The sequence below is a fragment of the Danio aesculapii genome, chromosome 16, assembly GCF_903798145.1.
Source record: "Danio aesculapii chromosome 16, fDanAes4.1, whole genome shotgun sequence".
Classification (NCBI taxonomy): domain Eukaryota; kingdom Metazoa; phylum Chordata; class Actinopteri; order Cypriniformes; family Danionidae; genus Danio; species Danio aesculapii.
The window spans coordinates 19,998,791-20,285,660 of NC_079450.1; the positions used below are offsets into that span (position 1 = coordinate 19,998,791).

At 35.3% G+C, this 286,870-nt stretch overlaps 7 protein-coding genes across 10 annotated transcripts; 5 read left to right on the top strand and 2 right to left on the bottom strand.

The window, feature by feature from the left end:
- Window positions 1-1,946: 1,946 nt before the first annotated feature.
- LOC130243282 (tyrosyl-DNA phosphodiesterase 2) lies at window positions 1,947-7,356 on the top strand. 2 transcript variants are annotated; one of them, XM_056475403.1, is made up of 7 exons: window positions 1,947-2,002; window positions 2,867-2,971; window positions 3,135-3,758; window positions 5,401-5,492; window positions 5,614-5,732; window positions 5,800-5,970; window positions 6,085-7,356. In XM_056475403.1, the coding sequence occupies exons 2-7, from the start codon at window positions 2,946-2,948 to the stop codon at window positions 6,388-6,390; spliced, it is 1,338 nt and encodes a 445-aa protein (XP_056331378.1). In that variant the 5' UTR covers window positions 1,947-2,002; window positions 2,867-2,945; the 3' UTR covers window positions 6,391-7,356. The 2 variants fall into 2 exon arrangements, with proteins under 2 accessions (XP_056331378.1, XP_056331379.1); XM_056475404.1 differs by lacking the exon at window positions 1,947-2,002 and having other exon boundaries at window positions 2,756-2,971.
- Window positions 7,357-58,503: 51,147 nt separating this feature from the next.
- Window positions 58,504-88,531, top strand: pnp4b (purine nucleoside phosphorylase 4b). The gene is made up of 6 exons (XM_056475738.1): window positions 58,504-58,613; window positions 60,249-60,421; window positions 67,227-67,330; window positions 76,800-76,975; window positions 77,076-77,266; window positions 88,046-88,531. Exons 1-6 carry the CDS (start codon window positions 58,591-58,593, stop codon window positions 88,291-88,293), a joined length of 915 nt encoding a protein of 304 aa, XP_056331713.1. The 5' UTR covers window positions 58,504-58,590; the 3' UTR covers window positions 88,294-88,531.
- Window positions 88,532-102,500: 13,969 nt separating this feature from the next.
- Window positions 102,501-128,564, top strand: calb1 (calbindin 1). The gene is made up of 11 exons (XM_056476238.1): window positions 102,501-102,616; window positions 102,856-102,932; window positions 111,705-111,779; window positions 113,359-113,439; window positions 114,769-114,825; window positions 118,919-118,996; window positions 119,074-119,129; window positions 119,226-119,265; window positions 119,342-119,395; window positions 125,247-125,318; window positions 127,884-128,564. The coding sequence occupies exons 1-11, from the start codon at window positions 102,538-102,540 to the stop codon at window positions 127,995-127,997; spliced, it is 783 nt and encodes a 260-aa protein (XP_056332213.1). The 5' UTR covers window positions 102,501-102,537; the 3' UTR covers window positions 127,998-128,564.
- Window positions 128,565-134,136: 5,572 nt separating this feature from the next.
- Window positions 134,137-148,371, bottom strand: decr1 (2,4-dienoyl CoA reductase 1, mitochondrial). Its single transcript, XM_056475601.1, has 10 exons — window positions 148,192-148,371; window positions 147,554-147,753; window positions 145,713-145,770; window positions 145,538-145,624; window positions 144,605-144,752; window positions 139,417-139,516; window positions 137,818-137,890; window positions 135,028-135,174; window positions 134,623-134,685; window positions 134,137-134,536 (listed from the first exon to the last, which is right to left on the bottom strand). The coding sequence occupies exons 1-10, from the start codon at window positions 148,255-148,257 to the stop codon at window positions 134,477-134,479; spliced, it is 1,002 nt and encodes a 333-aa protein (XP_056331576.1). The 5' UTR covers window positions 148,258-148,371; the 3' UTR covers window positions 134,137-134,476.
- Window positions 148,372-148,521: 150 nt separating this feature from the next.
- pik3r4 (phosphoinositide-3-kinase, regulatory subunit 4) lies at window positions 148,522-174,789 on the top strand. Of its 3 annotated transcripts, XM_056475168.1 has the most exons (21): window positions 148,522-148,722; window positions 150,105-150,864; window positions 150,956-151,089; window positions 152,602-153,211; window positions 154,677-154,811; window positions 154,959-155,180; window positions 156,366-156,539; window positions 158,888-159,033; window positions 159,189-159,392; window positions 160,896-161,097; window positions 161,192-161,212; window positions 162,684-162,781; window positions 164,551-164,773; window positions 165,966-166,131; window positions 166,237-166,401; window positions 168,283-168,494; window positions 168,577-168,708; window positions 171,831-171,931; window positions 172,007-172,095; window positions 174,022-174,142; window positions 174,229-174,789. In XM_056475168.1, exons 2-21 carry the CDS (start codon window positions 150,147-150,149, stop codon window positions 174,397-174,399), a joined length of 4,044 nt encoding a protein of 1,347 aa, XP_056331143.1. In that variant the 5' UTR covers window positions 148,522-148,722; window positions 150,105-150,146; the 3' UTR covers window positions 174,400-174,789. The 3 variants fall into 3 exon arrangements, with proteins under 3 accessions (XP_056331143.1, XP_056331142.1, XP_056331144.1); XM_056475167.1 differs by lacking the exon at window positions 161,192-161,212 and having other exon boundaries at window positions 162,684-162,904; XM_056475169.1 differs by lacking the exon at window positions 161,192-161,212.
- Window positions 174,790-175,243: 454 nt separating this feature from the next.
- col6a4a (collagen, type VI, alpha 4a) lies at window positions 175,244-229,163 on the bottom strand. Its single transcript, XM_056475170.1, has 41 exons — window positions 229,121-229,163; window positions 217,493-217,580; window positions 215,581-216,171; window positions 212,583-213,137; window positions 209,931-210,548; window positions 208,201-208,758; window positions 206,068-206,628; window positions 203,709-204,281; window positions 202,386-202,961; window positions 200,390-200,739; window positions 198,935-199,013; window positions 198,658-198,803; window positions 196,698-196,790; window positions 196,561-196,614; window positions 194,911-194,982; window positions 194,804-194,830; window positions 193,564-193,608; window positions 192,643-192,696; window positions 192,458-192,520; window positions 191,439-191,504; window positions 190,722-190,775; window positions 190,599-190,634; window positions 190,456-190,518; window positions 188,757-188,819; window positions 188,580-188,642; window positions 188,439-188,501; window positions 188,188-188,238; window positions 187,824-187,859; window positions 187,684-187,746; window positions 187,547-187,609; window positions 187,439-187,474; window positions 187,227-187,263; window positions 187,117-187,128; window positions 186,310-186,803; window positions 185,022-185,118; window positions 183,472-184,137; window positions 180,237-180,345; window positions 178,191-178,333; window positions 177,676-177,846; window positions 177,435-177,482; window positions 175,244-177,278 (listed from the first exon to the last, which is right to left on the bottom strand). Exons 2-41 carry the CDS (start codon window positions 217,566-217,568, stop codon window positions 177,097-177,099), a joined length of 7,707 nt encoding a protein of 2,568 aa, XP_056331145.1. The 5' UTR covers window positions 217,569-217,580; window positions 229,121-229,163; the 3' UTR covers window positions 175,244-177,096.
- Window positions 229,164-254,400: 25,237 nt separating this feature from the next.
- On the top strand, window positions 254,401-281,969 carry capn7 (calpain 7). The gene is made up of 21 exons (XM_056475581.1): window positions 254,401-254,788; window positions 255,001-255,109; window positions 258,201-258,358; window positions 261,087-261,154; window positions 262,531-262,737; window positions 263,462-263,548; window positions 264,136-264,262; window positions 264,737-264,822; window positions 265,316-265,409; window positions 267,612-267,758; window positions 269,058-269,164; window positions 270,578-270,698; window positions 270,777-270,921; window positions 271,003-271,102; window positions 274,376-274,511; window positions 274,600-274,675; window positions 275,674-275,819; window positions 275,900-275,962; window positions 276,069-276,199; window positions 278,802-278,894; window positions 281,101-281,969. The coding sequence occupies exons 1-21, from the start codon at window positions 254,687-254,689 to the stop codon at window positions 281,243-281,245; spliced, it is 2,448 nt and encodes an 815-aa protein (XP_056331556.1). The 5' UTR covers window positions 254,401-254,686; the 3' UTR covers window positions 281,246-281,969.
- The last annotated feature ends 4,901 nt before the right edge of the window (window positions 281,970-286,870 follow it).

A 286,870-nucleotide genomic window follows, 5' to 3' on the forward strand; every position in this document is an offset into this window, starting at 1 on the left:
TGAATTATTTAGATTACATTTAATATTTTGTGATTATAAATATACTACTTTTATATTAATTTGGTTCTTTCTTTTATATTCATATTTATTGATCCGTTTTAATAATAGATTTATTTATTTGAACTTATTATACCTTTAACACATTTATCTTTAGTTTATTTTATTCATTAAATTATTCATTAATTTATTGTAATATATACAGTTAAAGCCTTTTTTGATTCTTTGATTCTTTTGATTCTTTTTTTTCTTTTTTAAATATTTCCCAAATGATGTTTAACAGAACAAAGAAATTTTCACAGTATGCCTGATAATATTTTTTTCTTCTGAAGAAAGTCTGTTGTTTCATTTTGGTTAGAATAAAAGCAGTTTTAAATTTTTTAAAAAACACTTTAAGGTCAAAATTATTAGCGCCTTTAAGCTTTATTATTTTTTTTTTGATAGTCTACAGAACAAACCATAGTTATACAATAACTTGCCTAATTACGCTATCCAGCCTAGTTAACCTAATTAACCTAGTTAAGCCTTTAAATGTCACTTTAAGCTGTCTAGAAGTGTCTTGAAAAAATATCTAGTAAAATATTATTTACTGTCATCATGGCAAAGATAAAATAAATCAGTTATTAGAAATGAGTAACTAAAACTATTATGTTTAGAAATGTAAAAAATCTTCTCTCTGTTAAACAGAAATTGAGGGAAAAAATTAACAGGGGGTTAATAATTCAGGGGGGTTAATAATTCTGACCTAAATTGTAATTTAATATTAATTATTTTTGTATCCCAGGCACATCCTTGCAGCATCAGCCTAATCAGATGAATAATGCAGAAAGATATACTCGCCTCTGATATAGAAGAGCATCAAAAGTGAAAGAACTGGTGAGAAGTTCATGATGCCACTGCCACCTTTTCACAGCGATGGATTCTGACAGACATTACCTCTTCAAAACCTTTGGGAAGACATCACAAATTTAAAATAGAATAGAACACTGAACAATTAACAATAATTTAAAGCAACTGTAAATTCAATTGATGGCAGAGCCTTTTTTCAGCCACAGTTGTAGTATACATACATATCTCTGGGGTAATGTTGTATGTTCTTGTTAAATACATTATACTGTCTCCATTATCATTCGTAATCACAGCTGTCTTTATTTATTTTGTTTTTTAAAACGAGCAAATCCTTTAACACAATGAAGCTAAACAGAAAAAAAACGGCAAGCCCGAGACTATTGTTGTTATTGTATAGTTTTAGCTGTAGCCTACAGTACCAGAGGGATGTGACGCTCTTATTCAAGCATCTGTTTCCATGACATCGAGGACCAGCTTCCGTGCTGCTGCTCCATGGCGAACTCGCGCTGGACACAAGCTGATGGAGTAAACTAAAGCTGGGGTGAAGACCTGATATTGCGGCAATTATCTTAAAATAAAAGCTCTGGTATTGCTCGAGAGACGCTGAGGTGTGTGTGTTTGTCTGCGAGAGGGAGTGTCAGCAGATAAAGACAGAGACGAGCAGCAGGGCGGAGGGAAACACGTGACGTGATCTCTGTGATGTTGCAGAAACACACACACATCACATGGCTGATTTGGTGTATAGATTGCGTTTATATTTAAAATATTATATATGTATTTTTTTAATTATATAATAATAATAATAATAATAATATAATTAACATTGTTGATATTTCATTTCAATTATATGTCTCGTCTTCGCCCCAAAACGTAGTCATAGTAGCAATTACAACAACTTATTTAAATCGTTTCATTACATAATTAACGTTACGGATATACTAACCCTTGTGTCGACCAAGCGGCAACCTCCCGCGTTCAATAGGAAATTGCTCAGAAGCAGTCGCGTCGCACATACCCATAGTTGCTCAGTCAGATGGTATGACCGAGGACCAACCTCTGACATCACACACTAGAAGAAATCGAAACTTATCTTACCTGCCGATCTATGGAAAGCAGTCAGTTTACTCTTGGGGCTTGGAGACAAGATCAGCTGTCTGTAAGTATGAAATATATTCTACTGTATATTTCGCAAGTCTTCACTTAAATTAATGTTATTGAAATTCTCGTACTCAGTTTTCATTAGGAAGTTTGAGCTATTTATCAGTTAAATTATAACTTTACAAACCTTGTGCCAAAACAGCTGTAACAGAAACCAACTGTTCACCATTTGTATAACCACAATAGTACTATAAATGTCACGGTTTAAGCTTTGAATAGCAAAAAGCGTCTGTAATTACCATTTTTTTAACCACAAAACCATAGTGTTCTGGTTATATTTCTTGTAAAGCCATGGTTGGGCAGGCGTGGGCTTGTATAATATTAATAATAAAAATATCACGTTTTCACTGTATTGTGATTACTGCTTTAAAATATATATATATTTAAATGTCTGGGTAAAAACAAACACTTTTCCCCCACTTTTAACACAATATACTTTAGTTTGAGAAACATTTAAAAGATTGTTACAGTAAACATGTCAGGCTAAATAATTCAAATGAATCATCGACTTCTGCTGTGTTCATTAGTGTCAAAAAAACATATTTCAGCATCTTTGGATATCTTTTCTGCTGGAGATACTGTTGTCCTAAAAAAAAAAAAATAATAATAATAATAATAATAAAAAACGTACATATACCTTAGGAAGATAAAGCAGAATTTTTTTGGCCTTGACCTTTCCAAACCATGGTATACCTTGAAAAAGGTAATCATCCCATCCCTAGGTTGGGGGCTGCTTACTTTTAAATCTAACCGCCTACTTGTTTTTCATATTGTTAACAGGCATGTTTTGTGTAATGTCTACTGTGACAAATAAGCCAACTTTGTTTTTCATAAACATGGTGAATGAACTTGTTCACGTCAGGTTTAACTTGACTGCGTAGTGAGAACCAAACCCTAGAAGAGCATCTGAACACAAAGAACAGTACATCGTCGTCATTCAAATGGATGAATCATCCTGTGTACAAAGGTAAAATATTCAGTATTTTCAAGATGAATTTTTATTATCTGTTGTTTATAAAACTTTGGAAATATTTGAATAAAAGAATAAAAATGAGGTCTAATAATTTTGTCTTTTGTTCTGTATATGCAAAACATATTACACCATGACATGCTATTATATTCTGATCTAGTCATACCTGCTCGGGAGCTCCTCCTGTGGGTTGTATTGGACCCAATCCATGTCTTGTGAATACCAAAGTTGAGAAGAAAACTGTGAAAAAAAAAAAAAAGAATAAAAAGAAAAAAAGTGCTGCATGCCAAATGAAAACAGGCAGTGAATTTACTCAGGTCGCTGTTGAAGAGCAGTCATCAGCCTCAGAGAACCTTACTGGAAACCACAAAAATAAGCCTGCAGAATCAAACAGCCAAAAAAGAATAAGTCGATCTATTTCACCTGTAAGAACTACTGCAATCCCAAGTCCACAGAAACCATCAACTAAGCCTACCTGCGACCAGTCAACCCAGACAGAGTCACTCCAATGTCAATCCATCCAAACGCAGTCAACACAAACCCCTCTCATCCAAGGTATACATACAACATCAACAGAAACCAAGTGCACCCAGACAATACGGTCCAGTTTTTATTTACACCAGGCATACTGGGGAAAATCATTCACTGATCAGTCCGCTGATGAGCAGAAAACCCAGTCCAGCACAAGAAGCAATCATCTGACAGTGATATCATGGAATATAGATGGTCTGGATGATGAGAATGTACATGACCGGGTCAAAGGTCTGCTGTCACACCTAGGAAAGTAAGTGTTACAGTACTCTCTATTTGTAATTTGATTTTAGGATGCAGAACTATTCAGGCCAATGTGGATAGATTAGATAGATAATATGGATATGTTTCTTGTTTAGATATCTAAAAGATGACTTTATACTGAGTTTAGGCAGTTGGAAAATAATTGGATAATTCTCAGGTTGCATAAAAATAATAGTATTTACTAGGGCTGGGCGATATGGCAAAAATACAATCTCGATACAGTATTTATATTCCATATTGAATGATAACGATATATATTTTAATACAAGTTGTTAATGCTTTCAGATTGAAAAGGGTATCCCAACAATGACTGAAGCCACAAAAATATACATAATATAACATTTTCGGCCAATAAATTTTCGGTGGCCGAAATTTCAGTACATCTCAAAAAGTCCTGAACTTATCGTTGTTACTGACATAAATTTTATTGTGATTCGATTTAATATAGTTTATTGGCCCAGCCCTAGTATTTACTCATTAGTTCATGTGTTCCAGTTGTATGTGTTTCTTCTGTTAAAAACAAAAATAGTTTCACTTTATCTTTCATAGTAGAGAAAAACACTGTGGATGTCAAGGGGAGGACATCAAATGTTTGGTTACTAACATTCTTTAAAAAATGGCTTATTTTGTGTTTAGGAAAAACACATTAAGGGCGAGTAAAACTAAATATTTAGGCAAAACTATTCCTTTAATTTACTTTTAAAGGTAAAGCGTGCCATAAAGTGACACTAAAGAGAATAATATATATGAGCAATTCCAGCGTTATGGATGTGACATTTGCAGTAAAAAGTCAAAACATAAATTCACAGAGAAAGTAACTGTTAACATTATATTGAAACATCTGTTTATATGTTCCAAAACAACTAACCACAGAGTTATGGGATCAGAAAAACATAAATCTATAAGCATGTTTTTATATTTTCAATGTGGAAAATAAACATGTGTTATAGATGTAATGAAAAAAGTCTGCGAGTTTGCAGTATACAACATACTTTGTAGAAATTCTGTAAATTAAACTGCAAAACCAAAAAGAAACAATGATAATTACAAGGATAAAAGTCGGCTCTATATTGAACAAAAATGATTGATTTTATTTTATTTAATATATTTGCATTCTTGAAGAAAAAGTATTGTTACGGATGTGACACCTCTCTGTTATGGATGTGACCGATGTGAAATTGCCACTTGTGTGACTTTGGTAAATCAAATATAATAGTTTGAAAACACTGACAGATACATTTTTAAGTATTTCTAAAGTATTGTAAAATACTTGCTTACACAAACTTAAAAAAGGTTTCCATATTTTTGGTGAAAACTTATTTTTCACTTATTTTAATTTTTTTTTCATGGCAAGGTTGACATTTGCATGGAATTGCTCATATATATAGTTTTTAAGCAATCAATTTTCATAAACTTACTCCTTTCTGTCATTATAATGGATTATTTGTTTTTTTTTATGCACTAGAGATGCTCAAATAAATAAATCAATGCTTTGAACTACGAAACATATTACTTTGCATAGAAAAGGCTGAAATATTTTAACAGTAACAACATTGATTTGATTGACTCAATGTATATAAAATAATCCAAGGCTCAAATAAATTAATTACTAAATTGTTATTTTAATGCAGGAACCGTGCAGATGTTGTGCTACTGCAAGAGCTGGTACCTCCTTGTGTGAAGATTTTAAAGAATGTTATGAAAGATTATCAATTTCTAGAAGGTATGTGAAAGGTACCATATAAACCAAATAAACAATTTATATTTCTAGTTTGAGAACTATTTCTGAAAGGGACTAAGCTGAAAAGAAAATGAATGAATGAATGAACAATTTCTGGTTTCAGGCAGTGAAGATGGCTACTTCTCTGGGATTTTGCTCAGAAAGGACAGAGTGCAGTTTCTTCAGAGCAACATTGTGAAGTATCCCACCACTGAGCAGGGAAGGAACCTGCTAATAGCAAATGTAAGAGCCTAAGTCCTAGTTATAGATCATTCAAAACATTCTGATATAAATTTGCACATTTGTTTAGGTGAGCGTTTCAGGCCATCCTCTGTGCATTATGACATCTCATCTGGAGAGCTGTAAGACAGGCTCTCAAGAACGCTTAAATCAGCTGCGGAGGGTTTGGAAATGGATGAGGGAGACCCCAGAGGACCACACGGTTATATTTGGAGGAGATACCAACCTTAGAGATTGGGAGGTTGTGTATGATGATAACATGTTCACAATGATAACCCATGTGTCTTCTTATATAAATGTTCTTAATAATAATAATATCTGGCATGTGGTTTTGTCTTTGTGTATTTGGTGACAGGTAAAGAAGCTTGGGGGGTTGCCGGATAATATCTCTGATGTGTGGGAGATGCTGGGACAACCAGAGGAAAGCAGATATACCTGGGACACGTCCATTAATGATAACAATGACATTCCGAATCCAATTCGCCTGCGATTTGATCGACTTTTCCTTAAAAGAGCTGCAAAGGGTGCACAGCTACAGCCAGAAAGCATGACTCTGATTGGCCTGGAGAGGCTGAAGTGTGACTATTTCATCAGTGATCATTGGGGCATCCTTTGTACTTTCATATTTGGGGAATCGAAAGAACAGTGTGTGACTGACTGATGTCTTGTTTATGATCTACATGATTACATGGATCAAAACTATCATATGCTTTTTAAACAAATCACTAGACAGATGAACTCTGAACTAGTGCCAACATGTTTATTTAGTTATAAATTGCTGGGAGATTAACTACTGTATATACCTTCACTGATGAGTCAAAACATTACAACCTGTCAAGGGTAAAGTAAATATTGTGGATTATATCCAAATGAGGCCAGATATTAAAGTGATTCATAATCAGTATGAGAGATAATAAGAGATATGGACTGGACGAAAGTCTTGTGGTAGTGGTAATAAATTTGCAACAATGGTCAGAGGAGGGACAAACTACAATCTGGTGGCAAGATTTTGGGCACACACAAGCACTGGATTTGGGTTGCCTACATTATTAAAATTGCTGGATTGTTTTAATCCAAATTATGGGTCAAATATGGAAATAACCTACAGTGTTAATGTTTATAAATGATTTTTAAATTACATTTCTTTAATCCCCCAATTGGGATTGTCTATTGACCCAGTGTTGGGTTAAAACAACCCAGCATTTTTGAAGTGTGGTCCAATCCCAGCAGGCACAGTACGTCAACATGACGTCAGATTGACGCACCCAATCATTGTGGTTGTTGCATTTTGTTTGGAAATGAAAATCGGGTTGACGTCATAACCCAACGTCCAACTTAAAATCAACCAAATATCAACTTCTAATAATGTTACAGTTTGACGTTGTCTGGACGTTATCACTATGATGTCTATCAGATGTTGGATTTTGGTTGCCATACCTGACAAATAAATGTCCGTATTGACGTCAATATGACGTTGGGTTTTGGTCACTTTCTAATACAACCTTAAAATCAACCAAATATCAACATCATTTGATGTCATTATTGGACGTCAAAGTAACATTGACGCTGGCTAGACATTAAATTTTGGTTACCCTACGTCACTACCTAAATCTAACCTAAAATTAACATCTTAGAATCACATTTTCTTTTACACAACATGGACTGTAAAAAATCAAGGAAGAACCAAATGGGAGTTCCACATTGATGCCATAGAAAACAGTTTTTGGGCTTTCCCAAGGAACCATTTGTCCATTTTAACAATTAAAAAAAAAAAAAAAAAAAACTTTTTTCTTGTCACTTTACTCCAGTAACTCAGTGAATTTCAAGTCATTATGTCTTGGCTACAAATTTCTAGTACTTTTAAGCAATGTAATATATTTAATTTATTAAACACCCTGACCATTATGACCATTAAATAGCTTATTCTGAACAAAATTTAATCACCAAAGAAAAGAAACCAAATTAATCTTTTCACATGAGTGATGCTTTTTAAAATAATTGCCATCACGATAAAGGATTTAAAAAATTTTCACTTATTTTTAGAGTGCCTTGAACTTCCTTTTTTGTGTTATACCTTTAAAGATCCCTTATCCAAAGAGCAGAGACACATTAATTACCCATTAAGCACCTTTTATTTATTTATTTTTTTTAAATCAATCAAGTTTTCGTTTTATATACAAATATTGCAAATAAAATGCATAACATCAAAAACATATTACATTTCACTTACCACAACTTTGATGAAAAAGCCTTAGTTAAAAGAGCTTTCTTCATTATATCGGTCAACGAAAATGGTTTGGTAAAATCTAGATTTTTTTAAAAACATATAAATGGCATATAAAAATTGCTGCTAAAAAGTTTAATTGTTATAAATGACCTATCATGTGACAGCCTGTCCTAGACTCCTCTGTCTGCAGTTGTTAATAACTAAAAAAGGGTAATATCTAGTCTTGCTAAAAACTATTACCATCACGTTTTCTCTTTTCCACTAGAGGGAGCTCAAAGCACAGCATATGATTCTTACAGTAGTTATGCTGTGACTTTGAAATATCAACCACAAACAACTAAACATATCTATTTATTTTGTTTATTAATTTAAACTCACAATATTCTGCGTTTTGAAAAAGAGCAGGCAATTTTAGGACTTGAGGACTTGATTTTAGGATATGAATGGATATATGTTTGCATGAATAAATCAAAAATTTTAGGATGCTTATTTTTATACCACTATAATTCAGCCACATTGCCACGCATATTTAATAATATGTTTGGGTAAGATTATTTGTTTTGTTTTGATTTATTGCAACAGTCTGAATTAAATCTGGTTAATATAGTTAGGATTATATAATAAACTGTTCAAGTTATTGTAAAACTTTGAGGAACTGTAAAACATTGCTTTTATTTTGGAGAAATGATTTACAGTATAGTCTCTCTCCTACTTAAGCTTAACAAGACTGAAATTTAGAAAGGTAGCAGGAAGATTTTTTTTCCTTTGACAGTGGCTGGAATATTGGATTAACGTTTATAAGGACACTCATCATGACCATCTGGCTTTACTGTAGGAATTTACTGTACGCAGAAGGTGCCATGAATCTACAGCACGGCATCTGTTTCTTCATTTTCTACCCATCATGTTTGTCTGAAAACTCATTATCTACTGTTTCTCCCAACATTATCTTGCATAATTGAATGCTTGCATCAGTAAACAGAATTTTGTCAGAATTTTATGCTTACGGCAAAATCCTTGAAAAAAGCCTTGGAAAAAAAAACTCTGTCCTTTAAAATGCTCGACGATGTCATTAATCAAACCTTTGTGCAGTAAATGGATTAGTGTTCTGTCATGCTAATCTATTCCCTTCATTCCAATATATCACAGATTAAGATGAATTAATTGCCATATCATCCGAGTATAAAGCATTTAATCTAATTTTAAATGTTGAAGTATTCTTCTGTCAACCTAAATAGAAGCCATGAATTTAATAAAGACCATCATGAAGGTTGTGAAAGATCATTCGTTGCCACTGTTATATATTTTTACTACAATGAACTAAAAATAGCTGTTCATTAATCTAGAATTATCCTTTTTTCCAAATGTTATGCTATTTTTTAATTGAGTCATAACATATGTTTGTTTGAAGGTAGGCTGTATGCAGCGAATCATGTCACGAATCATGGATTTCAACTGCATTTGCATCACTGTTAAAAAAATTAGGTCACACTTTATTTGTGATGGTCCGTTTGTTGAATTTAAATTACATTGCATCTACAATGCATCCAGAAAGTATTCATATCACTTCATTTATGTTACACCATTATTCCAAAATGGTTTCAATTAATTTGATAAAAATTCTACACACAATACCCCATAATGACAATGTGAAAAAAAGATTTTTTGAAATTGTTGCAATTTTATTAAAAATAAAAAAACTGAAAAAAAAAAAAAAATAAATAAAAAATAAAAAAATAAAAAAATCACATGAACATAAGTATTTACAGCCTTTGCTGTGAAGCTCCAAATTGAGCTCAGGTACATTGTGTTTCCACTGATCATTCTTGAGATGTTTCAGCAGCTGAATTGAAGTTCATCTGTGGTAAATTCAGTTGATTACATAAGATTTGAAAAGGCATACACATGTCTATATAAGGTCCCAGGGTTGACAGTGCATGTCAAAGCACAAATCAAGCATGAAGACAAAGGAATTGTCTGTAGATCTCCAAATCAGGATTGTCTCGAGGTACAAGGCTGGGGAAAGTTACAGAAAAAATTCTGCTGCTCTAAAAGTTTAAATGAGCACAGTGGTCTGTTAGAACATGATGTTTGGAATCACCAGGATTCTTCCTAGAGCTGGCCGGCCATCTAAGCTGAGTGATCAGTGGAGAAGGGCCTTAGTCAGGGAGGTTATCAAAAACCCGATGGTCAGTCTGTCTGAGCTGTTCTCCTGTGGAAAGAGGAGAACCTTACAGAAGGACAACCATCTGTGCAGCAATCCACTAATCAGGGCTGTATGGTAGAGCGGCCAGACAGAAGCCACTCCCCTCCTTGAGTTTGCCAAAAGGCATCTGAAAGACTCTCAGACCATAAGAAACAAAATTCTCTGATCTGTTGAGACTAAAACTGAACTCTTTGGAGTGAATGCCAGGCGTTTTGTTTGGAGAAAACCAGGCACCGCTCATCACCAGGCTAATACCATCGCTACAGTGAAGCATGGTGGTGGCAGCATCATGCTGTGGGGAAATTTTTCAGCAGCAGGAACTGGAAGACTAGTCAGGATAGAGGGAAAGATGAATGCAGCAATGTACAGAGACATCCTGAATTAAAACCTGCTTCAGAGTGCTCTTGGCCTCATACTGGGGCGACGCTTCATCTTCCAGCAGGACAATGACCCAAAGCACACCGCCAAAATATCAATGGCTTCACAACAACTCGGTGAATGTCCTTGAATGGCCTAGCCAGAGCCCAGAGCTAAATCCTATTAAACACCTCTGGAGAGATCTGAAAATGGCTGTACACAGTTGCTTCCCATCCAACCTTATAAAGCTTGAGAGGTTCTGCAACGAGGAATGGGCAAAAATTTCCAAAGACAGGTGTGCCAAACTTGTGGCATCATATTCAAAATGTCGCAGGGCTGTAATTGCTGTCAAAGGTGCATCAAAAGTAATTAGCAAGGGCTGTGAATATTTATGTACATGTGATTTTTCAGCTTTTTTTATTTTTAATAAAATTGTAACAATTTCAAAAAATCTTTTTTTACATTGTCATTATGGGGTATTGTGTGTAGAATTGAGGAAATAAACAAATGTGGAAAAAGTGAAGCGCTATGAATACTTTCCAGATGCACTGTACATGGCAACTAATTTTCATTAGATTATAAGTAGACTGTTAGGTTGGGGTTAGAGTTAGTGTAAGTTGACATGTACTTGCAAAATTTCTTTTAGTCAGTTAAATGTCTGTTGAAGGAGCAGTATCAGCAGATATTATGCAGTTTAGTGATTGATGCGAGTTGAGATCACTAAAAAAGTTAATTTGATTCAACTAAAAAAATTATGTCAGCAAGAAAGTTTTTACAGCGTAGATGTGGTCAAGACGATCTGCTGAAGCCTCAAAAATTTGGGAAGAAAAATTATTTAAATGACTTTAAACATGGCACAGCTTTTGATGCCAAAAAGGCTGGTTAAAGTACTGATAAAAAGGAAACTGATAAAATATTGAAGTTTTCTAGCTATACCATAGAGAATAATCTGAAATAGAGAAAATATCCAGTAAGCAGCAGTTTTGAGGGTGAATATGTCTTGTTAATATAAGAGAACATTAGCTCTGTTTCCATCCACCTATTTTTTGTGCAATTTTGACATGCGCATAAAAAAAAAGATGTGGAGAAATTTTGAAAATGCGCATAAAAACGCATGTGCATATCTGAGTAGGATAAACTTTTTATTCGATAAGAAAAATACACATAAACGACGATGGAAGTACTTTTACCGAACAAATTCCAGTATGCACAAAGTCATGTGATTTTGTTAACATTTTGATAAAAATGTGTGTGAATGGACTAATCAGTAGGCTGAGCACATTGTAAAAGATCTGAAATGTTGTTTTGGTCATTCAGTATTAGTGTTACTATATTATTCATTACCTCCAGAATCAAGAGCATCTGTACTCTGAGTCTTACGCATTCAAACGCCACCGCACATTTATTGCATGTCGGCGTCTTCTGAGGTGCAAGTCATTTAATAAATAAAGGAAAGATTCACACAGCTTCTTCTACTACAGTAAATTCTGTTTTTACTGTTGATATTTGGTGCCAGTTAATGAGAACGTTATGATTTTTTTCTCTTTGACTCGTTAATGGGAAACAATGCTTTATTCACATGTCTTTTATGCAAGATTTTGGGTTTTGGGCATAAATTTAAATAGTATTTCTGGATGGAAACATAGCAAATGACCAGACATGTTCAAGCTAAAAGAAAGGCCTCAGTCTTCATTTATTCTAAAGGTCAAAAAATACAACAAACCTTGCTCTGGGTATGTTTTGTTGCATGTTTCAGATGACAAATCCACTAGAGGTGCTGTCGACATCTGAAATACTTTACTTAGGGTGTTTAGTTAAACAATTCAGAACCACTGACCTAAAACCAACCAATAGTGTTTTCAGAAGCAAACAAACGTGCATTGTGACCAGATAGTTTTAACTTTAATCTCTTTTGTGGAACCCCAGCACTCTGCATAAAAAGTATAACAGCAAACTGACCACACCAGAAGTGATGTCTCTATGGAAATATATATGCAAGGCAAACATATTTGGTTAGAAATCATAAACAATGTTAATTTGTTTTATGGTGTTTAGGTGTTAATAATAATAAAAATGTGTAATAATGCTTTATCTATATTATGTCACTGTTAATATCACTAGTGTGAAAAGGAACAAAAGTTGTTGACGTCATACTGCTCAAAAGGTTCATTTCATCTATAGAAACTGGCCCTTGTTTCAGAAAGGAGGTTAAGTGAAAACTCAGAGTATGTTAATCCTGAAATGAGACACTCTAGGTTTTCCATTTTAAAATGGCAGGTTTGTCAAACTGTTAATGGCACATATAGGACCCATGTTTCCTTTACAAATATTACTGAGAACATTACATATTCCAAAACATAAAATCACTTACAAAATCGAACAAGTATTCTAATATCATTAATAAATCATATAGATAAATAATGAGGCTATTTATTAAGAAATGAAATTTAATATTTATTATTTATTAGGAAATGAAGAAAATTATATTTTAATAATAATATTAATAATGATGATTACTATTAAGTAGGATGTTGTTTATTTGCTTTTTATTTTTTGAAAAGTCTACTTTTACAATTTGACACATGCAAACCACTGCAGAAATGTTCTAACCAACAGGCCCATGTCATATACAGTACAGACACTTAATAAATAACCTACTATAAAATTAAAAGCATTAATGTATGCTATGTTTTTTGCTTTTGAGATGTAAGATGTAAAAAATTTCGATTTTAAATAATAGGTCACCTATAGCTTTTGCCTTGAGCCACGGCTGTGTTCAAAATGACATCAATGTTTTCAAAGTGCACTGCAAAGGGAGCGCAATTGTAAACGCGAAGATCTCTAAAACTAAACTGTAAAAATACTTTGAAAGCAAATTACTCCCAAAAGAGATGACTTTAATGCTTTTTTTTAAAAAAAATTATAATTTCAAGTTTGTGTTAGAATGTTCTAAATGAATAGGGAATAGGGGGGATAACTGAGAACAGAACACAACCAGGAGCCATGTTTCTAACTATAGCTCCAGAGGTGTAGTGCAAGTATACAAAGGTGCAAGTATACAAATTTGCGACACAGTTTGCGAATGTTCATTGGAACGATGTATTTGGGAAATGCCAAATCAACAAACTATGTTTGTAACGACACAACTTGCGACCTCAGTTGGCTAAATATTTCAGAAATGCACTCCTGGTCAGGAACAGGTTTTATTGTCTAAACTCTGAGTTTCTGTCGGTCTCCTCCACTTTTTTAATGTTTCTCGCCTTTGCCTTAGTCATTGCTTACATTTCAGTCACACAAACAACAAAGTTACGAGAATTGTCCTTTATTTGTAAGATCCTGTATTAATTTGAAGATAAATGCATTTAATAATAAATAAAAAATGTCAGTTGTATAACAAACAAACAAAAAAATCTACACCCATGACATGCTCAAACCTTACCTGATTGAATGTTTTTATATTTCATTTTCAGCTGCTGCCATGTTGTTTTAATACCTGCAGGATTGCACCTACATAAAATTACAATTAGAGTCAATACCATAGTTAAGTTTTACCTTTGATATAACTGCAAAAATAATAATAATAATAATAATAATAATTAGCTTAAATTCACTGACCTTCAACAGGGACATGATCTGTAAGGTTGCCTGCCTGATTAGTCTCCATTTCTGCTGCAACGTTTGGATGGTTGTGTCAGAATTTGAGTGTAAACAACATGAAAGCATGGATCACCAAACACACCAAATATAACATCTGAAGTGAGCTGACGTGTGTGGTATTTGCCCTTTTTGTAACATTGTTCCACGTCTTGCTTCCTTTAGCAGGTTTTCCTCTTCTCACTTGCAGAGTCTAAACATCATGTTCTGCAGAGATCATTTAAATAAAAGCCTTTTCAGCAGTTTTTTCTTAGTTCAATGACAAAACAGCAGGGGTTATGGACAATAATAGTCAGCCTGACATAAATGGACATATTAGCATACATTTATTTTAAAAAAGGCCATACTTACAATGACAAATATTTTTTTAAAGTCATCACAGTTTGTGTTATTGCGACACATTAAATGTCATTATTGCAAAACACAGCAAGCAGTCACGAATATTAAGCCGTTAAAAGAGCCATAAAAGAAAATATTTTGAGAAATATCTGCTTTTTTTGTTCCCAATGTTCTTTAAAATATCTTCTTTTGTGTGCCACAAAAATATTCTTTATATGAGAAGCTACCACATAAACCAACAATTTTAATGATATAGCTGTGGGTTCAGTCATTCACTCCCCCACTCACTTACAATTCTTCAGCTTAGTCCCTGATTTATCAGGAGTCACAGCGGCAGAATGAACAGCAGACGTTTTCTATAATTCATGCATTAAAGTTAAAGAATATCAAAAAATAATTCATAAAAATGTGTTTAATGGCCTTGACCCCTGTTTCTTTTTTCCTCCCTGGACTGTGCTTTCAACTACAACTGTTCTACATGCAGCTCAATCCCTGGGCTCAGTAGGCCTCCTGGTGCAGCTCTACCTCTGAGCTCAGTGGGCCCCCTGGTGCAGCTCCACCATTGGGCTCATGGGGTCTCCTGGTGCAGCTCCACCAGTGAACCCAAGACAATATCTGAAAAATATTTCAATAAATCTGACAATAAACAAGGCAGACTTAATTTTTCTGTGGCACACACGGATACTTTTGCTGGCTATGCTAGTAATTTTTGCAATTATATAATTTATAATTTATATGTTTAATGTAGTATATGTTGTTTACTATTGTGAACTTATTTTGCATTCCATAAATTTGTTCCACGATGACATCATTAATAGAAGATGGCTAACAGTGACAGATTTATGTGCTAAATGCCCCACACATTCTGTGAAAACATTTAAACAAGGAGATCAATTGACATTAAACCAAAAAATAGTATAAGCAATAAAGTATGATGAATATGTTAGTATTTTATAAACTAGATTTTAGAGTAAAATATGTTTTTATTAGCCAAAATCCAATTGTCAATATATGTGGATATCATGCAACAGTGCAGTCAAATTGCACTGATTCTGTCCAATTCTGTAACCTGCTAGTATATCTATTCTATTTTATTTTCTAAATGTTATAAACTATATTGTAATGAAACAGATATTTAGCAAATACATCAACGTAAAGAACTATTCAGGGCTTTCACACAAAATAAGAATAATTTCTTGTATGCTGTAAAGAAATCAGTTTTAATTGAAACTATGTCAGAATTCAGATGTTGATGTAACAGATGGATTAACATGAACAGATGACATTATAATAAGTTTTTACAATCAGTAGTGACAGTTTTCCATGATTTTCATGAATTGCTCCTACATGTGAAATGTTTCTACAGGTGTTATTACTATTAATGTTCCTATACATTGTGTTATTATATTATAACATCATATTGCTAAAATGCTATAAATCTTTTTTTAGTTATTATATTGTAATATTACTGTTCCCAATAATTGAACTAAATAGCACAACATGTGATTGAAAAAAAACTCCCATAAAATTCCATATTTGTCAGCTATGGCATTATGTCCCATTTTACTCATTTGATGCATGATGCCTACTTATGTGAACAGGTAAATAATTTTTTATTAAAACTGAATTTTGAAAAAAATAAAATGATTTAAAATTTTACTATGACTTTAAAGTACTAGCATGTCTTTTAATCTAATTGTTTTTCCTAATTCATGCATGAAGGAAAATCAAAATGAAAATCATAAACGAGTGTTGCTGTGCTTGTAACTGCTCAATATGCAGCTCCACCTCTGAGCTCAGTGGGTCTCCTGGTGCAGCTCAACCAGTGAGCTCAAGTCAAGAATTGAAAATATATATTTTTAAATCTGACAATGAATGTGGCACAGACAGTTTCTGAGGCACAAATAAACTTTTTTTCTGGTTATGCTAGTGATTTGTGCAATTATAATCTAAAAAATGTTTGGTGTAGTATGTGATAAATTAAAAATAAGGAAAACAAAACCTTGAATTAAAAGTGGTGCCTTTGATCTTCAGTGACTTTTTAAACTCCTAAAAGATGTGCTATCGATGTAACATATTTCTAAAAATCCTTTTATTGGTAGTTCTCCCTTTCAGAAACAGAAAGCTCCAGATATATCCAGAGCAATTACTTTTAATAAGAGTTAATACAATTCAGACAGAATTCTAAGCCAAGAATTGAAAATACTTTCCTATATTAATATACATTTATAATTTACTTGTAGTATTCTTAAGTTTTGGATAAACAATATAAAATAACTAAAATAATGTTGTTTTGAGATGTTAGTATAGTACATGTAGTAGTGATTACAATCTAGCATTTCAAAAATGTGTTCCATGATGACATCATTAATAGAAGATGGCTGCAGTGACAGCCATGTGCTAAATATCCAGCCATTCTGTGAAAACATTTTATACAAGGAGATCAAATGATGTTAAACAAAACATGTGCATTGAGGTATGATGAATATGTTAGCATTTTATAAACAACATTTAGAGCTAAATGTACTGTTTATTCAACAATAACTTTCAATATGACATCATGCAACAATGCAAACAAATTGTATTACAAGTCTGATTTTGTAACTTGCTAGTATACTTGTTCTTTCTTTAAATGTTATAAATTGTTTTATATTGTAAAAAAAAAAAAAAAAAAAAAACAGACATTTAGCAAAAATATCAACATAAACATCTATTTAGGGTTTTCGTGCAAAATAAGAATATGTTCTTGCAGGCCGTAAAGAAATCTGTGATAATTTCAGTGGTAACATGAGAAATCATGTTGATATATCATAACTGAGATGAATGAACACGAGGATAAGGATGAAGTTATAATAAGCTTATACAATCAGCAGTGAAAGTTTTCTGTGTCATTCCTATATTGCTAATAGGTTTTCACATATGTGTGATTACAGTTATTGTTCATACAATGTGTTTATTTTTATAATTACATTGTAGTATCATTGTTCTTAATAACTGAACTGATATAAATAGTGTAATGTCGTTAAAACACAAACATTCATATTGTCAGCTGTGACATAATGTCACATTTTATTTTTAGTTAGATAAACAGTATGTGGACGGATAAATAATATTAATATTAATAATAATAATAATTTTTTTTTATTAAAATAGATTTATATTGTTGGATTTATCACATTAAAGTACAAATAAATAAAAAAAACCTAAATAATGTTTTCCATAATTATTTTATAAAAAAAACATCAGAAAATAATTCATAAATGAGTGTTAAATTACCTTCTGCTCCTTTTTTCCTTTCTTGACTGTGCTTGCAACTACAACTGTTCTACATGCAGCTAATGCACTGGGTTCAGTAGGTCTCCCGGTGCAGCTCCACCACTGGGCTCGGTAGGTCTCCTGGTGCAGCTCCACCACTGGACTCAGTAGGCCTCCTGGTGCAGCTCCACCTCTAGGCTCAGTTGGTCTCCTGGTGCAGCTCCACCTCTGGGCTCAATATAGTACATATAGTAGCAGGAGTCACAATCTTGCATTCAAAATATTTGTTGCATGATGACATCATTAATAGAAGATAGCTTACAGTGGAAGCCATGTGCTAAATTCCCCAGACGTTCTGTGAAAACATTTAATACAAGGAGATCAATAGAGGTTAAAATAGTGAGTATGTACAGTGAACTATGATTAATTATTTAATATTTTATAAATGAAAATTTACAATAAAATGTGTTTTTTTTAACCTGCTAGTATATCTATTCTATTTGTAACAATGTAATGAATTGTCTTATATCATAATAAAATTGTAATAAAACAGATATTTAACAAATATAACAACATAAATAGTTATTTAGGGCTTTCACACAAAATAAGAATAATTTCCTGCATCCTGTAAAGAAATCAGTTCTAACATAACGTCACCTGTGGGCCCAGTGGGTGTCCTCGTGCAGCTCTATCAGTAAGAAGAATTTAAAATGAATAATTTACAAACAATGAAATAAATAAATAAACATATAAATAATGAAATAAATAAATAAATAATGTTGAATAAATAAATGCATTTAAATATATTTAAATAAATAAATATAAATATATATAATTTGTATATCTCCAAGTGGCCTGCATACCCCCTATTCAAGCAGCAGACAGTTAAACCACTTGACAGCATGGAGATCAGCTGATGTTATGGTGGTCCACAGCCCACCTGCGCTGGCTCAGATTATCAGGGAAAATAATTACATCACACGGCTTCCTTCACTTTACACTACATATTTCTGACATAAGCCTGAGCTGTCAATAAGGATAAACCCAATGGACAGATAATACAGTGACAATCAAGAACAGGCTTACGAATAGACAGATTTGTATTTTATATTCCTATAATTCCTATATTCCTATATTGCTAATAGGTTTCCACATAATAATATAGATACAATATGTTTTTTTATTTTTAGAATTACATTTTAATATCATTGTTTTAATAACAATAATAACTGAGCTGATATAAATAGTGTAACATCAATCACAAAAATCCATATTGTCAGCTGTGGCATTATGTCCCATTTTACTTTTTGTTAGATTGAAAGAGAAAACGGACAGATAAATAATAATAATAATTAATTTTTGTACAAATGAAAATGGATTTACATCTTTGGATTTGTCACATTAAAGTTCAAATAAATGAAATAAAATAGATGTTTTCCATAATTTTTTCAAGAAATAAAAACATCAGAAATTCATAACTGAGTGTTTACTTAACTTCTGCTCTTTTTTCCCTCTCTTTACTGTGCTTGTAACTACAGCTGTTCTACATGCAGCTCAAGCACTGGGCTCAGTAGGTCTCCCGGTGCAGCTCCACCACTGGGCTCGGTAGGTCTCCTGGTGCAGCTCCACCACTGGGCTCGGTTGGTCTCCTGGTGCTGCTCCACCTCTGGGCTCAGTGGATCTCGTGGTGCAGCTTCACCTCTGGGCTTAGTGGGTCTCCTGGTGCAGCTCCAGCAGTGAACTCAAGTCAAGACTTGAAAATACATATTTTTAAATCTGACAATGAATGTGGCACAGACAGTTTCTGAGGCACAAATAAACTTTTTTTCTGGTTATGCTAGTGATTTTTGCAATTATAATCTAAAAAATGTTTGGTGTAGTATGTGATAAATTATAATTAAGGAAAACAAAACCTTGAATTAAAAGTGGTCCCTTTGATCTTCAGTGACTTTTTAAACTCCTAAAAGATGTGCTATCGATGTAACATATTTCTAAAAATCCATTTTCTTGGTAGTTCTCCTTTTCAAAAACAGAAAGCTCCAGATATATCCAAAACAATTACTTTCAATAAGAGTTAATACAATTCAGACAGATATCTAAGCCAAGAATTGAAAATACTTTCCTATATTAATATACATTTATAATTTACTTGTAGTATTCTTAAGTTTTGGATAAACAATATAAAATAACTAAAATAATGTTGTTTTGAGATGTTAGTATAGTACATGTAGTAGTGATTACAATCTAGCATTTCAAAAATGTGTTCCATGATGACATCATTAATAGAAGATGGCTGCAGTGACAGCCATGTGCTAAATATCCAGCCATTCTGTGAAAACATTTTATACAAGGAGATCAAATGATGTTAAACAAAACATGTGCATTGAGGTATGATGAATATGTTAGCATTTTATAAACAACATTTAGAGCTAAATGTACTGTTTATTCAACAATAACTTTCAATCTGACATCATGCAACAATGCTAACAAACTGCATTACAAGTCTGATTTTGTAACTTGCTAGTATACTTGTTCTTTCTTTAAATGTTATAAATTGTTTTATATTGTAAAAAAAAAAAAAAAAAAAACAGACATTTAGCAAACATATCAACATAAACATCTATTTAGGGTTTTCGTGCAAAATAAGAATATGTTCTTGCAGGCCGTAAAGAAATCTGTGATAATTTCAGTGGTAACATGAGAAATGATGTTGATATATCATAACTGAGATGAATGAACACGAGGATAAGGATGAAGTTATAATAAGCTAATACAATCAGCAGTGAAAGTTTTCTGTGTCATTCCTATATTGCTAATAGGTTTTCACATATGTGTGATCACAGTTATTGTTCATACAATGTGTTTATTTTTATAATTACATTGTAGTATCATTGTTCTTAATAACTGAACTGATATAAATAGTGTAATGTCGTTAAAACACAAACATTCATATTGTCAGCTGTGGCATAATGTCACATTTTACTTTTAGTTAGATAAACAGTATGTGGACGGATAAATAATATTAATAATAATAATAATTTTTTTTATTAAAATAGATTTATATTGTTGGATTTATCACATTAAAGTACAAATAAATAAAAAAAACCTAAATAATGTTTTCCATAATTATTTTATTTAAAAAAAACATCAGAAAGTAATTCATGAATGAGTGTTAAATTACCTTCTGCTCCTTTTTTCCTTTCTTGACTGTGCTTGCAACTACAACTGTTCTACATGCAGCTAATGCACTGGGTTCAGTAGGTCTCCCGGTGCAGCTCCACCACTGGGCTCGGTAGGTCTCCTGGTGCAGCTCCACCACTGGACTCAGTAGGCCTCCTGGTGCAGCTCCACCTCTAGGCTCAGTTGGTCTCCTGGTGCAGCTCCACCTCTGGGCTCAATATAGTACATATAGTAGCAGGAGTCACAATCTTGCATTCAAAATATTTGTTGCATGATGACATCATTAATAGAAGATAGCTTACAGTGGAAGCCATGTGCTAAATTCCCCAGACGTTCTGTGAAAACATTTAATACAAGGAGATCAATAGAGGTTAAAATAATGAGTATGTACAGTGAACTATGATGAATTATTTAATATTTTATAAATGAAAATTCACAATAAAATGTGTTTTTTTTTAACCTGCTAGTATATCTATTCTATTTGTAACAATGTAATGAATTGTCTTATATCATAATAAAATTGTAATAAAACAGATATTTAACAAATATAACAACATAAATAGTTATTTAGGGCTTTCACACAAAATAAGAATAATTTCCTGCATCCTGTAAAGAAATCAGTTCTAACATAACGTCACCTGTGGGCCCAGTGGGTGTCCTCGTGCAGCTCTATCAGTAAGAAGAATTTAAAATGAATAATTTACAAACAATGAAATAAATAAATAAACATATAAATAATGAAATAAATGAATAAATAAATGATTGAATAAATAAATGCATTTAAATATATTTAAATAAATAAATATAAATATATATAATTTGTATATCTCCAAGTGGCCTGCATACCCCCTATTCAAGCAGCAGACAGTTAAACCACTTGACAGCATGGAGATCAGCTGATGTTATGGTGGTCCACAGCCCACCTGCGCTGGCTCAGATTATCAGGGAAAATAATTACATCACACGGCTTCCTTCACTTTACACTACATATTTCTGACATAAGCCTGAGCTGTCAATAAGGATAAACCCAATGGACAGATAATACAGTGACAATCAAGAACAGGCTTACGAATAGACAGATTTGTATTTTATATTCCTATAATTCCTATATTCCTATATTGCTAATAGGTTTCCACATAATAATATAGATACAATATGTTTTTTTATTTTTAGAATTACATTTTAATATCATTGTTTTAATAACAATAATAACTGAGCTGATATAAATAGTGTAACATCAATCACAAAAATCCATATTGTCATCTGTGGCATTATGTCCCATTTTACTTTTTGTTAGATTGACAGAGAAAATGGACAGATAAATAATAATAATAATAATTAATTTTTGTACAAATGAAAATGGATTTACATCTTTGGATGTGTCACATTAAAGTTCAAATAAATGAAATAAAATAGATGTTCTCCATAATTTTTTCAAGAAATAAAAACATCAGAAAGTAATTCATAACTGAGTGTTTACTTAACTTCTGCTCTTTTTTCCCTCTCTTTACTGTGCTTGTAACTACAGCTGTTCTACATGCAGCTCAAGCACTGGGCTCAGTAGGTCTCCCAGTGCAGCTCCACCACTGGGCTCGGTAGGTCTCCTGGTGCAGCTCCACCACTGGGCTCAGTAGGTCTCCTGGTGCTGCTCCACCTCTGGGCTCAGTGGATCTCGTGGTGCAGCTTCACCTCTGGGCTTAGTGGGTCTCCTGGTGCAGCTCCAGCAGTGAACTCAAGTCAAGACTTGAAAATACATATTTTTAAATCTGACAATGAATGTGGCACAGACAGTTTCTGAGGCACAAATAAACTTTTTTTTCTGGTTATGCTAGTGAGTTTTGCAATTATAATCTAAAAAATGTTTGGTGTAGTATGTGATAAATTATAAATAAGGAAAACAAAACCTTGAATTAAAAGTGGTCCCTGTGATCTTCAGTGACTTTTTAAACTCCTAAAAGATGTTCTATCGATGTAACATATTTCTAAAAATCCTTTTTTTTTATTGGAAGTTCTTCCTTTCAAAAACAGAAAGCTCTAGATATATCCAGAACAATTACTTTCAATAAGAGTTAATACAATTCAGACAGAATTCTAAGCCAAGAATTGAAAATACTTTCCTATATTAATATAAATTTATAATTTACTTGTAGTATTCTTAAGTTTTGGATAAACAATATAAAATAACTAAAATAATGTTGTTTTGAGATGTTAGTATAGTACATGTAGTAGTGATTACAATCTAGCATTTCAAAAATGTGTTCCATGATGACATCATTAATAGAAGATGGCTGCAGTGACAGCCATGTGCTAAATATCCAGCCATTCTGTGAAAAAGTTTTATACAAGGAGATCAAATTATGTTAAACAAAACATGTGCATTGAGGTATGATGAATATTTTAGCATTTTACAAACAACATTTAGAGCTAAATGTACTTTTTATTCAACAATAACTTTCAATCTGACATCATGCAACAATGCTAACAAACTGCATTACAAGTCTGATTTTGTAACTTGCTAGTATACTTGTTCTTTCTTTAAATGTTATAAATTGTTTTATATTGTAAAAAAAAAAAAAAAACAGACATTTAGCAAAAATATCAACATAAACATCTATTTAGGGTTTTTGTGCAAAATAAGAATATGTTCTTGCAGGCCGTAAAGAAATCTGTGATAATTTCAGTGGTAACATGAGAAATGATGTTGATATATCATAACTGAGATGAATGAACACGAGGATAAGGATGAAGTTATAATAAGCTAATACAATCAGCAGTGAAAGTTTTCTGTGTCATTCCTATATTGCTAATAGGTTTTCACATATGTGTGATCACAGTTATTGTTCATACAATGTGTTTATTTTTATAATTACATTGTAGTATCATTGTTCTTAATAACTGAGCTGATATAAATAGTGTAATGTCGTTAAAACACAAACATTCATATTGTCAGCTGTGGCATAATGTCACATTTTACTTTTAGTTAGATAAACAGTATGTGGACGGATAAATAATATTAATATTAATATTAATAATAATAATAATAATAAATATATATTTTTTAAATTAAAATAGATTTACATTTATGGATTTATCACATTAAAGTACAAATAAAAAAAAAAACTAAATAATGTTTTCCATAAATCTTTTATGAAAAAAAAAAAAAACATCAGAAAGTAAATGAGTGTTAAATTACCTTCTGCTCCTTTTTTCCCTCTCTTTACTGTGCTTGTAACTACAACTGTTCTACATGCAGCTAATGCACTGGGCTCAGTAGGTCTCCCGGTGTAGCTCCACCACTGGACTCAGTAGGCCTCCTGGTGCAGCTCCACCTCTAGGCTCAGTTGGTCTCCTGGTGCAGCTCCACCTCTGGGCTCAATATAGTACATATAGTAGCAGGAGTCACAATCTTGCATTCCAAATATCTGTTGCATGATGACGTCATTAATAGACGATAGCTTATAATGAATTATTAAAAATTTTATAAATGAAAATTTACAATAAAATGTGTTTTTTTTAACCTGCTAGTATATCTATTCTATTTGTAACAATGTAATGAATTGTCTTATATCATAATAAAATTGTAATAAAACAGACATTTAACAAATATAACAACATAAATAGTTATTTAGGGCTTTCACACAAAATAAGAATAATTTCCTGCATCCTGTAAAGAAATCAGTTCTAACTTAACTTCACCTGTGGGCCCAGTGGGTGTCCTCGTGCAGCTCTATCAGTAAGAAGAATTTAAAATGAATAATTTATGAACAATGAAATAAATAAATAAACATAAATAAATAAACAAATAATGAAATAAATAAATGATTGAATAAATAAATGCATTTAAATATATTTAAATAAATATATATAAATATATATAATTTGTATATCTCCAAGTGGCCTGCATACCCCCTATTGAAGCAGCAGACAGTTAAACCACTTGACAGCATGGAGATCAGCTGATGTTATGGTGGTCCACAGCCCACCTGCGCTGGCTCAGATTATCAGGGAAAATAATTACATCACACGGCTTCCTTCACTTTACACTACATATTTCTGACATAAGCCTGAGCTGTCAATAAGGATAAACCCAATGGACAGATAATACAGTGACAATCAAGAACAGGCTTACGAATAGACAGATTTAAAAGATTCAGTCATATTTGAATAGAAGGACAGAACAAATTAACATCATACAGTGACAATCCAGACCACAGTAAATCTTCTCAGCTTTCCATAATTTGTGACAGAAAAGCTTAAAATTTTATGGTGCCTCATAGTTGTACTTACCAACACACACACACACACACACACACACACACACACACACACATACATACATATATGTATATATACATATACATATACGTAGTTAAGTTGAAATAAGTTAAACTAAGTTAAACTAAGTAAAAATTCCTGAGAAAAACTACTCAATTACAGTAATTCGAGTATTTGTAATTTATTACTTTACACCACTGGACAGAGGACAGTCAGCTAGTATATTTCAACACTTTCTCGTGCAGATTTATCTGGATGAGTAATCCAGAGCTGGTGGCAACAAATGTGTTATATATACTCACCGGCCACTTTATTAGGTACACCTTACTAGTACAGAGTTGGACCCTTTTTTGCCTTCAGAACTGACTTAATCCTTTATGGCATAGACTCAACAAGGTACTGGAAATATTCCTCAGAGATTTTGGTCCATATTGACATGATAGTATTTTGCAGTTGCTGCAGATCTGTTGGCTGCACATCCATAATGTGAATCTCGCGATCCACCACATCCCAAAGGTGCTCAGTTGAATTTAGATCTAGTGACTGTGGAGGCCATTTGAGTACAGTGAACTCATTGTCATGTTCAAGAAACCAGTATGAGATGATTCACGCTTTATGACATGTCGCGCTATCCTGCTGGAAATAGCCATCAGAACATGGGTACACTGGTGTCATAAAGAGATGGACATGGTCGGCAACAATACTCAGGTAGGCTGTGGCATTGACACAATGCTCAGTTCGTCATCTTAGAATTATAAGGTTCTATCTGACATTTTTGTCAAAATTGAGATATTGACATATTCTTATTGATTGACAACTTATTTACATTATGGGATGTTTTTTATAAGTTGTTTACGTTTTAAGAATTTTTTATTTAAAAAACAAATGTTACACACATACTGTTTGCTATAGAATGCAAAAACTTTGAAGCTCAATATCTCAAAATCATTCAGAACGCAGATAGAACCTTATAATTTCAAGGTGACGAATTGGTACTAATGGGCCCTACGTGTTGTGCATTCAGAGATGCTCTTCTGCATACTTCTTTTGTAACGAGTGGTTATTTGAGTTAATGTTGCCTTTCTATCAGCTCTAACAAGTCTGGGCATTTTCCTCTGACATCAACAAGGCATTTGCACCCACAGACTTGTAGCTCACGGTACAATTTCTCTTTTTTGGACCATTCTCTGTAAACCCTAGAGATGGTTGTGCGTGAAAATCTCTGTAGATCGGCAGTTTCTGAAATACTCAGACCAGCCCATCTGCCAACAACAGCCATGCCATGTTCAAAGTCTCTTAAATTTCCCCATTGCTCGGTTTGAACTGCAGCAGATCGTCTTGACCATGTCTGCAGGCCTAAAAGCAGTGAGTTGCTGCCATGTGATTGGCTGATTAGAAATTTGTGTTAACAAGCAGTTGGTTAGTGAGTGTATAATTATTTCAATAGATGGCAGTTTCTGAATTCTCATATTATTCCTGGATTCTCCTATAAATGAAATTCTTAGCATATACAGTATGTGAAAGAGATCACTAGTTTATGAGCTTCTGCACCCTGGTAGGCCAATATGGAATTTCTATATTGGTGAATATATAGTGGATGTCAATAACTGCTGATTTCCAACATTTTTCAAAATAGCTTCTTCAGGAAAAAAAAAAAATTCTAAAAATGTCTGGAAGCACTGGAGGGTGAGAACATCTCCAGTATGCTTTTAGGAAATGCATCCCTGAATGTGTTTTAATATTGTAAACCTGTTGCCAGTGAATGTTTTGTTCCACGCATCCCTGAATCATCGCAATTGTTCCCTCCCTTCGGCCTCTAATCAAGAATGAATGTGATGCGTGCTCCCTGCGGGATGCCGTAAACAATTAACCGTGATGTGATCGCTCACAAACAGCCTAATTCTGATGGTTGATGATGCACCGGTGGTCTGCCATTTTCAAACACTATCATTGAAAAATCTCACAGTCCTTTTCTGACTTTTCTCCACCCTGGTACCCGAACACTGTGAAGGAGATGATTCTACGATGTATCATTATTGAAATAACAGGCCGGTGATTAAGGAGGCTCTTGATGAAGTGTGGCAGCTCAATCATTTGACATGTTGGACACAGTAAACACACACGATTCACCTTCAGGATCCTGATGGATCATTTTGGACTGCTTCATTTAATTCTCCTGTCTCTTCATCTGACTTGAACTTCTCTAATTACACTCAAAGGGCTCTCCATTGCTCATCCAGTCTTTCCTGGCATATTTGGCACTATGTCAGATAAACGAAGGTTTGAAATGGGATCAAATGAAAGAAATTCTATAGTATTTATAGTGAATACAAATACAAAACATATATAGCACAGTACTTGAATTCATTTGTTGTGTTAATGCTATAGTGCTGTGAGGATGAAGAGTATGGGATCAGATATAAATCAAAACTTTAAATTGATTCATGAACAACAAATTCATTACAAATACAGTCTAAATCTAATGGTCACCTAAAATTGGAGTCAGAGCTGGAAACAAATCTGAATAAATAAGTGAATTCTTTTCAGAAGCATTAGAAAAGGCTTACACACATATAACCTTCGTCCATTGATCTGATTCTGTCATTGGGCTGATAGAATGGAACCCTACAGTACTAATACAACAACTTTAGCAATATAAACAAGGTGACCTATTACTATACTAAGCTAAGCTTCCTACAATTTATATTATCCTACATTACACAACAGTTTACTAAACTGTATAAAATGGCTGTAGTTTTAATGGTAAAAATCTGTTAAAAACCTACAGTAAAAATCCGTTACCTGGTTAATAGTAAATTTCCTTACCGTAAACATTGAATAATCATAAATTGCCTTTCCTAGAATTCCCTACATGACAATTTTTATGTCTTTTTTTTTTTACATTACATTTTTTTTTCATTTTTTTCGAATCAGTTATACACAATAGAGCTTTATATTGAATCTAATGTTGATAAATAAATATTTATCGCATTACCTTAGTGTCGTGTGTGTTACAGTGATGGTCTTTTCGCAGTTGTCTTCTATTAGTATGTTTCTCTGCCTGTGCAAAAGTTGAAAAAGTTGTGATGATAAATATTATATTATATTATCTCAACACTACCTGCTTTCGATGGTGTCTGTTTCTGTATATTCTGTAGATGTTAATACTCCTGTGTATTAACATTGTGCAGTGTTAATTTTGTTAAAATTAATTTGTGTACATCTACAGACGAAAACTAAATAAAAATTAAGTGAAGAAGACAACTACAATATACTGACATTTTCCTTGACTAATAAAAATGAGACAAGAATGTGATTAACAAAATATGGTAGCTTATCGCAAATTTAGAAATGTTAAAATGTATTTTTAACGGATACATTTCTGAGAACCATTTCTCTGTGATTAACAAAATATGGTAGCTTATGGCAAATTTGGAAATGTTAAAATGTATTTTTAACGGTAAATTTCTAAGATCCATTTCATTTTTTTTTTTTTTTTTTTTTTTTTTGCTTTTTACAGTGGGGTGAACATTTTCATTTTAAGATGTAACTCACTACTTAAAAGGCACAGTATGTAATTTACCGCTACAGGGCATGTATTCTAATCAAACAAATGTGTATTTTGATGACACCGTGACTGAGTGTGGAATCGTGGGTGTTGTGATCTTCATTACATCCTGCAGAATTCATGTTCATGGATGAGCTAAAGTATTCAAAATGTATTATCATCATGGTAATATGAAGCACAGTAAAACTGAAATGAAGCGAAACAAGACCACTGAAACAATTGCTGATGAGACAAGCTTGACATGGCAGAAAAGCAGCAGAGCTTTTATTATGCCAGTTCATCACATTTGGGTCTTCCACACATGATCATAAAGAAGCAGCTCTGTTTTATCAAACCAAATAGGGTTCTGTTATAATAAGGTTCTGTGCAGTCTAATAAAACACACAACAAATTAAAGCGTCTTTGGTGTTTCCAAGTTTTATATAAAATCAAACCTTAAATCAAGGGTGTGTCACGTTATTAGCAGGGCGGTACAGGACATGATCAAAATAGCTTATTTCTTGCTTACAGTTTGTGAACATTCTTTGAAACATCTGGGATAATGTAAGTAAATAGGTCAGCAAAGTATACAGCGCTGCTCTAGGGTTTTTCTGATAAAATCTTATATACAATGTAGACATGGGACGATAATTGTTTTCAAGGTATACCGTGGTTTGGAAAAGTCAAGGTTTTAAAACTGTCTGTTAATAAGATAAACTCTGAGAAGGTGATAAAAAAATTAAGGCATGCAGTTATTTGTAAGTTGAATCAAGTTACCTTTTGAGTCATTTTAACTTAAATTACACTACTTAAGTAGTTTAAGTTAAACTGACTCAAAAGGATAACTGATTTGCTAAACCTAAAAAGATTAATTGGAAACTTAGTTTTATTACTTAAAATTTTCTGTTACTGTTCCTAAGGTATGTGTAACTTTTTTTTAGGTTTTGTTTTTAGTTTAAGGACAACTGTATCTCCAGCAGAAAAGATATGCAAAGATGCCATTTTAAAATGTAAAGACATTTGTGTTTTTGAAACTAATGAAGACATTAGTCAATGATTAATTAGAATTATTTAGCCTGACATGTTTACTGCTCAAAAATATTTTAAAAGTTTCTCAAAATAAAATGCATTGTTTTAAAAGTGGGAAAAAAGTATTTGTTTTTTTACCCAGACATTTAAAAAGTATATATTTTAGAGCAGTATCCACAATACCAAGAAATCGTTAAACTGTGATATTTTTATCCAAGGTTATCATGCATATTTTCAGAATCTTATACTGGCCCATGCTTAATACAATGTAAAAAGTGAATAGTTTATTTGAAAAAAAAAGTGAGTAAATCTTGAAGAATAATTAAAATTAAGTCAACTTAACAGTTCCAAGTTACAATGGGTTTACTTACTTTATTTTATTTAAAGTCAACTTATTACGTTTAAGGCAATGAGTTTACTGACTTTAAGTAACTAATCACTTTTTACAGTGTATTGTGACTACCACAGCTAAAAAAAAAACACTGCTGGAGAAACTAGTAATGACCGTTTTACCACTCATCCACACTTGTAGTTTCAACCTTACAGCTTTCCAATGTGGGTTCTGAATGTTCATTGAACTAAAATATGGATTTAGAAAACAATGAGTGAACTGTTGGCCATTCGATAATTTGAAGTATTGGACACATAAACACACGTTTCACCATCAGTATCCTGCTGTATTGACTGTATTATTTAATTCTCCTGTCTCGTCATCTAACTTGATCTTTAATAATTACTCTCAAACTGCTCTCCATTGCTCATCCAGTCTTTCATGTCATATTTAGCCATGTCAAATAAACACTTAAAAAAGACATCTAAGGTTTAAAAAGGAAGACTCTAAGCATACCCAATTATCAGACAGAGCCAGTTTTTCCTATTTTTGGAAAGTACTCCACTGTGTGATGCTCCTATTGTTCTTCTAGTTGGCGGTTGCCATGAGCACCACGCCACCACCGTCTGACATGGCAGTGACCTGTGGAGAAGAGGTTGGCGAATGGCCTCACACACCTTTCCTAGCTGGTTGATGTTGTCACTTAAAACATTCACCTGCTGCTTTTGCCAGGCTGCTGGAGAACGTCTGATGCCCCCGCAGACAGCTAGATCCTCTAGCCACTCTTGAGGAAATTAGTAAAGGCGTCTTTCATTCAACTTGTGGCCATGAGGACAATGAAGTTGATTGATGCAAACAAACTAGCTTTTAGATTAGACTTACACTTATTATTCCAAGTGGCTGTTTGATTTTGATTACCCAAAAGACAAAACCCTCAAAATTATTGCTTGCCAATTATAATTCACCACAGGGGAGGATTTGTTTATTTTTTGGTTTTTGTGCCAGGCAGAAACGTAGCATGGAAATCAGCTCTTTCCTTCCATTTTCAGAGAAATCTTTTGACAAAAAATCATGTGGTTATTATCATCAGCATCATCTCTCTGAGATTGATTGGAACCTCAGGGAAACACAATGCTGATTTGATTATTTGACTTCCTATTGTTGCGGCTCCCTGAAAAATGAACGGTGCCTCTGTATGAGAGAATGGCTGTGGCTATGAAAAACACAGAGTGTGAATACTTTTGTTTACCTCCAAACCTCCTCAATGGAAAAGTCTATTCAATTAGTTGATGAGTTGGGGAGGGAGCAGTTCAGTTTGTTTAATTTTGAGAATATATAGTAAATATAATTTATTTTTTAAAGTAAGAATATGTATATGACCTGCAAAAACATGACTATATTAGCAATTTAGGCTATTCCAATGTTCATAACTGTTTTTATATTTGCATTATACAGTACTGTGTGGGTCAACAAAATGCAACAATGTGTGTTGTCTGCAATTAAAGGGATAGTCGATAAATTTTATCCCCATTTTTGGACAGGCTATTGAGTCTAAACAGAAACAAGATATTCTGAAGAATGTTGGGGAGAAAAAACACAATTGACAGAAAAAAAAACTACATGCACTAGGCTACTATGTAAGTCAATGGCTGTTTGTTTCCAAAATTCAGCTAAGTCTTAAAACAATCCAGACAGGTAAATCTTAGAACAATCAAAGAAAGAAAAAAGTTAATTAGGTTAACTAGGCAGGTTAGGGTAATTAGGCAAGTTTTTGAATAACGATGGTTTGTTCTGTAGACAAATGGAAAAAAATATACAGCTTAAAGGGCTAATCATTTTGACTTTAAAATAGTGCTTAAATTAAAAATTGCTTTTATTCTAGCTGAAATTAAAAAAAAATAAGACTTACTCCAGAAGAAAAAAAAAATATTATCAGACATAATGTGAAAATTTCCTTGCTCTGGGAAACATCATTTGGGAAATAAAAAAAAAAAAAAAGGAAAAAAAAAAATTCAAAGGGTGGGTAATAATTGCAACTACACACACACACACACACACACACACACACACACACACGCACACACACAATTATGTTGGATGACTATTCCATAGACTTGCGGCTCTATAAGAAAAAGAGGATTGGCCAAATGAGGTTTTACATCTAGGGACAATGCAGTCCCCTCTTACCATAGAGCATGTTGTTCAAGATATTTTCTTTCATGTAAGAGTTACATTTTCTTAACAAGAAGCAGAAAGATTATGAATAATTTTAAAAACAAAACAAAAGTTGGAATATTTAATCATATTTTCAAAACTCAAAAGGCTATGTTTATAAAGATATTACAGTACAGACTAGGTTTTTTATCATGGATTTTAAGTGCTCTCTTGTATAATGATTCTAGGAACATTAGAGATGTTTTACATGCCTGGGACCAGCTCGCTATACAATTTTAAAAACGTGGAACAATCAAAGTGTTTAAATACATACTAGAGGCATCATAAGTCAAGGAATCTACAATATATATATAATTTATAAGATTAAATTTTAATGTGGTAGCAAGTAATTTATTATGATTTTTTAAAATGGAGTAAAGGAGGACAGATTTTTAAGTTTTGGGTGAACTAACGGTTTAATGTTTATTTCTGAGCAAAAAAATAATCACTAACAGAATTACCATGAATTACCATTCAGTGTATATATATATATATATATATATATATATATATATATATATATATATATATATATATATATATATATATATATATATATATATATATATATATATATATATATAATTTATAATTTGATGACATAAAACAGCAAAGAATGAAAATTCAAATTCTAAACTTTAATATGATAACATTCATTTGCATATTTTTAGAAGTATAGGTCAGAATAAGCATGTTTAATATTATTACATAAATAATCTGCTGAAGACTGAACTTTATTTTACTGAACTTTATTTTTTTGAAACATTAAAGTCAGCACTTAACTGCATATGCTTTCTATGTAACATCAGTAATAACTACTTAAGTAAAATGTTACTAAATGTAAGTCTTCTGGGAATGTCATGGTTTTTGCCCATAATCGGTTTTGACATTAACGTTTATTACAAAAAAAGATAATGCAAATTATATTCAAAGTGAAGTGCATACTATTTAAAATATACTGGGTTTTTATTTTGTAACCCAATGTCGAGTCAAAAATGAACAAAGCCAAAGTTGGGTTAAAACCTATAATTTAAACTTAATTTCTAAAAATGCTGGGTTTGGGTCATAACCCAAAGTCAGGGCAAATATGGACAAATCCAACGTTGGGTTATGTTAATCCAGCATTTTTTAGAGTATATATACACAAAGATACCATATGCAATTCCTAACCAATCACATGGTTTCTGCAGCATTCTATAAAAATAGAAGTACACATACAGAAAAACATTTTTTAAAACATTAAAACACCAGTAAATCACCAAAGTATAACCCTGCTGGTCAGTTTGTTTTATGGCTTTGCAGGACATCACACATGACCCGTGACCATTTGTATTGGCTGTTGATAGGACAGAAACATAAACAGGCTACAGAGCCAAACAAATGGTGTCCAGTGTAATGAATCATCATCACACGGACAAGACAACAAATCTAGATCAAGCTGGTTGAGCACATGTGCATGTATGTGTATGCATGTGTGTGCCTGTGTGTGCATATCTTTTATCTTGAGTGCACTTGTTTGTGCACATTGATTTGCATGAAGACACTCCATTTATCACAATGAAAGACACTGGTCATCACATTTGACTGGGAGAATCGATTCACATCACTATAACCCGATAAACTCTGAGAAGGTGATACAAATAACTGCATGGCTTAATTTTTTTTTAAGTTGAATCAAGTTACCTTTTGAGTCATTTTAACTTAAATTACAACTTAAGTAATTTAAGTTAAACTGACTTTTAAGGATAACTGATTTGCTAAACTTAAAAAGATTAATTGGAAACTTAGTTTTATTAATTAGTTATAATTAACATTAAAAAATAAGATCGATAAGTCATGGCAACATGTCTTCAGGTGAGATTTCGTATTCACTCTGAACTTCTGAACCTCCTGAATAAAAAAATCCAATAAATAAATAAATAAATAAATACATATAGCAATAATTTGGGCAGTTTGTTTATACATTACAAAGTTAGAATCTGATCTCTCTGTATAACTCAAAGGTTATTTATTTATGTATTTATTTATTTATTTACTGAAGACACCACTAAAAATCAGTGACACAAATTATTTATTAAAACATTTTGTCAGAAGAATCTAAGGCTGGGTGATTAATCGATAAGCAATCGAAATCGTCATTCAGAACTTAAAATGATCTAATTTTTCCAGGTAATTTTTTAAAATTACTTTCCCTACCGGGCATGGAGTCATGTGACCCCGCTCTGTTTACACTTCTGCGTCGAGCGCAGCGAATGATTTATTAAATATAAAAAAAAATTAAAATATATATTTATTACAATTTAAAATTGCTTTCTTAATGTATGTAGTTTCAAATTAAATTTTACTCCAGTCATTATTGCTTTTATTACTATTATATTATTATTATTATTGTTGTTGTTTTTATTATTATTAATAAATATAGTGATTTCTGAAGGATCATGACTCTTAACAATGACTGAAATAATGAAGCTGAAAATTCATCATTAAAATCACTGAAATACATTTTTAAATGACCTTATAAACTACTTTTGAAAAAAAAAATGTTTATAGTACAATACCATTTCACAATTTGTACTGTATTTTTGATGAAATTAAACGCAGGAAAAGCTTATTTTAAAACATTTAAAAATCATACCGACCCCAAACTTTTGACCAGCGTATATATATATATATATATATAAGACTTAAGAAATCATTTGACTCAGTATTGAGCCTCTTGTTCTTTTTTATACACATAAGATGTGACTTTTTGCTACCTGTATTTAATGTCAACACACATTTCTATTACTCTTCAGCTGGTTGCTCTACAGCAATCCTTCTAAATAAAGAGCTTTGTGTCAAGACTGGGTGAAAAAAAGAAAATGTAATGTATTTTCTCCGTTCTCTTGACATTTGTACTTTAGAGGACGACGCTTTCTGGCCTACAGATGAAATAGGGACCAAATGAAAAGAAAAAGTACTGACAGGTTTGGAGTGACCAAAGTGGCCCCAGGAGCCGGACTCTCATTATCACCGGCATCTACACTACAGTAGAGGGGCATTTGTATTCATATAACATGACCACACATAAGACCTTTGAGAATGACTATTTACAGAGTTGATACTGTAGAACAAGCAAGCTGACATGAGGAAATGGAAAGCCAAACTGAAATAATTCAGAGATGAAGACTGGCAGACATTTTATGCATACAGATTTGATTTCAACCGGACGGAACATAATCATTTCTAAATCTTAAAATAACAACAACAACAAAAAGTAAAAAAAATAAAAATAAAAAATAGAAATAAAACATTCTGGTGCATAATATAATATAATATAATATAATATAATATAATATAATATAATATAATATAATATAATATAATATAATATAATATAATATAATATAATATAATATAATATATAAAGAAATTAATTTAGAAATAGTTTATTTATCTTGTACAACAACCCTTGTTTTTTAAATATAACGAGTCATATTGAATATAGAACAATAACTATGTTTATTATATACATATGAATGTAATACACAAGTAATTATAATAAAATAATGTAACTTAAAGGGGTGGTCCAGAGAGTATTTTTAAGGCTTGGTTGTGGTTTTGATGCAAAGCAATGTGTGCTCATGCTTCATTTGTAAAATCATGTTATTTTTTCATATATCTTACTTCTAAATGGCTACTCAGCCAACATGAAAATGACTCATATTTCCCAGTTCCTCCAATAGGCCCGCCCTCAAGGGGCTCTGATTAGATCAATTTTAACCGATAATAATACTTACAGGTTGTGGCTCACAATCCACAGCTTCGTCGGTTGGAGGACTTTTAGCTGAATTCAGCACTGAACAGAGAGATTCTGTAAGCGGTCCTTTGTCAAATGCTAGCTTTACATTTTTTATAATTCTCTGGAACATAATTAAAATTAAATTGTAAGCACTTCTCTCTTTGTGTCGTGTCCTTTGGAAGCCCAAATACAGAAACAGAACAAGCTATGTGGAAATAGCAGCGATTGGACAGCATTTAAGCTTTCTCTGCTATAACATTACAGTGCCTCTGGCTATGCCCCGTTGCTGCGCGAGGAGTATGCGCGTGGTGAATGCGCATAACCTGAGGCGTCTGTGATCTCATTAGCCCAGATATTTTTTTTTGTAGTCCCAAAATTCGTTCGCTCCTGGCTTTGCTAAGCTAACTCTGTAAAAGCCAATGTCTCCCTTAGCATTGAACACTGAGCGTATAACATTCAGAGATGTTGTTTATGTTCACACAGCTACATCAACTAAAGTTTAAAATATGGTATTACAGTGGACCACCCCTTTAAATGTTTTAATTTAGGATACAAAATCATATTATCTATTAAATAATTAACTGTTTAATATGCATGTTTATATCTACATAATATACATATTATTAAATTTAATTTCAATTCATTTTAATTAAATGTAAATGTTTATAAAATCAACAACAACAAAAATTATCACAATAATAATAATAATAATAATAATAATAATAATAATAATAATCACAATAATAATAATAATCACAATAATAATAACAATAATAATAACAATAATAATATTTATAAAGAATTTATTTAAGAAGACCTTACTAAATAAATCCTTCAACTTTTACATTGTCTACATTTCAGAAAAAATTACTGACAACTTCCTATAAGAAACTTTCAGCTCCTAGACTTCACATGCAGTATAAAAGAATACAATAAACTGTCTGTAATTTGCTGTTATTCACCAAGCACAAAGAGGTGTAAATGAAAGCTAAAGCTCAGCTGGCAGAACCAATGTTTTGAAAGGAAGATAATTAGAGTGTTTTTTTACTCTCCATTGCCTCATTCTTTGTGTTTTCGGGTTTTCATTTGGCTCTTTGGGCCAGCAAGTAATAAATTCAGAGATACTGTAGCAGCAGATAAACAACTGTTACAATCTCACAAGATTTACAGCCAGCATTATTATGAATCCAATGGCCTATAAAAAGAGTTGGACTGATAACGCCAGTGTGAAGGCCTTTTCCCTCCTGAAATGAGAGACTTATGAAACACAAGGCAGATGGCAAAACGTGCAGAAGATTTATTAGAGTAATAAAGTTCAGATATTGACAGGTTTATGTGCTGTTCTGCTACAGTTTCTTTCATTGGTTTAAGGCTTTATATATTTAATATCTGTGAATTTTCCATCAGCAACAAAAATCATTTTTTGAAAAGGTACTAGGTCAAAAGGTGAATGAATAATTGGTGATTCAACACAAATACTAGAAACCACTTCAAGTTCTCAATTTCTTTGGGTTTATTTTGTGTAAAATATAAATTCCTGTTTTATTCTATAACTGTCTGATTCCATTTCTTTAAAGTTTCAATTAAAAAAATACTGTCAGTTTTTAAGTCAATTAATATTCATTCACTGTAAAAACCCAATAAGTTAACTCAAAACGTTTGAGGAAAAAAATTTATGTAAGTTTTGAAATCAAATGGTTTGAGTGCTGAAAACGTATGTATATATATATATTGAGTTGTATACATTCATATTATTTGAGTTTATATCATCAAACATTAAGAGTATTTGTAACTTAGACATTTTAAGTTCAGTTATCAAATCTGTATGAGTTCAGTTAACTTGGACGAATTAAGCCCAAACATCTATATAGCTACTCAAGTGGTTCTTATTAATATATAAAAATGCATATAGTTAATTACATGCTGTAATGATTAATATAATCAAAATTTGTTGCAAATTAAATTCATGTGAAATGTGGCAAAGAAAATACTACACTGTAAAACCCAAAAGTCAACTTTATGAAATGAAATAAGTGTAGTTAACTCATTAAGTCTTTAGTGAATCTTTAGTGTAGTTAACTAAACGTTTTGAACTCAGTTTTGAAGGTAATGAGTTAATACAACTTTAATTGAGTAAGTTTACAGTACTCATATAGATTAGTTTTATTAATTCAAATGGTTTGTAGCAATCGGTTTCCTCAAACAATTTAAGTTGATTTAACTTATTGGGTTTTACAGTACTCAGTTGGTTTGAGTTCTCTTCATTTATTGGGTCTTACTGTGCTCAAATTGCTTCGTTTACTCAAATGGATTAAGTTGACAGTACTCATTAGGATCCATTTTTGAACTTAAATGGTTTGTTGAAATCGGTTTCCTCAAATGGTTTGAGTTATCCCAACTTTTTAGGTTTTACAGTGTACCAAGTTATTAATAGAAAAAAAAAACCTGTATACACCTTTCAAAAACTAGCTTTAGAAAGATATCATTAATTTGATCTATTTAATTTTCATATTTGGTTCACTGTCCCCATTTTCCTTTCTTTTTAAAATTATTTTTAACAAAATGAGACTTCAAATTTTCAATGACTCAAGACATTTATCAGTGAAAGTAATGCCTATACCGGTTCTTTGTTTAAATCTAAAAATTAAGCAAATGGAAATTCAATTTCAGACTTTCGTTTTCCCTTCCATTGGGATGCCTCCCCAGTCACCAACAGATAAATGTCCCGATTTAATGTTTGCATTTTACAAGTTTGGGATGTTGCATTTCATTGTTGATTTTAGAACCAGCTTTTTTTAAAAAGTGACTCCGTATTTATATGGCATATTTGACCGGACAATATTATTATTAATATATTTGCATTTCACATTGTACTAAATTCATTTACAACCGTTACAGTATTATATTAACATTAGATGAGACTTACAGTAAATATTCCAGCTGCACACTCAAATTTGTCTTATCTTACTTAACTTATCAAGCACATCGCATTCCCCTGGTGGTAATAGACTGATTTCACGCGGCCACCATTTTAAACAGAAAAATCGAGGTTGCTCATGGGAAGAAACCTGGAAGTGACACTTGGAGTCACATAGCAATGTTGTGTACCTGGATGTATATCTTATCAGCAAAGATAAAGTGACACAAATTTATACTTTTACCACCTTCCAAGTGACCCAAAGGTATGTTCTGAATGAATGGTGATAATAAAAAAGGATATTGGACCTCATTTTCACCTAAGTTAAGGGAATTGGCACTAGTTAGCTAACGTTTTCTTTCCCAAACATTTTAGAAACGTTTTACATACCATTTATCAAACTGAAGTTAATGAATTGATTCTTTCCCTATATTTTGTTTGATGTCTATATGCTTTTAATTGATTTAATTCAACTGAACTGAATGATATTAAAGTTATGTTTACACTATTTCTGCATTTTGAAATCGCGGCAACAGCTTGAGGTATATAGTCCACAGCATGTTGTTGCGTTGTTTACAGTGCTGATTCTATACTTCCAGGTTTCTTCCCACGGCAGCCTCGCTTTCGTTCTTTAAGATGGCGGCCGCGTGAAATAAGCATATGGTACAGCCTGACTGCAGGTGCAAAACACAAACACACCATACCTGTCAACCCTCCTGTTTTTCCCGGGATTCTCCTGTATTTTACAGTTCTATCCTGCTATCATCCTGTAAAGGTATTTTCCCGTATTATTCCCGTATTTTCAGTCTTTCTCTGAATGGTGGCAAACAAACATTAAAGAGCCGACCCTCCCTATACGCAACCCATACTGGCGAACCACCAGGGGCCGCTCGTTGCTCTTAAATGTGGATCTGTTCTGTGCTTTCGCTTCGTTTAGGCACGAAAACACTTTGAAATAAATATAAAAACGGCGGGATTCCCTTTCATTTTCATTGCAGGTGCCGTCTCCCCTTCATATGCAATCCTTAAAACAGTCATGTAGCGGTGCATGACTGTCAGCTGACGAGCTCCATAGTGATAAATAGACCCTTTTTCTCAAACAGATTCTGTACACGCGATTTGAAGTGGAGCGATGGGTTTTGGGTTCGTGTTTGAACGGACATATAGACAATTAATAATAATAATACTAATAATATCTAAAGATGTCGATCTTGGTGGGGTTTTTTTTTTTTATACACAACTAATTTTGTCCTAAATGAGCATAACAAGTTAGGAAAGCAATCGAATGCTTTCATTATAACTTTAGATGTGTGCAATTTTAAAGTGACACCTCTGTTATTTAATGTAATCAAACTAAAACAATTTTAATAAATAAGAGATTCATTCGTTGCTCTTTAATTAGAATGTGTAAGTTATACAGTGAAGATTAATGAGATTTGATAGCTTGATTCTATTTCATTATAATAGCTATTAATTTTAATAAGCTGAACTGTTTGCTAATGTATTTGCTGCTTATGTATTCTAATTATTTTTCTTGTGTAAATAATAATAATAATAATAAAACATGTTACTGCCCATTTAACTGGTTATTCACAATAAAACAGCTCCAAATGAACATTTAGTAATTTGGGGATTTTATAAAGGGTGGGGGGAGAGGGGAAAATCTCTTATGGTGGGCACATCCCTTATTTTCACATCCCAATGTTGGCGGGTATGACACACACCCCTCAGTAAAGAGCATTTTTTTTAAAGCTTGTTCTAAAATTAGATTCGAGCTCACCAACTCAAACATTCATCTGATTAATTTTGATTATTTGAATTGAACAATGAACTGCAAAGCATTACAGTGACCATTTATTCATTGCATTCGTTCAAATGGTTAACCCATTCAGGAATTAAGCAGATGGCTCTATTTTTCTTTTTTTTTTTTTCATCACTGGTTTATTAATTCACCCAGAAAGCTGAATCATTCAGGAATTAAGTAAATGGCTCTCTTTATAAATGTGCAATTCGGATATGGTTTCAAACTGTTTTGTTGGCAAAACTGACAAACAAGCAATATGTTACACAATGTTAATCTATTTATTTACTGGACTGTTGCTTCAATATCACATTAATGTGCTCAGGTTTAATCAACACTTGTGTAATATTGCTAAACTAAAAATTTTAATTAGAGACAAAAACTTGATGTGGGCCTTTTTTGCACCAACATCTTAAACTTTGAGGGCATATAACTACATAGACTATTAAGCAGAGTTGTTATTCTACTTGTTCATCACCAATCAACTGTACTGTATGAAATATAACAAGTTATTTGCCCCATTACTATTAATCTAATTAACATGTTACACTTTTCATGCATGTTGCAGATTTGCTGAACATTATTATGTTAGTGTCGAACACAGAATGAAAAAATGAAAAATATAAGCGGTGTGTTTTCAGTAAAGAAACAGAATGGTAATTTTTGTCCACCTTTCTGTTCGTTCTTATAGCAGATGTTGCGGTGCGGAGCAGCTGGTTGTGGAAAGGCATCACTACTTGGTCAAGCATCACAGCATGCGTGTCTCTGTGTGTGTGTATGTGTGTGTGATCATCCGTGAAATTATAACACCGGGGTGTAAACATCACCGAGATGAGAATAACAATGCACAACACCACATATCACTGTAGTGATGGGGAAACTGTGCACCATCACAGCTACTAAATGACTTCTGCTGCCTCTTAAGAGATTCTATTGTAATTTAGGGGTTCTCTGAAGAGAGATTGCTCTTGTTTAAAACTCATTTTTATGCTTCAGTGTATTTCAATTAAAAATACACTGCAACAAATGCTTTTCTTTTCATGTTTTAGTCCAAATATCTAAAATTTTTAAGTAAAATTCTCAAGAAGCATTTTCTAGACAAGCAAGACATATTGTATTGTTTTCAGAAATAATAAATCAAAATTAAGATAATATTTTCTTAAAGCAAGCAAAATATTCTGCCAATGGGGTAAGTAAAATAGTTGCAAAGTGAAGATTATTTTGCTTGCCTCATTAGTAGATTATTTTGCTTGTCATTTTTGCAGTGTACCAAAAGGCAAAAGATAAACCAAGTACTTAAATAAAATGTGTGATAATCAGTCTTGGGTAAATTACTTAAAAAAAAAAAAAGTCATAGATTACAAATTACTGACTACTACTGGAAAATTGTAATCGGATTACATTACTAATTACTTAATTACTTACTTGCATATAAAATATAACTATAAAAAAATACAAAATAAACTGCAGCCCTTTCAGTAATTTAATATTCACTGAAAGAAATTACAATGGGTTTAACACAGCTTGAAACATTTAAAATACTTAAATCTTCGCCCAAAACTTCTCTCTCATCATTCACTTGTTCTAAACCACAAAAAAGACATTTAGAAGAAAACTGGATACCTTTAACCATTGACATCCATAGTATAAAAAAAGCATTGCAGTGTTTGGGTGTTGTGTGTTTGTCTCAGGGTAATTAAATAATTATATAATAAAGGCTTAGTCTACTGAAGTGTGTATATTCCAAACAAAGTATGAAGCTGATCGAGCAGTTCTTGTTATGTGACTCGCTGTTTTCAACTGAGTTCGCCTGAAAAATGCAAACATGCACAATATGCGTTCCCAATATGTGCTCCGTTGGAAATAACGAACCTGTGAGAGCAAAAAAATGCGATTTGAACAGTCTCATAAGCAGCTACACTTTTCTTTACATTCAGAAGATACTTTCACTCCCAATCCTGCACAAAAATCCAATTTAGCCTGTTTAGGCTGAGATAGACTGCCATGTTTTTGGACGCCAGTGTCCTCCTTGAGGAGTGTTGTTGAACAACACTTTCTGTTCAAATGCTTGAATGAGTTGCTGCTTGAGTTAAAAGCAGTCAAAAGTTCTTTAGAGTCTGTACTAATATCGGCTACTTTTCACAGCAATATTTTTGTTTTTACGCTGAATGAAATCAAAGTAATGTGTGTATTTCCACTTGAAGCAACCACTGTCGTTAGCAACCGTTTCAGCTCGCGTTCTCCAGCAATTTAAAAGCGCATGCTTATTAACTGATATTGCAGAGGAAAACAAGCTTTAAATTAGCATATTTTTCTTCTGAAAACTATATTTGTAATGCAAGTAATGCAATTACATTGACTTTAGTAACTTTAATCAAATTACACCAATTTAAAATGTAATTCGTTACATTACGAAAATGTAACTGGAATACAGTTACACGTTACTGTGGAACAAATTATATTCAACTCTGGTGATAATTAATAACTTATTTATTATGCTACATATCAATAATTATGAAAACAAAAAACCTTTAAAATAGTAACAAAAAAAGTAATAAGATTAATATTAAAATAAATATATTTATGCTGATAATGCAAGTTGTAATTTTGTTAAAAACTTAAAGACTAATGTTGGAAAATTCAAATAAAAATAATTTATAGGAAATAGGATTTGCAATTTATAATATAATTTATATTTAACACAGCATTGAAAGAAATACTCAACACAAATCAGAATGTTAACTTCACTCAAATTATGACTATAATGAGGGAAAAACTGTAGTTAAAACAGACAGACGAAACAAATACTAAAATATGCCATAAAAAATTTAAACACGAATTTTTATTTTTATTAATCCAAGTAAAGAATGTACCTAAAAGATGTTAATAATAATAATAATAATAATAATAATAATAATAATAATAATAATAATTAGCATGATTAAAAACCTTTGACATTGTAGCTTTTTTCGTAAAGATAATTAAATTATATAAAATTAATAAAATAAAAAATAATATTAATAAAATTAAATTAAATAGAAAAAAAATTAAATTAAATTAAATTAAATTAAAATAGGCAAATGTGACTTGGACAGTGTTAGCACATGCAGCATTTGTTGTTAGTCAGCATGTGAATGATTTAGATTTGACTATAGCAGAGCTCTGACTGCCAAGACCAGCAATGCATAAAAACTCAAGGTTGACAACTTCTCCAGCACTCAATCACCGTCTCTGCATTTCACTGCAGCTCCCACGTCATTTCATTCTGACAGAGCAGCTCCTAATTATCATCCTTCAATCTAAAACAGTCATGAATAAACAAGCCACACGGGGCTTCAATTAATTCACCTATTTACCAAATGAAAGTCTCCAGTTATTTAGTAATTCTGTCAGACACCTGAAAGTGCCCTCTTCACTTTCTGATCTTGTCTGACCTCTGTCTTATTTTATTCTGGCCTGATAGCTGATGTCTGTCCGAGGTAGCATAGCTGCGGTGCTCACTTGTTAAATGTTTGGCATTTGAGGAACAAAAGGCCTTGGTGTCGCGAATGTAGCGATGGATCAACCCATAACAAGCCCTGTCGTTAATGGGCCCTAATGAATTCAAAGATATGCAAAGCCACACGGGCCTCTCGTTCAGATAAGGTGGAGAAGAATGAATCACATTCCCGAAATACACAACCGTTGACCTTTCTTCACTTGTCAGGCGTGAGAGGACTGACGCTTCTCGCTTTCTCTCGGGTCAAACATAGAAAAAGGAAACATGTTCTTCCGCTGCCTGCAGGAACAGGCTGGTGCCAAAACACAAATAAAGGTTCTTTATTAAAATTAGAAATGAGTTATTAATGATTTATTAAATGTTGATGTTCTTTCAATTCAGCAGAGGCGCATTGCAAATATGTGCCTCGGTCTACATTTTTGTGAAACAAAATATATTACTCCGTGTTCATTTTGTTGCATGTTTTAGATGACAAATCCACTAGAGGGCACTGTCTACATTTTTGGGACATGTAAAATACATTGCTCCAGGTATGTTTTGTTGCACATTTCAAATGACAAATCCATTAGAGGGCGCTGTCCACATTTTTGTGTATTGTAAAATACATTGATCCAGGTTCGTTTTGTTGCACGTTACAGATAAAAAAAAAATCCATAAGAGGGGGCTGTCTATATTTTTGTGAAACATAAAATACATTGATTCGGCTTTGTTGTTGCGCATCTCAGATGACAAATCTAAATTTTTGCAGTGTATGATAGGCGTGTATAAAATGTGTGATAATCAGTGTTGGGTAAGTTACTTTTAAAAAAAAGTCATAGATTACAAATTACTGACTACTACTGGAAAATTGTAATCTGATTACATTACTAATTACTTAATTACATATAAAATATAACTATAAAAATACTAAATAAACTGCAGCCATTTCAGTAATTTAATATTCAACGAAAGACATTACAATGGGGTTAACACAGCTTGACATATTTAAAATACTTGAATCTTCGCTCAAAACTTCATCTCTCATCATTTACTTGTTCCAAACCACAAAAAAAGACATTTAGAAGAAAACTGGATACCTTTAACCATTGACATCCATAGTAATTATCAAGAGGGCGCTGTCTATATTTTTGTGAAACAAAATAAATTGCTCCTGGTTCATTTTGTTGCACGTTTCAGATGACAAATCCACAAGAGGGCGCTGTCAACATTTGAGAAATGTAAAATACATTGCCCAAGGTACATTTTGTTGCATGTTTCAGATGACAAATGCACAAAAGGGTGCGGTCAACATTATTGTGAATCTGAAATACATTACTTAGAGTGCGTTTAGTTATACGTTTCAGAACCACTAACCTAAACCAGTGGTCCTGAATCCCCCCAGGAACAATTGGTATCTGGCCGCACAAGAAATCATTAATTATTTCTGTTTTATTACTATGTGAGTCTGAACAATCTTTTCATTTAAAAAATCTCTTATTTTTAAAAATGAACGTATTCTCTGGGTTACATCTTGGTCGCTTTAGCGCCAAAATTTAACCCACAAGCAGCAAAATGAGTAAAAAAACAAACATCATTAGAAAGTTGCTTTGCAAAGAGGAAAAGGCCCAGTGAAGGACCCATGAACTGCCAAGAAATGGATCCGCAACCCATTTGTCAATAAATCAGGTAAAGCCAGCATACAGATGCACGAAGATCACAGATGACAGCGACCGTCCACTGATTACGTATTTTCCACATACAAGCTCGTTATTTCCAATGGAGAAGCGACATGTCAACCAATCAACTTGTACATTTAAGTAATTAACTAATATGTTGAGCTAATATATAACATATCAATACTGACATTTTTGCATTGTGAGGCAAACACTCAATGGCATAGTTGTTACATGTAGTTCACTTAGAATATATAGCACATGAACCATTTAAAGTTTTAATATGCTAAATTTCCACGATGTTTTGAAAAAAAAAAAAACTCTGTTCTGAGAACTACAGCCCTGCTGACTCTGTGACACCATTTTATAAAATGTAGCCCATTATCTTCATTATCCATTTATATTATCTTTACACCAGCAGACCACTGTCAAAAAAGAGCCATTTTATCACAATTTGTAACCTCTTCCACACGTCTGACCATCTGATGTATGATTCTAGCTGGACATCGTCCCGGCTATATCTCATAATGGCCATATCATGAGCACATCATTGCGGATATGTTGCCTCAGGGACTTTCCAGGTTAACAACCATATGGATGATGAGAATGGGAAAAAAAAGGCTTGTCGCTTCTTAGATCTTCGGCAGGAGGAGGTAAATTGTAGCAAGGAATCCCTGAAGAGAGATTATTGAACTACATGATCACAACGACAGATATCACACAGACATTGTCTATTCTCCCATCACTGAACTGTCAACCAACGAATGACCTCCTCAGACTGCATGTCATCACTCCTAATCTAACCCTGTCATCTCTACAGAGAGCATTTGTTTTTCATCTATAAGATAAAGGTGATGCACGCCTGTGGCACAAACATGCTGGAGGCATGTCATAACCATCTGCTGCTAACAGAATGATGGCCAAATGTGAGGTGACTATCAAAGCTGGGGGCTATTTTCTGATCTGATTACACAGATTTATTTCTCTCTTAGAAAGCTCTCTTCAGTGCCTTCATGGGTCTTTAACCTGTGATTGTCACACTCAATTTTACCTCCTGTTATCTTAGAATGAGATTCATTGATTGGAAAAAACATGCAGTAAATAATAACCTCAAAGCAACTTCTTGTATGTGCTCTAAAAACCTCTATTTTCACACGTACACTGTAAAAAATGTTGGGTTCCACACAATCAACTTGTGTTGATACAAAATAAAGGAATTAAGTTAACTTATTCGTTTTTGTAAATCTAGACTGAACATAAAACAATTAAGTTGTCATAAAAAATTCAAGAATTGTACTATATGATCAAATTTGTACGAGTCTGTTTTTCAGTTTCATGATCAGCTAAAACATTAATTTGTTTATTAAAATGTGACCCCCTGTTTAATCTGAATGCTCTTTATAGATGTATATAATCATTGGAAATTAAGTATAATGATAATGACATTGAATTTTATATATATATATATATATATATATACATATATACATATATACATATATATACACATATATACACATGTATATATATACACACATATATATATATATATACACACATATATATATATATATACACATATATATATATATATATACACATATATATATATATATATACACATATATATATATATACACATATATATATATATACACATATATATATATATATATATATATATATATATATATATTCACTCACAGGCCACTTTATTAGGTACACCTTACTAGTACTGGGTTGGACCTCTTTTTGCATTGAGAACTGCCTTGATCCTTCGTGACAGATTCAACAAGATACTGGAAATATTCTTCAGAGATTTGGTCCATATTGATGTGATAGCATCACGCAGTTGCTGCAGATTTGTCGGATGTACATCTATGATGCAAATCTCCCATTCCACCACATCTCAAAGGTGCTCTATTGGATTCTGACCCTATCATGTCAAAGCAGAAATCGAGATTAATCAGACCAGGCAACGCTTTTCTAATCTTCTATTGTACAATTTTGGTGAGCCTGTGCAAATTAGCCTTAGTTTCCTGTTCTTAGCTCACAGAAGTGACACCCGGTGTGGTCTTTTGCTGCTGTAGCCGATCCGCCTTAAGGTTCGACGTGTTGTGTGTTCAGAGATGCTGTTCTGCATACCTTGGTTGTTACGAGTTATTTGAGTTACTGTTACCTTTTTATCAGCTCGAACCAGTCTGGCCATTCTCCTCTGACATCAACAAGGCATTTGCACTTATAGAACTGCCGCTCACTGCATAATTTCTCTTTTTCGGACCATTAGACCAACCATAGAGGTGGTTGTGCATGAAAATCCCAGTAGATCAGCAGTTTCTGAAATACTCAGACCAGCCCATCTGCCACCAACAAACATGCCATGTTCAAAGTCACCTAAATCACCTTTCTTTCCCATGCTGATGCTCAGTTTGAACTACAGCAGATCATCTTAACCAGGTCTACATGCCAAAATGCCTTGAGTTGCTGCCATGTGATTGGCTGATTAGACATTTGCGTGAACAAGCAGTTGGACAGGTGTACCTCATAAAGTGGCCTGTGAGTGTACAGTAATATTAGTCGTGTTAGCATTGCATTGCATTCCATTAATAATTTATTCAATATACATTTTACTGTATAGTGTTCAAAAATTACTACAAAATTAATACAGTACTTTTTAATTTGGGTGGTAAAAACTGTGTTCATAAGAGCACTGATAAAGATAATATGATTAAAGTACATGTGCGCTCATTTTTGTGATTGTTTTAGACCAGGGGGCTTGGTCCTGCAAGGCCAATGTCCTGCAGAGAGCTCCAACTTAAATCAACACACCTGCAGAATTGTTTCTAGAAAACCTAGTAAAGCTGCGGTCACACTGCACTCCCCATAGACTTTCATACACACGCGTGCGAACGCGTCAGACCGGAAATGCAAGGTAAGTTTCGCAGTTAGCTGCATTGCAAAGTTTAAGCTTGGTGAACTTTGACCTGCGAAATCGCATCACTTGCCTGCATGAGACCAATTGATGATCAAAACATGACCTCTCTAGACAGAAATTTAAAATATGGAGCAATCGCTCGGTTTTTTGAATGTCTAATCATCTTGTTTAATCCCGCCCCTTTTAGCAGCACCGTACGACAGAATTTTGCAAGCTCAAACTCTAGTGTGACCGAGAGCTTGATTAGCTAGGCCAGGTGTGTCTGATTGGGGTTGGAACTAAACTTTGCAGGACACCGCCCCTCCAGGACTGAGTTTGGGCACTCCTGTTTTAGATCTTCTGATCCACTTGCCTATGGGATAAAAAAAAAGTGATTAAACTACTTTCTGTTTTTAAAATAAGGTTAATAACATGGTTTAAAAACATTACTATTTACTATAGTCCTTTTTAATCATGTGGGTAATAAAGTCATTATATAGTATATATAAAGTATATAGTCATTATATCATAATTATAGAGTATTAGATGGTAATTATCTAAATTCATTTGCAGCCTAATTTATTCAGAGATTAACAGAAATGAGTTTTAACATGTGACTCGTCAAAAAGTAATTTCCTAGTTTTCTCAGCTGATTTATCAGAAGAAAATTCCATTCAAGGAACATTAAGCATTTTTTGGGGTAATGTAATACTTGTTCTGTAACATTACACAAGACATTTTCTGAGTCACAGAAAATGAGTGCCTAACGTTGGTATAAATTTGTATCCGTGATTGAGGTTTGAAGTTGCTGTTCCCAAGAATTTCTCTCTCTCTCTCTCTCTCTGTGTGTGTGTGTGTGTGTGTGTGTGTGTGTGTGTGTGTGTGTGTGTGTGTAAAACTATTAAAGGTGGAAATGAAATGACAAATTCACAATCTACTGCCTTCTCTCATATAAATTTCCGCTGTGTAAAACTGCTCTCTTAGCATCAAAGAATTCCGAGCTGGCTTTAAATGTGACGTTCACATTTGGAGATTGCTGCAACAGATATTGCAGTGTTTGAGAAAAGTGCAAGCTTTATATACAGTTGAATTATTAGCCCCCCTTTGAATTATTTTTCTTTTTTAAATATTTCCCAAATGATGTTTAACAGATATAATATTTTTTTCTTCTGGAGAAAGTCTTATTTGTTTTATTTCGCCTAAAATAAAAGCAGTTTAAAAATATTTTTTAAAATCCATTTTAAGGTCAAAGTTATTAGCCCCTTTAAGCTATTTTTCTCTCAATTGTATAACAATGGTTTGTTCTGTAGACAATAACTTGCCTAATTACCCTAACCTGCCTAGTTAACCTAATTAACCTAGTTAAGCCTTTAAATGTCACTTTGAGCTGTATAGAAGTGTCTTGAAAAATATCTAGTAAAATATTATTTACTGTCATCATGGCAAAGATAAAATAAATCAGTTATTAGAAATGAGTTATTAAAACTATTATGTTTAGAAATGTGTGGAAAAAAAAAAATCTCTCTGTTAAGTGAAGTTTATTTATAAACTAATTTCGAGAGGATCACGTGCTTATGATTGCTAGCGGCTGGATCCGCATTATCCAATTCTCAATGCACCAATCAGACGACTCCTAAACTACTACAAATACCCTGGGTTACCTTCCACCACTATCTTCATTTTAAAGAATCCCCCCTTCCACCCCTACTCCTCCTCCTTCCTAGATAGGTGACATGGTGGCCCAGTGCTTGGCACTGTCGCCTCACAGCAAGAACGTCTCTCGTTCCAGGCTTTACCAAACCAGCAGACATTTGTGCGGAGTTTGCACTTTCTCCCCGTGCTCACGTGGGTTTCCCCCGGGTTCCCCGGTTTCCTCCCACCGTCAAAAAACATGCAACTTAAGTTAATTGACTAATCCAAATCGGCACCATAGGCATCCTTCTAGTAAGTAGTTATCTCTTAAGAGCATTAGTTACTACAGCAGGGGAGTTCTCGAGATCTACCTGGGCTCAAACTCCCCTCCCACCTTGCAACTGGAGGGAGTCCCGGGCTCGAGGATCTTATGAGCTCAGGGCTCTCTCCCGGGACAGCATGCCAAACAAGCTTATAATCAATCAACAGCTAAGTGTGAACTCATGGAACAGAAACTGGGGAAAAAAATACAGGGGGCTAATAATTCTGACTTCAACTGTATGTACGTTTTAACCATGTATTACGTGATTTAAAAGTATCATATTTTAATAATATAAAAAATAATCTGTATTTTCTTTTTCATTTAAATCTTATTTCTATTGACAATGGGTCAAAGACACAAATGGGATTTTAAGCATCAAAACAATAAAAACGTGATACATGTTTAAATTATTTTTTCCCATATATTAGAATGTGTCTAATTATTTTTTTTCTCTCAGCAAAACATTTGTTCTGTGGGTTTTGTCTACCCAAACTGATCTTTTTTTTAGTATTTTCTATTGGATTCAAGGTTCAAGTGATTGGCCAGGCCATTCTACAGCTTAATTTTCCTTCTCTGAAAGCATTTGAGAGTTTCCTTGGCGGTATTTTGGATCATTGTCTTGCTGAAAAATGTCCACTCTGGTTTCATCTTCATCATCCTGCTAATGTAGATGTTGGACTGAAGCAGCTGATATTAATTTACACTGACGAAGGGCAGAGGGTTGCTGAAAAACTACTGAGAGATTTCAGCTGCTGTCTGGGCTTTCACTGCCTTTCTACACCTTCCTTTCTTCATGTGTTTAATCCTTTTTTCCTGTGTCATTTCATTTTAGTACACAACTTAATTTGTGAACTAGGTAGATTTGTTTTCTTTGGTTACTATCAACATCTTGTAAAAATTTCAAGTCAACAGCAACTTTAGAAATATGTTTTGTTAGAAAAACGGTGATGTGTTGAATACTTATTTCCCCCACTGTCTACTGAGATTATATTTTGTCATGTTTTTGAGACATTACAGTAAATTCTTGAATTTTAATATGCTTTTAATATGCTTTTTGATGTGCATCCTTGTTTGCATAAGCAATTTCTTTCATCTAATGAAATGTAATGAAACGAGTCCGATATTTTCCAAGTTGACTGGAATAAAAACCTCTTCAGACTATGATGATTAATTTACAGAAAACAAAAAGAAATCTGATGTTTACTTTTATTTGCTTTTCATTCTGAGATGTTGGCTTGTATAATATCTGACACTGCATGTTCACCAAAGCGACCTTGATTTCAGGATGTGCTTTATTTACCAGAAGTTCCAAGACAAAGTGAGTGAAAAGCAGAAATATCATTGATTTAAAATGCCCCTGAGAAAGGAGTCGATTTTTGCAGTTAAATAAGCATTGCATTCTGACACGAGGACAAATTTCACAATGAACTTGCATTGATTCATAAGCAAGACGGTATTGATACTTACTAAAGGGATGCGATTATTAGTCTAATCATCAGAGGTTACAAATAGCTTCTTATTTTTTGGGGTGAAGAGTCAGCCGTGGACAGAGGTTTATCACCCAGTGAATATAGGCCTGATGGATCATTAGCCTCTGCCCTCAGCAAAGACAAAGGTCAGATGATTAATTATAGCTTATTGTAAGTCCATTGTGCTGATGTCAGTCAACAAACTTTGTGCAATTAGTTCAGCTTGGATGCACTGTTAAGATGCTAAAGATAGACATTTTAAAATTCAACACGAAATCAAAACAGACTTTCCCTTTTTTTTTTGGAATATGGAATATTGCAGTTTTATAAATGCTTAATCTTAGTACATTTTGACTCTATGGCACCTATATCAAACATCAATGTAATTTTATATTATATAGTGCCTACATGCAATGCAGTTGGGGAGGTCTATGAAGTTCCCATGAAATCCAAATAGTTTTTTGAACAAATTGAAATGAAATTCATGTTTTGAAAAAAGTTTTCAGGTTAAGCTAGTTCTGTTTGCTAGCATGGGCCAAAACAATGACAAAATTAGCATTTAGAACAAGGGTGTCAATCTCTTTTTCACTGAGGGTCACTTCAACATTATGGCTGCCCTAAGGGCCAGTTATAACTGTAAGACTGTATGGATGTAACTAGTCTTTAATTTGAATACAAATCTAACAGATCACTCAGATCTTTAGAATCAAGTAAATAAAACATTCTAAGAATTCATTCAAGGCAAGGTGACCTTCAGCTACTGTGCCCCCCGCTGCTAGAATCAGATGTGCTCCAACATTAGATACATTCAAATCAAGACTGAAAACACATCTGTTTACCTGTGCCTTTACTGAATGACCACTGAGCTACGTTCGACAGATTACACTATTATGTTTTTCTCTTCTTTTTCTTTCTTTTATAACCTGTTTTAACACATTTTAATGTTTTTAATAATTTTTTTCTTTGTTGTTTTTATTTTCTTATACTGGTTTATTTTTTATTCCTGTTTGTGTAAAGCAATTTGAATTACCACTGTGTGTGAAATGTGCTTTGTAAATAAACTTGCCTTAACATACATGTATTGTTAAATAACTGTTTCTTTATTTCATTATAACATATTAAATGAACAAATAAATATGCGCATTTGCATAAATGTTATACATATGTTACTTATGGGTTATTTTTAACATGAATCCTTTCACCAGGTTAAGAAACCCACATCACTCCAAAGTAAATAACAAAGACGCATATCATTAGACAAAAGTTATTACTTTTCTCCAAAATACTGAGCTGGTCGCAAAACAAACATGTATTATGGGACGATGTAAAGCAGCATGGACTTTTGCTGGCGGGATGCTTTTTGCCTCACACAAATTTTCCTCTCAAGTTGAATACCTAGAACTTGCATGGAAGTTGCGATTTAAGCTAATTCGGCATCGCCCAGTTTGCATTGACTTTGTATCGTAATCGACTCGCAGGAATAATTAAAATTGCATTTGGAGTGGATCATACTCCCACAGGCCACATAAAACAATGTAAGAAATATGGCAGCTCGGATTTGGCCTGCAGGCCTTGAGCTTTGACATTATGTAGAGGATATACATTCAAAACTTAACCTTCTACCAATGGAACAATGATATTGATGCCCATATTCTGCACTTCAGCTTCTCATCACATTTTCAGACCAATCAGTTTGTCTCCAGAATCTGAATTGTCCCTTTCCCTATACATACACATTCAAACTGTACCTAAAAATAGTCATTTGTTCAAACAATCACTTCTTTCTATGATGGCACATAGTACACAAGGAAAGGAAAGGAGAGGGAAGGAAAGGAACCCACAACAGGGTAGAAGACTCAAACTAAAGTGTGGATAAATAATTCAGACACTGCAAAATATGATTTCCATTGGTGTGAATGAAGTCTGTTTTTTTTTTGTACATTGTTCATGTCATGTGATTCACTATAGCACACACAACAGTCTACTCCAGTCCTGAGACACAACAGCATAGAGAGCATCACACGCAAAATTCAGCACAGACCACAAATGATTAATGCTGCATGTTTCAAGTTGTCACCATTTTTCATGCTCTTGTTGTTTCAAACTATGACTTTGTTTTTTATGGGAGTGCAAATAAGTGATGCTTAAAAGAGATTTCATTTCACTGCATAGACAGAGCATGATGTAATATATTGTTATTAAATAACATGAATCATTATAAAAAATAATGTGGTTCACTCTGCAGGGTAGAAGAGTCACTCACTTTGACAGCTCATGGAGGAAAGTTAGTGTTGGGTGAAATTGTTTTGAGATTCATGCTTATTCAGATATTCTTTTGTTTTTGTGTGGGACTTTTAGATTTTCTTGAGTGTTTTTGGTGTATTTATATTGCTGCTTCCTTATCAGATTACACTAATAAGCTAATATTTTAGGTTCAGCATCAATAAACCTACTACATGTTAATGGGTGACACATGGTATGTCTTGTATCCATATCAAATCCTCTGTTTAACACACGTGTAATCAATAACATGCACTGTCACGTTCAAAATGCTCTTTTACCTTGATCACAGGTTCACACTCCTCTCCCTGTTGGGTTGGTGAAGGATTGTTTGCTAACTGAAGGGAGCCCACAGCTCTGCCAGCATGTGTGTGTTGGTGAAACAGCTGGCAGACTGTATGTCTGGACAAACAGTCACGGTCAGTCTCACCCATCCTCCCTGCAGGCCTCATCAAACACAACAGCAGTCCAAGAGCAGCCCAGATGGAGATTGTCAGGTTTTGATTGTGTTTGACAAATCTGACCAGAATCCATCCATCCACATCTATCTATCTATCCATCTATCCATCTATTCATTGATTACTGCATCTTTCACATGTCTATTCAACTCTGTCAATCCATCTTTTTCCATCCATCCATCTTTGTCTAATCATCTGTCCATTGATTCCTTCATTTTTCATCAATCTATTCAACTTTATCCATCCATCCCTACTTATTTCTATGCATAAATCCAACTGTCCGCCCATTTGACCATCCATCTATCCATTGTTGATCCATCCATCCATCTGTCCGTCCGTTTATCCATACTGTCAATCCATCTTTCTTTCAATCCATCCATCTTTCGGTCAAATCATCTGTCCATTGAATCCTCCATCTTTTATCCATCTATTCAACTTTTTATCCATCCATCCATATTTCTTTCTATGTATAAATCTAACTGTCCATTCATGTGACCATCTATTTATCCATTATTGATCAATCCATCCATCTGTTCATCTGTCTGTTCATCCATTCATCCATTTTTGTTCAGTTTTTTTTTTGGGGGGGGGGTGGTAAAAAAATTTATGCTAACGATGATGTTATTACATGTGTAAATTGAATAAATTTCCTTATGAGTACAGAACTTGATAAGTTGCACAGACAAACATCTGCAGATCTGTAGATAAAGATCTAAGACATGTATTTACATAAGCTGTTTATATAGATTGACATGGTTTACAAAGAAAGGCTAATAGTATATAGTATAAAATCTGTTCAGTTTCATTTTGGTTAATCATGATTATAAAAAATATGTACTTCATACACATGGATAAACCTTGAACCATCTAAAATAAATAAATCTGGATTAATGAGTAACCCATTCACTTTTTGACCCTGCTGGTCAGTGCTTCGTGTGGACATCATGTACTGTAACTGTTACATAATTTAACATCTGGGTATGTTATCCATTAACAGAAACTACCTTGGACCCCTGGCACAGACACAGAGCTTGTTCATTCAACATAAAAACACCAACAAAAAAAAAACACTATGCCTTTACATTTTATGTATTCATTTATTGCTTTGTTATACAGTATATATATATTTTTCCCTCATGACTTTATCTAATGTTTAGATTAGGTTATTTTCTGCATCACAGCGAGTATCTATTTCTGGAATCAGCTCAATATTTCAAAGTAGAAATGATTTTTTCAGGCACTGCTGTAAATGCATTAATGTATTCAGATTTAGAGTCACACCTCTCCAATACTGCGCCTGCCAATCTGTTTCCAAGCCACAGTATAAGACCTGTAGAGAATTATAATGGACCCTGAAGCTGGAGGCGATAATGTATACAGCAATCGTCCAGCTCAGCAAAGCGCAAAAACAGGTAAAAGTGTTTGATGTTTACCATAGTACAAGTCACTTTTTGAACAGTTGGCATAAACTGGTGTGAATAGACAATATATTTAGAGACATACAAAAAAGAAACATTTGTTCTATTAATTTAGCAGAAATGTATTAACTAGTTTACATTTACATTTAGCAGATGCTTTTGTCCAAAGCAACTTACAATTGAGGAGGCATTCAGCAATTCAACAAGAAGAGGCAATATACACAAGAAGTGCCAATTATACGAAGGAATTGTTTGTGCACAAAAAATTAAGTGCTAGCGTGAAAAGGGGAGAGTGTTTGAGAGGAGAGTGTTTCTACAGGTGGTTTGTCAAGCCTACTCACCTGTGTAAAGCACACTTCATAAACACATTGTATTTTTTAGATATTGAGTGATTGTAAAAATCTGTTTGGTGCAAATGTACAAAAAAACAGTGTAAAGGTCAGGTAAAGTGTCATAGATTTGTATTTTAGCATCATTCTAAAATAAAACGCTATCATTTTAAACATCATATAGTCAAAAAGGAAAGTTTATTTTGAAAAACTGAACAAAAAAGAAGTTTTTCAGATAAATAAAAAAAAATGGAATTTCACTAAAGTCTGGATATATATTTGTGTTTTGTGGAAGAAAGAAAGTAATGCAGGTTTGTAACAACAGAACAAGTAGTAAATAGTAAAAAAAAAAAAAATGCTGAAAATATTTTTTATTTTAAAGGGCACCTATTTTAATCCTTTTTCAAAATTTAATATACATATTTTGTGTCTCCAGAATGTCTCTATAAAGTTTCAGCTCAAAACACCCATCAGATAATTTATTATACCTTTTTAAATCTGGGAAATTTGAGCTGTTATAACATTGTAGCTGTTTTAATTGCCTGTGCATTTAATGCAAATGAGCTGGTTCTCCCCACCCACCATTCCCACATGCATGTCAGAGCTGTAGCCTTCATGTAGATAAACAGCACAGTGACAGACAAGAATCAAGCAGATCTCCCTTACTACAGTAAGAACTTTCCCAATGGTTATTGGTTATATTTGTTGTGGAGTTAATTCAAGCCTTTCTGCAATGATGAGTCACACACAATGTCATTATAAAGATCGCTCGCATGCACGCGCACTCACGCACGTTTAACTTGTCACATTTGCCACGCAAAAAGAGTGCAAAGATACACGTTATTATACTCTGCTGTATTGACATCCGTTATGTTAATGTACAAAATAAACCTGACTTAAGTCTATGAACCGGGATTAATGCATTTTCTTTTATAATTGTACAGGCACTACGCGGCTGTGGTGATGAATTGCGTAGCAATTTTACTGTCTTTATTACAAACATGCATGTTTAAAAGACTTTAAACTTTGTAAAACTCTTTCTTGATCCCATTTGATGATGACTGATGATCACAGCGAGCTTAACAGATCTTTTAATCCCAGTTGCTTTGTGCACGTCCTGTCTTGTGGATATGATTATACGCGTTACTACGAAGACATGTTAATACGTGTCTGTCAATCAATTCGATGGGTGGGGAAACCCAACCAAATGTCATGTTGCGATCAGCCTATTTTAATGTCAGGAAATGAAAAAAAAAAAAAAAAAAAAGAGACTTATTGTCTTTCTATCCCTCCAGTTTGAAATGATACCTGCACACAGTTCTGCCCAAATAGCTTACAAATGTTGATTTTCATCATAGGTGCCCTTTAAATGAACAAACTATTCCTTTAAGATCAAATTCATAATCTTACTCACTGTTCCAATTCAGTAGCATAAGTTTCATCTTGATGATGGTGAAGACTAAAGCATTTAGATTTTTTTTTATATATAAAAGTGACCTGAAGATATCAACAAAAGATGATTCATTATAGCCTGCACAATAGCTTTCTTCACACAGTTGTCTGCATTTTGAGTAAATTGCATTGACTCTCAGGGGACAAAGTCGTATCATTTCTTGGAAAGGAAATGGAGATTTCCTGCTCTTGCCATTTTTGCAGCCAATGAGACGAGACCTTTATAGTCCTCTGTGAGGTTATCATTCCCTCTCTTATCTGTTCACACAGGACAAGTACACACTTTTCCAGGTGCTGCTGTCAGCCTGTGATTACCCGAGATCATGCACACAAAGGAAAACGCATGGTAAAGTTCTGTTTTATGTCTAAAATTATATTATAAATATTACACTATATTCATTTATTCTTTATATATTATGCATAACGGACAAAAGATAATTATTTGCTGTTTATAGGTTTACTGAACTAAAAGACTGATTTTGATGTGATTTGAGGTCAGAGATTTTAACTTCAGGGATGATTTGTCATGAATTAAATAAAAATACTAAGGCTAATAAGAATATATCAGGGCTGCCAAACACAACAGAGTCACAAGATGCAGGAGTACACAGACATTTTATGCAAAATAAGTAGATCCTTGACAACATTTGGGTTCTGTACTCAATTTAAAGTCTATTTAGAAGCTGTATAATTGTCTGTTTATTTTATTTTATTTATTTTTTGCATTGCACTGTAGGCTTTATACTTAGGTTTAACATATTAAGTTACTATTATTTTTTTTTTCACTTATCACTTAGTCAACTTTAAGAGTTGTCTCAGAGGCTTAACTAATATTAGTTAATTTTCTGTGCTTTATATTGGGATTTCTGTGGACTTTGGGATGTACTAGAAAAAATGAAGTGGTCTTTTACATTGCAGTTGTTAAAAACGCTTGCAATTTTTTAAAAGTTTGCTTGCAATTTTCCAGTGAAAACTTTTTCTACACCATTTTGTTAATATATGTTAAACTTGATCAGTGTATTTAATGAATGCTTATGTAATGTTATGTATTCATGAATGTAATGTTTACGTTTGTTCTGTATTTCCGTAATCAATATCTGATCGCAGACCATTCATTCATTCTTCTTTGGCTTAGCAACAGCAGAATGAACCACCAACTATTCCAGCATATGTTTTACACAGCAGATTCACTTCCGGCCACAACCCAGTATTGGGAAACAACCATACACACTCATTCACACACACTACAGCCAATTTAGGTAATTCAATCGTTTATTCCTATAGCGCATGTCTTTTGACTGTGGGGGAAACCGGAGCACCCGGAGGAAACCTACGCCAAAAAGGGGAGAACATGCAAACTCCACACAGAAATGCCAACTGACCCAGCCAGGACAAAAACCAGCAACCTTCTTTCTGTGAGGTGACAGTGCTAACCACGGAGTCACCGTGCCGCCCTATCACAGACCATATTTCTAGTTTTTGACAAAACTTTGTTTTTAAGAAAGCAAATCAATCAAATCAATATTTCAATAAATTGAACCACTCAAAATGACATTCTTAAAGCAAGATGCTAAAACGACTAACAAACTTGTTCTAGAATAGAAATTCAGCAATTTTTGTTATTCTTAAAGAAACCAAAACAAAAAAAATACCTTATACATTTTATTTATGCTTAAAATAAGAAAACAAATGCCGAAGAGCATGAAGCATCAACCTTATTCATAATATGTTAAGCATATTCTCCAAAGAATATTTCTATAATTATACTAAACACCACCAATATTTAAAAAGTGGATGGGGATAAATATGATATAATTCAGAAATATTAAATTTTTTACATTTAAAATAAGCTTAAAGAATTAATATTAATAGTTTGAAATAGTTAAACCAGCAGAAAATTGGGTTGATGATCATTGAAAGATCAACTATTTAAGTAGCTTCCAGTGTTGTAATGTATGATGCTTTATTTCTCATAATTCAGCTGCTGCTCATTTGATGACTGCAAACTGACCACAGAATGGCTACTGAGCAGGACGAGACACAGGCCAAAAATTGCCATTGTGTGTGGATCTGGACTGGGTCTTCTGGCTGACAATGTTCCAAACAAACAGAGCTTCCGCTACGAGGACATTCCCAACTTCCCAGTCAGCACAGGTACTGCATACTACATTTATGGAAGAGTATTAAACACAAATGAAAGAAACTTTTCACTTTAAATTCATTCTTTTGGCCTTTATTTCATCTAAACGTCTTACTTCTGGCCTCTACTTTCTTTCTTGTTCCTTTATTCTTTTAGCTTTGCTTTTGTTCTGTCATTTATTTTTGTGTCTTCATCTAACTTTATCATTTTATCCTTGTCACTTTTTTTTGTCTTTTTTCATTCTTTCCTCTTTTGTTATTTTGTCTTTTTTTCTTTCTGTCATTTTTTTCTCTTTGTCTGTCTTTTTTGCCTGCCTTCCTTTTGTCCTTTCTTTCATTACTTTCTATCTTTTTTTCATTAATTTTAATTCATCGTTTTATTTTGTATTTTATTTCAAGAGTTCACACTTGGATATTGTTTGACAACTGTTAGCAGGTTTGGCATGCTGTCCCGGGAGAGAACCCTGAGCTCGGAGATAGGTGAGCCCAGGGCTCCCGCCTGGTCCATAGAGCATATGAGGGGAGTACGAGATCAGGTGGTTCTCGAGAGCTCCCCGTGGTAAAAGAAGAAAGGAGGAGAAGGGGTGGATGGGGGGTTTCTTCGGAAAACGAAGATAAGAGACTAGTTCTAGCTAGGCTACTTATAGTGAGTTGGGGTTAATCTGATTGGCTAACTAGTGAATGTAGATGAGTGGCCAGCTGCTGTCAATCATATCACGTGCTCCTCTCGAAATTAGTTTGAAAACTTCACTGAGTCCTTTCATCTCTCATTTTCTTATGCTTCATTCGTTTGTCCCATCTTTCGTTTATTTCATTCATCCATCCTTACTTTTCCTTTTGTTCATCCTTACTTTCATTCACGCATTTTTCTGTCTTTCACTCAATTGACCTTTCTTTTCATCTTTCTTTTGTCCTTGCTTTATTTCCCTCTTTTGTTTGTCCTTTTACAGTAAAAAATGCTGAGTTCCACACAATTTCTTCATGGTGTCCCAACACAAATTGATTCAGTTAACTCAATCGTTTTACCAAATTTAAGTGGACTGAACCAAGCAATTAAGTTGTTTAAAGTAGCTTAAACAAGCAGCAAGTCATTCGAGTGTTCTTTCTTCTGTTTGTCCTTCTCTTTCTCCCTTTCAATTATTCTTCCCTTCTTTCAGTATTTCAATGATCCTTTCTCTTTTCTTTCATGTCTTTCTCTCTTTTCTTCTACCAATTTCTTTTTTCTCTTTCTCTTTTTTTCTTTGTCTTGGTCACAAATTTCTTTTTTTTTTTCATTTTTAATTCTTTTATCCTTTAAGTGATGCCTTTTGTTTGTTATTTTGTCACCTCTTTTATCTACCGGTCCTTTCTTTTACCCAGTGTGCCATCCTTTGTTGTCTGTTTATCATCTCTTTTATCCTTTCCTATTTTCTTTAGTCATTCCTTTTTTCTGTTCCAATGCTATAGCAGCGCTGTATAAAAATACTTGGCATTTTCGATAATAAAGGAAATGACATCAGTGGATGTTTTTTTGTTAATATGATCATTCAGTCAGTATGGTGAGTCTATGAAAAATGACACTAGACAGATACAGGAGTAGTTGCTAATGCACACAGAGGTTTTCTTTTGTCCCTCATAGTATTGTATGGTTAACAAATTATGCCCAGTTCCTGGTAATGTGAGCTACAAAATGAGTAAGTACTGCCTATGAATAAAATATCATGACTGGAACAAAAATAGCCCCTAATATCTGCCACAGGGAGTTTATACTATGCTATCTTGAACAGGTTTAAATATTTATACGTTGAGGTGAATAATCTTGAGAAGTGTTCAGATGCATCAAATGATATTTGCACCACCTGTAGCAGGTAAAGTGTGTGCGTGTGTGAGTGTGTGTGTGTAAATGTGCGTGTTTGTATGTGTGTGTGTACTTGACTGATGGCTGAAGAATAAGAGATCTTGTAATTAAGGGAATGTATTATAAGGTTCTTAAAACCCATTTGTGTTGTCATTCTTTTTCTAATCCACTTCCTAATTTAAATGTGCCGGTTTATGGGGACCAACAGAGAAATGACTGACAGCTTGAATAATGAGAACTACGGAAAGACTCTGCTCATTTTTTTTTAAATAATAAATTGTCCACACTGCCCATTGCATCAGTCATGCAAATCACCAAGTGTCAAATCAAAATCAAATCTACCCAAATTCATTCACTGCACCCTATAGATAGATATAAAAAGTGAGAGATCTTGAAATTGTAGTCCTGTAGTGACAGTTTAAGACATTAAACATTTACAGAATTGACAATATACACATATACAGATATTTATTTGTTCAATTTTAACAAATGCAAATTTAATATATATATTTCTTTAAATGTAAATTTCTGTAATTCAACCCCTGTTATTTTTCAGTAAATTCCTGTAATTGAATTGCCGTTTTTTATGAATTTTTTTCCAGCACCCCAGCTGCCGGAAATAAACCATGAAATTACGGAATTTTTAATATATTAATATAAAATATAAATATAAATATAAATAAATAATAATTTATATTATATAAATATATAAATATTTAAATATAAATTTAAATATAAATATAAATATATAAATATAATATAAATAATAATATATTAATATAAAAAAAAATATATATATACATATATTGGGGTGCTGGAAAAAAAATCATAAAATAACGGTCATTAAATTACAGGAATTTACTAAAAAATAACAGGGGTTGAATTACAGAAATCTACATTTAAAGAAATTTCTGTAATATTAATATTAATTATTAATATATATATATATATTTTTTTTTTTACATTTAATTTTATATGTTAATTTTGACATAAAAAAATATAAACTATATTAAAAAGCATACAATGCTACAGAAAACAGTTACGCATTTGTATCTGGAAGAACATATGTAACATAACAGGTACATAAATTTAAATTATGTAATGGTGTCTATATAAATATTAGAGTTAGCATGCATAGTTAATTTGGACATTAAAAAAATTTTTAACTATTAAAAATCATACAATGCTACAGAAAACAGTTACATATTCCTATCCGAAGTAGATATGAAACACATACATAAATGCAAATTATGGTGTCTATATAAATATAACAGTTAGCATGCAAAGTTAATTTGGACATTAAAAAAAAACTATTAAAAAGCATACAATACTATAGAAAACAGTTACTTTCTCGTATCCAGATGTACGTATGTAACTCGTACATAAATGCAGATTAAGATTGTAATGGTGTCTATATTAATATTAGAGATAGCATGCATAGTTCATTTGGACATTTATATATATATATAAATCTTAAATCTCCAAAAAGTCCATTTTTGTTTCTAACAAGTCCTTAAAGCTATATTAATACCCAAAAAGTACAAATGTAGTAAAGGTACTACCTCATGGTACCTTTAGAACCTTTAGTGAACACATTTATACCTTAATGTTCACCTGTATGATACAAATGTTCCTTCTCAAAAGGTACCATCTCAGTGAAAGATTTTGTACCTTTATTTCTGAGTGTGTATATAGTATTGTAAGTAATAATATATAAATAGATTCAAAATTACTAAACATTACTAAATTAATCAGGCATTTCCTCCAACTTGTTGTTTTCCCAAATTCTGTGACAATCCGATTTACAAAAACAGCAACAATAAAGGCCAGGCTGCATGCCCCAAAATGTTCATTAACGCGTTCAATTTTACAATGTTGAGGAAATACATTTCACGGTGAGTATAATAACCCCCCTCTCTCAGTAAGGTTTTTTTTTTATTATTCTCAGAGCCATTCGTCAATGCTCACGCAAGAAAAGAGGAATCGGCCCCTGAAAAAAAAAAAAAAAAAAAAAAAGCTATTATTCCAGCAGAACCTCATTACGCTGCAGGTTTTAGGGCCAAATGAATCTCATCAGCCAAAATTCAAGGTTACATTTACATAAGCTCCTATTCACTGTGCTCATTCGGTCCGTTCCCATGTCAAAGTAAGTTCCTGAAGCCACAAACAAACGCAGCCTCCTACCGACTCATAATTTCAGAAAACAATGTTTGCTCCACCTGTTCGTACACTTATGGTACACAATCAGTCTCACTAATGCCATCCATGATGACATCAGCATCATCCCTAAACAGCAGATAGCAACTTTTCTGAAGTTGAATGAGCCAAAAAGTGAACATGCAAATGCAAATCAATGAACTTTTCAATACAGCCAAGCCAGCAGGATCTCTGAGACTCGGGGACGATCATTACTCAGTTGATGTTATAATACAGAAAAGAAAAAAGGATTCGCTGGTGTCTGTTATCAGTGACAGCATCTGATGCTTTATTTACTCATTACTGAGAGGTTATGCATTAGAAGAATAAGCCCTTAGGAAGACGTCATATATTAGGGAGAGAGCAAAGCGTAAAAGTAGGAGGCTGTTTATCAGGTAGAGACAGATTTAGAGCATATTACACTGCATTTTATAACCTGACGGATTCATACATCACAGAGCAACAAATAATAATCAACATAAAAGAGTTGATTTGGGTGGGAGGGTTCATTCATGAAAAATCTAATATAATGTATTAAATGGAAAATCTAAAATAAGTTCATTCATAGAGAAAAATCGAATAGTATTATTTTAGTCATACTTTCAGAAGTATTTCTGTATAAAATTTCATTCTGTATCAAAATTCAAATACCAAAAATATTAAGAATAAGAGGTAATGCTTTAGTTTAAATACCTATATTTACTATTAACTAGTCACTCATTACCTGCCGATTATGAAGATATTGGCTGCTTATTTGTACTTAAATGACATTCTGGATGATCTTATTCTACATCCTTTAAACTCAACTACTACAGTACCTATTAACTATTAATAAGCACAACATAAGGAGTTTATTAAACTAAAAGTTATAGTTAATGGTTTATTATTAGTGAAAACTGTACCTTTAAGTTAAGTGTGACCAAATAAGAATGTAAAATTATACATTTACTGATCTATTAAAATCTCAACACCTCAAAATTGTAAATATTTCAAATTTGGCATTTTATTTTTCCAAACATTAAAGACACTTTAAAGCATACAGTTTTAATAAGTAAAACAGTGTTTATATTTATTCATTCATTCATTTTCTTTTCGGTTTACTCTATTAATCTGGGGTCTTCACAGCGGAATGAACCAACAATTTATCCAGCATATACCCTTCCAGCCACAACCCATCACTGGAAAACATCCATACACACTCATTCACACACATACACTATGGACAATAGCCTACCCAATTCACCTGTACCGCACGTCTTTGAACTTATGGGGGAAACCGGAGCACCCGGAGGAAACCCACGCGAACATGCGGGAGAACATTCAAACGCCAACTGACCCAGACTCTTGAGACTCTGGGCTCAAACCAGTGACCTTTTTTTTTAAAAAAAAATATATATTTTATGGTTAAACAGTTAACTGGTATAGTTCACACTGCGAACCAGTAGGTGGCAGACATGCACCTTAAATTACCGTGGCTGAGAGAGCTTAACTTGCTGCAATTTAAGAAAACATGCGCAATTACAAAAAACACCAGCAAATTAAGAAAAGATCTTCATCCGTTTGACAGCACGCATGCTACAAATCCTCACAACGCATGGACATAAAAAAAAAAATTGCTGCATTTTCCAACAACTCAAACAAATTAATAAAATGCGCTGCATTCTCACAAAGCAAACAACTCATGTCGAGTTCAGACTGCAGGATTTTCAAAGTAGTCGTGTCACAGATGTTTTCACACTACACGACTATCTGGGTTAGCGTTTTGTCGCTGCTTTGTTTACACTGAAAGATGCATCGGAGAAAGGGGGTTTCACACTGCATGACTTTACAATAGAAAGAATCGCTGACAACTTTGTCCAAACTTATATCTTTTATTATTAACTACATAATGAGAAAGAAGCTTTAAAAAGGGTAGAAAATGTACATATTTGCTCACCTGGGTTTGAAGGGAATTAGCAATTTCTTTTTAACTTTTTTCTTGGTCGACCAGGTTGTGATATTGCTCACATGACGCATCGAACACAGATGAGTGCTCCTGCCCAATTTCCACTAGTTTTTCCCTCCATTTCTTGGAAAGATTAACTGAAAATGAGCATTTTTAACTTCTCCCACAACCTCCCCCTGGCCGGCAGGTACCCATACCAGTAAATGCTGCTCTCTCATTGGCTGTAGGTAATCGCTGATATTATTTTCAGTCAAAACTCATTTCACAAGGCATGACTTAAATCACCAACAGCTCCAGATATTTAGCATGCCAAATATCTCACAGGCATCGGCAACTCATCGGTGACTCTCTCAGATTGCGTCTTTGACAGTTCACACTGTGCGATTGTTACTCACGTGAATGAGCACTGATTTGTCTGTGACTTCAGGCATCTGTTTGTGATTTATCAGAACCTATCGGCAAGTCAAAATCAGGGCTAAAATCATGCAGTCTGAACTCGGCATTACGAAAAACTGCTGCATTTTCTCACAACACAAAAAGAACGGAACACAATGGAAATCTTTCAAGGTGGACCCGCAATTTTGTAAAATGTTTGCGTTGTAAGAAAATTCTGTGCATTTTATTCTTTTGTTTGCTGTCAAACAGATAAAGATCTTTTCTTAATTTGCTGGCGTTTTTTGTAATTGCATGTACTTTTTTTAATTGCAGTATGTTAAGCGTCTCTCGGCCACTGTATTAAACATTGGTTTGCTAATCCACCATAAAACTCGACAGAAAGAACAACAGCCACAACAAAAGACATTAAGCTTGTTTGTCCACTGATATGTTTGTTTCTTTCATAGTTCCTGGCCATGAAGGGTGTCTGGTATTTGGTCAAATAAAAGGCAAGTCGTGTGTCTTCATGCAAGGAAGGTTTCATCTCTACGAGGGCTACTCATTGTGTAAGGTAAGCTCAAATACGCAATTCAAATAAACACTTCAGCTGTGTTTCCACATGTTATCAAGGTTCCTTTAAACTTACACATGCACTTACTCTCTCAAGTAGTTACAAAACATTGAGTTTTTTTCTTCTGTGGAACACAAAAGAATGTTACAATTGACGTTCAAAGTAGGAAAAACATCTGGTTTTCAACATTCTTCAAAATATCTTCTTTCATGTAGAACAGAAGAAAGAAACTTAATCAGGTGTCTGACAAATAAAGGGCGATGAAACTATGCTTATTTCCATTTTTGGTTGAACTATCCCTTTAACACTAGGTATTAAACAGGGCTTTTTACAGTATGCCTCTTTTGCAGGAACTGTTTTGGCCTTCGTGATTTAACTTCATCTTACCTTTCTATAAACTTCTTAGATGTATCTTATTTTAAAGCTATTTTTACATGAAGTAAAATATATTGTGTTGTGCATTTTGAGCAGTGGCTTTGGTTCCTCTGAGCATCAGCTCAAGGACAAGCGACCTCATTGTAAACAGCTCCTATTTGTGAAAACAGAGAGGAGCTGTTACCTCCTGTATGGGCCATTAACTTTATCTGTCACAATCAGGAGCCATACTGCATGCATACAAGGCTGAATGCTGAAAACACAGGTGCAGAGGAGAAAAAAAACTGATCACAGCTTCTGTCGCAGTCATATTAAAGGCGTAGTTCACCCTAAAATTAAAATTCAGTGGGGTGGGGGGGTAGGACAGCCATTGACTTATGGCATTCTTTTGTATCAGCTGAGTATCAGTTGTTGCTTTTTCCAACATTCTTCAAAATATATTGCTTTGTGTTTAACAGAAGAAAGAAATTCATAAAAGATTTTGAACCACTTGAGTGTGAGTAAACAGTAAGAAAATCTTTATTTTATGGTAAACTATCCCTTTAAAGAGACCACGGGTTTACTCAAGTTTATTAAATCTGAAAGATTTCTGTCCCTCCACTAGACTTTTAGTTAAGGGACAGAAATCTGTTCAGATAAAAATGAAATGTTTAAAAAAAGGATAGAAAAATATATATGAATTTATATGTTCTGAACAACTACTTTAGCAAACTGAAGCTCAAATGTGCCATGCATGTGACACGAAAGAATGAAGTTCATTGGTTCTCATGCTTTAAGCAAGCATGCTTAACTTTCTGTGGCCAAAAAAAAAATTTGTAAGCTTTGTATGATGTCAGTTGATATGATAACAAAAGTCTACAATTGATGCTTATCAAATAGAGTGATTGTCTGAGTCTTCAATGGAATTCTGGAAATGTGTATAAATATATCCACACTGAAAGAACCTATATAAACATATATGTTTTAAGATAGGTTATGATATAGGTATTTAATATGCAATTGAAGTCAGAATTATTAGCCCCCCTGAATTATTAGCCCCCCTGTTTATTTTTTTCCCCCGATTTCTGTTTAACGGATAGAAAATTTTTTGATATGATATCATGATATCGATTTGATATAACATGATATCGTTGCCTTCAGTGATTTCCTGAAGATATATACCAAAAAAAAAAAAAAAAATGCAACTGGAATTACTACAACAGTCACCGTTGTAGATCTCATATGAGCCTGCAACAACGTATGATGACGTGTACGGGTGTTGTAGTGCTGTCCCATTTCTTAGGGGTAAATTGTAAGCCCCTCCCCTTCACACTCTGATTTAAAGGCCAAGGGGAAAGGGTAGGGGTAAAAAAATAGAATTAGTATTGGGACTAAATGCATTAACATGCTTGCTATAAAATGTAGATTTTAAATGTCTAAATCAAGTTAATAGTGAGTTCATTTGCATGTTTTCCATGTTAATTCACACCATGGTTCAACTACGCAGCACATATTGTGAACTTCTGGCTTTTCCTCCATCAGAGCCTGTCTAGGGGAATAATTTATCAGCTACACGTGGGGCCGGAGAGACACTTTTTACTAAATTAGCGAGGAATCACTAACCTCTTGGCCCGGGGTGAGACCGTCACTGTAATTGCAGCCCTGACAACATGACACAATGCATTACAATCAGTTGTCATGGCCACTGCGCCGAGAGCTTTTCACTCTTAATATGCTGCAGGGCATTAAATCCATCAGTCCCCTGCATTTTCAGACTCCAGCCTTTCAAAACACCATTTTGTATTTAATGTCTTAATGGACGAGGTACATAAATACACACTGGATGACAATTAGGATGCAAGAATTCATTCAGCATATATATGGCAAATGGAACAGACCATAGCAGATTATTTTTGGGTTATTTTTTGCAACATCCTAACATTTGTGTTACAGTTAAATATAAATACAGTTCAAGTCAAAATTATACGGCCTCATCTCATTTTCAAATACTTCCCAAATGATGTTTAACAGAGCAAGGACATTTTGCTGCAACAAGATCTCAGGGCAATTCGTAACTTTTTGATTTAGTGGCTAATTCGTATTAATTCGTACAATCTCATTTGTGCAATTTAGTATGATTTGGTTATCCCCCAACGGCGGTTGGGTTTAGGGGCGAGTTTGGTGCCATGCCTCCTTTTTAAAAGAAAAAATTCATAAAAAAAAAAATAATGAATAAATAAATAAATAAATAAAATAAAAAAATCTCACATTTTCGTACAACTGAACTACTACGAATTAGCCACTAAACTGACAACAGTTAAAATAGTTACATAATATCTTCTTTCTTCTGGAGAATGTCTAATTGGTTTTATTATGGCTAGAATGAAAGCAGCATTTATTTTTTTAAACAATTTTAAGGTCAATTATTAGCTTCCTTACGCAATACTTTTTTTCTGATTAGCTACAGAACAAACCATCATCATACGATGATTTGCCTAATTACCGTAACTTGCCTAATTAACCTAGTTAGGCCTTTAAATTGCACTAAGTTTAACTTTAGGACTAGTCTCTTGAAAAAGATCTAGGAAAATATTATGAATTTGTACCAAGAAATTAGCTATAAGAAATAAGTCATTAAAATAATCTTGTTTAGAAATGGGTTGCAAAAATTAGTGTTTAAGTTTAAAAATGATACATTTATGTTCTATTTCAATGTTAATCAACATTGTTTTAATTTTTATGTATGAGCAATATCGTAGCAGTGCGATGTGGCTGTATATCAGCACTGGTGGAAGATGTGTATTAGTGTCCCACCTGTGATGATATACAGCCATATAGCACTGCTATAAGTGTGAAACTGCGTTTTTAGAACAGTTTGACGGCAGAATCATGTATATAAAAAAGAAAAGAGTCTCAAAATGCTTTTGTAAGAAGAACTACTTTCTTCCGCCATTCATTCACATTTGCAGCTGATGTCAGAACAGCAGAAACCGTTACTACTTTACCAATGTCACTTTGGAGCTGTTTTTTTTAATAATTCTCTAGCGTAATGTCTAAATTGATGACAAACAGGTGATTTTGCTGACATTTTAAGAGTATAAGGCTGAACGGCATTAAATGCCATCAGTCTACAGAGGTAGCTCCCAATATTTCTCTGCTACAATCGGGAATCACAATAATTATCCCCGAAAAAGCTAAAGCAACTACCAGATTACTGTTGTGTTTGTGATAAGGAAAAACGCTAAACACATGCAGCCATTTCTTCTTTCTTTTTGTTTACTGAACTAGTCTGCAATAGCGAAAACAGGACACTCATTAGAAACAGATGGCAAACCAAAAAGTAACTCAAAGAAAGTCACTCATTGGTTATACAAAGAGTGGCCAACACAAAATACATACATTCCTAATATGCGAGTCCCATATCACACTCAACACTCTACAATTACTATGGTATAAAATAAATACAGCACCACGACATACAAGAGAGAGATCGACTTAGAATGTTACTTACCAGTTTTATTATGATTTGATCAGCTGTAGTTTAAAGAGGTTTTCCTCCTCTAAGGACTTATTATGCGGTCTCTGTCGCCATCTTGTGGATGGACAACGTCAACTGTCTTTGCTTAGTATGACAAGCTAATGGCCGTCTCTCAGAAAATAAAAACAAATTTAAAATGGGCACTATCCTTATAAATAAACTGCAGAGTTGCAATCTAAACAACTACATTCTCACCTAAAAAAAAGCCTTAAAAGTACATTATGTTGTCTAACAGCAGCAACATTTGTCAAACTGTAGAGTGTCCTCTGCTTGTTGCTATATGTAGGTAGAGGCTGGACGAGTGCTGTTATTTGCAGAATATCGCACGGCTATCAGACAATCAGATTCAAGAACCAGAAAGAACTGTTGGATAGATTATAATATTTATTGATTTATTAATTTGGGTTACTTTATATTTTTGAACATTTTAATTTTAGTTAAAGTTTTAGTACTTTTTGTTGTGCTTTTGTCATGTTCATTATTTTAGTTTAATTTTTCTTTTATTGTAACTGAGCTTAAGGTCAATGGCACTGTTTCAGCTATAGAGAAGAAAAATCCTCTATATCTTTCTGTGTGAAAATTAATTTCATTTATAATTACAGCTTTATGATGGTGTTAAAATGCATTGATCTCATTAATGCAAACGTTTAGACATGTCTTGTATGCATCAAATAATATTAAAATGAATGTTGTCATTTACTCCAAAAATAATACACAGTTTCATTGTTTTTCTGGCTATAGAACAAAAAGCAGAAATATTTGGAGTCCCTCCTATAACAAGCAGCAGCTCAACCAATCTGGTTATTAAATCCTTTGTCAAAATCTGACAGCCTATTTGTAAGAGCATTCATATTTCTTTGGCTGACTCATATCTCTGAGTCACTGCGGAAATCTGTGCCAGCTCACTGTATCCCACAAGTGCACGCAGCTCGTTTCATTTACAGTATGGGATGCAGAACTAGCTTACTAACACAAACAGTTATTATGGCTGCTTTAAGTGATGTCTTTGTTGCGGAGAGATGTGCTTTGGAGGGTAATTGGACAGTCAGGCTGGTTAGCCCTTCACTGACCTCTGTTTCTCTGCAGCAAGTAAAGCAGCTTTATGCTGTTCAGATGCATTTAGAGGGCTTGTCTGAACTGTAATTGGGATTTTCACACTAAATGCATTTTTATATTCCATTATTATGCATTTTGAGTATAGTGATCACAATATATTTCCTTCAATGAAAGTGTAGTGGCGGAGGATCTTTTACAGTGCATTGTTATATTTAGATTTATTCACAGTTACAGTTGTTTTATTACTTTGACTGAAACATATTACTGTTCAAAGAAAGATTTGTCATTTTTCATAAGCTTGACATTTATAGTTCAACTTCAAATAAATAAATAAATCAATAGATTCAAATTAATGTCCTTACTGACATTTCTCTTAAGCTTCCCCAATGACATTCATTCATTGAATCATTAATTTTCTTTTCGACTTGGTCCCTTTTTAAATCCGGGGTCGCCACAGCGGAATGAACCACCAACTTATCCAGCACGTTTTATGCAGCGGATGCCCTTCCAGCTGCAACCCATCTCTGGGAAACATCCATACACACTCCCACACATTCATACACCACGGACAATTTAGCTTACCCAATTCACCTGTACCGTATGTCTTTGGACTGTGGGGGAAACCTGAGCACCCGGAGGAAACCCACGCGAACGCAGGGAGAACATGCAAACTCCACACAGAAACGCCAACTGACCCAGCCAAGCCTCGAACCAGCGACCTTCCTGCTGTGAGGCGACAGCACTACCTACTGCGCCACTACGTTGCGCCCCCAATGACATTTTCGGGCAAAATTATTTTATTTAGATTTTTGAAAAGTAGTTCCTTAAATCTGAGCAGCTCAAGACTTATTTTTTAAAAGTTTGCTAATGAACACTCATGAAAACATAGGACTTGATTCAACAATGTTATGACTACACTAAAATTCTAAGTGTTTTTTTGTCGATCAGTCATATATGTGAATGAAGGTCTGAGCCTATACAACATGCTCAATGTGTCAACCCCAGACTCGTACACACGAAGCGGCAACCTCCCGCTCTCCCTCAGGAAGCCTAAAACTGCAATTCATCGACTTGCCTTTGGGGGCTGGCACCAGTAAATCCAAATGTTTTCTGTCTGCAATGGTACATCGTCCAATTTTAAAGCTGATAAGAACATGTTTACAGCCTGGTACCAAAGTATATGCAAAGGGAGTACACACACACTGCACATACATTACAAAAAAGCAGGTGAATTTAGTAATTTTTGAATTATCTAACGTGCATTACTATACTGAATTAGAATATACGAGTGCATGCAAATACCTGATGCAATCAATGAGAGCAATTCATTCTCAGCGAATGCCCTGAAATTGAAATATATGCCAATTCACGACACAGCACCAAGGCATACAAGATTGTCTTATAGACATATTCACATTCAGACATAATAGTGCGCATTAATCAAACCCTGGGTGACGGGTAATCAACAAGCCATCTATAGGCCTGTAACGCAGCACCTACACCAATTCTCTCAGGAGAGTTCAAGACTCCGATATGAAGCGATCTGATCTCGGAGAGTTTACAATCCGCAAACAAGTCACCTTTGATTTAGAGGGAAGCAAACTGGGTCGTATATATGCTCAGCACGCCGGTCCACAGCTGTAATGACCGTGTTTTTGGTGGCAGCCCGACACGTCCACCCCGCTTCATCAGCTGGAGAGCAGGCTGACAGACTGTGACATCCCTATTGAGCTGTGCTATACGGAGGCCGCAAGTTCATTATTCATCTCCTCCCTGCACTGACACCTCCCTTAATGGCTCCCCGCTCTACAGTCCTATATTTATCCCATTTACAATCACTAAAGCTTATTTAATACCTGCCTAAAACTGTGGTTAGATGCTGTGGAATTCCACGGCACATTCAGGATTGGAAGGTTTATGGGTGGTGTTATGGCCACGTGGTTTGCTGAAATGAAAGGAGGGAACTTTTTTAATGGAAGCTTGTTTCTTCCATTGAATGAAACATACATATCCCTATAGTTGAACATATTTGTACTAAATGCAAACAGCATTCGCTAAGGAAAAACTGTAGCTGCTGCTGGTAGACAGACCAAGCAAATAAAGATATTAAACAACAGGATGAAAATGAAAAACTACTTTTACATGCACAAAATATGTGGTAGTGTGCAGATTTATTTTGTGTTTGTTTGTATTTTATATGCACAAAAATGCAGTCATTGCTGACCGGTTGCTGTGAATAAAATAGCTTAGCAATGCTTTTGCTGAACAATGTTGAAAAATACACAGAATTCATCCAAGCTACAATCTATTTCTAATAACTGCATTAATATGCATATCCAGGTTTATGCCTCTGCTTTTAGAAAAATAGGACTTTGAAATTAGCAAAGGAAGCTTGAGTTGTTTAAAGAAAACAAAAAATCTGACATTAACAATTCCACAGATATTTTCTCCACTAGATTATTTTAATTTAAAAGTGTGGGATGAGAAGAAATTCACTCTTAGCTGATGATTGATAATAAAGCTTGTTTGGCATGCTGTTTAGGGAGAGAGCCCTGAGCTTATAAGATTCTTGAGCCCTGGGCTCCCTCCCATTAGCAGGCCGAGAGGGGAGTTTGAGCTCAGGTAGATCTCAATGAACTCCCATAAGTTATTTCTGGCTAATGACAGATATAGGGATGGCTAAAGAAAGATATACAGCTTACTAAGAGCTCGACTATGATGCCAATTTGGTATGTTTAATTTACTTATGTCAAGTGTTTTTGGACTGTAAACTTCACTTAAAGGTGCATGATATGGACAAAAACTACTTGAAATACAGTAAAATATTAATAAAGTTTGTTAGATGTGCTACCTGAGGCACAATTTAAGATGGACAGTTTAATTATTAGAAACATAAACACTCAATGTGCACTCCACATTGTGATTACATTACCACCACTTTGGCTGTACAGTATTTCTTTCAAATAATAGGACATTGTCAATTATTCCTTAAGAATCACTCACTCCTAAAAAATTTTTTAGCTGCTTGTTTAAACTAGTTCACATAAAATAAGCTGAATAATCTCAATTATTGCTCATTTTTTGGGACAACATAATTGCTTTACATTCAAATCCACTTAAAAGGTGCGGTATGTAAATTTGACACCCAGTGGTTGAACTAGGTATTGCATTCCTGGATCAAAACAAATGCAAGCACAGATTGCCAGATTGAAGACCAAAAGGAGCGAGTCTGAGGATCGAGCATAACGGCACGCGATAGAAGGAATATTCTCCATATTAAAAGGAGTTTTTGTTCCAACCAACATTTCGAATAATATATAAGAAACGGTTTCTAATTCATGCAGCTGAACAACAGGAAAAAATGACAATGATCACCTTAGGTACACCTCATGTGCTTTATTCAGTGCTAAATGTTAATAATGTGAGTTTGAATGGCATTTTACATGAAATTTATTGCCATCCTACTGAAAGCAGCAGCAGATAGTTTACCTCAGACCTGAAATTTAACTTTAGGTCTGTGACTCAGTGCAAGCCAACACATATCAGTGATTCAGCATCTACATTTAATAATGTTAAGAGGCTTAATATGTATTGATCAGATCATAAACCTTACAATTTCACGAGTAAGTGCATATTCTGTGCTTCTGAATGGCTGTATTTAAATTTCTGTCATGTTTCGTCTGGTGCAAACAGCCAAACTGCTTATCACATCACGTAGCGTGTTGTTAGGACATGGGGTTAAAATGTAACCTGCTCACCTAATGTTTACAGTCTTAATATTCATATCATTTGCTAATTAATAACCTCATGTGGAACTCTGAATCTGCATCTCATTTCGAAGTCTGCTACTGTCCACCGGAGGTCGCATTTCGGTCACGTGCGCACGCTGTAAGAGCCCTTCTGATTAAATGAATGAAATACGCTGTTTTCCATCAAGGCAACCTGAGGTGCTGAAATATAATTGGCTAAACTGGCAGTGGGGCAGGTTAAAGGCACCAAAGCAAAGACAGACATTTTGACACGGAACACCCATTTTCAAAGCAGAATAACTGACTTTAGCATTGTTTTTCAGATAAACAAGAATGTTCAGTTAGCATGTAGCTTATCTGCAACCATATAATGGTATTTTTATGCTTTAGAAGAATCAAAATCTTCCATACAGCACCTTTAAATTTGTAAAAACAATTAAGTTAACTTAAGATGTGCCAGGACAACATGAATAAATTGTGAAACGTGTAAACTTGTGGAGGTCTGCATGTTTTTACAGTTAGTTTAATGTGTGAGATATGTAACCCTTAACATACTTTATGGCAGGATCTGATCAAATCTAAACACTTATGAATGTAATCGGAATTGTATGTGGAGACTATGGTACCAATACTGCATATCTTTTTGTTTATGTTGTCATTTGAATGTGTCCTTTTGTTTTGAGTTAGTTTAGAAAATGGGAAACGAAGCATAAAAAAACATTTAGTTTAAGGATTTAAAAGTGATAATCCGTGCTTGTGTGATATTTTCCAGGTCACGTTCCCAGTGCGGATCTTCAAGTTGATGGGTGTGGAGACCATTATCGTAACAAACGCTTCTGGAGGACTTTGTCAGGATTTCAAAGTGGGAGACATCATGGTCATTAAGGACCATATTAACTTGCCGGGCTTTGCTGGACAGCACCCGCTGTGTGGTCCAAATGATGAACGGTACAGACAAGATAGAGACACAAAAATAGCAGAATAATGTGAGAAAGCGTGGGGCAGGTTTTCACTGTCTTTTTACAGCTTATTTCATTTCCTTCTTCAGATTTGGCATCCGGTTTCCTTGCATGTCTGATGCTTACAGCAAAGACCTGAGGAAACTAGTTATGGACATCACTGCTGAGCTGGGCTACTCCAACTTTGTGCATGAGGGGGTTTACTGTATGGTCAGTGGACCCAACTTTGAGACCATCGCTGAGGCACGCATGCTGCACATCCTGGGGAGCGACTCTGTTGGTACGGATTGAAAAAATGCATACAAAAAGAAAATGACAAAGGCTACAGAGCTACTTCCGTGAAAGTGTATGACCCAAATCATTAGCACAGATGATCACTTTATATACAAGTAAACACTTAAAACACAGTTATACTGATCAAACACTGTTACACAATCATATAGTTTTTTCTATTAATATTCAACAGGTACTCAACAGATTACCAATGGTCAAAATGAGCTTTTCTTCTTAGACTTTTTGTTCCAAAATTACTAAGGATGCACCAAATTTATTGGAGATCCATTATGCTAAAATAATAGTTGCAATTATGATTTTTAAGAATCAAATTATATGATACTAGCATGTTTTTGCATTACTTTGAGGTAAATGTTAGTCAATACAGCGAAATAGTTTAAAACAAAAGTATAATTGATTATTAAAGAGCCACTATTATGGGTTTTAGAAAATTACCTTCCATGCAGTGTGTGTAACAGCTCTTAGTGAAGTGAAATATCTAGCTAAGGCTTACATTTACATTTAGTCATTTAGCAGACGCTTTTATCCAAAGCGACTTACAAATGAGGACAAGGAAGCAATTTACACAACTATAAGAGCAGCAGTGAACAAAGTTTCAGGTGTGTAAAGTCTGAGAAGCTAAGCATTAGTAAAATTTTTTTTTTTTTTTTTTTGCTTAAATTTGAAAGTGCACCATGTTTAAAACTATTGATTTATCTATAAAAGAGTAGACTCAGAGTGGTTCAAATGAATCGTCTAGGTAACAAATCTTAAGCAGTGTCAGCCAAGCCCCGCCCATTTGTTGCGCTTGCAGACCCAGGAAAACTGAAACCCCTGCCCACAAACACTGTAGAAAGAAAAAGAAGACACTGTAGCAGATCCCGGTAGAATCATGTTGCGAAGATGCTGTGCTCTGAAGTGTAAGGGAAAGTTAGTGTTATTTTCCCTACCGAAAAACTGAGAAGAACCAGTGGTTAAAGTTTATTTTTGCAAAAATACCTCAGCATTATAGCCCCAGTCTTGTGCTGTGTTCCCATCATTTTTCTGATGAGTGCTTCAGCAATCTACACGCTTACGAGGATTTCGTCTGCCGTTTGTTTAAGGAAGGATTAGATAAGACTATTGATGCATGGGACTTTGTCAGAGCTTGACAGGAACTTTACAGTACACAGTTCATGGATCAGTTTCTTCCTCCATTTCACAAGTGTAAGTAAATAAATGCGATTACAATGGTTGCCTCCTTGTTTTCTCTAGCTTGCAAATTATGCATTTAATTGTGTTTTGTTACTTATAATCGCTCCACGCGGCTTGTAGTGTATCTTGTTAACTCTTTATATTCTCACATCGCATCTAAAACCAACCTGAAAACGTGCACGTGTGCTGCTTTGTTTACTGATTTAAATGTGTTTGTGAGCTTGAGATCCTCTGCCGTTTGTCGTTGCTATGGCCACAGCTGTTCCTACACACGTGCGGTAAAGGTTCAGAATAGTTTAGTATTTGCCACTGTGTGGATTAACACTGAATGCGTGTCATGGTTAAGAAAAGAGTTATATGGTGATGTTTAACCAGGGGCGGACTGGTCATAGGGAGCCTGATGGTCAATGTCAATCTGGCCTGCTGCTCACAACCCCCCCACTCTTCTTTACTAGGTTGCCACCCCTAAATCTTCACTTACCGGTCTTTACCTCACCCCCCTCCCCCCGACTACATCAAATTTGTTGAAAGCCAGGGTGGGCATTACTCTCTGTCTCACGCTGAACGCTGTCGGCAATTGCAACAGACTAGGTCATCGGACCAATCAGCGCAGATTAGCATCACGCTACAGAGGGGTTTGGGAACAAATGAATGAATCACATGGGAGTCGTTAGGATAATTAGGTAATAATAAATGCATATTAAAAGAAAAAACATGATATTTTTAATGCATAATAGAGACTCTTTAAAGCATCTATTTTACTTGATTTATTCAAAAGGAAATCAAGCTTTGGCAGGTGTGAATTCTTGAAATTATGATCAATTAACATCTCATCATTTACCCTCCCTTGTGTCGTTTTAAACCTTTGAGCTTTTTTTCTTTTTCTTTTGTTGAACACAAAAGATGTTTTGAAGATTGATGTTTGATGGTATCCATTGACTTCCATTGTAGGATAAAATTACTATGGAAGTCAATGGTTACCAGCCACAAGCATTCTTCAAAATAACTGCTTTTGTGTTCAAATGAAGAAAATCTCAAATAGGTCTTGAACAAGTGAAGGTCGAGTTCATGATGATAAATTTTTGGGTAAACTATCCCTTAAATACAAACAAAAGAACGAAAATTAAACAGATTTGGAACAAGTGGAGGTTGATTAAATGGTGGAATTTTAGAGATAGATTACAACAGTCACTCAGTGCCATTAAAATAACACTGGTAAGTTTCTCAGCGCTGCCTCAGATATCCGTTTTCTGAGGCGTATGAGTGGTTTAACTTGCTGTTTTTCTTTGTGCATAGTGCCTCTCATTTAATTGGTCCTTCATGAAAATTATGCTCGTTAATAATGATGTGCCATATTAGCAGAATGGACCTGCCATGTTAACTGATGGAGATTAGGCCCACCCAAAGGGCCACTTCAATCAATGTGATTAGGTTAATCAGGGATCTGAAATACCCTCCTAACCGTATGATTGACACAAACTATACTAACCGCTGGACCTCTGAAGAGCTGAATGATGACTTCAATAATTAAGCTAAGATTATCAAACAGCAGCACTAGGGGATATTTTCAGTAGCTGTACAGGTCAGTGTCTGGACTATTTCAGCTTCTCCTTCCTGTTTATCCAACAGGACCGCAATAATCCTTATGAAGTATTGGGGAGACTTTATTAATCAATCACCTACTGCGCCATAACAGACGCTTTTAAGATAGGACGTTATTTTGACCATTTTCATTCATTAATTTTCCTTTGGCTTAGTCTCGTATTTATCAGGGGTCACTATGGCCAATTTAGATTATTCAATTCACTTATAGCACATGTAATTGGACTGTGGGTCAAACTGGAGCAAACCCAGAGGAAAGCCACAAGAACATGGGGAGAACATGCAAACTCCACACAGAAATGCCAACTGGCCCAGCCAGTACTCAAACCAGAGACCTTCTTGCTGTGAGATGACACATGAAAATATGAAAATATCAAATACATGACTCTGGTACTACCTCAGAAACCAAGCAGATCATGTATTGATGCTTGTTAACTTTGCCCCTAATTGGGTGCGAGCAAAAACACATGTCTCTTTAAATGCAAACGTGCTGCTGCTTTCCAGAGGAGGGCGGAGCCTTTACAGGCTATTCTGACAGAAACAACAAAACAAGCAAATCTCAAATGCGCATGACCAGTAACAGATTAAAGCCTTACATGTTCAAAGCAGACCCTTATGAAAATTAAATGAGTTAAATTGAAGTAAAGCTGCAGTATAACTGCAGTACAACAGCATTGTATAGAAGTATACCTGCAGTAAAATTAAGAATAACTGCAAAATTGCAATACAATGAAGTGTAAACACAGTTTAAATACAGTACAATAAAGTTCACCAGCAGCATAAGCTGCAGTAAACTGGAGTAAAAACAAGTAAACTCAGTCTTTACTGCACTTTTGCTGCTGTAGTCTAATATGCCAATGGTGTGGTAAGAACTGTAGCCTGCTGCACTTGTGTTCTTTTCTTCAAAGTGGTTTGTTCTTCAACATCTTACAAGAGGATTTTGTACTTTTTTCAGGGATGTTTTTTGAATTCAAGTAATTTTCTAATTAGAATTTTAAGAGTTTAAAAAATTACTGCAGTGAACTGAACAGTGCAAAAGCAATAGCCTATATACAGGGATAACTGTGGCAATATTCAATGCAACAGCAAAATTGCAGTATAATGAGGTATAAAGAGTTGTAATAAAGTTCAACAGCAGTAAAATCAAAAGCAACATTAAATAAACAACTAAACATCAACTTAAGCAACATTAAATAAACATAGGGGCAACATTGATATGTTATATCATTTATTGCACTTACGTACCCAAGTATTAAAAGAGCACTTTAATTTTGTTATGTCTTGCAGCATTGTAGATGTATTTCTGTAGTTAGTTATACTTCTGAAAAGTGCAATACAATATATTGTACTTCAGCAATACAACGGAAGGACTAAAACCTCATTTGGAAACCATTGTCCACTGAGCAGGAAAAATATAGTTGTACTGCAGTTGTATTGTAGAAGTACTTCAGTTGTATTGCAATAGCGGTATGGCAGTTGTACTGTAGTAGTACTTCAATTGTATTGCAGTAGCAGTACTGCATTATAGTAGTTGTAGTACTTCAGTACCATTGAAGAAGTAGTTGTACTGCATTATAATAGTAGTATCACTTCAGTACTATTGCAGTAGTTGTACTGCAGTTGTACTGTAGTACTACTGCAGTTGGTTGTATTGTAGTACTTCAGTTGTATAGCAGTAATACTGGAATATACTTAGAACCATAGAAGTGAACTAAAACTGCAGTATTCCTTTAAAAAACTGAGGCATTCTTTAAAAAAAAAAAAACTGTAATTTTTTTGTAACGGGAGGTAAGCAAAGATGGAGAGTTTACTTATCTATGCATTTGTTGTGAAGCTAGTATGTTACTGTGCTCTGAGACAATGCTAACTTTAGCTATGTTAGCTGCACAACACGTTAGCAATCTGTTATGAAGCGGACAGGAGACAGAGGTAAGGAAACGTTAGGGTGTTTATTGAATGACAACAAGGAGCACATGAAGGATAGCCAGGAGGATCAGGAATGATGTTGGGGTCTTTTCCTCCGTGGCTGGGTAACAGGAATACACGAGGATGGACAGCACACACCAGATACAGCTGACAGGGGATGACACAGACTTGGAAGGACTGGAAGACAGGACGATTCGGGAGGACCAGGAAGACTAGGAGGAATACAAAGAGAACAGGTAAGTAAATCGTTTGTTTAGCTGAGGATGACTACGCTGAGTGGTCGCTCAGTTGTCCGCTTTCGTCGAGACGAGCCCGGACAATGAGCGACTGGAGTGCTGTGCTTTTATCTGGTGCTCGTGAATGTGATGCAGCTGTGTGCTCATTAGAAGTCAGGTGATGGTGATCTTCGTGAGTGGGGGTCGTGAGAGCCTGACCAATCCATGACAGTACCCCCCTCCCCAGGGCCCGCTCCTGAGGGCCGACACCTCCGACGCCGTGGTGGTCTCCCTCTGCCTCTAGGCGCTGGGAACTCAGGGTGGCTCTCATGAAACTCCACCATGAGACTAGGATCGAGAATATCAGCTCTGGGAACCCATGTCCTTTCTTCGGGGCCGTACCCTTCCCAGTCCACCAGGTACTCCAACTGGCCACCACGACGTCGGGAACGCAAGATCTCCTTCACTGCGTAGACGGCTCCTTCTTCTAGGAGCAGTGGAGGAGGGGGTTCCTCTTCGTGGTCAGGCTCTGTGGAGGGAAGAACAGGATCGTGATAGGGTTTCAGGAGTGATACGTGGAATGTAGGGTGAATACGGTAGTGAGAGGGTAATTGTAGTTTGTAGGTGACGGGGTTAACCTGTTCCACGATGGTGAAGGGACCAACAAATCGGGGACTTAACTTGCGAGAGGGCAGTCGCATGCGTATGTCCCGGGTGGATAGCCACACCTTTTGTCCGGGTGTGTATCTGGGTTCTTCAGACCTTCTTCTATCGGCGGTTACCTTGCTTCGACGGACTGCCCTCTGCAGATGTTGATGAGCCTCGTCCCAGACTCTCTCGCTCTCCCGGAACCAGTGATCCACTGCGGGGACATCAGATGGTTCGCCATCCCAGGGAAAGAGCGGTGGTTGGAAGCCCAGGACGCACTGGAATGGCGTGAGTCCGGTGGAGGGTTGCCGCAGTGAATTTTGGGCATATTCTGCCCAGCCCAAATACTGGCTCCAGGAGCTCTGGTGACCACTGCAGAAGGTCCTCAGGAACCGTCCCACCTCCTGAATCTTCCTCTCTGTCTGCCCGTTGGTTTGGGGATGATATCCAGAAGAGAGGCTGACGGCCACACCTAGGAGCTTGAAGAAGGCTTTCCATAGACGTGAGATGAACTGTGGACCTCTGTCCGACACAATATCTTCTGGAATACCAAATGACCTGAAGACTTGATTAAAGATATTGTCGGCTGTTTCAAAGGCTGTGGGAAGACCTTTCAGAGGGATTAGTTTGACAAACTTTGAGAATCTATCTACTATGACTAGAATACAGGTATTACCTTCTGACGAAGGGAGATCAGTGATAAAGTCCACTCCTAGGTGTGACCAGGGACGGTTCGGAATCGGCAAGGGATGGAGCTTTCCAGCGGGTAGATGACGTGGGCTCTTGGATTGGGCACAGTCCTTACAGCCCTGAACATATTGCCTCACATCCCTTGCCATGTTTGGCCACCAGAATCGTTGGGATACTAGCGAGAGAGTATTGTTGATCCCTGGATGTCCAGTGCCTAGCGAGGTATGTAAGGAGTGGATCAGATCTACCCGGTGTTCAGGTGGTATGAACTGCCGATGAGGAGGGCATCCCGGCGGAGCAGGGGCTTCCGGAGTGGCAACGACTGGAGGAGCGTTCCAGGTGATCGGACAAATGGAGATGTGTTCGGGAAGAATCTTCGTTGGGAGTTCTTCATGATCGTGATGCTCGTGTAAACGAGAGAGAGCGTCTGCTCTTAGATTCTTGGGTCCTGGACGATAGGAAATGGAGAAATCAAAACGTGAGAAGAAAAGTGACCATCTGGCTTGACGTGGACATAGTCTCTTGGCCTCTTTGATATATTGGAGGTTTTTGTGATCTGTGATCACCTGGAACGGATGTTTGGCTCCCTCCAACCAGTGACGCCACTCCTCCAAGGCTAGCTTGATTGCTAGCAGCTCCCTGTCTCCTATGCTGTAATTCTGCTCCGCCGGGCTCAACTTCCGAGAGAAATAGGCACAGGGATGCAGTCGGGGCGGTGTATCATGATGTTGAGATAATACTGCCCCGACGCCGGTGGTGGATGCGTCCACTTCCACCACGAAAGGAAGATTTGGGTCAGGATGAGTCAGGAGTGGGGCCCTTGTGAACTCCTTCTTAAGAAGGCGGAAGGCTGCGGCTGCTTCTTTGGTCCACTCCAGTCCTTTGGGTTTACCCTTGAGGAGATTAGTGAGAGGTGATGTAATCCTGCTGTAGTCCTTGATAAACCGTCTATAAAAGTTAGCAAACCCAAGAAACCTCTGGAGCTCCTTAATGGAAGTGGGTTCTGACCAGGATAGAACAGCCTCAATTTTCTTCCCATCCATACGTATACCGGTTTGATCAATGATGTATCCCAAGAAATGAATCGACTTCTGGTGGAATGAGCATTTCTCCGCTTTGAGGTAGAGGTGATGTTCTCTCAATGTGTGTAGGACCTCCGCAACGTGTTGGCGATGTTCGGCCTCACTCCGGGAGTAAATGAGGATGTCATCTATGTACACTATTACAAAGTGGTGAAGAAACTCCCGGAGGACTTCATGAATGAAGTTTTGGAATACGGAGGGGGCGTTGACCAGACCGTAAGGCATGACCTCATATTCATAGTGGCCAGTAGGGGTCACGAATGCTGTCTTCCATTGGTCCCCCTCACGTATTCTTATCAGATTATACGCGCTGCGGAGGTCCAATTTAGTGAAGACTTTGGCTTCTCGGAGCTGTTCCAAAGCGGCTGGTACCAGAGGAAGGGGATATCGGTATTTTACTGTACCGTTATTTAGGACCCTGTAGTCGATGCATGGACGCAGCCCTCCGTCCTTCTTGGCCACAAAGAAGAAGCTTGAGGCGGCTGGTGATTTTGAGTGACGTATGTACCCCTGACTCAGAGCCTCCCTTATGTAATCTTCCATTGCCTGATTCTCTGGAAGCGAGAGCGGGTAGATCCTACCTCTTGGCAACTGGGCATCTGGAACTAGGTCGATCGCGCAGTCCCATGGCCGATGCGGCGGTAGCTGGGAAGCTCTCTTGGGGCAGAAGACATCATGAAAGGAGCTGTACTCCTTAGGAATGTGGATAGACTGCTTCTCAGGAGGGCTCTCGACCGATGTTGCAAACAAAGAAATGGGGTTCCGACCTTGAAGAGGGAGATTTGGAAAACAGGTAGGTGTACATCCAGATCCCCATTTCTTTATCTCTCCTGTGCCCCAAGAGATGATGGGATCGTGCTTCACCAGCCACGGGCGCCCTAGAATGATGTCCATATTTGCACCCTCCAGAACCAGAAATTGAATCCTCTCTTGATGTAACAGCCCCACTTGAAGAAGGATGTCTTCGCATTGTCGATGGATACGGGTCGAAGATCGAGTGCACTGGGTTATCGGTTGTATCTGGTATATATGCGAGGACGCCTCAGTACGGAGGTGGAGTTGACGACAGAGGGATTGGGAGATGAAATTCCCTGCTGACCCGGAGTCGATGAGGGCTGTGACAAGGAGAGAAATAGAGGCAGTAGTTATTTGTACGGTGGTAGTAAGTGGTTTACATTGTTCACTATTCGTACTGAATACACTCACTGAAGTCCGAATGGGACGAAGGGGACACTCCATACGGGTGTGTCCACTGACACCGCAGTATAGACACAGACCCCGGGTCAGCCTCCTCTGTCGTTCCGCTGATGTCAGTCTTCCAGACTCTATTATCATGGGTTCTGGTTCTGGAGAGGCTGTTGACTCAGGCGATTGGAGGAGTGCAGACGAGGGGGTGATGGTGTCCTGTTGATAGGAACGGAGACGATCGGAACATCGGAGAGAATGTTGGATGAATCTCTCCAGACCCATTGTATCATCTAATGTGGCCAGCTGGATTCGGAGAGTGGGTTCCAAGCCGAGCCGGTACGTGGTCAACAACGATCTCTCATTCCATCCACTTGCAGCTGCTAGAGTGCGAAACCGGAGAGCATATTCCTGTGTAGATAGAGTACCTTGCTTTAGATGATACAGCTGCTCTCCAGCGGCTACTTCCCCATCAGAACGTCCAAACACCTCTTTGAAATACTCCGTGAAGGTAGTGATGGAATTCATGACCGGCCCGGCTTGGTTCCAGATCGTCTCAGCCCATTTAAGTGCAGGTCCAGAGAGTAGTGATACGATGTAGGCGATCTTTGACTTATCTGTGGGATATAGAGAAGGTTGCATTTCGAATATGAGGGAACATTGTAACAGAAAACCATTGCACTCCCCCGCTCCGCCTGAGTAGGGCGCTGGTCGGGCCATGGGACTGGAAGGAAGGGCCGAAGAAGAAACTGTGGAGGCGGAAGTGCTCGGTGCTGGTGGTGCGTTGGAAAGTGGAGCTGGTGGCTGTAGAATCCGCTTCAACTGGTCCACCAGCTCTTGAAAGTGATCGAGGGTGCTCATGTTGTCGTCGTTATGGGTCCGGGCTTCTGTTATGAAGCGGACAGGAGACAGAGGTAAGGAAACGTTAGGGTGTTTATTGAATGACAACAAGGAGCACATGAAGGATAGCCAGGAGGATCAGGAATGATGTTGGGGTCTTTTCCTCCGTGGCTGGGTAACAGGAATACACGAGGATGGACAGCACACACCAGATACAGCTGACAGGGGATGACACAGACTTGGAAGGACTGGAAGACAGGACGATTCGGGAGGACCAGGAAGACTAGGAGGAATACAAAGAGAACAGGTAAGTAAATCGTTTGTTTAGCTGAGGATGACTACGCTGAGTGGTCGCTCAGTTGTCCGCTTTCGTCGAGACGAGCCCGGACAATGAGCGACTGGAGTGCTGTGCTTTTATCTGGTGCTCGTGAATGTGATGCAGCTGTGTGCTCATTAGAAGTCAGGTGATGGTGATCTTCGTGAGTGGGGGTCGTGAGAGCCTGACCAATCCATGACACAATCATATTCAGAGAGTACATTCAAAAACATGACCAAGCTATGAAGCAAGATTTGTTTTAAATATGAGGTTATGAAGATATGGAGAGCACAAAGTGTCCGTGTCCTTAAACCACCATTGAACTGACTCTCACTGTTGAAGCAGTCCGTTGTGAAATATATTTTGCCACTTCACACTTCATAATAATTGGTGGTAATGAATGATGTAAAGTTTCAAATTACAAATACTCAGATTAGAACAGATACTTTTACTCTCAACTACATTTTATGGCTATTAATTGGCGACGTGGTGGTGCAGCAGGTAGCGCTCTCACCTCATAGCAAGATGGTCGCTGGTTTGAGCCTCAGCTGGGTCAGTTGGCATTTCTGTGTGGAGTTCGCATGTTCTTCCCACGTTCGCGTGGGTTTCCTCCCGTTGCTCCACAGTTCAAAGACATACTGTATGGTGAATTGGGTGAGCTAAATTGGCCGTAGTGTATGTGTGTGAATGAGAATGTATGTGTGTTTCCTAGTGATGGGTTGCAACTGGAAGGGCATCTGCTGTGTAAAACATGTGCTGGATAAGTTGGTGGTTCATTCCACTGTGGCGACCCCAGATTAATAAAGGGACTAAGCCGAAAAAAATGAATGAATGATTATTAATGGTACTTTTACTTGAGTATGATATTCGATTACTCTTTCCACCACTGATGGTAATACATAAGATCCTTTAATACATCAGAATGTATGTAATTCCTATGTATTACAGAAAAAAAGGCTAACCAATATAAAGTTACTGGGTTGTCATTTTTTATGTTAAATGGTTTGATAGCTGCACAAGGTACCCGATTATACTGTAGCTCTTAAACAAAACATCTGATTTTCATGATGTCTTCCTCTGTGTGTCAGGCATGAGCACAGTTCCTGAGGTGACTGTGGCCAAGCATTGTGGACTGCGGGTCATGGGCCTCTCGCTCATCACCAACAAGGTTTCTCTGGACTACAGCCGCGAAGAGAAGGTCAATCATGAGGAGGTGCTGCAGATCAGCAAAATGAGAGCAGAGATGCTCCAGAATGTGCTCATAACCTTCATCGCTCGCTCTCATCAAGTGGAGACTATCAATGACAACAGCTGTATGTACTCCAATGCTGTGTAGGGTCAGTCAAAGCAGCCGAATCAAGAATGCTGAGGCAGTACAGTATACTACAGATTCTAAATGCACCATGTTTTGGCTATTTTGGATTTATTTGCTTGGTTGAATGTGTAAGATTGTGTTTTGGGGAAGGACTGATTTAGCTCCACATTGTGTTGTGTTGTTACAATGATGTATTTTCCTGGCTTTTCGATGGGAAAAATAGAAAATGTAAATAAACCACTCTCTGTTGAAATGACAACGAGATTGTTTGTTTGTTTTTTAAGTTAAACATATCAATTGGAAAAGGTTTAATACATAAATATACGTACAGTTATGTACACTCAAATTAAATTTGATGTTTGTTTAAACTAATTTAAATTCTTTAAAGAGCTGAATCAACACAATTCTTGTTTGTTTTTGTTTTTTGGTTTGTTTGTTTTTCTTTGGGGGGGGGGATGGGGGATCGGGGGGAATTAAATTGTTTTAAAGTTCAATTCACTTATATTTGTAAATAAATAATACGTTAACTTAAAGGGTACCTATTTTACCTCTCTACAAGATATAAGATAAGACTGTGGTGTCTCCTGAATGTTTCTGTAAAGTTTCAGCTCAAAATACCCATCAGTATTTTTACCCATCAGGATTATTTATACATAATATAGAATCTGCCCATTTTGGTGTTTTAGTACAGTGTAGCTGTTTTGTAGCCTGTGGCTATAAATTCAAATGAGCTGCTTCTCCCTGCCTACTGATCTGACATGCGTATCTGATTCTCATGCATTATGTCAGATAAACAGCAGCCAGTGATAGAGACAGACAAGGATGAAGCTGGAATTAGGTTACTAGTCAAAAATACCAAGTAAGTTTATTTGATGTATTTGTGGACTATTCAAACCTTTCTGAAACAATGAGTCACACACAAATGCACTTGCAGTACACAAACACACACACACACACACAAATGCGCATTTACAGACACCATGCGGCCGTGGTGATAATATCAGTTAAGAATTACATATCGATTTCTCTCTATTACAAACATGCAGTTTTAAAAACGTTTTAAACTTATAAAATTAACTATTGTGGTGCAGCTGATCACAGAGAGTTGTAACATGTTTTAATCCAAGTTTCTTTGCAAAACATGCTCTGTGGACATGTGCATACATGTTACTATGGAGACATGGCACCCGTCAATCAATTCAGTGGGCGGGAAAACCGCATTTCTCAGTCATGTTGCGATGGGCCACAAAATCACAGTGATTTGGATACTATTTTAACATCAGTAAATAAAAAAAGACTTGTGTTTATATCAGTCCAATATGACAGTGGACACACTATACATTCACACAGTTCTGTCCAAACCGCTTCCAAAAGTTGATTTTCTTATCAGAGGTGCCCTTTAATTCCTTCATGTTGTCATAACTCAAATTGATTTTACAGTGCATTATTATCAGTCACAGTCCTTTATTATTTTTTTAATGATTTCATTTACATGCATGACAGTCATAGACAAATTCCGGCAGTGGTAAAATTGTTTAAGCCCTTTATGTTTATGCTTTGTAAATGACTAATTATGCTAAATACATAATTATCTCTCTTTAGTGTAGCAGAAAGTTAGTCATACATTATTTTGTTTTTAATGTATCCTAACACGATTAAAAGAATTATAAGCAATTAATCAGTTTATTTATACAAATTGGTAGATGTCAATAAAAAATAAAAAAAACTCATTATTAATTATTGTAATGGACTGTATAAGGTCATTCTGTGGCCTTGTAGATTTCATTAAATTTATTAACATTTATTTTCCTGTTTTTAGTGCATTTTTTTATTTAAAATTACTTAAATTTCTCTAATAAAAATCAAATTAATTGTATTAAGAATCTATCATTTACAGATTATATTTTTTGCTGCTGATGAGCAGGTTCCACATATTTTGTGTTAAATCAAATAAAAACATTGAGTAGATTTCATTAACAATGTGTTGTTTTTTTCTGTTCAATTAAATTTTTGTTTAAAATGTGCTTATTTTGTAAGTACTGTTTGCGGTTACTCATTTTAAATGACTAATTTCAAATAAGCTAATTTAATTAATTTTTACTCAATGCATATTAGTTGAATTTAATTCTATTATTGCTTGTAATCGGTTACCTCAATTTTATTGAGTAGACATAAGATCTTATTTTTTACAGTCTGTCAAGATTAGATTAAAATCAGAGTATTATCAGTTTTAGTTTGAGAACCAGCTGATACTGTAATAAATCACTAAAGCCATTTTTTTAATAACATGGACAATAGAATTTATATTATATCTTATCTCGGTATTAGTATAGAAGATATATTCCCTGATAATGTCAGTTACAGTAAGAATAGCATCTTAGGTGTTGTGATTTGAACTATTTTTACTTTTTAAAACTTATAGCTTTTCATTTTTGCCCCTGTAAGATACAAATCTCAGGGCCAAAGTCATTCTTCCAATTAGCACCATCTTATAATGAGTATTCTTATCAATAATATGGATTTTTGCTTAATCAAGAGTTTTTAACGCGGTTGATGTTGCGGCCATAACCTTCTTTGATTTTCTTTAAATGTCAAGTACAGAAACCAAAAGCTTGCTGGACTCAAATTCGATTAAATGCAGACATTCGCATTCCTTTTTTTTCCAGGAGTCAGCATGAAATGTCCCTTTTGAACATTCTGTGTCTTTGAAAGTTGTGTTAGAAAGACGGATCTTAAACTGCCTTAAATCTCTCGCTGAACATAAGGCTGAACTTCGACCATTTAAGCTCGCATATACATTAGCAAGGACGAAACTGCTTTTAGTGGAATAATCAGAGAAATCCAGACCTGCTACTCCATCCCAAATGCCACACCGGTTAGAAGCTACTCCAAAATACCCAGGACGAAGTGTCTGTGTGCTTGCAGATACACCTCAGCAGTCACCCATTTGATAGGCTATTTGCTGAAACTTCAAGATCTGAGGGATGAAAAAGCGCTTTGTGTCTGACATCCAGGCTGAAATCAGACTTCCTAAAAATATCCGTCAATTAACTTTGGAGCAACGCTGAATTACTTGGTAAATGGCTGAGTGAGAGACAAATTATTGGAAAATATTAAAATGCCGGCATTTTTTCACAGCACAGTAATTCCAACAGTTTCTATTATGAAGCAGCAAAGTCAAATGAGCATGTAAGGGATATAATTTAGGCGTATGAGTGATCAAGACAAGCAAAAATAATAACCACAAACGTTTCCCATTTGCTACTGGTTGCTCAACAGTGATCTGCCTAATGGATAAATTTCTCTTCCATGAATAACACACACAGAGACATCTTTTAAAGAGAAAATTGAGATGTGCTTCTACATCACTTATAAAACAAAAAACTAACAGGAGCTAGCAAAAACTGCTTAAGATCACAATGAGTAGAATATTCATTCATTCGTTTTCTTTTCAGCTTAGTCCCTTTATTATTCTGGGGTCACCACAGCGGAATGAACCACCAACTTATCCAGCACATGTTTTATGCAGCGGATGCCCATCCAGCTGCAACCCATTACGGGAAACATCCATACACTGATTCACACACATACACTATGGACAATTTAGCATACCCAATTCACCTGTACCACATGCCTAGGACTTGTGGGCGGAAACCAGAGCACCCGGAGGAAACCCACGTGAACGCAGGGAGAACATGCAAACTCCACACAGAAATGCCAACTGACCCAGCCGGGGCTTAAAGCAGTGACCTTCTTGCTGTGAGGCGACAGTGCTACCCACTGCGCCACCGCATCACCTCATGAGTAGAATAGTTAACTTTAATTAATGAAGTAAATTTGGCATTAAAGTTAAATGAAGGTTCCATGTCATGCATTTCATTATTACTCTGGATAAATTCTGCTTTCTGATTGGCTAGATATTTTCATAATAAAAAGTGCAATGGTGTCAACATTCTTTTGATTCAAAATCATTTATCCTCTACAGTGTGCTGAACTCTCAGAATTATGGGAGCTGTCACTGGGCAGTATCTCTTCAAAAGATACAGTTGAAGTCAGAATTATTAGCCCCCTGAGTTATGAGTTATTTTTACCTTAAATTGGGTTTAAAAAATTAAAAACTGCTTTTATTCTAGCCGAAAAAGCACTATCAGACATACTGTGAAAATGTCCTTGCTCTATTAAACATGATTTGGGAAATTTTTAAAAAAGAAAAAAAAAAAATTCAAAGGGGGGCTAATAATTCTGACTTCAACTGTAAATATTTGTACCTAAAGAGACCACAGTGGTATTTCAAAAAATACATATTAGTACCAAAATACAACTTAAAATGTACCAATATGGTCCATTAAGGTACCAATATGGTGCATTGAGGTATTTTGAGAAGGTACTGCCCCAGTGACAGCTCCCATTTCTTTAATTCTGAGAGTGTATGTGCCATTCACCATAGGCAATAGTAATTGTGTGGACATATGACCAATTTCAGCAACAGCTATAATCTGTTTATAGTGTAGGGGGCATTTCAGATTCTAGAGAGCACTTGATTGGACAGAAAACGAGGTGAGAAGGGTAATGTCATCAAACTCATTGATCCATATTGGTGGAAGTTCTGAGTGCAAATTTTGTCATTGTTTTGGAACATGGTATTTTTAGCACTGTATTTTTTTTTTTTTACCCATCGACATTTTAGGCCAGGGTTGCCCAAACTTGGTCCTGGATGGGCGGTGTTTTGCATAGTTTAGCTCAAACTTCCTTCAACACACCTGCTTGAAAGTTTCTAGTATAAATAGAAAAAGATTGATTACCTGGTTCAGGTGTGTATAATTGGGGTTGGAACAAAATTCAGCAGTACACCGGCCCTCCAGGACAGAGTTAATGTTTCTTTATTTAACCAGAAAAAAAGAAAAAGAAAAAACATTGAGATCAAGATCTCATTTACAAGAGTGACCTGGCCTGACCTGAAAAGAAATAAATAATATAATATAATATAATACAGTAATAATATAATATATAATAATACAGTCTATTTATAGACTGCTATACCACATTACAATATGTTAAAAACGCATACATTGAGAAATGGACTGTTGTTGTTCGTATAAACAATAGAGTGAAATGATTTAATTGGGGTGATCTCAGACATTTTTAGCTCAGACTGAAGAGTATTCTAGGATGAGGGGGCACCATAACTAAAGGCTCGCTTCCCTATTTCGGTTTGAACCAGGGAACAGACGGTTTACGCGCAACTGTATTAGGCATATGATGTCATGGATGTGAATGAATGGGGTGACACTTGGTAATTTTTGTCATGTTATATAGATAAAAAAAAAATCAGATTAGGTTAGAAAGTTGAATTTGTCATCCTAAGGTCACAATGCACATTTGGTGTATTCACTGTGCGTGTCTGTCTGTACTTTAACAGGTTAAATGCAGAGCACAATTTCTGAGTATGACACCATATTTATCCACGTCACAACTTTCCTTTTTCTTCTTTTGAAAAGATAAAAAAAAAAAAATCTGCATTCAATGTCATATTTATTTGGTGAGCAGCTGACGGACCCTCTCATTACAAGGCTGTAATAACACATCAGTGCACATCTATCAATATCCATTTGATTTCACAAGATTTCTGATTTGAATTCATAATAAAACCAGCTTTGATTGCAGCTATGGTGCATCTCTCAGCATCTGAGGCGTAGAGGAGTTGTTTACATGTGCCGACGCATCTGTGTATTTTGCTTAGGTGTGATGTGAGCTCCACACAATACTCTGCAGGAGTGTTTCATATTGGCCTGGGTTCACACTTAAACTCTCAGCCAGCCAACCCATCTGTGTCTAAACAGCAACACCACACACACACACACAACACACGTTTACATGGACAGCAACTTTTTGATACTAACATGATAAAGACAATAAATAAGAATATACAATGTTTTTCAATGATTTTTCATGAGGGCGGCGCAGTGGGTAGCGCTGTTGCCTCACAGCAAGAAGGTTGCTGGTTCAAGCCTCAACTAGGTCATTTTGGCATTTTTGTGTGGAGTTTGCTTGTTCTCCCTGTGTTGGTGTGGGTGCTCCGGTTTCCCCCACAAGTCCAAAGACATGTGCTATAGGTGAAAATAGGCAAGCTAAATTGTCCGTGGTGTGTGATTGAGTGCATGGGTGTTTCCCAGTGATGGGTTGCAGCTGGAAAGGAAAAATGTAAAATATATGATGGATAAGTTGGCGGTTCATTCCGCTGTGGTGACCCCTGAATAATAAAGGGACTAAGCCGAAAAGAAAATGAATGAATGATTTTTCATGACCTTAATCTGATTGAAGTCAAAACCCTCTCCAATATTTAGAATTTGGACCGCAAAACCTAGTTCAACCACTAGGTTGTCATCCATACACTGGTCATACATACTGCAATTGTATTTTATGTGATTTCATGGCCACGGAACGTCATTATGAAATGTACTGAACATGAAGAATAAATACAGCAAGCTGATAAAACAAGCTCAGTATCCCAAATCATATCGTTTACAATAATGATACAAACTTTGACATCTCATTTGACATTGGAGTATTCCTCTTGTATTCCTCGAAATGCAGTAGACATTTATTCAGCTTAAATCACACTGTTACGATTCTTAGCTGGAGTACCCAGCAGACTCGCTAGAGGGCACTCCAGTTATAATGTACGCTCCACCAGCCATTCATCTGGACTGCGTCTGAAATCACCTACTACACAGTAGCTAATGCATTTGAATTTAAATGTACTACTCGGCCGTTAGACAAGTACATACAGTATGAATGGAACTCGGACATACTACCTCTGCCATTTTGTTATCATCATGTGACCTACCCACGTCAGTTGCGTCGCTTTACTCTCATTCATTAATTCTCTTGCGGTGCATCATGGGATAGTGTAGCGTCCACATACGCACTTCAGAATCTTGCAAGAAGAAGTAGATCATCTGGGTACTTCTCTCATACTGTTTTTCGAATTCTATTTATTTGGACATACTACTCGGCCCGCATACAGTTTTTAGCGTACTATATAGTGTGAAAGTATGCCATTTCGTATGCAGCCCTGGACTACACAACCCAACATGTTTTGCGCCTATTACCTACACAGCTGATGTCAATCTGGACACTGACACAGACAGCTGCAGATCATTTACACTGAGTGCAATTCGAAGTGTTCTCCTTGTTCCCTTTCCTGGATTATCGATTGTTTGGCACCTGTCCTGTCCTCTGCCTGTTTATTGGATTACTCTCTTTGGATTCCCTTTTATGTACTGCTTGCTCCTGTTGACCCTTGCCTGTCTGAGCATCCTGCTTCATAATAATGCGGTTTATACGAATAAAATTGTATACACGCTTCATAACAAGCTATTAGCATCATGTTGGACTTGACACTGCATTTTGTAGAAGGTTACACACACACTGTAAGAGTGGTCAACATTTCAGACAGCAAACTAAACATCTGTTTGCATGTATAGAATGACTAATATTAACTGCACATGAAGTTTATTTAATCCAAATTAATCACCCAAACTGTATACAATACCACAACGAAGATGGAATATATATTGATATATGGAATACTGGAGGAAACTTTGAGTTTCGTAGACATTATGACATGCATTAAATGGTCACCATTGATTTCAATAATTTGCCTACTTTGGATGTCAAGGTGACCATCAATTGTTTGGAAACATTTCTCAAAACATCTGTTTTTATCTTCAACAGAGGAAGGAACCTCATACAGATATGGAACAAGTTGAAAGTGAAGAAATCTGGAAGATCTATTTTTATATAGAAGCAAACTACTCCTTGTATTAGTATAATTTGTAAAATGGGAACATGAAATAATAAATTCTAAAAGCATCTAATTTAAATACCTTAATCAAAACATTATTTTATACTCAGAGTTTGATTTGATTACTGATACACATACCTAATGTCATGCCTTTCCTTCTCTAACGGCACATTGTGGTGATGTTCTGAACATTATGAGTCCTAGTGTTTCATTATAACATCTGGATGCACAATTAACACCATGTTGGCTATTTTAAGCAAATTTCTCTCCATTTCTAATTGCATGAGGGTAGCTGTGTGTGGTGAACTGTCCATTTATCTGTCTGTCTGTCTGCCAGGCTGGATGCCACCACAGAGAACCACAGACCCAGCCGTCATTTGTCTGGGCAGAGCCTCATTAATTAACATATGGAGAGCAATTATCTCATGGGTCATTGCTCATTTTTACGAATTAATGTTCTGTAAACAAGAGAAAACTAACAAGGTAATGAGGTCAGAAGAGGGAAAAGGAAATTTAATTCCATAAATTTACAGCTAGGTACTATTATAGCACACACTGAGAGAATATGGAAAGTTTGCACAAAACTGACTGGAGGAGTCTATATGATTTTTTTTAAGGACAAGCAATTACTGGGTATTTAGGGTTTTTTTTTTTATGTCTCTGAACAGCAAGTTTACCTTAATAGATATCGGTAATCCACAACAAAAAAAAACGTCTCAAAGAAAGGCATTTTTGCAGAGAACAAAATCAAATGGGTGAATGGGATTACAAAACTTTCAGGTATTATTGGGCAAATAATATAAAGATGATGGCTTTACTAAATACAAAAACAATCCCAATTATGGGTAAACATAGAAGAAACAAATTATCCTTCATCGCTTTCAGCTTTACTATTTTTCTCCTTTACCTACTATATAGGAATTTATAATTTTATTGACATAGTTATTGATCAATTACCTTCATTTGAGCGATTACAAAGCAAACACAATTTATTGATTCATTTTCTTTTCAGCTTAGTCCCTTTATTAATCCAGGGTCACCACAGCGGAATGAACTTATCCAGCTCGTTTTTACGCAGCGGATGCCCTTCCAGCCACAACCCATCTCTGGGACACATCAATACACACTCATTTACTCTCATAAACTACGGACAATTCAGCCTACCCAATTCACCTGTACCGCATGTCTTTGAACTGTGGGGGAAACCGGAGCAGCCGGAGGAAACCCACACGAATGCAGGGAGACTCCACACAGAAACGGCAACTGACCCAGCCAAGGCTCGAACCAGGGACCTTCTTGCTTTGAGGCGACAACACTACCTACTGCGCCACTGCATCGCCTCAAACACAATTTACCTCGGTTTAATTTTTTACAAATATTTGCAAAACAACCTGTAACCTAATTTCCCAAATCAATCATTAAATGGAAATGATAATTTTGTGTGACCCTAATAAAAAGGGAGGTATTTCATATCCCGTAAATATGAAATGCTCTTCCAGTTAACAAACACAGCAACTTTAGAATCCCTAAAATCCTCCTGGGAGGAAGATTTAGGTGTTGAAATCACAGATGAGCAATGGGAGCTCTTGAACAGATACACAGACCATCAGCATATGCAAGGCATGGTCTTAGTAGGATATTTCCAGAAGTGGACCCTGCATGTAATCACTGTGGGCTAGAAACGGCATCACTGGCTCATGTTTTGGAGCTGCCCAAAATTATCATCTTATTGGAAAAATATATTTCTAACAATCTCAAAAATAGGTTAAAAACGATAGATCCAGATCCCCATATCACAGTTCTAGGTATCTCTGATTTCAAGATGGCTAAAAACAGTACAGAGCAAAATATAGTTCCACTTGTCTGTCTACTAGCACAAAGGTTAATATTATTAAACTGGAAACAGACAGCTGCTCCTACATATGTCTAACAAGGGATGTAATGAAATATTTGGAACTGGAGAATAATAATTCTCCCTAAAAAAATACAACAAATTCTATAAAATCTGTCAACCTTTCATGGATTATTTTAAAAACATAAATCCTACAAGAAATAGTTCAATTGAAGAGGATTAGATTAATTTAGATAAAAACTGAAAATATGTGTAGTTGTTTTTTATTATTTATTATTATATTTATTTTACCATTTGTTTCCTTTTTGTAATTTTTCTTTTTCATTATTATTGTATTAATCTATTATCTCTATACTTCTGTATAGATTGTTTGTATATTGCATGTGTTATTGTCAATTGGGATGTGAATGTCTGTTGTGATGTGAATTTAAAAATTGTACCTCTTTCATATGACTGAACTCATACTAATTAGCCACTAAACTGACAAAACGTAAAATAGTTATGGAAAATGGCAGGTAACCATTTGCCGTTTCAAATGATTCGATCAGAGTTAAGCTGCGGTCACACTGGGCTTTTCCTCCCATAGACTTACATTCATGCACACGCGAATGCGTCAGACCGGAAACGCAAGGTCATGCGTCAAGTTTCGCAGGTTGCTGCGGTGCAAAGTTCAAGCTTGGTGACCTGCGAAATCGCATCACTTGACTGCGTAAGACCAATCGAGGATCAAAACATGACCTCTCGGGACAGAAATGTAAAATAAGAACCAATCGCTTGCGTTTTTTAATGTCTAATTATCTTATTTAATTCCGCCCTTTTTCGCAGCGCCACACGACAGAATTTCGCACACACAAACTCTGGTGTGACCGCAGCTTTAGTCTCCAGTTAACAATTCAATTATTTAAATGATCAAGTCAGAGTGAGCACTCAGTTAACAATTCACTGATTCATATGAACTGCTAAGAACGAGTATTCAATGAACAATTCACTGATTTGTATATAGCAAGAGTGATTTTCCAGTTATTCTAGAATGAGGCTTCAGTTAAAGTTGCAATGAAATTAAAAATTTACTTTTCTCATTTGTATATGTATATAGTGCTTGTTATAAGCCAGGGGTGCCCAACTCTGTTTCTAGAGATCTACCTTCCTGCAGACTTGATTAAGAACACCTGTATTTAATCATCAAGTGTTGCTTTAGATTAGTTGGTTTAGTGGTTTTTGATCAGGATTGGAGCTAAACTCTGGTAAACTAAAGGTAGATCTCCAGGAACAGGGTTGAATATAATTAATTCATTCATATTATAAGCGATGTGAGGCGACACTGTGCCGCAGTGGGTAGCGCTGTCACCTCACAGCAAGAAAGTCACTGGTTCGAGCCCTGGTTGGGTCAGTTGGCATTTCTGTATTTGCATGTTCTTACAGGTGCTCCGGTTTCCCCCATAGTCCAAAGACATGTGCCGTATAGGTGAATTGAGTAAGCTAAATTTTCCGTAGTGTATGTCCCGGTCCTCCAGGTTGGGGGTTAAGCGTTGGGCTAACAACCCACCTCATAAAAAAACTAGATGTTACGAAACATCAACATGGTGTGGCTAAATATCAACTTTGATATTAATGGCCGTGGGAGTAAGTAAGTAAGTAAGTATAAGCGATGTATCTGTGTACTTCATTACTTTGTAAAAAAATAAAATAAAAAATAAATCACTTGCCGTAAATCTTTTATCAAATAGTATAACCCCCTCGAAATGGCTTTACTTCACTTCTGGTCACATGGAACGCATTTCGGGAGGGGCTATCAGGGCATGTCTCATTTCTGCTCTCAATTCGTCTATTTGTCAATCTTCTTTCATTTTGTTAGCAACACCAGTTTTCCAACAATCCAATCGGTTCCCAAAGGACAAAATCAGCAATCTACATTTTTTTTGAAATTTCAGAAACATTTTAAGTGGATCTACATCAAAATAGAGGAAAAAAAGGACAATTATCATCACTTCTGTTTCATGGCAACTTTAACAATTCACCGATTTAAAATGAAAACGAGTATCAATATTTCAAACGATCCAATCAGCCTGTAGTTAATGCGATGGTCAATTCAGATGCTTTGCAGCTGCTTAGTGTTAACATATTTTGCCCACAGGACGTCTGATTTTATATGTCAACAAACATGTAACAGATGCCGCCGATTAGACACATAATTATTTTTCTTTATTCAACAAATAATACAGTCAACCTCTCCTACCAGAAAAGACTGGATGGTCAGTGTGTAAATCGAATTCAAAAGGTATTTACTACACGAAAGTAATGCCTGCTTGGAAATGGACAGAAACATGGTCAAGCTCCTATAATATGGTGGCCGAGAAAGTTTAACGCGCTGCACTTTAAGAAAGCACATGCAATTACAAAAAAAGCCCAGCAAATAAAGAAACAATTTTCTTCAATTGACAGCACACGTTTAAAATTCGCACAACACAAACAACTGAAGAAATGCGCAGCAATTGGTCACAACACAAACAACTTAAGAAATGCGCAGCAATTGGTCACAACACAAACAACTTAAGAAATGCGCAGCAATTGGTCACAACACAAACAACTTAAGAAATGCGCAGCAGTCACGACACTTGCAAATATCCACGTAACACAACGTAAATATTTTAGGAAACCCAAAACCATGACTGACCCTGCTGAGATATGGATGTGTTATTATGCAGTGACTGTTGCTCAGTGAAGTGATTGGTGGTCTTTGAAAGAGGAGTTGTTTTTCATTTATTTTAATATCCTGATTACATGACATAACCCAACCCATCTCAGCAGGGTCCGTAATGGTTTTGAGTCCTCTTGAAACATTTCCGTTGTGTTACATGGATATTTGCAAGTGTTGTGACCAATTGCTGCATGTTTCTTCAGTTGTTTGTGTTGTGAGAATTTGCAACATGTGTGCTGTCAAATACATGAAGATTGTTTCTTTATTTGCTGGTAATTTTTGTAATTGCATGTGCACTTAAATTGCAGCATGTTAAGCTCTTATGGCCACCGTACCTATTCGCTCCTGAAACACGCGTGCACCATATTAATTTAAGAAACTTTAAACATTTCTGCATCAACCCAGAATTCCAATGCAAATCACCAACCTTCCCAATACAGTACTATAAAACATGCCTTGGGAACTTTCTCATTGGTCAACTCAGCTCCCAAGAGTGGTACAAAACCATCCTTTTAAAACTGGTGACAGGTCACACCCTAGAAGAATGAGAATTGACACAGACACAGTTGAAATTTGCTACAAACATTTACACACATTGGTTTTCAATCATTGTCAGAAGTTTTGCTAATAGAACAAAACTTGGCAAAACAAACAGTCAGTCATTAGTCAGCACTTTTAACTTGTAATACGGAAGAACATAAATAAGAGCAAAATTACTTAATTACAACAAAATTTATAATTTTTTTTGTAAGTAAAAGGGGCTATTTGCACAGCTAAAGTTTTTCGGCCAACAATAAACTACCAGTAAAAGGTTGTGACTTTTCAATTTCATAAGGTTCCTAAACAGCATTGATGTAATTAAAATACAATCAGTTAAATAGTCTTAAGAATTCATTTAGTTGTTCAAGCGTAAAACAAGATAAAAGATCATGTAAATATAAGTGCCATCAGTAGAAGCCGGTTAGCGCAGAAACTCTATTAAAAAATACTGGCGTAAAATAAATTTCCATATTTTAAAAGACATAGTGCGAAAAAAATATTTAATGCAGTGCTGCTTGTCTGGTCTGAGACCAACTTTATTTTGTATATCAATCAGGCAGTGAAGATCATTGATTTTTAAAGAAATTAAATCTTAAACGTGATGATTTTGTAATGGAGCAACAGGAACTGCTTAGGGTGGATGACTGAAAATTAAAAGTCCGTGTGCATATACCCCATTGAAAAACAATGCTAAAGCACTTCTGAAATTTTATTTTATTTTTTTTAAATGTAAGATTTGCTAATAAAATGAAGCATTGTTGCCAAATAATCAATAAGTGATTTTTATCTTGTAATACACAAGTACATCATAAAGTGTTAAATTACTTGAGATTTAATAATATTGATGCTTAGTACTACGATAGATACATTTTAAAATTATTATTATTTTACTTCGATCACCACTGAATAGGCTATATTATGGGGGGGAAGTGCCAAAAGACCTTCACCCTTCCAAAAAAAAAAAAATAAATAAATAAAAATCGATGCGAATAAGCGCATAATTATCACCTTTAATTACCATAAGCGCATGGGTTGCTCACTACAGCTCGTGTCAGTTGTGACCTGTCTTTTTGTTTTGTTTTACGGCCAGATGTTCCACAGATCCTATTTTGAGTTTTATTAGTGTCAATGCGCTCGGTAGGAGCCTGACATCGGCGCAGAAAGAAGTCGTCCTGATTTAAATGCGCCTCACATCTGTGTGGCTCAGCAGCAGCAGCAGCAGTCAGAGAGTACCTGCGGCGCGCGGAGACAGAGCAGAGGTGTTCGCCAGCATCATCTGGGAGAGAGGGAGGGCTCAACTTATCTTAAATACTGGAGGACACATCAGAGCCTCTCTCACAGCATCAGCGCCCGACACCCGGAGACGACATGGCAAACGCGTACCTGCAGGGAGTAGAGATCTCAGCCTCGCAGTTCCTGGATATATTCCATCATTATGACAACGATGGTAATTGCTTTCCTTATTTTGTGGATTTCATGAACTGAAACGTTTTTGGGGAATAAAAAAGGAATTCTTGCCACCTGCTTTCCAAAAGTTTGGTTAGAATAATGGTTATCGTGCATTAACCTGTGAGGAGGTCAAAATTTGAGAAAAGTGTGTTAGGTATTTCAGATTCTGACTGATGAAAGCACATCTGTAATTTGAAACTGTGTTGTGTGATTGATGTGGGCTGTAAATGCTCTCAGGTAATGGATTTATCGAGGGGAAGGAGTTGCAGAATTTTATCAAAGAACTTCAACAAGCTCGAAAGCAAGCGGGACTGGTAAGTCACAGTTTTATTCAATCTGCTGCTGCTGCGTATTGGGAGGTCAGCAATCAGGCTGGGGGTTATGGGACAGACGACGACGTTGTGTATATTAAGAATAAATAATAATAATAATAATAATAATAATAATAATAATAATAATAATAATAATAATAATAATAATAATAATCATCATTATTATTAGTAGTAGTAGTAGTATTAGTAGTAGTAATTAACCGTGGTGAATAATATTAGCTGCCCTTAACCAATATTGAGGTCCAAGTAAACCGTAATTTCTGTAGAAAATTGTTAAAAATCTTTCCAAAAATAAATAATAAATCAGATTAAATATTCGTTGCGTTTTTGCACAGCTTCTGTCAAAAAATGATTTTTGCTCCTTGTTTAAAATGAGCTGAACAATTCTGGAGATTTTTTGAGGAGGAAACTTTATTGTTTTATGTTCAATCCACTTAAATTTTTAAAGTTAACGTAATTAATTTGTGTAGGGACAACATGAATGAATTGAGTGGAACCCTGCATTTACGGTGTTTAAGAATAGACTTTTTTCTTTTTTTTTTTTGAAAATGCAAAACTGATTATTTAAAAGTAAAATGAGAAAAAAATAAATGCACCATATACACTGAAATGATTCATTGGATTTACTGAATTTTTTAAGGTTGTAAACAATTTATATGGGCTGAATTTAAACAAATTATATTTAGTAATGTTCAACTTTGTTTGTCTAAATTCAGCTTATATAAATTGCAACAATTTGCAATGGACTTTTTTTCAGTGCATTTTATTATAAAAAAAAATATGTTTATGTACATTATACATAGACCTACACTCACGTAGACTGCATATGCTCACATGTACATGCATACATAATCTCGTGTGAAATCGTTTGGTGGCTGCTTTTGATATTGCAAGGATATGCCAATGCACACAGACTTTTAATTTTCAACCAGGCAGCCCGAGGGCTTCCTGTGAACAGTCTTTCCATTACAAAATTGTCATGTTTAAGATCTGATTTCTTTAGCAATCAGCGATCTTCACTGTCTGTTAGATATTCGATATGAAGTGGGTCTCAGATCGGACAAGAAGCACTGCATAAAATTTCATTTCTCCCCGCCATGTCTTTAAAATATCACAGTTTATTTTGACCCCAATATTTTCAATGGTATTTCTGTGCTAGCTAGCGGTTACAACAGTCTTTCATCTCGTTTTATGCTTGAGCAACTAAATGAATGCTTAAGTCTATTTAACAGAATGTATTGTAATTACATTACAACATCGATGCTGTAAAAGGAACCTTGTGAAACTGAAAATAGTCACATTAAGCTTTCACCGGAAGTTCATCGTTGGCTTTAAAACTCTAGCCGTGCATGAAGCCCATTTCGGCTTGCCTAAAATGTAAAAAAAGAAGAAAAAACGTTTTTTATTTGTAGCTCTCCCTATGGGCAGAAATGCTAAATGATATTTCAGTTTTATGAACGCTTGACTGTGCATCGTGTGCAATCAATGATTTCACTAGTGGTTCCCTCATGATTTTCCTATGGATTTTTACATTAAGTCTTTTAGTTTTATGTTTAGTTTCATGTCTTTTAGTTATCTTGTGTATGCTAGACCAGAGAGTTCAAAAGTTAAGAAAAAATAAATAAAAAAAAAATAAAATCAAACAGACACTAACAATTGGAAAATTATTTTCAGCATTGTAACATAAATACAGACATATCCTCTCAGATAACAACACTGCTGACTCTAAACAGGAAACAGCTGGGTTCGTCACTTTTTGGGGGTCACAAGACATTTCCATTGTGGTCTGCACTATTTGCAGCACATTTCTTTATTTGCATGTGTTGTGAGAATTTGCACCCACTTGTGTTGTCAGATTGATGATGTTTTCTGAATTTGTTAGCATTGCATTTTCTTAACTTGCAATACATTTGAGCTCTCTTGGCAAATTGTAGACTGTAAATAATACGCAATCTAAAAAATAAAACATGGTGAAAATGAATGACTTTCTGGTTAGTATAAGTTAAGGGTCATCTTAAAGAAACATTTTTGTTCAGCAAAGTGACTCTTTAGATGACCTTTGGGAAAATACAGTGAATTTAGTAGCTCTACATCGCCTCTGGTATTTCTAATAGATGATGATGAATTCAGTCTTTGCTGTGTCATATGATGGAGTGGCTTGTTATGAGACCAGTTTTAAGCTCTGTTAGAGGACAGTTCGTCTCTCCATCTGTGTTCATGCACATCTGCTGCTGGAGTCACGCAGGATAAACTCTCAACTGTGTTTTTCACAATAACTCCACCGTCCTCTACGCATGCAATCTGCTGTTACATACACCATGGGTCAAAAGTTCAAAAAGTAAAAAAAAAAATAATAATAATAAGATCAGATCAGTAAGTTTTAAAAAATGTTTTCAAAGCTTACTCTGCTCATCAAGGCTGCATTTAGATCAAAAACACTACTTACAACGTACAATTTTCTAATTTATTCCTGTGATATAAAGTAAATTTTTCAGCATTATTACTCCAGTCTTCAAAAATCATTATAATATGCAGATTTTAATGATAAAGAAATGTTTAGTGTTATTTTTAGTGCTGAAAATTGTTGGGCCTCATTATTTGGTGGCAAATTTGATTCAGTACCATTCAAAAGGTACTATTTATATGTTTTTACTTATTGAACAAGGATACATTAAAGAGTGAACAATGATTTTATTTAAAACTAATACTTTGAAAGAAAAACGCAGATTGTCCCAACAAAATTATGTAGAAGTTGATAAGTATAATAATCATTATTAATAACTGATAACCAATAATAACTGATCATAACAGAACAGAAAATCTGCATATTTCAATAATTTCTGAAGGATCATGTGACACTGAAGACTGGATTAACAATGCTGAAAATTCATATTTGAATTGCAGGAATAAATTACATTTGAAACTACAATCAGTTAGAAAAATTCTGTTTTGCAGTTTTTACTATATATTTTTGAACAAATAAAATGCAAAATTGTCAAAAACAGTGTCAAAAAAACACGGATCACAGATTTTGATGAAGGAACCAAAAGACTCGATGTAGAAAAATGACCTTGGATGAAACTCATTACTGTTACAAATGATGGTTTGATCTTGTCTGGAATAAACACATGCTGATATTGGCAAGCAAACAACATCTATAAAGGCTGAGGGCGAATGAATAGATGCTGAATAACTGCTGCTGAATGAGTGTTGAGAATGTCGTAAATGTGGTGTTTTTGAGTTATTCCGTCATGAAGGTCAGAGATTTTAGTCATTAAGCACTGTAATTACTTCTGTCTGAACAGCTCAGGGTTGAGCATTTATTTAGGATTATAAATGTTTGATCAGTGCTGAAAGTAATCAATTAATTAATCAATATTTTACAACAACAATAGTAACAGTGATGTATTAATAATAACCAAATATAGTAAAATATATTTAACAGTGAAATGCTTTAAACAAAATGGTAAAAATACATATTGATAACACCGATTTGACAACAACTACTACTACTATAAATCAATCAAAATACATATTAAAAACTTGGATTGGCTGATAGCTAGTTGTAGTAGTAGGAGGAGTAAAAATAATAATTCATTCATTTATTAATTTCCGCTTTTCCGGAGCCGGGTTGCGGGGGCAGAAGTCTCAAGAGAGAGGGGGGGTGGTATAGGAGCATTCCCAAGGCATTCCCAGAGACAGTCCCACCAGCATTTCCTGGGTCTTCCCCAAGGCCTCCTCCCGGTGGGACATACCTGGAACACCGAGCCACCTCAGCTGACTTCTCTCGATGTGGAGGAGCAGCAGCTCTACTCCGTGCTCCTCCCAGGTGACAGAGCTCCTCACCCGATCCATAAGAGTGTGCCTTGCTACTCTGTGAAGGAAACTCATTTCCGCTGCTTGTTTCTTTCAGTCATGACCCAAAGCTCTTGACCATAGGTGAGAGTAGGAATGTATATGGACCGGTAAATCAAGAGCTTTGCCTTTCAGCTCAGCTCCTTTACAACGGACCAGTACATTGACTGCATTACTGCTGCCATTGCACCAATCCACCTGTCAATCTCATGCTCCTGCCTTCCCTCACTCGTGACCAAAACCCCAAGATATTTGAACTCCTCCACCTGGGGTAAGGACTGTCCTCCATCCTGGATAAGGCAAACCACCTTTTTCTGGTGGAGCACCTAGGCCTTGGAGGTGCTGATTCAGATTCCAGCCATGTCGCACTCAGCAGCAAATCACCCCAGTGCATGCTGAAGGTCCATTTTCTATGAAGCCAACAGAACATCATCTGCAAATATCACAGATGAAATCCTATGGTCCCCGAAGTGAACCCCCTCCAGCCCAAGGCTGCACATAGAAATTATGCTCTATGACATGCGGACTGGTTGGACATACTCCCATGAACTCTCGAGGGTATAGAGCTGGTCCAGTGTACCGCGACCTGGACGAAAACCGCATGGTTCCTCCTGGATCCTAGGTTCAACGATCGGCCGGATCCTCCTCTTCAGTACCCTGGCATAGACCTTCCCAGGGAGGCTGAGGAGTGTGATCCCCCTATAGTTGGAACACACCCTCCGTTCCCCTTCTTAAAAATGGGAACCATCCCAGTTGCCCAGTTCAGAGGTACTGTCCCCGACCTCCATGCGATCTTGTAGAGACGTGCCAGCCAAGCCAACCCCACAACATGCAGAGACCTAAGATACACAGGGTGAATCTCACCCAACCCCGCTGCTTAGCCACTGTGGAGCTTGCAAAATACCTCAGTGACCTTAGCTTGTGTGATGGGTGAGTCCACCACTGAATCCCCAGTCTCTGCTTCCTCAATGAAAGACATGTCAGTGGGGTTGAGGAGATCCTCAAAGCATTTCCTCCACCGTTCAACAACATCCCTAGTCAAGGTCGACAGCTCCCAACTTCCACTGTAAACAGTGTTGGTGTGGAACTGCTTTCTCCTCATAATGTGTTGGATGGTTTGCCAGAATCTCTTTGGGGCCGACCAGTAATCTTCCTCCATGGTCTCCCCGAACTCTTCACAGGCCCGAGTTTTTGCTTCTGCAACCGCCAGGGCTGCAGCACGCTTGGCCTGTCGGTACCCATCAGCTGCCTCAAGAGTCCTATAAGCCAACCAAGCTCTAATTGATGGTGAATGCATTAATAATAATAATAATAATAATAATAATAATAATAATAATAATATTAATAGTGGTTGGTGGCAATTAATATTAATGATATAATAATGAATATTAAAGTAAAATATAAAGTACTTCAACAAACAATTGATATCAAATTTAATAACAACAACTTATTATTATCATGGTTGTTGTTGTTATCAATAATAATAATAATAATAATAATAATAATAATAATTGAAGGCAATTATTTTTAATGATAATAAATTATATGAATGCAAGTCAAATACGACATTAAACTAACATAATTGATGGCAAATTTTATAGAAATAATAATAAAATTGAAATGCATTGTAAAAAATATACATAATAATAATAATAATAATAATAATAAACACCAGAATACATTGTTTGCAACAAATGCATCCAAAAATCACAGCTAATTTTAAATGAGGATGAAACCTTCAGGTTACTATAATATACAGGTGCACGCTGGTCTGAGATTGTAAAAGCGTGACTCTTGTCCTCCACGCTGTCCTGAGGTGGTGTCCGGTTGCTTTGCTTTATTGCGATGTGCATGTCATTGAGTTACGACACTATTAGGCATAAAGAGGAGCTGATGGACTGTGACAGGACTGAGGAAAAGCAGTCGCTGGGTCATTTCACACCTTTAATGATTTCATGCTGGCCTTTTCGGCACCAGAAATGTCTCTCATGGGCCTCTGCGCATAACAGCTCCATTCATTCTGACTTCAGTACAGTAAATGTGTCTGAGTTTGATTTAATCTTTTCTTCAAGTGTGCTCGCCTAAAATTCAAAAACTTCCATAACGCTGACAGTTTGCACACATCAGAGGAGTAAAATATGACTTCATCCAACAAATACAAAAAACAAAACAACAGCACAAATCAAAACTTTGTTTAATGCAAGTAAAATTTTTGTAGTTTCACATTGAATAGTTAAAATGGCTTGAAAGTGGTTTTGAAAGCATGGTTTACTTGTTTTCATAAGCTAAAATTAACAAAAATGTTCTTGCTATGACTGATCATACATTTTTATAGTTGCAAATTTGCTTGCACATCTTTGTATTTGTGATTCTTTTTATAAATAAATAAATTATATTTTATTTAATGCACATGAGCTGATTTTTAAAAATCACAGTTATTTTAACTAATCAATATTAAGACTCAAACATGTATGTGCCAAGTTTATTATTAAATTGTCTATTACAGTACACTACCTGACAAAAAAGTTGTCATCGATCCCAGTTGTAAGAGCAACAAATAATAAGTTGATAAATTCTAGTTGATCATTTGGAAAAGAGGCAGAAGGTAGATTTTTATTTACCTATTGGAACCCGCATGGATCCAAGATTCTCACAGAAATCAGTCAACTTTGGTGAAGGAAAACAAATCATGGTTTGGGGTTACATTCAGTATGGGGCGGGCGAGAGATCTGCAGAGTAGATGGCTACATCAACAGTCTGAGGTAAAGACATTTTGTGCTTCCCATTACATTACAAACTACAGGAGAGGGCAAATTCTTCAGCAGGATAGCGGTTCTTCTTATACTTCAACCACCACCACAAAGTTCCTGAAAGAAAAGAATTGGCCAGCCCAGTCACCAGACATGAACATTATTGAGCATGTCTGGGGTAAGATGGAGGCATTGAAGATGAATCCAAAGAATCTTGATGAACTCTGGAGGTCCTGCAAAAACGCTTTCTTTGCCATTCCAGATGACTTTATTAATAAGTTATTTGAGTCATTAGAGAGATTAATGCAGTTCTCCAAGCTCATGGGAGTCATACATAATTTTTTTTTCCACTGCACCATGATTTAAGCAAAGTCAGACCTTACTGTCCTAATTAAATAATAAAAATAAAAAAACCAAGGCATGATCATATTTTATTTTGGTAAAATAAGCGTAATCTAGAGAGCTTTGCCTTTAGCCACTTTTAGATTGCAAATGATTAACTAGAAGTCAAGTTGTTATTTGTTTTTCCTAAAACTTGGATAGATGACAAGATTTTTGTCAGGAATACTTGCACACAAACTAATTCTCAGTGTTCTTGTATAGTGTTAAGATTAGTTAACTTAGATTAACTGCAAATAAACTTCAGATTGTGCTTTCTGATTTTAAGTACAATATCTAAAAGGACAAAGATAAATCCACTAAAAGCATTTTAAAGTCAATGGGTCATACTATGCAACAATAAAGACAAGTCTTTTTTATATGGTATATTACAATATGTCCTCTTTAAAATAATGTATTATACTGTACCAATTATTGTCAGTCATATTTGCTGCAAGAATCATTGGATGACACAATACTCTATAAAAGAATAAGAAAATAATAACTGTCAATTATAAATCTTTATGCTCTGCACAATTCTACAGATCATTAGGTGTTATCCATGTGTCAATGTCTTTAAAAAAAAAAAAAAAAGAATAGTATGATCACTTAACCTCATTCTGTAAATTAATATTTTGCACAGATCAGAAGTATTTAACTTTTTCATGAATATACACTGAAAAAAAATGTCTGCAAAATTATTGCAAATAATTAGTGTGTTGAATTAAACAAACAAACTAAATTTAGTAATGTTCAACTTAATTTGTTTAAATTGAGCCCAAATAAATTGTTTATAACCACTTAACTTAAAAAAAATTTTATCCAAGGAATCATCTTTAAATCTTTTTTTTCAGTGTATCTTCATGGGGGTATTCCCATGAAAGACTATGGATCATTATTTCACTTATATTTTGAGATTTTATTTTCAAAACATTTATTTGAAATCAACACTTTCTTCCTTAATAAAAAAAAAATGCAAAATGCTAATGCTAATGTATTGATTATCGAGTCAAATAAGATTAGGCAAAAAGATAAAAAAAAACAACAACACATGGTCCACTTAAAATTAAGTGGCCTTAACTACAATTGACATCAAAATATAAGTACAATGTACTTATTTTGTCCATATTGTATTGCACAACAATATGGTGCTATTGAGGTGGGATATGGGAAAGGTTTACGGAAAGATTTAAGATACATTAATAACAAATGCAGATACCTTTTATACTGTAAGTACCGTATAAAAACCCAAGTGTGCTTAAGTGCATTGTACCAAATGAATATTTGAAATATTAGTACATAGTAATTAAGACAACTTTTTAAAACGTGGGACTGAGTGTGAATTTTTTTGGCATATCAAGTGGATAAATCTAACTCTGGAGTCTGGGCTTTAACTTTCATCATGTGAACAAACTGAAGTGTTTCACATTAAGTCATTTTTGCACAGTCATCGCTCTGCGTCCTTTGCCAAGACGGGCAGGTTTTTTGAGGAATGAGAACTCCTCTCTTCTGTATCAAAAGTAATATAAAAACACAATCAGCGTTGTGCAATGAGGGCTGAAGACAGCAGCACATCCCATCTGTCTATGTGGATTTGTTTTTACACATCAATGACTTTCAGAAGGCAGCAGAAATCCACTGAAACACCCGGAAGCTTGATTGTAGCCAGAGGAGTTTGCAGCAAACCACTTTTTTTTTTTGTTCCAATCCATAATAGTTACTCTTCAGGATGCCCGTTTGTTGATTTTTCTCATGTTTGACTTTATTCCAGGAACTAACAGACAAAATGAAGGCTTTTGTGGAGAAATATGAGCAAAATGCTGATGGGAAAATAGGCATCATTGAGGTAAGACAAATTACTATACCATATTTATTACTAGTATATAATTTATTGTTACAATGTCATAAACACATGCGCACACACACACACACACACACGTTACAAAGACTCTCTATGGGCGTAATGTATTTTATGCAGTAAAACCCCTAATTCTATGGCCTTACCCTACCCCTGCCCTAAACGCAACCCTCACAGGAAACCTGTGGCAAAAATTGTGTCAAAAGACCTCAAGTTTGATTTTGAAGTGTTTTGCATTATAAGGACATAGCGCATGGCCTCGTAAACCACTGTAACAGAGTACAACTACACTGTTAGACATTTTATTGTATTTTTGCGGTAACTTACTGGCAGGACTACAGTAACTTGCTTGAAAATGTGTTTTACAGTAGCAGGGCCGTACCGCAATTTTATTTTACAATAAAATAGCCTTACAGAAACTTATGGTAAATGCCCTGTACCACATTTTAATTTTACACTAGCAGCAAAATCTTTATTTTTAGTATTTACTTTTGATCTTAATACATTCCAAAGAAGTGATGAGACCATTACAACAATATTTTTATTATTCATTTTTATTATATTCATTTTAAAAGGTAATTTTCGGTAAATACATATTGTGATACAAGATGTTAACTGATTTTTTTATTATTATTAAATTAGCAAAACTTGATTACTTTGGATACAGTAGAAAGCCACCAATTCCTAATATAGTTACTGAATAACCCAAAAAGTTACTGTAAAAGTCTTACAATTATCCACAAAGCAGTGCATATCACAGTAGTGAACAGTATCTATGTGGTATTTTATTTACTGCAAAAATGCCCAGTAACTGTAAAATTGTGGCAAGGTCTAACAGTACATGTCATACATACATGTCATTATACAAAAAAAACTGTCCTCGTAAACCACCAAAATCAGTACACTTTCACACACTGTAGCAATATATTATATACTAGAAAATATGGTCAGATTTATTATAAAAAAGATACAGAAATACTTGAGGATCAAAAAATAATAAACTGTTTTTTTTAAATTGTAATATTTAATCCAGATCAGAATAAGCATTTAAGTTTTTCTTCACACTGGAATATGACTGAATATTATTTGATCCTTGTTTTGACATTTTTTCACTTGGGGAAGTTCAACAATAAAGTTGACTCATAACTTAGATTTAAGATGCTTTTTATGTGTGTAAACTTTATTTGACTGCCAGTGATGTTTTAGGCTCCAAAATTAGAGCTTTTGACATGGCGACATGACACAGCATTCAGCTCACGCTGTGATTATTTATGCGAGAACAATAATGCTTGTGCATTTATGAAATGCTTTATTCAACTGAAGTAGTGCGAGTCACATTTGATCATCAAAACAGCATTTATGAAAGCATAATTGCTGGTTCAGACTGTCAAATCTGTAACCTGTTGAGAGTGATGAAAGCTTGTAGATTTACAGCTGTCAGCGGCTCTGTGGAGCAGTTCAGCCTTTGACACTTCATAATCTGACATCCTTTCAGTAATTGATGCTGTCAGCATTAAAAAGGTATGCATTTTTTGTGATTTAATCTTTTTCTTTGCATCTTTCACAGTTGGTTCAAATACTTCCTACAGAGGAAAACTTCTTGCTATTTTTCCGACAACAGCTGAAGTCCTGTGCAGAATTTATGGAGGTGATTCTGAAATTTAAACCATTAATTTAACTCTTGTTTTTATATTCAGTTATTATACATTACATTTTATTACAATCATAAAAATTGTTTATAATATATTTATATTCAACTGTTTTAAATGTTAAACTGGTTTACATCATCTCGCTGGTTTAAATGTACAATATGAACTTCAGCTTTTTGCAGGAATTACGTTTCACTTAAATTGATTTGAATAAACATTTTTACATTTACAGATCAGTCAAAATTTAGTAGTGAACGCAGGAAAATAGCAGAAAATCTGAAAAAAAAAAAAGACATATGGGTGTGGAACAATCAGTAAACCATAGTAACAAATGATTATCAAAACCCAAGGCATGCAAGAACAGGTGTGTTCCAAATCACATTCATATGTACTATTTTGTGCCATTTTGTAGTATAAGTAGTGCATTCACCCTTCAAAAGATTTTAAATACAATAATTGCACTTAAAATATGCAGATTATGCACTTAATTCAATTCAGTTCAATTCATGTGTATTTCTATAGCGCATTTACAATGTAGATTGTGTCAAAGCAGCTTAACATAGAAGTTCTAGTAAATTGAAAGTGTCAGTCCAGTTTAGAGTTGAAGTTCAGTTTAGTTCAGTTCAGCGTGGTTCAAATTTTACTGCTGAAAGTTCAAACACTGAAAAGCAAATCCATCCATGTGCCAAGCAAGCCAGTGGCGACTGTGGTGGGGAACAAAACTTCACCCAATAACTGACAAGTCAACACAAACACAACCCTTCATGTACTCAATGCTCGCATTTTTTCTCATGTAGCAGAAGGGGAAGAGCTATCGGTTGGTTGGATTATTTATTTTTACAGGTACTATAGGCTAGTTTGGTCGTTTATTTAACTAGGAGATGGTTTGCGTTTTCGTTTAGCAAAAAACAAAAAAAAAAGTGTTCCATTTGGGACGACACTAAACTGTTAAGTGTATAAGACAAACAAACTGTAAGTGAATAAGTGCATGGTGTGATCTGGAATGCAACTACAGTAGTCAACATTTGAAGTTCAAAGTTGTCCTAAAATCAGGAAACAATGCCTATCCTTGTCTTTTTGATCCACTTCAAATGTTGAATACTGTAGTAACCAAAACACAAAAGTACTTGCTCGGAAACATTGCAAATGTCTAAATAAAAGTCCTCAAATACAAAAAGACTCGGATGATGTTCTTGTAGACTATTTGTAATCAAATGCACCTTTGGGGAGCATTCTTTCAAACGTTTAAATGGTAGTCCACATGCTCCATATCTTTTAAAAGTGTAAGTTTAAATGTAAACATCGATCTCATTTAACTTATTTTTCAGGCTTGGAGAATTTATGATGCTGATCACAGTGGATACATTGAAGCTGATGAGCTAAAGGTAAGAAACTAATTTTAACTACTTAATAGATGTGATCTTACCAACACTTCTCTTTAGAAGCTCAACCTTTATGATCTGCTGAGATAAATATGAAGTCTCAGGAGACCTAAAGATAATAACACTAATCTTTGACCTAATATTTTACCAACAAATACATACTGTGTGTTGCTTTGACCTATAGAAAGGACACCGCCATTACTGTAAAAATCTCTAGCTTACAACAAAGCTGACATGCTCTTTTCAGAAAGGTGACAAATCCACCATGGTGACATTTCAGGTTCTATTTGACCACAACAAAACGTGATGAAGAACAATACAGTAAAACAAAATCAACACATACACACAGCATTCTTCCATTGTCAGAAAATAAATAAAAAGCAACAACTGTAGGCCTGTGGGATTTTAATACAAATTTCTTAAAGAATGGACATAAATATCCTGTTTGACCAAAACTGTAATTGGAGTTCATATTAAGGTCTATATGGGAATTCAGGGTAACGCTTTAAGTAGACAGTTACACATATTCCATGCACTATAGTTATTACAATGTATTATGCAGAATTATATTAACTACTAATTCATTAACTACATTAACTGTTATGTGCAAATTGGCATGTAAAGTGTGTTGTTAAATAAGTGTATAAAAGTGTATAGGAAGTAGTGATGTTGGTTCTACAATTATTATCATCAAGTGTTCATGAGATGGATTGCCTGAGGGAAGAAACTGTTTCTGTGTCGGGCTGTTCTGGTGAGTTCAAAGAGGCAGTGTGCTGGGTGTGAGGGATCCAGAGTGATTTTGGCAGCCCTTTTGCTCGCTCTGGATAAGTACAGTTCTTGGGGAGTAGGAAGGGTTGTACCAGTGATTCGCTCAGCAGTCCAAACTATTCGACGTAGTCTTTGGAGGGTGTATTTAGTAGCTGAGCTAAACCAGACAGTTATTGATGTGCAGATGACTGATTCAATGATGGAGGTGTAGAACTGTTACAGCAGCTCCTTTGGGAGGTTAAACTTCCTCAGCTGACAAAGAAAGTACATCCTCTGTTGAGCTTTTTTGACAATGGAGTCAATGTGAGTGTCCCACTTCAGGTCCTGAGAGGTGGTGGTGCCCGGGAACCTGAATGACTCCACTGCTGCCACAATGCTGTCCATGATGCTCAGTGGGGGGAGAGCAGGGGGGTTTCTCCTGAAGTCCACTATCATCTCCACTGTTTTGAGCGTGTTGAGCTCCAGGTTGTTGTTACTGCACCAGACAACCAACTCCTTAATCTCCTGTCTGTAAGCAGACTCATCTCCGTCCTGAATGAGGCCGATAAGTGTGGTGTCGTCTGCAAACTTCAAGAGCTTGACAGAGGAGTCTTTTGATGTGCAGTCATTCGTGTATAGGGAGAAGAGCAGTGGGGAGAGGACACACCCCTGGGGGGCGCCAGTGCTGATTGTGCGGATACTAGATGAGAATTTTCCTAGCTTCACCAGCTGCTGCCTGTCCGTTAGGAAGCTGTTGACCCACTAACAGACAGAGGTGGGCACAGAGAGCTGAGATCATTTGGGCAGGAGAAGTTGAGATGATAGTGTTAAACGCCGAGCTGAAGTCAACAAACAAGATCCTTACACTGGTCCCTGGTCTGTCTAGGTGTTGCAGAACATATTGCAGTCCCATATTTACATATCATCCACAGACCTGTTTGCTCTGTACGTAAACTGAAGAGAGTCCAGTGAGGGTTCAGTGATGTCCTTCAGGTGGGCCAGCACCAGTTTTTCAAAAGACTTCATGACCACAGATGTTAGCACCACCGGTCTGTAGTCATTTAGTCCTGTAAGTTTGGGTTTCTTTGGGATGGGGATGATGGTAGAGCGTTTGAGGCAGGAGGGCACTTCACACAGCTCCAGTGATCTGTTGAAGATCAGGGTGAAGATGGGGGCTAGTTGGTCAGACAGGATTTTAAACAGGCTGGTGTTAAAAAATCTGGGCCTGGTGCTTTTTTCCTCTTCTGTTTCCGGAAGACCTGGCGCACCTCCTCTTCACTGAACTGAAGTGCAGGTATGGGGGAGGCGGGGGGTGGTGGAGGTGTTAATGGTGGCATGAAGAGCAGTTCAGAGTGGGTGTGGGGGATTTTCTCAAACCAGCAGTAAAAATCATTCAGGTCGTTTGCAAGTCGTTCATAGTCTACAGTGCTGGGGGATGGTGTCTTGTAGTTTGTGATGTTTTTCAGACTTTTCCGCACAGATGCTGAGTCGTTGGAAGAGAACTGACTCCTTAGTTTCTCAGAATAGTTCCTTTTTGCGACTCTGATCTCCTTTTACTGTCTCTTCTGAGACATGTTAACATGCTGTCTATATTTTGGCAGTTCACGGGATAGTTTTGCTTTGTTAAAATCCCTGAGAATGATTAAAGCAGAGTCCGGGTGTTGTTTCTCTATCACCGTGATCTGATCAGCTAGTTTCTGTACCGCCAGGCTGGCGTGCGCGTGCGGAGGAATGTAAACACTGATGAGGATGAACGAGCAGAACTCGCGCGGTGAATAGAAAGGCTTTCCGTTAATAAACAATGCTTCTAGATCTGGACAGCACATCTTCTTTAAAACGGTTACATCTGTACACCACCTTTCATTGATGTAAAAGCACGTCCCGCCACCGCGTGATTTCCGCGTTGATTCTTCGCCGCGATCCGCTCTGAACAGCTGATAGCCTGAGGTGAAGCACCTTGTCCAGTATGGTGTCGTTCAGCCAGGTTTCCGTGAAACACAGAGCAGCTGACTTAGTTTGACTTATATCTTTTGTATCATCAAACTTTTGCACAAACATTTGCTGACAAACATATTGTATTTTAAAATACAGTCCAACACTATTATTGGCTGGTTTTACATCAGACAGTACAAAGCTAGGCCATTTAGATGACAACAAACCAACAGTCAAATAAAATTCACAATAGACAAAATCATGTCCTGTCCATCATTATTCTTAGAAGCAACATGTCAAAAAAGAAGAGGTAACCCCAACCATCAATTCATGTCAGTTTAACAAAACAAACTAGACTAAAGACTAGACTCGACTGTAATTTGGACCTTCTAACTCATTCAGAAGGTCAGTCTAGGACATTTTGAATTACCCACATTATAGGTTTCATCTCAATAAGTCAGCAATGCTCTTTATCGTGTGGACTGGAGAGAGTATGACAACAAACAGAACAAAAGGTTTGATTTGCAGAGCGGCATTAATAAGCATATGCACGCCTCAAAGGGGCTTGTGTAAAGCAAGCACTGAGGATTTGTGCATTGAAATTAAAATGGGAAGCGGTTTTTCTTTGAACAGCTGCCAGATTTACAGTCAGTGATTTGATGAGTGCAATCTGTCAACACCGGACCACTTTTGGACCCGCTACTAATGGACCTCCGGCAGAAAGAGGAAATGCTGGGAGCTCTGTGAAATATGGACGCTGCATTTTAGAGACAGAATGACTGTACTTAATATTACAGAAAATTAATAGTTCTGGTGCTGGATGCTGACTGTCAGTTTTTCCCCCATTCATTTTCCCATGGGGATTTAAAGAGAAAGTTGAGTTGGACTAAATAAAGCTGGAAGACTGAATACATTCATTTGAATTTCTTTATCCACAAAAAATAACTCATTGGATGAATTCAATTTCATTCAAAGGCAGGACTTTTGCTAATAAAAGCTACAACCACCCAAAGCACGGGTGGTAATCGCAAAACTCAAAGCATTACATGAAAATCTTTTAAATCTTCAAACTAAAGTGAAGATTAAACTCTAACGAGTCTTTCTATTACCTTTAAACACCTAAGATTACTTTGTCAACATTTCCCTCTCTTAATTCAATTCCACGCAAAGCATGCTGGATCCATAAATGGTCCTAACCAGGTAGTTGGACCAACACAATTTCTTCATGTTGTCCCAACACAAAACGCTCAAGTTAACGGCTTAAAAATGTGACTGGACTAAACATAAATAAATTGCCCAAAGAAATTACAAGAATTGTGTTGGGTCAGCTCAATATAAACAGGTAGTTTGAACAAGCAGCAGTAATCATTTGAGTGGATGAATGGTAATTGCTAGTACTCAATCTAATGTTTTGCAGAACTTTTTGAAAGACCTGCTTCAAAGGGCTAAAAAACCATATGATGAGAAGAAACTAGAGGAGTACACATTGACTACGGTAAGAGAACTACTGAGTTTAAGCAATACATCTGCATTTTGTGTCATCTCACCAAAATACAACTTTTCTTTTTTCAGCTGAAAATTTTTGATTCAAATAAAGATGGGAAATTATGTCTGTCAGAAATGGCACGGTCAGTGAGCTTGCAAATTGCTTATAAATATATAAATCTCTGGCTATTATCTTTTGAGATAAAGATTGGAAATATGTCATTGTTTTTGTTAAACAGGCTGTTACCAGACAATGAGAACTTTCTACTAAAATTTCAGGTATGTCTACATTAAATCATGATTCATAACTGATCTGGATTTTACCAGTTAAAGCTAAACAAATCGTTTTCTTTAGGGTGTGAAAATGGCCAGAAAAGAGTTCAACAAGATTTTTGAGTTATATGATAAGGTAAGTCATTGATCCAAGGTTATAATAGTTTTGGATTTTTCATTAGTTTTAGTTATTTCGTATTGACTTTTTGTTTTCAAATTCAGTTATTTTTAATTAGTTTTTAGAGGTAGATTTGCTAGTTTTATTAGTTTCTATATTTTGAAATTGCTTAGTTTTAGTTTCGATTTCTAAGTTTCAGTATCAGTTTTAGTTTTTAAAAAAAAATTATAATTAGAATATTTTATAGGTGCAAGATACAAAATCATGAGGACTGACTGGCGTAAAACTGGCATCATGAAGTAAATAAATTTACTTCTTAAAGGCTTATGTATTAAATACGTTTACAAAAGACGAAAAAAATGTTTTTGCTATAATTTTAGTTCGTTTCAGTCGTTTTTTTTTCTTTTGTTTTTGTTAACTAAAATAACCTTGCATTGATCAGCCATTTATTCTTATGATTTAATACAATCAAAATCCTGTGTGCCCGGCAGCATGAGAGACAATTTTCCCAAAAATATTTGAAGTTTACAAACTATTTCGAGAGGAGCACATGATATGATTTAACACGGCTAGTCTCTCATCTGTAATCATTAGTAAGCCAATCGGATTATTCCAAACTTACTATAAATAGCATTATTCCCTTATCTTCAATTTTTTTAAGAATCCCCCCCCCCATCCACTCCATCTCCCCCTTTTCCTCCTTTACCAGGGGGAGCTCTCGAGAACTACTTGACCTCGTACCCCCTTATATGCTCATTGACAAGGCTGGCGGGAGCCCTGGGCTAAATTATTTCCAAGCTCAATACCTGCTATTATTATTATTATTATCATCATCATCAAAGCAATATCTAAGTGTGAACTCTTGAATTTATTCTCCAGTTATTCACACACTCTTTTTTTCTTCTGTCAAAAACAAAAGATATTTTGAAGACTATTGTAAACCAGTAGCCACTGACATTCATACTATTAAAAAATATATATATAAATTATGGAAGTTAAAGTTCACTGATTTCCAACATTCAAAAAAAAAAAAAAAAAAAAAGATAAAGGATATGGGCAGCTGACAAATAGACGGTAAAATGCTTCGTTTTAAACACCCTATTTAAAGAAAACATTGTTATATTTATGCGGGTTAAAGTATGATGTTTGAGAAAATATCAGGGGTCACTAACTTTTTCAGTTCTTTCACTTTTTTTTTTTACTGAATTGTTTCTTAAATATGTCCTATGATGTGACATATCAAACATTAAGAACAACAAATTCATGAGCATGAGAGCGCTATTCATACTTGTATTCATATGGTGCTAACTTTTTTTATATTAAATTATGATTAATTTGAACAATTTCAGTAAATAAGGGTGTCACAGAAACTGCGGAAAAATGCTCATTCTAGGATCTCTTCATAGAACTCTTCATATAGTGCCACTCAATAGAACTTTGTGACAAAATGTATCAAGTTCCTGTTTTTAGAAATACATGGATGGAAAAAAAAGATTGTCATTTACTAAAATAACCACTTGTAAAATTAGACCAGGCACTTACGTTATTAATGATTTACAATATTGTAAACCGGTAGCCATTGACATTCATAGTAGTAAAAATATATAGAAGTGATAGTTCACTGATTTCCAACATTCATCAATTTCTGTTAAAAAAAATAGATATTAAGAGGATATAGGTTGCAAATTGGCAGTAAAAATGATTTGTTGAAAAACATCATAATTAAAGAAAACATTGTTATATTTATGCAGGTTAAAGTCTGATGTTTGAGAAAATATCAGGGGTCACTTAAAAGTGTCCTATTGTGTGACATAGCAAAAATTAAAAAACAAATCTTAATTTCGTGAGATTTACCTTCATTGAACACTTATCTTCATATAGTGCTATTTACTTTATATAAAATTGATTAATTTTGACTTGTTGCACATATTCAGTAAAATAAGGGTGTCACACCAAAGTACAACAAAACTTAATTTTATCGTGGGTCCAAACAAAAGTTAAATATGGAAAATATTCTGAGACAAAAACAGGTGTACATCATGGGCTTCAGTCACATCAGCTTGAAAAGGGTCCTTCAGCTCATTCAAGTTTTTCATGAAATTGTCAGATTTCAAATTAGCATATAGTGGCACTATGCAACACATTGTTTTCAGTGACAAACTGTTTCAAGTTTTTACGTTTTTAGAAATCTATGGATGAAAAGAAAACGTCGAAAACGAATTGTCATTTACCAAAAGAACACTTGGAAAATTAGGCCTGGGGTATTTATTTTGAATTTTAAGAGCTGTAATATATTGAACGATGCTTGAGACAGTTGCAACTCAAATGTAAAAAAATAAATAAATATATACACAAATAAAACTGCAGTTTTTATAATAAGAAGAAAATTAAACTTGTCTGTGAAGCAAGTATTCGCCGAGAGTGCGTTTGTTGACCACCAAACTGTAAAAGCACACGTCTGGTCCGAGCTTCCCCCCTGGAGAAACATCAGTCTAACATCAATCATTGATTGGCTTCTGTAGTAGTAGTCGGGGCTTTATTCGCCATATTAACCATTACACTTTTCCCCATTCAAAACAATACGAGTGACATGTCTTTTGTATTCTATTGTCTTTGTCTTCACCCGTTTGGTAACAGAGGTGTTACTTTAAATGGTGTGTACAGAAGCTGATACGAATCGCGTTTGTCAGTCAGCTGTTATACATGTATATGAAGGGCGATGATCGACGCACAGCTTTAACCTCCTAAAGTAAAGTCCAATTGGGCTGAATTTTGCCTACCCAAACCCACATGCAGAGGTGTAAATGCAAAAGTTTGGTATCATTTTAAAGAAAACCATTAGAATTTTCATAAAACACTGTTGAAAGTGATTCAAATAATTGTAGATGTTATCTGTGTCATAATAAACCTCTCCAAAAAAAAAAAAACCCTTGTTTTTGTAAACAAATTGAAAAGTGTACCTTTTAGTTTGTTTAGTCTAGGTTGCTGTAATTTTGTTGGTTCCTGCACATGTCAGAAATCATAGGAAAAAAGAAAAAATGTCTATCATAATCTATGTAAAAGTTATTCTATTCCAACTGTTGAGAGAACCCAACCACTTATGGGGGTATTGGGTCAGTATTGACCTTTAAAATTTAAAGAATGTGGAAGTAAATGACGTCATGTGCCCAGTACCGGGTCCCAGAGTTTAATGGAAAAAGTGAATGCAGACATTTGTATATTAATTTAAACATGCTTTCAAGATTTAAAATATGGGAGAAATAGGGGAAAATACTTAATGATAGCAGGATATAATGGTAACTGGCAAAAACAGATGGGTTGACATGTATGAAGTGAACAGGAAGTGTTTGAGAAACAACAGTTTTGCGAGGGAACACAAAACATCTTTGCGTCTCCTTACAAAACATTTGCGAGATAACGCAAAAAATCTTTGCAAGAAAAATATATATTCTGCTCCATAATTCACTGCACTTTAAATTACAATAATATTAATTATATTCATTTTTGTCAAATGCGACAGTAAAAATGTAACATCAACAAACAACATAAGATAGAAAACTCTAATTGGTTTCAAACAAATAGAGTGTTAAAACATTACAACTTTTCATTTCAATAAAATTCTCAGACATTTTCATTTGAGGGAACTCTCCCTTTAATACTAGTTGATTTTCTGCATAACCAAGCATCCACAAATCGGCCAGCATGTCTCCAATTGTTTAAACGCCAGAGGAAAGGCAGCGTTTAGTATGCAAAGAGTGCTCTTTTCTGGATATCACCACAAACACAGATGAATCGTTTGGCTGTGGCTCCATTGTAATGTATTGCCGTGTCCCTGAATAGGACAGCTTCCTCCCTGCTGAAGACAGCACCACTGATCTTTATTGATTGGCAGGTTCGGATTGCAGACTCGCATGGAGACAAACGCACACATAGCCATTTTTGGACTATTAGGAATCATGCGGTATTAGAAAAGGCAGCATATGCTCACAGCTCTGAGGCGCTTCATTACAGAGCCGTCGACTGCTGCTCTCTGTTTAGCAGACCGGTGCGCTTTGACCACATACTGTTTGCACTGGGATAATGCAGCTTGCAAGCTTGTTCTTTAAGCAGCTCATTAAGAGGTGATCTAAATAGGCATTATTAACATTATGGTCATACATGGATTTATTAATTGGCCTAAATATATTTATATACCAGCTTATTGTTATATATATATATATATATATATATATATATATATATATATATGTATATATATATATATATATATATATATATATATATATATATATATATATATATATATATATATATATATAAAGTATGTACATGCATACAAAATATTTTTGTTTATGATCTTATCTTTTGTGCAGCTTTTGGTCATGACCAATTATTATTTGTAATAAAATAAATAAATAGATAAATAAAAAAATACAAAAAGCATATCAAAATATTATATATCATCTAAATAAATAAAATGAACATTACAAAAAGCATATAAAAAATATTATATCAAAATAAATAAAATACAAAAAGCATATCAAAATTTTGTACATCATCTAAACACATAAAATAAACAGGTAAAAAAATACAAAAAGCATATCAAAAATATATCTAAATAAATAAAATAAATTGATAAATAAATACAAAAAGCATATCAAAAATATATCTAAATAAATAAAATAGATAAATAAATACAAAAAGCATATCAAAAATATATCTAAAAATAAATAGATAAATAAATACAAAAAGCATATCAAAAATATCATATATCATCTAAATAAAGATAAATAAACAAATACAAAAGCACATCAAAAATATCATCTAAATAAAATAAATAAAAGCATATAAAAATATTATTTATCTAAATAAAATAAATAGATAAATACAAAAAGCATATCAAAAATATTATATATCATCTAATTAAATAAAACATAAATTAATAAAAATAAATAAATAAATAAAATACAAAAAGTATAATCAAAATATTTTGAATAATGAAGTCTGTGGACAACTTTAAATTGAATCAGTCAGTGTCTTGCGTTGATAGAAAATCATGACTTTTGGAAAGATAATCCATGACTCACCTGATATCTCTGTATTAAGCTCCTTCTCCCACTCTTTCCTAATTTTGTCATAAAAGCAGTTTTAAGGTCAAATTTATTAGCCCCTTTAAGCTATATATTTTTTCAATAGTCTACAAAACAAACCATCATAATACAATAACTTGCCTAATTACCCTAACCTGCCTAGTTAACCTAATTAACCTAGTTAAGCCTTTAAATGCCACTTTAAGCTGTATAGAAGTGTCTTAAAAATATCTAGTAAAAATATTATTTACTGTCATCATGGCAAAGATAAAATAAATAATTAAAAATGAGTTATTAAAATTATCATGTTTAGAAATGTGTTGGAAAAATCTAATCTCCATTAAACAAAAATTAAGTTTAAAAAAACGAGGGCTAATAATTCTGATTTTAATTGTATATTTTTCAGTTTATAAATTATATTACTTTTCAAAATATGTAAATATAACTCATTATTTCCTTTTAAACCAAAATACATACAGTTTGAATGTCTTCAGGATGGCATCTTGGTGTCTTAGAGCATCAAAATGAAGTTACAAACCCACTTTCCCCAAATGAGCTCCCCGAGACCCAGCATGTCATTGCACTGACTCTGTGTACAAAATCGATCCTCAATGCCCTGATTTCCAATCTCTCCCTGGAGAACATTGCATGAGGCGTCGCTAATGTCTGAATAGAGAACAGAGGAAATGACGGTAAAGTGGCATGACGCTGGTTTCCTCACAGCGGTTGTCACACATCTGTGCCCATTAATGTTCACTATATTCTCTCGCTCTCTTCAGGACAGAAACGGATACATGGACGAAAACGAGCTTGACGCCCTCCTTAAAGACCTTTGTGAGAAAAACAACAAGGTACTTGATCTTTAAAAAAATAAATAAACAAATAAAATCAGCTAATCAGAGATTTCAGGATTGCACTTTCTAATATATCTTGATATATTCTATCACTTAAGTGGACACAAATGCATTTCTTGAAGCAGATACTTAACTAATAATACTAGTTGGAAATATGGTCTCCTGCTGCTGCTACATGTGGGGTGCGAATCATGACATTTTATGGACCATCTTATAAGACGAAGGGGAACAAACTGCGATACCCAACATATGTTAATATTTTGTTAACATTTACAAAGACTAGATTGGGTTCAGAGCAAGTTGAGCTCTAAATAATCTGTCAGTTAACACAGAAAACCACTTCACTGCCTCAGTGGAGAAACAAACACATTTAACACATAGATATGCACTTACTTTGAAACAAAGACTTCTGCGAAACACCATGAAGTGTAGTTTTTCTTCTGTTGTTGGGTGGTGTTTAGCAAAGCAATTTAGAAGTATGTTTTGTCTTCCATATGTCTAATAATACAAGAAACTTTGGCAGAAAACGTTGTTTGTTCTGTCACAACTTTGAGCCTTGATTAGCAGCTGTTGACTGCAGGTGAGATCAGGGGAGGGGCATTCTCCTTCTAGAGAGCATTTGATTAGATTAAAAATATAAAGCTATTTTTAAAGTTGAATTTAAGCTATAAAATATATTAGCAATGCCACATGCAGTAGATGAGCTCAAAACTAATAACAGCAAATTTAATATATAGAATGGACCCTTTTCACAAGCCTGTTATGACGCGTTTAACGGTCATCATAATCTTAAATCCTTAAGTTTTTAATATTTTGATTTTTAAAAATCGTATGAACATTTATATGTGCATGTATGAATATAGGCTATTATTTCAACTTTTGCGTCAAATTACAAAAAAAAAAAAAACGAATTACCGCTTATGCTAGGTGTTTCTAATGAAGCGTCTATGGGGCCGAGAGTAAATTTGACGCTATTCTCTCCTCTGGCGGCGGATATCAGTCTCACACTATTTTTTTTTTTCTTTTTCTAAAGGTCTTTATATCATCATCGTGGAGTCTTTCTTTTATTATTTCAGCAAATAGGATTGTTAAAAAATTATTTGTTGTACTCTCCCATTCACTCCACTCTAAGTTTACCCAGCTATGACGTCTTCCGCTACTGAGAAACTCGGAAACGAAAAAAATGTTCTATTACAGTGGGAAAAGTTTTAGGCCAACACCAGCTTTATTTTATAAACATTTAAATGACCATTCAATTTTTATTACAAAGGTACTTTTACATTTATTTCATCAAAAATATAGATTTAAAATTGATATATACATTTGATGTTGTAGTTTTAGCCAATACTCCACATGATCCTTTCAAAATCATTCTAATACTTTGTTTACAATGTGTTTGTCAATGTTGAGAGCAAATATGCAGCTTAATATTGTTTTAAAACAATGATACATTAATTCACAAATCTCTGCTGAACAGAGATCAAAACAAGATTTATTTGAATTAAAAAAGACTGATGTCACTTTTGATATATTATTATTATTATTTTTTTTTTTTTAAAGCAATGAGTCAAATAATGAAAGTCAAAGTCATATTCACCTGTTAAACGAGAGTAAACATAGCTATTCAAACCACTTTAAACAATATATTCATGATTAGTTTTTTAATTGTTTCAGTTATATAATAAATAAACATGACCCTGCATGCGCTCTCAGAAATTAAGGTACAAAATCTGTCACTGAGGTGGTACCTTTTCAGAAGGTTCATTTTTATTTCTAACAGGTCCTTAAAGGTTTATATTAAAACCTAAACAGTACAAATGTGTACCTCATAGTACATTAAAGGTAAAAAAAAAAAGTTCATCTTAAAGGTACAAAAGTGTACTCTAAAGGTACTTTTGTTGAACTAAATGTTACAAAAGTGTATTTTTTAAAGTGTGTGGACCACAAAACTAGTTATAAATGTACTTACATATATTACGTAACGTAATTAGATATATATTTTTTTCAGACTGAAACTTTTCATTAATGGTTTGTTAGAACTGGACAATATTTGGTCTAAAAACTATGAAATTTGAAGGTAAAACAACAACAACAATCTAAATGTTAAGAATATTGCCTTTAAATTGTCCAAATAAAGTTCTTAGCAATACATATTAATAAAAACACTTATTTTGATTTATTTATGGTACAAAATTTACAAAAACCCTTCACAGAACATCAAACACATAAGATCTTTACTTAATATTCGATTGATTTTTGGCATTAAAGAAAAATGTATGATTATTGGCTATTTCTCAATATGTACATGTGCAGTAAAAGATTAGTTTTGTGATCCAGCTTAACATACAGTACATACACTGAAAATAATAATAATAATAATAAATAATTGAATTTACTCAAATGATGAGGTTGCAAACAATTTATATGGGATGAATAAACAAACAAATTTAGTAATGTTCAGCTTAATTTGTTTCAATTCAGCCCATATAAATTGTTACCTTTAAATAAAATGTAGTAATTCCAAGCCTTTGAGACTAAATATGCTCTTCTCATCTCCAACAGGTTCTAGAAGCCAACAAAATCTCCACGTATAAGAGTGCTATCATGGCTCTGTCGGACGGAGGCAAGCTCTACAGAACAGAGTTAGCACTGGTGTTGTGTGCGGAGGAGATGTGAACCTCCACCCCAAACCCGTCCCCTACTCACCTGTGATGCGTAACGTAGCTAGAAACCTCTTACGTTCTATCATTTCCAACATCGATTTCACTTAGACAGGCGACCAACAGCACATACTTTTCCATTTGTTGTTTCTATACTGTTTCTAAGTGTACAGATTTTTTAAAGAGCACACGCGTACAATACTTTAAACATACACAAACATTTCCCTTGACGAAAGAGGAAACCCAACATGATAATGAATCATAATCCAAAATATACTATTCCAGCAATGATATACATAGACAAAAGCAATAATGCCATCACGAAATGCTAAAAAATAAAAACAAACATGGCCTGTTGGTGGGATCTGTGTAATACTCCAAATTTGACCTTTGCGATGCATGTTTGTAGCTGACGGCAGGCCTGCTAGTGGGGTATTTTTGACTGCAAGGACATGCCGAATATAATGCATCGCCCCAGTCCTGTCTCTATAATGTTAGATTTTTGCACTGTAAAGAATGACATGCTCCTCTATGCTGAACACCACAGACACTGTGTAAGAAGATATTAAACTTGCTGAATGACTGTGTGTGCCTCATATATCCTTAAGCTTCTAAAGATCAGCTTTAGGTCTGTGTGAACTGGATATTGCTGCAGACTTTTATATCAATATGATGATGTATGATGTGAACAGAATATTGAGCAGGGATGAAGCTCCTCATCTTTCACTTGCAGCAAATTAACGGTTGGAGGTGCTAATGTTGGTGTGGCAAAGCATATTTTGCCCAGTGCAAATTCTTTTTCATTTAGTGGCTGATTCATATGAATAATACAATCTCATTTGTATATTTTAGTACAATCCTCCAATGATGGTTGGGATTAGGTTTAGGACTCGTTTAAACATCAGATGACTTGGTACAAATAAGCTACTTTTATGATACTATGTGAAATAGTTGACCGAAGCCGTCGAACTGACATCATCATAGCAGAGCTGACGTGCCACAGTGGGAACAAATGGTCAGATTTTGATTAAGGTTTACCAAAATTTTTGATCAGATCTTTTTCAGCGGATTAATTTCGGATTGTTCACCTTAATACTAACAATGTGCCCTAGAAAAATAAACGTTGAAAATGTTGATTTTATGGTGACTTTAATATAGGTCAGCCATATTAGGGGGAAAAAACAACATTTTTAAAACATAAAAGTAACTTAATCTAAATGGTGCAAAACGTTTGAAAACACAATAATTGTGGACTTGTTTATTAAAAAATCTATATGGTCATTTAAAAAAGTGGTTTGCGAAGGAATGTGAAATACAGACAATACTAAAATTAAGGGCAATTTTTGGTAGGTACAATATTCAAATCAGTCTCAAAAATACAAAGCAAATGCAGTAATATGATTGGCTCTTTTTACTAAGAAGGTGGTACTTAAAGATCCTGTGAAGTGCTTTGAAATGTGCAGTATGCGAGCTGAGTAGTATGTCCGAATTTATTCATTCATTTTCTTTCTGGCTTAGTCCCTTTATTAATCTGGGGTCGCCACAGCGGAATGAACCGCTGGAAGTTATCCAGCACATATTTTTACACAGCGGATACCCTTCCAGCCACAACGCATCACTGGGAAACATTCATACACACTCATACGCTATGGACAATTTTAGCTTACCCAATTATCCTATACCACGTCTTTGGACTTGTGGGGGAAACCAGAGCACCTGGAGGAAACCCGAGTGAACACAGGGAGAACATGCAAACTCCACACAGAAACGCCAACTGACCCAGCCGAGGCTCGAACCAGCAACCTTCTTGCTGTAAGACGACAGCACTACCTACTGCACCACACTTTCTGAATTCATATAATATAAAAACAGTATGCGAGCAGAGTAGTATGTCCGAATTCATATAATTTGAAAATCAGTATGCGAGAAGTACCTGGATGACCTACACTTTCCAGCGAGGTTCTGAAGTGCGCATCCCATGCATGCTGCACTATCCCATGATACGCCATGAGAGAATTCTTGAATGAGAGTGAGGTGACACAACTGACGCGGGAAGGTCACGTGACTATGACAAAATGGCAGATGTAGTATGTCAGAATTCCATTTCTACTGCTTACATTCATACGGTTGTTGCTAGATCGGATATGGTTGCGGCTGGAAGTTAACGACAATTATTTATATAATTTATTACATTTTCCATTAGTTGTATTTTATAAACGTCTACCACCACCTAAAGCCAGCCATCACAGTAATGTAAAAACAGTAGTGTATCCAATCTAGATTTTACCCATTCATACTGTATAGAACGTACTTGTCTAGAGGCAGAGTAATACGTTTGAATTCATATGCAGTACCTACTTAGTAGGCATTTTGGACGCAGCCATAGTCTATATAGTAGATAGTGTCCCTCCCCTTTTTATAAAACAGCCAATAGCATTTTGCTTTATCACTTGCTCTGCCAGTGAAAGTGGTTGAGCTCAAGTGCATGAAATGTGAAGCGTCTTGAAGGGGGCAGGAAAGCATTTGATTGGTCACGATTTGAAGTCAAACTGAAAGTATGAGATGACATGAAAAAAAAAATTCAATTTAGGTGGATGTGACAAACTACAAGCTTTACATGTTTATATCAGTTTTATATCTTCTAAACGTAAATTTTGTCTCTGTTTTGGAGCACACCAGAGCGCACTTTATATTTCTTTTCAATTTCTGATTAACGGAGAGTCGATTTTTTTCTACACATTCATAAATATAATAGTTTAATAACTCATTTCTAATAACCGATTTATTTTAAATAATATTTTACTAGATATTTTTTAAGACTCTTCTATACAGCATAAAGTGACATTTAAAGGCTTAACTAGGTTAATTTGGCAGGCTAGGGTAATTAGGCAAGTTATTGTATATTGTTGAGAGTGAACCTGACAGGGGTCTGGATGCAGACCTGGTGCAGTGCAATCTGAGCTGCATCCAATGCTTTTTAATGTGCTCATCTAACCCCATCCCTAACCCCACCCCTCACAGTGACATACATCACTCACTCCGTTGATTGCATTGTGTCTGACATTAAGTCACTGAGTGATGCAATCTCAGCTTGCATCATAAAGGCTGCATCCAGATACTATTGGGTTAACTGTGCAAATATGACTCAAAGAGAAAAATTATGTTGTTTCTTTTTTCTTATGTGGAAAAGTGCTTTGATCATAATGACCCTAAAACCCTCAAATATAATTGAATGCACTCCTTTTTTGGTCTTTCCATAAACAGCTCAAATATCTAAACATTTGGAATAAGAAAAGCAAAAAATTACAATCTCTTTATGATTTCTCCAACCTAACCTAAATATGCAAATATTCATTTGTTCAGTTTAGCTAAAATGCTGCTCAGATGGAATGGCTGGTTAACAGAGCTGGTGTCGCAGAGCCTCAGCAAAAGCACAATACAGCTCTCTGCAGAGAGTTTCACTCCTATTTAAAGTTTACACTTTATCATGATCTTATCTTATAATTGAACAGCTGACCTTCCCAAAGCGGACTCTGTGAAACATAAAACTTGTGCCATTGAGAACAAACAAATGCTCACAGGCTAAACCCACAGTGTGTTTCACTGGAACATTGATATATTGTCTAAACAAAATCATCTAGGATAGTGACAGATTGACACCAGCCACTAATTGAAAACTGACAGAAAAGAAAGTGAATTGATCATAACTAATTTTCCTATTTCTTTCTCAGGAGTTTATGCTTGGAATTTTCTATTAGGCACCTTTGGACCGGAACAGCAAAGATGAATGGCATTTAAGAGAAATCCCTCCAGTGCTGTAGCCGGAAAATTGTTGTGATACCAGAATTTCAATGACAATTTATGGGCCATTTTAACACCCTGTCGATATACTAAGTGATTTAGGCTTGACCTGAAAATGCCACTATAAAGACTAACTGAAATTTAGCACTGACGATTATGAGGACACATTAAAGGACAAAATCCTTCAAGAGCAGATGGGCCAGATTTACTACCAGCCTTTGCCAGCGCAATCCCTCTTTTCTCATTAAAAAAACACTGTCAGAATTTAATAAACACGCAGTAAAACAATCACTGAAGGGACACAGTGATTTTTGCAGCATATGCACTTATTAATGTTTCTCTTTTAGACAAAATTAAATATTTATATGAATTATGTAAAATGATTGAGCATTCAGATTATTAGTGGGGTTTGTGCCATTTTTAGAGCCCCCCAAACACATCTTAACTCATTTTGTGCATGTTTTTTAGAAGATATACACACCATACCATCATCACCTCTGCTTGATTATGATCTAATCTGTGCTGGTTTATGCACTGCATTAGACACTATAAAAATGAGCTGCAGCTTATTGTTCTTTATTTTGTGCATTGTCAGTAAATCATACACAAAATTTTTCTCACATAATGTTAAAAAAAGTTGACTCTTCTTGAAACTGAAGTTGAGTTGACTCAAATTGCTGCACAGCTTTTTTTTTTTTGTCGTTTACTCAACTTTTAAACCAAGTACTGCACTTGACTTCAAGTTGAGTCAACTCAAAAAGTTGTGCAGCAAGTTGCCTTACAATTTTAAGGTGAGTCAATTATTATTGTAATTATTATTATTATTATTATTTGACAGTGCATCGGTTATATTATAAAATTGCACTTCCTTTACTCAAACTACCAGTCTGCAGGCCATTTGTAGCCCCCCTCTTCCTCCTTTTGGCCCACAACTGACATCAAAAATATAACGAGATTCGGCCCAACAAACATATATTTCTGACCCACTATCATTGTTGTGCAGTCGCATATACACTTGTGGTTTTGACACCCCATCTACTCGACATTTAAAGTAATGTACTTTATTTGGGTTACTTTCGGTTTCTCTCAGCGCGCGGTCGAGAGTAACACACATGCAGATTATTTCTGGGGTCGATTTAAACGTTGAAATAAATGTCCGTAAGTGCTAAACTAAATTTTAACTAAAGCTCCAATTTTGCAAATATTCAAGGGTCATTTGATTATAATCAGTTTTATACTGCCTGTATTTTGCTGTACAAACTATTCATGGCTTACAAGTTGTGCTGGTGGTGTAAATATGATCATTTTGCTAATATTCAATTCAAATGGTCTCTTAAATATATTTTCGTGATATGCATATTAAGATTTGTATAAAAATGTGCATTAGTATAATTGTACTGCTAGTTGTTTTGAACTTGTTAAAGTAAATGTGAATATGTACAGTTTTGCCCTCTTTGTTGTAGTTTTACAAAAAAAAATTATGATATTGAGAAGAACAATTGCCAGTTAAGTTAACAAAGTTACCCAAACTCTTTTCTGCTGTCTTAAGCTATCTGTTAAACGTTTGGTTAAGCAATAATTGATTGGGACATAATTATTATTATTATTATTATGCCTATTATTAAACTGTAGTATTTTCATAGCAATTTAAACTACCCCTTAAATATGTACAACAAGAAACAAAAAGGTGCTTTGATACCCAGGGGAAGAATGTCTGAGTCCATCATATACATCAGGTTTCCACTTTTTTCTTTTGCTTGAATGTTAAAACGGCGCCCCTATTAATCGTCAGTCACTGATATGGCCCAATTTGAGTTTGAGACCCCTGCTTTAGTGAATCTGGCCATAAAAATTTAATTATTATGGTCATGCATTACAATAGGGTTCCATTTTTCCATTATATTTGTTAACTTGATTTTAAAATAAACAGTATTTGTACAGCATTTACTGTATTAATCGTAGCTCAACATTTACTAGTACAAAATTAAAATCCAAAATTGTGCTTGCCAACATTAGTTAAAGCACTTTGAGTTAACAAGAACTAACAACAAATGACTCTACTTTCATTAACATTATCAACGATGAATAAATCCTTTAAATGTTTTGTTAACTATGTTAGTAAACAGAGGAACCTTGTTGAAAAGTGTTGCATTCATTAAGATGTATATTACATATTAAATGAATCTTTTATTTGTATTTTTAAAATCACTGTATTTGAAATATTCTGGTGCGATAAATGTTCGTACTTAAAAATTATCTAAATGCTTTTTAAATGTAGCTTTGATTACCATAAGAGGCAAAACCACTGATTTATAATAGAGAATTCTATATAGATCAGTGGGCAAACAAGGTGGCACTGTACACCCATAATTTTTATTTTATCATTACATTATAAGGCTGCTGAAAATGTCTTGGATAGAAAAACTGGCTAAACAGGGCCAGTATTGATCCATCAATACTGCAAACCATTATCCTTAGCACACACATGCAGTATGTAGGGCTAAAAAATAAAATCAAACTACATGTTGAATAACCACTGTTACTGTGGATATTTAAGGCAGCAATGCATGAGAGGGAAAGATTTGTATGTACCAGAACAACCGAAGTGTCAATTAGTATTTCAGAACACTGAACACATCTGAGAGACTGAGATTGGTACTGTCATTAGTGCAGAGTTAATGTGGTTTCAGTAGTTTACGATCCCTTTGTGTTTCTGATCATTGCTTCCATCATGTCCCATTGCTCCTTTGTGACCTACCGAATAAAATCAAGGCAAACTTATAATAAACAACAGAAAATCCTGTTGTAAATATCTGATGGACTGAGTTAAAATGCATCACCTGCTTTAGGTCATTAAACTCGCCAGCCATGGACACATATTCACCGCCATCCATTCGAATGATCTATAAAAACAAGGAAGCCGTTAAAGCTGGAAATTCATTTTTCACTTCCCCCCCCACCCCCCAAAAAAAAGACATTATAAGCCCTGTCAGGTCTCCTTAAGTTTATCAGCAGAGTCATTACAGTAATGACCACATAATTCTATATTGATCTCTTGAGCACTGTTTTTTTTCTCTTAATTCTCCACCAAATTCCCTCTGTGATGGGTAGCAGGGGGAGGTGGAGGATGTGCCCTTGGCTCCGTTTGGTTTGGCTGTAAACAGAGAGGCCCTGTGGGGAAGATGCGAGGTGAGTCTCGCCGGAGAGACAAAGCACTTTTTCTCAGCCAAGGTCACCCAACTCACCGCGCCTGATACCCAGCTGGCGTAATCACTGCAGAGGTAGGCGGCAAGATTGGCGATCTCTTCAGGAGTGCCCAAACGACCCACAGCGACCCGGTCCAACATCCCCTTCTCAAACAAACCAGCCGGATCCAGTCTGCTAAAAGCACCCTGCAGAACAATATTGAAGCATCAATGTAAAAGCACTTTATACATGGATAATATGAAATGTGGCATTTATTATTACGCCGTTGCGGGGCAACACAGTGGCTCAGTGGTTAGCACTGTCACTCAAAGCAGGAAGGTCGCTGGTTCAAGCCCTGGCTGGGTCAGCTGGCATTTCTGAGTTTGCAAGTTCTCACAGTGTTCGTGTGGGTTTCCTCCGGGTGCTCCGGTTTTCCCCACAAGTTTAAAGGCATGCGGTACAGGTGAATTGGATGAACTTAATTGGCTTTAGTGTATGTGTGTGAATGAGTGTGTATGGATGTTTCCCAGTACTGGGTTGTAGCTGGAAGGGCATCCGCTGTGTAAAAAATGTGCTGGATAAATTGGCGGTTCATTCCGCTGTGGCGACCCCTGATAAATAAAGGAACCAAGCCGAAGAAAAATGAATAAATGATTATGTTCGTACAGTGGCTGAGAGAGCTCAAATGCAATGCTAGTTAAGGCCATGTCCACACTAATTATTTAAATTGGATTTAAAAACGCATATTTTTCTCTCCATTTTGGCCTTCGTTTCACACCGAGACCCCGTTTTTAGGAAATTAAAATATATATATATTTTTAAAATGCATTCCAAGGTGAACAAATAAAAAAAATCTACACTGCAACATGAAAACAGCAAAAACGGAGGCTTTCGAAAACAATGATGCATTTTAATCATATGTCGACAGTCCCAACATATTTCCGAAATGTTTCAAATAGACGAAGTAAATAAACAACAGGCAGATATGATGCAGGTAAATGTCTTACCTCTGTGCACATGCGCAGAACTGAACAAAAGTGTATTCAATTCTTTCCATCATCCACAATAAAATGACTGAAAACGATGTGAGTTGTGCTTTTAGAGTGCTTTTAGAGGAAAACGCCGTTATTAAATGTATCCAGATAAGTGTAGACGTAACCCAGGAAAACACATTTGAAAAAAAAACATCATCAGTTTGACAACAGACACAAATTTCCACAACACATGCAAATACAGGAAAACGCGCAGCAAATAGTGCAGGCCACAGTGCAAATTTGTCAGGGACCTGGCTGCTTCCTGTTCAAAGTCAGCGGTGTTTGCAGGATCTGAGATTATTTTGTTTGTTTGTTTGTTTACATATTTTAAATGTCTAGACCAGGGACATTCAATTAGTTTGTCATGGGGGCCAATTCATGAAAAGCATCCCAAATGAGGGGCCGGAGAGATATAACTTGCAATATGAGCGATCACACAACAGCATATAAGAGCTCATATGTTGTATTTTTTCTCCTCAAGACCCCCACGTTGTATTAATAAATGTTAATATGTTGTATTCTGAAATGACATAATATCAGTGCATTACACAATAGGCTTTTTTTTTTTTTTTTTACAAACATTCAAATGTTGTATTTCAAAGCAAAACAAAAGCAGTGCATTGCTTAAGTAGGCTTCTTCTACAGTCAAACACATTTATATGTTGTTTTGACCTGCTTAATTATGGATGCAACGATTATAGATTTTGGTTGTACAATTATATAGTCTGAGGAATAATCATGGTTTCACAGTTATCATGTCTAATCTTAATTTAAGCTTTATATTATTCAAGTCTTTAAATGAACGGTTGTTATCATCTGCGTTCATACATACATAATCATTTTAATAATTTGTAATTCGTATAATAATAACATATTTTGTTTACATTGCTGCACTGAAAGCCACGCACAACTCTCACAGCTTAGGCGTGAGATGTTTTCTACTTGGTGCGTCTAAAAGACTGATATACTGATTTGTATATTCTAATATTGCAAATAACGAACTTGCATGTGGAAAAGACGCAATATGGGAATGGCCTGCTGCTATAGTTAATCCAGTTTGCGTGCATATTAGCCTTGGTGTATAAGCACTAGCGCACAGGTGGCATAACTTTTTTTAGTTGCAGCAGTTTCGATCCGTGCAACAGAAACGCGGCTTTGAGAAGCCTTTAAGCTTAAGTATCCGAATGTTTTCGGCTGCTTGTGCTACTCACTCGCTTAATGTCAGGTGACTCATGCTCTGTGCTCATGCTGTATTGAACAGATTCACGTCACTTCAGAACTATAGCGGTCGTTTTTTGACTGAACTAAATTTATTTTTGAAGTCCTAGTCACACTATTTGGAGGGCCGGAAAAAATTGCCTCACGGGCCGCCAATTGAATAGCCCTAATCTAGACCATGGGCTTCTTATTGTTTGTATATTTTAGCCCTAATAACTGGAAAAAAATTAAGGCTAAATTAAAAGTAATTTTAATGCCATGTTATAACACTAAACAGGATGCAGTCGGGTTCAACACATTTCCATTGTGGTCTGCACTATTTGCAGTTCCTTTCTGTATTTGCATGTGTTGTGAGAATAATTAAACAAGTCAAAATACAAAACCATACTCGGCAAAATACAGTTTAATTATCATAAAAAAACTAACTAGAAATAACAATAATAATAATATTGAGATATATTTGTCAATATTGCACAACTCTGCCATTTTCATCTTTGAATTTCAAGTCTGTGATATAAAAGTAGCAAATGCCAAGGAATGAATGAAATTTTCGGAGACAAAAAAACAAAACGTAAAACACAAAAACATGCAACTTACCTTGGTTTTGACTGGTCCGGGTTGAATAACGTTGAATCTCATGCCATATCTGCTCCACTCTGCTGCCAGAGACCTGCGGGTACATAGAATCAATCAAACATTTTACTTTGATTTATTTGAAATTTGTCCCACTGACATCTGGTCAGCCAATCAATCAGACATGGCCACCACTGAGCCTACTGCAATTACGTCCCAGAGATTGACCCTTTTCCTTTAGGTTTTTCACCTAAGTGAGGCAATAGCAAACAAGGCAGCTCATGGGAAAATGCAATCTTGTGATCATTTTTATGATCGATGCAATTATTTTTAAAATCAAGACATGTACATTTATTTGCAAGCTCTTTCCTTTCTGTATTAAAGTATAAAATTAATATATACTTATAGATTTAGCAGGTGAAATTATTAAAAGTGGCACCAACAAAACACTTTCCATTTGACAACATCTATATTATGGTTTGTTACGTACAGACTGTACAGAATAAACCACAAATCAGAAAGTATAATTACAGTATGTGGCCACAACCAAATCCTGTACACGACTACGGTATAGTCCTAAAGTCTAAATAATAATAATAATATAATTATATTAAGATGCAAGTCAATTAATAATCATGTTTGTTTTATAAGAAACATTTAAGCAATATTTATAATTCATTCATACCAAATACTAAGAAATAAAGCTTACATTGAAAAAAAATGTTTTACTTAAAAGTTGATGTTCTGAATATGTAATTTGTATTTTATGTATTAACCTGATTCAAATCAGGAGCATCTTTGGTTCATCAACTATGATTATATAAACACCATTAATACAAATAACATCAACTTTAACCATAATGAACATAATATACAGATAAAAATGCCAGAGTGCTTCTATATCGCATTATTCTGATACAAGTATTTTACAGAAAGCTATTTAACATTTAACAGAGGTATTTAAGGTATTCAGTGTTACTTAATGCAAGTCCTGTCACTAAACATTTAACCAGAAACATTATTATTAATGAGCCCCTGATCTGAATCATCAGTTAGATCATGTGCGGTCCACCTCTCCCTATTGTATTCCTGTCATATTTAACACTCCTTAAGAGGAGATCAAGATCCCCATCTTACAATTAAAATTTAAATGAAGCATAGCACATGGCACCTTCATTATGATAATATATGCAGCCATTCAAGAATGTATTATAAAGGTATTTGACACAGTCTGCCACATGAAACTGACTTAAAGGGATAGTTCACCAAAATAAAATTTAAATTCTGTTATCATTTACTCATCCTCCACTTGAGTTTCTTTCTTCTATTGTACACAAAGGAAGATTTACTGAAGAATGTTTGTAGGAAAAAAAAAACTGTCCAACTATGGATGTCAATGACTGGTTTTTCCAACATTCTTCAGAATATCTTCCTTTGTGTTTATTAGAAGAATGAAACTGTAAATAAGTAAATGATGACAGATTTTTTTTTTTTTAGGTGAACTATTCCTTTCCTAAAGATTTAGAGTGTAAAAGATTAAGATTTAGAGATTCTTGAGTGTGAGAAATTGAGGAAATTTTTATTTTGGGAGGAACTATCTCTTCAATGTCATTGTATACATACGTGCACAGTTTCTCCACTCCAGATTTAGCTGCAGCACTCGGCACAACAAATCCTGAGCCACTTTCAGCATAGATTGTGGTGATGGACAGAAAAGCAGCACCTTTACAAATTCAACACAATTATTAGTTTTTTTTGCACACATAAAAACATATGAAGCTTGATTTATTTTTTATTAAGACATGTACATTTGCAAGCTCGTTCCTATCTGCATTAAAGCATAAAATGAATATATACTTATACATTTAGAAGGTTGAAAATATTAAAATGGGCATAAAAAAAAACACTTTCCATTTGACAACATCTATATTATTGTTTGTGACGTATTGGCACATATATTGTTTAATAGCATTCACTTTTAAAGGTGCAGTGTGTGAATTTTCACCATAAGAGGGAGTGTATTCACAACAAACAAAGGTATGAGTTTGAGTGTGGAATCATGGGAGTTGTTGTGTTCATTACATCCTTTAAGATTCCTTCAGAAATCATGTTCATGTAGGAGCTAAACCAGTGGTGTTGTCCTAAAAAAAAAAAAAAAAAAAAAAAAAAAAAAAAAAAGTGTTGTACTATTACCCACCTAACCTAAATTTTAAAAGCAGCAAAGAAACGACGAAAGTCAATGTTTCTTTAATTCATTAGCTATCTATCTATCTATCTATCTATCTATCTATCTATCTATCTATCTATCTATCTATCTATATATATATATATATATATATATATATATATATATATATATATATATATATATATATATATATATATATATATATATATATATATATATAAAATCAGTTACTTCTAACACTAACACTAACTATTGACTTCCACAAAAGGAAAAACAAATACTATGGAAGTCAATGGTTACAGGTGTCCCGCTTTCTTAAAAATATGTTCTATTGTGTCCAACAGAAAAAAAGACATACCGGTTTGGAACAAGTAAAGGTTGAGTAAATGATGCCAATTTTCATTTTTTGGGTGAACTATCCATTAAAAAAAGGAGACACATTTAAACAAATGTCAATTTTAAAGCGAGATGCTAATAGTCTAACCCTATTAATTGATTTATGATTAGCTAATAGTGCCCCCAGCAGACTCGGAGATTGGCGGAGTATATTAAGCTGTGGTAAAACCCAACTGTTTAACTCTATAAACGGACTTGTAAAAGTCTTTTTTTAAAGTATTTATTTTAATACAGTACAAAAATCCCATTTCAAGATAGCTATATCAAGTATCGTATTTTGTTAACAATACTTTTTATAATTTTTATATTGTTATAATTAATATAACAATAATAAAAATAAATAAATAAATAAATATATAAATAATCATGAAAACATAGGCAAACCACACTTCTTCAAAAACTCAAATACTAGTCTATGCTCAAGTACATTTTTCCATGCAATAAATAAATAAAATTGCCATTTTTTTATTCAAAATGGCATAAATATAAACATAAATCATTATACGAAATATTTTTTAATACGATACAACACATGATGTTTGACTCAGATTTGCAGTTAAAATGAGTACATTCACTGAGTGGTTCTGCTACGGTGTTTAAACCTGTGCATGAATGTATGCTATAGTTAATGCCACATGCACCGTAATGTGTTTTATAATCATAGTTAATTTTTAAATGTTCGTTAAGAGTTGCATTTTCGTTGAAGGAAACAGCTGTGATGATGAGGGGAGCGATGAGAAACTAGATGGGGAAACCCGATTGCTCCTCCATGACATTGTGATACAAATGTTTTATAGCAAAGCACTGCAAATATGCAGATATTATAACAATCTATTGATACACACACACACACACTCTGTCTTCGCTTTGCACAGCTGTGGTTTGCGGATCAAATTAAAAAATGAGCCGACGTTTTCATATCAAAATTAAAGGGGACTGGGGCGATCATTTAGTAGTGTACAATTAATGAGGTAATCGCAAAAGTTTTAGGAGGCTGAATAGAAATATTTGGCATGGCAAAAGTGCTCTCATCTACAACATTCAACAGTCACGCACATATTGCTATTCTATATATGGTATGTAAATGCTGCTTTGGGTAGTTACTTGTCAAAATGTGACATTCACTGAGACCAAAAGTCAAAATCAGTTCGTTCCTGTTGTCGCATAAAGAATAAAATAAATCTGATCTTTGTTTTAAATCACCACTGAAGGGCAATATGGAGTGTGTCATGAAGGGCATGCTTGTTATCAGTAATAATATATTTGCACTTCGAGTTAATGGACTATTTGAACAGTCTGTAGTCACTTTTGTTAAAAGAGGTCAAAATAATCAGGTATGAGGCTGCTTGGATGTATGAATCTGAGCAGCCAATTCAACATAAACATGTTGGCTTTCTTGCTTCCATTTCTTTTTTTAGGTTAATAGTAAGGTCTGTGGCCTAAACCTACCCCTACTCTCATGATAATGGATACTAATAAAAGCATGGCCTGGCCAGCTTATAAGCATTTTAATTACTGAGGATTAGACATATGCCAATCTTCAATAAATCGTGACAATGAACATACACAATATTGAAATCGTGGGCACTTCAAAACACTGTTACCCTGAATTAATAGTAATTATTTAAAGTTTTTTTTTTAAAGAATATTCACACTGTATTTGCAGTGGTGTTCATAACAGTGCTAAAAACTTGGAGGCTAAACTGATTTGCTTGATTTTCACATGTTAATCTGGCCTATGACATGCTGAAATATTGACTGAAAATTATGTGAAAATTAAAAACGCGTTAAAATCATAGTCATGATCCGATTACAAGTCGTAATCATTTTATTAAATGCAGTTTATGATGAATACATTTTTTATATATATATTAACATATAAACTGTAATAAATATTTTTCACACTGTTGATTTCTAGTCCTAATTTAGTTAATTTGGTAGCAACATTAATTTGCTGTTAAAATAACCTTTTCTGCAGCTTAACTAAATATTGTGATAGTACTGTATGCCGTGATAAAAGCTTTAGCAATAAATCACAAGAAAACTCCATACTGTCTTAAGCCTAGTGAGGACCAGTAAAATTTCCCCAGGACAATTGAGCCCTCACAAGTATAGCTAAACCAGCGCACGCACACATGCATGCACACGACTGGGGAAATGTAGTAGATTTGTCTTGTCATTGTTGCACGCACGTACTTATAACTGCAATGAAGATTACATAAACACTAAGGATTTCTTAATTTACACAAGAGTAACTATGCTACGGATTATGGGGTTACATCAGATGCTGTTATTTTAATGAAAAGCAAAGATAGAGAAAAATAGCCTGAATGCACATGAATTAGCCCAACAAGCTTGTTCAGAAAAACACACTTTGACAGTTTTTTTCATGTCATCTTCCAAAGAGCACTGCTCATAGGATGTGAAACTTCATTATAGCACAAGCCCCGAGACAACACACAGGAAAAAAACATGAACCATTTAGACAACTTGGTTTGCACAAACATGCTCTCCTTTCTGACTTTTCAGATTTAAATATGCACAATGTAATATACAGTGCAATGATATGGTTTAAAATAAGCCTCTTACAGTCACCAAATATGCATTTAATGAATCATAAAAGTACAGCAAAAACAAATACATTTAATATAAGTTTTACATAACTTCTTCCTATTTTAATATAATTGTAAATTGAATTTATTTTCTGTGATTCAAAGATGATTTTTCACTTAATACTTATATTAATATTTTTGTTTTTATTAATATTTTTATTAATCATTTTCATTGGATTTAATTCTTTAAAAGCTCAAAAGTGCGGCATTAATTTTACTGTAACTTTAATCAATTATATGCATCCTCACTGAATAAATATACTTTATTAATAATAATAATAAAAAATCTTTTCACAAGCTTCTGAACAGCAGTGTAAAATAAAGAACTGCTTGTTATCTCAATAAGCAGCAGCACAGATGCTGTAAATGTACACATGGAACATTCATTCATTTTCCTTCGGCTTAGTGCCGTTATTCATGAGGGGTCGCCAACTTATCCAGCATTTGTTTTAACACAGTGGATGCCCTTCCAGCTGCAACCCAGTACTGGTAAAGATCCATACACTCATTCACACACACCATGCATTACGGCCAATTTAGTTTATTCAATTCACTAATGCCGCATGTCTTTGGACTGTGGGGGAAACCAGAGCACCCGGATGAAACCCACACCAACACAGGGAGAACATGCAAACTCCACACAGAAATGCCAACTGACACACATGGAACTTTTAATAAATGATTTTAATTAAGTTGTCTGAGTTGCCCTTTTAGAAAAGGATCAAGTTATTTATCTAAAAGATTTCTCATTATGAGTAATTCAATAGCTAAATACGTTTATGTAAATATTATTGTGCAAATTTATAAAGTTTTGCAGCTGTACTTTAAATATTCAACTATTTCAGAGAAACTGCCTTTTACAAATCAAATACTTGAAAAATTGCATGTTTTTTCTTTTTTGAGAAGCAAGGTAAATTATTTAGATGTGTGATTTTTCATTGAATGTAGAACATTCAATTAATCATAAAATTGTGACTGAAAAAAATTGCAACAGATTATCAGTGTCTTTGCCCCTCGCTAACATTTTTTTTGGTCTATGCTCACTACTGTTTTGCATTTGCTGCCCTCTAGTGGTCACTACAAATAATCAACAATTTCTACATGTTCTGTGTACACATTTAAACATTTTGTAAAAACGTTTGTTGAAAATGACAAACACTGAATTTAAGGCGCACACTTGTATATCAGATAATCATGCATAATGCTCTTTGTAACAAAATTAGGCCTAATTGAATTGCACAGTGGCGCAGTGGGTAGCACGATCACCTCACGGCAATACGGTCGCTGGTTTCGAGCCCCGGCTGGGTCAGTTGGCATTTCTGTGTGGAGTTTGCATGTTCTCCCAGTGTTCGCGTAGGTTTCCTCCGGGTGCTCCGGTTTCCCACACAGTCCAAAGACATGCGCTATAGGTGAATTGAATAAACTAAATTGGCCGTAGTGCATGTGGGTGAATGTGGAGGTGTATGGTGTTTCCCAGTACTGGGTTGCGGCTAGAAGGGCATTCGCTGCGTAAAACATATGCTGGATAAGTTGGCGGTTCAATCCACTGTGGCGACCCCTGATTAATAAAGGGATTAAGCTGAAAAGAAAAAAATGATTTCTAAAAAACACTGACCTTTCTCGGCTTTGATGAGGCGTTTCCCGATGTCTAGAGTGACGTAGGCATTGCCGTTCAGCACTATTTCAGTGATGGTCCTCCAGGCATTAGGAGACAGTTTCTCTGAAGGAGAAATGAAGTTTCCAGCAGCGTTGTTTATGACCACCTGTCAGATGGCAAATGAAATCTCAAAGTATGGCTGCACAATATATCGTTTGAGCATCGATATCTCAATGTGTGCTTCCGCAATAGTCACATCGCAGCATTAGCAAATGTTGAGTTATGAATATAGATGACCAGAATCCACAGGCCAAAACACATGAGATTTGTGGAGACACTGCAGAATTTAACCATAGAGTGAAAGTTTTTAATGTTTTTAAGGCATATATGAACATTTTAAGAGTTTAAAGCATTTTAAGAGAACACAAGGAGCATAAAATCATTTTTTTTAAATAAATTTTATTAAACTATTTAAATGATGAAGACTATGCAATGCTCCTTCACATCGCATTACTAAATTTTTGTCCTACAATACTGTAAGAACATTAATCACTGTTTATTTCACTTTACATTTGCTCCATTGTGTTTATGACTGTAGTTTGTTTATTACAGGTATATAATAAATTATATTTATAAAATTATAAATTAATAAATATGTCACTCCCATAAAAATCATCCCAATTAATCTAAAGTAATGACTTTCCAAATAGAGCTATTCAAGTCATGTGGCTAAATTGCATTTATATCACAATATATATTGCAGTGGGAAAATAAAAAATATCACAATGTCAAAAAATCTATATAAATCTATAAATATACATCTAGAAATAAATATCTATATACAAAAAAAATATATTGTATACCTATCCCAAAACATAAAAAATATTCCATGTATGTACTAGCAGGAGAATTTATTGTGTGACTGCAGTTAAGATGGTGACCAAAACCTACATCTGGCAGACCGACATCTTTAACGAGCTGGTCAACAGCAGCCTCCACTGACGCAGGGTCTCTAACATTACACCGGATGGCATGGACCTGAAACAGCGACACAATTATCCATCTGGAATTAGAGATTTTACGTTGAGAATATGAAAATGTTTGTGACTTTCTAAGGCAGTGACACCTTGTTTCCTGTCTGCTGTGAGATTTCATCAGCGGTTTTCTTTAAAACGTCAAGACTCCTGGAAGAGATGTGAGGACAGGAGACAAAAGGGGACAGTTCACCCACGAAATAAATCTTATAATCCTTCTTTATAGTCTGCAATTAGTTCTTTGTGTTCACCTTATGTTGCATCAAGTTCAGATGAGCTCACATTGTTTACAATAGAGATGAAGGATGTATTTTATTGCTTATTCACATGATCAAAATACATCAATATATGCACCAGAAATCTCAGACTTCAGACTGTTTGTTGAGGCTGTGAATTAAAGGTATAATTAGGGCGGCACAATATTTTGATGCATTTATTCTCATTAGCCACATCACAGGATGTTGAGTCTGGATTGTAGTTGAGAAGCACCAAAGTTCAAATCCCATGAGATCTGTGGTCATTCCACTAGCAGTAAACAGTTGAGGTAAAAGTCCATGACAGGTAATTTTGTGCCAAAAACTGCCACTCACTTCCTGAACGCAGTGGGCATATAAGACTGAAGTAGTGAATTTGGGTAAAATTGACCAATTTTTAATGCATTTTAAAAAAAGTAATTTATTTCTGCGATGGCATTACTAGTCTTGAGCATATTGAGGTAAATTTGGTTATTTATCCACACATTCATTCAGTGAAAACTTGTGAGACGCTCTCTAAATTTTTTTTTACCATGGTACTTTGAATATTCGGTTTGAAATAACATGACTAGTATGACTTAAAACAGCATTAGCATAATTTATTTACCTGTGAAGAGTGTTGTACTTTGACAGTCATTGGCTGATAATATAATTTTACTATTTAGAATTAGAAAAGAATATTTTTTGTTAAATTACACTCACTGGCCACTTTATTAGGTACACCTTACTAGTATGTCGCAGCAGAAATCGAGACTCATTAGACCAGGTAATGTTTTTCCAATCTTCTGTTGTCCAATTTTGGTGAGCCTGTGTAAATTGTAACCTCAGTTTCCTGCTCTTAACTGACAGAAGTGGCAACCGGTGTGGTCTTCTACGGCTGTTGCCCATCTGCTTCAAGGTTCGACATGTTGTGCATTCAGAGATGCTCTTCTGCATACCTCAGTTGTAACAAATGGTTATATGAGTTACTGTTGCCTTTCTATCAGCTCGAACGAGTCTGGCCATTCTCCTCTGACCTCTGGCATCAACAAGGTATTTGCAACCATAGAACTGCCGCTCACTGCATATTTTCTCTTTTTTGTACAATTCTTTGCAAGTCTAAGAGATGGTTGTGTGTGAAAATCTCAGTGAATCAGCAGTTTCTGAAATACTTAGACCAGGCCGTCTGGCACCAACAACCATGCCTTTCTTCCCCATTCTGATGCTCGCCTCACAGCAAGAAGGTTGCTAGTTCAAGCCTCAGTTGGCGTCTCTGCGTGGAGTTTGCATGTTCTTCCAACGTACGCGTCAGTTTCCTCCAGGTGTTCCGGTTTCCCTCACAGTCCAAAGACATGTTATAGAGGTGAATTGGGTAGGCTAAATTGTCTGTAAATACGTGTGTGAATGAGTGTGTATGGATAATTCTCAGCGATGGGTTGCAGCTTGAAAGGCATCCGCTGCGTAAAACACGTGCTGGATAAGTTGGCGGTTCATTCCGCTGTGGTGACCCCAGATTAATAAAGGGACTAAGCCAAAAAGAAAATGAATGAATGGAAATGTGTGAAAATAAAACCAACTTTACTTCAGTCTTGAGCATCATATGATCCTTCAGAAATCCTTGTAATTTGCTGATTTTCTTATTAATAACAATAGTGTTGGAAACAGTTATAACAAATATTATTAAGAGAGCGATAAGTCACCTGCTGGCTATCACACATTCTGCTCCCAGTGAAGACAAAGTAGTGGTCATGGCTTTTCCGAGACCAGTTCCTCCACCGGTGATGAAGGCCACCTTGTTTTTGAAAGTTCCTGGGAGAAGCATTACACCGTCACACACTGGAAAGAATTTGGCGTGAGGAGGACCGCTCTGGTACAACGTGTTGGTCCCATTTCCAAACAGCTGTTAAAGAATATACGTTACCACGAAATAAAGAAGTTAACAGAATTCAAACAGGAACGGAGATCAGCCTGAATAAGAATAAAACTGGGTGAAAGGTCATACCCTTTTACCTAGTATAACCCCTACTCTGACTTCACTTGCTTGTTGCGTACACAGAATTAACCTTTGCATATTCAGTTTTAAAATCGGCTTGTTTGCAATGCATGCTAAAAACATAATAAAAAAGTTAAATAAAAAACAGCCTGCAAGCTACTTAGAATGACATTCCCTGCAGCAGAACGAGAATTAACGTTAGTTACACTAGTCTAACTATCTAACAAGTTTGTGAAAAGGTTTTCAAGATTTCATGTTGAGTTCACGTAACTAAACTGCAAAAGCAAACACAAAATCATATTCAGTTAAAAAATAATAATTATAATTGTATTAATAATATCTTACTCGTGTGCAACATTTGTTTGGCGTGAAAACTCTGTTCAGCACGGAAAATCCTTTGTGCAACGCCATAACGTCCAATTGCAAAAATAATGTTAAGAGAGAAAGAAAGCGTGTTTTCAACTGTCCAAACACGCAACTAAAGTTGTGAAGTCAGATTCAGTAACGTCTCCGACGCACTGAAATGACATAACTAAAGTCCGAAAATCCCGAACGTTGTCTTCCGGTTTCCGGTTTGCTGGCTGATCTGAGACCAGTCGCATTGGGCTTTTTATCCAATAGCCTGTTGCTAATGATCTGAGGAAGCTGACCTCAGGTCAGACAGTATAGATTTAAAGCACAGTTTCACCGCTTATACAGTAATAACGCACGAAACGGCTCATATGTGTAAATATCTGTTTATTGTATCATTCGTGTGATTTGAAGTTTTATTAACATCGTTTGTGCTTGGGCAAAATGTAGAATGTTATTTTGAGCAAGGCGGGAGAAAATAAACCACTCGGTTAGATGACAGCGCGCTGCGGCTGAGAGAACCAGGTAAACAACCGTTTATTTTTACATCAGGGTTGTAAACAAACACCGTCTGTGTACACGCACTTCGTATATTACGTTAAAACTGGCAGCATTTGTCGAGAGAAAACTGCAGCAATGCCAGTATTTTGAATTGGACGTTTCATAGCGAGCATAGCTAACAGATATGATGCAGCATTTATGTCCCATGACACCATATGATGGGACGAAAACTGTATACTCAATTTTAAGCTTTGACAATACATTGCACGTGTACTCAGTTTGCTGGTAATTACTTATCAGTTAGTTATGATTAGTGTTAAATCATTAGGTTTTTAAAAAGAATGACTTAGGAAATGTAATTGTGGGTGACAATTAAATAACCATGTTCATAATGTGTTTGTTTTAGTGACTTTAAGCGTAACATATTTGCAATTCCAGCGTTGTGGATGGGATATTTGCAGTAAAAACTCACACATAAAGTCACATAGAAAGTACATGGTAATATTTTATGGGAAAAAAACTGTTTATATTTTCCAAAACAACTGACCACAGAGTTACGGGATCAGAAAAATATCAATCTGTAAACATGTTTTGTACTTTAAATGAGGAAAAGAAACATGCGTTATGGATGTGACCAAAAAAAGTCAGCGAGTTTACAGTATACAACATACTTCGTAGACATTCTGTGAATTAAACTGCACAAACCAAAAGAAACGATGCTAATCAAAAGGATAATAGTTGGCTCTCTATAGAAAAAGCTTCGTTATGGATGTGACACGTGAAATTGTGTGACTGGTAAATCAAATATAATAGTTTGAAAACATTAACAGATACATATTTGAGTATTATAAAGCACTGTAAAATACTTGCTTACACAAAAACTTAGAAACGGTTTCTGTATTTTGGTTAAAACTTAATCTTTTTTTCATGGCAAGGTTGACATTTGCAAGCAATTGCTCATATTACATTTGCTCACATTTTGATTACTCTTATAAAATTTCGAACAGATGTTCATGTTTTGCAATAATTTAAACAAGCTTAACCTTATTGTAGTGCTTAAAAATATAAGGTTAAATGCTAGTTAAAAATCATAACAAGAAAAAATTAAATAGCTATGAGACTGTACTTGAGAAAACATTTTTGCATGGCAATAGCAGTAAACACTTGTTAAAATATCATGAAAAAAGGATCCGTTTAAAAAAGAAATCAAGAATATATAACAACCAAAATACAAAATAAAAACCATTTTAATAATGTTAAAATAAAGACAAATAAAAAACATCTATCTATCTATCTATCTATCTATCTATCTATCTATCTATCTATCTATCTATCTATCTATCTATCTATCTATCTATCTATCTATCTATCTATCTATCTATCTATCTATCTATCTATCTATCCAGTTATAGATTTGTCTGTGGGAGAAGCATCTGTGATCCAGTGAGATGGGGAACCAACTGGCTGGAATTGCTCCGTCGCAGATCCTTTCAGTGGACAGTTACTTCTCTGACATCCATGATTACGAATATGACAAAAGTTTGGGCAGTACGCGCTTTTTCAAAGTGGCCCGGGCAAAACACAGGGAAGGACTGGTTGTTGTTAAGGTCTTTGCCATCCAGGACCCTTCTCTACCCCTGACCAGCTACAAACAAGAGCTGGAGGAGCTGAAAATCCGCCTGCACTCCTGTCAAAACTGCCTGCCTTTCCAAAAAGCCACGCTTACTGAAAAAGCAGCCATTCTGTTTCGCCAGTATGTCCGGGACAACTTGTATGACCGTATTAGTACACGGCCTTTCCTCAATAACGTGGAGAAGAAGTGGATCGCCTTCCAGCTTCTCAATGCTGTGGACCAGGCCCATAAATCTGGTGTGCGTCACGGAGACATTAAAACAGAGAACGTTATGGTGACAAGCTGGAACTGGGTGCTTTTAACAGACTTTGCTAGTTTTAAGCCAACATACTTGCCTGAAGACAATCCGGCAGATTTCAATTACTTCTTCGACACGTCCAGGAGGAGAACATGTTACATTGCACCAGAGAGATTTGTGGATGGCAGCATGTTTGCAACAGAAAGTGACCAGACTACTCCTCTCGTGGATCTTTCTAGTAATAGTCAAAGGACCAGAGGGGAGCTCAAGCAGGCCATGGACATCTTCTCAGCTGGTATATCCATTGCTGTTAAATTGTTCTTTTGTCTGCTTAAAGCTAATGCTTTATAATATGACATATTGATGTTTTTATTCTCTCTTCTTAGGTTGTGTGATTGCGGAATTGTTCACAGAGGGTGTTCCGCTTTTTGACCTCTCACAACTGCTGGCTTATCGTAAAGGGCATTTCCAAACCGAACAAGTGCTGATGAAAATTGAAGATCACAGTATTCGAGAATTGGTAGCCCTTCTGTTCACTTGAGATTTTAGTGTACTTTCATTTCAGGCTTTACATAGTATTACTATTCATTAATTTGGGGGTCAGTAAAAGAGTTTTTATGTGAACGAGGCAAATTCTACAATTTCACTGGATTTTTAATCTAATAAATGCTTAATAATAAATGCTTTAATGTAGGGCTGGACTGATAAACGATATTATATCAAATTGCGATAAAATTAATGTCAATAGCAATGATAAGCTCTGGACTTTTTTCACTCCATATTAATCTAAGAGCCAATCACACAGAACAATAATGGGAACAATGGGAACGGGAAACAATGGGAAACAAACCATTGTGTAAACAATGGAAATTACACACAATGCAACGATGGGAATCTAGAAGTGTGTTGATACTAGAGATGTACCAAATTCGCCACTTTAATGCATAAATGCTTATTAGATTTGTTTAAAATTTAGTAAAATTGTAGGCTTGTGAAATGTATACAAAATTGAATATCTTGATTTTAAAATTGACACTTACTTTGCTATATTGTTAAAATGAAATTACAGAATTTATTCCTTATTTTTTAGCCATTACTTAAATCTCACATGATCATTCAGAAATTTAAGTAGTATTTAAATAACACTATGATAATAATAATAATAAGCCGCTTTTCCACTATCGTGCCAAATCGTTCAAAGAACACTTCGAATTAAACACTAAGAATTAAATTATTATTATTATAATTATTATTATTTTAATCTTTATGATTTAAAAAATCATATTATCCACTGTGTAAAATATATGATGCATAAATTGGCGGTTCATTCCGCTGTGGTGACCCCTGATGAATAAAGGAACTAAGCCGAAGGAAAACTAATGAATGAATAAATAAATAAAGAGTACTGTACTGCCATCATAAATTCTTTTGAGGGGGACACATTTGTACATCGTTACATTGCAGTTACCTCAGATTACATTGGTGATAGGTTAATTAACCTCTAAATATACATAACTAAATATTTTATAAACACTTTTCCACCTCTTCAGAAAAATATCTTCATTTGTAGACATGCAGTCATTTTTTCCATTACATAGACTTGTTTTCGTCTCTGAATCCACCGAGCCACTTTTGGAGGACCTTCTTCTATCTAATGTACTGTTATTTTTATTTATTTTTTGCATATTATTATTATTATTATTATTATTATTATTATTATTATTATTATTATTAATGATGTTTAACATCTTTTAGGACCTAGGATGCATACTTTTCATGAAAAATTGTGGTATCAAAAGAACAGCAAATATTTGAAATAAAATAACATCTGTACTCTTACATTTGATCAATTTACATTTTTCTCTCCTCGATAAAACTATTAATTTCCTTTAAAAAACACATGTTAGTGTCCGCATTTTAAAATTAAAAGCATAGTTTAATAAATGATATAATCATTTATGAATTTGATTAATAATATGATACTAGTTACCTACCATGTAGTTCTCAGTTTAATTTCCTCCACTTTTTGCAGGTGGCTCAAATGGTGCAGCGAGAGCCAGAAAAGCGGCTGACAGCTGAAGAATACCTCAAGCAGCAGCGAGGAAAAGCTTTCCCAGAAATCTTCTACACCTTCCTTCAACCGTACATGGCCCAGTTTGCCAAGGAGACCTTCCAGTCCGCTGATGAAAGAGTCTTGGTGATCCGTAAAAACCTGGAGAACATCCTCAACAACCTGTGCAGCGGCGGACAGACGGTGAAGGCTGAAAAACAAGAGAAAGCATCCCAGGAGTTTAGCTCATCCAAAGAACAAGGCCTGGTGGTGCTGGTGTCAGTGATCACTTCATGTCTACAGACGCTTCGATTTTGTGACTCCAAGCTGGCAGCGCTGGAACTGATCCTTCATCTGGCGGGCCGACTTAATGTGGAGATTCTGCTGGACAGGATCACGCCGTATTTGCTGCACTTCTGCAATGACTCTATGCCGCGTGTCAGAGCCGAGGCCGTTCGCACGCTGACTAAAGTGCTGGCTCTGGTCAAGGAGGTTCCTCGCAATGATGTCAATATCTACCCGGAGTACATTTTGCCTGGCATTGCCCACTTGGCCCAAGATGAAGCCACAATTGTCAGACTTGCTTATGCAGGTATTCTACTGATAATGGGTTGGAACATGTTGATATTTTTTCACAATTCAGTCACTTTGGCATTTTAAAATGAAAAAAAAAAAAAAAAAAATATATATATATATATATATATATATATATATATATATATATATATATATATATATATATTATATATATATATATATATATATATATATATTTCATACACAACTGTAGAAATTTATTTGATAGTTTTTTGTTAGTTATATGTTTGAGTAAAACATAGTTTTTGTTTTGTTCCGCACATTACTGATGAAATTTCCTTTTAAAAATGTAAAATAAAAATAAATTGTCATTTTTACAGCATAAAAAGACAATGGATTAAAATAAAATAGCATGTTTTGGGTACGTTTATATTAGTTTTTAGACAACAAAATAACAATGTTCTTAATTATTTTTGTTCTCAATGTTCAAACTTCATATGAGCTAAGCAATCGATATGTAGTGAAATAACGCTGATTTATTCTATTCGGCAAATTAAATGATTTATTTTATCATCAACTGTTATCAGACCTTTACAGAAAACAAATAATAACATGTTATTCAGCTGTAACTCATAACAAATCCTGTACATCCGGATGAACTGAGATTTTTCAAATTGTTTCTAAAATTTTCCAATACTGTATATTCATATCATTCATTTATTTTATTTTCAGCTCAGTACCTTTATTAATCTGGGGTCGCCACAGCGGAATGAACCACCAACTTATCCAGAATATGTTTTACACAGCAGATGCCCTTCTAGCTGCAACCCATCACTGGGGAACACCCATACACGCATTCACACACATCCACTACGGACAGTTTTAGCTTACCCAATTCACCTGTACCGGAGCACCCGGAGGAAACCCACAGGAATGCGGGGAGAAAATGCAAACTCCACACAGAAACGCCAACTGACCCAGCCGAGGCTCGAACCACTGACTTTCTTGCTGTGAGGCGACAGCACTACCTACTGCGCCCCTGCGTCGCCTATATTCATATCTTTTAATATAATTAATTAGATTATAATATATGATAAATTATATTGAAATAAGTTTAGGATAAGAAAGTTTTATTATTAAAAGAAAAACAGTACTTTTATTTTGTACAGATGCTTTAAATTTTACATTATACTGTATTACATAAATAGATATATTTGGAGTTTGCATGTTCTCCCCGTGTTCACGTGGGTTTCTTCTGGGTGCTCTGGTTTCCCTTACAGTCCAAAGACATGCGCTATATGTGAATTGGATAAACAAAATTGGTCGTAGTCTATGGTGTGTGTGAATACAAGAGTGTATGAGTGTTTCCCAGTACTAGGTTGGGGCTGGAAGGAAAGCATATGCCAGAATAGTTGGCGGTTCAGTCCGCTGTGGCGACCCCTGATAAATAAGGGACTAAGCCGAAGGAAAATGAATGAATGAAATATATATTATAAATTTATATTATATTTTCTTTATAGAAAACATAGCCCATCTGGCCGAGACAGCACTGCGTTTTCTGGAGCTGGTGCAGGAGAATAATTTGAGCTCTGAACACGATCTGAATGGAGAGGACACCGAAGAAACTCTTCACCCCAATGAAAACTATGATTCAGGTACACGTTTGTCCTTCAGTTAAAGCTCACTTTTCTGGTAATCTTAAAATAAGGTTATCTGATGTAACAGATAACAGATCCCCGTGTAATAGAGAGGCTTGTATTGTCATTAAAATGCTGTGGATATGATCTATCTGTTGTACACAGAGTTGCAGGCGCTGCATGAGATGGTTCAGCAGAAGGTGGTGACTTTGCTAAGCGATCCTGAAAACATCGTCAAACAGACGCTGATGGAGAACGGCATTACGCGCCTCTGTGTGTTCTTCGGCAGGCAGAAAGCCAATGATGTCCTTCTCTCCCACATGATCACCTTCCTCAACGACAAGAACGACTGGCATCTCCGAGGAGCTTTCTTTGACAGCATAGTCGGCAAGTTGCCTGCTTCATATAATATTAGAAAATCACACTAACCACTAGGGCTGGGCGATTAATCTAAGGTGGCAAACAATGCACCCCTGCCAGATTATTGCTGTATTCCAGACAACTCAGAATTGGATGTTTTCTTACTTCTTACTAGGAAATAATATCTAGAATGCTGCTAGAAGTCAGACAACTGACCAATCAACTTGAGGCAAATGTATAAACCACAACTTCAGGAAGACATATTATTTGACATTATTTCAAAGCTGGCGGCTAGTGTGGTTTCAGTGAGATTAGCAAGGAGCTACCGTGAATACTGTGAACATGTAAATACACTTTCAAATATATTTACAATACAAAAAGGCTTTTTCTGAGATGATATTCAATTTGTTTTGTTATTTTGTTAGCTGTATTCAGAGGACATCAAGTATTTTCAGTTCTTTTTTAGTTTTAGCCACAATTTAGCACAATAACATGAAATGTTATGAAATATTCACATGGTAAAATGCAACTCTGATGCACGATTGACTGGAGTGCATTGTGGTAGGAAGTGAAACATTCCACTGCGGATATTCCCATCTCCGACCCTCATTCCTCAGTTTATGGGTTGGGTTTAGTATTAGGAGGTGTGCTTGGGATTAGGTAATCTGATAGCGAATTCAGAGAGGGAGTGCAAAATTTGTCAGGGTTGCAATTTTTGGTTCTAGTAAATCTCCAGCTATTACACCAAGTTGTTTTACAGTGACAAGCTATGCCAAATCATGTTTAAAATCAAAGTAGATTTACATACAGTACCTATTTACCTTCATCATACAATAATGAAATTGTGATAATCATTCTGTGAGAATGACATCTACTTGTGTAGCTTCTCAGTGAACTGCGACTCTTTGTAGTACATGCTGCTGTCTAAAAGCACATGAAAATACCACATCATAACAGTCGAGTGTTTAAAATCCTTATGTAAGATGATTTAGTAGTTGTGTGATTATTAGTTTTGCTGAATCAATGAAAGCTGAGTTTCTTCTCTATGGATTTGAGAGTGAGAGCGCACTTTTGGAGGGGCTTTACTATTGATCACAGAACCGTCCTTTCCTGGCAAGATGTGCATGAAAATCGCAGCTTTACTTAAATGCTTTGTCATTTCATTTTGATTATTTTACCAGCCCTATTAACCACATCTCCTTCTCGCTGCAGGTGTAGCAGCATATGTGGGCTGGCAGAGCTCCTCAATCTTGAAGCCTCTTCTCCAGCAAGGCCTGAGTGACGTTGAAGAGTTTGTCATTTATAAAGCTCTCAACGCTCTGACCTGCATGTGTCAGCTAGGGCTGTTGCAGAAGCCTCACATCTATGAGTTTGTCAGCGATATTGGTAAGAAAAATTACCCTTTTTTTAAGGGATGTTCACACCAAGGATGATAACTATAACAATAAAGAATATGTTCTAAAAATTGTTTTTTAAATTGTATTCTAAAAATACAGAAAAACAACATTGTTGAAATAACTTTCAGAATAGATTACTTTCAGTTTTTTAACACTAAAACGCTGATAGCCAGTTAGAATCCATTCTAATAAAAAGGCTCATTTACACTTCATTAAACATGTGCACATAGACATCACCTATATGCTATAAAATTGCAGGTTAACTTTGTCTGTATGTAATAACTTGTATCTGATTGTAATGCAATAATGTGCACCTTTTGTAAAGCTACTTTGAAACAATAATCAGTTCTTCCCACACAAAGACTTTACTTGGGCGGGCCGCCCAGGTATATTAACGGCCGCCCAAGTTTTACTATTGCTATTTTACTATTATTATCATCATCCTTTTGCACCATTTTGTATCCACCGAATATACCCAAACATCCGCGATCGATTAAGTAGTGGGAAACCTTCTCTTATTTACCAGTCTCGTTCTGTGTGCACGACACCCATCAACAGACCCACAGAGACGCACCTTTTTGGCACTTAAAAAATTGGTCTGGCCAGGTTTCTAAACCTTCTAAAATATCCGGGATTCTAACTTTTACTTTCTAAAGCTGTCGTTAATTGTATGCAATTTTGCATTACCTTACGCGAGATGCATTAAATAATTCATTCATTCTTTAATCTAAACGACTCAGAAAAACTTTACTAGATACTAGGGGTGTCAAAATGTATTGTTTCTTTGGTGCACCACGATGCAGATGGGGACATTTCGGTATCGGTTCAGTAATAATCATAACCGGTTATTGTGTACTGATGTCATTTATCTCATATGCGCTATGATACCGTAGCTTACTATGGCGAGGAAGGCGAGCGCAAGTGTTTACAATGCTCCCAACTTCTTAAAAACGCAGAAACGCATTGCGTGTGTGTTTGCTGGACAGTCTTACACTGACACTGAACAGCAGAAGCCCCTATTTCTCTTCGATTGAGAGAATGAACGTAAACTCCATTTCTCTCTCTCTCACTGTGGCCCATTTGACCTGCTGCGTGACTTTTCCTCTTCTCTCGGCTGTTACACTTCTGGATACAGACACGAGCGCGTGAGTTTTCTTCACCACGTCTATCATGAAACCGCTGCCATTTTGCCAGATGTAGCTGACTGATTCCAGTCCAAAAACTATCCAAAACCGCCCAATCTGGCAACACTACTCTGCTGCCGTTTATCAGTGTCACTCATTGGTGAACAGTGCCTGTGAAGTAAAATATAAAAGTGTATGGAAAGCATCTTCAATGCACCGTGATGCACAGAGATATCGAATTGAACCGAATCGATGGCATGATAATCGTAACCAAACCGAACCGTGAGACCAGTCTAGGTTCACACCTCTACTAGATACTCGGAGAGGATGAAATGACTGGTTTAAACTGGTTGCAAAATATATGTACACCATAATGGTTAATCAACTCATTTGCCTTATTTCTATAATCTAGTAACTGATAGTTTTAATCTTGTAATTATTACAATTTTTAGAAATATTGTTTGTTTTATTCCTTTTTCTGTAATTTATTTCTCATTTGCTGATTATTTTATTAATTTGATGATGTTAATATAATTTATAGGTTATTTTAAATAGATGTCTAAAATGCTTTGGCATTCCAGTTTGCTTTGAACTTAAAAAATAAGAGAGAGAAGCAGATTTGACCTGTCAGTGGGTGCACATGGCTCCTGAATAGCATAAGAGTAAGAGAAATAGTGGATTTCTTTTTTTTATTTCAAGTCTTTTTTTTTAACCCATCGAAAAGATACAGTGTATAACAGTGTCATAGTAAATGAAAATATAGTTAAAAAGTAAATTATGTTTTGTTTTCGCATATAGTCAACTATTTATGTGACGTAGGTAAATGGTGTGTTTCAATCTGGCACCACCGCAAGTATATTTCAACCTGTAGGAAGCATTGATAATTACTGTAAAAAGCGCTATATTAATAAACTTGAATTGAAAACTTGAATTTAAAGGTATAGTTCATCAAAAAATAAAAGGTCTGCCTAAACTTTGCATAAAAATGTCTTTAGCAGTTATAAGTTATCCCACCTCCTCTCACAGTAAAAGTTTCAGAGTGTCTTTGCAAAATGTAAAGCATCAGCTGATTGTAGATCCTTATTGTTTGTTAATGTGGACTCAAACGTAGTTATCGTTATATTATATTCTTGGAGTTAATGGGCATCACCACTGTTTTTCATAACTATTGTATATATATTTTATTATTTTAAAATGTTACTGTCACACACAGCTCCTTTCTTGTGTCATCCCAACCTGTGGATCCGCTATGGAGCTGTGGGTTTCATCACTGTGGTCGCTCAGCACCTAAACATCGCTGACGTTTACTGCAAACTTATGCCACATCTTAACCCTTTCATCACACAGCCCATTATACAGGTGAGGTCACTGTATTATCGCATTCAGCTCTTGTGTATTATAATATTTACTACTTGTTTGCATGTTATTAAGTTGAATGAATGTACTGCACATTCAGAAAGACATGACAAAAAGTAGTGCTTTTGGCTCATGTGTGTTTTTCTGCTGGTGGACAGATTGATAAGGAGATTGTGTTGCTCAGTGTGCTGAAAGAGCCTGTAAGTCGCTCCATCTTTGACTATGCACTGCGTTCCAAAGACATCGGAAGCCTTTTCAGACACCTGCTACTCCGGCAAAAGAAGCGCAACGGTTCCATCCCAGAATGCCCCATTCCTGAGGATCCAGCAATTGCCCAGCTGCTTAAGAAACTTCTATCACAGGTTAAGAGAAATTTAATGAATCAATTTGATTTTAATGTTTTATTTCATTGAAATTTTATTTTTCTAGTTATGCAGGTGAAAGATGAGATGTCCTATTTTGGTATTAACATTTAACAAAAGTGATTTTAAATATATTGGTCCAATAAAATATCTAAATATGTGTCTAAATTTGTCGTTCAGCATGATGTAAAAATTAAATAACATACTTCTTCTGACCTGCATTTTAAAATAAATCAAAGAATAACTAATACTAAATTTTATCATTTATATTTAAAATTATTACTAATGCCCTGATAAATTCATCATTCAGGATAAATATGAAGACTTACACAATTAAAATGTATTAGTATTTTGGGCCTACATCAAATGACACATTGTTCTAATTATGCCTGACAGGGTTCTTGGTATATAAACTATTGTTATACTGAATAGCACTTTAATAGACGACTCAAATTTAAAATGTATAAATTACTTATATTAACTCTAGTAGTGGGCCGTTATCGGCGTTAATGTGCTGCGTTGACGCGAGACTCTTATCACGCGATTTAAAAAAAAAAAAATATCGCTGTTAATCTATTCTCAAAGTTGGGTTGGGAGCTGGGTCTATTCTACGCTAGCTATGAAGACTTCACCTTGATATACCTAAGTGTCTGTATGTGTGTATGTGCGTCTCTGTGTGTGTGTATGCGTGTGTGTGTGGTCTTTTACTGACAGCCGTGTGTGTGGATCTTGTCGGAAAATATGGCAAAAAGTTCTTCATGACGGCAATAGTTTGATTGCAGTGTTTACTTCAATAATGCCACTAATATATGCATACTTCACATGTCTTAATTCCATTCCTGTTTAGTTCAGTTATGACTTTAGTCATATTACGGTAATCAAAAATCGTTGTTTTGAGCTTATGTAGGCCTACAGTTCAACATTCATGTTTAACTGAATAAACATTTAGTAAACACAAGTACATCTTATTGAACACAATTTTTTTTATCACCAATTATCATAGTAGATCAGTTTCTCAAGCAGTTTGTGATTCATTTTGGAAACAGGAGATGAACCCCTGGTTTAATGCGCCACCTGGCTTGAGAAACCCGTTCTCAAAGACTTATTATTCGGCAGAATTCAAATGAACCATTTTAATCTAGATTAATTTAGATTTATTCCAAAATTAATCTAGATTAAAAAAATTAATCTATGCCCACCTATAATTAAAACTCAAAATGTGTAATAGTTACCAGTTTTGTACTTCTCTAGTTTTGGTACTTAAATATCTTTATTGTCTACATAAATGTATTAGCCAGCTACTGTAGTTTGGTTTTCTTTATGCAAAAAGTACTCCTAAATGAGAAAATGGTTTTGTTTTACAAGAACATTTCTGTGAAAAAGCCATAGCCTTAACAACACCCCTAAGCAATGACTGGTTAATAGAAATCTAGTTTAAGAAAAAATAAACCTTGTGACCACATTACATATCAAGTTAATCCATTATCATGTGATTTCTTCCAGGGCATGACGGAGGCTGAGGAGGATAAGCTCTTGGCTCTGAAAGACTTCATGCTCAAGTCTAACAAGGCCAAAGCCAACATCATAGACCAGAGCCACCTTAGTGAAGGAGCCCACAGCGGAGTCATTGATCTCGGGACACTGGGCATCACTGGCCGACAAGTGGATCTGGTTAAGCCTAAGCAGGAGATTGAAGACAAGAGAGGTGCCTGACTCTTTCTGCTTTCATTTCAGGATATATACACATCTTATTGGTCCACAGTTTAAAATTAATGCATCATATCTTTGTTTGTTTACAGAGTTCATCTCTTCTGCCTCTGGTATATTGTTTAGATGTTAAGCAGCTCTGTTTGAAGTTACAATCACTCACTTTGACTAATGCAAATGCTTTGTGTGGCTAGATCTGAAAATTCACCATAGCAGGCAGATGTGATGTTGATACACACCATTTGTTGTACATGACGACACATGCTGGCTAATATTTTTATTTATTTATTTTGGATTTCTAAAATTGTGATATCAGGTGTAAATGGGACCTACAGATTAATAGATTTCCCCTGTATACTCTAAATGAAAAAATGTTTAAAATTCAAAAATAATCAGTAAAGACATTTGTAATGTTATGAAATATTTATTTTTTCAAATGCATATAAAGTAAAAGAAGAAACATTAACAATAAGAAATGTTGCTTACACAATAAGCATATTAGGAAGAAATTCTGTCGGACCTGAATACTAGAGTAAACATGCTGAATTTTCTGCTTTACCTTCAAAGTAATATAGTAAATTTAAAAATAAGTTACAATAGAAAATGTATTGACATTTTCATGGTGACAATTCAATGGTAGCATATACTTAGAAGTAGTGGAATGCACCTTAGCTATTTTTATAATGTATATTAACATTTTGAGCTAGTGTGAGAAAACTAATTGAATATTGGCTTATAAAAATGGCAGGTATAAGTAAAATTGCAGGTGGTTGTATTTAAAATTTTATTTATTTGATGATAGTTACAATATTTTAATATTACATACATTCTAATTGGAAAGTATATTTTTATTCAGTTTCTATTCTATGATCAAATTCATTAATTTAACTAATATTACCAGGTAATTAATAATTTAAATTGAAGTACTCTGTGTACAATTGAAGGCAAAATTATTAGTCTCCTTTAAAAAGGTTTGTTTGTTTTTCCTAGGTATGTTTAACAAAGTATGGCAGTAGTTCATATAATTTTTTTACTAGAGAAAGTCTAATTTCTTTTAGTTTGGCTGTTTTTAAATTTTTAAACAATTTTTAAGGTCAATATTACTAGACCTCTTAAGCAGGCTGTTTTTTTTTTTTTTTGTTCTGGCCACAGAACAAACCACTGTTGTTCAATGCATTGCTAGTTAGCTTAATTAAGCCTTTAAATTGCACTTAAAAAGCTCAATGCTAACACTTGCAAAATAACTAGAGAAATATGATGTTCTGGTATCATGGCAAAGACAAAAAAATTAGCTTTTAGAAATGAGTTATTGCAACTATTGTTTAAAATATGTTGAAAAAAAAATCTTGTCTCCATTAAACGGCACTTGGGAAATAATTTAAAAGAATTAAATAAAAAAATACATTAGGGCTAATAATTTTGACTTCAAATGTACCTGACTAAATAAACTGCTTGATTTCTCTCCACACGTCAGTCAGCATGTTAACACTTAAACTAAGCACTGTATGTTTCATAGTAACCAGAAATGCATCATACTGTATCAGAGATGCCTTTAAAGTAGCTCTGTTTTTTGTCCTTTGGCAGCTCGCAAACATACGAAACAGGACTCCAACTTGAACGAAGAGTGGAAGAGCATGTTTGGTTCTCTGGATCCTCCCAGCTCGGCATCCACGCCCTCGACGGTACCTAATGTTGTAGTTGCGGGTGGTGGTGGGGAGCCCAATGGAGGTCTGGCCGGAAAGCGCCTGCGATCTGAGAGTTCTTCACAGACTCTTAACCTCCTTCATGTTCCATCCTCAGCCCAGGTCGACCGCTGAGCCGACAGTGTGCTTTCATCCTTTCCTTCTCTATCTCTGCCCTCTCTTTCCTTGCCTTTTCCTTCATCACTGTCTGCATTTGTCCATGTTGCAGCTTTGTAGTCAGTAAAGGCTTTCAGTCATGCTGGATTTTCCTCAGAGTAAATAAACAATGTCCTCCACTAATATTGGTAAATATTAAGCAAAGAAGGGTGGGAGGAAATGTCTTTAAAGTTTTTATTAATAAGATGTTAGTATCAGTATTGTTCGTTTTTAGGATATCTACAAGCCAGTGCGCACCAAAACGGTGACAAAATTCACGTTTAGAAGATCTAAAAGTAGTATAAACATGTAAAAGTTTGTAGTTTGTCAGTTCAGCTCTAAATGGATCAATGGTTTTATTTACGTCACCTCATACTTCAATTTCTCATCAAATCGTGACCAATCAAATGCTTTCTGGTATCTGACATGCCCCGCCCCCTCCAAGATGCTTTTTGGTTGATATGCTTGAGCTCAAGCACTCTCACTGGCAGAGCTGTAATAAAACAAAACACTATTGGCTGTTTCTTAAAAAGGGGAGGAGCTACACAACGTCCCACCCCCTCCTCATGTGTCGGTTGATATTACGTCACGCATTGAATTAAAATGCACATTTTAAAGCACGTCACGTAGGGCTGGGCTATTTGGCCTAAAATCAAAATCTCGATTAATTGTACATTTTAGCTCGATTACAATTAAGAACGATTATTTTATTTATTTACGGTCACGTGACTCAACATGCGGTAGGGAAAGTAATCGAAAAAAATTGACCTGGAAAAATTAGCTCGATTATAGGTTCTGAATGTCGATTTCGATTACTTTGCGATTTAAAAAAAAAAAAAAAAAATCACCCAGCCCTAACTTCACGGGACCTTTAACTAGAAAAACTGAAAACCCTTCAGTTCGTTTTTAGATTCGAGCCCAACAGCAAAAAAGATTCGAGACCCCAACTGCCAGGTGGCATTTCCGGGTGCTCTGGTTTCCCCCATTGGCCAAAGACATGTAGTATACTGTAGGTGAATTGGATAAACTAAAATTGGCCGTAATGTATGAGTATTGCCACTGTTTTAATGGAGTTTGTGTGTGCAAAATACTTTTTATACGACGCTGCGAAAAGGGGCGGGATTAAACAAGATGATTAGACATAAAATTTTTAAAAAGCGATTGGTCCATGTTTTAAATTTTTGTCTAGAGGTCAAGTTTTGATCTTCGATTGGTCTTACGCAATCATGTGATGCGATTTCTCAGGTCAGAGTTCACCAAGCTTGAACTTTCCAACACAGCGAACTGCAAAACTTGTGGCACAAGATTGCGTTTCCGGTCTGATGTATTCACTTATGAATGGAAGTCTATGGGGAGAAAAGTGTGTGTGTGTGTGTGTGTGTGTGAATGAGAGAGTTTATGGGTGTTTCCCAGCACTAAGGATTCACAAGTTTGTGAACATTACAAGCGAAAGATTGAAAAGTTAAACCAGACATTTTTCATAGTCATCTTTGCTTATATTTACCAATGAGGCCAATATTAGCAGACAACACTGTACTTGTGTAATTTTCATCAGTAATTCTGATAATACAGTATTAAAATATAAATCTTTCCATATTTCTCTTCAACCACAGATTCCAGACAGTGGAGCCACGCAGCCACGGAAAACCAACGCGCTTCCTACTATTCAAGTGGTTCAGTCGGTAACCGGATCGTCCACGTATCAGCGGCGCATAACCACATGTAAAGCAGAGCTGCAGCAGCTGGTGCAGCAGAAGAGAGAGCAGTGCAATGCAGAGCGCATGGCCAAACAGATGATGGAGAGCGCAGAGTGGGAGAGCAGACCTCCACTGCCAGGTACAGCAGTCACATCATCACTAATCTCGCATTAATGTCTCATGTGGCCATCAACACTCTGACTGATAATAATAATAATAATTCCTTACATTAATATAGCGCTTTTCTGGGCACTCAAAGCGCTTTACACATTGGGGGGAATCTCCTCATCCACCACCATAGATCTCATGCTAAAATCCAAAGCTGCAGATGACCTTTTGTAGACTCATTAGGTGCTGATAATCACTATATCTGTTTAGTTAAGAGTACATTTCTATCAGTATTGGATTACAGAGATATACTTTATATGCACGCACCTCTGAATGTTTTTAAAAAAATTGGATCTTTATCATAATTCTTAAGATTTGTCACTGGTTCAAGTGCACACACACATCACTGTAATGTATATAAAATGACAGAATGGACCTCATTACAGTTAAGGAGAAAACAATGTATCTTAGTTTACATCTTTTAAGTTTTAGTTGGTAAACTACCATAGTATATATCTAATTTAAGTACTGTTCAAATACTTACAATACCAGATCAGTAGATATACTCTTAAGATGCCATTTTTTGATCTGCATTCAGCTTCAACATATACTACAACATATAATACAACATATATGAAGAATGTACAATCTATCGCTATATTTAAAAATATTTTAAAACTGTCAATTTAAAACTAAAATCCAAAAGTGGACATGTTTTAATTGATTATGGTTTAATACTAGTTTTGTGTGTGTCTGTGTTGTGACATGTATATGTATTTATTTTTGTAAATTTCTCTCATGCTGCCGGTGCTGACCAGGACTACCTGGTAGAAGAGATATTGTATCTCAATGGGTTGCTTAAGTTGTTTGATGCAATGAATTTCAGCTTTTAATGTCCCCTATGCAATACAATTGTAACAATGTGCGAGGGGGGAAAATTATATATACCCACATACACATGCATAAATAGAAAATTGTATAAATAATTTTATATGATATTACAGCATATTTTTTACAGAATCTGGAAGTGTCCGTATAAATCAATAATGAACTAATATGGGTCAGGTGTTATTCAGTGTTTTTGCCTCAATTTAATTTAAAATTTGCTTTGATTTAAGGACGTTTTAAATAATTGGTTTACTCAAGTTTCCCCCAAAATTATATATATATATATATTTCCTCAGACATTTCACTTTGCTAACAGTAGCACTAATGCATTTCAGGGTGGCATCCAAAAGGTCTTCTAGTGGCCCATCTACATGAGCACAAATCTGCTGTCAACCGAATCCGAGTCTCAGACGAGCACTCCATCTTTGCTACATGCTCCAATGATGGAACTGTCAAGATCTGGGACAGCCAGAAAATGGAGGGCAAGACGACTACCACAAGGTATTTTATATTCTGATGTCAATTTTTTTTTTTTTAGGTCTATGAATTTTTTAGGTTGTAGTATAAGGATCGGTATGATGTCAATTTTGTATACGTTCATTTCAGGTCTGTGCTGACATATTCTCGCATTGGAGGCCATGTGAAAACACTGACGTTTTGCCAGGGGTCACATTACCTTGCAGTCGCATCAGATAATGGTTCTATCCAACTCCTTGCAGTCGAGGCAAACAAGCCTCCCAAATCACCCAAAGTCCAGCCCTGTCAGACAAGGTGTGTACAGCTCATTTAAACACTTCCTCCGCTTGTGGATTCCTGAATTTGACTGCCACACAATAGTGCAAATGAGTAAGGCCCTGTACATATCTGGTATTAAGATGCATTTTTGATTTGTTTATTTGATCACGAGAGGACAAAGGAGACGCATTACTGTTCACACCTGGTGTTTAAATGTTGAGCTGAATGATAAATCGCATGCGATAGTTGTACGCATTATTCTATAAAGCTGGCTCTGTAATCAACTGTGAATCTTCAGCAGGAGCAGCGTTTACTACAAAGAGCCATAGTTCACTGCCAAGCTACTCAAAATATTGCATGCGATATTATCATGTCATTGTCAAATCGCAAATAGTTATCCTGCGGTATTGACAGCTGTTTGTGTAGCTTCTCTGTGAACTACAGCCTTTTGTAGTAAGTGTTGCTAATGTTAAATCTGAAAGCATGTGCAAAAATACCACATAAATGACCTTTTTACTCAAAACTCACTTCAGTTTAGTGTTTAAAATAAGTCCTTCTGTGAAATTGTGTCTTCATTCATTCATTCATTTTCTTTTCGGCTTAGTCTCTTTATTAATCAGGAGTCACCACAGCGGAATGAACCGCAACTTATCCAGCCTATGTTTCACAAAGCGGATGCCCTTCCAACTGCAACCCATCACTAGGAAACACCCATACACACACATTCACACACATACACTATGGTCAATTTTAGCATACCCAATTCACCTATACCACGTCTTTGGGCTTGTGGGAGAAACCAGAGCACCCGGAGGAAACCCACGCCAACACGGAGAGAACATGCAAAGTCCACACAGAAATGCCAACTGACCCAGCTGAGGCTCGAACCAGCGACCTTTTTGGTGTGAGGCAATCGTGCTACCCACTGCGCCACCGTGAAATTGTGTCTTCTTACACAGAATAAAGCTTGCAACATATTTCATAATAGCATTCTAATAAGCAGTGACAAAGGCATTGCATCATTACAAACTTTTTGTCAAGAAAATTATAACAAGATTCAATCCCACTGAATTTTAAAGCAGTTTAATCTTCTGTTTTCACATAGGCTGGTTGGTATTTCCTGGGTTTCTTCCGGGTAAATTTGGTTGTTCTATGCGACTCTCAACATAGAGCAGCTTTTGCTTTTTCGCAGCTTTTGCTAAAGTGTAAATGAGATTTCATGTTGATTTATCGTTCAGCTTCATTTAAACGTGTTCCTTTTTTCCAATTTTAACCACTTCTTAGATGAGGGAGAGTCTGTGGGCTAGCGCAATTTTCAAAATGTACAAAATTATAAGAAATCTTAGAATCAGATCAATTAAACACTTTATAAATAGGCTACTTTATGCATTGACTAATGAAATGATAGATAATTAATTTCCTGTATTTCTGATCAACTCCTATTAGGCCTTAACACTTTCTGTTTTGCCATTTTAACATGTATATATGCTGTTGTTTTTATAAAATGCATTTAACTAATGTTTTTGAACATCGAAAGCAGTTAAATTAGGTGTTTTAGAATACAATTATAATGCAAAGGATCACGTGGAATTGATCACAAGAAAAGACTGACCATCAAACACAAGCAACATATCCAACATTATCAAAGCTTTAACTTGCATCCCTAAATGTTGTATTGAATAGAATGCAATTATTAAAAACTGTACACATGATATAAAACATTCATAAAGCTGTCTCTTATGAAAAACACCAGCTGACGGACACTGCATGAGAGGTACTGTGTGAAGAAAATGCGAGAGAATGTGTATTTATTTTTGTCCACTCGTAATTGGTTTCACGAAAACGCATCTTAATATCAGATGTGAACAGGGCCTAAATTAGCAGCGATCAGATCAGTGAGGCATGAGTCTCTTTCAGGTTTTTGGATCCAAAGGATGAGGGCTGTGTGGTGGACGTCCATCATTTTAACTCTGGCGCACAGACTGTTTTGGCCTACGCTACTGTAAATGGCTTTTTGGTCGGTTGGGACCTGCGAAGCAACAGCAACGCGTGGACCCTTCGCCATGACCTGCGCCTGGGCCTCATCACTTCCTTTGCTGTTGACATGCACCAGTGTTGGCTGTGTGTAGGTGAGAGAACAGTACTTGTAGCGTTGGATGAACTAGGTTTGCTCTGTCAAGGTTACATTAATTTCATGCTCAACTTATATAGGCACAAGTAATGGCACAATGGCATGCTGGGATATGCGGTTTCAGCTACCAATTTCCAGTCACTCCCATCCGGCCCGAGCTCGGATCAGACGCCTTCTGATGCATCCACTGTATCAGTCATCTGTCATTGCAGGTGAAGACTCTTATGATCACCACAACTGCATTTATTTCTGTAATAAACTATAATACTGTAATATCATATCATCACTTTGGAACTAGGGTTAGGTTCTATCTGATTTTTTGTCTAAATTAAGAAATTTACCTACTGCATTTTATTCATTTTGGGACTTTTTTTAAATTTAGAAATGTTTTGAGCCCTGTATAGTTTTTTTTATTTGCAAAAACTTTATAGCTTAATATCCCAAAACCGCTAAGACTGCACAAAAGAACCTTATTATTAAAGTAAGATTTAAAATGATTTTTTTACTTTTTTATGCATTTAAAATATATTCAGCATCATTACTTTAGTGATCATCATTGCCAGTCTTCAGTGTCACATTATAATTTTTGCTTACTAATTAGTCAAGAACGGCTTCAGCTCGAGGATGTGAATCAAAACCATTTCCTTAATTACAAATGCTTACCTCTGACTTACAGTTTACCTAGGTGACCTTATAATTCCTTTCAATAAAAACTAACCTAATGCACTTACACTTAAGAAATAATACAACCGAACTAATAGCTTCAATGCAAAACACTTTTTTTCTTAAGAAATAATTCTTCCTGACAAGTCATTTCAAATGCAAAAACACTTTCACTTAGTGATGGGCGATATTGCAAAAAAATATTACAATATTATGAATCATATCATTCGATATCGATAATTATTGAATATTTTTTAACATTACATTTAGTATTATTAGCGTTTATTCATTTAACCACTTTATTTTTATTTACCAACATTACTAAGGGAAATAGTTTTAATAGTCAAAAACTAAAATATTTAAACAAAATATCTGATCTCATTATAATAAAATAAACTTAAGTGTTAAAGAGACTCTTAAACTTGATAAATAAAATGTTTAAGTGTGTGCAATGGTAAAGCGTAAATACTGAACAATCAAAGCAAACTTTAAGGTAGATCAACATCTGTAAGGTGTGAATAATAATGATACAGTAAACCTCAAACTCTGTAAACAAAACAAATTATAATAATCAAATCTGAGCTTTCAAGTACATGAACTAACCACCATTATTCAAGTACATACTGTAATATTACAATTTGTAAAGTTGAATGACTACATTACCCCCTGTGCAAAAAAAAATCTTTCAGTTAGGGTGCTAGTGGGTGGGATGCGCAAGAAAAGAAACCAAAAAAGCCGCTCTGGTGACATACTTGCATCCCTTTTCATTTACAATCTAACTCCTCACTAATGCTCTACAGCACTCATTTTCACATGTGTTGTTATTCTAACCTGAAGTGACAAGCATGAGCGTGTGGTTTCCTTAACCATTAACAGTTAGCTTTGCGCTCGTGTTTCCCTGGTGTCTCTCGTAACTAGGCAACCATCAACCATTTTCTCTGAAGATGACAAATAGACAAACCATTGCTGCATTTCCGATGCAAGTTTATGCAGAAAAGTGAAAAGCACCGCTGTTTTGGGGTGTGCTGTGTTTGTCTGTGGTAATTAGAAATGTGTATATTACATACTGTACAAAGTGTGAAGCAGATTGGTTAGTTCTACTTGAATCGCGGTGCGCTCGCCGCATTCATAGTTGAGATGTTTTCAACTAGGTGCGGCTGGAAAATGCGTACGCGTCACATGTGCGCCGCTTAAACAAAATATCCGCGGCGCTCCCATACAGTCACACGCCTTTATTGGAAATGGCAAATTTACACCATAACAGGGTTCATACGGTCATGAAAAACCATCATGAAAAGTCAGAATTTTGACATGGCTTTTTCTAGTCCTGGAAAAGTTTTGGAAAAACAGAAAAACCCACAAGGTTTTGGAAAAGTCATGGAAATTACATTTAGTCATTTAGCAGATGTTTTTGTCCAAAGCGACTTAAGCTGCTGTCACACTAGAGTTTACTTGCGATATTCTGTCGTATGGTGCTGTGAAAAAGGGGGTGGTTTTATACAATATGATTAGACATTAATAAAAGTGAGCGATTGCTCCATATTTAAAATTTCTTATTTTAAAAAAATTCATATTTTAAATAATTATCGGTCCTACACAGTCACATGATGCGATTTCGCAGGTAAGAACTCACCAAGCTTGAACTTTCGAATGCAGTGAAATGTGAAACTTGTCGAACGTGCTTGCATTTCTGGTCTGCCGCATTCGCATGCCTATGAATGGAAGTCTATAAAGCGAAAAATGCAGTGCGATGGCGGCTTTACAATAAAAGTAGTTTTACCTACTATTGCTAGTTTAACAAACTATTAACATGAATTAAAATTAGTTTGACAAATATCTGTATACTGGAATGGAGGTTAGATGTTTTTACTTCTTTTCTTGGCCAAAAACATGGTCTCACATCATTAGTGCAGTGTAAGCATCATCTATTTTACATTAATATAAAAATAAATTAAAACTAAAGAGATTGTTGTACGTTTTATGATATGCTGTAATAAATTTAAACGTTCATTGCTTTTCTTATGATTTAGGATGTATAAATAGACATTACATGAAACATTAGGTCATGAAAATTGACTTGAAAGTCCTGGAAAAGTCATTTTTGTGGTAAAAATGTGTACAAACCCTATTGGCATTGCTTCCAAGACATGCGCTCTCAGCCACATTTTAATAAAACTATAGCGCTTCATACCAAATCTTTTTTTTTTTTTTCATCGATATTGACAATGGTGTTTGGTCAAGAAATAGATACCAATTTTATCGCCCAGCCCTTCACTTAAGAAATAGTACTTTACGACTAGTAATCTATAAATGCAAAACTTAGATCACTCAGATGACTGACAAAATAATTTTCCCGACAAGCAGAAAATCAATCCAAACAATGAAACATGTGCTTAGTGTAAAATAACACTCACGAGATGTACACCTTCACTGAATACTGAGGTCACTCCAAGTAAAGTAAATGTTTTGTTGTCAGTTTGGTTTTGGTCCTTAAGAAATATTTTGTAGTATTATTAGTGTTGAAAACCACTTAATATTTCATGTAAACCCGGATACACTTTTTTATTTAAATGTTTTCAATTATTTAAATGTTCAAATGAACACTATTTGTTTTGAAATAGTCATTACTGTCACTTTTGGGAATAATTAAGTGTTTTCTCATTTTCTTCAGCCGTTCAGGGTAACAATGAGGTGTCCATGTGGGATATGGAGACAGGAGACAGGAAGTTCACCCTGTGGGCGAGCTCTGCGCCTCCGCTTTCGGAGATGCAGGTATGGTGTCTACATCACAAAACACATTCTCAATAATAAGATAATTCAGTAATGGTTACCTGTTGTCATCCGCAGCCCTCTCCTCACAGTGTACATGGCATATACTGCAGTCCTGCTGATGGAAACCCTCTCCTTCTCACAGCTGGATCTGACATGAGAATCAGGTGCGTCTAATCACTGTCAAGATACTGAGTGATGATGCCAACTACTGGCTTGGCATGTCTAATACAGCTCTTTTTTTTACTGTTTTTGCTGATGTACATGAAACATTCAAAAACCTTTTCTCTTTTTAGTACATTGTTGCCATGTGAACGTACTCAGATACACTGGCCACCCACAGCACAATCATTTAATAATAGTCAATTTTTTGGACTCTGTACTTTATTTTTGGATGCAAATGTTTGGCAACCTTAGGTTATGTGGGCTAGTGATGGGAGAAACAAGCTTTTTAAACTCCTTTCACCCCAATTGTTAAGTTCACACTTAAAAATGATGCATGATGTATGCATATTATATACAGTTGAAGACAAAATTATTAGTCCTATAAAATTTTAATTAAAAATATACATATTTTTAAATATTTCCTAAGTGTTGTTTTAGCTGAATTTTTTTCAACATATTTTTAAACATAATAGTTTTTTTTCTGATATATAGTAATTTCTGATATACAATTATTTTGTCTTTGTCATTATGACAGCACATAATATTCTACTAGATATTTTGCTAGAAACAAGTATTCAGCTTAAAGTGTAATTTAAAGGCTTAACTAGGCAAGTTATATTAATTAGGCAAGTCCAAATGGAAAATCAACCTGATATAAATCTAATTTGAGATCCAAATATAAACACTTGTTAATGGGTTGACATTCAGAGACTACAAATGGTTATGATAGACAGCAGCAAAACTTTTATTATTTAAAAAAAAAAAGATTTTTTTTTTCTTCCCATTTGATGCAAATTCCTAATTACTTGTTTGATCCGAATGATAGATTGGACAAATGATAGACGATAGAAAAGTTTCTGAAGCTTCACAGCTAGAGTTTCAAAAGTATCCATCACCTGCTAAATATGATTCTGTGATAAATACTACAAAAAAGTAAACGTAATTTCTACATTAAACAATTTAGTTCAGATAAGAACAAAAAAATGTCAATTCTATATTATTACCCAGTTGAAGCTTGTAGAAGTTAAATCTTAAATTTGTACTGTAGGTGTATTTTACGTGGAATATTTTATGTTTACAATGATTCTTTGAGGAAATGTCAAAGTAAAACTTTCTGATACTGGTAATGCCATCATGCACAGGGGATTTAGCATTTTTCACTGTTTTCAATCTGTATTTACGGTTTTATTAGTTACCTTAACAGTTAGGTGTAGTTCTAACCGGTAATTTTTTACTCAAAATGACACATTCATACTGAAAATAATGAATAATGTACATTTGAAACAAATGCAGTGCTTCATTCTTTGAGTAAAACTTAACTTAACTCAAGAGAATAAAATGTACTTAAAACAAAGTATTACAAAGCAAACATTAAATGACTACGTAAAAATTACACAACAAACAAAATTACTTTTACGTATTGCACGGTAATCAGGGGCATACTCGATTTTGATTGTTCAGTCACGACAATTCAATGTATGTTATTCCCAATTCGTTCCCAATCGGCTCAACTCCACATACTTACATCCACATTTATATGTATTTGCTTGTCTTTCACGCCGTGTTTTTGACTGTTAGACGCCGTCTTGTGAATGAAAAATACGTAGGTTATTATAAGCTCCAGTGAAGTGGTTTCGTTTCTGTCAGCTTTGCGTTTTTGTCTGTTTGGCGCCATCTTGTGACTGAATAATCCGCAGGTTATTGTATGCTTCTGCAGCTTCATCATCCTGGATGTACTTTATCCCTAACATAACTTAAGCAAGTCCTTACATGAAATTCACTTTAAAAACCTTGAATGAAATGTAGTAAAGTGATAATATTTTATCAATAAATTCGACTCATTTTTCTGTCTTTCAGTTTACTACCGATGCATTTGTATTGTGCATGTTACAGTATATACTTGAGTGTGCTTTGATTAATATCCACAGGTTTTGGGATTTGGCTTACCCTGAGAGATCATACATCGTCGCAGGCGGTGCTAATGACTCCCTCCACTGCCCTTCTGTTTTCTACAACCGCAAGATCATCGAAGGAACAGAAGTAGTTCAGGTCTGAAGCTCATTTCAGCTGATTCAGGTGTTTCTTTACACTTACATTTTCAGCTGATCTTCTCCTCTGTCTTTAAAATTCACCAGGAGATCCACAGTAAACAGAAGAGCGGCTCCACCGAGGACACTCCTCGCCGTGGCCCAGAATCCCTTCCTGTGGGCCACCATGATATCATCACCGACATCGCCACTTTCCAGACCACGCAGGGCTTTATAGTCACTTCCTCTAGAGATGGCATTGTCAAAGTCTGGAAGTGAGAGACACACTTTGCCAGCATTTATTATATGGACATGCAGTACATCCAATCAAGTGGGATGTACATTTAAATATATTACTAATATAATTAAGTCATCTAGGATCAAATCCATCTTTAAAAACATGATTTGTAACAACAGTTTTGTGAACAGTTTCGGGTTTTTGTTTTTCTGTGTAATCGCTTCATGTGGATATTAAGGTCATGTAATGTCACCACACTGAAGGAAACAGGAAATGGTGAACAGTGTTTGCACACAGTACTTATAGTGTTATTTCTACACATTTGATTTGTTTTAAAGCCTAAATGGAAGACATGGACGAGGATGAAGACTCCATTGTAATCACTGTGTAATAGTTATTGATATTGCTGAATAAAATGTGACAAGAAATGACTTGTTTTGTATCAGAAGGACAATTAGCAAAGCATATTCAGCCTTGTTTAAAGAAAATATGAATCGAGAAATCTAAATTAGCTTGATCTTTCTATAGAAAGTCTTAGTTTTACTATAAAAACATCCTGTAGGTATTAGGACAAACTTTGTTGTTTCTAGTCTCAATATGACAACAGTTTAGAGCAGTATTTCCCAACCCTGTTCCTGGAGGCACACCAACAGTACATATTTTCCTTTATCTGACCTATTCATTTCAGGTTTTGGGGTCTCTTCTAATGTTCTGATGAGTTGATTCAGGTGTGTTTGATTAGGGAGAGGTTGAAATGTGTACTGTTGGTGTGCCTTCTGGAACAGGGTTGGCAAACACTGGTGTAGAAGATATTACCTCATGAAAAAACAACATTGTTAAAAAAATCTAAATTGATAAAACAGATTCTGAGTCAACAAAATCAAGTACAAAGCCTACTATTTTATTTTTGAAAAACCTGGTTTCACTTAAACATACACACATATACATCAGGTTACAAAAGTAAAATGGTTTGCAAGGAATTTTCCACAATTTTTAAAGCCTAAGAAATGCACAGACCTCATCAAACGTGAAGTACAGCAATTTAAAAAGTACTTTAATCATATCAAAAACATATTGCACGTTAATGGTGCCTTCACAGAACATATTTGCTAAAAACTATATTTATGTACATTTGTAATTTGGTAATGCATTACAATAAAGTAACATTTTATAACATTATAAAACATCTGTTTATATGAGCTAACAATGTTATTTTTGATGTTATTTTAATGTTGTTTAGCAACATAATCAAGTTTAATTCGTTAAAAATTCTTAAAGGCGCATGTAATTTTCATCACTAATTCACAACGAACAAAGCCATAGTTTGATGATGCTGTTTCCCCATTTTCCATAAAACCAAACTGGAAATTGAGGGGGTGTGACATGACGACACAATGGCAATTGTCCATGTCACTAGATAAAATATATTATGAATATTATTCAAAATATTTGGGAAAAACTGCATAACACCGTTCTACTGGCTTTAGGATATTTTAATGAAAAAAATCAAACAATATTGTGCCTTTAAAGCAGTGATCCCAACCCCCAGGTACCGGTCCGTGGATCAGTTGTTACCAGGCTGCAGAATAAATCCTTCATTATTTCCGTTTTATTTAGTATTTGAGTCCAAACTATATTTTATTTCTTAAAACCTATTTTGGTGATGCAGTTGGTAGCAGCAAGAAGGTCACGGGTTTAAGCCTTGGCTGGGTCAGTTGGCATTTCTGTGTGGAGTTTGCATTCGCGTAGGTTTCCTCTGGGTGCTCCGGTTTAACCCACAGCCCAAAGACATGTGCTATAGGGGAATTGGGTGAGCTAAGTTGCCGTAGTGTGTGTGATTGAGAGTGTATGGCGTTTCCCAGTGATGGGTTGCGGCTGGATAGGCATCCGCTGCGTAAAACATATGCTTGTTAAGTTGGCGGTTCATTCCGCTGTGGCGGCCCCAGATTAATATAGGGACTAAACCAAAAAGAAAATGAATGAAATCTTTTATTTTGAAAAATGACCGTAATCTTGCTTACATCTTGGCCACTTGAACGCCAAAGTTTAACACACAAGCTAGCAAAATAAGTAAGAAACAGACGGCCGGACCTAACCCTAACCCAACTGAAAACATCGTCAGAATGCCACGAGCACACCGCAAGTCACGTGGCAAAAACTGACCGATCAGCTTCATATTTCGTATGGAATATACACATTTCAGTAGACTAGTTATCTCAGACAAACACTGCAGTGTTTTTTTTTTATTTTCTCCAGCAGCAATGTTTTGTCAGCTTGTCATCCTCTGAGAAAACGGTTGATGGTCGCCTAGCAATCTACATATACCCACCCCCCGGGCCACGGTAAAATTGTCAAGCGTTGAGCAGCCTGCAGTAATAAAAAGTTGGGGACCACTGTTTTAATGCATACTGCCAATGATCTATAGCATTTTCCCTCTAACAATAATAAAGATTTATGTTGTAAAACATGTAGCTTATTGTTAGTTTCTCATTAGCTCATATGTGAATGTTAACAAATAAGACCTTATTGTAAAGTGTTACAGAGATTTAATCTACATAATGTGAAGACACAATGGTTAACTTCATAAATGCCGTGAACAAAGCAAAACGATAAATATTTCCTTTTTGTTTATGCATTTCTTTTGTTGCTGTAGTCAGACCTGCACAAATACAATTTTCAGGCTTCAAGAAAATAATTGCTAAATTCAAAAGGCGAAGAAAGTCTTTGTTCAAAATGTTTTATACAGGTTGAATATCCTTTAGGCAAAGAGACTCACACTCCGCCCGCGTTTCAAACCTGTTTTTGTTTCCTTCACATCCTCCAAACCAGAACTGAGAGCATTCATTCTGCTGGATGTCATAATACCAGCTTAAAACATAATTACTGCAGGGCCCCACATCCTGTTTCATGAGGCAGGCATCTGTAAGTGGAAACATCAGGACAGAGCTCAGGATTCATGCGCGGGACACCATATCAGTTCTTTCAAATGACCTCACAGAGAAAGCATGCAGTTTTCACAACTATAAGCAAAAGCCAGACAAGGCAAGAAATGTTACACATGTGACTCAATCCTTACCATTAAATAAAGCTATTTCAACTTGTGTCTGTGGGATTACTTCAGGATCTGGAGATGAAATAAGGAATATTTCAGCAACACATCCCTAATGAATGTGATTTTTGCAAAAATAGGTTCCCTTTCAGACACCTAATAAACACCATCTTATGTTCAAGGCAAGGTTCCATTCAACTGCATGCACTTTCCTAGCCTTTTTATACTGATCCCTAAACTAGTTGTGTAATTAAGGCAAAGGACTTACTTATTTTACCACAGGTCTGAAGGCACTCCCTCTCTGAACTAAACCGGTTACCATTACCACCACAGCCGCCATACCAGAAGGGTAAACAACCACGAACTGCTGGATTATAATACCAGCGCTGCATATATTCACCACAGACGGTGCCACGGTCAGAATTCTGGCGACACAGACCTGAAAACCAAAGAATTTGGTCACACTTAACAATAAGGTTTTATTAGTTTGTGTTAGTTATTGTATTTACTAACATTGACTAAGTATGAATAATACTTGTGCAGCATTTATTAATCATAGTTCAACATTTACTAATGTCGTATTCATGCTTGAGAGTTTGACATTGAGAGTTGACATGAATTAACAACGAATAAATACTGTAATAAATGTGTTGTTCGGTTTTCATGTTAGCAGATGCATTAATTAACATGAACTAATACACATACAGTACTTTAAGCTAACTTGTTATTTTGCTAAATAACTATGCTTTAGGGAAAAGATTGACAAGGTTTATAAGGACGTACTGTCTGCATTGTCAGTGGGAGATTGGATTATTGAATCTCCACGGCCTGAAGACTGCTGGTCCTCAGTATCTGGCGTAGTGTCTTCTTCCTCCGTGTCCTCTTCTACCTGAACATCTGGATATACAGTGGAGAGCACAGGAACCCTAAAAGAACATGCAAGACCACTATTTATTCTGTTTATTTAGCATGGGTTTGAGAAAATGTTAATAATTGATTCATTCAATGAAGGCCTGATAACATTTCTTCCACATTTCAAATAAAAATATCGTCATTTATACTTAATTATTGATAAGAATTTTTAGTTATTTTTTCATTTCTTGTTGGTTTGTCTTTTGAAATTAAAATATTGGTGATCTGTTGTCTAAAAATAAAATAACATTAATGACAGAAAAAAGGCATCTTCTTGATATTTTACACAAATAATGCTCTTATTTTTTGCCTAATTTAATTAAATGTATATTTGAATTAAGAAGAAGTCATCATTACTTTACAAAACAATTTAATTTTCAAGTGGTCTCATGATATTCATCAATCATTTGTTTAGTCTATTTAAATCTGCATCTTTTTAAATAACTATTTATCTATGTAAATAACCTTAATTTAAAAATGTATTCACTTAATTGTCATTCTAATTATTCTTATTAGCACCTGCCTTTCTACACACACTGTGTTCAATATACAGTATGTAAATTACATTCAATATAAATGAATAATATACAGTTGCTGGTCATATAATTAGAATATCTTCAGGTTCAACTAGACTGAGAGACCATTTAAAGGCCTTTGCAGGTGTTTTGAGTTAATTAGCTGATTAGAGAGTGGCACCAGGTGTATTTAATACTAAACCTTTTCACAATATTCAAGTTTTCTGAGATCCTGAATTTGGGTCATCAAAATCATCAATATTAAAAACCTGAAATCTATCAGTCTGTGTGGAATGAATGTATACATTAAGCTGCGGTCACACTTTTTGAGTTTGAGCTTGCGAAATTCTGTCGTACGGCGCTGCGAAAAGGGGCGGGATTAAACAAGATGATTAGACATTCTAAAAAGCGAGCGATTACTCCATATTTTAAATTCCTGTCCAGAGAGGTCATGTTTTGATCCTCGATTGGTCTCATGCAGTCAAGTGATGCGTTTTCGCCGGTCAGAGTTCACCAAGCTTGAACTTTCCAACACAGCGATCTGCAAAATTGCCGCATGACCTTGTGGTTACGGCCTGAAGCATTCACATGCATATGAATGGAAGTCTATGGGGAGAAAAGTGCAGTGTGACCGCAGCTTTATACAAGTTTCACTTTTTAAATTGCAATTAATGAAATAAATCAACTTTCTGAAGATATTCTAATTATATGACCAGCACATGTAATACATTTTAGGAGGCTTTTTAATCAATCTGCATTCTATTAAATAAACACCACAATGGAATGAACTGCCTACTTATCCAGCATATGCTTTACACAGCGGATGCCCTTCCAGCAGCAACCCATACACTCTCATTCACAAACATACACTATGGACAATGTAGCTTACCCAATTCACCTATTTACCTTCAGGAAAACCCAGAGGAAACCCACGCCAACATGGGGAGAACATGCAAACTCCACACAGAAATGCTAACTGACCCAGCCGAGGTTCGAACCAGCGACCTTCTTGCTGTGAGGTGACATTGCTAGCCACTGCGCCACCCATCCTTTCTACACAATTTACCTTAATTTATAAACAAATCTTTACAAATTAATTAATTGAAATTCCAGTAAGATGCATTAACCTTATTAAATAAAAACCTAAATTGGTATTTAAACTATGTTAGCTATATTAATACATTATTTTAAAAATTAAATAAATAATTGGTTCACTTATTATTGCAGGTTTATTAATCCAGCTTATTAAATAAGAACCTGCGAATAAATAAATAAAGTACATACATGCATACTTTCACACATAACTCCAGTCAGTGATTAATGCTCACAGTAACTGCTCTGACCTCAAACAAACAGATGTTTCACATTAGATGATGACAGTGTAGGTTTTGTCATTTGATACCTGTACACGGGTCTCTCTGCTGCTTCGTAGTCCAAACGCTGGCCTGGACTTTCTTGAAAATTCCTACACTGACTCTGGAGTGATGGATGAGGGTAGGTGTTCATATTCTCTGCATTCATAAAGAAACTATATATTAACACTCACAGCAAGACACTTGAAATGAAAACACATGGAACGTCAATCGCAAAGAAAAAGTTCACCCAAAACTAAAACATTCACTCACAGCCATGTTGCTCAAATACACATGATGCATGTTTTGAAACACAAAACGTTCCACAGAGCTTCAGTCGAATCATATACAGCTGAAGTCAGAATTATTAGCCTCCTTAGATTTTTTTTTCTTTTTTAAATATTTCCCAAATGATGTTTAACAGAGCAAGAAAATTTCACAGTATGTCTGATAAAATTTTTTCTTCTGGGGGAAAGTCTTATTTGTTTTATTTCAGCTAGAATAAAAACAGTTTTACATTTTTTAAAACCCATTTAAAAATTATTAGCCCCTTTAAGCTATATATTTTTTCGATAGTCTACAGAACAAACCATCTTTATACAATAACTTGCCTAATTACCCTAACCTGCCTAGTTAACCTAATTAACCTAGTTAAGCCTTTAAATGTCACTTTAAGCTGTATAGAAGTGTCTTGAAAAATATCAAGTAAAATATTATTTACTGTCATCATGGCAAAGATAAAATAAATCAGTTATTAAAAATAAGTTATTAAAACTATTATGTTTAGAAAAGTGTTGAAAAAAAATCTTCCCTCCGTTAAACAGAAATTGGGAAAAAAAATAAACCGGGGGGTTAATAATTCTGACTTCAACTGTATATATATATATATATATATATATATATATATATATATATATATATATATATATATATATATATATATATATATATATATATATATATCCAATTACAGCTTGCTTTGATTATTCCGGCAACATTTGTTTGATTTGGTTATCATGCCCATCATGGTAATGCTAAACAGACATTTCAGTTCTTTATAATAATGAAAAGATATTTGAGTTTTAAATCCTTGTCAGCTTAAATTTGTGAATGCTGGCTATCACTTAATGCTGTTGCAGGAATATTTTTCTTACTATCAAATACACCCAAAGTTGTCAAAATCACCATTGTTGATTATGTCTAGGATGAAATCATATGTGTATCTGTACATCTGATCTATGAAAATCTCACACATGAGAACAGCACACTACTAATGCAACTCACTTACAGGCTGTGTTAGCTTTTTGATTAAAATGTCTACAGAAAAACGACACAATTATGTTTGTTCCTAGAAAGAATTGACATCTGCTAGAAATTCCAATCATAATAATAATTCCTTAAATTTATATAACTCTTTTCTGGACACTAAAATACACTTTACATATTGGGGGAATCTCCTCATCCACCACCAGTGTGCAGCATCCACCTGGATGACGCGACGGCAGCCATATTGCGCCAGACCTCACACCACACACAAGCTGTTTGGTGGAAAGGAGACAGAGTGATGAAGCCAATTATGATATGGGGATGGTTAGGAGGCCATGATGGACAGGGGGCAGTGGGCAAATTTGGCCAGGATGCCAGGGTTAAACCCTACTCTTTTTCGAAGAACAACCTGGCATTTTTAACGACCACAGAGGGTCATGACCTTGGTTTAAGATCATATCCAAAAGATGGCATTCACTGAGCAGTAAAGAGTCCCCTTCACTATACTGGGGTGTTAGGACCCGCACAGACCACAGGTTGAGTGCCTCCTGCTGGCCTCACTAACACCACTTCCAGCAGCAACCTAGCTTTCCCATGCGGTCTCCCATCCATGTACTGACTGGGTGCAGCCCTGCATACGTATCTTCAGTGGGCAGCCATGTGAGAGTTGCAGAGAGCTAGCTGCCGGCAAGGAGTCCATCTGAGTCATAGTACTAAGATGGACTCCTTGGGGTAACAAATGTCTGACTATTATCAACCGACTGTGGCTGTATCTCTCTATTCGTTTTTTGAATGGTTTTCTAATGGCACGTTTTTGCTGTTGCGCTCTGTTGCTAAAGGGCCAACATCACTGAATGATTTTCCTTTCTGGAAAAAATAAAAAATGAAAAAATAATAAAAAACAATCACCTTAAAGTTGTCTAAATGTAGTTCTTAGCGTAGTACTAATCTATAAACTCTCAAATGGCTGCAAACTGAAGCTGCGCCCTGTCAGCACCTGGATGGGAGACCACATGGGAAAGCTAGGTTGCTGCTGGAAGTGGTGTTAGTGAGACCAGCAGGGGCGCTCAACCTGCGGTCTGTGTGAGTCCTAATGCCCCAGTATATTGATGGGAACTCTAAGAATGAGACGTTAAACCGAGGTCCTGACTCTTTGTGATCGTTAAAAATCCCAGGATATCTTTCGAAAAGAGTAGGGGTTTGGCGTCCTAGCCAAATTTGCCCACTGGCCTCTGTCCATCATGGCCTCCAAACCCCCATATCATAACTATCTTCATCACTCGGCCTCCTCTCCACCAATAAGCTGGTGTGTGGTGTGCGGTCTGGTGCAATAAGGCTGCCGTCTCATCATCCAGGTGGATGCTGCACACTGGTGGTGGATGCGGAGATTCCCCCCAACACTCAAAGAAATATTTTTTTTTTTGCGCGTTCAAACTACTTAATTAAAACGAGCTGAAACAACACAATTCTTGAGATTTTATTGGGACAACTTAATAATTTTTTTAAAATGTTAAATTAACTTAATCGATTTGTGCTGGGACAACATGAATGAATTATGTGGAACCCTGCATTTTGTAAAGTGAATGTGTAAAGTACTTTGAGTATCTAGAAAAGCGCTCTAAATATAAGGAGTTTTTATTATTATTAAAAATAAGATTTGATATTTACAGTGGAAAATTTACATGAAACATGAAACATTGATCCTCGGTAATATTTTTTGGTAATTTTAGTCACATTTTGAACAATAAAGTGTGTATACCTGTGCAACATAAGACTCTGTTGTAGACTCTGTAGTCAGGTTCTGTCGACATTGCCCTGGTTTACCAATAATGGTATAGACTAAAATTAGACTTGTTCCTCACATAAAGCTATAGTAAAGCTATAAGGCTTACAATGATAACTTTTATGATGTTTGTTGCATTTTCTGAGCAACATGAGAGAGGCAAGATTGCCACCAGGATAACTATTGCAATTCTTTTGACCAAAATCAAACCAGCATTAACATAAAACACTCCTTACTGCTCAGTATATGGAAGAAAGTCCTCATAAAGCGTTGTGTGTACTCCTGTTCTCCATGTTTCAAGTGGCCCAGGTGAATGATGTGCTGTTCTAACGGATAGCTGGCAAGCTCCTCTACTTGACTAGAGGCAATAGAGTCGCCCACTGTCAGGGTGAAAAGTACAATGCCGCTACACTTCGCCAACCTGGAAAAAGAGTCCAGACGTTTTTTCTCCTGTAACGCGGTCTCCTCCCCAATGATGGCCAGCAGCATCTTGTTCTTGCGACTTTCTGGAACTGCGTTGAAACACTTCTTGAAAGCAAACTCTAAAGTAGAGCCCAGTTCATGAGATCCTCCAGATTGCTTTAGTTTTTGGATGATGCTTGTCTTCATTAGATTGCGATCGGAGAAGTCTCGTAAGCTGAATATTTCGTGCGCAGGCTGGGGGTCACTATAGGTAGACGTCTGCTGGTAGAGAGCCACTCTGGCCTGTCTGTCAGCCCTCGTGGGTTGACTGCTCACAACAATCTGATCGAGCACACCGCCGAGCACTTCCTTCACACCCTTGAACTCGTCAGCCAGGATGCTCCGGGACCCGTCCACAACCACCACAAAGTCCATATCCAGCTCCTGAGGTGCAGACGGCAAGTTGGTGCCCTCACATTCGCTAGCTGGTCTGCATGGATCTTGGATGAGAAAATACATTATCATAAAATGAAAAGGTGGTAAAAGTTCTGGAAAAACAATTCATTTAAAAGTACAGAATACCTCGGGTGTACATTACTTTCAGTTATTCCTTAATTACTGTAAGAGACTGATATTTATACATCATAAAAAAAACTGTTTGAAAATCTGAAATATGAGACTTAACAAATTTAGTACTGAGAAAATTGACTTTAAATTTGGCAAGTTAAAATGCCATTATTAGTAATGTATATTACAAATTATATGTATTACGGCATTTATATGTATTTGTAGTTGCCTATTATTCTAAAGTAACAACAATATTTATTTAATATTCTAATGATTTGACAAAAAAATTTATAAATTTGACTGTAATCATTTTGTAATAATATAATATAATATAATATAATATAATATAATATAATATAATATAATATAATATAATATAATATAATATAATATAATATAATATAATTTGCATGTTTTTCCCACGTTTGCATGGGATTCCTCCAAGTGCTCCAGTTTCCCCCATAGTCCAAAGACATGCGGTACAGGTGAATTTGGAAGGCTAAATTGTCCGTAGTGTATGAGTGTGAGTGAGTGTAAATGGATGTTTCCCAGAGATGGTTAGCGGCTGGAAGGGCATCCACAGCGTAAAACGTGCTGGATAAGTTGGCGGTTCAAAAGAAAATGAAGAACCTACTGCGCCACTGCATCGCCTATAATATAATATAATATAATATAATATAATATAATATAATATAATATAATATAATATAATATAATATAATATAATATAATATTAATTCCCTTGAAATTTCTTTTTTTTCTTAATGTTATTTGATTTAACATTGGGTGCAAGCAAGAGAGAAAAAAAAAAACTTACCATAGCAAATAACACAACTCTGGATCTTACTAAGAGTAGCATTCTGGTCCTGCACTCTACCCAGAACAGTCAAGATAAAACTCTGGCTCTCATCAGCCTGCATACAGTACAACAATAGCCATGCATAGAGAATGAGTATGTCTACATGCTGTTAAAAGTATTAAAGCTTATTGTGATAGCCACACACACACTTTGATTTAACAATTCACATTTAGTCATTTAACCAACCCAGGCTCATTCTGAAAATGTACTGTCATACACATTTCTAGACAGCACCAAATACGTCCTAGGAGCTTTTTTTTTTTCAGTTTCAGTTGTTTTCGCGAATCCACCAGAGGCCGCTGTGTACACTTTTTGAGATTTCAAATTTTGAGTGCCATTCACACCTACTGTTCTGGCATAAATCCACCGGAGGCTGCTGTTTACTGACTAACTGACTTACTGAATTACTGACTGACTAACTGATCAACTGACCCACCCTCCTTCTTCCCTAAACCCAACCTAGTGTTTTCAAAAGCACTGATCGACCCGCCCACCCATTTCCCTAAACCCAACCAACAGTTTCAAAAAGCAATCCAGAAAAAAAAAGCCCTGGCCTGATTTTTTTGATTTTACCACATTCACACCCTCTTTTTTACTAGTTTATTTTATTGTTTGGATTTTGTTTTTGTCTTGCCTGCTTTCTGGAACCGTTCTTCACCAGACTCGAACCCCGTCATCGTGGTCATCTCCTCTCTGCATCTCAAGTCAGCCGACGTACATGGCGAGCTAACTGGACAAACTAGTAACAGCGGGAAAGCCGTCCATACGGAGGTAAATGGTCAGCTGGTAGGTGTGAAAATGAATGGCGTCATAACGCCCCGTAGCTTTGTTGTAAAAAATAAAATGAAGCCATATGTACTTCTGGCTACATAATTCGTAATCTCCAGAAATGTATATAGGGTTACGTTTTCAGAATGAGCCTATGTTGCATTTAACAGACGCTTTTATCCAAAGTGACTTTCAAAGTGATTCAACAAGAAGAGGCAATTCACACAAGAACTGCTAATTAATCAAAGGAACTGTTAGTGCTCAGAGAGAGATAGTGTTTTTTCAGAGAGAGATAGTGCTCAGGTCATTGTGGATGAGATTGGTTTTTAGTTTTAGTAGAATGATACTAGTGAATTATATTAATTCAAACAATTGGTCACCTTGAAGTAAAAACCCATACAAAATTAACCAATTTAAAGAGTTGATCAATCAGCTATTTTCAAACAATTGATTTTGTTTATGAGGCACTCATCTTTACCTCAAAAGCTCTCCTGATAGAAGGGACATTCTTCAGAGCGATGACCCCAAGTTTAATATTCAAGGCTTTGTACTCTAGAATGGCAGTGGTGAGAGATATCGAATCTTGAGATTCTCCGGCAGTGAGGAAAATGGCAACCTTCCTCATCAGGACGCCTTTCCGAACTCGCTTCAGAACATTTCTGCCCACAAACCGCATGGCAGCGGCAATGTTGCGGCGATTTGAAGTGCGCTCCAAGGCGATGTTGTTGACGGCATCAATGAGCTGCTTCTTGCGGTGGTAGTCGTTAAAGCGGATCAGGTATTTGGTGAAGGAGCTGTAGGACACCAGAGCCACTCGAGCCCCCGTTGGGCAGCTGCTCTCGGCAATTTTCATGTTGTCCAGCAGTCTGAGGACCACAGAACGCATGCGCTCAAAGCCTTGAGGAGTCACATCTTCAGACATGTCTATGCCAATCACAAGATCAGTGGGGTACGCTGGGCATTTTACATTGTCTAGAAGGACACATACAGTAGAAGAGTATTAAGTCATATTTAATTGTGTACACATGACAGATAATTCACTAATTAAATATAATATTTGTTTGTAAGGGATAATGCATATATAATGAATAAGCCCTTTAGCCTAATACAAAAGTTGATAAGTCTGTGCCTTATTCTGAGTTAACAACCGCCTGGATGTACTTTATCCCTTACTTAGCACACTGAATGTTGTAAATGACCAATTAGACTCAAGTATTTAGAGAGCCATGTAAAAAATATAAATAACATAATTCTTAAAAAAAATATGATACAAAATGTTACCTACCTTTGCAGCACACTGTTAAATAAAAAAAAACATAACATTTTTTAAAAAGGCATCTTTATCGTAATTCTATAGTTATTTATTTGAAGTAAAAAGAACAAATAATTTCTTACAACAGTTGTCTCGAACATATGAGATCAGCTGACAGTCCTACAAAAGAAAAAAATATATAAATGAATGAAATGAATGTCTTGTGTTTTTATATGAACGCATTCTAATTATGCAAATACATGCATTACCTTTATATTATAATACATTGCGTTACATATATTATTGCTATTCTTTACTTCTAAACATGCAGCAGGGTAGAAAATCAGACACTTACAGACATCTGTCTGGCTCCTCGTGGTCCTTTCGGGCCCTATGTAGTAAAAAAAATCTTTATCTCATCAAATTCTATGATTAAATGATGCAGATATTAGTTTAAACATACTCTGTGTCCAGTCATCCCCCCACTGCCAGGATCCCCAGGTGGTCCCGTCCTACCAGCATTGCCCTGTTATCAGACATTCATTTTAGGCTCCTAAAAGTGTAAAGAATAATAAAGTAAAGCTTGCAAAATATTATTACCCCTCTCCCCCTGTTGCCTTTAGGACCAACACCTCCGTTTGTGCCTTTGAAGCCCAATTCACCCTGGAAGAATTGTGACAAAACATTATTAATCTATTAGTGAATGTTATAATTACTGCAATGTTAAGTTTTAAACTCACCGGAAGTCCTGGATGTCCTGGGAAACCAGAATCCCCCTTAAAGAGAAATACAAAAATAATTATTTAACTAATTCATTATTAAACGTAATATCAATATGGGTCAATTATGAAATGTCCCACTTTGGTGTCCACATCAATTTGTAAAAAAATTACTAAAATATATAAAGGAATATTTCTAAATTGTATAATATTCTAAATTTATAAAAGCTTCTAGCTGACAAATGGATAAAACCCATTTATTAATTAGCAATTTTCACAAAAATAAATAAATAAAATTATTACTGTGAAATAATAACATATGTTGTGGCAGAGTACAATCTTACTAATTAGGAACAAAATAAATTATGAACAATTCTGTATAAACCTTCTGTCCTTTGAGTCCTGGAAATCCATAGCCATCAGCGCCATCTTTTCCCTTTTAATAATTAATAAATGTCACAATTATAAAGAGCATCTCTTTCAAACGTTACATTGTAAAATAAAGAAATAACAAACTTCTTGAATTGCTACATTTAAGAACAAAATACAATTTTTGATTTTATTAATGAGGTTGGATAATGAGTGGCATTGCAAAATTTTAGAATATAATAAAATATATAGAAACAAAAAAGTAACCGGCAATCCTCTGGAACCTGCAGGCCCTAAAAATCCCTTTTCTCCAGGATCACCTGGCTGACCCTGTAAGGAACAAGCAAGAGAAGCATTTAAGCATTAACAGCAGAGGTTTACCGTATAAATAAAGAGATCACTACTCGCCTTCTGTCCTCTAGATCCAAGGCTTCCTTTAGTTCCTGGCCTCCCTGGAGAGCCAGGCGATCCCTGGGTAAAGAGATCAATAAAATCCCATTATTAGCTGGATTATTAATTATGGTTTATTAGCTATAAAACAAATAACTAAAAAGAGTGACCGGTTTATTCTATTTAAACATATACCTGAGGTCCAGGCAGACCAAGAAAACCTCTTTGCCCAACTGGACCAGGAGGACCGAAAGCACCCTGAACGGAGACAAGATTAATCTCAGATTATAGTTCACATCCATCCAATTTGACATTAAACCTTTTATTTAGCATGTTTAAAGGGGTTCATATTATTATTACTACTTGTACTTTTTGTGCTTTTGACATAATGTTGTTTTTATTAGACAGTTTATGAATAAATGTAATCCTTGAGATTTCTGTTTGCATGTTTTTTGTCTAGGAGTGCAAACTGACAAGGCTTTAAATATATTAAAAAATACTGCATTGTAAATAATTTGAATAGGGATTTTATGATATGAGCACCTCTGAGGTCTATATTAAATATTGTAAAGCACAATATGACCTCCTTAATATGATCTAATACAAATTAACCAAAACAGTATGTGTGGTTAACATGTAACTATAGTGTACTTAATAACCTAAGAACGAGCTTGTTATATAAGGTAACTACGTGGGTTAGGTTTAGGGGTAGGTTGTACCTAATAGTAAATGTACCTAATTAATACCAAATGCCATCTTTGAAATGCCCCTCAGGCAGTTTGCTCGGTAATTATGTTTGAATGGGGAAACATGAAATTCTTCAAAACTACTTGTCAAGCTTACGATTAAATTTCAAATTAGAAATCACCAATAACATTTAACAACAACTTTCTCTCTAGTTTCATTTCTAAATGTTCAAATTACACAAATTGTCAGTCCATATCGATCGATGATTGGCTCCTGTACAAGAAAACAGATTTGTACTAAAGGGCTTCCTTCGCCATATTGACGGTTACACTTTTCCCCATTCAAAACTATGTGAAGTTTATTTATAAACTAATTTCGAAAGGATTACGTGCTTATGAATGCTTGCGGCTGGTCCCCCATTATACACTTTATTATTAACCAATCAGACGATTCCTAAGCCAATGTAAATACCCTGAGTTCCATCTAACAGCCATCTTCGTTTGAAGAATCCCCCCTTCAACCCCTACTCCTCCTTCTTTTCTAGATGCATTACACGGTGGCCCAGTGGTTAGCACTGTTGCCTCACAGCAAAAACATCACTGGTTCTAGTCCTTACCAAGCCAGCCGACGTTTCTCTGCTGAGTTTACACGTTCTCCCTGTGCTCACATGGGTTTCCCCCAGGTTCCCTGGTTTCCTCCCACGGTCCAAAAACATGCAACTTAGGTTAACTGACTAATGCAAATTGGCACCATAGACATGAACTTAGTAAGTTGTTATCTCTTAAGAGCAATCACTATCTGTTCATAAGCTACTACAGAAGGGGAGTTCTTGAGATCTACCTGAGCTCAAACTCCCCTCTCACCCTGCAAATGGGAGGGAGCCCCAGGCTCGAGGATCTTATGAGCTCAGGGCTCTCTCCCGGGACAGCATGCCAAACAAGCTTTATTATCAATCATCAGCTAAGTGTGAACTATTGAAATGAGTGACATGTCTAGTGTATTCTATTGTCTTTGTTAATACCAAGTTCAATGTTACTGTATGACTTTTATAAGTACATAGCACACACATACAAAACAGGACTGCCATCTTTTCTTACTGTTAACAATCTCCAAACAATTTAGAGCTACAAGGTTATCTGCTGTGTCATTATAGGCTCTTCTTATTTTTTATTAATAGGTTTAAATATAGGATTAATTAATACATTACCAGAGGACCCGAGCCCCCTGGAAGTCCTTGTAAACCTGGATCTCCTGGAGGCCCTCTGGAACCCTGAAAACAAGCAAACCAAGTCATTTAGTAACCAAGTCACTTCTGCAGTGGCTTAATTATAACATTCTACGGTACTGTACCGGTAGACCCGCTGTGCCTCTTCTGCCAGATTGACCCTAGAAATAGATTAATTAAATTACTAATGTACCAAAAACTACTGGTTCTGTGATAAAATGACAAATCATAGATTAAAATGAACTTACTGCTCTGCCATTTTCTCCATTTTGGCCAGCAAGACCATCTGGGCCTGGGTCACCCTGTGACAACCCAGAGCCGTCGTCAGGTAACAGGCAGAGGGTCAGTACAGGCGGCAGACAGGGTAAACGATAAAACAAAGCAAGGGTCAGAACACGTAGAAACTATACCAGGAAATGCTTTTTAATGTTACAGGGTGTCAACCAAACAAGACTCAGCAATGAGAGTGTCAAAGTGAGCCGTATATATGTGAGTGTAATCAGTACATGAGCAGCTTCAGCTGTGTGAGTCGAATCAACAAAGGCTTGGAACAGGTGTGTGTGTGTGGTGCATGGCAGGACTTGTAGTTCTTATGGAGACAGGATTGTAGTCTGTGTGAATGTGAATGTTCTCCAGTGATCTATAAGGGTTAGATCGCCTGTGATCATGACAGATTGCATCCATTTGCATTGTTTTAATGTATATTTTGAAAATGAATACATTGGAATTAGTGGTGAAAACCTGCATTACCCATGACATTGTATAGAAAAACTAAATGGAGCAAAATGCTTTTTTTCTTTATTTGCCTCATAGATTTGGTTCATCATTTAAAATGCTTAAACAGAAACTTTATATGTAAAAATAAACTTTATAAATGGAAAAAAATTAACAAAATACTTTTGGATTAATGTAAAAAAAATACATGAAAATAAAATTCAATATTACAAACACTCATATTTTCATACCTGCATGCCTGCACTGCCGGCATCACCTTTACGACCACGGGCATTGTTATCCAATCCTGAATTACCCTGATTAAGATAAAACAGATTAACACTGGACAAAATGTAGCCAATTACTACTAGAACAACCTCTGCTTAAAAAAAAACATCAGTGGCTGATCTTGACTTGCACATGGTTTTTGTTACCCATCATTGCCCAATGTATTACTATTTTGCATCTACAGAGACATTTTTTGCCAAATGTGGCAACAATAAAAAAACAAACAGTAAATCATTACTTAAAAAAATGTGAACTAGAGAAATTAAACGAATAACACATACTGCTACTGCTATTACAGTAACATATAACAGCAAGATTGGGCTTATATTTCATAAATGGGCGATGTATTAAAGGGATAGTTCACCCACAAATTAATATTTACTTCCTATTTAGAAGATATTTTGAAGAATGTTAGAAATGTTTTCAGCTTTCATCAAAATATCGTTTTTTGTGTGTTAAAAGAAGAAGAAAAAAACAGGTTTGGACCAAGGGAATGGTGAGTAAATAATGGCAGAATTTCATTGTTGTTGTTGTTGTTGTTGTTTTGGGTAAAGGGCGACACAATGGCTCAGTGGTTAGCACTGTCGCCTCACAGCAAGAAGGTTGCTGGTTTGAGTCCTGGCTGGGTCAGTTGGCATTTCTGCATGGAGTTTGCATGTTCTCCCCATGTTGGTGTGGGTTTTCTCCTGGTGCTCTGGTTTCCCCCACAGTCCAAAGACATGCGTTATAGGTGAATTGAGTAAACTAAATTGGCCATAGTGTATGTGTGTAAATGAGTGTGTATGGATGTTTCCCAGTACTGGGTTGCAGCTGGAAGGGCATCCGCTGTGTGAAACATATACTGGATACGTTGGTGGTATATTCCACTGTGGCGACCCCTGATGTATAAAGGGACTAAGCCCAAGGAAAATGAATGAATGAATGAATTTTTTGGGGTGAACTATGCCTTTAAGAGATTTATTTGCAGCTGAACTCTACTAACCGGATCTCCCCTCAGGCCTCGTTGTCCTGGGCTTCCTGAGCTTCCTGAAATACCTGTTGGACCCTTCACAAAGGTGACACACAAAGTTGATACATATGAATGAATCAGAGAAGATGGAGCACTACAGAGAGACTGGATCATAAGAACATGTGAGAAGTGAGAAGAACATAAGTGGTGGATTTTACCGGATTGCCTGGATCTCCTCGCTCTCCTGGACTTCCAGATGCTCCAGTTTTACCCTGAAAGGTTCAAAAAGTAAGATGCATGACATTTACATTGCACAATATAAATTACATTTAACAAAATACAAGTTGTGATTTGTCACCATGAACTTAAAGTGTTGTGTGGTTTTCATGAAGTTGCTGTTCAATTTCTAGTTGGTTGCTAGAGTGTTGCTATGTGATTTCTGTGTGGTTGCTAGAGTGGTTACTTTTCCTTTTAATCTACACTAAAAAATACCTGTAAATTAGCAGTTTTCCGTATTTTATTATTTTTTAAAATTATTTTCCCCCGTTTATTCTTGTTTTCAATTGCATTATGGGATCTTGATCTTTCTTCTAAAAACTTTTAACCTTGAAAAAATTGAAAAAGTGACTTTTATTAACATTTTTATTAGTTTAAAGTGACATATTGTCTAGGTTGGTATTGCAAATAATACAAATACCTTGTAAAAACCTTGCAAAACCTTATTATTTTACAGACTTACTTCTCTATAAAATATTTTTTTTCCATTATATTATTACAAGCTACTAAAATGTCAATAAAAGTCACTTTGTTAAACTGTAGAGTTGAATTTTCAACATCAAAAGTCAACAGAGCAGAGATGAACATACCATATTGCAATTCACAACCGTAAATAAACAGAAAACACTTGTGAATTACAAAATATGGACCCTGTTAAGATGTTTTTTTTTACATGTTTTTACATGCTTATGTTTTAACTGCATAAATGTGTGATAAACACTTGCCAAAGCAATCATTTAAAACATTCTATACGTATATATTACACTTTTAATATATGTTTTAATTCAGTGTGCATTTCATATATCCATTGACCCTTGATTACTCACAGAATGTTAGAAGTGCATCAGAATTTTATTAGGTACCTGTTCACCATCAACACCATCTAATCCATTATCTCCCTCTTCTCCCTGTGGAAGAAGATTAAAGAAAACTTAAGCCATCAATAAGCAAACAACGATTACACGTTCATTAACAAGCCAAATGCAAGAGAATATGAAAAGAGACAGGAACACAATTTATGTGCATCCACACAAAAACAACAGAAACCACAGACTATAACAAACCTTTCCAGATGGCAATCAAAGACAGTCATCTAAACACAGATGCTGGCTAATAAATGCCATCTGGTAATAATTAGTAGACAGGATGTATACATTCTCTCTCTTTCTCTAGCTCTCTCTCAAAATCAAAGTCAAAGTCAAATGAGCTTTACTGGCATTATTGTCAAAGCATTACACATAGCATAAACAATAAATAAAATTGTATAGTGAATATATAACAAATATGTTTATACAAAAAACTATTACAAATTTCATCAATACATAGACATAAGAAATAGACTAATATGATTATTTAAAAAAATAATGAAAAATATATAGAAATATTTTGTAATGAAAAAAATCGAATAATCAAATAATGTCAAATAAATTAAAAAATAAATTTAAAATAAAATAAATTTAAATCTGTCTAGAGCTTTAAATGTTCTTGCTAACTTGCCTTATCCCTTTATTCACCAGCATGGACCACGCCACACTTTGAGCTAGACTTTATTGTAGGGATGAAAGGGATGGTAAGAAAACGGTGGGATGAAGGGGAAGAGAAGTAAGAGGATAAACAGTGAACAGTGAACAGGTAGGTAGGTTAATTGGACATCCTACGATGATGTCCAGAGACTCAGAGTGGGGGTACTGTCTCTTTAATATTTTGGTAGAGTGATTGGACCCCCTAATTTAACCTAGGAGTGAAGAGAGGGTTATAGGATTGTGAATGGGAAGTGAGGAAATAGAGGGAATAAGGGAGGGTGGGTTTGAAAGAACGAAAAGAACAGTGCTAGAGGGCTGGTCTGCCTTAAATAAGTTTTAGGGAGTAGGTGCTTGGTTCAGGAGACGAAGTTAAGTGTGGTTCTGCCACCGAACCTTTTTAAGAAGTTAACTCCATAATTTAACGCTTATGATTTTTTTTTGACAAATTTCTTTGGTTAAATTGTATTTATAACATCTTTAGGTAAAATCTTTCAGGTTTTTTTGGCTTTATTGGTAACCTGTGGCCAAAAGGTTAACCAGGCTATTACGATGCCTATTAAAGAAATATGGAAGTACTCACATTTTCACCTCTGTAGCCTCTGCCACCCTGAAGGAAAATGAATAAACTGTGAAAGCCACATTTAAAACTTTAAAATGTCTCCATATGAGCATTTTATTTCCTGTTACCTTTAAGCCTCTTCTTCCAGGGCATCCCTGATTACCTCGAGTTCCATTCAAACCAGGAAGTCCTCGCTCACCCTACAACACAGGTGTTGCGCATGAAAATCAAGATCATTCAACATTTATTCCGTTATTATTTATAGTCAAATTTAGTAAAAGTCTGTATTTAAAAAATAAAAAAAATCCCATTACACTTACAAAGGTTGCATTTATGTAATTAAAAAAGAAGTAAAACAATAACATATTATTAGTACAATTGACAATATTAATATGGGTTTAAATGTAAGATATTTAAAAGCCAGACAACTTTTGAGCAGCATTATTCCAATATTCAGTGTCACTCACATTATCCTCCAGAAATCATTATAACAAGCTGATTTGGTGCCTATGTAACATTTATCATTATTATCAGTCAACATGCTGCTTTACAGTTTTGTGAACTATGGGGCATTTTTTGGATGCTATATATAATAAATCTATATTTTTACTGTCCTAAAATCAAGTGAATCTTATTAAAGACAAATGTTGAAACAGCAATCAAATGCCAAAAAAAGGAGTTGTATTCTTCATTTAATCACCATAGGAAGTTTTAGGATTCTTTTTTATTTTATTTGTAACGGAGGCCAGCTAGCGAAGGACTATGTAGGTAAACCTCACTCCTCTGACCTCAAAAGGTGCTCTAGCAACAAACGTTAGAGGCCATGGTCTTTAGCCTATTTGTTAGAGCAACCGACTCTCATACAAAGAATTGCAGGTTTGATCCTAGCAGTAGGACCAGTGGGTTACATATTTTATTGTTTTCATTGTATTAAGTTAATTATTACAATCCTAATTGTAAAAATGTTATCAAAATACAATTTGAATGCATTGAACAAATGTCTTCTCTGTAACTTTGTAATTGTAAATATGTGATTATGATAAATACAGCAGAGAAAACAGTATTCCTCTAATGCCTTTTTAAACTGTTTTCAACCCCCAAACTGTCTAAAAATGTAAGATTTAGAAAACTTAGTGCACATTTTTAAAAACAATTCTAAAATATTCTCTGTGCAAATTACAAAAATGCGATTTTGTGGAACAACTGACGTGTCATGCATATTCATATGTTGAGTCTATATGAAGAGTTCAGATGCAAAAGCCTCTAAATGCCGTTTTTGACGGCTCTTGTTTGTAGGTTTAGTTATTTTACTTTTATGGCAATGAATGTTTGTTGTTTTCATTGCCTTTAAAGTAAAATAACTGAACATAAACATGGGAAAATGAGAAAAAATAGGCATTCTAGAAGACAGAGACATCTAAGACATCTGATCTCTTTATACAGTATGTACGCACATGTTCCTGAAAACCAAAATAACTAAATGTGTGCAGGAATGGACTGTTTCTTTACAAAGTGACATCTCTAGATACTGACCTGACATAAGTCTGATCTAATAGTATCCAGCAAATGTATGCACCATGCAGATCATAGTGCATACATGTTGAACATTTGACAATATTCTTTTATGTATAAGAAGCTATCTGAAATGTTTTAAGTACAGTACATCAATGTTATTGTATAAACATCCCCAAACCCCAAGGGCATTGAAAAACATTTTACTCAGCTAATGAACTCAATTTAAAAGTAAATAACTAATAAATCTAAATGACACAACTTACATGTCCTCCTTCTTCTCCAGGGTAACCAGAATTTCCCCTCCGTCCCGGTAACCCCTGATCAGCAGTACAGTGAGACAAATTAGCCATTTATTTAACAATATCATTCAATAAAACTTCAAACATCTTCAACTAATCACCTTTGACCCAGGCAGACCCTGATAACCACGAGAACCCTCATGACCAGTGCACTGACATGTCACATTACAGCATTCTCTCGATGCAATATTATCCTGTCAATGGAAAGAAAATGGAGAGAGAGAGAGAGAGAAAAAACACATTAGAGACATTTTGTTTATGACAGGACTGTTGACATGTTGAACCAGCCACTTGACATCCTGATCTTTCCTCAGAGCTCTTTTAATATCATGTGGCTGTTTCCTTTATCTTGGAGAGCCTCTCACTAACACTCCCACTAACAGGAAGCCATTTATTTACATAGCAGCCAAAACGCTGAGAACATTAGGACATTGTGAACACTAAGAGAAACTGTAAGGGAACTATTGTACTCGAGTATATTGCGTGTACATTGCATGTACTTGACTATATTTTGCCTGTATTTTGCGCTGCCTGGAGCCAGCACCTAAGCTTTTCACTCATCACAGCACACGTGCTGCTGATGATGTGACAAGAAAAGTGATTTGATTTAATTTGAGCTGAAGGACATAAGTCTTAAAACTACTCTTAAATTAATAAAATTATTTTTTGCTTAGCAGCAGAGGCTTGGCTCTTTATTTTAATATATGGTCAGATAATTCTACTGAAAATAGAAAGGGCCATCAAATTTAAGTGAAAAATCATCAAAAACGCTGACAGTTGTAACAAACAAGTTTACAACAAGGGGCAGGATCCAAACGCAGACTTATTAGAATCGTCAGGCTAGGGTTAGAATGACTGACGCAAAACTGATGTTTACACATGGTGTCAAGATACCAAATTGAAGATGTTTCTAAGCAGGCAGGTCACATCTATAGCGATTTAAAAGATCGGTAACTACACAAGAATTCTGCTATCTGGCAAATCTGCATTTAATGGACAGGGTCGAAAACCAAATCACTATTTGTCGTAGCTGTTCTTGGCCTAGTGGACCAAGATCAGACATAGTGCAACTGTGCTGCGAGTGACTTGAGCTTGAACGCCAGCTTGTACAAGCATTCATAAATTGTGACTCAATGTTTTTTATTAATGTTTATTAATGATATCCAAACACATATTTATTCATAAAGCGTTAGTTTAGTTTGGATTTCAAACTGATGTTGAAACAAAACACACAAGAACTAGCAATAAAATCATAAATTAAAAATGACTATAAATGCTTCATATTGGATTCAAACCCAATACATTTGGATGCTAATCAAGAACACAAACCACTCCACTAGGTCACTTGGTTTCTCGTTTAAACAACATGGCCAATAATTCCTCAAATCGCATAACTGTTTCTTTGTTAAAGTTGTTTAGGAGCAATACTTAAACTCCTGCCACTAGTAGACAAGTTTCAAAACGCTCAAACATTTGATTCAACAGTTTCAGTATTTCATGAAGCCTCACTCTGCCCACCACTAGGCTAAAGTTGAAACAGGAGCAGGTTGGCATAAAACAGATCCAAAGTGTGAATAATAAAACAGACGATTGGGTTGAAGCAGGCGGCAAATAATCAAAAAACAAAGGGTCAAAAACATGGTAAGGTGAGTCAATAAAAACGCTTTGTGAAGTTCACTACAGGATACAAGACTCAACAACAGATATCTGTGTGTGGTAAGTATATATAGCCCTTGTAATCAGTGGTGATGAACTGCAGCTGTGTGTATGTAATAAGGAAGTGAACTGAAACTAGTGTGTGACTGCAGGACATGATGGGATTGTAGTTCAGGTGAATGACAGGGAGTGTTCTCCAGAGATTCGCCATGTCAACACCACTGTTACGATCATAACAACGATGACTGACAACTTAAAAGAGTTAAAATGAGGAAAAAAATGTATTTGAAATAAATTAATAAAAACATTTTAAAAAACTAGAACTCTGAAACCAAAAAAAGATTGATATCACTGTAAAATTCTCACCCCTTTGTGATTTGGTATAAGGGATGTAACATGACTTACGATCTCCTTCTGCATGACACTGGCCACACTCAGCATGCCAATGGAGAGCAGCTGCTTATAGCGCAACCCTCGACCAAACTCCAGCCTCTGCAGGTCAGTTGTACTTTTATATCCATCGAGTGCTACTGTTAACAAAGCTTTTACACCTGGCGTGATACAAAAAGAATCTTAGTAAACATATGTAGTCTTCATTTTGAACCATTTGCTCCTTGAAGTTTAACTGCACAGTGTGAAGTAAACAAAATGAGGGTTTTTTTAATTAATAACTCAGATGTACCATTTTTCCTAAGGCTGTTGACAACAGGCAAAAGGTTCTCAACAGGCTCATCCAATCCATCTGTAAAGATGATCAGCACCTGAAAAAAAACATGACATTTACATTTAGTCATTGGGTAGATGATTTTATCCAAAGCGACTTTGAGAATATTAGACATAATCAAAGTAACCAAGCAACAATATTTAAATGATTTAAGTAATTTACAGCTACAGAAAGCCAAAAGTAGTATGTAAAAGTATTTATATATATATATATATATTAAGTAAATAAAAACAATATAAAAATTAGAGAGAGAGAGAGAGAGAGAGAGAGCGAAATAGAGAGATAGAGAGAGAGAAAGAGAGAGAGAAAGAGAGAGCGAAAGAGAGAGCGAAATAGAGAGAAAGAGAGAGAGAGAAATAGAGAGAGAGAGAGAGGGAGAGAGAGATAGAGAGAGAGAAATAGAGAGAGAGAGAGGGAGAGAGAGATAGAGAGAGAGAAATGGGGGAGAGGATAAGATATATCGGTTTAGTAACTGAGCCCTAAGGCACCTCAGGAGCAAAAACAAAGAAATAGAAATCTATCTATCTGTCTGTCCGTCCATCCATCAGATGCCATCAAACAAACATGCTTTTTTAGATGGGTTGATTTGGCATATGGAGAACTCCATATCTTAGAATTAACCATCTCAGATGCAGAAAGGCTAGTCCATGATTTTATGACTTCTAGGCTGGATTACTGTAATGCTCTGTTCGCTTGGTGCCCAGCTATTACTCTATTACTAAACTTCAGTTAGTGCAAAATGAGGCTGCCAGAGTTCTTACCAGGTCTTGAAAATACTGGCTGCCTGTTATAGATTATAAAATATTGCTTCTTATCTATAAACCTTTAAATAATCTAGCTCCTGTTTATCTAACCAACCTTCTGTCTTGCTACAGTTCAACCCACTCTTTAAGTTCTCAAAACTCAGGCCTTCTGGTAGTACCCAGAATAGCAAAGTCTACTGAAGGAGGTTGAGCCTTCCCATGTACGGCTCCTAAACTCTGGAATAGCCTTCTTGATAATGTCCGAGGCTCAGAGACACAGTTGCCCAACTGAGCCTGGTTTCTCTCAAGGATTTTTTTTTTCATTCATTTTCATCAATAGGTGAAGTTTGTTCCTCCCCACTGGCCTTTGGGACTTGTGGAGCTGCACATCGATGGATTTGCTCTTCAGTGTTTATACTTCTAGCAGTGAAATTTATCCACACTAAACTAAACTAAACTAAACTAAACTAAACTAAACTAAACTAAACTAAACTAAACTAAACTAAACTGAACTTCAGCTCTGAAAATTGGACTGACAAAGTTTCAATTTACTAAGCTGCTATGTTCAGCTGCTTTAACACAATCCACATAAAAGCGCTATAGAAAAAATCATGAATTGAATTTTTCTTAGTCCCTTTATTCACAGTGCTGTTCTATATGGAGAACTCACCTTTACAAATGAATTCGAAGCTCTAAACTTCTCCTCAAAAGAGCGCAGAAGCTGGGTGTTGAATTTCAGAGACTGGGATGTCTGAAGTGCCATCACTTTGTTTAACACTCCTACATCATACTCTTCAAAAGAAAAATCATCCAACCTCTTTCCTGTAGCATCGACCAATCTGAAGCCTATGTTGGTTTTGATGGTTGGTTTAGTAACACAGCATAGGTTGTGAACTTCTGAAATGGAGCGGATGATCTCGGGCAGGTATGTCTGCAGCTTCATCTGGTCTCTAAAGATTGAGCGAGAACTTGAACTGGTTCGGGAGTTATCGAATCCAATGCCAACGTCAATAGTACAACCTAAATAAAGAGAAATGGAATTATATGTGATGAGCTGAATGATGTCAGTGCTTAAACTATGTTATTATGTATAGACCAATCATTTGTTTTATGCTAGAATTACATACACACGTGTAGCTTGGATCTCTTGATTCTTTTGGTCTGGATAAAAAATTGAAAATTATTCCTTTTGTCTTGGTTCGATTAGCATTTTTAAGACTGAACCTGAAGCTAAAAAATGCTTTTAGAACATATATTTGCAAAGAAACCTACCAAATATGCAAAAAAAAAACAAAAGGAACAAAATTACACAACCCAGACTCATTCTATTTATGATATACCTTTCTGGAGATCGCCAAATACTGTATATCCCAGGAGGTAAGTTTTTTGCAGTTTTTGTTTCGCGAATCTGCTAGAGGCCGCTGTGTACGCTTTTTCAGATCACAAATTTCTATCGCAAGTGCCATTCTGTACCTGCTGTTCTTGCATAAATCCACCAGAGGCCGCTGTCGACTAACTGACTGACTGGAACAGCGTTATAACGCCCTGTAGCGTTCGTTTTAAAGACGAAATGCAGCCATATTTCATGATCTCCAGAAACGTATATAGGGCTACATTTTCAGAATGAGCCTATGCTGAGATTACATGTACTCAGTTTACCAATTGCAATTCAGTTTACCAATACATGGTACACATTTTACTGTTGTACCTGTTCCTGGGAATCAAACCGAAGATTACAAGCTAGGCTTCATTCTGAAAACGTACCCCTATATACATTTCTAGAGAGTGCCAAATACATCCCATGTTTTTTTTAACAGTTTTAGTTATTTGATTGACCCACTCACCACCTTCCTTAAACCCAACCGACGGTGTTTTCAAAAGCAATCCAGAAAAAGAAAAGCCCTTGCAGCAGCTTGATTTTTACCACGTTTTCAGATTTTACCCCATTCTCACGCTGTTATTTACTTGTTTTTTTATTTTTGTCTTTGTTTTTGTCTTTTTGTTTTTGCTTTCTGAAACCACTCTTTGCCAGACTCAAACCCTGTCACGTTCAATTCCGCTCCATGTCCAAGTCCACCGATGTATGCAGCGAGCCACATGGCAAACTGGTTACAGTGGAAAAGCCATCCACATAAAGGTAAGTGGTCAGTAGGTAAGCACAAAAAGGAATGGCATCATACTGCCCCATGGTGTTCATTTTAAAGACAAAATGCAGCTATACGTACCTCTGGCTACATTATTCGCGATCTCCAGAAATGTATATAGGGCTACGTTTTCAGAATGAGCCTATGTTGGAAGATTAGTTGGATTAAATTATGTTGGAAGAAATACTCAAAAAACGAGCAACACACGATTCTTAAAGTGATATGTACTTCACAAAAAAGTCACAATGCACTGTATTTTACTCGTGGTAAGGGTACTATTTTAGTAAAAGCTCCTATGGATCTTATTTCAGGAAAATGACAAATGACCTATAGGGTTGTATAGGTTGAATAAAACTGGTTGTTTTAATTGAACCAAACGTGCCAAGTATGAACAAAACCCAAAGATAATGACTGAAATAACCAATATGGCACCAATATACAGAGAATTCCTTGATAGACCTTCCTCATAAATGTTATATTCCTCATAATGTTATATTAAAAAACATTGGCATATATACTCACTTGCTTGTGTTAAAGGTACAGGAACGCAAAGGGCATCAACAAATGTAGCTGTTGTCAGATTAAGGTAGTTGAAGTTCTGTACTTTGAACAATCTGTCCGGTGAGCCAGCAATATAGCTGAGCTGCTGCAACGAGACAGCTCCAATTCCAATCGCAAATACGTTAATACCAAGGTTTCTCAGATCATCTGCTGCTTCATTCACTCTGTCCGATGAAACGCCATCAGTGATGAGTACAAGATTCTGCGGTACACCACGCTGTTTGCGACTCCCTTTGCCTTCCTGGAAGAATTCCACAACATTGCGCAGAGCACTCCCAATGTGCGTCCCTTCTTTAATTTGCGTGATTCTTCGAATTGCTGATTTCACCCCATCAGCATCTTTATACTCATTCATGTAGAACTCCTTCTGATATATGCTGCTGAACTGGGCTATGCCGACTCTGAAAAGTTCTGGACCGATTCGAAGCTTGTCCACAACGTTTAGCAAGAAAGCAATCATTGTAATCCACGACTCCTCTGATATGCTTTCAGATCCATCTATCAGAAACACAAGATCGGCGACCTCGTTCTGGCACACTGGAAGACAAAACCATTAAAGGGTTACTTCAACCCAAAAATGAAAGTTCTGTTATGTGTCACCCTCACATGGTTTTAAACCCTAGAGATATTTTAGAGGAAATCCAAGAGCTTTTTTGTTTCTCCATTGACAGCAATAGTCCAATAGTTCTGTATTTCAGAAAACAGATTACTGCCCCCCCCCCCCCCACAGGAGCGGAAAGACAAATCCTATAATGGAGGCACAGAATGTGCTCTTTCATTTAAGACGGCAGTCGTCCATTTGGTGTGTTCATGCACAGCTTTTTGGTCCACACGGGACCAGATGCAGCCGACGCAGGCCAACAACACAGTAGCTTTTTATCGCTGCTAGTTGTTTGGCACTGGTTTGGTTTGTCCTAATAGAAATCTGATGTGTAAGAGAAAAAAATAGACGAACATTTGTATTGACATTTTTGCTTTGGCACACAAAAGTGTTCTTGAAGCTTCTTATGGTTACAATTGAACCTCTAAAGTCACATGGAATATTTTGACAGTGTTTTGCGCTTTTCTGGACTTTGAATGTGACTATTGGGATTATTGTTAAGAAGTCCTCAGATTTCCTTTAAAATATCTTAATTTGTGTTCTAATGATGAATAAATGTCTCGGGGGATCCAAACAACATGAATTGAAGAGAGAATTTTTTTATATTTGGTTGAACCAAATTGGCAAACCTAAATTGATGAGAACAGTCACTTAAGTTTGTAGAGTCTGAAGCAAAACGTTACCTGGTTTGGTTGCATTGCAGAGCACACCTGAGACGTTCCTCTGCAGGTCTTGAAGGTTATCGTAATTATTAACATGGAAGATTTTGTTTCTGTTCTTGGTAATAATCTCCAGCTCACTATCTTGAGCTCTAGCCACTCCAATTCCATACACATTTATTTGTTTGGCTGCAAACTCATCAGCCCGTGCACGCAGGTTTTCTCGGTCTCTGGCGTCACCGTCTGTGATCATGAACAGCATTTGAGGGACTCCTCGTTTTTGGCGTCCACCGTTTGCTTCAGTGAAGTAAGTTAGCGAGTATGCAAGAGCCCTAGCCGTGTATCCGCTTACAGCTGGAGACTTTAAGCTTGTTATGGCTTCCGCTATCTGGCGTCTAGTGTTGTACTGGTTTAAGGAGAATTGATTCGGCGTGTCAGAGTGGACGATAACTCCAAAGCGAATTAGGTTGTCTCCAATCTGTGTGCTATTTACCACAGAAATTAAAAAGTTTTTAATTTTCTCAAAATCTTGGAGGCGAAGCTGTCTGGTGCACTGCACTAGGAAGATCACATCGGCCAACTGTGTGCTAGGACAACCTACAAGAAAAATGAGAATAAAGTTGATTAATATTCCACTGTTGACAAACATAAACCCAAAACAAGCTTAAACCATACTTGCCAAACACTCCAATTTTTCCCAGGAGTCTTCCATATGTCAGACACATCTCCTGTCACCCTCCCGTTTTGTTATTTCTCCCAGAAAACTCCCATAATTTCACTCCGCTCCCAGTCCTCAGTTTTTTGGTACAGTTTGTAACACCCCTGGGTTGCCAACTTTGGTATAGTATCAAAGTATAGTACTTTGTATCCCCTTTGTACAAGTATAGTGGTATTGTACCCCCATCCCCCTTACTTCTGGAATTTTTGAGACAAAAGTTGGCAGGTATGGCTTAAACCCGAATTATTGGTTTATTACGATTTTATTTGGGTGCAGTAAGTAACGATTACATTAAAATTACATTATTTTTCAATTAGTTACTAATGTTTTACAGCAAACAACACAAGTGTGACTATTTTTGTCAGGAGGACAATTTTAATCTTGCTTTTTGTTGTTCTCTTTGTTGTGCACTTTAGAAAATGCAGGGTTCCACACAATTAATTCATGTTGTCCAAACACAAATCAATTTACTAAGTTAATAGGTTTTGACAAATTTAAGTGGATTGAACATAAAACAATTAAGTTGTCCCAGAAATATGTCAGGAATTGCAGTGTTTCCCCTAGTTTTTTTTTTTTTTTTTGGGAAGTGGGAATAGGGAGATTAGGGGTGTGCCACAGCTGATTAGACTGACAACGACACGAATACAAGGAGTCATGGTGTTATATTTTTTTCTTTTAATGACAGCAGTAAACAACTGAACATCTATTTGAACTATACAACCGTACAAGCTAAAAACTTCTATTTACTTTGATATCTTTTTTTATCCACAAAGTGTGCAGATTTTGTCACAGCAGTGTATCTTTCTGGGCTTCAGGAAGAACATTTCCAAAGTTTCTTGGTATGAAAAGTCAGAAATGTCTGGCCCATTTATCCGCATACAGGCTACAAGAATGCAAAGCTGAATTTGTGTCGGAACAAGCCGGATCTGGATCCGTCACCATATTTTACCGATCTCCCTCCTCTCACGCACAAAATACATAGGTGTTGTCATGTAACACCAACGTAATCTTATCAAAACAACGTTGTTATTGCTGTCAGACGACATTCTGAGACTATAAGTACAAAAAATCGTTTTAAATTAGTTTTTTTACAAGAATTAAACAACAATTGTGAAATTAAAGTGATTAACTTCTGAGAAACTATCGGTCCTGTCAGATGTGGTGCATGCACTCTCAGAGTACAGCAGAGAGTGGCTGTGTGGAACTCAACCATGTGTGATTCAGAGATCAGAAATTAGTAAACGCGCGACCATGTAGAGACAGAAATGACATGCCGTTGTACAAATAAGATTTTCCATACAACTATTTAGCTTGTTTATTAAAAGAAGTTGGCGCTATATAGAAAATAAAATTAACTTGACTTAAAGGGGGGGGGGGGGTTGTCATAGGAAAGGCCGGGCGCCACCCTAATTTAATGGTAGGGGAAACACTGAATTGTGTTGCTTCAGCTCATTCTATATATGTAGTTTGAACATGAAGCAAAACATTTTTTTCCAAAATTCCAAGTTCCAAAATACGACAACACCGACTGTAATTTGCCTACAGAAACATCCGTTAAATTAACTTGTAGTATTCTACATTTCACCAAACTAAAAAGTACATTCAACATCCCAGGCATGTGGTGAACAATTGCATTAAGGAAAACTTTATGGTAAACTGACTCACCATCAGGGTCAGAGCTGCAGAGTTTGAATTGTAGGTTTTTGTCGATGGAATGAAGCGCATCGAAATCCCTCTGCACATACACTTTATCTTGAGTGCCACTGATCTCCCATAGCTGTGTTGTGTTTACGCTGCCCACACCTATGGAGAAGATGGTGACACCCTTGTCTCTGATGGCCTTTGCGGGTATGGCGACAGCATCATGAGCTTCTCCATCTGTAATAACCACCAGGAACTGTGGAACGTCCGGCCGACCGCCATTAGATGCATCGAAATACTTTGAAATAAACGAGAGTGCTTTCCCTGTGTATGTGTCCCCTGTTAACTGTTCAATGCCGTCGATTGCTTCTTCTAATTCATTTTGGTCAAAGTACCGGTTCAAGGGAAATTGCTCCTGTGGATTATTGCTGAACTGGACCACACCAACATGCACACTGTCTTCTCCGATGATGGTCCCATTTACGACTTTGGTAATAAACGTCTTCATTGATGTAAAGTCTGGGCCATAAATGCTGGAAGAACCATCAATCAAAAACATGATATCTGCCACCTTGTTCTTGCAGGCTAAAGAAAGTAGAAAACAAATTATTTTACTATTCTTGTTTTCCAGTAAATACCTTTATAATGTACATAATATTCATTTTAGGGGAATAAACTCAATAACGCTACAATGGAAACTGTATTGTATGTATATATATATATATATATATATATATATATATATATATATATATATACACACACACGAGTGGCAAGCAGAGGACCACAGTTTGACAAATATTGCTGCTGTTGGACGACAGGCTTTTTTTAGTCGAGAATGTAGTTGTTTAGATTGCAACTGTGCAGTTTATTTGTAAGGATAGTGCCTATTTTAAATTTTAATTATTACAGAGATACAGCACATCAGCGTCCATTAGCCTGTCATTGAGCAGAGCAAAGACAGTTGACATGGTGACAGAGACCACATAATAAGCCCTTAGAGGTAGAAAACAGCGCAATTTCTAAGTACAGCTGATCAGATCATTAATAATCTGGTAAGTGACTTTCTAAGTCGATCTCTCTCTTTTGTATGTTGTAGTGCTGCATTTATACCATAGTTTTTTTTAGTGTGTTGAGTGTGAGATGGGATTTGTATCAGAAATGTATGTATTTTGTGTTGGCTTCTCTTTGTATAACCCTGAGTTACGTTTTGGTTGGCCATCTGTTTGTTTCTAATGAGTCTCCTGTTTTCATTACTGCAGACTAGTTCAGTAAAAATAAAGAAAGAAGAAATGCCTGCATGTGTTTAGGGTTTTTCCTTCTCACAAACACAACAGTAAACCGGTAGTATCTGCCCTGCTTTGGCTTTTTTGGGGTTAATTATTGTAATATCCTGATTGTAACAGAGAAATAGTAGGAAATCTCTGTAGACTGATGGCATTTCATGCTGTTCAGACTTATAATCTTAACATGTGAGCAAAATCACCTGTTTTGTCATCACTTTAGACATTACACAAGAGAATCATTCAAATACTAGCTCTAAAGTGACGTTGGTGAATTAGCAAAGGTTTCTGCTGTTCTGACGTCAGCTGCAGATGTGAATGAATGGCGGAAGAAAGTAGTTCCTCATACAAAAGGATTTTGAGACTCTCCGTGTTTGACTTTGTTTTTTATACACATGACTATGCCGTCAAACTGTTGTATAAACTCAATATCACATTCGCAGCAGTGCGATATGGCTGTTTAGCATCATTGGTGGGACACTAAGGCACTCGGCCTACAGCCTCAAGCCAACGCATGCCACCCACCAGTGCGCATATACAGCCATATCGCACTGCTACAAGTGTGATATTGCTCATATATATGAAAATATATATAAAAATAGTTCACAAATTTTTCAATATCTAAAAGAAATTTATCACAATTTTAATTAATATTCTACAATGAATTTTAATCCATTTAATGTGTCCCTGTTTTTTTTAATGATATTGTACCTTTATTGCTTTTTTAATATTCTATATTTTTTCTCTAAATTATCATAAGTCTCATTATTATCGTTATTATAAGACTCTCTAAATTGTCTTGTTTTAAACAAGTAAAGAAAAAAGAAACAACAATGTGTTGCTGTATATACTGTAAGTTTGATAACTCTCTTACCTTCTTGAGAGCAAATATCTGTGACAATTTCTCCCTTGAGGACATTCAGGGCATCGTAGTTGGTCACATAGAAATCCTTAGTTTCATCAGCCGTCATCTTCAAGAGCTCATCCTGGCTGGCATCCTTTACTCCAATGGCATAAACTGAAACCCCTTGAATCCTCAGCTCTTCTGCTGGATCCCCCACATCATCTTGAGACTTCTTATCAGTAATGACAATGAGAATCTCCTGCACTTTAGCCGGACGGGACGCTTTAGCCTGATTAAAGAGACTGGCCACATATTTTAGCGCTTTGCCTTTCTCTGCGCCTCCAACAGGCTGACTGATGCTTCTCACTGCTGCTTCAAAAGAGGCTTTGTTTTTGTGTTCTGTCAGGCTGAATTGAAGAGTGGGATTGCGGTCGACTTTTACAACTCCTACACGAACTCGATTTGGTCCAATGTTGAATAACTGAAGGGAGCCTACGATAAATTTCTTCACATCTTCAAAGTCAGCACGAGTGCTGCCAGAGTTGTCCAACAGGAAATAAATGTCTGCTTCCTCTGTGTTCACGCATCCTGAAGGTAGGGATTAAATTACATGTACGAGAAATTGTTAGTTGAGTGAAGTTAGTTGAGAAAATTGTTAGTGAAACTGAAGGCAATTGCACAATAATATGGGTCTGATTTACTAAGAGGATCACAAACCCTCTTTTGGTGCTTAAAAACAAGTCGGATTGGGTATTGTATGAATTTGGAACCAAAATAGATTCTTAAAAAAAAATTTGCCAAATTTCCTGCCTGAATTGATTCTAGGGGAAGAAAAGAGTCACAAAGTGATGATTAGTGATTTTGAAAAATATTATTTTTACAAAAAAATACAGATAAATTGAACTTTTCAAATTAAAATATATCAAATTCATGGACTTGTGTGACTATAGTTTGTCTGCACCAGATGTGATCATTGTAACTTGCTATAAAAGAGCTAGAAGTTGCCCACAAATGTTACAAAATGCAAATTACATGGGTATATTTTTGGCAAAAAATAAGTTGTATGCAACCCAGGCTCATTCTGAAAGCATACCGCTATATACATTTCTGGAGAGACCCAAATACGTCCCAGGAGTTATGTTAACTTCGCAATCTCCAGAAACATATATAGGGCTACATTTTCAGAATGAGCCTACAGTATGTTGCAATTTAGGCCATCGAAGATGCAGGTGAGTTTTTATTCATATGCTAACAAGTGATTTACGTACAAATCAAGAACTCTTAGCCAGGCTCTGATTATAATTAAAGCTAATAATATTGTATAATTTCCAATTTCTTGCACACTTTCACTTCATAAGGTGTATCATCAGGAGCCACAGTGAATGATTTTCTTTTCTTGATGAACTATACCTTTTAGAAAATTAATGCCATTAGCATTTCAGAAATACTGGTTGTTATTTCTATTTTAACTAAGCTTAAATGGATAGTTCACCCCCCCCAAAAAGAAAGTTAACTCAACATTTACTAACCTTTGTGTGGTTTTAAACCTTTATGAGATCCTTGTTGAACACAAAATAAGATAGGAAAACCTATAACTATTGACTTCCATTGTAGGAAAATGGTTTAGCCAAAGTTACAGGTTTCCTGCTTCAAAATATTTTCTTTTGTGTTTAACAGAAGAAAGAAAGCCAAGCAGGTTTGGAACAAGCAATAATTGAATAAACAATGACAGAATATTCATCCTTTTAATTTTGATTTACCTTGTTTTAGGAGCAATCTGTTGTTCTTGTCAAAGCGTCTGTTGACCACCACTTTACACAGGCTCTTTCTGAGGCTCTTCTCCAGAGATGAAAGCATCAGGAAGCTTCCCACGTTGAACACAAACTCATGTTCAGGGTAGGATCCGATTTTTTTGAGCTCCTCCACACTAGCGTTCTTCACCCCAAGGGCATATACAGTGACTCCTGAGCGCCTCAGTTCAGCAGCGGTGGTGGTGACATCATCCTCGGACTCACCGTCAGTCATGACTATGGCAATCTGCTTAACACCCAGAGCTTTCCGACTGCCCCTCTTCGGAGTGAACAGATTGTACTGGGCAAACTTTAGGGCTGCACCGGTTGCTGTTCCTCCACCTCTGTATGGAATGATTTTTATGTAGTTCATAATATCGTTCTTGTTAACAAATGTGTCCAGGTAGAATTCGGCGCTGGGCCTGTCATTATAAAGCACCATTCCCACCCTCACGCTGTCAGAGTTCACCTCTAGGCCGCTAATAATGCGGTGGAGGAAACGTTTTATCAGCTCAAAGTTGTTTCGGGTGATACTACCAGACTCATCCACAATAAACACGATATCTGCTACTTGGGCTGATCTGCAATCTGTTCAAAGACAATAAAAATTAGTTTATATGAGCGGGAAACAGTGGAAAACCTTGTTTTATGTATCAATAATCTATTAAAAGATACATTAAGCCATTACAAGAATTTGTTCAGAATACCATAGTTAGTATTCTTAATATTGTCCTGTACCATAATGGTTTGTTCCAAAGGTGTCCCATTAATCATTTTAAGGGCGCTCACAAGTGCTCCTTTTTTGCCTGTTAAGCATCCTTTAAGCACACTTATGCTGTATTCCTACTTGAAAATCGAAATGTAAATGAATCACTAAAATAATGTAATAAAATAACAAAAAGACACTCATTGCAATGTGCCACATAATAATAATAATAATAATAATAATAATAATAATAATAATAATAATAATAATAATAATAATAATAATAATAATAATAATAATTCCTTACATTTATATAGTGCTTTACTGGGCACTCAAAGCGCTTTACACATTGGGGGGAATCTCCTCATCCACCACCAGTGTGCAGCATCCACCTGGATGACGCAACGGCAGCCATATTGTGCCAGACCGCAGACCACACACCAGCTGATTGGTGGAGAGGAGACAGAGTGATGAAGCCAAATATGATATGGGGATGGTTAGGAGGCCATGATGGACAGAGGCCAGCTTACAAATTTGGCCAGGATGCCGGGGTTAAACTCCGACTCTTATTCGAAGGACATCCTGGGATTTTTAATGACCATTGAGGGTCAAGACCTTGGTTTAACATCTCATCCGAAAGATGGCACCTACTGAGCAGTATAGAGTCCCCATCACTATACTGGGGCATTAGGACCCACACAGACCCCAGGTTGGGCGCAGTCTTCACTTTGCTCTCCCATGTTGGTAAAGCCTGCTCTGAGGACCATTATGCAGATGATGCACGTACAGAAAAAAGCACGTTCAAAACAGCATATCTGCAATTTGCTAATTCTTATTGAGTACCAGTATAGCCAGTGCTCACGACTGTTACACACGCATGACCAGTGCTTTCTGCATGTGCTTTTTTTCTGTACGCACATCATCTGCATAATGGTCCCAAGAGTGGGCTTTACCACCATGGGAGAGCAAAGTGAAGATGTGCTGTCCTTCAGCTTGCGTTAGAAAGTGGTCAGTTTACTTTTAGGAAACCCACATCAGGCAAGTCTCAAAAAAATTACTTATTGCGTGATGTGATAATAGCCTACCTCTATGTTTTACCCTTTAGCAGTCACAAGACTGGAACCTCAGGTTTAAAGTGGCACTCGTGTCTTATCACAGAGGGGCAAACAAAACTGACATTTAACCTACAATCCTTGCACAACCTACAGTTTTATCTGTTATCTGTTAATCGGGTCGTGTAGAAAATTATTAAGCTGGCAGCAGGTGAACAAAGGCTGAATATACAATGGGAGCAGTCAGGTACGGAATAAAACCTCGCGGGAGCAGGACTAAAAAATTTGTCCTGCGCAGACCTTTACTTTATTGACCTTTTAGTAGCTTGGAACAGTTCTTGCAATACGTACTTGCTTATACCTGATTTATATCACAATATATAGTTTTAATAAAGCATTGATGAGTTAATTTCTCAGCATCAAAATAAAATCAAACCTGTGAATCATGAGCTATTTGTAACTGTTACTGTAATTAACAGACTTTTTTTATAGACAATTACAGCTAAAACTAACATAATTTAAACGGAAAACAATATGTCTATAAGAACTAAAGTCTATCAGAAGTATCTAAGGGACTTATGGGATGTTACTATGGAATAACTGGTACGCAATAAAAGTTTATTATTATTATTATTATTATTATTATACATTGTCAGAATTTGAGACTAGTTGTGTTTATTATTTGTTTACATGGCTTAAGGCACAAGCCATCTGCTACGGTAGAAAGCTTCATCTCAGTGATCATATTTTATTTACAAAAAAAAAACGATAAACTTTTTGTTACTTAATGCACCTTTCAGAACATTCCATTATTCAAATTCAGTCTCGTGTGTCTGTGTTATTTGTAGTTAAAAGTAAACCAACCTCCTGTAACATTGAAAACCTCTTTCTCCTGAATTCTTTTGGTGACATCAGCAGCAACATCAATAATATTTTGGTCGATCCGGAAGGTACGTAGTGAAGGGAACAAGGATTGTAAATTTGGTTCCAGTCTGATATCAATGACAGACACGTCCTCATTCTTCATTGTTTGTATGGCCCTCACAGGAGAGTCATAAGAGTCGCCAGTTCTCAGCACCAGCAGATACTGCTTGTAGCCTTTAGCGATTCTACTGCCAGACACTGTGTTCAGAAAGGTTGTGCGAACATAATCTATGGCTTTTCCCAATTTTCGCTCTCCATTGAGCCTGGGCTCGAATCGATTTATGAACTCTCTGGCTTTCTGCATTGTTTGGTAGTCTTTAAACAGGAACTCTTTGACGACGTTCTCGCCAAACTGAGCCAGTGCAATCTTATGGGATCCATCACCCACATTAAGCTGCACAAGCAGTCGGTTGAGAAGTTCCCTTATTTGCTGTGTTTCCCCCTGGGCTGTACTGTCCACCAACACAAATACATCAGTAAACTTTGGGGCCAGAGCTGAAACAAACACACAAAGAAGAATTTATGATTATTTTATACATCTGCACACGTAAAGACATGGATGTTCAATATTTAATAGCATGGCTGCTTACAAAATAACCATTATCACTAATAATGCTAAGTTTTTCAAAAATACAATAAAACACATTTGTGCTTTTAAAAACACCAGACGCAGGGCAGAAATTCTGTTAACTTAAGCAACATGCTTTTAGAAAGTCACAAACAAAACTCAGGAAACTGGTTAAACACATCTGTCTATGTTTATAAAACAAAATGTGGAAAAAATGTGCAATGGAAAGCAAAGAAAAGTGTTTAGTGCGAACAGCCCACAAAGAAGGTGTAATTCTTTATTAAAACAATGTATAGAGTAAGTTTTTTGCCTTGCAATGCGGTATTTGCACACAGACTATTAATTTCAGTCAGCCAGCCTCAGGGCTTCCGGTGAATTGTCATTCCATACAAAATTGCCGCGTTTAAGTTCAGATTTCTTTAAAAAACAGCGATCTTCACTGCCTGGCTGAGATACAATATAAAGTGGGTCTCAGACCAAACAAGAAGCACTGCATTAAATTATTTTTTTCTGTGCCATGTCTTTAAAATATGGGAATTAATTTTACTCCAGTATTTGCAATGGAATTTCTGCGCTGGCCTGCATTTAAACGGGCTTTCATCTCTTTTGTCACTTTAACAACTAAATGAATGTTTAAGCCTATTTAACTGATTATATCTGAATTACATTACAACATCGATAGTGTAAAAGGAACCTTATGAAGCTGAAAATAGTCACATAAAGCTTTCATCTGAAGTTCATCATTGGCTGAAAAACACTAGCTGTGCATATAGCACATTGGTATTTCTGTGTGTGAACAAAGCTGATTCAAAATCGGAATAAAACTCTAACAGAATATACGTAGAAGGCGGGAAAATGACGTTTGTTGCAGGTTCTTTGATGGTTCAGTTCATTATTTGGTAATGAAGGAAACAAATAAAGCTATTTTATTATGAACTAATGTTAACAAAGTTGAAAATAAAACAACATAATAAACGTATTACTAATAGTTTGTTCATGTTAGTAAATACATTAACAAACATTAGCTAATGGACCATCATTGTAAAGTGTTACCGGTTTTTCATGCATTAATCACTTTTTTTTATTTACTTTTTTATTGTAAATATCAAGTAACAAAACAAAATCTTTTCAAAAATGGCAATGAAGCCCAGTAGGCTGATTTTTATGTGAAAGTATTGAGATGGTTTTTGCCAGAAAAATCTAAAGAAGTGATGTTTACATGCATTTCGTAGATTCTGCCCTCTGTTTAATGTCAAATATTCAGAATAAATCAGAAGCTGTTGTTCCCTACTTTAATGTCAATGTGTCATGCAAAGAAAAAATTATACATCCTAACCTCAGTCTTGAGCCAAATTCGCAGTGCACAGTAGACACTCAGACACTTTGGCAACAACAGACACTTTGGTTGGATTTGTATGATCATTGTGTTGTTACACTGGTCAATTGGTATCCAATAAAGCTTTTTTTCGACATATAATCATGCCAAATCAAGGCTTCATGTGTTCATGGGCTTTACATGAACACTTGCATGTATACTGTAGTCAGTGTTTAAAATAAATCAGTAAATAAGTTTTTCAAAATTTTGAGGACAACTACGATAAACTGTTTTGATCCACTTCGAATGTTGACTACTGTAGTTTAATGAAGTTAGGCAATGTTAACCAGTTAAAGGTTAAATGAATTACAAAAGCATCCATAGTGAAATGTTTACATTAATCTGACATAAAAGCCAAGGACCCTTTTCACAGGACTGTTTTAGGCATTCAATGGTCATAAGCATCTTAAATCCTTGGAAGTTTTTAATATTTAGATCATATTTGCATCAAATTACAAAAAAAAAAAATGAATTACCGCATGTGCAAGGCCTATGACCAGGACAGTAAATGTAATGTTGTTCTCTCTTTTGTGATGTTGTTCTTCTCTCTCCACTTCTGCCGTTATCAATCTCACACTATTTTTTTCCTTTTTCTGAAAGTCTTTATAACATCATCGTGGAGTTCTTCTTTTATTATTTCAGCAAATAGGATTGTACAAAAATTATTGGTTCTAGTCTCCCATTCACTGCGCTCTACGTTTTTCTAACTAGGATGACTTCCACTACTGAGAAACTCAGAAATGTGAAAAGGGTCCACCTACAACACTCAGCCAGACACAGAAGTGTCCTTCTTCATGAGCGTTTGAGTTTACAGTTGAAAACTAGCCTATAGCGCCATCTGCTGTTTAAATCTAAGCTCAGAATCAATTCAAAAGAGAATATCAGTGCATTTTGGAAATCTCAGAATCAATGCAGAATTGATTTTTTTTATTGCCACATCTCAGATGTAAACAAAGTTGTGGACTCACAAAACAGGGTCGCAAAATGTACTTTACCTTTCCCCTGATCCCTCATCAAGACACACACTGTCTCCTTCATAGTGGTCGTCAGTCCTTGCAATGCTTGGTAGTTGTCGATATTAACCACAAAACGCTCAGGTGGGGTGCTGGCGATCACCTTCAGCTCGGTCATATTGGTAGAACCGACACCAATGGCAAAGATGATAATACCCTTCTTTCGCAGATCTTCAGCAGGTCCCTTTATATCATCGGCTGAGTCTCCATCTGTGATCACCACTACAATCTGAGGCACTTTTTCGCTGACACGGCTTCCACCAGCACTTGTGAAGTAATTGTCCTTAAGAAAATTCATGGCCTTTCCCATATACGTGCCTCCAGTTCGGTATGGAAGGTTGTCTATTTTTCTAAACAGCTCCACTTTGTTTGCATATTCCCCCAGCAGAAACTCTTTGTGGGGATCCGTGCTGAACTGAACAACGCCAACTTGTACCTTTTTGGTGTCAATTTCCAAACCATCTACAAAAGTGTGCATAAACGTCTTAACCTCGCGAAAGTCTCGTGTGCCGATGCTGCTGGAACTATCCACAAGGAATACAATGTCATATGGTGGATTTTCATCCAGGCATCCTAAGTATGACAGTAAAATAAACAGTACATAAACTCAGAACACATATAAGGATTTTAACATTTGTATATTTGTTTTAATGTTCATACATTAAATAAATGCAGTAAAAAAACTGTAAAATATAATATCATTTATTATAAGGTTTAATATCACATGATGTTTCATTTCCATCATTTTAATATGCAGATTGATGCTCAAGTAACATGTATTACTATTATAAATGTTGAAAATAGTTATGTTGCTTAATATTTTTCTGAAAATTGTGATGAATAGAGATTTCAAAATTCAAAACAGCTTCTATTAGGAATAGATTTGGTGTGACAATGTAAAAGTTGATACCTTTGTTTAATTAAATGCATCCTTGCAGAATAAAAGTATCACTTTTTCTCAAAGATTAAAAATGTAATGACTCCAAATGTTTGAACAGCAGTATAAATATGATTTTAGAAAAACAACATGAGAATATAAACGATTTATCAAAGTATCCTCTTCCTGGTCAACTCTACTTTAAACAACCCAAGACTCATTGTGGATACGTGGCCCTGTTTACATTTCTGGAGAGCGTAAAATACATCCCAGGAGTTATGTTTTTTGCATTTTTTGCTGTGAGTGAATTGACTAACTGACTAACTGATCGACCAACCAAAAGATAACCCCACCCACCCAATTCCCTAAACCCAACTGACAACGTTTTCACAAGCAATCGAGGAAAAAGAAAAGCCCTCATGGCCACCTGGTTTCTACCACATTTTCAGATCTTACCACATTCTCACCCTGTTATTTACTTGTTTATTATATTTTTTGGCCTTTGTTTTTGTCTTTGCCTTTCTTGAACCCCGTTGTCGTGGACAACTCCCAAGTCCGCCAACGTACATGGCAAGCTACAGGGCAAACAGCAGAAAAGCCGTCCACACGGAGGCAAGCGGTCAGCTGGTAGCGTGAAAAGGAACAGAAGCCGTCGGCGGCATTGTACCTCCCCAAGCTTTCGTTTTAAAGACGAAATTCAGCTATACGTACCTCAGGCTACACAATTGGTGCTCTCCAGAAATGTAGACAGGGTTACGTATTCACAATGAGCCTGTGCTGACTTTAAACAAACCTTAAACTTACAAAACCGTAAGCACTATTATCCATTACATTTATTTTCTGAGGGCTGTTTGGCCATGCTTAAATAACATTTCAACCAAAAACATCACAAAATACAGTCAGTTTTTTTCTCGGCTTTAGCAAATTGCTTAAAATGTTTATTTATTCTGTTTATTACATTCTGCATTATAATGGATTTAAATGCAAAGATTTGTCTGGATAAAAGTCTGGATTTACCTGTTGGCTGTGCAGTGCTCACAAGAAAACAGGATGCCAGGAAAAAAACAAAAAGAAATGTCTGTGCCTTCCCCATTTTGCCGAAAGCCTTAACAGAAAAAAAGAACAGAAATACATTTTTATGATACATACATACTTTTTGTTATAAAATGATAATAAAATCTATAACCCATACAGTCAGTATTCAAAGAAATACAGAATGTATTATTATTTTTTTAATTATTATTAAATTAATAAATCTATTACATAATACATTTCCAAACAAATAAATGCATTTTATGTGATATCTAACAACCAGTGTCATAGATTTCAATCAATGAATTACAGTTTTGTCAAAAAATAATACAGTACATTTGAAAAAATGTGCTAAAAAATCATCCATCTGTCTGTTAGTCTATTTGCTACCCAAATAAACCAAAAGCGCAAACAATAAGCACATAAATGATCTGCTACAGTGAGACAAACAAAAGTGTTTATTTTTTCCCGGTCAGAAATGTTTGTGTTGGACTGACAGCATGTTTCACACACAGTCTAGGTGAGAAATATAAGGTCAAATGAGGGCATGTCTAGACCATGAAAGTCTCACAGCCCAAGATCCCAACTCTTTCATGTGGTGAGAAGAAAGGAATGCCAGTCTGTTCCTGGCACAAAAAAGAAAAACACAACCACTTAAAGACAAGACCCCAAATCCCCCACATGTCAGACTTCCCCTGGCTAAGATTTTTGTTTTGGGTTGGTTAAACAAGTAAATAAATACAAAACATAATATTGTAGAGCTTCTATCCTTTCTGTAAAGAATCTGAATGGCAATGTTAGAATCAAAAGGAAATGTGCAAATACGTGCATCTGTATATATTTGCTAGCAGTTTCAGCTTAAAACGAAGGCTCCGCTATGTCACTATACTATACTATATACTATACTGACATTTACAGGGCCATGTTATCAACGAATAAAGGTCCGTTTCTGCATGTCTTTTTCACACAGCACCAAAAAATAGCACAAAACAGCGTTTGCCTCACCCGCTTATATCTGTATGGATGGCTTTTCTAGAGTGGTCAGTTTGCTCGGTAGCTCACCTTGTACAGTGTCGTACAGTGGAACACAGAGCAAACCAGGTTAGAGTCTGGCGAAGGACCATTTTGCTGATTGAGATTTGGGTTTAGGGTTATGGTTACGGTTAGGGTTAAGGTTAGCAAAGTATTTCAAATGAGCGCATTTACATGGATTACAAGCATTTGCAAAATATACATTAATTGAATTACACTTAATAAAAAGACAATGCATGTTAAAATAATAGTTCACCCAAAACAATATATTACACACCCTCCACTTGTTTAAAGCCAGTTTGAGTTCTGGCTCGATATACTGTATGAGCAATATCACACAGTAGCAGAGCAATGTGGCTGTATATCGGCACTGGTGGGAGGTGTTAGTTTTAAGATTATAAGGCTGAACAGCATGAAATGTCGTCTCAGTCTACAGAGATTTTCCAGTATTTCTCTGTTGCAATCGGAAAATCACGACATTGGTATGGTATAAATACAGCACTACAACATAAAAAAGAGAGAGATCGACTTAGAAAGTAATTTACCTGTTTAATAATGATTTGATCAGCTGCAGTTAGAAATTACACTGTTTTTCTCTTTTTCTTCACTTTTTATGCGGTCTCTGTCGCCATCTTGTGGATGAACATTGTCAACCGTCTTTGCTCAAAGGCAGGCTGATTTCACGCGGCTGCCATTTTTAAAAGCGAAATCGAGGCTGAGGTGGGAAGAAACCCAGAAGTATCGTTGGGAGTTACATTAGAACGTTGTGTACTTGGCTGTATATCTTATCAGCGAATAGAAAGAGACACAAATTTATCATTTCACCGCCTTCTGAGTGACCCTAAGGTCCGTTCTGAATGAATGGTGAAAATATAAAGGGATATCAGAGCTCATTTTCAGCTAAGTTAAGGGAAACGGCACTAGTTAGCTAACGTTTTCTTTCCCAAACACACGTTTTAGATGCCATTTATCAAACTCAAGTTAATGAACTGATTCTTTCACTATATTAGACTTGTCACGTTACTGAATTAAAAGAAAATTTGTCAATTTCCCCGCTAACATTTAAAGCACTGTTGATGGCTTTCTTAAAACAGCGCTGATTGGCCATTGTATTCACGTGCTCAGCAGATATGCTTGTGATTGGCCGAGAAGGTCATCAGTTCACCCTCCGCTGTTTACTGAGCACAAACACAGCCGAGCGATCTGTTTGATGACTCTACTGATCCTTATGGCTGTTTCGCGCTTGCGCTCCAGTCTCCGTGTATCTGTGTTTGCACTGGGTGAAGAGCGGTAAACTGAGTGCAAACACAAGATACATGGAGACTGGATCGCGAAGCAGCCGTGAAGATCAGTCGAGTCATCCGCGCTCAGCGGCGCTTCAATTTTAACTTGGCGGGAATTAGACTGTTTTAAAACTTCAGTACCGGGACAACACGAGGGTGTGCTACAGAGGACTGCAGTGTTTATCGCTCACCAAGTTACATAGGCTGAAGCAGGGAAGCGTCCCCTCTGTTTACCTGCTGCCATGAACTGAAGCCTAGGAGGACACTTGAGCATATTACTCTTACAGAGCTTGTGATGTTGTTTGATGCTAAATTGCTTTTAATTGTTTAAATTAAACGTACTGACTGATATTAAAGTGATGTTTACACCATATCTGTATTTTCAAATCTCGGCAACAGCTGGAGGTTTGTAGTCCACAGCATGTCACTGCAATGTTTACAGTGCTGGTCCTATACTTCCGCGTTTCTTCCCACCACAGCCTCGTTTTGGTTCTTTAAAATGGCGGCCGCGTGAAATAAGCGTCATCAGAAATTATAAATATTTAAAAATAGGCACTATCCTTATAAATAAACTGCATAGTTGCAATCTAAACAACAACATTTTTCAACTAAAAAGCCTCAAAAGTACATTGTGTTGCCCAACAGCAGCAATATTTGTTAAACTGTAGTGTCCTCTGCTTGTCACTCTATGTGGGCGGAGTAATACACAAGGGTGAAAGGTTAAGAGGCTGGAGAGCTGTTACTGGCAGAATATCACACAGCTATCAGCCAATGAGATTCAAGAGCCAGACAGAAATGTTGTATAAACTGATATACTAAAAAATGTTGGAAAGAAGAGCCGTTGACTTTCATATTATATTTTGCTTCTAATATGGATGTCAATGACTGTGGGTTTCCAACATTATTCAGTTTATCTTGTTTTATTTAATAATAAAAAAAATTCATAAAGATTAAACCACTTGTGTGTGAGTAAATAGTGAGGTAATTAAAATTTTTGGATTTACTGTTTTTATTTTCCTGTTTTCTATAAGATCAAACCTGAAATCGAGGGAGTATGACGTCATTTGCGTCCACACAGGACATGGTCCACTTCACTTGTTAAAATTGATTATTTCTTTGGATATGAACATTCTTTGTATTACAATACAAAGAATATTAGAAAGAAATTACAATATTAACATTTTGCATAATGTAAATACGTAAGTCAGCAAAATATATAGCACTGTTCTAGTGGTTCTGGGATTTTACACTAGTAACGTAATAGTCTGTACATTGCAAATGCACAGATGACACATCCAGCCTGTGTGTACTAGCTGCATCTGGTTTAGAGATATGCAAATCCATATTCAGCAGAGCATGGACTGTTTGTACTGAACATTTTTATTAGACAAAGTTTCTCTTGTCTTATGACTTCTACACATGATTTCAATACATATAAATGTTACATGTAGACCACTTAACTTTATTTGTGCTTTTGATTTGTGAAGAAACTTGTTTCCAACATAACAAAAACTGTTTTTAAACCAAATAACCTACCCTTTCTTTAAGCTAAGGTAAACACATTAGACTGCTTTCTGTCAGTTTACTGAAGTGTGCATGTGTGATACAGTATGTAACAGGAACATGTCCTTACTGTGGAATTAAGAGCATCCAGACAGCGCAATTATTTTGTAGTAAGGGAGAAGAAAATATACCACAAATCAAGATGCTTTCTTGACCCCAAAAATGATACTAATGTGTTCTCTTCTCATGCAGCATTAGCAGAAGTGATAATGCTGCATCTATAGAGGAAAATATACTGTATGAACCATATAATTTCTGTACTTTTTTAAAAAATTCACCGGACAACCAACATGAAATTCTCCAAGTTGTTTATGCAATTACTGTTTTGAGGTCACTAAGGGAAAATACATGGATAATTAGCAGTAAAGTGCTGGTTATTATTTTGTATGTAAACTGGAACAACAGCTTATTTCAATCAGATTATAATTGTGAGTTAGCAGCGTATTGATGTGCATGTGAGTGCACATTCAAACTGGTTAGGGTTTCAAAACCCAAACACGGTTTCAAACACGGTCATCAGTCTCAGGCATTAGATAAAGTGCGACAAATTGACAAAACGCTACTGTGTTAAACTGGTCAAGATGATCAAGAATATACAACATAGGCTCATTCTGAAAACGTAGCCCTATATACATTTCTGGAGATCGTGAATTATGTAGCCAGAAGTATGTATGGCTGCATTTCATTTTTTAAATGAACGATATTGGGTGGTATGACGCCGTTCATTTTCGCGCTTACCAGCTGACCGCTTACCTCCATATGGATGGTTTTCTGGCTGTTACCAGTTTGTCCATGTACGTCGGTTAACTTGAGACGCAGAGAGGAGATGACCACGACGATGGGGTTTGATTTCCTCTGCTCGTGCACAAAGCTTCTTGCGCGCCCTCAAATACGCGCTGCTCAAGTGCAGACAGTGTTGCCTGATTGGGTTGTTTTGAATTTATTTTTGCGGGTAAAAAGTGACGTAGGCAGGTAGTGGAAATTTGGGCGGTTTTGCAACGCCGTGCCCGCCAGCCCCGTTCTGCCCTCATAAACCTGTTTTGATCTCCCAAAGAGATCCCATAGCCCCCGTTCTTCGCATACATATGCTTAGAACAGTGTATAAACGCTTGTGATCTCGACAGCTTTTGGGCTGGAAACAGTCAGCATCATCTGGCAACACTGAGCGCAGATCTTCTTGTGCGCTCTCAAATAAACGCTGCTGAAGTGTGATTTAGTGCGTTTAAGTAACGAGTATGTCTCCAACATTTATTAGATTTGCTAGGAATATTTATGAATGTCTCCAATAGACCTACAGAGCAGAATTAATGCGTCGTGTTAGCTGGCCTCACGCACCTGTCAGTCAGTCAGCACGTAACCTAAAGGGTTAAACAAATGACGCACAGCACTACTAAGGTGGTGCCCCGCCATGGAAGAGTGAATGTAGCGGAAACCATGTATTAGTTGGGTTTAGGGAAGAGGGAGGGTGGGTCAGTCGATCGATCAGTCAGTCAGTCAGTCATTCAGTCAGTCAACAGTGACCTCTGATGGATTTACAAGAGAACAGCAGGCGCCAATGGCATCACGAGAAAAAAGAGATCTCAAAAAGCTTACACAGCGACCTCTCTTGTATTTCCGAGAACAAAAACTACAAAAAATCATACTTCTTGAGACGTATTTGACGTTCTCCAGAAATGTACATAGAGGAATGTTTTAAGAATGAGCCTGGGTTGAGAATATAATAATGAGCATATATAATGGTTTGTTATTTTTTGAGTCCCATACTGCTATCTCTTGCAAGCAACAACCAACACATCTGTTCGCTTCTGTCTCTGTCCACTCTTGAAAGTATGAATCCAAACAATGTCACAAATACGCTTTCTGTCCCAAAGCAGGAGCTCAAAGGAAATCCCTTTTAATCTGTATTCTCTGCTCTCATGCTTAATAAAAAAAAACTTCTATAATCAAATCACACATGAGACACATGGAGCCCACATGTTTCAGGCAATTTGCTCTATTACAAAATTCTTTCTAAGACAACTCTTTGATTCAGATACTAACTTGCTCCAGGCTTTCCAAATACAGCTCTTTATTGTGTTTTACAAAGCTTATACTTCCTCTTGAGAGTAGGCGACCCTGCACATGTGGAGCATGAAGAGAAAGAAATTGTGTTATTTTATTTAGTTATTTGTTTTTTGCATCTACATGCCAAATGACCTCTTTTAGCAATGCTTCAATGTCGTACCGTCTGTTTAATTGATTTATAAGCTGCACTGTTGAGCCGGACACTGCTATCACTTTGATGTGGGGCACTGTTCTTGAAACACTTTGCTCTTAGCAAGCAGGGGAGAATGAAAGGCATTTGCAACAGATGAAGAGTTTTTAAATAAATGATAAAAGTCAATAAATATCTATTTTCATAATCCCTCAAAATTAATTCTAAAATGTTTTTATATTATCAATGCTGAAAATAGTTTAAATTAAATAGCTTTAATATTTTCAGATTTCTGTTCTTACTTTTACCTTACCTATCTAAACAGCAGTGATTCCAGTTGTATTTCCATGTGAACAAATAGCATGCACATTAAAGTAATTAAACCGTGTAGAGAGAGTTGACAAACCATTCTCAGCACAGAATTTAAACAAATGTGCTGAACCATGTTGGACTGATGTTTTCTGGCTGCCAGCTTCTCTGTAGCTTGCTAGGTGAAAGCACGCTATTCATTCATTTTTCTTCAGCTTAGTCCCTTTAATCATCAGGGGTCACCACCGCGGAATGAACCACCAACTTATCCAGAATATGTTTTACGCAGCGGATGCCTTTCCAGCTGCAACACAGTACTTTAACATCCGATTGTTAATTTCATCAATGCATTGGCAGAGGCTGTTAATGGGGTTGTAGTCATTAGGCAGTAAGGCTAGGTAGATCTGAGTGTCATCAGCATAGCTGTGGTAGGAGATTTGGTTTATAGGCATGTACTTTACAACTAAAATAGAGTCAGACTATGTTTGTGCTGCTCAAGATATAGAGTTTCAAAAATGCAGAAAAACATTTCAGTTTTTAATGTACTTTTATTGTGTAAACAAACCCTATGGTTTTCACTCTCAGATTACACTTATCACCAATAGTATATTATAACTGCTTAAATTAAAGCAAACAATGACTATGTTTACATGGAAATAAGCAACTGAACTATTTTCCTTAATCTGAATAAGAGAATAATATGATTAAGGTGTTTACATTAGTTGCTTTTTAAATTTTCCTTTCAGGATCCTGTTTTCCATCTTATAGTACAAAATTCGATTAACGTCATTGCGTCACCACGGTATCCACATTTCCTCAAGTGTTTCGTTTTTAATTGTCTTTAACTGCACTTTGGCACTTTTTCTTTCATTCAGGAACATTGCATGCATGCCCCCATGACAAACAAGATATTGGATGAGAGTATGAACTGTTGGAAGAGTGTAGTTTTAATGGAATTCAATACCCCACGGCTGACTCGGTAGGTGCAGAGAACAGCCGTGTCTGTATAGGCTATCCTGTTGCAAAATGTGACAAAAATCCTTGTTTGACTGAGGTGTTTACATGTCTGTACTGCACTTCAATAATACGACTAAAATCTGCATACTCCACATGTCTTAATTTACTTTCTGTTTAGTTATGACCTTAGTCGGATTCATTTAATCAAAAATTGCTGTTTACATGGTAAACTCTTAATCAGAGTATTGTCTTAATCATATTAAAATCAGATTGTTGGTATCCATGTAATCATACTCTGTGGTATCCAGGTTTAAATTTACCCTCACACTAAACCACACCCATAGTATATGCCAAAATAAGTAATGTATGACACAATGACTGATAAAAAAAAAGGTTGCTGCCCTCTTTATGAGTCCATTATGTCAACAGTTTTGACAAAACAGTGATCTGGACAGACTAAACAATCAATATCCAAACTTTCAAAAGAGAGATCAAACTCTCAGAAAGAGCAACAGCAAACATGCTGAGTGAGAAACCTGTTGTATGTCCCATATGTTAAAGAGTAAAAGGAAAGGGGGATCAAATAGCAAGCACATTGAAGTAATTAAACCGTGAAGAGAGAGAGTAGACAAAATGAGAAAATCAAAGACATGCAGAGGCCATGACATATTACCAAAACAAACCTTCACCTTCACGTTTATTTCATGCTTGTGTCCCACATTATGCTCTCAGAAGTCACGATTGACACAAATATTAACAGGACATCATCATATCATATCTCATTTCAGCCTTCCATTGATCTAAGGAACTGAATAAATGAGACAAAGTTATTTAGGTTAATGTTTGTTTTAACAGCGCAGAATGTTATAAGCATGATGTTATAATTTATTATTATACGGTTTCCTGAAATTGTTGATTGGTTAATTACAGCAGTCCAAGGTATGTTATGTAATGCGTAATATACATCTAGTACATCAATGATACGAATTGGGCTATATCTATGATGCAAATTGCTGTTATATAAGACTGAAGGCCTTTTATTCTGTAAAACCAACCACCTAGATCTACATTATACTGCTTATTAAATGACTACTTGTCACAAAAATAAACAAACAGACACTACCCATTGATATGAGCAACCATAATGTACCAACTCTCTTAAATTTATGAACAGTTGGATGCAGCCTACATTAACCTACATGCTGTTCAGTCACAAGATGGCGTCAAACAGTCAAGAATGACAGCATGAAAGAGAAGGCTATAAATATGCATATAAATGTGCTTTCTAATAGTCAAGGAAATTCAAAGTCCCCTGCTGATCCTGTGTTGTTATGTGCAATGCTTGTTATCTCGGAATAGCGTGATTGAATAAAGTATTGCAGGGAGCCATGTAATAATCCCCAATAGCGACAACTGAAAGTAAAAACATAGGCTTATTTAGGTATTACGAATCATCTTGACTGTTATAAAATATGTTTATATGTTTATCTATCACGCCACTGTACTTGACATTGTGATGCCGTCTTGCTTCCACTTCGGACTGCTTCATACTGCGAGAACAACCGGCTGGAGGTACAATATTCCTTACTTATTGGCTTAGTCATATATTGATTTTGGATTCAGGTAGCATGCCAATACATCCGCCATCAGAAATCACTGACACATGGAAAATAAACAATAGCACAAACAAGCAATGAGGAAGAGTCATGTTATGCTACAGTACTTTTATACTTAAACAACAAAGGCACAGTGAATACCAGGTAAAGGTGATGTCATAACATTAGCAAATCACTGCTAACTAAGTCTTACTTTACAACTAGTTAACCTTCATTATGGTGCAATTTGATTTAGATGCTGACAGACAACCATGTGGTAATGAGCAACACATTGTATATGGTAAACACATGGCTTTGAGGCCCTCTTCCAATTCCTTTGATTAATTTTACATACTGGCCTTGTCTATAACACAGCTGCATATGTTTCATACCATGTAAACAATCCACAGTGCCATGCTTTTTTAATGATTAAACACGATGAAAGCATATGGATATGATCACATCTAACTGGATCTCCAGATGTGCAATTTTGTTGGCTTATAAAAATCCTACATTTGTTGGCCTACACACAACAACTAACACCTTACCATCTGAACACTTAAGTTACCAATTAGGATTATTCTAGTCACCACACATAATATACCACGTCTTCAACACACAGCATCAACCAAAAGAAAAAAAAACTATCACATATGGGATTTGGTAAGAAAATGTGTACAATCATTCACAAATTCACAAATGTATAAAATCATTTATGAGGAATTATAATATGTAACTTAAGATCGGAGAGTGCTTGAAAATATTTAGAATAATCTTAAGTTGTCTTACTGGTAAATAAAAACTTTTGTAGAATTATAACTGAAATTGTTAGTAGTACTGAATCTACTCTATAATTGGAATATATATTCATTTTATGTAAAAACAGCTTGCCATACAATTTAAACCAGAAGTTACTAGTGCAGACTAGTATTGAGATGTACACTCACCGGCCACTTTATTAGGTACACCAGTCCAACTGATCGTTAACACAAATTTCTAATCAAAAACTAAGCATCTGAGCATCGTGTCAACGCCACAGCCTACCTGAGTATTGTTGCTGACCATGTCCATCCATTTATGACCACAGTGTACACATCTTCTGATGGCTACTTCCAGCAGGATAATGCGTCCTGTCAAAGCGTGAATCATCTCAGACTGGTTTCTTGAACATGACAATGAGTTCACTGTACTCAAATGGCCTCCACAGTCACCAGATCTCAATCCAATAGAGCACCTCTGGGATGCGGTGGAATGGTAAATTCACATCATGGATGTGCAGCCGATAAATCTGCAGCAATTGCATGGTGCTATCATGTCAATATGGACCAAAATCTCTGAGGAATAGTTCCAGTACCTTGCTGAATATATGTTACAAAGGATTAAAGTAGTTCTGAAGGCAATCAGAGTCCAACTCGGTACTAGTAAGGTGTCCCTAATAAAGTGGCCGGTGAGTGTATTTCAAACTGAAGACAACTAAGACAAACACCTTTTTTTTCTGAATTAACTTGATTGTAATAGCAATGTTAGGTATAGTAACAAGTCTACCTTCCTTGATGATTTTTGCCCCAAATTCTAAATCGCTTTCAGAATTATTTTGCATACAGTTTAATCACTGTAACAAAGAACAACATGTCTTGTACAGTAAGTAAGAGCTTCAGACCTGTGCTTCATGAGCTATTGCAGCAATGCTTAATTTCCCCTCATTTCCAGAGCAGTGCTCTATCTGATTGGCGACTGCATGCAAGCCTTCAGGACTGAAGGAAATTCCTGCTAATGGAGTATCTTAGAACATTCCTCAACCAAGCAAACACATCATATTCAAGCAGGGAGAATAGATGAGGACAATAAGAACTTACAACATAAGGATAACTCAAAATTGGTATGCATGTTCCTAAAATGATAAGAAAGTTTATCGCACAGAGATAAACTGTTTTGCTTACTTTTCCAGCAGCTTCCAGTTGTATATTTCCAGAGTAAAGACTCCTTAAGGATTTCAGAAAATTCAGACTTTCAAAAGTTTGATTTGATGAAAGCATGAAGGACGACTACCTTTATTTTATGCTAGTTAGCATGGCATAATTTAGCCTACTGGTAGACACTTGTAACTACACCATATAGATGAAAGTTTCAGTATGGCTGATATTAAAAAATGAAACCCCTTTGTACCCCTTTTTGGAACTTGCTTTAACGTCATTAGTCATGATAACTTGGTATTTCTTTAAGAGCATTCAAAACGTCCACATACAAGAATATAATGAAATATCCGAATTTATATGTGACTTGAAAAAATTATTTAGTTAAAAATAAAAATACTAAGTACTACATTTAATTATCTGCATCCAAAAGTTATGGATAAAAAAACAAGCATCGCAAATTAACCTGTTAAAATCATTATTTTTAAAATAGTGGTTATTATTATCAACATAAGTCACTACTCTTAAAACATCAATATTAACACATTGTGACTTTTTACACAAAACAAAAGCAAACAATGAGAGCTGACCAAAAACCGTTTCTAAATAATAACTCCCCTTCACATACCTAGCAATGACTCCTCTAAGCATCACACACACACGACATCAGGGTTACTGTTACTTTTAGGCTACACAAATATATCTCCGAAATACAATAGTAATGCAGTGAATTGCCTCTCAGTGAAATAATGAAGCTGTGTACTTACTGCACATCTGCCGGAGCGCGAACCCACAGACCCACTGCACGAGCGCATCTGTGCAATGATGTGACCGCTCCTCAGAACCCTTCCCCCCTCATGCTCTGTTTAAAATATTGCAAGACTCGAAAACAAAACTATACAAAATATAAACAACCCTTTAATATTCACATCATTAATTGACCAAACATGCAATAAAAGAAAAGAAATCTTTAAAAACACCATATAGTCAAAGTAAAATATAATAATGATTTACAGAAGACATACACGAAAATCCAGTAAGTGTAACGACTGTTTATATACAAAAAATACCAAAACAATCATTTTTTTTAGAATATTTAGAACATGAATAATTGAATAAAGATTTACTTAAACACACTGCAGCCCTAAAATCGTTATTATTTACTATAATTTGAATGTACGTATATCCTTAAAACTTAAAAACATTAAAAACTTAAGCCATTAGCTGATTTATACTTCTGCGTCAAGCGCATGCGTATGGTTCGCGCGGTCACAACAGTTTCATTGAGGTGAAGGTCGTGATTGGTTGACTTGGTAGCTGTGTTGAGTGAGTGTGGGCGATGCTGAGAGCCGCGAGCTGATGGAGCGAGTGTTTACAAGTGTGGAGTGGGAAGTTCAAGGAACTCCAGGTAGAAACTAGTTAAGTGTTTACCTTACACTCAATAGAACGTTCCATTGCAACAGCAGTGCCCAGCAACAGCCCTGTTATTCCGCCATTTTAGAGTGAAAGCGATCGGCTTGGATCATTGGATCTTATTGCTGTCACAATCGCAAGTAGCTGCTTTGTTTTTTAGTTGTTTATTTAAAAAGCGCATTAAAACTGAGATACAACCGGAAAGATGACAACACAACACTTACTATCACAATCATCTGCACTTTTAATAGTTTGTTTTACAGACTTATAATATGTTGTTGTTCTATTGGAATTTTCATTCCAAAATGGCCGCCGCGTGACACTAACCGCTAGTGGCTGTTTCCCAAATCGCACTAAATTGTCGCCTCTTGGTGATTCTATGCTCTTTGGCTGGATCCTTTGCGGCCTTGAACATCCCAAGATACATTGTGGACTGATAACAGCAGGACATTTTTAAAATAAAACTCCGGATTAAATGTATGAATTAGGTTTTATTTTACTTGGATAAATAAACGCATATAAAACAAAAAGAATGTGATGTGTCTTAATAAAAAGTGATTTTACATTTTTGTCTACATGTATGAATCAAAGGAAATATATTTCCAGCTTTCGTAAACCTTGCTTTGCCTTCAGATTGCTTAAACTATGATTTAAAATCACTTTGGGGAAAAAAGTGACTACAAATTTTATTACAGCTTATTAACAGCAGCTGTTAGGGTTGTTAGGTGACGAGATCTATCCTCTACGCTAGATCGTCTCATTTCAAAACGCTCAGTTTGGCTTGTGTGGACTTCGAAGGACCTTTAAAGTCTGCAATGCAGCCTCTGAATGAGACACAACTAATCAGTCGTTAAAACAATTATGTTTAAAAACGCATTCAAAATCTATCTGTTGGGAAATATTTGGAAAAAAATAATAATAATTTCACCGGACGAAAAAGATTGTGTTTTCATATTGGAGCAATTCCAACGTTATGGATGTGACATTTGCAGTAAAATCTCAAAACATAAATTCACAGAGAAAGCATATGTTAACTTTATATTTAAATATATGTTTATATTTTTCAAAACACCTAATCACAGAGTTTGTCAAAAAAAAAAGTATTTAAAATGAGGGAAATAAATATGCTCCATGGATGCGACGAAAAAAGTCTGTGAGTTCACAGTATACAACATACTTTGTACAAATTCTTTGAATTAAACTGCACAACCCAAAAGAAACAATGCTAATGAAAAGGAAAAGTGTTGCTCTCTATAGAACAAACATGATTGATTTTATTTTATTTAAGATTTTTTTTTTGCATTTATGAAGAAAAAGCTTCGTTATGGATGTGCCAGAAGTGAAATTGACACTTGTGTGATTTTGGTAAATCAAATGTACTAGTTTGAAAACAGTAACAGAGACATTTTTGAGTGTTTTAAAGCACTGTAAAATACTTGCTTACACAAAAAAATGCAGAAACGGTTTTGATATTTTGGTGAAAACTTAATTTTTTTCATGACAAGGTTGAAATTTGCATGGAATTTCTCATATATGCTAAAATACACTTGTTAGTATGCTGGCAAAATGTGGCAAAAGTCTTGCATGTGAAATTTTCCCACAATATAGATCACACATAAGGATTTAATTTAATATCTGGTGACTCAATAATGAACTGGTGGTCTTGTCATCAGGGACCACATTTTAGTTAAATGAGAACACAGACTTTGCCTCTTAAACCCCTCCGACTTAAGTCATATATCTTGGGTAAATGCCAGACAGCAACACACGCCTTCACCTTAGATGTGCTGGCTTAAGTCAAACCCTGCCCCGGAGGTTATCTTGGAGGTTGTTGAGTCAAAACAAGCATACAAAGATCAATGAAAATGCATAGATTCCCCAAATTAAGGTTGTATAAAGAAGGCCATGTTAAGATAGTACATTTTCACAGATTTGAAAGTGTAATTTAGGCTGCACAGTGTGATATTGCAGGAAAAGTTGAAGAAATCATGCAAAGTAAATTGAAAAACACAAAAAGTTTGGGTTTTACCATAATGTATCAATTCTCTGTGTTAAAAAAGGTTTCTTATGTCAGAACGTGAGCTCTTTCTGTAAAATGAGAACAGGCATCTCCTACACATAGTCCAAATACCATAAGAGTTCGCTGTTTCAGACTGCAAATATTGGAAAGAGCTAGCAAGAAAATAGAAATATGAGAGGTAATATTATAAAATCAGAACACAATCTCACTGCATTTCATTTAAACGTGGGCTATTATGCAAAAATCACTTTTATAAGGGGTTTAAACACTGTTGCATAGCGAAATTCTGAGTATAACCAGCCTCTAATGGTAAAAATGTATTCATTTTACTTTTTGTAATCACACTTCATAATAACAGTCTGCAGAAACACTCTGATTGACATTCTCCTTTTGTACATGTCATTAGAAGGGGAAAGCCCCGCCCATTAGTGACGATCTCTCCCTCATTAGCATAGGACATTAGTGCTGTTTTTGAATCTGCCACTATGCTGACATATAGGCATTTGTAGCTCCGTCCACTTTTGAAAACAGGGCAGGGAGCACAATCTAATTTGAATTAAAACAAGAGTCACCAGAATGGCACAATTAGGATCAAAGACTAGAAATAGCAGTTTCAAAGAGTTATAAAACATTATTTAAGGCGTATTTTGAGCTGAAACGTCACACATACACACTCTAGGGACATCAGACTTCTTTTCAGCTTAATCCCTTTATTAATGTGGGGTCGCCACAGCGGAATGAACCACCAACTTATCCAGCACATGTTTTACGCGGCGGATGCCCTTCCAGCTGTAACCCGTCTTTGGGAAACATCCATACACACTCATACGCTATGGACAATTTAGCCTACCCAATTCACCTGTACCACATGTCTTTGGACTGTGGGGGAAACCGGAGCACCCGGAGGAAACCTCCGCAAACGCAGGGAGAAGATGACTGACCCAGCTGAGGCAACCTTCTTGCTGTGAGGCGACAGCACTACCTACAGCGCCACCTACTGCCCCACTGCGTCGCCCATATAAATATATGATATATATGGATTTATACAAATTGGCCACCTAAAACAACCAAAACCTAAAACAATTAAGGGAGCATGTTTTGTAGACAAAAGCAAACACAACTAATTAGGATTATTTGTATATGATTTTAAACATTGACATTTTTAATGAAAGAATACACAAACACTTGTTGGCTGACTTGTCAACATTTAGGTTCTGTTAAATATCACACTGTCAAGCAAAGCTAAACAAAATGGGGAAATCAGGCTAAATTGGCCAAAGAAGATTGGTCAGATCTGTTTCAGCTGATATTGTTTGAGGTTTAGAAACTATGGTCATTTTGCCATTATAAAGCCATTATGAGGCCAAAGGTAAATATAGTACAAACATTACTTGAAGGTAAAGCTTAAAAGTGATCTGAAACATCTAATTCCAGCTTTGAAGAGAAAAGTGTTAAACAATACCATTGATCTTGGGAAGTTCATGCCATTTGCTGCATTTGTATTCAGTATTCAATTTCCAGCTGTTCATTGAAAGGACTGCTGTAACAGGAGCACAAAAGAATGCCTCTGGGATGTGTCTTCATATGAATCCTTTTCCAGTCAGAGGGTTGAGATGACAAGCACGTGTTTCTCCATGAGTTTGAGGAAATTTTTAGGAATTCTAATTCGACTAAAATTCTTTGAAACTGGAGGAGAGGACTGTTCCATTGCTATGATTTAGTCTTGGACAATAAATGTTAAGCCTGGAACATGTAGAAATCCCAGTCACTTTTAAAAAATATATTTCTTTACTCACATGCACAGTTCCATTGTGAACCGTAGTAATTTTCAATAAATAGCTTTATTGTGGAAAAACACGCTTTATAAAGTAATTCTTCCAAATTAAGGCGGAAAATGAAGCTTTGTGGAACCAAAAATGGTTGAAACGTTTGTGTAATAAGTTATTTGCAGTTTAACGAGTAGACCATGGTACTATAACTGCCCATGGTCATTTACACAATACAAACTGTAAACAAAGTATACATTGAATGCACTTTAACAGAGTGGTCCAGAGTGTATTTTTTAATGCTTGGTTTGTGTTTATGGGGTGCAAAGCAATGTGTGCTCATTTGTAGAAAATCACGTTGTTTTTTCATATATCCTACTTTGATTATATACAGCTACTTTGTTAACATAAAAAACGACATATATCATAGTTCCTCTGAAGACCTGCCCTCAAGAGGCTCTGATTGGTCAGCTAACAGAGCGGGGTGCAGGGTGTAGGCGTTCGCTGAAGGCTTCGCTAAGCTAACTCTGTTTGTCTCCCTTTGTACTGAACTTTGAGCGTATTAGATTCAGTTATGTTCCCACAGCTACATTACACCTCAAATAAGGTTTAAAATAAGATATCGTAGTGGACCACCCCTTTAAATTGCATTTTGTAACATTCACACTCCACAATTAAAGGATCCTTTTCAGTGAAATTCGTGGCTTATCAAATCTTTAGAAGTCATGTTAGGACCAGCTGTAGGACTTTTTACAAAGTCAGTTATGTATAAATCCTTACAAAAAAAGAAATATATATATATATATATATATATATATATATATATATATATATATATATATATATATATATATATATATATATATATATATATATATATATATATAAAAAATAATATATAAAATAATTTTTCTGAGGCAGAAATAGACTTTGTTTCTACTTTATAATCATCACATTTAGTTCCCATAGCACTCACTGTGTCTATGAACAGATAAAACATATCAGTAAAAAAAGTGTAGTGTATTAAAAGCATTAATTCTTGTTATTTTTCCATGGTTTTAAAATGGATTCATAGTAAACATACATTTGTGCATTTCCTGAGATTCAAACTGAGCTTGGAGTTGCAAGAATGCTAAATTTATGAATGTATACATCTAAATTCAATCTGTTCATCCTGTGATTTGCCATTTACCTGTGATCCCCTTCCTTTATTATTATTCTGAAACTCACAAATCTTTTGCTTACTGGTTAATGTCTCCTATAGGGTCAAAAAGGATTACTTTACATTACATGTATGCTGTCTGTGTATGATCTCCTCTCGTTAAAATTTGTCCTTGTTCATGTGCAAGTCATGCAAATTTGGCTAAAATTATTTTACATCAAGCAGCTTGCATAATCCTTTGGGTGTGCACCTGGCCCTTCCATACCACAATGTAATTTTACTGCAATATAAAAAATGTTTGAAACAAATGTGAGATAAACAGCACCAAACCACTAATCATTCCCATATGAAAGCTTATTTACAACCCCAACTGCACTGTAAAATGTGTTGCAAAGTACGCTCTCTAATTAGTCTGATTAGTTTCAGACAAGTTAAACTCAGTTCGGTTCTCTCAGGGTTGCAAGACTCATGTAAAGCTCAAAATCGAGCAATTTTTAATCAGCTCTTGAAACATCTGTCAACCAGTCAAGACTACAGGTACAGCTACAGGAGGCTTCAATCTTCACGTTTATTCATTATTAGCTTATGTTTCTCTTATTATAGATTTGATTATTTTTAATAATTGTAATTTTAATGTACTTAAGCTTTTCTTGCACTTCAGGTCAGTGCAGAGTTCATTTACATTTTTACAATGACATTGCTTCATTAATTGATGCAGCTTGGAACCCACAGTTGTTTTTGCACCTCTAAAAAGATTAATAAATCATTTGCAAATCAGTGTCACCCACAGGGCCAATCCAAAAAATATATATGCATATATAGAATCTTTGACATTAAAGTTTTTGTGTGTGTGTGTGTGTTTATGCAGTGTATCGTAGTATACTACGATAGGCAGTGGTCTTCTTTAAAGATAGTTGTGAAGACCACTGCCTATCGTAGTATACACTATACTACGATAGGCAGTGGTCTTATTTAAAGATAGTTGTAAAAAAAATACGCTAACGGAGGCCAGCTGGCGAGTGCAAACCGAAAGCATCACTCCCGTAGCCTCCTCCTTAGAGCATTCGCCTCCCATGCAGGAATCGCCAGTTTGATCCCCGTTTGGAACGAGTGGGTGGGTGAAGGACTAGTTGGAATACCATAAATGTAAATACTTTTGAATACCTTGGATTTTACTTCAGTCATCGGTGGTAATCAATGTAACATACCTTATTCGTAAAAACTACAGTAATTGAGTAATTTGTTTATATTACTGTTGTTGTATTACTACATTAATGAGTTGGTCAGTTGTGAACATTTGACAATTTTGCAACAGTGCTTTCCCACACTTTAACCAGCAGAGATCTTCATCGAGTTCTGATTTAGAAAGCTGTGAGTAACAAACCTTTTTCCGAGACAATTGAGTAGAGCGCTTCACTGGTTCAGAAAGCTTCATTTCACCATCACTAACTTCCCTTAAACAGGTGTATCTGCATGCGCAGGAGGATGACATCCACAGAAGAGCACAGGAGAATCCAGGAGAGCAGACGAGAGGGACCACGTGTCTTTGATTCCAGCCGAAGACTGAGTGAGTAAGGTGAGTATTTATAGAGAGTGGTGATTGCAGGTGCAGGTGATTAGTAATCAGGTGAGTGTTCGCGTGTCAAACCTGAAAGGAACTGGAAGATGAAGAAAAATAAAAAGATCAAAAATTGGACGGACCAAAATAAATTAAATAAAATAACAAATAAATAAAATAACAAACAAAATAAAATATCAAATAAAATAAAATAACAAATAAATAAATACAAAAAAAAATTTTTTCTCTATAGTTCCAAAACATGCAATATAGGTAAATTGGATAAATTAAGTGTGTGGGTGTTTTCCAGCACTGAGGGCTGTAACAATTGTAGCATTGTTTTAGTAAAAAGGCATTAAAGCTAGTTTCATTTAAGCCAGATCACAAGCTCAAAAAAAGATTTTTGCTGCTTGTTCAAACTACTTATATAAAACGAGCTGGAACACAATTTTTTTGAGGTTTTGAGGGGACAACAAAATTGTTTATTGTTCAATCCACTTAAATGTCTAAAAAAATTTAGGTTAACTCAATCGATTTGTGTTGGAACCACATGAAGGAATTGACCCTTTGCTAAGCCACACATGAAAACCGCCACACACCAATCGTGGCTTATCAACCGTAGCTACGCGCAGGAGGTCTGTCAAGCTTTCGAGCGAGGAAAACAAGCCAAAGCGTTGTGCATATGGATTGTTCCAAACCTAAAACCCAAAGTGAGAAATGCCAAGCTGTGTGAGGGGCGCTAAAAGAGCGGGTTTAAGTTGGTTGTTTTTGATATTCCTGCCACATTCAGTGATAGATGACAATAACTCACACACCTTTTACCGTGAAAAAGATCTAAACTGTGTTTCCTACAAAAATACAAGCAGGTTATGTTTCCCAGCTGTCTTTTTATTTTTTTCGATCAATATTATGAGCATTGCTCCGTTTAAGCCCTAGCAATAGTAGTCATACTAATAGCAATTATATTTCCATCAGTTTCAAGCTACGAATATTTGAAATTACATATCAACAGAACAAAACCGAGAGGTGATCACAATCTGAGCACTTGCGGTCAATATACTTCACCCGCAGCTGTTTTTCAGTCATTTTTAACCCTCATGTCCATGTCAGAGCTTCAATTCACAATGTTTTCGTCTGTCTTTTAGAGATTAAGTGCTCTATCATACACTCGGCACAATAAGGCGCAAGATGTGTTTCCACGACGTGTTGCTACTGTCAGACCAACGCGACACTAATTTTCCCATCTTCCACCACGTTGTTTGAATAGCACTTTCCACTTTGTGGAATCATGGGTGTTTCGGTCTAGAAAAAAGTGTGTTAAGGCACATTGTTGGCGTGTTGCTATTTTGAGGAACTAAAATAGACTGTGCAATTGACCAGCTGAGAGCAGGTCTAAAGTCCAGCGCAGAGCGCGTCAGTTGTGCGCCTCGCTTACACATTGCTGAAAACACACAGGATGTACAGTAATACGCAAATATCTTTACAAAAAAAATAAATTAAAGGAATAAAATTTTTCAAAAATTAATATTTTCTACATAAATATAAAAACCAATGCCTCCATGACTTCTTCACCTCGGGGGCTTTTTTCAGTTTATTTACGACAACTTGCTATTGTATAATGTTATTTTTATTATTAATATTATTTATTATATGCATATTTAAATTTGTTTTATTCAAAGCAAGCTTAGATTTGTCCATCTGTCAGGTTTTGGATTATATGGGGCATAGGACGTGTCTTTGGATATAACTTCATTATTATTGTGCATTTATTCGAATTGAATTTAGAAATAGTTTTGAAACAAATCTTTGTCTCAACAAACGAAATTAATTATGTCGGCTAATGAATGTCTTCAGTGAGTGCGTCCAACACTTTCCTTATCCACGAAAGAGAGAAAGTGAAAGTGAAAGTAAAGGCCAAATGGAGGAGGCTCCTTTTTTAACCTCGAGCTCTAGATGTTCTGTTTAACTGTTTTCTCACTAGTGAAGCATTCAGGTTTTACACTTACAAATTCTGCCATGTAAATAGTGAATGTGCCATGGCACGACGCAACTGACTCTTAAAGGGAATGGGAGATGAGACTCTGATTGGTTTATTTTCCAAACACACCCATAACTCATTAAGAGAATAAGCTCAACCCTGTTAGACCATGCGCCGTGGCGCAGAGCGTATTTTCCCGTCCTTAAAATAGCAAAAGTGGATTCGGACACGCCCTTAATATTTTTGCGCCCTGTGCTTCAGACTTTGCGCCTAGACCGTTAAAATAGAGCCCTTAGTCATTGGAAATGGCGTTATAGCGGGTTCGTGTCTGCTTTTATATTTGGTGTGGGATTATTATTTGCTGGTAGGCAAAATCTATTTGTTCACTTTTGCTATTTATACTTTGATTTGCATTTCAATTAATATATTTTTTCCACTTAACTGCAAATTAGAATAGAAATGGTATAAAAAGCACACAAACATGCTGACAGTTATAGGTACTGTACATTGTTATGGGTCAATGATGCTAATATTTGGCACAAATCTATCAATTTCCCTTTTCAGGAATCAGTCTGTTCTTTCTATGAATGAATTATGTAGAAGCTCTGTCCATTTGTGTTTCCTCGTCGTTTAGTAATGCTATATTTCATTGCACAACAATAGTCTATGAGGTTTCTTGGCTAAAAAAGGGAAATCAAGGTTTAATTGGTTATTGTTGGATTATTTTTAAATTTCACCTCTCCTGCTGTGCATGAACTAAGCTGTTGAATGGTCAGCGTATGAGGCGGCTATAGGCTAACCTAGCTTCAATTTTGATTAAATTATTTTCTAATCGGTTGCCATTTATGTCGTGAATATACCCCTGTAATGCATTGGCTGTCCTTTTTAGTCTGGCTTTCTCGGATATCTCACCTGTTCGCCAAAAATGACTAATTTTATCCCTGGGAATGTCTGACACCGGTGCATACATATTGTAATTGACGTGCCAGGCACGAAAGCTTGACAGGCGTAACAACAGTAACTAAGGAGGGCGAGGCTTAGCGAAGGATCAATTATGTGGAACCCAGCATTTCTTTACTGTTCTAAAGGAATTACATTTGTTAATGTAATTTATTTTTTATGGCAGACCTGATGTATGACAGTGGATTTCTTGCAATCTAAAAATAATAATAATAAAAAAATACAATTGGTAGATCTCACAGAGACTTAAGCATTTGAGAAAGAAAATCCTGGAAATAGGTTTCTAATTTAACAGTAAATGCCACCTAAGTTCCCACCATCGAAAACAACGACGTCTTTGACAAATGTGTTTAGAATCACTCTTTACACAGCTCATAAACACATCAATCAAATGAAATGGCTTGTGTCTTGTAGGGAAGAGTTTCTTGTTCAACTTGAAAGCTGGAAAGTGCTATTAAGTTGTCATAACAATTATATTTAATGTAGTGTAATACCCTGCACAGTACCCCTCTCTCTTTGTGAGGATTTTATTTGTCTGTCCTCTCTTGTGTCCAACCCCTTGTCAGAGTAGCTTTGTTGTTCATGATTTGTCTTTATTTCTCAGCCACCGCTTGCCTTGCAATTACTGGAAATGTAGTCCTGAACTCTCTTATCAAAATGAAACGTCCACAACCCAGATGAGACCCAAACTTTGGCTCAAATCTCATAAAAGTCAGCCCATAAAATGATAGATTATCCTCAAGCTCGTTCAACGACCACATTCTTCATGTGTGTGATTGGGGAACCGCGTTGTTAATCAGTGTATGTCTGGAATTGTGAGTCTGGCCAAATGTTTTTTGGCAGATGAAGGATGACTCTTCTTTCAAACATCCTTGGCCTAGAATGTGCTGTCATTTACTGTACGATACATATCACAGCAGCAATATCCATTTCCACTTGGCATAAAATAATACAGAGTGGGCTTTCCTTTTTGTATGTAAGCTGGTCCTATTTTAATACTATAAACAATTCTGTCATCATGGCCCATCTGTGAATGCTTTCTCACAGATGGCTGTGAGGGATGTTGTAATGCTAACGTGGTGAATTTCTCGGTGGAAATAACACAAATAGAAATCCCATATATGGAAATATGCAAATTACATATGACACAAGTTTATATTTGGAAGTCACATATATAAAATATGTCATACATGCTACATACACTGATATTAATTTTTGTTAATTGCACAGTGTTTAACTGTGATATGAACTGTATTTTACTGTAGGACAGTTATGCAGTATGTTACTGTATATTTCATAGTAAATATTTGCATACATATCTGTAAATACACTGTAAAAAATTTGTCATGAGTCATTAGTATCAGTTAGTCACGACAGCATGTTTTAATTCATTGTAACTTATTAAACTAAGTTAATCACGTTCTAACTTAATTTTATAAGTTTCCCTAGCTGTTTTAAATCAGTTTAGCATAATATAAAAAATATTTTTTAAACGTTCGATGGACTCATAGGTTAATTTGATTCAGCTTAAAAATTTAAGGCAACTAGGATGTTTTTATAGTGTACATAAACAAAAGATAGATGGTGCTGTAAATGTAAATACAGTATTTTTGCTGTAATTACAGTAAGTTACTGGCAAGCTGCTGCCAGTAAGTTACTGTAGATTTACAGGAAACTGTTAACAGTTTATATACAAATATATATTTTAAAAATGGCCATTTGCGTATATTTTGTTGCCACTATTGGAACTACAAATATGTACATGTGTTCAAATATGTTAGCTATCATTTGTTATATACAGTTGAAGTCAGAATTATTAGCCCCACTTTTAATTTTTTTTTTCTTTTTTAAATATTTCCCAAATGATGTTTAACAGAGCAAGGAATTTTTCACAGTATGTCTGATAATATTTTTTCTTCTGGAGAAAGACTTAATTTTTTAAAACCATTTTAAGGTCAAAGTTATTAGCCCCTTTAAGCTATATTTGTTCTGTAGTCTACAGAACAAACAATCATTATACAATAACTTGCCTAATTACCCTAACTTCCCTAGTTAACCTAATTAACCTAGTTAAGGCTTGATTCATTCATTAATTTTTTTTCCGGCTCAGTCCCTTTATTAATCCGGGGTCGATAAAGCTGAATGAACCACCAACTTATCCAGCACATGTTTTATGCAGCGGATGCCCTTCCAGCTGCAACCCATCTCTGGGATACATACACACACACTCATTCACACATAAACTATGGACAATTTAGCCTACCCAATTCACCTGTACCACATGTGTTTGGAATGTGGGGGAAACCGGAGCAAACCTACGCGAATGCAGGGAGAACATGCAAACTCCACACAGAAACGCCAACTGACCTAGCCGAGGCTCGAACCAGCAACCTTCTTAATGTTAGGCGACAGCACTACCTACTGCTCCACTGCATCACCCTATTTAAAATATATATGTATTTGTATTTCCAATAGTTGAAAAAATAATTGTATACTGCAATATTTTGAAATATATGTTGCCTATGAGACATATATTTAAAATATGTGAAATGCAAATATGAACTTGTATATGTAATTTGCATATACATTCATATTTCTGATTTCTATGTGGGGAGACTTTTTGATTGTTTTGTCAATAATAATAGAAGTTTATCTCCAATAATGTTTGTGAGTAATTATCAGGTACAGGTAAATGATTAGCAATAGCAGTTAAATATGATTAAAAAATTATGGCTATACTAAATAAAACAAATTTAGACATCACATATTTGCTTGTTTAAATTATTATTTCTGAAGCTTATTTGAGTTTGCTCTACATCACTGGTTCTCATTTGTTTTTGCTTCAAACCTGGAATTTATTCAGTCACAAAAAGATCTGTGCAAAAGTAAACAGTTATTTTATGTGGATGATTTCCACCAGGCTTTCTTTTGTAGTCTGAACGTTTAGTTTATAAATGTTTCTGTATTTTTTTTTTTCTTTTCAGTGGTCTAATTCTCTTGGCTGCTAATAATTCCCTGCCCAAAAAAATAAGCAAAGTAAAAAGCATCTGCTTTTACACTTACATTGTCATTTAGCATACACTTTTGTCCAAAGCTACTTACAAATAGGGGGAATCTCATCATAAAGAGGCAATATACTCAGAAAAAAATGCCACTAATGAAGATTCTGGCATAGTTAGAAAAATAAAAGCAATGGAAGGAATAAGGAAGAGGTCAGAACAAACAGCCCCCCCCCCCCCTTTTTTTTTTTTATATTTTATTCTAAGACAAGAGTATATATTATAAAGTGCCTGGATGTGGACATTTTTATGTTTTGAGTATGTGTATGTATGTGTGTGTGTGTGTGTGTGTGTGTGTGTGTGTGTGTGTGTGTGTGTGTGTGTGTGTGTGTGTGTGTGTGTGTGTGTGTGTGTGTGTGTGTGTGTGTTTTGCAACTGGATCCACTCATCCCTTTGACAATATGAAAAGTGTGTTCTCCTCCCTTTTAGAAGCATTCAAGCCAATTTATTTTGCTATCCTGTACTTCAGTAATTCATATTGACTTTCCCACATAGCAAAGTATCTCTGGCCCAGCTCTGGCCCACACATTCAGCCTTTGCTTGGTCCACATTATGGTACATGACTGGACCAAGTCTGGCTTCCAGACCAGGGCCAAACACGGACCATATCTGGGCCAAGTGTCACCCAAGTTAATATATATATATGGATATGTTGGTGTGTCACGGCTGCAATGAAATTAATAAACCCATGAATCATTGCGCTTTAGGCATGCTATGGGTGTGCTATTTCTCAAAATGACCTGATTAGTAGAATTATTGTTTTTTTATTTGATATTTAAATGTGGGTCAAGATAGGCCAAAATTACAGTACATGGCCCACATACCAAATTATTAACATCTGGGCCAAATACTACATTTTACATTTGGCCCAAGTATTGTGTGTTTGGCCTACATGCTGTATGCCAGTGCCGGATTAATGCCTGCTGTGCCAGCTTTATGCCAAATCTGGGCCAGAATTATTTGCTACCTGGGTTACTTATTTTTCACAGCAAGTTTTTCAAAGCAGTTTTAAAGAAAATGCACGAGTGATACATTGTGTTTAATACATTAGGGCCTGAAAAGGATAGTTCACCCTAAAAATGTGAATTTACTCACCATATACTCTCCCTCAAGTGGTTCTAAACTTTTGAGTTTCTTTTGTCTTTTAAACACACAAACAAGAAATTGGGAAGAAAGCTAAAAATGTGTAACCATTGCCTTCCATATAGGAAAAACAAATAAAGAAATCAATAATTAGGTTTCCTGTAATTTTTAAAAATATCTTCTTTGTGTTCAACTCAAAGCTTTGAAAAAAGTAAAGGCTAGGTAAATGATGACAGAATATTCCTTCTTGGTGAACTATCCCTTTAAATCAGGAAATGAGCCACTAATCACAGCTGTAAACAACACAATTCTAGAAAGTCGATGAAGCCGATACTCGCAACAGTACAGTTTTATTATAAATTACTGTAACTAGCTTAATAGATGATCTTTAGTAGGAAATGTATTTTATATTTATTAATTCACACATGTAAATGGTTACAATACAATACTGCAAGTTTCAGGAATCAGTAATTCTTTTTGACATAACCTACTATGCATGCATCATCATAATGTGTTCATCGAAGCTATTTTTGAGTGCTTGCTATGAAGAAAGGAGTTGATATTGATTGACCCCTGTTGTCAGCGTCACTTCCCCGTTACATTATCAAATCACACAAGTGCTATTTACACACCTTGAAACTGAAACTGAAAATAGTAAATTATAAAATACTGGACGTTTTGGTGGAAAAAACAATCAAACTTTAAGTTAACAACTTATAGAAGAAGCAATGCTTCGGTTTGCTGTACTATAATTAGTCCAGAGTTCTGTCTTTATGCTAGTTGCATTTCATTATTTACATTTTGCATTGTTTTTGCCAGACTGTCAATCTGGCATTTTAGAAACATTGTTCTGGTGCTTTGAATGATGTTGGAAACCAATTAGGGCGTACGGTACATTCACAGACCACTGCCGGTCAAGTCATAGACTGACCTGGAATATTGCCTTTGTACACAACAGTGGAGGAATACCACTCTTTAAAGTAAACTTTCCTGTAGCTCCAACAGTAGAGCTATGCTAGAATAATAACGACATAGGTTCAATTCTCAGACAAAGCAAGAACTGAGAATTTATAAACTGAATAATAAAAACATCTGCTAAATGGGCGCAACACGGTCAAGATCGCTGGTTTGAGTCCCAGCTGGGTCAGTTGGCATTTCTGTGTGGAGTTTGCATGTTCTCCCCATGTTGGCGTGGGTTTCCTCCAGGTGCTCGGGTTTCCCCCACAATCCAAAGACATGTAGTATAGGTGAGTTGAATAAACTAAATTGGCCTTAATGTATGAGTGTGTGTGAGAGTGTATGGGTGTTTTCCCAAAACCCAGGCTCATTCTGAAAACAAGCCTGTATATACATTTCTGGAGACCGCGAAATACATCCCAGGGGGTGCTTTTTTTGCAGTTTTTGTTTTCACGAATCCACCAGAGATCGCTGTGTGCGCTTTTTGACATCTCAAATTTCTCTCGTCCGCTGTTTACTGACTGACTGACTGACTGACCGATCGACTGACCCACCCTCCTCCTTCCCTAAACCCAACCAATTTTATTGATTGACCCGCCGACCCACTTCCCTAAACCCAAACAACAATTTTCAAAAGCAATCCAGAAAGAAAAGCCCTCACCTGATTTTTACCACGTTTTCAGTTTTACCACATTCTAATACTGTTATTTACTTGTTTATTTAATTTTTTGGATTCTGTTTTTGTCCCACCTGCTTTCTGGAACCGTTCTTGAAACCCGTCATCATGGTCAACTCCTCTCTGCCGACGTACATGGCGAGCTAACGGGACAAACTGGTTACAGCGGGAAAGCCATCCATACGGAGGTCAGCTAGTAAGTGCAAAATGGAATGGTGTCATTCTGCCCCCTAGCGTTCATTTAAAAAATGAAATGCAGCCATACGTACTTCTGGCTACATAATTTGTGGTCTCCAGAAACGTATATAATGCTACATTTTCAGAATGAGCCTATGTTGAGTAAAACATATGCTGGAATAGTTCGTGGTTCATTCTGCTGTGGCAACCCCTAAAATAAAGACTATGCTGAAGGAATATTAATGAATGAATCTGCCAAATGTAAATGAAAAAGTAACCTGTTTTCAAACTTGCCTGTTTCAAGATAATGTCAGAAAGCACCATGCGGGAGACAATATAAATATTGAAATTAATATTTCTAGTCAGTTGAGTCTCATTTCAGTTGCTTCTGGGTTTGTGCCATCTTTCTTGTGCCCTTGGGAGGTCAAAGGAATTTGAACTGATTTACTTACCTCACAAAACTAAGACTCCTTGTATAATAACATCTCTGAATAGGCAAAGAAGAGAACAGCTGTGGCCAGAATCTTGCTGTGATTCTCCCGATTTCTGGTAAAGCAGCATCTGGTCCTTCCAAAAAATGTTTTAGGTAAATAAAGGTTAAATGAATGGGTTTAACACAGAACTGGGTTTAATAAGTTCTAGAATATGATATATTTGAAAATATATTTAAATTAATGTTGGTGAAAGAAAAAAATATTTTTCATTTGACAAAATAAGTCAAATACTGGTTTGTAACAGCAATATGAGAGATAAGAAATTATGACTTATTTAAATTTTTATTTAAACAACCATAAAAAATGCACTTCAGATGTCTCAATTTGTCTGTCAAACAAAAATGTAAAATTCAATTCTATAATTCTCTGTAAAACTTTAGATTTGATAAGTTGGCGGTTCATTTTGCTGTGGCGACCCCTAATAAATAAAGGGACTAAGCCGAAGGAAAATGAATGAATGAATATTGTGAAATACAGTTGTACAATAACATGATGGGCATTAAATGATGACATAGTTTGTTGTCATTGTTCCGGTTTTTTTCACTACAAGCTATTTCTGCCACAAACACTTGGCTACAGCTAAACATGGCCAGATGTCCCAATATCCTCATTTAAACTAAACATGGAGGGACTTGAAATGTGATGTTTTGATGGAGAGCTGGGATACAGAGCTAAAACTATTAACTGTAAATATTTGCTTTTGAGAGCAAAAGTTGCTTTATTTTTGTAACTAAACTTGAAGCCTGCGCCTCAACTTTTCCTTAAGGACGAGGAATAGTTTAAGGCTATTTGATTACGATTACTTTATTACAGCAATCACCCACTGCGGAAATGAAACTCCTTTGTTTACAGTTCAGCCTAAAAGATAAACAGGGAGGAAACTTTGAGGAAATTTGCATTTCTAGTTTACAGTGAATAAACTAAAGACTTATAACAGGTTTTAATAAAAAGGATTATCTCAAAACCCTACTCACTTTCTCAAAATACTCCAGACTTGAAACTTAAACTCATAATGAAATCAGTATTGCTTTAAAAGGAGCAATGAATGTTCTCTGATTGCATCAGTTGTTGATGTTGGCTTTGGCTTTTGGATACCAGAGAAATTTTGTCAGTTTGGCTGATAAAATAATCAATCAAAACTTATGTCTGTGCCTCTTTTAACTTGAACTTGAACTCAATACATTTTTTCTCACACAGTTAATGAGCCACATTTCTGACATAAGAAAACACCTTTTTTTCATTCTCCTTCTTCTTTCTCATAGAGCAGGGGTGCCCAAACTTTTGCCAAAAATCAAGTATCCTTGAGAGCCATGGGTTGAAAATAAAATACCAAACTATTTTACATTAAAGTTGCCATGGGTAATTTCCTAATTAGTTTTATAATATTTATAAATAAATATTGTAGTAAAAACTTAAACAATCACATTTATCACAGTGGTGTTTAATGCTTTATACACTAAGCAAAATCTGCTTTTGCTTTGATTTGCTCACTAAAGTCTTTGCATTGTCCTTTATCCTTTGGGTGACAGTATGAACATTTTAAACAAAATCTGATTAATTTACACGTAATTTACAAGTTGAAACATTTAATTTCAGCAAATTTCAGTTAAAAAAAATTTTGTACCTAACAATAAAACAAACTAATAAAAGGTTACATTAAATTTGAATGACAATCTCTTAACCATCCCCATCATTCTCCCTCTCTTCTCAGACAGAATGGTGGGCCAAATCAAAGGTTACCAAGGGCCAACTCTGTTTGGGCTTCTCTGTCACAGAGGGTTGTTTTTTCAGCGTTTGCTGTCTTCTCTTAAAGGGATAGTTTGTCTAAAATTAAAAATTCACTTCACTTGTTCTAAACCGGTTTGAGGTTTTTTTCTTCTGTTGGGCACAAAAGATTTTGAGGAAAGCTGGAAACCTGTAATCACTGACTTCAATTGACCATTAAGTAAATGATGACAGAACTTTCATTTTTTGGGTGAACCATCCTTTTAAGATTAAAAAAGGCGAGATGAGGTGAATGAGGTTTCAGAGGGGATTGGAGTTGGCGGACCAGACTTTGGTGGTATCTTTTACAGTAATCATCAGCATAAATGACTATACCCCTTTTGAAAATGAATATCTTTATCCATTTCTTGGTGAATATAACCAATAATTGTTTGTACATTTAAACAAAGCAGTTTAATTAAACAGTTCTATCATTTAAGATAAGAGTTTAGTTACATAACGCCTTTGTTATATTTTTTATGTTTCGTGTTACTTATTTTATATTTTTCTCCATGTTTGCGTGGGTTTCCTCAGGGTGTTCCGGTTTCCCCCACAGTCCACAGACATGCGGTATAGGTGAATTGAATAAGCTTAATTGGCCGTATTGTATGTGTGTGAATGAGTGTTTATGGATGTTTCCCGGTATTGGGTTGCAGCTGGAAGGGCATCCGCTGCGTAAAACATATGCTGGATAAGTTGGCGGTTCATTCTGCTGTGGCGACCCCTGATTAATAAAGGGACTAAGCCAGAAGGACAATGAACGAATGAATGACTTTTACTCCATATTAATTTGGGTGTACAAATTTTTGGACTGTGATCTTAACTTTTTAAAATAAAATAGTTCCAGTTTTGGCTTTGGTACAAATTTAATGTATATGAACAAATATATTATTGTAAAGTCGAGGATGGGGGATGCATGGGTGGATCCTTCCCGATACCGGTAGAGTTGCTGGAGCATCATATGGAAAATATCCAGAATAGAGGGGAGGGGCGCACTGATGATTTGCAGCTGTGTTAACTATAGAGTCTTGCAGGTGCAACACTGCAAAGAAGAGTAAGACAACTTTTAGAGCAAAAGGATTAACAAACACCAGACCTCAGAAATAGTTTACACAGAAATGGTGGCACGGTGGCTCAGTGGTTAGCACTGTCACCTCACAGTAAGAAGATTACAGGTTTGAGTCCCGGCTGGGCGAGTTGGCATTTCTGTGTGGAGTTTGCGTGTTCTTCTCATGGGGGAAACTCCTCCCAGTTTCCCCCACAAGTCCAAAGGCATGGTCTATAGGTGAACTGAATAAACTAAATGGGCCGTAGTGTATATGAGTGTGTGTGTGTGTGTGTGTGTGTGTGTGTGTGTGTGTGTGTGTGTGTGTGTGTTTCCCAGTAATGGGTTGTGGCTGAAAGGGCATCCCCTGCGTAAAACATATGGCGGAATAGTTGGCGGTTCATTTCGCTGTGGTGAACCCTGATAAATAAAGGACTAAGCCAAAGAAAAATAAATGAATGAAAGAATGAGGGTTAAGAGCAAAACTATTACACAGTAAAAAGCGATTGGTTGGCTATACTTTAAAAAGTGATTAAATACTTTGCTTATAAAGTGATTAGTGGACTTTAATTTGATTACTTAATTTGATTTTACTTTTTACTTTACTTTGAAGTAATTAACTATTTGCATAAATATAAAAATTAAGTCAGCTTAACAGTTCCAAGTTATACAATGGGTTTAACTTTTTGAAGCAACAACAGGTTTACTCATTTTTTTAAAGGAAATAAGAAATAGAGAAGTAGAAATAAACAAGTAAGAAATATTTCGGTATTTTGTGATTTACAGGGTTTTAATTACGCTTATGAAATGCATTATCGAACCTTGACTGTCAGTTCAGAAAGCACGGTGGCGCAGTGGGTAGTAATGTCACCTCACAGCAAGAAGGTCACTGGTTCGAGCCTCAGCTGGGTTAGTTGACATTTCTGTGTGGAGTTTGCAAGTTCTCCCCGTGTTCGCGTGGGTTTCCTCCGGGTGCTCCAGTTTCCCCCACAAGTCCAAAGACATGCGCTAAGTGAATTGGGTAAGCTAAATTGTCCGTAGTATATGTGTGTGAATGAGAGTGTTTGAGTGTTTCCCAGTGATGGGTTGCAGCTGGTTGGGCATCCGCTGCGTAAAACATATGCTGGGTAAGTTTGCGGTTCATTCTGCTGTATTGATCCCTGATTAATAAAGCGACTAAGCCGAAAAGAAAATGAATGAATGAATGAACTGTCAGTTTATTACAAGGTCTTTGTACCGCAATTTACAGTACAACACACACTCAGACAATATATCATTTTAAACTATTAAAATTGTTCATAAATGTCACCTTTTCAAACTTTTCAAGGTTAAAAGTTGTTGAATTACAGATCAAGGTCCCATAATGCAATTCAAAAACATAAAAAGCGGAAAATAAAAAATATGAATCACAAAATATGGAAAACTGCTTATTTACAGATATTTTTAACAGTGTAATTTATTCCTGTGCTGAATTTGGTACTCAAAAAACACTTTTTAAAATGATCATTGTAAATGTTAAAAACAATTCATAATTCTGAAAAAACTGAAAAAATACAAACAAAAGTACTGTAAAAATTTTTCCTAACAAATATCAGAATCAGAATGTGAAACAGAATCAGAAAGAGCTTTATTGCCAGGTATGTTCACACATACGAGGAATTTGTTTTCGTGACAGAGCTTCTACAGTGCAACAGAATTACAGAAACAGGACAAAAAACAGATAATAAATATATTTATTTATATAGATTATTTTAAATAACTAAATAAAAACATTTATTTAAAATTAATTAGATTTTTTTTTACAACCATGTACAAACTTGTCACTTCTTATCACTTCCATGCTTCCTTGCCAAATCAGTGTTGATCTTATTCAGAAATAGACTCTGCCTATTCAGCTTTCCATTTTTTGTGTTTGAACTGATTTCCACTCTTAAATGCATGATGTGTTCTGTGAGTGTTTTAGCCCGTTTGGAGGCCACCCAGAGTGTGCAAGCTAACAGAAATGATCCAAGATGTCCACCATATGGCTGTGAGCTGTTCTAGATTAGAGCTCTGACTGCAGATTTCCCAGTCTCTGCCGATAGCGCTTTGCTATTTTTCTGTCTTCACTCAGTCAGTGGGTCGCCAAAGGGATTTTCAACAAGCTCAAATTGATGTGGTGCTCAAAGGAACTCAAGTAATGTGATCACAAAATTAATTAAACTTCTTTTTTGTGCACATTTCAATAGCACATTCCTGGTTGGATTGTAAAAAGCAAGTCAGTTTCATAAAACAAGCATCTTTCGCCTAATTTTTTGGTTTTTGCTTCTTTGAGTTTTTGTAATGTTTACTTTGAGTTTACCAGAAAAAAATAGAAAAGAGCTGAATGTTTTGATGTATTTAAAACATGTCAAATCATTGTTGTATCTTTTATGTCAGAGGAAAATGTACACAAACCATTTTTTATCAGTGACATGTTTACAGTCTGAGGACAGACACTTTTTACTGTGTAGATTTAATGCACTGTAGACTTTAATGGCCAGTTGTAATGGTCCTCTGGTGTCTTATGTTAAACAGGATATCAGGAGATTAAAGATTAGGTTTGAAGTGTCTGTCTGGTAATGTTATATTGTTCCCTGAGAGAAAATCTCATTCACTCTAATCAGTATTTTGAGATAATCCTTTTTTCCGTCTTAGTGTTATCTGGCTAAATATTTTGGGTTACTTTATTGGTTAGTTTTCTCACCGGAGCAACAAAGCCTTGTTTTTTCACCCTCGTATAATCATGAAAGACACATTTCTAAACAGATGAATGAATACAGACTTGATTAACATTTTTGAAACACTAGGGGTCAGAGTTTACAAGTCTAACACTACCTATAAAAGAGCGTTTTATGGTGAGCAGCAGGTTCCTATCAAAAGCTCCAGGTTCAATTTATATGCTTCAGATGGGTTTGTTTGAATGCTAAGGATGTGGTCTCAGATGGAAAAGTTCAACACAGTGAAAGCAGGTGTAAAATGGGACTTCTGATGCTTCTTTAACAATATCATTGGCTTTTTTATGTTTCATAATCTGGTAAATAGGCCATACGGTAAACGGATTTTGGTTTTATCCAGTTTTATAATTAACTCTTAAACAGAAGGTAACAACTATAGTGACATCAACTCAAGACTAATTAATAGAGGTTTTTCTGTCAGGTTGTATAATAGAGCACTGTAAAAAAATGCTGTCTAAAATGTTTTAGTTAAATTGAATTAAGTTTTCTAGTCATCTCAATTTATATTAATCAAACTGACTAAAATACTAAGCTAAACTTTGTATAACTTGATGAAAATGATAAAATCTGAATAACTTTTTAAAACAAGTTATAGTGACAAAAATATTTGTTGTCTTGACTTTTTGTCATTAATTTTCTGCAGTGTGTTAAAATAATAAATGAGTAAAGTCTGTGGTAAACATAGCTTGACTTGAACTGCACAGACTCACACCCTAAACATTCTTAAGAAAGGTCAGCAACTGACCATCTGACCACACACACACACAAACGCACACACACACACAGACACACACACCACACACACAGACACACACACATGCATGCTGTAATAATGTGTACTTTGATGTGTACTTTGAAAGTCATTGGCTGCTTATATGATTTCACTACTTAGAATTTGCAAAGAATATTTTGTGAACTTGTATAATTGGAGAGAAAGTCTGAATGTGTAAATATAACACCAACTTGACCTCAATATTGAAAGGTATCTCAGAACGAAAGGCATTTGTTTATGCCACTTTTTCCATAAATAGGCTATTTTCTATGGTTACATTAAAAAGTTATCTTTTTGAGTAACATTTAGTGAAAACAGAAGCAAACATTTTTTTCTGACAACATTTAGATCTAGAGGAGTCGATTTAGTTAAGTTTTCTAGTCATCCGAACTTACATTAATCAAACTAAAAATATTGAGTTTAACTTTGCAGAACTTAAAGAAATTGTAAAATTTGATTCACTTTTTAAAATAAGTTGAAGCTAAATTAAAAAAAAAGTTTGTTGTCTTGACCTTTTGTCATTAATTTTTTACAGTGTGTTAAAATAATAAATGAGTAAAGTCTGTGGTAAACATAGCTTGACTTGAACTGCACAGACTCACACCCTAAGCATTCTTAAGAAGGGTCAGCAACTGACCATCTAACCACACACACACAAATATGCATGCTGTAAAATGTGTAGGCCTATATATAAAAAACAAAAAACATTATAATTATTATAATACAAATCACATGCGGTCAAAATAGTACCAAAATCAAAATGTCTGTAGGATTTTACAGAAATATCGTTCAAATAATATATTGATAATAAATAATAAAACAAATACCAGTAAAATATTAGCATAAAATGTGCATATTTTGAAGATTTGTTTATTTTAAACAGGCAGCTTTTTCATGTTTCAGACCAACTTCAGCTGTCTATGGGACATGCTCCCTATATGGTTCACTATGGTACTTTGAATGTTCAGTCTGAAATCAATTTTAAATAGGCTATGATGACTTGAGAACAACATTAGCACTATTTATTTGACTGTGAATAATGTTGTACTTTGATAGTCATTTGGCTGCTTTTATGATTTCACTACTTAGAATTTGCAAAGAATATTTTGTGAACTTGTATAATTGAAGAGAAAGTCTGAATATGTAAATATAACACCAAGTTTACCTCAATATTGAAAGGTATCTCAGAAAGACAGGCATTTGTTTATGCCACCCTTTCATAAATAGGCTATGGTTACATTAAAAAGTTATCTTTTTTGAGTAACATATAGTGAAGACTTAATAAGCATAGTTCAAAAAAAAAAAAAAATCAGATTTCTGAAAATATTTAGGCATACTCATTGCAATTGTTTCAAACCTGATATTTTTAGAAGTTTTTTAAGAATGTTGAAAGCCAGTTGCGATACTGACTGGCATATTATTTTTGTTATGGATGCTATGTCCACTGGTTGTCATGACAACATTCTTCAGAATATATATATTTTTTTTTTTCGACAAAAGAAGAAATTCATGCACTGTAAAAAAATCCTGGTTGCCTTTAATTTTTAAGCTGAATCAATTTAACCTTTTAAGTCCATTGAACTTATATTATGTTAAACTGACTTAAAACAGCTTGCGTAACTTATAAAATTAAGTTAGAACAAGATTAACTTAGGTAATAAGTAACAATGACCTAAAAACATATGTTGCCAGGACTAATTGATCATATAACTTTTTACAGTGTGGGAACTATAATGATTCATTCATTCATTTTCCTTTGGATCCCTTTATTCATCAGACTCAGAGGTTGTCGCAACAGATCTTAGCATATGTTTTACACAGCGGATGCCCTTCCCACTGCACTGCAAACCAGTACTGGTAAACAGCCGTTCAGTACTGGCAAACAACACACTCGTTCACTCACAAACACTTGGACAAATTCAGTTTATTCATGTCCTTAGACTGTGGGGGAAATTGGAGCACCAGGAGGATATGCAAACTAACTGTTACACACAGAAATGCCAACTGACCCAGCAACTCTCTTGCTGTAGCAACTTTCTTGCTGTAAGACGACAGTGCTAACCACTGAGCCACCGTGTCGCCCACCTATAATGATCAGATCGTTAATAAATTGTGGGATCAAATTTTGGGGTGAACTATCCTTTTTGAAGCCCCGTTTTGCTACATTCATAATCATAACAGTGCTTTATTAAGCAGAAACATGCACACTATATGTTGTATATGTTGTTACTATACTATATTATGCAGTAATAGATATGTAACCAGAAATTAAAACCTTTATATTGTTTTCGAACCGGTTCATCGAAAGGCTCTATTTGAAGGAACCGATTCGCTGAAAAGACTTGGACAGGTCTGTCCTCGAATGACGTTTCGTGGCATCGTCAGCACAACACGCCCACCGTATCCGGAAGTGCTGTGGGTTTGAGGATTTGTTTTGATGTCATCGTAGCAAGTTAAAACGTTGTATAATCACACAATATTCAGAATAACTAAGTTTAAAAGCGCCTCGGAATTAACATTTTCCAGTCTCGCCTCGTTTTATTCGTTAGTTAGAAGTCGGGAAGTTCACATTAACGAGAACAACTCAAGAAAAAGAAACGCAAATCCTCAGAGGAGCAGCTCTACTGTAATAATGAACAGGTTAAAATGATTTGCCATGTATAAGAGTTGAATTAAACCTATAAACGTCGACCATGGATTGTACAGCTCTTGAACTCGACGCTATTAAATTTGCCAAATCAGCTGTTTTGTATGATCAACGAGGGAAATACAATGAAGCGGTTTTCTATTATAAGGTAAGCTACAGACTCATTTTGAACACTGAAAGATGATTTAATAAGTTGTTTGTTTTGAATTTCCATCAATTGTCACATTATTCAATGGAAAAAATTGTCTATTTTATGCTATGTAAATGTTGACGTTAAGTTTTCATTCATTTTCACTTTCAGCTTGGAGTATATTTGGATTAAGCTTATATAGTTGATAATATTTTTGATTTTCTGATTAGGAGGCTGCCCAGGCTCTCATCTATGCAGGAATGGCTGGATCCAAACTAGAGAACATTCAAGACAAGGTGAACGAGTACCTGGACAGAGTACAGACTCTTCTCAGTGCAGGTCAGTGTACATTATATCATGCAAATGTGACTTAAAATAAGACAAAAAAATTTTGATTTGTTGTCAGTATTAAAGGGATAGTTCACCCAAAAAGTTAAATTCTGTCATAATTTACTCACCTTTTATTTGTTTCAGACCTTTGTGAGATTCTTAGTTCTTTCAAACACATTGTTTAAATATTTTTTATTGATTTTTCAATTATATTCAATAATCATAATCTTATGATCAACTATGACCTTTTCACAACACAAATATTGAACAACATATTAACATAGTACTTACTACATTGAGGTAAAGTTGGTTTTATATTCACACATTCAGACTTTCTCCTTAATAATATTATTTCAGAAAATTATTCTTAGCAAATATTAAATAGTGAAATCATATTAGCAGCCTATAACTATCAAAGTACGATATCGTTTAAGTCAAATAAATAGTGTTAATGTTGTTTTGAAGTTAATCTTGCTTGTGATTTAGACTGAATATTTCAATTACCATGGTGAACAATATTGACAACATAATAAAGTTGTCACTGAACGAATGTGCGAATATTAAACCTGCTTTACCTCAATCTTAGCTACAAACATACTCACACCCCATAAAGAAAGAGGAAGGGAAGGTTGAAAAGAAAAATAATAATATACGAATAAAAAATGTAATTATAATTATCAGATAGTTAGGATCAGCTTTTAATTAGGATATAGTAGCCCCTGAGCATTCAATATAGGATGGAAAATGCTGCTAAACCTCATAAGACTTTCTGTAGAGCCTTGGATGGTATACTTAAGGTTCTCGAGTTTAGGATATGATAACACTTCTAATATGTATTGTTTATGGGATGATGGGCTTGTTTTTTTCAGTTCTTTCAAACACAAGATATTTTGAAGAATGCTCAAAACCTGTGGCTATTGACATCCATAGTATTTGTTTTTCCTACAATTGAAGTCAATGGTTACAGAGTTTCTGCTGTCTTCAGAATATCTTCATTTGCGTTTAACAGAATAAAGGAAACTCATAAAAGTTTGGATTTTAGGGTCCACTGCCACTTTAAGATTTAACTTTTAAGTTAATTCACTAGGGCTGAAATTTGTCTGATGTTCTTAGTGATAAACAAACGGGAAACCACCTCCATGTTGTAGTACGAAGAAATTTTGCTCAAATTTTCCGTGGCCCAACCTTTAGAAAGCTTACATAGCCCATACCTCGTTTGAAAGTGCTGTGACTAATGCAGCTTTTGGGAATCACAGATGAGTACTGCTAGATTTTCTAGTTCATACTCACAGCATTTTTTTCTTCCTGGTTCTGCTGTTAGATGTAGTTTGAGAACAACGTTACATATGAGTTAATCTTCGATCATTAATTATTCACCTTTAGGTCATTACAAAGCTGTGTGACTTTCTAAAAATGTTTAAATGGTGAATTATTTTTCCAGTTGCTCTTTAGCATGAGGTCACTGATGATTTCAAGTTTCTGAATGAGTTAAAATTAGTTTTTGAAATTTAAATTCATTCAAAAGCAGTAGAAAAATAAAGATAGCCCATAGCAGTGGTTCCCAAAGTGGGGGTTGCAGGACCATGAGCGGGGGTTTCCTGCTGATATCCAAAAATCTAATTCATTTTATTAAACTAGTACAACTAAGCTACTGAAGAAAAAAAATAGTTACATAAAAAAGCTAATAAAAAACCATCATCCTTTCGATTTTGTTACGATCCTTTTATTTGTGTGGGGTAATTGTGTTATATTAAAGACACAGCTATAGCATCAGATGCAGAAGATTGATTTTATGGCATTAGGTTAAACTGTCAGACACCTTTATATCACTCACATATATTAAAAATAAATTCAGACCATAGCTAAACATGGAGGAGGATCTCCGAGTGGCATTCTCCAAAATTAAACGACGAATAGACTTGCACCTATTGGTATGTGTGCATCGTTGTTTGCAAGCTTTATATATTTATAACCACCTCAGAGGATGTTTGGGGTTGCAAGTCACTGGCATTGTTATTTTGGGGGTCGCGAATTGAAAAGTTTGGGAACCCCCGACCTATAGAAAATGCCAGTTGTTATATTTGTGTGAGGAAAACACCAGAATTTAGGTTATATCAGGACTGTCCCAAATAAAAGATTTTCCATGTTGACTTGTAGGTGTTCATTTTAGCCATTAGTATCACATGTTGAAGATGTGGTTCGATTTCAGGGCTTAGAAAAAAATTATATTTAGTAATGAATGTGTCGAGGGAAAAACACAGCAAGTAAACTGCCTGAACCTTATAATAATTTATAAATTTATATGTTTGATAATTGCTGCATACGTCCAAACTTAAGAACTTGCAACACTATTTTGCAAATAAAAAATGAATATACAAGGATTCTGCAATGCTTATAAATATCAGTAAGAAAAAAACAGGCCTACAGACAGTTAGCCTTTTCTTGGATATTTTTAAAATGTTGGACACAGATAGTAATTATAAACAATACAGTTTGAATTTGAAATATTTGTGCAAACTGCAAACATAACCATGCCAACAGATGAGCCTTTGAATGAAACCTTGAATGAAAAACTTTCATGAAAAAGTACTTGAATGAAAAAGTAGTGTCTGGAAATACCTGAGGTTATATAGGAGGCCTTTGAATATGTGTTAGATAATTAAGGGTCTAAAAAAAAAACTGAGAATCACTACTCTTATTTATTTATTTTTTTCTTTTGTAGAGAAATTAATCATCTTATTCAGCAAGGACACATTAAATTGATCAAAAGTGACAGAAAGACATTAATAACATCCCCAAAGTTTTTTTCATCTTAATGTCTTCCTTTCTATTTGTGAAAGTGTCTTGGAAAAAAAAACCTGTTATGGTTTTCACAAAAAAAATTAAGCAGTACAAATTTGATAGGGATTGCCTCTTTGAGAACACCAAATTGAGAATTGGTTAAAACTAAAAGTCTTTATTTCCCAACTACTAAGGCAGGGATCTATTTTAATATAGAAACTTATTCAAATCATTTTTTGATTGATTTCTGAGTGAACTATTCTTTAAAGCATTACATTGTTAAGACCTTTGTGTTAATTGTCTGAATGGCTGTGATCAGTTCAAGCACAGAGCAGTGACCCTCTGAAGAGCAAGCATCAGCTGGATCTGGAGAGGGCGTATTTCCTGGTGACACAGGCTTTTGAAGAGGATGAGAAGGAAAATGCAGATGAGGCCATTGAGCTCTACACTCAGGCTGTGGAGTTGTGCATTCAAGCGGTGAGTCCTCATATTTGGAGAAACTATTCAAGTCAAATGTCAGTATATTCTACTGTTCAGAGGTTTAGGGTTGATTTTTATTTTTTTTTCTTGAGAAATAATACTTTTTTTTAACATTATAGAATACATTAAATTGATCCATAGTGACAGCAACAACATTGATAATCAGGGCTGTGTAAGTTACTTAAAAAAAGTAATTCACTAATTACTCACTACGTCATTGCAACTGTATTTAAGTAACTTTTCTAATTACTTAATCTGAAAACTAGCTTAAGTTATTTAATTGCTTGACTAAATACTTTAAATCCACATAAATTTCAGTGCATAGATATATGATTATGGAATTTTGACTCGGATATTTTAAAGCTGAGTCTAACATGACCTTTTAGTTTTGTTTCAAAAATAGCTGTTACGACTTCTCGATGTTATTCTAGGGGCTGGAGTATGTAACAATGTATTTATATTGTGGCAATTTTGTGTAATGCGGGAGGAGAAAAAAACCATGCATCAACCAAAATACTGCCAAAAATAATTTATTATGCAAAAAAACAGACATAAACAGAAAATAGCAGTAATAAAAAAGAATAATATAGAAAACAACAGATAGCCACAAAAGGTAAACTATATACAATTTATACCAACAAAATAATAGAAAAACAGTAATCTCCCCAAGGGACGAGGACAAAAGGGGCGCTGAAAGAAAAGAAAATAACAAAACCAAAAATCAAACCAACTCAGTATAACCCTTTTACCTAACTGAAAACAAAATAATAGAAAGCAAGTCTTCGGCGTTTGCATGCTCTAACTTACCTACTCTAATCTTAACCAAATAGAAAAATACAAAAACAGCGCTCACTCCTAAACCTGGGGGCTGTTTCATAAAAGTCTTTAAGAAAAGCGGGGATTAATATCAAAAACCTGACTTCAATTAGCCAAACTTAACGTCCACACTTAAATTGGTTCCATAACAACAAGTTAAAGATCATTTGATCTAACTAATCTGAGTTCAGTTTAAATAATCTAGATAACTGCTGATGCACGTTACTGTCGTGAAACACTGAAGGTCGAGCATAGATCCATCGATTATGTTGTATGATACCATGGCAACTACGAGAACTGAAAGATCTCTGAAATGAGGGACAGCAATGTTCACAGCGAGTGAGCAACGTTGTTTTTTAGAGTTCAAACATAATAATTTAAACATAATAATCAAAAACTACAGTACGGGATGCAACAAAGCAAGTATGAAGGCTAACAGGAAATTGCAGATTTTAAAATATTATTTAGGCCTATTAGCGGTAAATTAAATATTTGTTACAAAACATTGAAATCGTGCACAAGTGCGCACGAGAGAGAGTGCACGCTTACTGCCTACATCTTTATATCAGTCAGTGCTTTCTTAATCTTTTTTTTAATTGATATTTTTAAATTCTACAAATTTTTGTAATTTATATACAATATATAAATATAGCTAAGTACACCCCTCATAGATCTCTCTTTTAAATGAATATTTTCTACAGGAGGCTTTACAATTATATCTTTATGCATATACATTAGATTATTCAGTACCAAAGCAAAATCTGGAACTAATCTAACAAAAAATAAACTGAAGATCACAGTCCAAAAATGAGTACACCCAAATTAACATGTTGGGGGAAAATGTTAAATAAAATATTACTTAACAAGGAAAAAAATCAACAGAAATATAAAAAAGTAGTGTTTTGTTTGCAATAACTTGAATTTAAATGTATTATCATTCTATTCTTAAAGATGTTTGGTGTATGTATATATTCTATTAAGTGACTAAAGTTTTATTCATTATTAAGAGGTTAGGTGAATTAAAATGGCATCAAATTTTGACAGGTGAATGTTAATATTACCTTGATTAAGCTTGAACTTGACTTAGCCTGAGAGTTATCCTGCCCCAGACCAGGCTAGTTTCCCAGCATTAGTTGCCAGAGTAACTGAGTTTAAACTATCTTAAGTTTGATTTATGAAACCGAATTCGCCATTAATAAACCTGATTTACCAAAATAAGCCTGGCTTTTTCTGTAAGCTTGGTTTATGGAACAGGCCCCTGGTGTGTCTATACACAGGTTCGCTAGGTGTTGTAAGGATGTAAGTCACGTGACCTCTACCTTTCCAAATCCCCTGGGAAAAACAAATACTATCAATAAACAAATGAATTTCAAAAGAAAATTAATGAAAATAAACAAGCTGGCACTAACAACTTTGACAAAGCAATATGAAGTACTAAAACTAAAGAAATAACGGGAGGCAGATTAAAACAACGTGTAAAGAACAAGTGTGATTTTTCAGGGTTTTTATTTCTAATAAATTTGCAACAATTTCCAAAAAATCTTTTTTCACTGTCATTATGGAGTATTGTGTGTAGAATTTTGAGGAAATAAACTAATTTAAACCCTTTTTGAATTAGGCTGTAACATAAAAATATATGTAAAAATTTAAGCGCTATGAATACTTTACAGATGCACTGTAAAGAACATTTAGACAGTATTGTAAATAAAGAACAGTAGCTGTTCTGTGTTGACTAGCAAACACTAGCAGCAGTTCTGAAGTAATGTTTGTCAGTCTGTGCAACAGGTGTTGGTGTTAAGTTGGTTGTTTTGGTTTCATATCTCTGACTGACGGTTATATGGGCACCTCTGGTAATTAGAAACGGCGCCGCAGGCCTGTAATCTTTCATATCTTTCTCTCTACCACACAGTCCAATGAGACGTCAGATCCAGCACTACAGGCGAAACTGAAGCAGCTTGCTCGACAGGCTCTGGATAGGTGATGTTTTTGCAAGTTACTACTGTGTTGCACTGCCAGTTTGTGAAACTTGCATTCAATTGATCTGAAACAAAGTGATTTTAAATGATTAGGTTGTGTTACAAATAATCCAAATAACAAGTAATCAAATATCAAATATATATAATAAGTGAGAGGTACTATTGAGTTTGTCCTTTCATTTTTATTCATCATAATAATGTTACACCTGGTGTTTTAACCCCTTAATATTCACCCACACATGAAAGTTCTCACAAGAAAATTCCAGGTTATTATAGGACACGTTTTTAATTTAATTTGATTTAATTTAATTTAATTTTTTTATTTTTTTAATTGTATTTATTTATTTATTATTATTATTATTATTTTTTTTTAATTTATTAAGTGCTGAACTGGATGGCACAGTTTTAACATGTCAATAGTATCGCTAGCATATCAGATTATTATTATTTATTTTTTTGTATTCCCTACACTTCAGTAAAATACAACACATTCGTAATATTGCTGTGCAAGAATATTATATTATATTATATTATATTATATTATATTATATTATATTATATTATATTATATTATATTATATTATATTATATTATATTATATTATATTATATTATATTATATTACATTATATTATATTATGTTATATTAATTATATTATATTATATTATGTTATATTAATTATATTGTATTATAATTATATTGTATTGTGTTGTATTTTATTACATTACATTATAATGTTATATTAATTATATTATATTATATTATGTTATATTAATTATATTATATTATATTATGTTATATTAATTATATTGTATTATAATTATATTGTATTGTGTTGTATTTTATTAATTATATTATATTATATTATATTATATTATATTATATTATATTATATTATATTATATTATATTATATTATATTATATTATATTATATTATATTGTTTCATATGATTTGATATTATATTACTACATAATTACAATATACTATTTGCTATATTATTTTGAAGTTATTGTTGGTCTGCTGCTCATTATTCTAATAATACATTTTAAATAAATGAAAATAAATAAATTTTTTAAAAACACTTATTTTCATCATTATATTAAAAATAATGATTGTTTACAGTTAATAAAATCACTCCTGTAATTGAAGCAAAGCATCATGGAGAGTAGGAATAAGTTGTATAATACTATACAAATAAGCAGAACAACCATTATCAGCATTGATAACTGTAAATGTTCATTCATGTCAAATTAATGGAATATTGTGAGTAAAGTATCAGCTATTAAACAGCTATTAATATTAAACCTGCGTGTATCACACATTTATAAATAGATTGAAATGAATATAAAAATCATCTCTCCTATACCTTAATCAGGGCAGAGGGACTGAAAGACTCAGTTAGCAAACCTGCGAATCAGGACAAGCCCGGATCATCTGCATCTAAAGGTCCTGCTCAAGTTAGACAGTTCTTTCCACTCGGTCCAGACTTCTCCATCCATGACAAAGCTCAGCCGGTGCGAGCAGCGCAGTCCAGTGAGCCGCAGGGCCAGCGTTACACAGCTGAGGAGATCGAGGTGCTCAGGTAACCTCAGAGCAAGCATAATGTCATATACATTTAATTTTTCCTGCTCATTTTCCCTCTTTATATTTCATACCTTTTTATATCTAAAACCTGCTAAAATAGTAAAACCATGGACAAAAGCAACAATAATTTAATTAAGTATAATTATATTATTTTTGCTATTTCTTTTGTGGCATTTCAAATATTTATATTTATATGATAGATAGATAGATAGATAGATAGATAGATAGATAGATAGATAGATAGATAGATAGATAGATAGATAGATAGATAGATAGATAGATAGATAGATAGATAGATAGATAGATAGATAGATAGATTGATTGATTGATAGATAGATAGATAGATAGATAGATAGATAGATAGATAGATAGATAGATAGATAGATAGATAGATAGATAGATAGATAGATAGATAGATAGATAGATAGATAGATTGATTGATTGATAGATAGATAGATAGATAGATAGATAGATAGATAGATAGATAGATAGATAGATAGATAGATAGATAGATAGATAGATAGATAGATAGATAGATAGATAGATAGATAGATAGATAGATAGATAGATAGATAGATAGATAGATAGATAGATAGATAGATAGATAGATTGATTGATTGATTGATTGATTGGTTTTGGATTTTTGATATCAAAAATCATTCTTCAAATGGCAAAATAAAAAATTGCTAATAATTTTTTTTTACTTCTGTTGTGTTTTGTAGGAAGACCTCCAAGATAAATGGGATTGAATTTGTTCCCTTTATGAGTGTTGACCTGAGGGAGCGTTTTGCTTTTCCTGTTCCATTCTCGTGAGTATTGTGGGTTTTTTTAGGTGAAGTTTATACATATACAGCTGTTTCACTGACACCCTCTGTTTTTCATTTTATAATGCAACAGCTGTACTTGCTTTCAGGGCAAAAACTATATATTATCTATACATTTTGAAAGCATAAAAAACTTTTATTGAAAAAGAATTCATTAAATGTATCAAAAAAAGCAGTATATATTTCAATTAATTGCTGATCTTTTGAACTTTTGAAGTGAATTTTTTTTTTTTATTTTAATTTCAAACATTTGAGGAAATGATTCATAAGAAAGGATGAGCAAGTCAGAATATTAAAATAATTAACACTGAAAACTAAACATTTTGTTTTGCCAACTCAGGGGTAAATGAATTTCATATAAATATCAACAATTTGTGTACATTCAAATGATATTTAGCAAACATGCTATTCTAACTATATGTTTGATCCGATAAGTGCAGTCTTAGTGAAGAAAACAATCTTATTTCTACAACATAAAAAAGTACTGAGCCAAATCAGTTTTATTAAGTGTAGTGGCCTTAAAATTTTGCATGAAATACTCAAAAGATTTCCATGATTGTGTTTATACATAGCGACAGATGTGGGAAACTAGCTCTGTCGCCGAAACAGAAAGCCATATTTTCCCGCTGGGTTCGACCTGATGACATCTGCAATAACCCCACAATGATCTTCACTGTGTCCAGCTTCAGCATCAAGCAGGTCACACTACACATCTCTGTGCTACGTTTGCTTTTCAATAACAATCTGACAACCAGTTAACACTAACAGTTAACTTAGCCAATTCTAGTTGTACCTATCCACCTTTTCCTATGTACTGTGATCAGTGAATTATTTTTTTCAAGTATTTTAAAAACTGGCTACAGTGAGGAGTCATTATTCTCCTCAGCATTCACATTAACATTATTGAATGTTAAAAAGAAGCTTTTAAAATACACAGATATGCTTATGCTGCTTCGCTTACTGCGGTAACCAAGGAAACACTGTTATTCATGCTGTTCTATGGGCGCCACCTGCTGGGAGCGAGTGAATTAGCATTTTTAATCAGTATTCATTCATTTTCTTTTCGGCTTAGTCCCGTTATTAATCTGGGGTCGGCACAGCGGCATGAACTGCCAACTGATCCAGCATATGCTTTATCTTGTGTAATGTTTGTGTGTTTGTCCATGTTTTTAGACGGTTGTGTCAGACTGTTCTTTTGTTGCATCATTGGCCATCAGCGCAGCATACGAGAGACGCTACAGCAAAAAGTTAATCACAAGGTACAATGGGTGTGCTAGTTTACGCTAATAGGATAAGCCATGTATTAAAGGGGTAGTTCATGCAAAAAAATGAAAGTTTACTCACTGTTTACTCATCCTTAAGTGGTTATAAGCTTTTATGATTTTCTTCATTCTGTGGTGAAACCTGTAACTATTGACTTCTATACTAGTTGGAAAAACAAATACTATTGTAGTCAGTGCTTTCTTCAAAATTTCTTTAGTGGCGAACAGAAGAAAGAAACTTAGAAAGGTTTTGAACTAGTAAAGGGTAAGCACATTTTTGGGTGAACTATCCCTTTAATGTAACTTTCAGATTTTCTTTTAGATTCCTCATGGACTGATTCATGCTTGGTGTGCTTAGAATGAACTGTAAAAAATTCCTGAACAAGCACCTTTAATTTGATAATCACTTTAATTAGTTATAAATACATAATAGTGATAAGTCAAGTGGTTTCTGCAGTGATGTAAAATGTATGTTTGTGTGTTTGTGTAGCATCATCTACCCGCAGAACAGGAAGGGAGAGCCAGAGTATAACCCCTGTGGGAAGTACATGGTGAAGCTGCATATTAATGGCGTCCCAAGAAAGGTGCACAGCCTCAGATTCAACTTCTCTCATCTATTCAGTCCCTCCAGGATTTTGTCATTCCAACATTTTTTTAATTAAGCAAATGACAAAAAATTCAGATCACACTGCAATTTTTGTAAGTTACTGCAGATTTCCAAATTTTTCCACATTTTAATCTGGACTAAAATATGCCAGAAAAGAGTCTGTTTCTAAAACATATATGGATTACTCTCTATTATATTTATAGTTTATTTTAACTTTATTTCAATGACCAAAAACGTATTACATTTGATTATATTTGACTACATTGGGTGTTATTACAGTTGATACATCAGGTTTTTAATGGCATATTTGAAATATAGTGAGAATATGGAATAAAATAGAAAAAGAAACAAGCTCAATTTTACTTAACGGCAAATATATCAATTTGGTGGTTACATTATTTAAATGGGCACAAATGTAAATCACTATATTTTCACAACAATATAGTAAAGTACTATGTAAATTGCATGTAAATATAAATTATTTCTCTATATTTCAATATAATCGGTCTTTAGTAAAATTAGTAATTTTTTGGTAAAAAATTTACATGCATACTTTTATGATTAAATAATGGGAAAAACAGGATCCAACACAGTTGGCCAATAATGGCGATTGTCATACATCATGCATTTATCAGGGTTCATACGGTCATGGAAAACCTGCAAAAGTCATGGAATTTGACACAGCATTTTCCAGGCCTGGAAAAGTTTTGGAAAAACAGAAAAACAGAGAAAGTTTTGGAAAAATCGTGGAAGTTTAACAAATATCCGGGTACTTGAATTAGGGCTGCGCGATATTGGAGAAATCTGACATTACGGTATTTTGTATTTCTGTGATATATATTGCGATGTAAATACAATTTCACCAGATGATTTAACAGGTTTATTTGGATTGATTGGGGGATTTTGTAGAGGAGTGAATCTCGAATAATATACAACCAATAATTTACAAGCATAGATAAATAAAATATAGCAAAGATAAAAGTGAATAATAGTTTTTTTTAGTTATTCACTATTTAGGTACAGATGTGGAATAATCAACAATGCACAGTCTTCATTGTACTTTATTATCTTTTACAAAACATTAAGTTACAAAACATTTCATGTGGCTGGATGTTTTAAAATTTGAAATGTTTAAATGTTCTCACAGTCACAGGCCTTAAAGGGACAGTTTACTCAAATATTAAAATGTACTCACTATTTACTCACACTTCACTTTTTTCAGTACTATAGGAGTTATTAAATTATATTCATTTTGTGTTTATTTAAAAAAAAAAACTAAAACTCATAAATGTTTGGAACAAGTGAAGAGTGTAATGAAAATGGTGAGTGGTTTTTGGCTGAACTATCTCTTTAAAAATGCATGCAGATGCTAAACATTTACTCTATAATGATTAAACTATAATCCCAACATTGCATATACTGCAGTGTGACTATTGCGGATGCGCACATTGCGATATCGATGCTGAAACTATATATTGTGCAACCCTAACTTGAATATAGGTTAGTTAACTTTACTTCTTTTCTGTCCTTGGCCAAAAACTTGCTCTCACATTGTGTGTACTGTGTAAGCATGATCAAAATCAATATAAAAACAAATTTAAACAAAATAGATTGGTGCGTGTTTTGTGATCAGCTGTAATGAATTTGAACGTCATTGTTTTTCTTATTATTTACCATGTATATGTAGACATTACATGAAACATTACGTTGTGAAAGTGTACTTGAAAGTTCTGGAAAAGTCTTGGAAAAGCCATGGAATTTTTAGTAGTAAAAATGTGTTTGAACCCTGATCTATAGAAGAGATTTCTCAAAATGTTTTCATTTGATCATGTACATTGCATCTATTTGTTTCTCTCACTATTTCCTTATAAATTACAGAGCTCAATGATTCTTAAGGTTAGAAATGGAAATTAAATTAAGAGATTGTTTGATTGATTGATTTTTCACAGCAAAGCAACACAAATGATGGCGCAAATTTAGCAAAAAATGTGAAAAGCCACCACAAAACTAGTCATTTTAGATGGTAAAAATCAGTAAAGTGTCCAGTAATGGATGGACTGCCTGATGCCTTCGTCATAGTTTAAAGATGAACAGGTTCTACAGATTCTATTGTTGTTTTACAGATAAGTTTTATAGGTTCTACTGTTAGCTATAGTTCATGTTTGTGTTTGTCTATCAGGTGATCATTGATGATTTCCTCCCTGTGGACCGCAATGGCGAGCTGCTTTGCTCCTACTCTAGTAATCGCAATGAACTCTGGGTATCGCTCATCGAGAAGGCCTATATGAAGGTCATGGGTGGTTATGATTTCCCTGGCTCCAACTCTGTAAGTGGCATTTGGACTCTAATACCGTTTTAAACCCAACATTTCTGTCAACAAAATTTGTATGTTTACATTAGAAAAAAAGTTTTGCACAGATACTAAAATTATACGTGTCCTGGAAGTTGCTATTTATTTTGCCACATATAATAGTGAATAACTGTTTACAATATTTAATATGTTTGGTGTGTATATTTTAAAGAGGTCTCTTATTCCTTATTGCTGGTTTCTATTTTCATATACAGTTGAAGTCAGAATTATTAGCCCTCCTGAATTATTAGCCCTCCTGTTTTTTTTCCCCATTTTCTGTTTAACAGAGAGATGATTTTTTTCAACACATTTCAAATCATAATAGTTTTAATAACTCCTCTCTAATAACTGATTTATTTTATCTTTGCCATGATGACAGTAAATAATATTTGACTAGATATTTTTCAAGACACTTCTATACAGCTTAAAGTGATATTTAAAGGCTTAACTAGGTTAATTAGGTTAACTAGACAGGTTAGGGTAATTAGGCAAGTTATTGTATAACGATGGTTTGTTTTGTAGACTATTGAGAAAAAAATAGCTTAAAGGGTCTTATAATTTTGACCTTAAAATGGCTTTTGAAAAATTAAAAACTGCTTTTATCCTAGCCGAAATAAAACAAATAAGATTTTCTCCAGAAGAAAAAATATTATCAGACATACTGTGAAAATTTCCTTGCTCTGTTAAACATAATTTGGGACATATTTAAAAAATAAAAAAAAAAATAATGAGAGGCTAATAATTCTGGCTTCAACTGTATATTAGAAGGCAATTTATTCATGTGAATGCAAAGCTGAATTCTCAGTAGCCATTACACTAGAATTCAGAGCCACACAATCCTTCAGAAATCATTCTGACATGTTGATTTGGTGCTCAAGTAAATTTTGTTCTTGCCAAGTTTAAAAACAGTCCTACTGATTGTGTGGAAACAAAAATTTTTGATAAATTTAAACAAAAATTAAAAGATCAACATACATTTGTTTCATAAATATCTTTATTGTCACTTTTGATTAATTCAGTGCAATCCTAACTGAATAAAAATATATTTAATAATTGTACTGTGCCAAATTTTTGAACAGGAATGCATCCTTATTTGTAATTAATATTTTTTTCTACAGAAGCTACACAAATTTTCACTCTGTTGCATTCAGTTATTTAAAAAAAACTACAAATGAATTTAGTTAACACAGCACACGTTGAGATTATCCCCTGCGTTATTGTGAGTTCTAATGTTGTGATGCTAATTGTGATGCTTTTTATGTTTTCCCATGTCAGAATATTGATTTACACGCTCTCACTGGTTGGATCCCCGAGCGTATTGCTATGCACTCAGACAATCAGTCCTTTAACAAAGATGACACTTTCCGCATGCTTTACCAGAGGTGAGCACACGTTTACAGAACACACACAATGCACTGGTGTGTATTGATTTCTGACCTTTTTAAGATTACTTGCTCATTTATAGTATGTACAAAGAGTGCTTCAAATTGTATATGCTTGTCATAAGGGTCAACATTTGTAAACTGAGACTTGTAGATCATCTGAAAGCTGAATTATTAATAAACTTTCCATTGAAATGTGGTTGTTAGGATAGGACAATAATTGGCCAATATACAACTACTGTATTTGAAAATCAGGAATCTGAGGGTTTCAAAAAAACAACAATTTTAAAGTTATACCAATTAAGTTGTTAGCAATACAAATCACTAATCTACATTTTAGACATATTTAATACATATTTAAGGTAAGTTGTTGTATATATTTAAAGTAGGAAATATTTAAAAATGTATTAATGTAACATGATCATAACTTAATATTGTGAGGATTTTGGCATGAATGAAAATTAATAATTTTGACTTTTTATTTTGTATTTTTGGATGTTCATACAAATATACCCATGCAACTTAAGACTTCTTTGTACCAGGTTTGGTTTTTTATTCATTTACTGTTACAGTTTTTAAATAAATTATGAAATTTGAGCTTTTATTTTTGTGGTTTCACTTTATTTTAATTGTAGTGATTTAGAAATATGTTTTTAAAACTTTTTTTTTTATCTAAATTTCATTGTAGTTAATGCTAGTTAATGTATTTACTAACATAAACAAGCAATGATTAATACATATATTACAGTATTGGTTCATGTTAGTTAACATTAATGAAAATACAGTTGCTCATTGTTAGTTCATGTTAACTCATGGTGCATTAACTAATGTTAACAAGCGTGAATTTGGATGTTAAGAATTCATTAATAAATGTTGGACTATGAATAATAAATGGTGTACAAGTATAGTAGAGGGAGGGCCATTTATATGGATACATCATTATAAAATGGGAATGGGAAACATTCAGTTTGTGGCACATTAGTATATGTGAGAGGGCTCATGAAAGAATAAAGTTAGGTTAAAACCAACCACACCATTGTTTTACTTGTGAAATTCCCAATAAGTTTGGTGTGTCACATGACCCTCTTCCTATTGAAAAAACAAAAGTTGGATCCAAGATGGCCGACTTCAAAATGACCACTATGGCCACCACCCATCTTGAAAAATTTGCCCCCTCACATATACTAATGCGCCACAAGCCACAAACAGGACGTTAATATCACCAACCATTCCCATTATATTAAGGTGTATCCATATAAATGGCCCACCCTGTACATAATTAGTTCATGTTAGTAAATATATGAACAAATGAAACCTTCATATAAAGTGTGACCAATGTTTTTTATTTTAACTAAATTATGTTAAAGTGATAACATAAAAGCAAGATTTTAATAGTCTGATCTACTCTGGCAGGTTTCATAGAGGAGATGTTCTCATCACCACCGCCACAGGGGTCATGACTGAAGAGGAGGGCGAGAGATGGGGTTTAGTGCCCACACATGCTTACGCCGTACTAGACATCAGGCAATACAAGGTGAAAATCTCTTACAAGAAATGTATCTTACATAGATTATCTCATGATATTATCATCACCTCCATTTTCTTCTCTTAGGAAAAACGTTTCCTTCAGCTGAAGAACCCGTGGAGTCACCTCAGGTGGAAAGGCTGCTATAGCGAACGCGATGAAAAAAACTGGACGCCAGATCTTCTCAAATACCTCAATTTTGACCCCAAAACCGCACAGAAGTTTGACAATGGTAAGCCGGAGCTGAACTAACAATGACTCAAGACAAACGTTTTTCAAGAAGCTCTTACTCGCATGTGTGTTTTAATTTAAGGGGTGTTTTGGATTATCTGGGAAGACTTGTGCCAGTATTATGACGTCATCTACTTGAGCTGGAATCCAGCACTGTTCAAAGAGTCCTCATGTATTCACAGGTTTGGCTTCTTGTTGCTTAGTTGTATTCTGAGTAGTGCTGCATGATACTGGAAAAATATGCGATATTGTTGTATTGAGTATTGCAATACAATATTTACTAAGATATAACATTTCCCTAGAAAAATTCAGTTTTTATTAGCTATGTTTTAAAATCATTCATTTATTTAATGATATTACAATAAACAGGTAAAATACATTTTTCAGATCTAATTCAGACTTTTAAAAAATTGTATCATGGTGAAAACATTTTGGGCCCTATCATACAGCCGGTCTATAAAGGAGGTGTGTTAAGGCGCATTGTTGTCGCGTTACTATTTTGAGGAACTGAAATAAACCGCACCATTGACCAACTAAAAGCTGGTCTAAAGTAAAGTAGTAAAGTAAAGAGAAAGTAAAGAGGCTGAATAAAGGAGGCTCGTTCTTTATGCTCGCACAGATGGTCTACTTAACTGTTTTCTCGCTAGTGAAGCGTTCAGTTTTTCCACCTACAAAGTCCGCCATGTAAATAGCAATTGCGCCATGGTGCACCGCAACTGACTCTTAAAGGCAATGGGAGATGAGACTTTGATTGGTTTAATGCACGTTATGCTCAAAACACACCCATAACTCATTAAGAGATTAAGCACAACTCTGTTAGACCATGCACCGCAGCACAAAGTGTATTTTCCATCCTTAAAATAGCAAAAGTGAATTGCATGCGTTTTAGACTTTGCGCCTAGATCATTAAAATTGAGCCCTTTTAGAGCCTTTAAAACATTATGAGTGAGCTAAAACCTCAGCAGGTATTCTGTCTCTGATTGATTGGCTGTTGTCATTTTTCTCTCTTATCTCGACTCCTGCCATTAGTGTCTATTTTCAGCTCTGGGTTCACCCTTTGGGCCGCTCCAGCCAATAGCAGGACAACAACTACTGGGGACAAAGTAAAGCCCCATCTGATTGGTTTGAAGGGATAATTTACAGTTTTAACTCAAAAAATGACCAGTCTGTCAGATGAAGAAGAGCCGGAGTCAGAGATTCAAATAAATAAAGTTTACTGAAGATAGTTTGCAGTTTCATCAGCAGAAGTCAGCTTCAACACTCGCATAAAGTTCATCAACACTCGCATAAGGTTCATCAAGACTCGCATAAAGTTCATCTGCTAACATAAATTAACATCAATTATACTTTAACATAACATCATTAACTGCATCATACAAATAGGTGTTTTAACCTGATTGGTTAAAACATAAATAGACTTGGGAAATTTCAACGTGGGTGCGTGCGTACAATTCAGAACAATATCTCAAGCATATAAAGGTCAGACATTCACTTAGACTGTTTAGAGCTGACCTCAGACATGTGAAAAGGATCCACAATCGAATAGAACACACACACACACACTCAAAGTACAATCTGTTTCTTACCCAAGGCTGAGTGTACTTTCAGCTGTCTTTATCAAAACTGGGTAAAAAAAAAAACGGTGTGATCTACATTCAGGCAGTTCTATTCTCACTACACAAAGGCTATCTGAATAAAAAGGAAAATCGCTTTAAACAGAATTAACACATAATTATAATATCAAGATCACTTTAGACAGTATTAACACATAGCAATACAAATAGGAAAACAGTTGTTTTCAATCATCAAGCCCTTCAGTTCCACTCGAGGTCTCCATGACTTCTGATCTGGTTTGGTATCTCCTGAAAATGGAGTTACAAAGAGACAGGCAAATGCACTAAACATTCTTATAATAAGCAATGTGTTAACTTTATTCATTAGTCAAGATCATTTCTAGATTAAATACTGATTCAAATAATCATATTAATAAAGTAATAGGAAAAAGGATAAACGTTGATCCATGCTGGGATGGATTGGAAGGCAGGAATCCGAATCCATCAGGTCAAATTTACATAAACAACCAATCCATAACAGAAATTTCATTTATCACACATGCCTGCAATATGTGTATTGCATTTACTATAATCGCGATGAAATGATAATTTTACAATAAATTGTACAGCCCTAATTCTGAGTATTATTCATAATGAGTGTCTATGGTGTCCCATAGGATACAATAAATAAATTGCCAGTACTTTATCTGATATTTTGGTAACTTTTTTCTATAAATATATTATTTATTATAAAGCGTTTTGTTACAAACTACTAAAATGTCAATAAAAATCACTTTAAACTGCAGAGTGGAATTTTCAACCTCAGAAGTCAACAGAGCAGAGATCAAGGTCCCATAATGCATTTCATAACCGTAAATAAACGGAAAACATCCATTAAACACAAAATACAGAAACTGTTAATTATTGTGTTAGAATGACTATATCACTCAATTAATATGGAATTAAAGAAACAACACTGTGTCAGAACAGAAATGTTTCAGTAACAGCTCAATATGACCAAAACTTGAGCGGTACTTTTGTAGAAATGATCTCCTCGTTGCTGTTCATGTTCTGCTTTTCCCCAATGCACAGATTCACTTCAGCTTATAAATAAAGACGTAAACACTAAACACTAACTTTAGTGGCCTTCCAAGTTCCGAATTAGATTTTTACAAATGCAAATTCACACTGAAATGACATTAACCACATTCTTAAGAAATGTGATCTGTAAAACAAACAAATCAAATCTGATTCATAAAGTCGGCGCCAGTGGTGTAGTGGTTAGTGTGTCGACACATGCACTCTGGTGCTTACGGCGACCCGAGTTCAATTCCCGCCTCACGGTCCTATGCCGATCCTTCCCCTCTCTCTGCTCCCCATGCTTTCCTGTCAATACTCTCTACTGTTCTATACAATAAAGGTGAAAACCCCTAAAAAATAAAAAAAATCTGATTCATAAACCATAATTGATGTGATATGTACAGCGCTCTGCATAATTAAGTACACCTCATTTTGAAAATGAATATTTGTATCCATTTCTCAGTGATTTTAGGCAATGTATTTTGGTGCATTTAAACAAAACAGATTTATTAAACATATATTTATAAAAATATTATTTTTGTCACCAAACATATTTAGAAATTGAAAGATAATACAATTAAATTCAAGCTAAATATTGCAAAACAAATTACAACCTACAAAATTTCAACTAAATTTGTTTTATTTTATTTTTTTTTGCTTCTCTTAATTTTTCCTCTTTTTAAAATTTGTATTTATTATTTTTCTATAACAAAGTTGGGTGTAAATGTTTTTGCACCATTATAGTAAGTTATGTTGTTAGATAAGCTCCAGATTTGGCGTGTGTGTGTATTATGTGTGTGTGTGTGTATTATGGCATTGCAGTAGCTGGGATGGCAAACAGGGACCGGTGAAGGACGTCTACAGTTTGGCCAATAACCCTCAGTACAAGCTGGAGGTGCAGTGTCCTCAAGGGGGCGCTGCTGTATGGGTACTGCTGACCAGACACATCACTGACAAGGTAAAAATACACAGCACAGTACAGTGCATTATTATTATCAGACCGGGGGTACTACTTCTAACAATGCTCTTTCTGATTCTCTCCTAAGGATGACTTTGCTCAAAACCGGGAGTTCATTACTTTAGTGGTTTACAAGACCAATGGAAAGAAAGTCTATTATCCAGGTAAATTAGCACATATATGTATATTTTAAGTACAGAGGAAGTTAATTTGTGTGTACCTTATATTCTAAAATCTAAGTCACATTTGGTTCTTTGTTGCAAATATACTCAAGCAGTTTTTATAATGTAATTAAAGGGAAAGATTACCCAAAAATCTAAATTTTCTCACTATTTACTCCCCCTCATTCATTCATTTTTCTTCGGCTTAGTCTGTGATTTATCAGAAGTCGCCACAACAAAATGAACCGCCAACTATTCCAGCATATGTTTTATGCAGCAGATGCCCTTCCAGCCACAACCCAGTGGGAAACACCCCATACACTCTTGCATTCAACAACACACTTATACACTACGGCACAATTTAGTTTATTCAATTCACCTACAGTGTAATGCATGTCTTTGGGGGAAACCAGGGCACCCGAAGAAAACCCACACAAACACGGGGAGAACATGCAAATTCCACACAGAAATGCCAACTGACTTGCCAAATTAGAGTGATGCAGTTGTTTGTATTGCTCATTTGATCCCTTTATATATTGTTTTAGTAAATGCCACAGTAATTTCTGTTCTCATTCTGTATTTAACAGTAAATGCCACAGTAATTTCTATTCTTTTTCTGTATTGAAATTTGTAATTCCAAATTTGTTGTTGAGTGTTTATATTTATCTACTGGTAGCGTGTTTTACATTATTTATTATTTAGAGGAAAGAGTGTGTGAAAGAGTGTGTCACCTACAGGTGGTTTGTAAAGCCCACTCACCTGCATGAAGCACACTAAAAAATTGCAAGTTTGTTTCCAGAAACATAGAGTTGGTAAGAAAGTGTCTGGTGCATACATAGAGGAAAATATTGTGTCATTTGAAGGTGGTTTATAAGGCCCACTCACCTGTATGAACCACACTAAGAATCGAAAGATGTTTATAATAAACTGTCTGGTGCATACAGAGAGGAAAGAGTGCATTATTTATATTTTTCTGCACTCTGTTTTGTTTTGTTCTGAAGCTGAACCTCCTCCCTACATTGATGGCATCAGGATCAACAGCCCTCACTATTTGACCAAGATCAAGCTGACCAGTCCAGGAACTCACACTTTTACACTCGTGGTCTCCCAGTATGAGAAACAAAACACCATCAACTACACATTAAGGGTAAGATGCAATCAAGTATGTTGGTTTTTGTATTTATATGAATTAAATCATATTAACTGTTGTCATGAATGTGTTTCCAGGTGTACTCAGTGTGCAAATTTAATTTCTCCAAAATCCCAACACCCTTCACCAACACCAAAAGGGTGCGTTCAAACTACTCCTTCTACTGTTGTTGTTGTTTGTGGACATTTATTTGCAAGCTGTTTCCAGATTATTGAACATCTCTCTGTTTATTCTTTTTATATATAGATAAATGGCCAGTGGAAGGGTGCCAGTGCTGGAGGCTGTGGAAACTACAAAGACACTTACAAGAACAACCCCATATACCAGCTCAACATGGAGAAACCAGGCCCTCTGCTCATCGAACTCCGCGGCTCCAGGTCAGACTGTTATTTTGTAAAAACGGTCGGGATAAAGCAAGATGATTTGACATTGATAAAGCGAGCGATTGCTCCATATTTTACATTTCTGTAGTGAGAGGTCACATTTTGATCTTCTATTGGTCTAACGCAATCATATGATGGGATTTTGCACAAGCTTGCGTTTCTGGTCTGCTGCATTCACATGCGTATGAATGGAAGTCTATGGGGCAAAAAGTAACCGCAGCCTTAACATCAGTCATCTCTTTGTAGAAATGCCTGTAGATCATCAGATACCAGTAAGAAAACAAATGCTTAAAGTGTGCTACAATGCCAAATAATTCTGATCCCACAATTTTACTGAAAACTCAGATATGCAGACTTTGATGCTGCATTTATTGTATGTTAAAATGTTTCAGGATGCCCCAAAATTTGGAGACAATGATGTACATGGGAGATTTTTAAATATTTGCTTAAATGTCTGATAAATAAATAGTGGTCATAAATAATTCTAATCAATTTTCTGATAAATCAACTGTAAATTAAATGTTAAATAACACAGCCAAAAATAATTTCTGTGCTAAATCTGAGCTAATTGGCTGTTAAGAATCCAGACTTGCCATCACAGTATTAAAAAAATAAAATAAAATAAATAAATAAATAAATATATATATATATATATATTAGTGCTGTCAAAATTTGTGCGTTAACGCTTGCGATTAATTTGAAATATTTTACAAATTTTAAAAAAATATACGCAATTAACGCAGTTGCAGTTTTTTTTTCTCCTGCTGTATCCGACATGTGTTCAACATGCAAAGAAATATGGATAAGACCATGGAAGCACTTTTTGAAGGCAAGTTTCAGTATAAAAGAATTAATGTCGCATTACCAGGGCATCCAGCATTTTCTCCAGAGCTTCATTTCGGGTGTTTCATTTTTAACTTTCGACTTCTGTTTTAATTGAATTTGATACTGCATGGCGAACAGACAGAAAACTAGAGTCTACGTGGTACACTCTTAATAAGAGTGTTATCTTAATCATATTAAAATCGGAGTATTGGTGTCCATGTTAATGTACTCAGAAAGTGCCAGATGAAGTCCTTTCAGCATGCGCCCTCCAATGTTTCAGTAAGTTTGACCTGTTTCCCCCTTACATGCAAGTTTTGTAAAGCGTTTGCTTTGCGTTGTTGTGTCAGAATCCTTGTGAAATACAGCCATATTTCAGAGCGCTTAGTTTAGGCAAATTTGATGAACGCGATTATGCCTGTTGAATCTAAAGGGAGTCGCTCCAGCTGCGCTGTCCTGCGCGCGTTATGTGTGTGTGTCTGTGTGTGCACAAACCTGCCTAAACGTCGTTGTCCGTATCCACTAAATCAAAAAGGTACGAACTGCTGTGAGATTGCGTTGCACTCTCAGCTCACATCATTCAAAAGAAAAGGTCCACATTGTCCCCCGATAATGTCAACAGACTGGACTGTCTTAGCAACTGGTTGAATGTAAAAGAGAACTAAGCAAAATTGTTTCTACTTTATAATTAATGTTCTCAACTCACAGCAATACAACTTTACAATGAGTGCAATTGTTTGGATTCAATACTCTATTGTTATTATAATTTTCCATTTTCCATATTTGCAATGCCTGTATTTTGAAATTTTTTTGTAGTTCACTTAGAATCCATAATGGAAATCATTTTTTTTTTTTTATTAGCATTGATTGTTTTGAAATTCAAAAGTCATTAACATGCCTGTGATTTTCTTTCTGTAATAAATATGGCTTTCAAGCCAGGATCTTGATGGTTTATTGTGGGTGTGTTGTTTACATGAAGAAATCTGTGTTACAAGTTAAACAAAAATTCTAATAAACAATTATATTTTGAATTTAAATAGTTTTCGTCTTGAGTTTACATCAATTTTACATTTACATCGCGATTAATTTTCAAAAAAAGTGTGATTAATTAGTTAATTTTTTTAATGTAATCTTTAGTGAGCGCAAACCAAAAAAATCCAACTCGCCCCAAACTTTTGGATAGATGTGTATTTATTTTTAATTGATGACAAAATTAGCCTCTCTGTGAAATTTAAATTCTTTTTCAAATACTTCCTGTTTAACTGAGCTTAAATAGGTTAAGTTTTTAGGCAAGGCATTGGAAAACAGGGGTCTGTTCTCTAACTAATCAAGACATAAAAAGGAGGCTAATAATATGGACCACAGAAGGGTTTTATATATATATATATATATATATATATATATATATATATATATATAATATATTTTTTATTCTAGCCAAACTAAAAGAAATAAGACTTCCTCCAGAAAAAAAAACATAATAGGAAAGACTTGCTCTGTTAAACATCACTTTCTGTTAAATAAGGCAACACAGATTTCTAATAATAGCTATAACATGTCCAAAAAAAGAGATATTTTAGCTTTTAGAGGATGGTGAAATCTGACAGGACATAGGATTTCCCTTGACACGGAGTGACGTGGACAGGCTTTCTCCCGGAAACACACCTACACACATACAGAGTCCTTCTGTCTCTCTGTCTACTTTCGCTGTGTGAGGATGTATGATAAAGTGTGATGCCTGTGAATATAAATGAACTTGGCTTTCTTACTGCAGGCAGTACAGCGTGGGCTTTGAGGTGGTGACCGTATCGACTACAGGGGATTCTGGATCATCAGGCTCTCAAAAGAGAGCGAGCGGAGATTACCGGTAAAGAAATGCTTTATTTTACATGAAAATGACTGAAGCAGAAGCAGAGCCCATAGTGTTTCAAACTCTGTGCATTCTCCCATATAATGAAGCACAATGGCTGTGTTTGCTAGTGTGCTGCTTAGTGCATACTGTGCAGTTTGCACTTAAAATAATGCCCACTATTTGTCAGGATGCTGCAGTGTTCAATCAGAATTCAAATTTTCTAACGACACAACCTCGTTGTTTGCATGTTTAATTGTATTGGAACTGTTTTTTTTTTTGCAACAAAATCTTGTGTTTTTAAATTTGGTATGCTAAATGTCACCTCGCCTGCGTATATCCATGTACAGTGGAGATCAAATTTTAGAAACGAATTAATGAATACGTAATATATTAAACTATAATATAATAAATTAACTAAGACTAAAATATAATAAATTAAACTTTTTTTCATCACTAAAGTGTTGAATATGTTGTGTGGACAGACAAATTCAAAGCGTTTAACTCTTCCTGCCGATGGTCACCTAGAGTGGGCGTTCAGTTTAAATTCCCTTTAACGTTTAGACACTTTATGCTGAGATCGGTATCCTGTTCATAGCTGGACTGGTAAGCAATTCTAGCTGCAATGTTGAACTAATTTCCTTTTTTGATTCTCCACATTATCATGTCTTTTCATTCTGCCGGCAGCTAGCTCTCTGCAACTCACACATATTCATCCACTGAAGCAATCAGGACTGTGCCTGGTTAGTACTTGGATGGGAGACCACATAGGAAAGCTAGGTTGCTGCTGGAAGTGGTGTTAGTGAGACCATCAGGGTTGCAGGGGGCACTCAACCTGAGGTCTGAGGTCTGTGTAGGTCCTAAAGCCCGCCCCAGTATATTGATGGGGACTGCTCAATATGGGGACTATACTGCTCACTGAGCAATGTCTTTTGGATGACACGTTAAACTAAAGTCCTGACTCTCTGTGGTCGTTAAAAATCCCAGGATGTCCTTCTAAAAGAGTAGGGGCCAGCATCCTGGCCAGATTTGCCCACTGGCTTCTGTTCAACATGGGCTCCTAACCATCCACATATCATAATTGGCTTCATCACTTCATCAGTCTCCTCTCCACCAATCAGCTACTGTGCTGTCTGGCGCAATATGGCTGCCGTCGCGCCATCCAGGTGGATGCTGCACACTGGTGGTGGATGAGGAGATTCCCCTAAAAATGTGTAGAAATGTGTAAAAATTTGAGTGTCCAAAAAACACTATAAAAATGTAATGAATTATTATTATTGCCTTTAGTGGACGACCAGCTTTTTAGGGGGTCTTGAGTTTATGACGGTGTAAAAAGTGCTGTTTTCTGGAAATAACAGGTCCTAATCAACTTGGCTTGCTGTGACTGAAAGGTTCATACATTTTGCTTTCATCTGGACAACCTAATTTCAGAGAGTTTCAGTCAGTTTGGTGGCCAGTTAAAAGGACAGTTCACCCAAAAATGAAAATTTTGTCACATTTAAACATCTTCAAGTGGTTTCAAAACTTTATCAAACCTTTAGTTTCCAAAAAGAAGATATTTTGAAGAATGTTGTAAACTAGTCACAATTGACATCCATGGTTGGAAAAAAGATAATATGGAAGAACAGAAGATAGGAACTTAAACAGGTTTGTAACAAGTGGAAGATAATTAATTAAGGAATTTTTCAGCAGTTGCCAGATTAACTCTTTCCTTTTCATATATCACATGGTTGTTGTAATGTGCTTTAGAATATTTGCAACTAATGAATTGTGCTTATAAAACTGCTCTTTTACTTCTGTTACGAGAACTTCAAATAGGACGTTATCCTCACAGGAGTACAATTTCCTAAATTTTGAGGTCACTGCAAGCTCAACTTACCAATGACCTCGAGATGTGGAAATTGTAGGTTGTCCTGTAATTTTGATCTCCACAGTACATGCAGTCACTAAACTGCAGCGTGCAAATTGTCCCATTTTAGCACCAGCATGCAAATGGTTAGAAACAGACTCACAAAGAAATCTAGGTTAGAGTTAAAATAATCATATGACTAAAAAATATGTATGAGAAAAATATATTATCCACAGTCTGGTCCTCATCGCATGGTTAACTTTGTTGATTTTCTGCACAAATAGAGTCAAGGCATGTTGTGCTCTATTAATCAATTTGAAACGTTTGATTACCATCCCATATTATATAACAGAACTTGGATCTCTTTGCCCTCAGATGCGGTTTTTGCTACATGGAGGTTGAGAGTTTACCTGCTGGGATTTACAATGTCATCCCTACGACCTTCCTTCCCAAACAGGAAGGCCCATTTTTCCTGGACTTCAGCAGTGTCGCCCCGCTGCGGGTTTCTCAGCTGCAATAACAGCCATCCACCATCTGCCTGCTGGATTGTTGTTCAGAAGATGTTTCGCCAGCACTCATTGCTCACAGACACGCTCATTTACCAAAAGAAATAAGCACCGCTCACAGATGGTACTTGACATAGTGCCATATTTCAGTGTTTCCCAACCCTGTTCCTAAAGGCACACCAACAGTACACATTTTCAACCTATTCCTAATCAAACGTACCTGAATCAACTCATCAGAACATTAGAACAGACTCCAAAACCTGAAATGAATGGGTCAGATAATACAGACATCCAAAAAAATTTACTGTTGATGTGCCTCCAGGAACAAGGTTGGGAAACACTGCCATATTTGACATGTTAGCATGTAATAGTATGCCGCTGCAGTGCCATTCTCAGAGGAGGTGTGTTCAATCAGCCAGAAACACACTCCTCTTAGTTTTGCAGTCCGAAGTCGCATTCAAAGACAATGGTATGTGTGTGTAGGTACTGGCTTTGGCGGTTTATGAGGACATATTTGGAAAATGTCACATGACCTAGGTATTACAATGTATGAGGTGGTTTATGAGGACATGTCCTTGAAATTCAAAACTGTTCAAAATCATAATTAACTGGGTTTTTTGGCATTCAGAATTTGCCACAGGTTTCCTTTAAAGCACAGGTGTATACTCGGTTCCTGGAGGGCCGCAGCTCTGCACAACCCTATTTAAACACACCTGATCAAACTCATTAAATACTGCAGGCTTGAAACCTACAGGTAAGTGTGTTGGAGCAGGGTTGGAACTAAACTGTGCAGGGCTGTGGCTCTCCAGGAAATGAGTTTGACACACCTGCTGAAGGGGTTAAGTTTTAAGGAGTGGGGGGTGGATAATAATATAATAGGTGGTTTTTACAGTATAAAATACATTAAACCTATGGAGAGTCCTCACAAACCATCAAAAACCAACCTGTGTGTATAATGTGGTTTATGAGGACACACCCTGTGTACTTGCAATTCAAAACAGTAAAACTTACTTAACAGGGTCTTTTTACATTCAAAATTTGCCACAGGTTTCCTGTAAGGGTTGAGCTTTAAGGGGTGTGGGTAGGGTAATAAAATAATAGGCGTTTTTTTACAGTATAAAATACATTAAACCTATGGAGAGTCCTTATAAACCACCAAAGCCAAACTTTGTGTGTGGGTGTGTGTAAATATATGATCTGAAATGACTGTTTTTCACTCAGGAGACTGCAATAAAACAGGGATGTATATTAATGATGTCTGATGAGAGATCGGAGGGATCTGTGCGCAGATTTCTGTGTCTCCATATTAAGGGCTCTTCCTCTGGTCTGTTTGCTGATGTGCAGGTAGGCAGAAAGAAGTTCTGTTGCAGGGCTTATTTGTTCAGTGGGCTAAGAACGAGTGCACTTTTATCAAAAAGGAAAAAAGATAGAAAGAAAATATGATACACATCCATCTCTGAAGGATCAGGTTTTGTTTTAACTCCAATCATGTGCATCAAATGTCAGCTTTATTTATATCTTGCAGCACAGAACTGTATTTACAGGCCATAACGGCGACGACCTGGACGTTTTTACTTCATAAACCGACATGCATGACTGAAGACATCAGGGACTGTGCAAATGCCTAAGGTTCTTTCATTTCATGATTTTGATTTCTGTTCATATGCTCTAAAATATTTATTTGCAGAGATTAAATTGAAGATGTATGTGTTATCAGACATTGTTTTTTCCCCAATTTCTTTGGTTAGCTAACTGACACAATTAATAATACTCATGAAATATGCAATAACAGTTGATATTCATTCATTTATTTATTTATTTTCGGCTTAGTCCGTTTATTAATCAGGGGTCTCCACAATGGAATGAACCGCCAACTAATCCAGAATTTATTTTACGCAGCAGATGCCCTTCCAGCTACAACCCATCACTGGGAAACATCCACACACTCTCATTCACACACATACACTACAGACAATTTAACTTACCCAATTCACCTATAGTGCATGTCTTTGGGGAAACTGGAGCACCCGGAGGAAACCCACACAAACACAGAGAGAACATGCAAACTCCACACAGAAACGCCAACTGATCCAGATGAGGCTCGAACCAGCAACCTTCTTACTGTCAGGTGACAGCGCTACCCACTGCACCACCCATAGTTGATATCATGGAATATAAAATTGCTCTCTTTCTTATGTTAGGAGAACTTCAAGTAGTACTTTATAATAACAGGAACAAAAAAGCAGTTTGAGTTTGCAACCAAGATTGTCCTAAATTTTGAGGCCATGGTGGCAGGAATTTAAAACTTTGTAGGTTGTTCTATAATTTTCATCTCTATAATAAATGCAATCACAAAACGTCAGTGTGCAAATTGTCCCAATGTAGCACCAGCATGCAAATGCTTAGAAAACGACTCGAAAAGGAATCTAGGTCAGAGTTAAAATAATCATATGACTCAAAAATATGTTTGAGAAAAATATATTATCCACAGTCTTTTCATACTTTCAGATTTTTTCCTTCTTGATTTTTAGCCCAAACAGAGTTAAGGCATCAAATCAATTCGAAACATTTGGTTTTTATCCCACATTATATAACAGAACTTGATCTCTTTGCCCTCAGAGATTAAAATGCTGCATGTTAGGGCTGCACAATATATTGTTTCAGCATCGATATGGCAATGTGATAATTCACAATAGACACATCGCAGGATTTGCATGTGCTTTGAGGATTTTAAAAGCATTTAGCCATAAGAAATTGTACCGTTAGTAATTTTATTAATTATTAATTTAGTTTAATTATTTTAATTTTTATTATTTAATTACGTTACCTACTGTTACACTTGGAAAATGATTAAACACAGGTTGTTTCAGTTGTAACCTTTTGTTTATTGTATTTATCTATGCTTTTAATTTGTTTATTACATTTTATGCAGATACACTCTCCCACAGAATCATCCCAATCAATCTAAAATGATCGCTTCTTTCCAAATGGAGATTATTCAAGTCAACTGGTGGAATTGTATTCATATTGCAGTATAAAAAAATCACAATGTTAGATTTTTCCAATATTGTGCAGCCCTAGTGAATGTGTTATCAGACCCTTTTTTAGATGACAACAATGAACAATAAAAAAATCTTTAGGAAGGCATAATTACATTCATCTATTTGACAGGTTTCAGATGCTTTTTTTTTTAAGAAATGCTGTTCTTTAGAGTTTTCTGTTCATTTAAAAAATATACTAAGATGTGATGGAGCACATCACCTGATTGCAGAATAACTTGCTTTATCAATAACTATTATTTATTATAGGCAATGTTACAAATTTTTTACCAACTGCCACTACATGCAAAACATCTCATGCTGTCAAAATAGGTACCCGTTTGCATAGCTGTTAGTGGTGGTTATAAAATTAAATAAACAATGTATCAGAATATTGGCATGGTTTCTGAATGATGATGTGAGACTGGAGTAAAAATAGCTGCTAAATATTCAGCTTTGCCATAACATTAATAAATTAAAGCATATTTTAAAATGGGAGCATACAAAATAAATAAATCAATATTACAGATCCTAAAAGATTTTTATGGTAGTGTAACCTATAAAATAATGTTTATTTGTTGTCTGCAGTTTTGCAAGTTTTATTTGAAAAATTTCTTAGCCTCAGATTATTTTTTATTTAAAGATACACTCTGCCTGATCACAGTTTTTCCAAAAAAATCATGTTATGATAAATATTGTTTGAGGAAATTATGCTCCATATGTTTTTTATTATTCTATATGTATATATATATATATACATATACATATATATATATATATATATATATGTATTTATATGTATATATATATATATATATATATATATATATATATATATATATATATATATATATATGTGTATACATATATATATATATGTGTATATATATATATATATGTATATATATATATATGTGTATATATATATATATATGTATATATATATATACGTATATATATATATACGTATATATATATATATATATATATATATATATATATATATATATATATATATACATATATACATATACATATATATATATATATATATATACATATATACATATACATATATATATATATATATATATATATATATATATATACATATATATATATATACATATATATATATATATATATATATACATATATATATACATATATACATATATATATACATATATATGTATATATATATATATATATATATATATATATGTATATGTATATATGTATATATATATATATATATATATATATATATATATATATATATATATATATATATATACATATATATATGTATATATATATATATATATACATATATATATATATGTATATATATATATATATACATATATATATATGTATATATATATATATATATACATATATATATGTATATATATATATATATATATATATATATATATATATATATATACATATATATACATATATATATATATATATATATATATATATATATATATATACATATATATACATATATATATATATATATATATATATATATATATATATAGTTAACATTTATTATCACTTCTATGTTTGTACATCCCCACCACACCATCGAAAACTAGGTTAAAATAAAATGCATGTGTAATACAGTTTTATATTCAACTCTCATCCAGATAACTTTTTCCCAACTAACCAGTTCTGGATGCTGAATGTTTTTCTTGGGAAGACCTTTTATGTGAAGTGCATTCAGCAGTTATATTAAGCTGTAACATTAGCCTATGCTGTTTAGCTTAACACATTATACTGTTCATTTGTGTTTTTATCCTGATGCTACAACATAGTGTTGTCTATTGGAAGGAATGCATCAATAGAGCCACCATTTTAGTACAGGCTTGCGCTCCTTTGAAATGAATGCGGGACCAAGGTGCAGTGAAAGACTGTGGCCATCCAGAGCCAGAGATATACACATATACGCCTATATATATATATATATATATATATATATATATATATATATATATATATATATATATATATAAAAATCGGGAGTTTTCCTGGTGGTTAGTACGCAAATATTTTTTTTTACTTATGAAAATTATCATTTTACATCACTTTTCTACATCGATGGATAAGTGACCGCACAGGCATTGCCAACAAAGAGCGCGTGTTTATGTGCATGAAAATGTATTATCCTCCCTCCCTGTTAAATTTCATCTAACCAGTGTCCTGAAACACACGCCCTCTTCCGCTTTCACTTCTCATTCTAACGGAGGGAGCGATTAGTTTGTGAACGAATCTCTGTTATGAACGGCTCGTTCACTTAGCCGACAATAATACACGTTTCTAGCACCGCAGTGTCTTGTCATATTTCATTTGCATGTTTGCTTATTTTATTCAACAAAACTAGCATAAACCTAGAATTTAGAGTTGGTGCTACTTTGCCTTATGGTGCTGCAGTAAGTGAAAACTTGCCTTTGTGCTTTGTTTTCTTTGTTTGCTCGTTACTACACCTTAAGCAGCACAAAAGTCCAGCATCTTCACATTGGCACACTGTCTGTCTTGACTAACATGGTGCGATTTGGATGACATTTGTCCTGGGAGCCCTGTACA

Bases quoted from the DNA above. Each gene is read 5' to 3' on its own strand.
- pnp4b (XM_056475738.1), top strand. From the start codon at position 58,591: ATGCACACAAAGGAAAACGCATG. The intron at 58,614-60,248 runs GTAAAGTTCTGT...CTCATAATTCAG, and splicing joins CACACAAAGGAAAACGCATG to CTGCTGCTCATTTGATGACT. The intron at 76,976-77,075 runs GTACAGACAAGA...TTCCTTCTTCAG, and splicing joins TGTGGTCCAAATGATGAACG to ATTTGGCATCCGGTTTCCTT.
- capn7 (XM_056475581.1), top strand. From the start codon at position 254,687: ATGGATTGTACAGCTCTTGAACTCGACGCTATTAAATTTGCCAAATCA. The intron at 263,549-264,135 runs GTGAGTATTGTG...GTTTATACATAG, and splicing joins GCTTTTCCTGTTCCATTCTC to CGACAGATGTGGGAAACTAG. The intron at 275,963-276,068 runs GTGCGTTCAAAC...TTTTATATATAG, and splicing joins CCTTCACCAACACCAAAAGG to ATAAATGGCCAGTGGAAGGG.
- pik3r4 (XM_056475167.1), top strand. From the start codon at position 150,147: ATGGGGAACCAACTGGCTGGAATTGCTCCGTCGCAGATCCTTTCAGTG. The intron at 162,905-164,550 runs GTCGACCGCTGA...CTTCAACCACAG, and splicing joins ATGTTCCATCCTCAGCCCAG to ATTCCAGACAGTGGAGCCAC. The intron at 166,132-166,236 runs GTATTTTATATT...CGTTCATTTCAG, and splicing joins GGCAAGACGACTACCACAAG to GTCTGTGCTGACATATTCTC.
- calb1 (XM_056476238.1), top strand. From the start codon at position 102,538: ATGGCAAACGCGTACCTGCAGGGAGTAGAGATCTCAGCCTCGCAGTTC. The intron at 114,826-118,918 runs GTAAGAAACTAA...AATGTTTTGCAG, and splicing joins TTGAAGCTGATGAGCTAAAG to AACTTTTTGAAAGACCTGCT. The intron at 119,130-119,225 runs GTCAGTGAGCTT...TTTGTTAAACAG, and splicing joins TGTCTGTCAGAAATGGCACG to GCTGTTACCAGACAATGAGA.
- col6a4a (XM_056475170.1), bottom strand. From the start codon at position 217,568: ATGGGGAAGGCACAGACATTTCTTTTTGTTTTTTTCCTGGCATCCTGT. The intron at 208,759-209,930 runs GTAAATCAAAAT...CCCTACCTTCAG, and splicing joins CAGATTGCTCCTAAAACAAG to GATGCGTGAACACAGAGGAA. The intron at 187,860-188,187 runs GTTTATACAGAA...TTTCTCTTTAAG, and splicing joins CAGGACTCAAAGGACAGAAG to GGGGATTCTGGTTTCCCAGG.
- decr1 (XM_056475601.1), bottom strand. From the start codon at position 148,257: ATGGCGTTGCACAAAGGATTTTCCGTGCTGAACAGAGTTTTCACGCCA. The intron at 139,517-144,604 runs GTCAGTGTTTTT...GAATTTGTAAAG, and splicing joins CCTCATCAAAGCCGAGAAAG to GTGCTGCTTTTCTGTCCATC. The intron at 134,537-134,622 runs GTGATGCATTTT...TTTATTCGGTAG, and splicing joins AGTTTAATGACCTAAAGCAG to GTCACAAAGGAGCAATGGGA.
- LOC130243282 (XM_056475403.1), top strand. From the start codon at position 2,946: ATGGATGAATCATCCTGTGTACAAAG. The intron at 3,759-5,400 runs GTAAGTGTTACA...ATTTTAATGCAG, and splicing joins CTGCTGTCACACCTAGGAAA to GAACCGTGCAGATGTTGTGC. The intron at 5,733-5,799 runs GTAAGAGCCTAA...ACATTTGTTTAG, and splicing joins GGAACCTGCTAATAGCAAAT to GTGAGCGTTTCAGGCCATCC.